Source organism: Malaclemys terrapin, chromosome 13, assembly GCF_027887155.1.
Source record: "Malaclemys terrapin pileata isolate rMalTer1 chromosome 13, rMalTer1.hap1, whole genome shotgun sequence".
Lineage (NCBI taxonomy): Eukaryota > Metazoa > Chordata > Testudines > Emydidae > Malaclemys > Malaclemys terrapin.
The window spans coordinates 7,847,570-8,116,598 of record NC_071517.1 but is presented as its reverse complement, the minus strand read 5'-3'; the positions used below and the strand labels follow the sequence as shown (position 1 = coordinate 8,116,598).

The following is a 269,029-nucleotide window of genomic DNA, read 5'->3' as shown; positions in this document are numbered from 1 at the left end:
TAAGTTATGTCAATGGTCATAAACTGCTGTAATTACATCACTTGTACATGTTCACACCACGTGCCTTGTATTGGCAGAGCGCGTCCACAGTTGGTGCATTAGAACCAACAGAGAGAGCAGTGTACTATTTGGGCAGCTATCCCACTGTGCAAATAGCCACCTTCTTCTTCTGCCGTTAGACGTTCTGGGAATGGATCACAATGCAGCACGGGGGCAGGATCACTATCCCATGATGCAGTTTTCTCCATCCCATAATTCCAAGGCTTTCAACTATGTTTCGTGCCATTTTCCAACTGCCCCGGTAAACTTTGTACCCTCCATCTCTGCCTGAAAGCATGGATCCTGCACTGCTCACCAAGTCTTGTGATAAGCATTATGAACACAATGTGGCTGATCCGGCAGTATTTCATGAGCTGCAAATCTGAACAGGAAGCCGTGGTGCCTGCCCTGTTGTGTGTGCCATGGATAGAAACCATTCAAGATTTATGTTGACATTCATGGAGCAGCTGCACACGGTAGACCATCACTACTGGGCTCGGGAAACAAGCACTGAGTGGTGGGATCTGATTGTGATGCAGGTATGGGATGATGAGCAGTGGCTGCAGAACTTTCACATGCTCAAAGCCACCTTCCTGGAACTGTGTGTGGAGCTTGCTCAGACCCTGCAGCACAAGGACACCAAAATGAGAGCTGCCCTAGTGTTAGAAAAGCGAGCGGTGATCACTGTGTGGAAGCTGGCAACTGCAGACTGCAACCACTCAGTTGCAAATTAGTTTCAAAGTCCACCATGGGAGTTGCAGTGATACAAGTGTGCAGGGCCCTTAATTGCCTCCTGCTACAAAAGACTGTGACTCTCAGCAACGTGTGGGAAATACTGGATGGATTTGCGGCAATGGAATTCCCTAACTGCAGCAGGGTGATAGATGGCATGCATATCCCAATTTTGGCCCCAGACCATCAACAGAAAGGGCTATTTCTCTATGGTATTGCAGACGCTGGTGGATCACTGGGGTAACTTCACTGACATCAGGGTGGTCAGGGAAGGTGCATGATGCAAGCATCTTCAGGAAAATTGACCTGTATAGAAAACTGCATGCAGGGACTTTCATTTCAGATCTGAAATGCCCATCCTAGGAGACCCAGCCTACCCCTTAGTCCTGTGGCTCATGCAGCCATACACTGGAAATCTTGACAGCAGCAAGAAGCGCTTCAACAACAAGCTCAGCAGGTGCAGAAGGACAGTAGAAAGTGTGCTTGGCAGATTAAAAGGTCACTGGTGCTGCCTTTTTGTCTGGTTAGTCATCAATGAGGAAAATATTCCCATAGTCATAGCAGCCTGCTGTGCTTCACCTAACATTTGTGAAGCCAAAGGGGAAAAGTTTCCCCAGGGGTTGAGCATTAAGGTGACTCATCTGGCAGATGATTTTGAGTAGCCAGATGCCAGGGCTATTAAAGGGGCTCAATGGGGGGGCATTTGAATCCGGGAGGCTTTGAGGCAGCATTTTGACAATGAGACCCACTAATATATCTTTCTGTAATGCATTCAGCCAGACACTGTTTACTTGCCACCTTGAATGACCCTTGTAATGATTTCTGTCTGAGCATTAATTGTAGTCTGCCAATGTGCCAATTGCCACTGTGTATAAATTTCTGCTGCAACCACCTCGTGTAGATCACAAATAAAGAACCAGTGTCTTTTTAAGACTAAATTTCTCTTAAACAGCAATACACAGATTAACATTTCTTACAAGGAACATGACACTGAGTAGCACTCTCTGAAATGAGGATGTCACCAGCTGTGTGTAAGTCCAGCTGCTGTTATGGAAAATGTCCTTGGGATAGTATCAGGGGGTAGCCGTGTTAGTCTGTATCTACAAAAACAACAAGGAGTCTGGTGGCACCTTAAAGACTAACGGATTTATTTGGGCATAAGCTTTCGTGAGTAAAAACCTCACTTCTTCGGATGCATAGAGTGAAAGCTACAGATGCAGGCATTATATACAGACACATGGAAAACAGGGAGTTACTTCACAAGTGGCGAACCAGTGTTGACAAGGCCAATTCAATCAGGGTGGATGTAGTCCACTCCCAATAATAGATGAGGAGGTGTCAATTCCAGGAGAGGAAAAGCTGCTTCTGTAGTGAGCCAGCCACTCCCAATCCCTATTCAAGCCCAGATTAATGGTGTTGAATTTGCAAATGAATTTTAGTTCTGCTGTTTCTCTTTGAAGTCTGTTTCTGAAGTTTTTTTGTTCAATGACAGTGACTTTTAAATCTGTGATAGAATGACCAGGGAGATTGAAGTGTTCACTTACTGGCTTGTGTATGTTACCATTCCTGATGTCCGATTTGTGTCCATTTATTCTTTTGCGGAGGGACTGTCCGGTTTGGCCAATGTACATGGCAGAGGGGCATTGCTGGCACATGATGGCATATATGACATTAGTGGATGTGCAGGTGAATGAGCCCCTGATGGTGTGGCTGATGTGGTTGGGTCCTCTGATGCTGTTGCCAGAGTAGATATGGGGACAGAGTAGGCAACGAGGTTTGCTACAGGGATAGGTTCCTGGGTTGGTGTTTCTGTGGTGTGGTGTGTAGTTGCTGGTGAGTATTTGCTTCAGGTTGGGGGGTTGTCTGTAAGCGAGGACTGGCCTGCCTCCCAAGGTCTGTGAGAGTGAGGGATCATTTTCCAGGATAGGTTGTAGGTCGTGGATAATGCGCTGGAGAGGTTTTAGCTGGGGGCTGTATGTGATGGCCAGTGGTGTTCTGTTATTGTCCTTGTTGGGCCTGTCCTGTAGTAGGTGATTTCTGGGTACCCGTCTTGCTCTGTCAATCTGTTTCCTCACTTCCCCAGGTGGGTATTGTAGTTTTACGAATGCTTGATAAAGATCTTGTAGGTGTTTGTCTCTGTCTGAGGGGTTGGAGCAAATTCGGTTGTATCTTAGGGCTTGGCTGTAGACAATGGATCGTATGATGTGTCTTGGATGGAAGCTGGAGGCATGTAGGTACGTATAGCGGTCAGTAGGTTTCCGGTATAGGGTGGTGTTTATGTGACCATCACTTATTTGTACTGTAGTGTCCAGGAAGTGGATCTCTTGTGTGGACTGGTCCAGGCTGAGGTTGATGGTGGGGTGGAAATTGTTGAAGTCCAGGTGGAATTCTTCAAGGGCCTCCTTTCCGTGGGTCCATATGATGAAGATGTCATCAATGTAGCGCAAGTAGAGGAGGGGCACTAGGGGACGAGAGCTGAGGAAGCGTTGTTCTAAGTCAGCCATAAAAATGTTGGCATACTGTGGGGCCATGCGGGTACCCATAGCAGTGCCACTGACTTGAAGGTATAAGTTGTCCCCAAATCTGAAGTGGTTGTGGGTGAGGACAAAGTCACAAAGCTCAGCCACCAGGCTTGCTGTGGCCTCATCAGGGATACTGTTCCTGACAGCTTGTAGTCCATCCTCATGTGGAATATTGGTATAAAGTGCTTCTACATCCATGGTGGCCAGGATGGTGTTTTCAGGAAGAACGTCAATGCACTGTAGTTTCCTCAGGAAGTCGGTGGTGTCTCGAAGATAGCTGGGAGTGCTGGTAGCATAGGGTCTCAGGAGAGTGTCCAAATAGCCAGATAATCCTGCTGTCAGAGTACCAATGCCTGAGATGATGGGGCGTCCAGGGTTTCCGGGTTTATGGATCTTGGGTAGCAGATAGAATACCCCTGGTCGGGGTTCTGGGGGTGTGTCCATGTAGATTTGTTCCCGTACTGTAGCTGGGAGTTTCTTGAGCAGATGGTGTAGTTTCTTTTGGTATTCCTCAGTAGGATCAGAGGATAGTGGCCTGTAGAATGTGGTCTTGGAGAGTTGCCTGGCAGCCTCCTGTTCATAATCTGACCTGTTCATTATGACTACAGCACCTCCTTTGTCAGCCCCTTTGATGATAATGTCAGAGTTGTTTCTGAGGCTGTGGATGGCATTGCGTTCTGTACGGCTGAGGTTATGGGACAAGTGATGTTGTTTGTCCACAATTTCAGCCTGTGCACGTCTGCGGAAACACTCTATGTAGAGGTCCAGTCTGTCGTTTTGACCATCAGGAGGAGTCCACGCAGAGTTCCTCTTTTTGTAGTGTTGGTAGGAAGGTTCCTGTGGGTCAGTGCACTGTTCAGTGGTGTGTTGAAAATATTCCTTGAGTCGGAGACGACGAAAGTAGGCTTCCAAATCACCGCAGAACTGTATCATGTTCGTGGGGATGGTGGGACAGAAAGAGAGTCCCCGAGATAGGACAGACTCTTCTGCTGGGCTAAGTGTGTGGTTGGAAAGATTGACAATGTTGTTAGATGAGTTGAGGGTACCATTGTTATAGCCCCCAGTGGCAGGTATTAGTTTAGATAGCTTACAGTCCTTTTTCCTCTGTAGAGAAGTGAAATGTGCATTGTAAATGGCTTGTCTCATTTTTGTAAAGTCCAGCCACGTTGAAGTTTGTGTAGAAGGCTGGTATTGTATGAGAGTCTCCAGTTCTGAGAGCTCATTCTTGATCTTCTCCTGTCTGCTGTACAGGATGCTGATCAGGTGGTTCCTCAGTTTCTTTGAGAGTGTGTGGCACAGTCTCTCACCATACTCAGTGTAGTATGTTGATTGCAATGGATTTTTTACCTTCAGTCCTTTTGGTATGATGTCCATCTGTTTGCATTTGGAGAGGAAGATGATGTCTGTCTGTATCTGTGCAAGTTTTTTGTTGAGGTTGATGGATTTCCACTCCATACGGCTAAATTTAGTGCCTTGCATGTTGTCAAGTATCAGGGGGTAGCCGTGTTAGTCTGTATCTACAAAAACAACAAGGAGTCTGGTGGCACCTTAAAGACTAACAGATTTATTTGGGCATAAGCTTTCGTGAGTAAAAACCTCACTTCTTCGGATGCATAGAGTGAAACCCTGGACGCCCCATCATCTCAGGCATTGGTACTCTGACAGCAGGATTATCTGGCTATTTGGACACTCTCCTCAGACCCTATGCTACCAACACTCCCAGCTATCTTCGAGACACCACCGACTTCCTGAGGAAACTACAGTGCATTGACGTTCTTCCTGAAAACACCATCCTGGCCACCATGGATGTAGAAGCACTTTATACCAATATTCCACATGAGGATGGACTACAAGCTGTCAGGAACAGTATCCCTGATGAGGCCACAGCAAGCCTGGTGGCTGAGCTTTGTGACTTTGTCCTCACCCACAACCACTTCAGATTTGGGGACAACTTATACCTTCAAGTCAGTGGCACTGCTATGGGTACCCGCATGGCCCCACAGTATGCCAACATTTTTATGGCTGACTTAGAACAACGCTTCCTCAGCTCTCGTCCCCTAGTGCCCCTCCTCTACTTGCGCTACATTGATGTCATCTTCATCATATGGACCCACGGAAAGGAGGCCCTTGAAGAATTCCACCTGGACTTCAACAATTTCCACCCCACCATCAACCTCAGCCTGGACCAGTCCACACAAGAGATCCACTTCCTGGACACTACAGTACAAATAAGTGATGGTCACATAAACACCACCCTATACCGGAAACCTACTGACCGCTATACGTACCTACATGCCTCCAGCTTCCATCCAAGACACATCATACGATCCATTGTCTACAGCCAAGCCCTAAGATACAACCGAATTTGCTCCAACCCCTCAGACAGAGACAAACACCTACAAGATCTTTATCAAGCATTCGTAAAACTACAATACCCACCTGGGGAAGTGAGGAAACAGATTGACAGAGCAAGACGGGTACCCAGAAATCACCTACTACAGGACAGGCCCAACAAGGACAATAACAGAACACCACTGGCCATCACATACAGCCCCCAGCTAAAACCTCTCCAGCGCATTATCCACGACCCACAACCTATCCTGGAAAATGATCCCTCACTCTCACAGACCTTGGGAGGCAGGCCAGTCCTCGCTTACAGACAACCCCCCAACCTGAAGCAAATACTCACCAGCAACTACACACCACACCACAGAAACACCAACCCAGGAACCTATCCCTGTAGCAAACCTCGTTGCCTACTCTGTCCCCATATCTACTCTGGCAACAGCATCAGAGGACCCAACCACATCAGCCACACCATCAGGGGCTCATTCACCTGCACATCCACTAATGTCATATATGCCATCATGTGCCAGCAATGCCCCTCTGCCATGTACATTGGCCAAACCGGACAGTCCCTCCGCAAAAGAATAAATGGACACAAATCGGACATCAGGAATGGTAACATACACAAGCCAGTAAGTGAACACTTCAATCTCCCTGGTCATTCTATCACAGATTTAAAAGTCACTGTCATTGAACAAAAAAACTTCAGAAACAGACTTCAAAGAGAAACAGCAGAACTAAAATTCATTTGCAAATTCAACACCATTAATCTGGGCTTGAATAGGGATTGGGAGTGGCTGGCTCACTACAGAAGCAGCTTTTCCTCTCCTGGAATTGACACCTCCTCATCTATTATTGGGAGTGGACTACATCCACCCTGATTGAATTGGCCTTGTCAACACTGGTTCGCCACTTGTGAAGTAACTCCCTGTTTTCCATGTGTCTGTATATAATGCCTGCATCTGTAGCTTTCACTCTATGCATCCGAAGAAGTGAGGTTTTTACTCACGAAAGCTTATGCCCAAATAAATCCGTTAGTCTTTAAGGTGCCACCAGACTCCTTGTTGTCCTTGGGATAGAATGCAAAAGGTACTGAGACAGGCTGGGAACATGAGTGGGGAGTTTGGGGAGGGCATGGAATGCAGTTCTGTATGGTCTGCAGGGAGAGTCAAGCATGCATGTGTTCTGTCTGCAGCAGAATCAGGGACCTGAGCATCTCTGTTTGGTCCTCCATGAGTTTTATCATCCGCTCCTCACTCTCTATTATCCGCCTCTGCCCATGTCTCCTCCCCTGGCTATCCATTTCAACCATTACTGTCTCTCTCCAGGCTCGCTATTGGCTTGAACAGACGATTGCAGCACTTCTCAAAACATGTCCATCTAACTCCTCATTCACCTCCTTATCTGACAGAGGCACTCACTCCGCCGATGTGTAGGAGCTGTCCCTCAAGGGCACATCTGCAGAAGCCAAAAAAAAACCCCAATACACAGAGTCAGTATTGTGTGCGTACTCACAGTCTTGAATCATAAAAGTTATACACCTTTTTCTCACTTTCCCTTGGCAAGCACACAGCATGGCCAGAGCACTAAACATAGTGAGTTCGCCCTGGGGGGTGAAGGAGTGCAAGATGGGACAAAAGGGTCTGGATGGCTTTAGAAGGGAATCAGTACAAGCACCTAGGGACACTTTTCTGAATACTGACATCGTTTTCCATGAACGATCAAGGGGTGATCAAGCTGAAATCACACTCCTGAGGGTAAATGAAGATGCAAGGGTGCATCTCCTGCATGCATGCGGCTTCAAATTGGGTCCATATCCTGCTTGCCTGTGTGCTGCCTTGGTTCCTGCAGAAGTAATTGCCTATTAGCATGGAAAAGTTTCCTACAACAGGGGAAGAAACAAAGCAGCTCTGCCAAGGAATCTTCATCAGAGAATTGCAGAGTACCTGCAGGAAAGTTTCCGAGAGATCTCTACAGAGGATTTCCAGGCAATCTAGGTGTGCAATTTGCATTAACAAACTTTTCTGCAGGGCCCCCACTGCGCAGATGCACAGGGGAATGAGAAGCTTTGCAAACAGTGCCTTTTGTTGTTAATTTCAATCTCTTCTCCCACATGCACAGTAACAAAATAAAGGATACCTCTATCTCATGTACCTGTGCAGTATCAAAGCAAAATGAGTAGTTACTGGAGCACCCCTCTTCTGCTTCAGGCATGCCAGAGCAGGACTCGCTAGACCCCTCTGAAGTCAAAAAAAGGTACTGGCTCACCATGCCACTGGGCAAGCCTTTCACCTGTCCCCCTCAACTCAACCTCCTCATCCACTTTGTCCTCGGGGTTGACTTTGCTGTCCGCTGCCTCCGTCACCCCAAAGAATCCATGGGGCTCTTGGCGGTGGAGGTGGGGTCAGAGCCAAGGATGGCATGGAGCTCCTTTTAGAAACGGCATTTTTTCGGCGCCGTCCCAGCGTGATGGTTGGCCTCCCTGGCCTTCTGGTGCACCAGTCTCAGCTCCTTGATCTTAGCATGGCATTGCTGCGTGTCTCTTTCATGCCCTTTCTCATCCATGCCATGAGCAATCTGCTTATAGGTGTTCAAGTTACTATGGCTGGATCAGAGCTGCAACTGCACAGCCTCCTTTCCCTACCGACCCAGTAACTCCGGTATACTCCAGGCAGGAGCGCGTTTGCTGTGGAAAGCCAGCATGGGGTCAGCTGGGAAGATGCAATGTGAGCTGTCCAGGAGGAGCAAAAAGGAAGTGGAATTTCAAAAATTTCTGGGGCTTTAGAGGAGATGGGGCGCATACCCGTGTATGTGGCTGCAGGGCACTAGAGTAGGAACGGTTTACCAGAGCGGTCATGATGGGCATTGCCCTTGTGCGCCACCCAGCAAGCACAATGTCTACACTGACATTGAGTTGCTCTAACTTCATCACAAAAAGCTCTATGCCACTCTTCGAGGTGGGTTTATGATGTCAGCATAGCAGGAAAGTTAAATCGGCAGGAGCAGCGTTGTTGTGTGTACACCTCCACTGTTTTGTGGACAAAACTTGACTTTTGTCAACAAAACTGTGCAGTGTAGACAAGGCCTTTGTCACGTTTTAAGCTGCCTCATCATTTATATTCAGTTCTACTTTTTAAAATGTACTGTAGCACAGCGCTTTAGAACCTTGCTAGACTCCACAGTCCAGCTACAGCACCAAGCAAACCCAGTTTATGCTCCTGTGTTCTTTTACCTTTTGGGTGAATCTCCTCTATATGCAATTATTGCACAGCCTGACAACCCTGCTCATCCCCAAAGTTGTCAGTTAAATCACAGTCCTGTACTTAATTTGCACTCTTCTATGCTCAACATTTAATCTCTTTTAAAAGGTGCCTATTTTTACATGAACCTGCTGCTCCATCTGAGAACTATGTTAGGCCCTCAAACCTGCTTGTTGGGTTGGAGAAGGATGGGAATGGTGTTTTATAAAATACAATTATTATTAAAAGCAAAGCAGAAAAAAGCCTTCCAGAAGAATGAATTTTACAAATTTCATAACATTAACTCTCATACTTACAAACAAATATCTAAGTGCTTGATGTTCTTATAAACCTGCAGAATAGTGGATTTTTAAATGTAGGTATCATGGTGAATAATTCATCTACAAAGTTCACAAACTGGTCTTTTGACAGTGACCAAATTCATTCCTAATGTAAGCCCCATGATTGTACAGCATTTGGCCCCCAAGTTTTAAGATCTGAACCAAACTTTAATTATGGAGCCCAAAACCACAGAGCGCATCTGGTTCTGTTTAATTATAAATCCCAAACTAAACATTTAGCATGAACCTGAGCCAGTTTATAGTTTTGATGCTAAACCAGGTGAAACATAACTGGCTTGTTTTAATTTGCTTTGAAGTCATACCTGAAACTCAAAGGAATAAATAAAAAACCCATGTGACTTGGAATCAGAAGAGGTTGGCATTAATGAATCCCCTATACACCAAAACTGTTGAAACTCACACAGCTCAGGTTTTAAACTTTTGTCTCAACTGTTACCTAGATCCAGAAAAGGAGAAATACACATAGCACATAGGTGCTAGCTTTCATGCTATGAATAGCATATTTAATGTCTTACTTGCACTTTATTAATATGCAACTACAAGTAACTATAAGAGTATATGAAACAAAATAAATAGTACTTTATTTCTGGCTGCTATAAGAAGCAGTACTGTATAATAAATAGCACTTGTCCTGATACCTATTTTCATGCAACAAGTATAGTGCACTAAAATTTATATAGGACTCCTCTCTGAGCATTGGGAAGTGAGTTCACTGACATTTTCTCTGTTATGATTAGCAATATATACATGTACAGAACTTGTGAACTACTTTGAGTTCCTTCAGGATGAAAGGTGGTACAGCAAAGTAAAACATTTTTGTTGAAATGGACATTCATTCTCTTCTTTGGTTTGTGAAAGTAAATAACAGTACAGTACAGGGGATAGAAACATCTTTCTTTGAAAGAAAACTCTTCCATACAGCCAGTTGGCTCATACCTAGGACTGGATATTAAGGCATGAATGCCATAGGCCTATGCTAGGACCCCAGCTATGGTATGGCCACATGATTACTAGACTCTACAGTAGCTTGATCTACACTTAAACGTAGGGGCTGTCGATTAATTGCAGTTAGCTCACGTAATTAACTAAAAAAAATTAATCGTGATTAAAAAAATCATGATTAATCACAGTTTTAGTAGCACTGTTAAACAATAGAATATCAAATTAAATTTATTAAATATTTTGGACATTCTTCTACAATTTCAAATATATTGATTTCAATTACAACACATAATACAAAGTGTTCAGTGCTCACTCTATATTATTTTTATTACAAATATTTGCACTGCAAAAATTAAGGAATAGTATTTTTCAATTCACCTCATACAAGTACTGTAGTGCAATCTCTTTATCATGAAAGTGTAGATTTTTTTTGTTCCATAACTGCACTCAAAAACAAAACAATGTAAAACTTTAGAGCCTACAAGTCCACTCAGTCCTACTTCTTGTTCAGCCAATCACTAAGAGAAACAAGTTTGTTTACATTATGGGAGATAATGCTGCCCACTTCTTATTTACGTCACCTTAAAGTGAGAACAGATGTTTGCATGGGACTTTTGTAGCCAGCGTTGCAAGGTATTTATGTGCCAGATATGCTAAACATTCATATGCCCCTACATGCTTTGGCCACCATTCCAGAGGACATGCTTCCATGCTGATGACACTCGTTAAAAAAATAAAGCGTCAATTACATTTGCGTCCAAATTCCTTGGGGGAGAATTGTATGTCTCCTGCTCTGTGTTTTACCGCATTCTGCCATATATTTCATGTTATAGCAGTATCAGATGATGACCCAACACTTTGTTCTGTTTCAATGCAGATTTGACAAAACACAAAGAAGGTACCAATGTGAGATTTCTAAAGATAGCTACAACACTCGACCCAAGATTTAATAATCTGAACTGCCTTCCAAAATCTGATTAGGACAGGGTGTGGAACATGCTTTCAGAAGTCTTAAATGAGAAACACTGATGCAGAAACTACAGAAGCTGAACCACCAAAAAAGAAAATCAACCTTCTGCTGGTAGCATCTGACTGATGATGAAAATGAACATGCGTCGGGCCGCACTGCTTTGGATGGTTTTCAAGCAGAACCCATCATCAGCATGGACGCATGTACTCTGGAATGGTGGTTGAAGCATGAAGGGACATATGAATCTTCAGCGCATCTGGCATGTAAATATCTTGCAACGCTGGCTATAAAAGTGCCATGTGAATGCCTGTTCTCACTTTCAGGTGACATTGTAAACAAGAAGTGGGCAGCATTATCTCCTGCAAATGTCAACAAACTTGTTTGAGCAATTGGCTGAACACGAAGTAGGAGTGAATGGATTTGTAGGCTCTAAAGTTTTACATTGTTTTATTTTTGTACATAATTTTACATTTGTAAGTTCAACTTTCATGATAAAGAGACCGCACTACAGTACTTGTATTATGTTAATTGAAAAATACTATTTATTTTATTTTTACAGTGCAAACATTTATAATAAATATAAAGTGAGCATTGTACACTTTGTTTTCTGTGTTCTAATTGAAATCAATATATTTGAAAATGTGGAAATCATCCAAAATATTTATATAAATAGTATTCTATTATTAACAGCACAATTACTTTTTTTTAATCGTGTGATTAATCACGATTAATGTTTTTAATCACTTGACATGCCTACTTAAAAGTTGTATCAGCATAGGTATGTCTGTCAGGGCTATGGGAGGAAAAAACCACACACACACACTTTCCTGTTCGCTATAACAACAAAATTCCCAGTGTAGACAGTTATGTTAATGTAAAGCCCTCTTTTGTTGACACAGCAGCATCTAAACTGGGAGTTACATTGTCTTAGCTACATCAATTTCCTCAGCTGAATGCCATAAGGAATTGGCCTGCTAAACTAGGGTTACCATACGTCCGGATTTTCCCGGACATGTCCGGCTTTTGGGGGTTCAAATCCCCGTCCGGGGGGAAATCCCCAAAAGCCAGGCATGTCCGGGAAAATCGGGAGGGAGGGATGGAGGGCTCGGCCGGGGCCTCTTTGGCCGGGGCCAGTGCGGAGCCGGGCCGGGGTCGCGGGGCCGGGGGCATGGTGCCGGGCGGGGAGCCGGGGGCGCGGTGCCGGGCCGGGGTAGCGGGGGGTGCGCCGGGCCGCGGGGCCGGGCGGGGAGCCGGTCCGGGGTAGCGGGGGGGTGCGCCGGGCCGCGGAGCCGAGCGGGGAGCCGGGGGTGCGCGGGGTAGCGGGGGGGGTGCGCTGGGCCGCGGGCCGGTCCGGGGTGGCGGGGGGGTGCGCTGGGCCGCGGGCCGGTCCGGGGTAGCGGGGGGGGTGCGCTGGGCCGCGGGGTCGCGGAGCCGGGAGCCGGTCCGGGGTTGCGGGGCCGGGCCGCCGGGGGGTGCGCTGGGCCGCGGGGCCGGGAGCCGGTCCGCAATAGCGGGGGGGGGGGGTGCGCTGGGCCGCCGGGGGCCGGCAGTGCTGGGCGGGCCGGGGGTGGTCGGCCGGGGCCGGCACCCCAGGGCCCGAGCTGACCTAGGCTGGAGCCGCCGGGGGGCCAGCCTGGGCCGCGCCTCCTCCCCCCCCCACACTCCCCCTTACCTGCTTCAGGCTTCCCGCGAATTAAATGTTCGCGGGAAGCAGGGGAGGGGGCGGAGTTGGGGCGGGGGCGGGGCTGGGGGCGGGGCCCCGTGGAGTGTCCTCCATTTGGAGGCACAAAATATGGTAACCCTAGCTAAACCCAGGGTTGTGAGTTCAATCCTTGAGGGGGCCACTTAGGGATCTGGGATAAAAATCTGTCTGGGGATTGGTCCTGCTTTGAGCAGGGGTTTGGACTAAGGGGGTGAGGGATAGCTCAGTGGTTTGAGCATTGGCCTGCTAAACCCAGGGTTGTGAGTTCAATCCTTGAGGGAGCCATTTAGGGATATGGGGCAAAAATCTGTTGGATGATTTAATTGGGGATTGGTCCTGCTTTAAGCAGGGGGTTGGACTAGATGATCTCCTGAGGTCCCTTCCAACCCTGATATTCTAGGATATCTATGCTGTTATTACTTTCAAGTACTAGACCAAGGCCATGTCTACACTACAAACTTTGGTCAACAGAGGCTATGTCAGCAGACAGCCACCAATTCACGTATCACACATGCATATGCAGCTGCTTGTGTCAATGTTATACATACTAACCCAGGACTGCTTGTGTTGATGCAAAGTGTTGTGGACCACCGGTAGGTATCCCTGTGTGACATGCATGGCTGTCTAGCATGATGCCTTTTAGGAAATGTTCAGTTGTTCTAGAAACAAAACTTCTCATCCAAGGATCTCTGAGAGCCAGGGCTCAAGTTTGCAGCATGCAATTTTCACCATCCCTAATTCCATAATTTTCACGCTTTATTTTTAAAATCCTACAAATCCACATGGCACTTTCTGGGGTTTGCCCTCTCTGACAAAAGCATGGAGTCTGCAGAGCTCTGCACTATTCTCATGAATGTTGCAAATACTAGATGTGTGATCCTGATGCATTCACAAACCTGCAGGAAGTACTGCAACAACAGTGGATATGATGATTTCTCCAAGCAGTTTGCTGAGGGACAATTCAAGGGCGGCATTCATGGAGCAGCTGCAGATGGTGAAGCCTGCTTCTGGGCCCAATAAATGAGCACGGACTGGTAGCATCACATCGTAATGCAGGTTTGGGATGACAAGCAGAAGCTGCAGAACTTTTGGATGCAAAAGGTCACATTCCTGGGCCTGTGCACCAAGCTCACCCCAGACCTCCAGCATAGGGACACCAGAATTAGAGTTGCATTGACAGTGGAGAAGCAAGTAGCAATTGCATTGTTGAAGCTTGCAAAGTTGGATTGGTACCGGTCAGTAGGAAGTCATTTTGGAGTCAGAAAATCCATAGTGGGGGGCTATTGTCAAGCGTGCATGGCCGTTAATCATTTTCTACTACACAGGACTGAGATTCTCAGCATTGGGTGGGACATAGTGGATGGATTTGCAGCAGTGGAGTTCCTGAACTGTGGGGTGAGGGTGGAGGCAATAGATGGCACTCACCCCCCACTTTGCCACAGAGTGCATCAATAGAAACAACTACTTTTCTACAGTTATGCAAACATTGATGGCTCACTAGAGATACTTCACTGATATCAGTGGGGGCTAGTTTGGGAAGGTGCATGATGCTTTAATCTTTAAGAATGCAGGACTGTTCAGGAAGCTGCAAACAGGAATATTCTTTCCTGACTGGTGGATTACCATAGGCAATATTGAAATACCAGTACTGATTTTGGGGACCCCCACCTACACAATGCTCCCCCGGGTCATTAAGCCATATAGTGGCCCCCTTGACAGCACAAATAAAGATTAAACTACCAGCTCAGCAAGTGTAGAATGACAATTGAATGCACTTTTGATAAATTGAATGGATGCTGGCAGTATTTACTCATGAGATTGGATCGGAGTAAGAAAAATATCCCACAGGTTATAGCTGCATGTAGTGTCTTGCATAGTATCTGTGAGGCAAAGGGGGAAAAGCTGTCACAGGGTGGAGTGAAGGAGTGGTTTACTGACTTCAACCAACCAGACGCAAGCCATTACAAGAGCTCAACCCGGAGCCATGCAGTTAAGATGATCTTTCAAAGCCTCTCTCACCAGTCAGCCAATAGTGTTCTGTACTGGATTGTTCTTTGGGCCTGGAGCTTCAGATGCTGCTATGAATTGTGTGGTATTTGTGTACATTTACTGAAATGACTGTTTTTCTGCACTGTTTTTGCCCACTCCACATCATACACTGCAAAATGCACAGCATAACTCAAAGCACAAAGCATCACCTGACTCATAGGCTCGGAAAAACAATGTGCAAAGAAGAGGAGGCAATACAATACAAATTTTAAACAAAATGATTGGACTGGGACTTTGCAATTGGAAAGGCAGCAAACATTTCTGCCCCTTTCAGTGCACAACTGTAGCCCATTGCACCTACATGCACACACAAACTGGTTCTCTCAACTTAGTTTACATGAAGCTGTGATATTCATTGGTGTCCCATGGTGTGAAGTGGTAGGGGGGTAAGGAAGGATGCAGCCTGTCGTGCCATGTGGTGGGGTTGGGGAAGAAGGGAGCTGCTACTATAGAGTGCTAAAAGAGTAGAGAGTCTGGGATTTTTGGATCTGTAGGTCAACCAGGATCTGCAGTATTGGTGGTTGCTAACTCAAAAGACCCATTAGATCCAGGTGCATTCTTCTCCTGGGTCTATCTCCTGTGTGCGCTGTCCTCTATGCCATCTGCAACATCAGCGCTCCAGGCCCTGTTTTTACAGTCAATGAAGCACTAGCTTGCAGGATCTCAGTGAACATGTCCGCCCATGTCCTCTTCTTTTTCCTTCTCACCAGTCAGGCACCGACGCGTGAAAAGGGCAGCCCTCAAGGCCACAACGGCAGCAATTGCTGATAAAAGCAGACAGGTGTAGCATTGGATTGGCAGTCACAACAGAAAGGGAAAGAAATTTCAAAACTCCCTTCTTAAAAGCTTTTATAGGATATGCCTACTGACACGTTAGCTGTGGAGCATCTCTGCACAGCACTGCTCCCCAACTTCAGCCAGGGCCGGCTCCAATAACCAGCCCAGCAAGCAGGTGCTTGGGGCGGCACAGCAGGCTGTTCGGTGGCAATTCGGAGGTGGGTCCCTCTCGGAGGGAACACCTGCCACCGAATTACCACCGAAGAAGAAAGCGGTACAGTGGAGCTGCCGCCGATCGCAATTGCAATCACGGCTTCCCCCCACCCTTGGGGCGGCAAAAACCCTGGAGCTGGTCGTGACCTCAGCTATGGTGAGTATGGCCCAGCAAGCGGAAGGAATTTCAGTTGCATGAAGCAATCAAATTTTGGTCTCTATTCCATGGGTATAAGCATAGGGCAAAGGTACTGAAAATTGCCGCTATTTTCCACAGGCGGTGGTGGCTTTAGTTGATTTCTCACAGCTGAGGGTAACAGAAAGCACAGAAAACAGCTGCTACTGGGATCCCAAAGCCACCTGGGTCAGTATGGCTTTAGCCTGTTTATTGCAATGATGCCAGCTAAACTCATCATGGCGTCTGGTCTCCATGACCCCTGGGCAGTGAAGTTCACAATTGTGACCAGAGCAGTTAGTCACTGGTGCAGGCAATGGGGCATTGTGGGACAGACAGTGGAAGACTGTTAGTGTAGACATTACAGAACCTGAGTCGACTCTCACGCTGCACTGACCACCGTAGGTTGACCATGGCTCAAAGTTGTTTGGGGATGTGGTTTTACTGTGTTGCTGTAATGGGTTGCTTATGTTGGTGGGAGACAAATTCGAGTGGAGATATGCACAAATAGGTCAACGTAAGATGATTTATATTGATTTAACGTTATAGTATAGACCTTGCCAAAGACTGAATTTCTTGTTCCACTTGTGTTGCTGGCTCTACCACTCTAACCCTAGGACAATCTGGGGACAGCCAGGTGCCATACCGAACTCCATAGGAATGCTTGGTAGAATTAGGTATAGCAGTCCATAAGAACGGCCATACTAGGTCAGACCAAAGGTCCATCTAGCCCAGTATCCTGTCTATCGACAGTGGCCAATGCTTCAGAGGGAATGAACAGAACAGGTAATCAAGTGATCCGTCACCTGTCACACATTCCCAGCTTCTGGCAAACAGAGGCTAGAGAGACGACCTCTGCTCATCTTGGCTAATAGCCATTGATAGACCTGCTTAAATCATGTACGCTTTTTAGTTCATGGTGCTTTTCAAATTATTTTATGACTGGTGTATGGGCTGGGCCTTTGAGCTTACATATACTTTTATATGACCATGTTAAAAATGTACTGCAATATCCAAGTTTTACTACATACAGCAGTAAGCTATGCCTAAGAAACTAAGCAACCACTTCCATCTGACCTTTGCTGACAGATTGTATTCAATAATACAAATGTTAGCAACTTAGCTCATATTCTAGATAGCTATTTAGACAGACTTCTGCTTTCATTAATACACTGCTTGGGGGAGGATTTATTACTCAAAACCACTCTGGGGATATCATCTAACAAAGGAAAGTTGCTAGGTGTCTTCAGAAAAAAAACCCAACCTCTCTGAAAAAGATATTGTACTAATTATGCAGAGTACAGATGTAGTCACGAGCCAAGACATGCTCTTAAAATAAATGGGATTTGGTTTAAACTAAGACGATATATTTTAATGTGTTACTTTAATGAAGGCCAGTCAAAAATGAGCAGAATATGAACAGGAACAAAAGTGTAAATATACAAGATTTACATGAAAAGAAGAACAGGAGTACTTGTGGCACCTTAGAGACTAACAAATTTATTAGAGCATAAGCTTTCGTGGACTACAGCCCACTTCTTCGGATGCATATAGAATGGAACATATAATGAGGAGATATATATACACACATACAGAGAGCATAAACATGTGTATATATATCTCCTCATTATATGTTCCATTCTATATGCATCCGAAGAAGTGGGCTGTAGTCCACGAAAGCTTATGCTCTAATAAATTTGTTAGTCTCTAAGGTGCCACAAGTACTCCTGTTCTTCTTTTTGCGGATACAGACTAACACGGCTGTTACTCTGAAACTTGTCAAGATTTACATGAGTTACTCTCAGGGAACAATACAACTATCTCAACAGGATAACCAGCCAGTTAGATTCTAGACTGAAATATTTGTCCCTCCCACCAGACTTTTCTATTCAGGGACTAAACTTAAAAACCAAAAACCACACCAATAGTTCAGCTAAGTTCTATTATCAACTGTCACTACAGGTTTGATCGCACAGAAGGGAATCTTAAGATTGAATTGTGGGCACCAGAACTGAAGAGAGAGAATGTTGATGAATTAATTGGAGAGGGGTCAGAGACGAGCCACAAGAATTGGAAAGGAGAACTGGAGCAGGAACTGAGAGTTCTTTAAGATGTGTCCCTCTAGGGGTGCCCCACTTCGGGCACGCATCCTACATACAGTGGAGTCGCATCATAGGCGCATTTAACTTATACGATTTTAACTATACGCGCTCGGCCAAACAAAAACAAACGAAAAAAATAATAATTTAAATACTGTACCTGTAGTGCAGGCGATTCCGCCCAACATTCCACTCAATGAGCGTTTGACTATATGCGATTTTTGCCTTATGCACTGACTTCAGAACCTAACCCCTGCGTAAGACGCAACTCCCCTGTATCCTCATGCCTCATACCGAAGTTCTATAGGGCTGTGCAGGTGAACTGCCTTCAGTTCCTTCTCTATTGTGAAGTCCACAGAGGAAACTCCAAAGCAGAGGGGAGGAGGGGAGGTAGTGGAGCATCCACAGGGTCATACCTCTCCTCCTCCAAGTAGCATCCCTGGGGGTGCTCTGCTTCAGATGACTTGCTAGAAGTAACCCCTTAAAGCAATGGGATTTTCGGAACAGAGTCCCTCAGAGAAGAACTGCATTGCCTACTGTAGTGTCTGATCTTGCGGTGTGAACCAAAGCACATGCACAGAAGACCAGATTGCAGCCTTACAGATTTCAGCAACTGGAACGTCCTTGAGTACAGCTACAGACAGATTGCAATCTACTAGAATGTGCAGTCAATCATGGGGGAAGTGGAACCGTAACAGGCAATAGTGCACCCAGAGATGCATTTGGAAAGTTTGAGTGGAGACAGAGGCTCCCCTAGCCCTAACCTGCATGAGAAACAGTCTAGGCACCTTCCAGAATGGCCTACTTCTGTCCAAGTAACAGGCTAATGCCCTCTGAACATGTAGTGTATGGAAGTCAGATTACAGTGTAGACTGATGCAGTTTGGGGGTGTGGGGGGAAGGAAGGTGAATAGTTTAGTTAAGGTTTCTTGAGTTTCACATTAGGTAAAAATGTTGAATGAAATTGTAACGATACCTTCTCCCTGAAGAACACTGTACATTGGAGGGCCTGCCATCACAACTCCCATCTCCCCAACTCTTTGAGTAGAAGTGATGACCACCAAGAAGGCCCTCTTCATAGAGGGATTGAGCCACTAGTCATGTGGTCACTGTTTCAGAACAAGGTTGAGAGTCCCAAAGCAGTGCAGGGGCTCTAATCTGCAGAAAAAGATTAATAAAACCTTTCAGAAATCTTGTGGTCAGATGAGTGAATATTGAGAAGCCTTCTAATGGCGTGTGGAAAGCTGTTATCGCCACTAAATGAACCCATGAAAAGACCTTGCATTTTCAATTCCAGCAGGTAATCCAAGATTGTGGAAAGAGATGACTGGACAGGTGAAGATGGCACTGGTTATACCAGAGATAATCTCTTCTCCATTTCCAAAAGGGAAGTATCTTGTAGATTTCTTTCTGCTATTTAAAAGTACATTTGGTACTCCTGAGAACAGGCTGCCTCTAATCCTGAGAACCATTGATTGAGGAACCAGGCTTGTAGCTGCAGAACATTCGTATTGGGGTGAAGCATCTGACCTGCATCCTGAGACAAAACAGTTGAGGTTTGGTTGAGAGCCACCATGGAGGGAGAGAGGCGAGTTTGACAAGGTAAGGAAACCAAACTTGTGTTAGCCAAGTTGGTGCAATCAAAATGACCTTGGCTTGGTCCTGCTTGATCTTGATGAGGACCTTTAAAAGCAATGGAGTTGGAGGATATGCATAAGAAAATATCTTTTTTTCCATGTAATGTGGAAAGCGTCTCCTAGAGATTGAGTCCTGAAACAGAGTTTTCTGCACGTCATGGTGGCTGCCATAACAAAAGATCAATCTCCGCAAATCCTCCAGCTAGGAATATTTTGCTGAAGATGGAAGAGTCCAAATCCCATTTGTAATTTAGGGAGAAATGTCTGCTGTCGTCGTCTGCCATGGTATTTTGTGTATCCGGGCGGTAGGAAGCTGAGAGGACTATCTGGTTTTCCATGCATCATTTCCAAGTTTATTTCTTTAGTGCAGAGCAAGCAGGAATGTGCTCTGCCCTGACAATTGATACAATATAAACACATACAAGCTTTGTCTGTCATGATTTTGATGGACTTGTTTTTGACTAAGGGAAGAAAGTGTAGGCAAGCATTTCTGACCACCCTTAACTCCAACAGATTGCTGTGCAAGCATTCTTCCTGTTGTGACCATTTTCCTTGGACTGTGTGAGGACCCAATTGTGCTCCCCATCCCAAGAGGGAAGAGTCTGATGTTAGCATGACCATAGGGGGATTGTGGCTGAATGGGACTTCTGCACAAACCTTAGATTTTTCCACAAGGTGAGAGACTGTAGGAACAAGCTGGGTACAGATACTTGTTTGTTCATCTTGTGTTTGTTGGGCACATGACTGTAAGTGTATCTTTGTCACATTCTTATAAAATCTATTAATCATGCCATAATCATTTATAACTTTATAATTTGCTTGTGTCTTGATGGTAGCTGGACAATTCTGCATTATAAGTAGGCTTGGAAGTATTAGATTTTTATCAGTGAGTGTCATTAAATGAATTTTCTGATACACACACAAACCAAATGAAAACATTTCCATTTGATTATCAAATTTACAGATCGGCAAAGCAAGAAAAATGCTACTTGAGAATTTAGAGTCCTCCTTATTGTAGATAAGACATGTTGTAATGAAAGCTGCATGAAGCATGTATTTACAACTCTGCCTAAACAGTTGGCTCCAGGTGTTAACAAAACTGGAGCTATAAGATAATTATGCAGCATTTATAAAACTAACTTTTTGAATCTCAATGTCTGTCATTAAATTGTGACTCCTCCCCCCTATGATTTTCCACAACTATGAAAAAAAAATCTAAAGCTGCTTTAAAATATTATCTGATGAAATTATATTAAAATCCCCCCAAAATTCTGCCAAATCTAATTATACGAAAGCATGATTCTAGGGTGGCAGCCTGAGTCATAGAATTGGGTATTTTTAAGTGACTGCTACAAACAGCAACAACAAAACGCTCCCCCCCCCCCCCCCCCCCAAAAAAAAAACAGCCACCCAACCCCTCCCCCAAGCAGAGTTAAAATTCTGATGCTACATAGAGTGTAAGATGAGATATTGACATTCTGAAATTTATGTAAATAGTAATGGTAGTCTCCAGGATAATTTTAATAATTTGAGTCCTCAAGACCATCCCCCAGAAAGATGGTCCATTCTCCCATCACGGGCACCAGGAGTTCAAATGGATATAAACAACTCATCTTTTACAGGGAGAGCCCCTAAAATGGGATTCTGGCTCTGGGAATAGGCTAGTTCAGACTTGTTTCAGGAAAACATGACATTAGGTTTGGTCTTCACATTCAAAAGGCTTTCAAACATGTAGGGCAATCAAGGTTTTTAACTCAGAATGTAAGTTTGTCATGTAGAGGTGAGGGGTGGATTTAAAAAAATAAATAAATCAGAAGGGCTGCAGCTACCCATGAGGCAAAATGTTTATCTGTATTAGAAAATGGTGCAGATGAGGTGTTCTTACTTACCTTCTCATAATACACGAGTAAAAAAGCATCCAATGAAGCTAACAAGCATTGCATTTTAAAGATGGTAAGAAGAAATACTGCATACCATACGGCCTCACTGCCTTCAGTGAATAAAACTAGGCTTGGTTGCTTCAAAAGTGTCTTTAGGAAAATATGAAAACAATTTAAAAATGGGAGGCTAATGAAGCACATTGTAATTAGCTATGAGCTGAATAGATCTGCAATTCATAAACTAAGTGGGGAAGACAAGAGCTTTGTGAAATACCAAATCTGAGATTTCAGCTATCATAAAAAGACCAGAGGAACAACAAGCCATAAAACGAGTGCCTCCAAAGGGGACGTTGTCATTTAATACTTTTCAGATCTGCTATAGCTAGAGAAGGTCCCTTCCCCAAGCTTTGTCAGTTTATCTACTAAAACCTCAAATTAGACCAGGAGCAGGCAAACTTTTTGGGCTGAGGGACACATCAAGTTTTGTAAATTGTATGGAGGGCCGGTTAGGGGAGGGGGTCTTGGGCCAGCTCCCACCTCCTATTTGTCCCCCATCCCCCTCCGGGACCCCTGCCCCATCCACACCCCCCTGCTCCCTGTCCCGACTGCCCCTGGACCTCCGCCACCCCATCCAACCCTCTCATTCCTGACAGCCCCCCCAGGACCTCTGCCCCCATCCAACCACATCTTCTTTGTCCCCTGACTGCCCCCGGAACCCCTGACTGACTGCCCCCTGCTGGCCCAACCAACCCCCCCTGTTCCTCCCCCAGGACCCCTGCCCACATTCAACCCCCCCTGTTCCTCCCCCAGGACCCCTGCCCACATTCAACCCCCCCTGTTCCTCCCCCTACCACCCCACCCCCTATCCACACCCCCGCACTCCCCTGCCCTCTAACCCCCCCCCCCCCTGCTCCCTGTCCCCTTACTGCGCTGCCTAGAGCGCTGGTGGCTGTCAGCGATACAGCTGTGCTGCCCGGCTGGAGCCGGGCCACACCGCCGACACCACACAGCACCGAGTCAGGATGGGCTCTGCAGTTGCGCTGCCCCAGGAGCTCACAGCTCCACCGCCCAGAGCATTTTGCGGGGGGCGGAGCGAGCGAGCTGAGGCTGCGGGGAAGGGGTAGCCTCCCGGGCCAGGAACTTGGGGGCCAGGCAGGACGGTTCCACGGGCTGGACGTGGCCCACGGGCTGAGGTTTGCCCACCTCTGAATTGGACACTAAAAAGGTAATAAAATGAAAAAGCCACAAGCAAAAGAATCTTTGTTCAGCAGGGCAATAATAGAGGAGAGAACAGAGTTTCTCTTCAGGATTTACACTCTGATAAGGAAGGGCTAGTTGACAAACTCCTTATTTTCCATCTTTTGGAAAAGTAAATTTGCCCAATGTTAAGGACCAACTGAAAAGAAATTAGTTATTCTTACTCCCTAAATAAAGTAGTAAATCTTATTGCCAATATAATATTTAAGAGGGAACCAGGCAGATTGTGTTAAAATGACCTTCTATACAAACCTAAATGTTTAAAACAAAGATTCCACACTATAATTTGGCTCATAATGCTGAACAATTCTTGCACAGTATAATACTGTCATCTCATTTAAGAAAGTGTCTGTCAATACCCTATTTATGAAGCTATTTTACCAATATACAATCAAGTCTGCGTAAAATCAAGTCACATTTTAGAGTTTAGTTACTCGGAGTATATTTTCCTAGTATGATTATTCTGATGTCATGTGAGGTCTTCAATATGTCATCCAGTGAAAATGGGAGAGATTTATACATTAAGCCTCAAACTTGTATCCCTCAATGTAGCTACAGAGTAAACCATGTTACCCTGCACAGAAAGCTCACAACCCATTATGAAGAGAAAATAAATTTTTGTCAGAGAAGGAATTAAATAAAAAATAAGTTTATGAAGAATACATATCAAATTCAAACCAGTTCCAACATTTCAATAGAATATAAGCCAAAGTCTTTTTGGGGTTTTATTCTTTGTAGCTCTTGCAAACTTCCTTCTATCTTGTTGAGTTCAGAGTAAAATCGTACCTAAAAAGGAAAATTAAGATGTTTATAATACAATGCTTATGGAATGTTTTTCACATATGAAAAGCAATTGCACATTTATATGGTGCACATGTAAATACAGGATCACTGCAATACTGTCATTTCTGGGGCAGTAGTGGATGGAAGACAGTAGAAATTTGATGCAAAGGACAAAGCATATGAGTAGAGGAGAACAAACATATATAATTGAGTCGATTGTATTTTTATATTCCACATGTCACTCTGATACTAAATCCATATGCAAATTAGGTCAGTATTATAGAAAGTGTAACTTACTTGTGCTCTCACAAACTTATGCAAGCTAAAAAGCAATCCTTTTGCTTCTGGTAGCATCACCACAACTGTAAAATGAGCATCTAGTAACAGGCACATCCAGTCCATAATCTGAGGAAACAAGACAAATCAGTATTACTGTGTTTTATAGTTTAATGATATCTAACATCTGCTTAACTGATTACAAGTTCAACCTTTGAACTAGACATTTGTATTGAAAGTTAATTTCTAGTGATATAAAATGAACCCCTCCCCTTTTTTTGAGAATGTCTTTTTCCGAGCCACTTTATAAAGATATTAATCTGTTAGCACTTAATGAATAAATGCAATACAATACAGAACTTATCAACTACAAAATTATGCCATTACCAAATTTAGCACTAAATATTACCCTATCTTCTCACCTGGTTTATGGTTGGAGAACACATGCCAGGAAAATCCATACTAACGTTTTCACTGCACTTTATATACAGGTATTGCAAATACCGGAGAAACAGCTAGAAGGAAAATAGAGTCAGACTGCTATAACAGACATTTAACAGATTCTTAGTTATTTCCCCCTGAACATGCCCCTATTTGTAAATTTTAATATACTAGTTTTCAGCTACCTACAAACTTGTACAGTAAGTCTGAATTATTAGTCTCAAGACTTTTTGATACCATCTGTGGATTAGAGTGAATTCTGGAAACCACAGAAAACTAGCAGATTGAGCATACGTAAAGTGTAAGAAGAAATTCAGCATTAATCATTGTATGACAGATCTAAGTCATTGCTACTTGAGTCAGACACCAGACATATCACCAATCCATGAGGACCTAGTTTTCCATTAGTTTGTTAAAGAACACATTCAAACAGTGACCACTCTTGCCTTTACTGATCTTAACTGCAATGCATTAAACTTCACTGACTACACCAGGATTAGGCCAACAGTGTCCTGCGCACAACTGAAGTCTTGGAAGTCCCATCCTGCCCCCAAACAAATATAATTAGTGAGAGCTGGTTCAGTAACAGACACATTTTGTTCAGTGAGAACAGATTAAGAATTACTGTATCAGCACATGAATAAGCATACAAGATGAGGGAAAGGAAAAAGATTTTATTATTTTTTGTTAATTGTAGTGTATTGATCTCATTTTTAGAGAGACTGTCAATTTAGTTTCAGAACATGCCAGACCATTTTTAATTCTTATTTGATATCTTAAACCAATACATGAAAAATAAGTTCTATGCAACTTAAAAAAAAAAAAATGATTTCTGATTTATAGTTAAGAGCTAAACTGATAATTAGTTCTAAGTAGTATAATATGCTTACAATGACTTGCTGAGCTGAAAGGTCTTTCAGATGAGGCAAGAGAAATGTTTCACTGTATGCTGAATGGAGAATGGCATTTCTGTGCAGGATTATTCAGGAAATACAGTTTCAAGAATTGTCATTTCTACAAAGATTCAGTGGATCTTAATTTTGTTAAAGTAGTTTTCTAGACTTCTAGGGAGAAATGCTGTTTTGGGTTCTGAATATTCTTCTCCCCGGTCCTTGCACTTCTACTATGAGATAAAAGTTAGGCTCAGTGACTGAGTGTAGCATGTTTTGTTTTTTTAATGATTCAATTTTCTTAGAAGTACTGTAGTTACATAGTTAATAGTTACTTTGCCAGCCAAACACTTAATACCAACTACTCTTTCTGTGAAGCTAACATTTTAGATCAAACTTTTACTATTGCAACATGAAATTGTATACTTAGTTTTGATTTACATTTACTTTTTCTAAGTATCACTTATTTTACAGCATGAATACAAAGACTGCCTTATCACGTTTTGTGTGATGACCTATTTATCACAACTGACAAGCTTTTTATGATTAAAAAGAGGCTAAGACAGACTTTGGAACAAGGCTAATGGTAAGCACCACTTATTTTACAGCCTGTATTTTAATCAAACTAGAGATAATTAATGATGTAACAAAATTAAAAGGGTATATATGCATCAAAGGATACAGCAGTGCTGCCTTTTGTGGTCCAATAGGGCATAATTCTTCAGTGTCCACCACATGGGGTTTCGGTGTTAACTGAATATCACAGCTATCCTCCTCCATCAGTTCAGAACTGAAGCCATTCTGTACAGTTTCAGTTTGTTTTTCGACTTGATCATTGAGTGCAATATCGATGTAACTGATTACTGAATCTAAATTCACATTTGTTCCTTGAAGGCTGTCGTCATTGATGCTATAAGAAGGAAGGGTAGTTCCATGGACAGACTATTAAATGCTTTATGTTTGTATATTCTCTGCACAGGCAACAACACTATCAATCTTTTTATACCAAAATAGTCTATTAGCACTTTGAAGCATACAATACAGATGAAAGAACAAGAGAAAATCCAGTTAAAGTATTTCAGAGTTAATATTTATAAAATGTGTACTGATTCTAGCACCACAAGTTTAATTACTGTGCCACCAGTCATTCTATTATGGACTTGTTTAAAGAAGGTGTATAATCCAACTAAGCTTGTTTTGATCATATGGCATTCATAGATCATAGAATATCAGGGTTGGAAGGGACCTCAGGAGGTCATCTAGTCCAACCCCCTGCTCAAAGCAGAACCAATCCCCAGACAGATTTTTGCCCCATATCCCTAAATGGCCCTCTCAAGGATTGAACTCACAACCCTGGGTTTAGCAGGCCAATGCTCAAACGGCTGAGCTATCCCTCCCACCTCCCTCTTATATAGAGCTATGTGTTTTGTTCCTTAAAATGTTTATAATTTCTAACATTTAGCATGCAAGCAGTTGACAGGCAATTAGCTGCTAATATGAACAACACGGCTTGCCATTTTGAAATTTTTAAAGAATGAGTCAGTCTCCATGGATAGTAACTTTTGGCAATCCAAACAGTTTACAAAATTGTTTTAGTCAATAGGCATCTTGCACAGATAGAAGGTAGAATTTTAGTGTTAAGGGCCTGTCAACACACAAAATTGTGCCACTTTAACTAAAGGTGTTATGTTTAACTAAACATAACTATTTAGTTAATTGTGTGTGGACATTAAAATTAATTTATCAGTGTTCTATATTGGTTTAGCTTGCCATTTAAGTTTACAGGAGCAAGCTAAACCAACATAAGACAGGCCCTGGTAAAAATGTATCACAGGCCACTCAAAACCAAGAGCAGCAAAGTGTTCCCTTTAACCTCTTGTCTGTGTCTGGGGACTGCACAACATACATAACTTATGCCACACTTAAGAAACAAGTGCATTCACAATTTTCTGTTACACTTTTAATTAGCTCGTCTGGAGAAGATATTAAGACAAAGACTTATTGCATTTAAATGAATCTGCAGTTGGATGGCTCCAAGTATTTTGGGGATTGTCAGGGCTGCTATTCAGTCTTTTTGCCTGGCTTTATGCTTTGGTTTGTCTTAGCAATATACCATCCGAGAGAACATTAAAAAAGGAAAGACAATAGTTCAGCATTTTTGTAAGGGTGATAAACCATGGTGAGTTACATAAAAAGCATGGTGTATAGGCAAAACTGACTAAGCTTTCCATCTTAAGCAGCCATCAAAGCAAGGAGGGGTGTCCAGTTTTAGTGGAAACAAGGCTAATGCCAATAACGTGTTCTAGGAGAGGAGACAAACACACAAGCATGGCATCAATTTAGGACTTTGAAGTAATTTGCTGACTAACGAGGTGGTGAGTAAAAATTCAAGAATACATGCATACAATTTCAGGTTTCTGAAAGTTCTTAAACAATATTTTAACTCTTGATCTATAAAAAAAAGCTAAGAACACTAAAATGATTCTTAGAAATGTATTCAAACCGAGTCTTCAGGTAAAAACTAGACTAACAGAAGGGAAATATATTACCAGCTTCCCACTTACCTTAAGAAAGCCTTCAAGCAAGCACAGGTAACTGCTTCAGGAACGTCAGGAAATTGTTGTAGACAGAGTTGCAACAAATGCACATCTGTCTTCTCCAAGGCAACTGCCATTAAGTCTGGGCACAAACTGAAGCAGAATAAAGAAGTTAGTCCCCACATTTAGACCACATGTGAACTACTGAAGCATTAATCTTGTATTAGATTAAGGTGCAGAAGGACTGTCCAGTGGTTAGGGCACTAGTTTAGGACTTGGGAGACCCAGGTTCAACTCCCTGCTCTGCCACAGACATTGGGCAAGTCACTTAGCCTCTCTGTGCCTCAGTTCCATCATCTGTAAAAATGGGGTAAAAGTACTGCCCTACTTCATAGTGATGAAAATGACAGATGTTTTAAAAAATTATGAAGCGCTTTGAGATCTACGGTGAAAAGTGCTATATAAGATTATAATTTTATATATAAAATTGATATTAGCAACAGAAATCCTACAGGTCTTCCTGTGAGAACGGAAAGTCATAAAATAATCACTTTCTGGTAAAGGTCTCCACATTTAGACCATAAGTAACACTTTTAATACTTCACATAAGCGACTTAGTCACTTTCAAAAACTGGACTTAAACACTTAATATTCACCTGTAAGAGAGTCCTTGTGTCTGGATCAACTGTACCAGGCAATTTCGAGGGTAAAATGTTGGCTCTGTTTTACACCTGTTCACGAGACCTGTTATAATGTATCCAATGGTAGTTTGGAAATCTGACATCTGTGCATTTGACAAGAACTGCCTCAATTCCTCTTCAATATCATTCTGAGAAGAATCCTAAAAGTAACATTATCCAGTTCAAAAGTGTTAGAAGTACAAGATTATGACTAGCATATTGTTACTGATTTGACTTAAGTGGAGAAGAAAAAACAAAACAAAACACTTCAGACTGCAGATAACATGCAGTGTAGATGTAGCCATGTCGGCCCCAAGATATTAGAGAGACAAGGTGGGTTATATAATATCTTTTATTGGACCAACTTCTTTTGGTGAGAGACTAACTTACGAGCGACACAGGGCTCTTCTTCCTGCAAACTAATAAGACTACTACCACATCAGAAGGGAAAAAGCTGAGATTAAGATGACCCCTTTTGACAGCCTTGTCATAACGACCAAAAGACCTGATCTAGAACTGAAAATTATACCCTTAATCAGATGGGAGTGGTCTCATTCAACCCTTACTCAGTAACTGTTTTCTCATTAGTTACTATAATATTTGCAAAGATCTTTACTCAATTTCCAAACAAACAACTTGAGTTACAGCACTAGGATTGCCTGAACAACAATCTTTTTAAAATTAATGTGTTGCATATGCTAAAGCAGCCATGAACTTTCAAACAAGAGGGGAAGCACTTTTGATCACACCCCGTTTGCAACAATTTCCAAGAGTTAATCAGAGCATGCAGCCAAAAGCAATGTTTCTGCCTAGTCAGCTCAGGTTTACTTTTGTAAGTTTAAATACAATTAAATTAGTTCAGCAATTCTCAAAACTGCACCAGGATGTTGCTTAACTTGTTTCTAAATTGATATGCTATAGTGAAAAATCATTATTATTGATACAGGCATTAAGTTTAATTATGCTATTTTGGAAGTGATAATAGGACGGACTTCACCTACAAACTACTTTTTAAAATTAAGTAGCTTGTTTTACATTGTATCTAGAAACTAAGGTGAAGATTTGGGAAGAAGGTTTTATGTTGGAATATTAATTGTCAGGGTGCCTCGTGCCTCCATATCAGAACGAATTTAAATATTCCAGACAGAAAAAGTTCCAAAAAGTTACAAGTCTAGAGTTCAGTCAGAATATTTTTTCTAAGTCTCACCATTTACTTCAGAATGTCTATTGCCTTTAAAATTTAAGACCTCCATCTTTGTGCAAGGCTACATTTATAATATTTAAATTATCCAGATGCTGTACAGTACATTCCTAAAGCTTTGTAGAAAGAGCTAGCTTGAATACCATTAGTATTATGCATGAGCAGTTCTTGCAGAATAGTTATATACACTAATGGTTTAATCCCCAATATGGCTAGTTCAAGTATACGTGTATCAAGCTACGAGGACAGGAAAGGAAAGGGGGAATGACAGAACTCGATTGGTTGACTTATTTTGAGATATTCTAATAGGTTAGTAAAACATGAGCTAAGGATATTTTAGTTACTTACCTTTATATCTGATAAAAGCTGTTCAACTGTAAGGGTGTCTCGCTGTACTTTTGCAACATTGTTCCTTCTCGACCTTAACTGTAATTTAAGGAAAAAAAAGTAAATCCAAGCTACCCTCAAAGCCTGAGCAGACAAAAATTTTCATCAAAATAACTAGGAACAGCATAAATGTGCTATTTGTGTGTTGTAGCAATAGTATGTAGGGTTTAAGGCAGTGTTCCCCAAACTGTGGGGCGCACCCCCATAGGGGTGTGTGGAGGAACGCTCAAGGGGGGGTGCACAGCAGGGCCCAGGCTAGTCCCCACCCGAGATGGGGAGCGCCACGCCACGCCACACCCCAGCCCTGCTCCACTTCGCCCCCTGGCCACCACTCCCCCCTCATTCCCTCTCCACCCCATCCCAGTTCAGCCCCCAGCACCGCTTCAGCAGAGCTCCTCGGCTGAGCCCACTTTAAAGTAAGTGGGGGGGGGGGGGGGGAAGAGAGGGAAGAGAAGGAGGCAGAGACAGATTCCATTACTGGAGGGAGGGGGGTGGTGGGACAGAAGACAACAAGAAAAGTTTGGATACCATTGGCTTATGGTCACCAGCCGAACAATGTTGAGAGGTTTGATCACAGTTTTAGAAACCAACACTGTTAGCTGCCAGAGCCAATCCTGAAGTTTTGAAAATACACGCACTCATAATTAAGGCTAAGTTTTTGTCACAGATATTTTTAGTAGAAGTCACGAACAGGTCATGGGAAATAAACAAAAATTCACGGCAGCCTGTGACCTGTCCCTGACTTTCACTAAAAATATCCCTGACAAAAAGGGTAGGTGCATTCAGCACCCACTGCTGCTGGGGCTCCCAGCTACTCCACTGCTCCAGTGTGTGGGCGCCACGGGGGTCCACCACCTGCACCTGCGCAGTGCTGTGGGGATCCACTGTCTGAGGCCAGGCAGCTGCAGGGTCTCCCCACCAGGTTGAGGGCTGGGAGTCACAAGGGCAGGGCTGGCTGAGAGCTCCAGCCCCAGGGCAGAAAAGGTCATGGAGGTCAATGGAAGTCATGGATTCAGTGACAATCATAGCCTTACTTATAATGCAAAGACAACTCTGAAACTTACAGTTCTCTTGGATTCAGTTTTAGCAGTTACAGATTGCTGTGCACGTGGAGATATCAGATCTTCTTCTGGAAGCATATTCCAATTCACATATGAAGACACAGTTCTGATGCCTGTGCAAACACAAAGTTAGATTAAATCTATATAAAAGTTACAAGTTACATTCACTCAAAGAACAGAAGCAAATTAATCCTATTATTTCTCCCGCTAATAGCAGCAGGGAATCATCTGATAACTCTACAGCAATTTAAAATATTGAGTCATTCCCTGTCAATACAAAATTTGCTTCCAATTCCATGCAACTTGTGAATAAAATTAAAATGAGTTTAAGATCAGCATTAAGTAAAAATGTTTTCCTAGAAAATAAGGTCCACGCAATTGCTGTATCAGTCAAGATACAAATGCACCAATTGCTCTGAAATTTATCTTGGACTTTACTCTAATGTTTAGGATGAATTAGATATGTACTTTCAACAGTATTTTACAGATGCAACAGTATGACTGGTGTTAAGTTGACTCCACAATACTCTATTTTCAGAAAAGGCTGTGCTAAAAACTATCTCTGAGCAAAAGACTATCATATGAAGTCTGAAAATAATGGAATTTGTATTGGGGGGGAAAAAAAAAATCAGCACTGTACGTAAAGATGCTTTAAAAAAAGCTTCCACTAAATGGCGTAAGTACAGTTTTATTAATAGAAGTAATAAAGGTTTAACTAACACAACATATAACAGTTTAGCAGCATGCTGGACAGTCATGTTATTCCTCTACAAAAATCCATACAAATAAATGCGGTAAGTGAATGCTTAATGTTAAATATATTGTAAGGAAATTCACAGTTCATAAGCACCATCTCCCTCCCCATCACCAAGGCACGTTAGGATGCTCTGTCTCACGTGCATATTTCAACAAGTTTTTTCAAAGGAACAGAATGCAAAGTTAAGCTACTGTTCAAGCTGTTTAGAGTTCAGCTATTTTACTGTAAGACTGATCCCGTTCTTTTTCAATTAAGTTTTTCAACAGAATTTTAATGGTATGATGTATGCTGAAATTGCAAGTATTCACTAAATAATATTTATAATCAAACTCTTACCTGAGGTTTGAGTATCCTTGAGTTTTCCAACAGCAGCTGCCAAAGATGAAGTTTCACACTTGTATACGATTACAGTTAGCACCTTCCCATGTGTTAAAAAAAATTTCTCTCCATAACACCACAACTACAAAATATTAAGTACATTGTTAATTAACAGATGAAGTACAGAAGCTAATTTGGACTTCTGCACAAAAACCCATTCAAATCAATATTTTTTAAAACATCTCAGTAAGATGTTTCTTTCCATCTACCCTTACCCTTGTCTAAAACTCCAACTGTCTTAGCATTATTGAGCAGGCAAGGTGAATGAGACAAAAGCTTTATTTTTGGGCAGACTAAGTGCCTCCTAGTGGACTTTCAAAACTGTTCAATCAATTTATGATTTTAAAAAACCTGCCTTTTAGATAGCCCTGTAGCAGTTTTACTGCATGAGCTCATCTTGCCTGAAGAGAGGTGGTCAAGAGTTGAACATTTTAAGCTGCTCAAAACTTCTACTGTTTCTCTTACCATGGCTTAAACAAAACATTCCTTCCCCCGCCTCCTCAGTTGTACGTACTCATTTCTACAGTGAAATAGAAATGCTAAGTTTGTTAGATTGAAGCCTACAGTACCATAGATATCACACACTAAATTACAGCTTACCTGTCCTGAGGTTCCCTGTGGTAGTTCTTTTGAAGTTTGCAATGTTTGAAATTTTGTATTCCATATAGATAAGCACTCTACAGAAAAAGGAAAAAAAACCCAAACCAGATACGTTGAGTGTTAAAAGTGACAGAGACATGACATTTCTCTGTAGTCTTCAGTTAGAGAGAGAGGCTTCCCAAAATAAAATGAAATTGCATTTCAGAATGTATATAATGCACCCAGCACTAAGGAACAGCAAAAGTGATTTTGGCAAGTCAAATGAGGTTGTTTTCTTGCAGTTACTCTTGTGTTGGAAACTTTGCAAGCAGTTGTAATTCTACTGAAACTTGATGGAAACCAGATAAGCCAGTCTGATTGGAAAGCAAGCTCCATGGGCTGCCCCGCTATATGTCTGGTGAGCTTCTAGGATGTCCTGCTTTCCTGTCTGATCAAACCAGCCACGCCAGCACCCGACGATCGCGGGGAGTATATTTGATTTCAGAACTACAGACGTGTTCCCGGCTGTCTTGCATTTCAGCACATCCAAAACCAAAAACATTTTGGATATTCAGTCTCGTAAAAGCTTCACATTTTATTCCTGGGGGAATTCGGTGCCAAAAAATTAAAAGTTCTGCGCACAATATTTTAAAATTCTGCACATTTTGTCAAAATAATGCAATATAATCACTCCGCTTTCAATTATTTCGGTAATTTATTTAAACTACAATACAATGGATGGAGAATGGGAGTGGGAAGCATTGGAGAAAATCCCCAAACCTCGTTACCTAATAGTAATGTGGCTAGGTTTGACCCTTTATTTCTAGTTATTAGTCAACAAATATATGCAGGCATATGCTCAGCGTTACATCATAGGCAACTGAAGAGCAAGTGAGGGCTGGGGAAATCAAACTTATAATTTATATTGGCTATTGACAATCTCCAGAAAGATCAGTAGCGAACAGTTCCTAGAGCACATTTTGATAGGAAATTTTTTCAGGCCAAAAAGTTAAACCAATTCTAATCACTAAAGCACCATAAGCATTTATAAGGCCATACTGTCCTTTACACCACTCCGGCAATGTAAAAGGAGCCTTAAAACTTTTACACCTGTTTTATACTCCTGGGGGAATTAACAAAGACAATGGGAACAATTCACTAAGCAGGCAGGCTGCTACATTCTGCTCTACCAAAGGGGACAGAGCCTGCCCCACGCCTATCTCCTGAAAAACACCCCGAAGACCTGCCCCTCCATGCTGAGCGTGCCGCAATAGCGAGCAATAAGGAGAGTGTCTGTCTGTCTCTCTCACACGTACGACTGCCCAGCCTGCCCCCGTGGCCCTGGCAGTGATCTCTACCAGCTGGTTTGTGTGCCTGAAGCAACCTGCCTGTGTTGCTGGAGAGAGGCGCGTGACAGCTCTTGCGCTTCCCTTTGCTTCCCCATCAGAAATCAGTTTTCTGCAGGGAAGCAAAGAAATCTGTGGGGGACATAAATTCTGTGCATGTGCACACAATACCTCCAGGAATAAAATTTGACTTTTCATCCTGATTCAGGACAGAAAAATGTTTTGGAAACCTGAAGTTTGCCCCAGGACTGAATTCTATTTCCCGGCCAGCTTTATTTGCAGTAGAAGTAGAAAATTCTCCTTTTGTACGCTGAAATTACCAACAAGTTCTAAAATATCTGAGCGTTATCTACCACTATATTTTCATGCCATGTGCAAAAACAGTATAGAAATATTGGAGTTTAGAGTGAAATTCAATAGCAAAAGTAGTTTCTAGTCTTGGGTTTGACACTACTATTTACAATTACAATCCATTAGAGACGTCCCTTCAGTATGTGTAGTTTACAGACCACTCAGTTGTATAATTAACTGTACTACAATAGTTTCCAACAGTAAACTAGCATTCTGTCTGAAATTCAGTTTCCTTCCCATCCCCACTAAATAATTGGGTCTCTGAAAAAAGTTGTAAATTTCTTGATTAGAAATTCCAACCCAAGATCATTCTTTCCTGTGAAGAGGCCACAAAAATAATCCACCAACTGGTCTATGTGGCCAACTTAATTTTGTCTTAGAAGTTAAACAAAACAAGTCACTTCAAAGTTACCTTTAGCAATATTGGGTGGAGAATCCAAACATCCTAGTACCGCAACATGATCTTTATCAAGGATGGCTAATGAAGCTCCTTTTAGAACAGTGTCAGACACTACAATTTTGAGCAGTAGTGACTTGGACAGAATTTGCTCTTCCTCTGGGACACTTTGTTGTGGTGGCATCAGAATCTTATACACACATCCATTAGAATCTATCAGAAGAGAAAAGTGACACTACATTTTAAGTTAACGATTGTGTCAAACCATGCTTCCGCATTTTTCTAAAACTTCATAGGTACATTTAAGACCATTATAAAATCTACACACAAAAAACTAACCTAAATGGACTGACTTTAATCACAATGCAGTAAGTTCAGAAGAGAGTTAAAATGCATAACTTTCTTAAAGACCGCTCACTGTGCAACACATAGCATGATCAGGTGTAAGACTTTACAGCCAGCAGAACTAGAAAATGCTAAAAAAAAGTTAAATTACTACTTCTACAAAACATTTAATCCAAAAAAGTTCTTATATTAGACAACAGTAATTCACAAACAACTTGTTAGTTTACAAGTTTCAACCAGTTACATCCATCATAAAATAAGACTTACACAAACACAGGAGTGTGAGAATCTTGTTTTTTGTATATGCTGTAAAACTCAGTGGATGTGATGATTCTTCTTGTTCAAGTTTGTACTTGTGCAGGATATTTGGGTTAACCTTCTGCACATACACAAAATAATTCCCATTCTAAAAAAAAAAAAAAAAAAAAATTAGTTTACAGCTATTTCATTTACAAAACAGGGACATGCTACAGATATGGTTACAGACTAGTAGTAGTGAACTGCCACACATGCCATTTAGAGTTATGAACCTAAATTCTTAATTGGACATGTTGCAAAAATAACTCAAATTAAACAGTTTGTAAAATTAATGCAAACTGAAGTGACATTATAAACTAAGTATCAGAGGGGTAGCCGTGTTAGTCTGGATCTGTAAAAGCAGCAAAGAGTCCCGTGGCACCTTACAGACTAACAGACTTATTGGAGCATGAGCTTGTGGGGGTGAATACCCACTTTGACATGCATCCGACGAAGTGGGTATTCACCCACGAAAGCTCATGCTCCAATAAGTCTGTTAGTCTGTAAGGTGCCACGGGACTCTTTGCTGATTATAAATCAATGCAATACAAATGGATTTACAGAGAAGTTAAAAACAAGTTAATGAAAAAGCCAAAATATCAGAGAATCAATTTCAGCCACTAATCAACAGTGTATCTGAAGGAGTCAGAAGAGGCTATTAAACATGAACAAATACATGTTTTCTTGTTAATAAACCAAACATGATGCTCAAGAAGCCATTTCATTGGCTAAACATAAGATTTCTGAGGAGGTTGCAGGGGGAGTCCTCTCCATCCCAAGCACCAAGAATTAGTTACGAGGGTTATCTTTTACTTAATGTTTCCCAGCTTTTATTTTAAGATTTCAAAATAAAGCATGACTGGTGCTCCTAGGGACTCAGGAATACAGAATACTACCACTGTTCTGATTTTAATCTTAATTGTGCTCTAGATTCATACCAAAACTAGTTTACTTCCCTGGAAGCAAAATAAATGCTAAGAGTTCAATGAGATTGTCACTTTATAGAGTTATGTACAGTATTTCAGATAAATACACAGGAATTCCTCCCTCCCCACCAAAATGAGAGTTTTGTAGTGGGTCATCTTTGTAAATAATTTGTGTTTTATACAGTAGAACCTCAGAGTTACAAACTGACCAGTCAACCAAACTCTCATTTAGAACTGGAAGTACATAATCAGGCAGCAGCAAAGACAAACCCCACCCCCCTCAAATACAGTACTGTGTTAAACTACTAAAAAAATAAAGGGAAAGCAGCATTTTTCTTGTGCATAGTAAAGTCAATAATCAGCTGTAAACTTTTAAAAGAACCATAATGCTCCGTTTAGAGTTACGAACATTTCAGAATTATGATGAACCTCCATTCCTGAGGTGTTTGTAACTCTGAGGTTCTACTGTATGTAAAAATATAGCTTTAAAGTTGTAGGCCTCTGTAAGACTTATTTTTTAAGTTGTCACTACGTTTACCATCATAATTAAATGTCCTGAATTTTGCCCCATCCTTGGGGTAATGAGAACAAGTTCAGTATTACTGAAAAGCTATATGACATTTTGTACATTTTTTTAACTAAGTCATGCTCATCACTACAGGACAACTCAATTGTAATATGAATTAAATTAAATAGTTAACAGAAATATTACCATAATGTACATATTGAAAGTTTATATTTATGAAATTAAGCAAGAGATGCAATGAAAGACTAATTTTTGATTTAAACCCTGTTAGAATTTCATTTTTTTTTTTTGCTGTAACAAGTTTTTAAAAAGCCACTCACTTTCTCAGTAGTAAAAATTAAAACAGGTTGTTGAGTTTCCATGAAAGCTTCACTCCACCTAAAAGTTGAAAGTTGTAGGATTATTTCTTGCTATAAGTAAAAACAATTGAACATTTTTAAGTGGGCAATGAACTAAAAATACGTAAGCAATAGATACATTTAAAATAACACCTCAAAACTCTAGGTACATCTTCTGGATGCACTGCCAATAGAACTGATGACTATCATTGTGATCTTCAACATCAATTCAGTCATCTAAATGCATTAATTATGTATTTAGACATATATTCTCATTTTAATACGATACAGCCTTATAGCCATAAAACAGTAGTGCAGAAGACATTTTAAAATACGATAGCAGCTTTCACCTCTGCAACACACATTTCTGGGCACACAAGATAGACAGTAGCAGACTTAGAACTTGATTCACATACGACCATCAATTCCTTGGATTATGAAGCTAGTTCCCTAAAATTGTATCACTCACCTAATGACTTCATCTGAGATAACATTTTCAATTTCTTGTTGTGGTGCCGCAAGCAGAGCATCTAAGGTTCGCACAGCACCTCCTTTGAAAAGCACAAGTGGCTCTGTGTGGGGCAGTGAATGTATCCGATATACCTCAGCTGTTAGCTGCAAGAAAAGTGTGTCCTCTTGAAAAGTTTATTTTACATTCACAATTCATTGCCCCCAGACTGTTCTACATTTGATTTATTTTTATTTCTACAGATTTCTTATAAAAAACTGACGAGCAATAGAAGGCTGCCAGTGAAGAATTCCTCATAATGGAGTCCCAACAAGTTCCACTTTTCTGAAACATTGTGACATCATTTCACTGCCGAAAGAGGTAATTGCTAGAAAAACATCTGTTCCAAATTAATTAATATCACCTTTCTGGGTCACATTAGGTAGATTACAATTCGGAACAGTCAAGTGACACTAGGAATTTAAATATAACTGCTAAAGCACAACATATCCACCAACCAGACCTCACTACAAAGCAATAAAAAATGTAAATAAAGATTTTCTGACTGAAACTCCCATTCAGTAGAATAATTTATCTTTTACTCACAGCAATAGGCTAGAAGAAGCCTTATGTATTGAAATTTAATTACCACAGTGGCCCATTCAGAAAATCCCACATCCTATAAATTCTATTATGTTTCAAAGAATTATCACTGGTCCTATTAACCATTTAAACTCTAATGTTTGTCAGAAAGATCTTTAAACCTAAGCACACAGGTGAATTACTAGTAATGTTCCATACTACTCAAATTGGAAAAAAACAATTCAACATTTCACTGCAAAGCTAACATCCTCCCCTCCAAAAATTCTTAATTCTAATTTTAAAGTGTGTATATATTACTAATTATAAAACTTACTGTTGCTTTAAATACTTTATCCAAATTAACATCTTCATCCTTCCATATTCTTAAAACCTTTAAAAAAAATAAATGGTTTTATAAATATGATGAAACAGTCCATTTGCTATATATCACAGACTAGCATATGACATATTGGTTAGTGAAGCAAACATATCAGGAAATTTTGAATTAATTCTGAATTCACAAAGCGTGACCTTAGTGAGAGCAGTCTCAAGGAAGTGGTTTGTGTGGGAGGGACAGCCAGAGGACCCAGGCAAGAGTTGAAGGATTTAAGACTGCAGGAATTCAGCACAACCGTAAGAAGTTTGCATTTGAAAGGGAGGATGGATAGATTTTTGAGAACAGAAGATACAGTAGCATGATTGAAGGAAAACAAAAAGAAACCAGATGAGGGTAGACTGAAAGGGAGGAAAAAGGAAAATTCAGATGAAAGGAGTTGGAAGGGGATATGATCAAGGCCACCCTCTACCAGGTCAGGGCTCAGGCCGGAAAGATATAGTAGGGTTCACTAGTTATTAAATATAATTCATTGGCATGAGAAAGTGTATGAAGTGTAAAGAAACAGAATCCGTGGTTATTTTTCAGAAGTAGATATAGGCAAACTTTTTTTCAGTTACCTATTTAAAAGATGAGAACAAAGAGATAAGGATGGTAGCAGAACAGGAGATGTGAAGGTGTGAACTACCTCAATCATCTCAATAGGGTGTTAATGCAAGTTTCACAATGTAAAATGTAAATATATATTACTTTAGAGTTTATTTTAACCAAAATATTCTTATGCCTATCATATGAAAAGCCTTTTTAATAGGAAAGAAGTTACAAGTTTTCAAAAAGCTAAGTAACTGAATATGTGGTTCTCAACATAAGATATCTCCTCCTTCCCCCTCCCCCCATGTGTGTCTAATCCCAGTGCTGCATGCCATCCTCTCCACTGAATGCGCAAAGATGCAATGACTGAGGTGCTCCAAATTCTGATGGTGTGCAACTTGGGGCATTCCAGGATTTGAAAAGCCCTAAGAGAATGAGTAGCTGCATCAATTCTGGAAAATTCCACACTTTTCCAGTACTTCAAATAGCTAAATCACAATGAACAACTACTTGTAATTCACTCAGAAGACTTTATATTATTAAACACTGAAAAATTGATCTCTCACCTTATCGTCATGGACAGCAATGTATTCGCCAGTTTCAAAGTTACACACAGCTGGGCATGTGATAGTTTGATCTTGTTTGACTGACCAGCAACCCAGTGGCTTTTGGTCTGAAACCTGGACAAGTGAGAAGAATAAGTAATTTAGATTTCCATGGATGATGCAAGCATAATTCCAAAAAGGGTAAGGAGTCAAAAACAAAACACAAACTAATCAAGTTTTATTTGAATATGGAGTTTATATTAAGAACACAGGAACTACCATTCTGGATCAGACCTGAAGTCCATGTAGCCCTGGCTCAGACAGTTACCAGTACCACATGCTTCTGAGGAAGATGCAAAAACCTCATCATAGGTAGATGTGTGGTAGTCTCTTTCTTTCTTCCATATTAGGTTTCATTCTGGTCTCTACACTTTGAGCTGAACATGTAGTTTCCAGCTTGCATAAACGTACACATGCTAGCTTTGATTGAGCTAGCATGGTAAAAATATAACTGTAGCTGCATTGGTACAGGCAGCAAGATGGGCTATCCACCCTGAGTACAATCCTGTCTGGGAGCATAGGTACTTACTTGGGAAGCTAGCCCGTTCTGTTGCCCGAGTCTACAGTTCTATAGTTAGCATGCTAGTTTCAAAGCTACCGTATGTACATATACCTGAGCTGGAAATTACACCTTCAGCTTGAAGCGTAAATATACACTATTAGTTAAAAATTGGTTTAAGCCCTGAGGCTTAATATCCCTTCCAAAATTTGGCACCATTAGGAGATCAAGAATATCCAGAGTTCATGTAAGTGTCCAGTCCCTTTTTGAATCTTGTTAAATTCTTGGCCTCAACAATTTCCAATGGGAATGAGTTCCCCAAGTCACTCCTAGAGTCTTTTTAAAATACAGGTATAACATTTTCTACTGTTCAACCCTCTGGAACAGTGGCTTTTTAAAATAAGATATGGCATATTTTTGTTAGAAGCTCAGCCACTTCATACTTAAGCCATCTGGGTGTTGACTTATTGCTTTTTAAATTTATCAGTTTTCTCCAGCATTCTCTCTTCAGGCAGGTTGATCTGATAGTACTTAATGCACGTTACCAGCAAAGCACAGCTACAGGTTCGGTATCTCCCCAATATCCTCTGGAGCAAAGACCGAGAAGCTAACTGACTTTACATTAATAACATCCTTCCCCTTTTTAAGGCTCACTGATTCTGCAGACCAACCAATTCTTTCACAGACTTCCTGTTTCTGATGTATTTAAAGAATCTCATTTGGTTTTACATTTTTAGCTATTTCCCTTTCACTACCTGGTGTGTTATTTATGTTCCTATTTATTGGCTTCCCTAGGGTCAGATTTCCAAATTTGGAGGGATTTTCATTTGTTTCAAATTACTTCTCTAACCATGACAGTTAGCCACCCTTGTTTTCTTTTTGTTCAGCAGTCCACATATCTTCCAATGCCCTTTTTTAAAAGAAATAAAAAATAAAGCAGCATTTATTTCACCTCTAAGAATTTAACTGTGTTATTTTTAAGTTTAGGGCCTTTTTGCCTAACCTAATTTCTCCCTTTTAAAAAGTTTAGTGTTATTATGTTACTTTTTGGTATCTTACCTGCCCCAAGCACATTGACCCTAACTATACTGTGTTCACTATTACTCTTTTGTTTCTGCTACACTAGCTAATTCAAGAAGTGACAGCATTACCCAAGACTAAGAAGAATTGCCTCTTCTTGAATATTCTAGAACTAGTTGTTCCAAGAAACAATCACTTAAATGTTGGAGAAATTGTCTCTTTAAACCAGTGGTTCTCAAAGTTTTGTACTGGTGACCCCTTTCGCATAGCAAGCCTCTAAGTGCGACCCCCCCTTATAAATTAAAAACACCTTTTTATATATTTACCACCATTATAAATGCTGGATGCTAAGCGGGGCATGGGGTGGAGGCTGACAGCTCGCAACCCCCCATATAATAACCTTGCGACCCCCTGAGGGGTCCTGACCCCCCAGTTTGAGAACCACTGCTTTAAATTCTGTCCCATTATGCCATTTGACCAGTTTATGTGGCTAACTGTATCCACCATTTTCATTACTGTTAAATTTTGCTTCCTTTTTGTTCTCTCTGAATTGTACACTCAATGTCTTTTCCTTGATCTGGAGACCAGTACTATAGCTCTACCAATACATTTACATTTGTACACCTTGGGATTTGCACCCATATGTTAATCATAGCAGCATTACAGCCTCACCTAAAGATCCCGACTGAGATCAAGGCGGTACACACAGCAAAAAGCAGCCCCTACAGTACACCAAAGAATTTACAGCAAGCAGACAATGGAGACAATTGATGGAGAATGGAATTATTGTATTACTGAACTTTTCTTAATTATGTAGAGTTGCCGTTTCTTTCATAGAGTGAAGATCTGGTCTGTGCATCCATGCCCTTTCCGAAAACCAGATCGCTCTTTTCTGAGAACGCTATCAACTATCCTGGACTATGAATTTATACAAAACTTTGCTTGGCACAGATAAAAGTTTGATACCATGCCAGTTATTACAATCACTGAGAGTTCCTTTCTTTAGTATTTTCACTGTAACCCCATTGATCCACATATCTGGAACTTTTTCCCTTTCCCAGACTGAAGTAAGTAAGTAGAGGGGCCAGGATAGATGCTGCTAATTTAGGATTTACCTTGAACAATTCTGCATTCAAGTTATCCTTGCAGGAGCTTTCCCATTTTTTCAGTACTTGATGGCTTGAATGATCTCTTCCTTAGTTGGGGTGTCTGTGTTGATATCAAGATCTTCTTCTGCCTCCTGGAAGTTCGCTTCCTCTTTAGGTGGCTCCCTTTAATTATTTTAAATGCTCTGTCCTGCACATTTCTTGTTCTTTTTCAGTTGTTAGTAGGTGGCCTTGTTTGTTCCTGATGAGAGTGTTTGTTGGTGTCTGCCGTATACCACTAATAAGCTGCGTCATTTTGTAGACGGTTCCTTGTTCACCACAAGCAGCTGCATCCTCTGCTTGTGTTGCCAGATTATCAATATAATGCTGTTTGTCTGCTCTCACAAGGGGTTTGACCTCCCGGTGTGCCTGGCTATACCGCTCGTGGTATTTGTCCTTTAGCTTCTGGGATTGTGTGTCAAACTTTTTTCTTCAGGGCTTGTCTGCAACGGCAACTCTACATACATTTCCACAGTCTTCGAGAAGGCTTTTGATAGCATTCACAGGACCAGCCTATGGCAAATTCTGCAGGCATATGGAATTCCTTTCCGTGTAATCAACGTCATCAAAAGCTTCTATTTCAACTTTACATGCAGTGTTGATCATAGTGAGCTCAGTTTTGAAGTCAAAGCAGAAGTACGTTAGGCGTGTGTCATGTCTGCAATCCTCTTCAACCTTGCCACCGAACGGGTAACGTGGTGTACAACAGAAGTCATACCAACAGGCATTAAATGGACACTCTTCTCATCCCTTGAAGACTTGGACTTCACAGATGACGTCGCTCTCCTATCACATACCCAACCCCATATACAAGAAAAAACAACTTGACTCAACGCATTCAGCCAGCAAATTGAACTGAAAATCAGCCGCACTAAGACAGATATCATGACCTTTAATATTGCCTCACCATCACCAGTACGGATAGGGGATTATGTTCTCGCCAATGTAGAAACATTCACATACTTGGGCAGCACCATCAGCCAGGACGGTAGAACAAGCCAGGACATCCGGTACAAAATCAATAAAGACAGGAACATCTTCAGGAACTTAAATACAGTCTAGAAATCATCAAAATACAACACCAAAACCAAACTCAAGATTTATCAGAGCTGCATACTTTCAACACTACTTTATAGTTCAGATTGAGAAAGTATGACATGTCCAAACTGTCTTCATTCCATACAACCTGCCTCAGAAAAATCCTCCATGTCTTTTGGCCCAGAACAATCTCAAACCAAGATCAATTGACACAGTGTAGTCAAGAGGATCTGAGCACCATCATTGCCAGGTGTTCTTCGAGATGGATCAGCCATGTGCTTTGGATGGAAACTGATTCCCATCACCAGAGTAGCAATAAGATGGACACCTGAAGGCAAGTGAAAATGAGGCCACCCAAAAACAACATGGCGAAGAGCTGTGGAAACCGAGCTGAAAAACCTGGGGCACAGCTGGGGAACCATTGAAAGACTTGCCAGAAACAGACCGGAGTGGAGGAGCTTTGTTGCTGCTCTAAATGACAGTGGCGTAATAGGAACATGATGATTAACTTTTCTATTTTGCTCTGTCAACATGAAATGATTGCATGCAGCGTTGTAGCTGTGTTGGTCCCAAGACCTGAAGAGCTCTCTGTAAGCTTGAAAGCTTGCCACTGACAGAAGTTAGTCCAATAAAATATATTATCTCACACCACCGTGTGCCTCTAACATAAAATAAAGGATAAAATATCATAAAAAAAACTTCAACTTCAGCAACTTTTTTTTAAAATGGAAGATTTTTTAAGAGTAAAGTCATTTAACGGTGGGGTTTCATTTCCAATGTTACTCCCCAGACCAGCAGGCAACGGAGACTGTAGGATCAAAAGCTGTCATGTAACACAGTTGTAGCACTACCTTCTAAAATAGAAAGTTACAAACTATCACGTTTCATGACAGACTGTTTCCCTATGGGTTAGCAAAGAAACTATCCACACTGCTAACTACAGCTCTGCACGAGAGACTAGATATACTGCAGAGCAGCATGGCTGAAGGAAATACATGTTTCTTCCCCACCCCCACGACCCTCAGAAACATCAGGTACCGGCCACTATCAGAGGCTGGGTAATCAGACTAGATAAACCCACGCCCTGATGCCGAACAGCGAGTCCCACGAGCGCAAGGCCAGGCTTGGGGTGCGCGCAGACCTGACGCGCAGCGCTCCGCAGGTGCCTGAAGACAAGAGAGGGTAGAGAAGCTATTGCTAACACACGGCGGGGCCCCTGCAGCAGCTGAAGCGGCAGGGACGCATGGGCAAGGGATACATCCCCGCAGGCCGCATGACCCTTCCCCACCCGGCGCTTGGGGGCCGGCAGCAGGGGTTGGGGCTGCCCTGGAGCCGGCAGGCGGCAGCCGCGGCGAACTCTGCGATGCGGCCCCTGCCCCGCATATATAAGACGGGGCTGGAAGGTGGGAGCCCGAGGGCTCCGCAGAGGGTCGCTGCCGACGAGCCTGCGGCGCAGGGGAAAGAGGCAGTCGGGTCTCACGCGGTCCCGTCCCACGGAGGAGCGAGGCTTCCCCGCGAGAGCGGCCACGTCCGCAGCCGGGCGGGGCAATCACCTTGTAGAGGGTGGCCGTCCTGCCGCGGTCGGTAAGCAGCACCCGGTCGGGATCCGGGCCAGGTTCCAGCCCCAGGACGCCCTGGCCAGCCCCTGCTCCCGCGCTGGCAATCAGGCCGCACAGCGTGAACTCCTCACACAGCGCCGCCATCTTACAGAGCTGCCGCCTCTCGCGAGAGCTGGGGAAGGACGCAAGGCCACGCTCCGCGAGAGAGCCGCGACAAACGGCCAATGAGGGGAAGCAAGCGCACGCGCGCGAGAACCAACCGCTAGGAGGGGATGCGCATGCGGAGTAGGAGGGGGGGAGAGGAATGCTCGGGAGGACGCATGCGCATTTATCTTTATTCTGGTTGGGGAGCGGCAGCCCCTCCTATGGGCGAGGAAGGAGTTTGGTGCTAGGAGGCAGCTCTGCAGGTCTGTGTGGTCCCTCCCTGGGGGTGCTGGGCGCAGACTCCCCTCTCCTTCCGCCACTGATGTACTGTGAGACCTCGGGCAAGTCAGAGCCCTGCTCTGGAGGGGGAGGTTCCCCCTCTCTGACTGGGGGGAGATGCAGGTTCAAATCCTGGCCCCAGAGCTGAGCATCCCCTCACCCCCATTCCAGGGGGAGAGTGAGTTGCTGGGGCCTCAGCGTCTCAGGTTGGCAGCTCTCCTGGTTGTAGCACAAGTTTCCCAACATTTGATGTTTGACTTCAAGCCCCAGCTCCCAGAGAGAAGAATCTCAGCTGCCATTTACAAACGGAGTGTCTAGTTGCAGAGAGTATCAGAGGGGAAGTGAGGTTCTGACCCACGAAAGCTTATGCTCCCAATACTTCTGTTAGTCTCAAAGGTGCCACAGGACCCTCTGTTGCTAGTTGCAGAGAAAAGCTTGAAAAATCCAGCCCAAGAGCAGCCTCAAAGCTCAGAAAAAGGACCCCCTATCTATTTATTTTGTAAACCATCATGATTACTGAGCCTGGCTCGTCAGTTTGCAGTGTTTGGAGTTGGCAATACTGATCTGGGCCCTCACAACTGAGGCACTTGGAGTTAAAGGGCTCATCTGAAAATTTGTTTAAAGTCATAGTTGGGACTAAAACCCAAACTCTCAGTATCACTATACAGCTTGCATTGCCTTTCACTAGGGATTGTTCCTTCCTGAATTAACAAATTTTTCCTCTTATTCTTCTCATTCACGCAACTGTTTCAGGCAGATCACTATGCTTTTACAGTTTCAGCCTACCCAGGATGGTATCTGAAGAATGGTCTTTTTTATATATCCTTTTCCTTAGTTTTTTTCCTTTCTGTGTCTTTGTCACTGAAAAATATCCCCCATGTAAAGTATTTCATATCTCTGGGGAGCAACAAATGCATTTGATATACCGACTATCATATTAAATCAAGTGTAATAATTAGATGAACATACTGTCCTCAGAAATAATCAAACGAGAATTAAGAAAGGGCTGAAGAAAGCTCTTGGTCATCAAGCAATATTTTTCTAGTTTGGTAGCACAAATGTGTTGGAACAAGGCACACTTCTGAAGAGAATAAAGTTTGAATGTTTGCCAGTCAAAGCAAAGCTCAACATGTTTTTTCTTGATTTTGATACAAGTAAATAGGATAGTGAAAAGACCTTTTCCTTTCCCCATGGAGGATGACCAATCTCTATATGGGAAAAGAAGAGAGCATTTAATTGTTGGTATTTCTGGTGAGGATGCCAAGAAGGGTGCTTGTTTTGATGGTAGTGTTTACAATATGCAAATTTGCTCGTAGGGAAATGGATTGAGAGCACAAAGCTCATATCACTTATTGAATGATGAGTTTCAGTCAATAGTGATAGAGGCTGGATGCAAACCAAGGTGCTGGAAGAGAAAGTCTCTATAGTCTAGTACAACTGCCTTGAGCTGTTCAGTCCCAGAAAATATTCTCTTTATTATCGTTAGTATATGGAAATAATACCAGGACACTAAGCTAGAAGCAGAAAAAAAAAATGATTTCTTGAGAGAACAGGGGGTCTGGAGGTTTTCTTATATTCCTACTGGAATATTCCCACTTTGAGGGAAAGTGCAGCTCTGCTCTGAAAAATGTGTTTGTAAAAATAGCTTACATTTATTGTGTCCCACTGATGCTGTATCAGATTTTTTCAGGTAACCATCAGCTCTGCAAACATTTTGGGATCTGAAAGCCAAGCAGAGTTTTTTTTAGCTCGTGCATCAACACAAGCAGTAAAGACTGCAGGCTACATGCTACACTCAGCTACACCTGAGCAACCCCATTTTGCTCAAATTATGCCCTGACACCTGTGCAATCCAATTGTTCTATTGTGGGAACATATAAGTGTACCTGAGGCATCATTTGATTCAAGAACTCATAATACAAGAACAAGGGGCCACCAAATGAAATTAATAGGTAGGAGGTTTAAAACAAACACAAGAAAGTATTTTTCCACGCAATGCACTGTCAACCTCTGGAACTCCTTGCCAGAGGGCGTTGTGAAGGCCAATACTATAACGGGGTTCAAAAGAGCTAGATTCATGGAGGATAGGTCCATCAATGGCTATTAGCCAGGATGGGCAGGAATGGTGTCCCTAGCCTCTGTTTGCCAGAAACTGGGATTGGGTGATGGCATGGATCACTTGATGATAACCTGTCTGTTCATTCCCTTTGGGGCTCCTGCCATTGGCCACTGTCAGAGGACAGGATACTGGGCTTGATGGACCTGTGTTCTGACCCAGTATGGCCATTATTATGTTCTTACATTCTTGAATACAATGCATTTACACAGGTGGCCCAGTTACCAGAAATTAGATGACAACTATGTTGTGGATGTGCAAGTAGACATGATTCAGTTCACTCTCCTAGAGCCGGGTTGGTTCTACACAGGAATAAAAATCCGTAAAAGTTTATTATTGTCCCTGAAGTGCATTTCAAAAGATTTGGAGGGTCTAAGGGCTAGATTCAAAAAGGAAATCCAGGCTGAGCATTACAGCACCTACCGTTTACGTGCCATGTTGTCAAATGGAATTCACAGAATTAGCTAGGCATCCAGGCTCTCTATACAATGCTCGGTGAGAGTCAGGTGCCAGAAAAGGGATTCACAAAAGACAGAACACTGAGCTGCCTAAAATAGCCAGTAGGAGATGCCAAAGAGAGGGTTGTGGCCTAAGCCTCACACCTCATAGGGAGTTAGGCACCTAAATCCAGGTTGGAAAGAGATAGGTGCCTCCCTCCATTGGGGATTCACAGCTGTGAACCTTCTCCTGGAGTTAAGGGCCTAACCCAGACTGGCCCTTTCTCAAGAAAAACAGAGGAGGATGTGCTGTCACTGTGCCCCTTTTACTCAATAGCCCAATGGGTAGAGCACTAGGGTGCATGAGATCTAGGTTCAAATCCCCACTCTGCCTGATGTGGAGCAGGTGCGTGAACCTAGATCTTCCACCTCAAAGGTGAATTATAAGCGGAGCTGTTGGGTGGTGTCAGGACAAAGGCAACTGTGCACATGTAGGCACCTATGGGACTGCGCCATTTGAAATATAGGCACTGAGGGAATTCAGACACCTACAGGATTGGGGACATCTGAGCAGAGGTTTTGTGAACATCAGTGGGGCCTAAATGTTGGATGTAGATCCCCTTTGTGAATCAAACCCTAATAATCTCACCCAAATTCAGATTTTAACAAAGCCTCTTGGTTTGTCTCCTAATCTTATGCTGTAAATCACAAGACAATCCTTTGTCTTTTAAAGGAATTTTTATGTGCAGTATTGGAACGGTGCTGAGGAACCATAATAGATTTCAGAACTAATACCTGAAACCATGTATCAATCACAACACTACTTACTGAACGGCAGTGGCAATAATAATTCTTGCCTATTTACTTCATAGAGATTGAAATAAGGCTTAACCACTTAATGTTTGCAAAGTGCGTTGAAAATGTGGACCACTATGCAAGTTCTCAATATTATAGTTTTAAAAAGAGTCTTTAAGAATTTCCTGTTTGGAAATTTAAAGGCAGGTGCAATTAACAACATTTAAGACTCTATTCATAGTCTTGTTTCCATTACAACTTACGTGTATTATCTATCAGACCATTTCTACAGCCATTCATGTGGTCTTATGGATAGCTGATCATGCTAAAGAGGTTTAATTTATATGCAGATTAGCACTAGTACATCAGATAAAAGAAAAGGCTCTTGAAATTTTGCATCCATTCAATAACAGGTTGCTACTAGTAAGAATGCTTGACTTAAATCTGCTTCCCTACCAGATAATTCTTGTTATATAGGATTTTCATAAAGAAAGAGGCAGTAAATTTGTTTCCTTTTTCAAAAGTGCAGCCCAGTCCCATTGACTTTAATGGGAGCAGGAACAGGACCAAGACTGGCAATCAATTCATAAGGTATTTGAATGAAAAACAGAGATTCTGCATTTCCTAATTCTCAATGTAAAAGCTTGGCAATCTAGTGGTTTTAATACTGTACATATATAGTCAGAACTGGAGATGAAAAATATTCACATGATATTTATTGGATCTGGAAAAGCCCTTTGACCAAGTTCCAAGAGAAATCTGGAGTGTATGAGGGAGAAAATGATTCCAGAACTTTGTGTGTAGCTTGTTCAAACCATGTATGTATGCGCAACATCAACAGTCAGAACTTTTAGTGGTACAGCAGATGAATGATGGGTAAAGGGGGAGTGCATTGGATCAACACTGAGCCCCTTTTTATTTATCCTTGTCCTGGATACCCACAAAAGGAAGCACTTTGGTGCACGTTGTTTGCAGATGATATTCTATGTAGGTAGGAGAAAGATAGTCTAGTAGAGGATCTTGGTAAGGGGAGAGATGTGTTGGAGAGACATGGGCTCAGGATAAGCAGAGGAAAAACAGAGTATATGGTGTATAATTTCAATAATGCGAACACTGAAGAATTATCCTTGAAACTAGATGGGCAATTAGTATTATGACAATTTCGAGTAGCTGTCTATACAACTTACTAATTCTGGTTGATATTATGAAATTAATACTATAAAAATTGCTGTATCAGGAAATGTCTAGGTCAGCATATTCACCATTGCTGATAAGCTTTTATGCACGTTCATCCCAGACCATGAACAACAGACGATCCCTAAGGACTATCATCACCTGACTAGGTCTTACCTGGGGAGAACAAAAGGATAATTGCAGCATCCTAGGGGAAACCAGTTCCAATAAACACCATGTAAATGTTTTCTGTCTCCCGTTGAGATTATATATGCACAATATTAAAACCACTAGGTTGCCAAGCTTTAAATTGAGAATTAGGAAATGCTGAAGGTCTGCATTGTAACTTAAATGGTCAACAATTTACAGATGAAAAGGTGAACCTGAGAGTGATGTGTGCTTAATTACCTCAGCCATAATAATAGTGATACTGTGTGGCACCAAAGCACTGGTGAGCATCTTTATTGGGTATCATGAGCACTGAGTGTCCAGCTACAATTTTATTTCCTTGTGTTATCCTATGTATTTCAGGCTTATGTGCAAATGATATGGGGAAATTGCTTTGGTCAGTGAACAAATACCACAGAAATTATATAAATCTGAACCTCATCACATGATATTGACCAGAAGAAAATAGCCACACTTATAAAGAAGATTGCTTGGTAGTTTATTTACAACAGAATGTAAGGAAAAGTAAGTTATTAACAATAATAAATAACTCAAAAAACAGCAACTAAGCGATATGGATGACAGATATGAGAATAAAATTCTTCTGCTTAGCCTTGCATTGTTTAACATATGGCACATTTCAAAGCTTGGTCCTTCTCTGATGGCAATGGTACATTCTCTAATGTTAAATGTCATAACTCTAAACCTAAAGCTAGACACTAAGGATTACAGGACATTCAGAGTCACATGGAACTTTCACAGAAATGAAATAAAAACAATTAATTGGTATTAGTGACATCCAAAAACTAGAGGAGATTGTAATTCAATGATCATGCTGTCCATTTAAAGCAAAAACATGGTTAGACTCAATTAGCCTCAAGCATTTTGAATTTAGACAACTAAATTAAGTCTGAATAATGGCAGCTGAAAAGTTCCTATTGACAAATTCATGTATTCTCTCCTATTGCACTTATAACTCATAAAAAGCGTGTCTGTTCGGCCTATTTTAAATAAGAGAATGTTAAGTTATAGTGCAGCAAATCCCAATGCGTTATTAAAGATTGTTGCTGTTTAATTACCAAATTAAAATCACTGGACAAATAGTCCAGTTTCAAAATATCTATTTAAGCGCCTTATGTTCTTTAATGTTTTTGTATACTACTACTAAAGAATGTGAATTGTGCCCTCAATGGAGCAAAATCATCTCCCAAAATCTTGGTATGATCAAAAAGCAACAGAATAAGATCAAACTATGCCTTTTTGTTGGATTATTTTGTAACCCTTACCTATGTGACCAATCATTACTGTAGTGAATAATTCCATTGAAGTCTATTACTAAAGACTATTCACACAAATAAGAGTGGCAGGACCGGGCCCTTGCAAATTATTATTCAGATAAATCTCTCTTTTTAATTTAGTAGGTGTTTTACCTGTGTCAGGACTGCAGGATTGAGCCCTCAATTGCCAGCATCATTCTGCAAGGTGTGATTATTCTGGAGGAAATACATATAAAAGTAGGAGCAGAGTGGGGAGAAGCATTTAAAAAAAATCATAAGCCAATTGCCTTATCAGTTTCATTGTGCTCTTCTTGATGATGATTTGTTTGTAGAGCCTCACTATGATTGTATTATTTAATTCTCCAGTCATGGCAGCAGGGAATAAGGAGGCTACCGAATTATTAAGTAACTTCAGTTTTGCTGCGTTGCATCATACTTTAAAGATGTGCGTAGTACAGTTTTTTTTCCCCACAAAAGAAATCAACATGTGCAAAATACCCTACTTCCTTCCCCTCCCCACAAACATGTCTGAAAATTCTACAGAAGGTATTTTTACATAATCCATTCACAAGTCAGCAATGAAAATAAACAAAACGTTTTCTCAAAACAAGTTGCCAGAAAAATATTCTAGATTGCTTTTTTTTATTTTTGTGTATGTGCATAAGGAACATGGTAGAAAATAGCTACCCTGCCATGACAAAAAGAAAATGAAATGACATTGAAAGATTATTTTTGAGAGCATATTTAATGGTAGAAACACTGGGGTAAAACAGATCAGAACACAGGATAGGCTGCTTGTGTAACCCGTGAAAAGCATGATGTAGCCTATAGTTCTTTCTCATCCAAAGCAGTGACATTCTATAGATCTTTTTATTTGTCTCCATTAGCACCCACATTGAAGGCAGGTATGGATTGTACTGATCCCCATTTTGGCTAGCAGTGAATTAGAAAAATTAGTTGTCTATTCAGTAAACATTATACTTCTGTAATACAGTACTCGTGAGTGGAGCTCAGAGTTCTAGAATTGCATGCAGAGGCATAGCATTAAGGATTCATTATTTCTCCACTGCATGCTCAGTCAATGCTTTTCTCTTTCCTCAATATACACCATGCAGCTAATTAACTTGAATCCTCTTAAGATATGTTAATAATGTTCATACATGCCTGATCCCCAAACCTACATACGATAATGATCTTATCCACACAGGATAGGAAGTTTGAGACTTAAATAAAATAAACAAATGAGTAAAGCTGTGTATGCTTTGTCCTAATGATCTGTGTTAAACATTCAGAAGCAAATAAAAGAATATCAACATTTATTTGTATACATGCAGAAATTATGAATACTTAATTAGTACACCCATCTGTTAATTAAAGTAATAAGCCAATGTGGGGTACTTTAGCATTTGATACCTGTGGCATTACACTGGCTAAAAAAAAAATCACAAATATCAATCACCAGTTAATTTACTAAGCACATGGAATTGCTGGCCTTGAGAGGAAAGGAAAGCAGAACATGGACAATATATGAGATAATGGATGAAGTCATACCATAGGCTAACCTACAAAGAGCTACTGGATTTTATTAGCCATGGGCTTTTAACTTTCAAATACACACACATTTTCAATGTCATCTGACAGTGGAATTCTTCCCCTCCCTCTCCCATTACTAAAACTAGCCCATCAAAATCAGACATTCACCTTAGCATCTACTACTGGACATGGAGCTGTTCGGAAGGTCAAAAGGTTTAAGTCAGTTAAACTTTTCCACAAGCAAAAATCATGCTACCATGCTGGGAAGACGGTACAAACATATCCCGACCCGGGGAATTCTATCGACAAACTGATTCTTCATCATTCAGTGATACTTTAACTCCGTGAGGTCCGTCTCTCTGCTTCACTATGCTTGTTATAACTGATAGTACAAGATACCATCTCAATATGAATATGTGATTCAGATAATATCCACCTTTCACTGGGCATTTCACAATGACTTATTTAAAGTCTACTACAACAACAATGGTGGTAGATGCTGACAGTTAAATAGCATCACAGAGGACTAAACCCATTATATGAACGTCAACAAGGAGCCCTGTGACTGGACATCAATAGGAAAGGTTTCTCCATAAGGCTGAATTTTAGAAAGGAAGTGGCTCCTTATTTCCCTATTTTTTTTACTCCTGGCTTGGGGAGAAAATCCCTTTTTTGATTTTTATTCCTGAGACTGAAGGGTGATTTCACTAACAGGCCAGGGATGTTGCTCCCCTTTCCCACATGTTACATTACATGTTACTTAGTTGCCAGATGATCTCTTTATTTTGTGTAAGTCGTGTCTTTCATTACTCTCTCCTTTTAGAGATCAATGGCAAAGTCTGAGATCTGCTTCCTGCTACTGGAGACCGCACTTAGCATGAAAGGACAGGGATAGAGTAAGGGTAAGTCCTCTTTCTCCCTCAGGAAGGCCAGAGGATCCCCATATTTCCCCCCTCAATACCTATGAGCTCTCCTATCACAATCATAATCCTTCTGTCCAGTGAGGACAGGATAGAACTCATCAAATCTGCTCCTTAACTGGCTAAAGTGGCCACTGCTGAATGACTTCTTTTTGTTTGAGGGGTGAATATGCTGCTTCTAAATATTATTATCCCGTTAGCCCATGAAGCAAGAAACCTAGACTGGGATCTGAAATTGAATCTGAATATGTAACACTAGGGTTACCATATTTCAACACTGAGAGAAAAGGACACTCCATGGGGGTCCCGCCTCTGCCCCAACTCTGCCCATTCCCCAAAGTCTCCACCCCCTCCCCTGAGCACCCTGCATTCCCCCTCCTCCCTCCCGCCTCCCGGGCTCCGGCTGCTGCTGCGCTGGGGAAGTTGCTTTGGCCCTAGCGCACGGTGGAGAGCGGCGGGAGCCGGGAAAGTTGGAGCCCGGGGAGGAGGCGACTGCATGCTCGGATGCTGCCCGCCGCCTCTGTGCCTCGGCAGATCGTCGGAGTTGTAAGTTTTGCTTCAGCCACTCGCACTCGGGGTCCCCTTACCATGCCTCCCTATTTTCCTGGACATGTTTGGCTTTTTGGAAATTCCTCCCGGACGGGGATTTGAGGACCAAAAAGCCGGACATGTCCGAGAAAATCCAGACGTATGGTAACCCTATGTAACACATCAGGGCAGAGCAAAGGTCGTGACTGAAGATCTTTAAAGAACTTCTCAATGGTGGATATATAAAGAATGTTTCTTTTCAGAATCTTTACTCCCAGGTGCTGTTCCAAAGCATCATGGCCTAGTTATTCTCTATCCATGCTCAACCAACAACTATTCTGCGTCTGGTAAAACACCATAGCATAATATACATTCAGCGCTGATTAGTACAGTGAAATCTGTACAGGAGGCTATCCTTATTAGGCACCCACATGTCTTAAGAGATTGTCCTAAAGTATCCCCAAATGTACTAAATACCATTCTTCCCCACCTTTAGTAGAAGACCTCCCTCCTTAAACTCCAGATTTTTTTACAAACCCTCAAGTGGTTATTTAGGGCCTGAGCCAAAGCCCATTTAAGGCAATGGGAGTCTTCCCACTGGCTTCAGTAGGATTTGGATCAGACCCTGAAAGCTGGTTTCATTGTGATTAGACAGGAGCTCATAGGACTTAAATGAATGACAGGAATGCAATGATGACAGCTTCATTGGGAGCAGACCCTTGCATTATCTGGACTCTTTAAACTATTTAGCTGCTTGTGTTTCCATCTTTTTTATATCTGGAGCAGGGGTTACAAACACCAGCACATACTTGAGAGATCACAAGAGGACTGGGGAGAACTAGTAAAATACAATATAAACAAGAAATGGGTGGAATCTTTTATAAATTCTGTGCAAGGTATAAATAGTTCAATGGCCTTAAAGTCAGTATTATTAATTACAAATGGAGCCTTGGTGCATTGGTTATTTAGTTTTAAAAAGTTTAAAGTTTGTGTTAGCTAGGCCCCAAATCCTGAGTCATATTAAGCAACATCTGAATTTGAATAATTGCTGTTGGTGTTCAAGTATCAATGAGTAGCAGTTCAAAGGTTTATGATTAGACATGATAAGCCTGAGAGTAGAAAAATTTTAGAAATTCTGATATAATAGGAGAAAATTGGATTTTTAACTCTTTAACTTAACCCTGCACCTAAATTGACACTAGTTCCCTTCAGAAATCCTTGTCAGCTTTATTAAATACCTACAGCATTTCCAATCACAATTGCAGGCTATTCTCAGACTATTTAATTTCACATTAATAGCATGTGCCCTATGGCTTTGAGCTTTACTTTCGGAATCAGAATATATGAACTATGTTCTCTCACATGCACTTATTTAAGGATTTTAAGGAACAAGTCTGAGTTAAAGAAATCATCTTTCTAGATTGGTAACATTGTTTAAAAAATCCAAACAAACAACCACACCGAGCTTTGTAAATGTTAAGTTACTCTTGTTCTGGCAGACATGGCTTGTCAGAAGGAAACATGCTAGGTTAAATTTAAAGTGCTTTTTTCTCTGGGTCTGGAAGTGTGAGGGTTTCTGGAGCAGATTTTTTCCGAGGTCGGTCTTTGGGAACTGACAGGAATTCAGGAGCATCTGAGGACAGAGGAGTGGATGGAGCACTAGAAGGAGCACTACGGGTTGACGAAGGCAGGGAAATGTTAGAGATAGATATTGCAGGTGGGAAAATCCCAATTTTCTCATTAGTGGCTTCCTGAGTTGCACGTTCAAATTCTCGGACTTCATCCATTGTCATGTCTTTAATGAGAAGAAAAGAAAGACAAATGGAAAGTTAGAACCATTTCAAAGATGATTTCAGTAGCACCATTGCAGCGATTGCCATCAAAATCAAAACCAAAGGGTGTGTTCTCATCCCAGTGTGAGGATTCATGTATTGAAATTCCACTAGAGTTAATAGGAGCTCTGGCCAAAGTTTTCATAAGAGGTCACTGATTGTAGGTGCTTGGTTTGACACACCATTAGGCCTGATATTTAGAAGTGCTGAGCATCCATAGCATATTGACCCCCTCTGCAGAAGAGAATGCTTCATGTCTTACAACAGGAGCTAAGTGTCTCAAATTGGTTATCCAAAAATGAAAGCACACAGAATGAAGAGCCACTTCTGGAAATGTGGGCTTGTGTGGAAGGTCTTCCCCACACAAAAGGCCTCATTCTCCACTGCTTTGAATTCTGTGAAGTTGTTTACACCTGTGGAATTATGAGATCAGAATTGGTAGCATTACACACCTACTTTGCACAAGTGTAAATCATTGCACAAGGTGCAACGTAATGGAGAATCAGGCCCAAAGAATGCTTCCCTGTTACTAGAGAAAGCCTTCTCATGCGGAGGTGCAAATGTATCTGTCACATAGACACTACTGCACAAATCCACAAGAGGGCAGAGTAAGCCCAGAATAACATGTTCCAAACATAGCAATACACATTTTTTTAAATAAAATCCTAAACCAGGTGTAACTCTTCTAGTTTTTCTGTACAAACTCAGAACTCAGGGCAGGTTCAGAAAAAGTTCAGCAAATCTTTTTTCATACCTAGCATTGCATTTGGAGTGTCATGCAGGGGTTTATTGCTACAACTCAAAGCAAAATTCAGCTGTTTCAGATGAGTTTCACTTTGAGTTTGTAGGTTAATTTGAAGGAATCTCAGCAAGAAACTTAGCGGATGTAAACCCACCAGAACCAGCACAGAAAACAGGCTCACACAAAGCTCCTGTAAACCAAAATGACTGAGTTGCACAGCTCCCGTCCCCAGCACTGTAACATATGTCAGTAAGAAATATGTTTCAAGTACTGTAAAACTTCCTTATAAACATTCTTTGGAGGTTATATTATAAGTGATGATAGATCCATAGGATGCATATTTAAAGAAAGCTCAGGAGAGGGGTTTGTTTGCATTGCTATGATGTATGTCTATATTACTACTACTGGCCTCCTATGCTCCTTCACACACAGTATGTCCACACAGCAGCTGCGAGGTGTAGTTCCTAGCTCATGTAGAAGTACATGCGCTAGCTTTGCTCGAGCTCTTGCACTAAAAACAGCAGTGTGGCTGTGGCAGCATGGGTGGTGGCTTGGGCTAGTTGCATGATACAATCCCACCTGACCCCACAGGGTTTGTATTCAGGCAACTGGCCAAAGCTGCTGCCCATGCCATTGTGGTCACAATCTTTTTAGCGTTCTAGCTCAAGCAGAGCTGGCACATGTACATCTACCCAAGCTGGGAACTACACCTCCCAGCTGCTATGCAGACATACACTAAACAGCACATTAACGACATGCCATGTGATATTCAAAACCCACACAGTAGGAGGAGAGAGAAAAACTGTCCTCATAGCCATGTGAGGATGGAGCTATGGGGCTAAATACACTCTTTGTTATACCCATAGTTATATAACCCAGGGATGCTGTAATAAAGTTTATTGTATTCCTACAGTGGAGGGGATATAAGCTTACCCTACTTCATTTTCTCCTTATGGTTGGATGCCATCTGGTTAAAATGAAAAAAACCCACATACTAGCTATACACTGTGACCCCCTTATTTTAATGTGACACAGTCGTGTGTATGTAGCCTTGACTGTAGAATGTTTCATGATGCTGTTGTGTGAAATAGGCTTTATGCTGTATTGTAGAATCCTATAAAATAATCAAAACCCCCATTCAGTGCCAATTTGCCTGCTCCCCTCTGAACCAACTTTACTGTTCCAGGGGCTTTTTCTGTCTACAGGCAGCTCCTGTTACTGGGAGTGGAGGATATTTTAGCCATATTCACCCTTGAGGTAAATGGGTGAGGTAAGCTAATGAGCTCAAGGGAGCCCACCCATTTACACCAGAGATGAATTTGGCCCTGTTTTGCTGATTTACATTTTGCTTAACTTATGTTATGGTGCAAGTAGTGTTTCTGCACTTAGGGCCTGGTCCAAAGCCCACTGAAGTTAAGAGGCGTCCTTTCATTGACTTCAGTGGGCTTTGGATCAGGCCTTTAACAATGAAAAATAAAATAAAACATGGCTTCAGTATGGGGAGAGATGTGGAGAGGAAGATTCCCCAATAACATGCCATCAGAGTGGAAGGCAGACCAATGAAAGTCCTACTATGAGCTCCTCCCAATATTGGCAATTTCAGAGGCAGAAAGGGAACACTCACCCTGCCTATACTTAATATTTGGTTTTTAGTCTATGCTTGCCTCAAATCCATCCCCATGCTAGGGTGACCAGATAGCAAGTGTGAAAAATTGGGACGGGAGTGGGGGTAATAGGGCACCTACATAAGACAAAGCCCCGAATATTGGTACTGTCCCCATAAAATCGGGACATCTGGTTACCCTACCCCATGCTGATATGCACTTAAGTAAAACTAATCCTTACCCAGAGCTGCAAAGGACTCAGAAATATGTGAGTTCATTCTGTCATTATTAATAAAAAGAAAAAGGCCAAATCCTGCCCTGACCATAATGGTAGTTTTGCCTAAGTAAGGGCTGAATAAGCACCACAGGCTTTTTACCAAAAGCCCATAAGGCCAAATCCTGGGGTCTTTAGTCCGAGGCTGATTTTAATCTCACTTACTGGTCTAGGCATCAGGAATAACTCTGAAAAGTCAGTGGGAATTCACCAATGTAAATCTAGAGTTGCGCCTGCGCAAATTTGGTGTAAGAATCAGGCCCTCACTGTTTACTGAGAGAAAGTCCTTCTGAAGTCATTGGAAGCTTTGATGAATAAGGACTGAGTAAGGACTTCAGGATATAGCCCTTAACGACCAGCCCCAACATTGTTATTTGGGAAAAGCTGTTATTCACTCCCATGGGATTTTGACCTGACTAGAGATGCCAGAAATACCAACATTTTAAAACAGAAATGTCACTGTATCTCCTTTCAGGCTCCTAGTTTGTAGCTTATCAAGGGCAACACTGCAAATGATCTTGAAGACAAGTGAAAAACCCAGTTAGCCTTTTTCTTAGTGGTACAATTTCAGCAGCGCCACAGAACTTTTCCACTCCCCATGTTCCTGGCTGTTTGACTAAAAATGACATTTGAACACTGACATGGCTTTGAAACAATCAGAATAATTGGATGCCAAACCTGACATTGCTTGATCTTTCTCCTACTAATATTCCTCTTTGTGCACCCAACAGAACTTTGAGGATTTTGTTCTCCTGGAAGAAGGGGAGTTATGAACCTGACCCTATCCTCTCATAGCTCAGTGGGCGTTTGGGATGCAAAAAATGCAGGATTACACTCTACAGGGAGTGATTCCGATTCCACTGAATGTCAAACCTCTCGTTAACTTCAGTGGCAGCAGGATCATGCTTAAAGAAGGCCATTCTTCTTTGATGTGTGAGTGCACATTAGGCGAGGGTGGGCAATATGTTTTAAAAAACTACATACACTTGATTTGGCATGGCTCTCTATTTCATCCACAGTAGATGAATGTTGATTGCAAACTTTAATGTTGGTTTTTTCATGCATATTTTTCTCGAATTCTCGAACATCATCCATAGTCATATCTGCAAAAAGTTCAAAATGTTGGCATTTTCCATTAATTCACTGCAAACTTTAATAAAAAGGAAGGTGCGAGGGATAGATGGTCTTTCAGCAGAAGCCAAAGAAGGTTTAAAAAAAAAAAGCAGGGAGCCAACTACCTTTATGAAAGGTGACTCATAAAGGTAGTTAAACCAGCCAAGGAAGGTGTAGGAAGGTTACGTCAAAGGGAGTCATAGAACAGGGAGGAGTGGAAAACGTTTAGGAGTATCTATGTGAAGTGAGCTAGGCAAAAAGTGTTGGAGTGCAGGCTTTTCTACAGGAAAGATCTTCTAAAATGACTTTAGAGGATCCTCCGCACTAACTGACAGATATTAAGAAATATAAGGATTTACTTACCTTTCTAGGAACTTTCTAAGAGAATTCTATAGCATTATCTTTAAGATTGCATGATATGTTTCAAACTAAAAAGCAATCTTCACTGCTGAAGCATACAGCTGCAGTTTCAGAAGCTAACGCATCCGAAGAAGTGGGTTGTAGCCCACGAAAGCTTATGCTCTAATAAATTTGTTAGTCTCTAAGGTGCCACAAGTACTCCTGTTCTTTTTGAGGATACAGACTAACACGGCTGCTACCCTGAAACCTGTCATGCTGAATGGTTTACCAGTCAATACCAGTAATAATTTTGTAGCCTCAGACCCTTGGAAAGATTATATAAGTCTGACGATTCAGGCCAATCCTGAACGTCAGGAAAAGATATAATTGTGTGGGTATGTCCGACATTGTTAGCATACAGTTATGAAATAAAATGGTATGGGATGGAATTGCAATACATGGAAAGTCTGTTGAACGTTTTCTGCCCAACTTGTATGATTTAAATTTTACTTTATTAGAGCACTATACTTTCATATTTCCATATGTACCATTTCCAATAAAGAGATGATCACTGAAGTTTAGACAGGAGTTACAGAGAATGTAGCAATTTATCACCTGGTCAGTAATTAACTTGAGTAGAAATTGGGTTTGGGCTCTTGCTGCTCAAATTTTTCTCAAGTGTTTTGTGTGTCATTTGGATTTATGACTTGCCATTTGTTATATGGTACGAGACTCTTGCTTCATTTAACAAGAGCATGCTTTTAAGGAGATGCAGCACTTATGCTGTTATATCAGCAACGGAGTACAGTACTTGATAATGTTTTCACCCTTAGTGGATCCTTTCTCAGTGAGAATGAAGGACTGCTTAGCACTGATCAAAATGAAACATATGGAATAACTTTAAATGACCCATTCATTTAACCTACTCTTTTTCCTATTACCAGAAATGAAAAAGAAATGAATAAACAATGTAAATAGCATGCTAAAAAGCATTTTTGCCAAGCAAAGGATATGCTCTTTATTAGTAAAGTTTTGAGTTAACAATACAGTGAAGAAATTAGTTTTAATTCATGATAAAGCTAAATACAATTCAATAAAATCAGTGATAACACACATTAATACTAGAGTCAGTAAAATCTGCTATTTTCCTTTTTAGTAGTTGAGTCTTATAAACAGTGGGCCAAATCCTCAGCTGGTATAAATTGGTGTAGCCCCATCAAACTCATTTGTCTCTTTTGAACTAACTTATACCATTTTAGGATCTAGCCCAAAGGTTTTAGCTTTAAAATAACACATTCATTGAAGGGACACTGTCAGTTTAAAATTTATATTTTTGAAAAACTTTTCCTTCCTTATGTTACTAGTAATAGTGAAAGAACTTTAAAAATTTAAATGTACCTTTTACCATATTGTATGATTGTTTACTTGTCCATTTTACTCAGTTTGGTCAGTGAACCAGTCACTGTCCAGTCAATTTCACTTGCAGATTCTCATGCTTTAGTACAATTCTGCAATATTTGGATTGCAAATAGTGCAAGGGAATATTTAAATTCTCCTCCAGGCTTGTTTAATTTTTTTAAAATAAAACTTTCCTACTAATATCCTAGATTTTGGGCCTAACCTGCCTGACAGAGTCCCTTTAAAAACATACTACATGGTATCATAAAAACTCTGGTACCGAAAGTGAAAACCTAAATGATAACCATGCACATTAATAATTTGCTTATTTGTGCAAACAGTCTTTTTTTGAAAGGGTGGTTTTGAGGGTAGGGTACGGAAATATGTGGTTAAATTTTTTCCCCTTGGTTTTTCTTTTTTAACTTTTGAGTATGTGCTTAAGTGCTTTGCTGAACAGGAAGGGATTACTCACATACTTAATGCACACACTTACATGTTTACCTGAACTAGGGCACCAAGGCTGGTGTTTTCCAAATCCTATTGATAGAAACTCTCAGTGACAGTCTCACCCACAACTGTGGGTGCAGCTGAACCAACATAAATACAAATTTTCCACTTCTAACGGCTATCCTTCAGGCATGATTTCTGATACAGATCCTGTACTATGCCTGATTCTGGAGTCCTAATTTAGGCTTAAAGCTCCTTTTGAAGTAAAAAACCCACATCCTCAGAGGGTGTATACTGATGTTGCGCCATTAAAATTAATGGACTTATGCTGATTCACTCCAACTGAGGACCTGGCCCTGGAAAGTTCTGGCTGTGTAAAAACTGCAAGATTGTTTTCTGTCATGCACCAGTCCTTGAGCTTGTGCTAGAATGGTATGCTGTAGTTTAAACAAAGCTAACCAGATTCTAATTTTTCTTCCTTTTTTTTTTAAAAAGAGGATAAATTTCAGAGAGCACAGAATCAGATGGGCTGGCCTTAGTAGGGACCTACTAATCACTATGTGGGCTTGATCCTGAAAGCTGCTGTGCATGCCAGCCCTGATCCTGAAAAGCCCTTAAGCATATGAATAATCCCACTGAAGTCAATGGGATTACTCATATGCGTAAAGCTAAACATTTATTTAAGTGTCTTGCTGTATCAGGGCTAGAGAGGTCATTCAAAAAATTACTGGACTGATCCCATATATGAGGGTGGCAGGGGGAGGGGATGGAGATATGAGGATCTGCAAAGGTAAAAGTCCTCGAACAAGAGTTTAAAACTAGATGCTTCCTTTCATCATATGGTGTAGCTCCATCTTCCACATCTCAGCAGTATCTGAGATTAGACAGGAGATGGAATCTGAATGCCGTGAGCTGAAAAATACACCATCCCAGGCATTAGATTACTATAGTTTTGCCAATGGGAATTGGGTTTACCTAGTATCTAATAATCCACGTGTGATTCAGGAACAATGAAGAGAGGTAAAAATGAATCCACAAATTGCAGATTTAATTTGACAGTTAAGAGTGTCATTATATTCCAGAGAGAGGTGTGTTCTGTGCAAAGAATGAGGAGTCTGGATCTGGCTAGCTATCAATGCATTGTTAATGGCCCATCACATCAGTATCCCTATAGCACCTGGAAATGATGGGTGCTAATTCTGGCTCAGACACTAACTCTTCCTGTGGTCAGCTCACTTAACCTCTCCCGCTTCGTTGTCTGATCTGTAAAATGCAGATACATTTCATAGTCTGTTAGGAGGATTAATCTTTGCTTTGAAGATTATAAACCCTAAGCAGTGTTATCCAAGTTCTTCTGAATCTTGTAGCTCTCTTCTGTTGTATTTGCTGATTCCCTCCTTTATTTTGGAGTGATTTCTTCTTTTGTGTCACTAATATACAAGTGAGCCCAACTTATCTTAATTATGATCTTTGTGGCAATCTGCTTGTCTCCTTCCTCTCCCTCCTGAATTGTCTTCTCTTGCCCCCAAGATATTATGACTCAAATATCTCCCTGCTTATTCCATACATTTGACTTCATATATTACTCTTGTGTGTGGTATTTTATCAAGCGCTTTCTTGATGTCCAAGTAAATCACAGCCTCCCACTGATATTTCTTTGTGTCACTCTTGAGTGAATACCATCCAATTTGTTAGGCCTGACCTTTGTGTGAATTCAGGCTGCTCTATCTTTATTCAAACTCTGTCGCTCAAAGTTTTCTTCTGTTCCTTCTTTGATTAGTGCATCAAGTCATGCAGAAAGATCAATTAGTGCTTATGAAAGGCAAATTGAACTAAGTCTGGGGCGGGCAAATTTTTTGGCCTGAGGGCCACATCGGGGTTCCAAAACTGTATGGAGGACTGGGTAGGGAAGGCTGTGCCACACCAAACACCTAGCCCCTGCCCCATCTCCGCCCTCACCCAGTTCCCGCCCCCTGACTGTCCCCCTCAGAACCTCCAATCCATCCAACTCCCCCTGCTCCTTGTCCCCTGACCGCCCCCTCCTGGGACCCCCCCACCCCTAACCGCCCCCCAGGACCCTCCCGCCTATCCAATCCCCCTGCTCCCTGTCCCCTGACTGCCCCCTCCTGGGACCCCCCCACCCCTAACCGCCCCCCAGGACCCTCCTGCCTATCCAATCCCCCTGCTCCCTGTCCCCTGACTGCCCCCTCCTGGGACCTCCCCACCCCTAACCGCCCCCCAGGACCCTCCCGCCTATCCAATCCCCCTGCTCCCTGTCCCTTGACTGCCCCGCCCCCTATCCACACCCCCACCCTCTGAAAGGCCCTCCTGGACTCCCTGCCCCTTATCCAACCCCCTCGCTCCCCGCCCCCTTACCATGCTGCTCAGAGCAGCAGGACTGGCAGCTGCGCTGCTCGGCCGGAGCCAGCCCCACTGCCGCACTGCCCCGCCATCCAGAGCGCTGGTGGCACGGCGAGCTGAGGCTGCGGGGGAGGGGGGACCCCAGGGGAGGGACTGGGGGCTAGCCTCCCCAGCCAGGAGCTCAAGGGCTGGGCAGGACAGGGAGTTTGCCCACCTCTGTTCTAAGTTGTTCTTCCCCACTTCGGAAACAAGTGGCATAAGTATGTTCTTGGCAGGGCAAAAAGAACTAGTATATATAAAAGGTCTTTGTTCTGATGAATGCATACAAGTACTTCACATTGACTTGAGGGAAGATAGTGCAAGATAAAGAGTAAGCACCACAGCACCACATTATAGGTAAGAAATGAGAAAAAGCAGATGTGTACGTTATTGTCAGATCTACAGTACAAGCAGCAAATTGGTACATTGTTTTTTTTTCCAGCACAGCTGCACTGGTTTATTCATTTTGAGTCTGTCCTCTCTTCTGAACAATGTACAAGAATGTGAATTTATTGACTGAAAAACAATTCACTTGAAAATTTAGACTCAGTACTATAGAATATCATAGTTATAAATATGGATTTAGCCAGCACTTTTCATTGACATGCATGGTTCTTTATTTCCAGGCACGCTTTGCCAGAAAACTATAAAAAGAGATCTGAAAAAAAATCTCAAGGTGCAGGCATGAAAATTCAGAGGAAGGCAAGACTCGAGATTTTTAGCTAGCTCTGAATTCTCATTTGGAACAAAAGTAATAAGAAGCAAATTCTGTGTCCCATTGTGAATTCATACTAGAACATTTGATTTTGTTCATTTTATTCAGCTTTGTAAATGTAATGAGCTAAATTCATCCCTGGTGTGACACCACTGACTCCAGCAAATTTACATCAAGGATTAATTTGGTCCAACTTTTTAAAATGATGGCTTAACCAGTGCTTTACTCCTCTACTTTTCAGCATGACAGGACTCTCTTGTGTAATTTACATTTAACTGGAATTTGTTAGCTTGGATTTCTTGTTGTGCAGTGGGACTCTGTGGGCACATGTGCTGTGGAGGGTGGGAGTAGAGGAACGGGACACACAGGCCTCCCTGGCCAAAGATGATTAGGGAAGATCTAAAAATGAAGGACCTCAACACCTACAGCAGCCAGTAACCCAGGCAAACTATGCCCTTGGAAGCATTGCAGGGATAAGATCTTCATTAGCATGTGCTCTTCTGGACCCATCCTTCAATGCATAGCCTCATGATCTGTCAAGTAAATCTTATTTCTCAAGCAGGCATGTTCTATGGCTTCAGGGAGAGAAATCTTACTCCTTTTCATGAATAGGTTCTATTGATTCCCTTGTACAGTACTTCAGATTGATAGTCTACCAAAGCCCATTTCACACTGTTGTCATTTTTTGAAGATCAAGACACTGATCATATTTTGCAATCTTCTGCATCAATAGGGGTATCTTTTTGATGTAAAAAATTATATTCTTCTCCTTGGCAACTGAACAGTCAGACTATGCCCCTTTTGCCCTGTAAGAGCATATAATGGAGCTAAATACACATAATGTGGAAGCAAGGACTATCCAAAGCATAGGTGGACTCTTCTGAAGTTGTTCTCCTGGCATAAGTTAAATCCCCCAGAAATGATGCATTACACACTGGCTAAAGCTGTTTCTCTGAAGCTGATTCCCATATAAATGAATCCATTCACATTCTCTTATGTAATGGGAGCAGAGGAATTCCTCAGTCTCTATTTGCAATTTGTGCTGAAGATCATCACTAGCCAAAACACTGGCATATCCAAGTTGCATGACCACATAGTTGTATGTTCTTCTTGAGCATACCTGTCTGATTGCACAAAAAATGTCCATAGAAATGCCCTCTACATAGTGTATGAACAAAAATGAAAAACAAGGAGCTGAAAATAATGACTTAATTTTTGTTTAATTGTCTACATTGAGCCAAACATATCAAAATACAACACAAGTGTTTCAGCAGTGTCTTCCCCACTCTGCTTATGTAAATCAAGTATTTGTGAGTAGGACCTATTGCATAAACAGCGCTACACATTTTAAGCAACAGTCCAAGCTACCGAAGGAACAACAAAATATGCATTAAGTTGCTTGTTACTATCTGTCTATCCAGGAAACAAGATAAAACAGGAGATAGAATAAAAGCAACACATGGAATCACTATAAATCATAGCCTAAGGAAACAAAAGAGTATGAATTTCATTAGAAAAGAAACCTGAAAGTCAGAGATTAGCTAAACTAATATTGGGAAGTGGTTATTTTCATTTGTAGCTAGGGGACACTGTCTGAACACAGATACTGTGTCTTTTACAAAACTTATGGATACTGATCATGGAATACGGATTTGTGGAAGTGTGGGACATACACCGTATGAGGATGTAAAGCTTGTTCTCATTTGATTAAAGATGCAGAATCCTCTTACTAGTTTATGAGTGTCCCTAAATTAAAAAACACAGAGGAAAAATAGAAAGATCCATTTCCAGTCTGCCAGCATTTTTATGGCCTCTATACCACAGCACATATTTCCTCGTGCTTTATCAAATCTGTACAATAAAATAAGTTGTGATTTTAAAAGGAAATTCTTCTCTAATTTCTAATAATCAGTAGCCCAGATTATTGCCAGATCTTTATCTGATGTAAATTGGTATACTTTCACTGAAGTCAAAATAGCTATTCCACTTTACACCAACTGAAGATTTTTGATTGGACTTCTAGGTAACAGAATATTTCTGAGCACTGAAGAGAGATAAACATCATATCTGCACTATTGAGATTATACTGGCATAGCTATGCCTGCATAGCCCCATTGTGTAGACGCAGCCTACGCTGACAGAAGGTTAGGAACACCACCTCCCCAAATGAAGGTAGGGCTTGTCTATACTTGAAACGCTAAAGTGCCACAGCTGACTTGCTGCAGCTGCACAGCTGTAGTGCTTCAGTGTAGACACTACCTATGCTGACAGAAGGGGTTCTCCCATCGGCGTAGATAATCCACCACCCCATCAACAAAATACTGTCTACACTGGCGGTTAGGTTGGCTTAACTGTGCTGCTCAGAGGTGTGGATTTTTCACACTCCTGAGCAACGAAGTTAAGCCAGCTTAATTTTCTAGTGTAGACCAGAGGCAGATCTACACTACAAATTTACAGTGGCACAGCTGCACCAGTGCAGCTGTAGCATGTCTGATGAAGATGCTCTAAGTCGATGGGAGAGAGCTCTCCCATTGGCTTAATAACTTCCACTTCTATGAGAGGTCATAGGTATGTCAGCCGGAGAAGCTCTCCTGCTGACATAGTGCTGTCTACACGGGGGGTTAAGGTCACTCTAATTTTTTCAACACCCCTGAGCGACATACTTATATTGAAGTAAGTACGTTGTGTAGACCAAGCCCAAGTCTTAGCTATGTCGATGGAGGCCCTTTTCCATCGACATAGCTGTGTCTAGAACGGGGGAAATCTATGCTGATCGGGGTGTGGTTTTTTCACATGCCTGACTGACGTAGCTGTGCTGATATAACTTTTCAGTGTAGACCAGGCCTTAGAATCTCTCAAGATTATTCATGAAAAGTTTAAGGCAGTATTCCCTTGAACCTCAAGGTGGTTTTATCTATCTCTGTCTCTTTTAAATACATTGATAAATTGCAATTCTATATTACAAGAATGTTTTAGAAACTGATTTACAACTATCTGGGATAATACATACCCTTTATTGAAATAGTATGTATATGGCAAAATACCTGTGTGTTTATTGTGCAACAACATGTCATCAACTAGATGTTGAAATTACCCTGTAAAATTCAAAGTGCCCATTTCTACAGCTGAAGCATGGATTCCGTGGGAGTTGTATATGCAGCCACTGTTGAATCAGAGCCTGTGGGTTTTCAATTGGAGCTATTACATTTATATTTGTTTTTCAAACAGGAACTTTTAGTTCTGGTTTTTATTACATTTTATATTAATAGTTTAAAACCCATCCTGAAAAGTTGAAATTGTGTTGGAAATAACATGGGCCAAAACCTTGGAGATGGTTGCACATTAGTGCTATGAAAGCAGCATTAATATGGCCTTGTATTCAAACCTATGCACTGTCTTTCATGTAGATTTTTTCATAGAATATCAGGGTTGGAAGGGACCTCAGGAGGTCATCTAGTCCAACTCCCTGCTCAAGGCAGGACCAATCCCCAGACAGATTTTTACCCCAGTTCCTCAAATGACTCCCTCAAGGATTGAGCTCACAACCCTGGGTTTAGCAGGCCAATGCTCAAACCACTGAGCTATCCCTCCCCGCAATTATTATTATCTTGACAGGGGCAGCACTAAACTGCCGAAAATGTGGTGTGTCTGGAACTGTGGCATATGCTCTAAAATACATGGACCATACACCCTGCTCCCACCTCCTGAATGCACCTTCCCCACCAGTGGCTATTGTGGCATAAGCTTACGTGTAGAGTGAGGGGTGAAATAAGACCCTATATATTTTGCGCCTCATCCAACGTCCATTAAAGCCAATAGGAGTCTTTCAATTTATTTCAATGGGTTTTCCATCAGGCTCTTTCCAAGGCTATTTTGTAAGTTAATTTTGTGAAGATGACTTACCATACCACTCATCAACCCATGCAAAAGCCTGTCGGTGACCAATCATTAATATATCTCTGACCACCTGTGAAATAAGAAAAAAAAGGTTTAAAGTATCTTGTGTAGTAAAACATTATAGAAAAATAAACTATAGTAACATCATGGTCTCTCTATAGGGTAGAAGGACATAAACACCCTGAACTTTGAGACTCTACATCTATGGTGACATACACAAGAAGGGGACATTTGGGAACTGTACAACGAATATATTAATATTTGGGCAAATAGACTGGAACTCCTTTCCCTTCTATCTTAAAATGGAACCTGTTAATTCTTTTCACATATGAGAGGTCAATAACCTTCCAAAATCCTACCAATGTCTGGACATTAAAATACCTGGAGAAGACCATTTGATAATTGTATCATTAATGAATTAGTATTTGGACAAGTGGAATGGATAACTTTCCCACCACTTGTAAAAGCTGTAAGATAACCTGGATGTTGTTATTCTGTGAAGGTTACTCATTTCTAATTACAGATTTTTTAAAAATCTTTGAAAAAAATATAATATACAAAACTTTGGTAGGAGAATATATAGAAAATCCTATCCAAATTATGAAAAATTCAGGCATTTTTCAATAAAAAAAGAGATTGAATTTGCAGAATAGGAGAAGTGTTTGCAACTGTGACTTTATCATCTTGGAACTCTGTACATGCCCTGAGATATCTGGTTTGAGAAGAAGGACTCACACATCCAGTGAAAATGAACAATAATATACACTTGAGAATGAAGCATGCTAAACGTCAGGAAATCAAATGAATGGTGCAAAAGGCATCAGAACTATTGCAGTAAGTCCAACGCAGTTGTGTAGAAACTGCCATTCAGGGATATCTTAATATTACGCTAATGGTCCAATTCTGATCTCACGTACACTGGTTTCTTACTGGTGTAGCATTGTGACTTCAGAGGAGACACTCTTGATTTACATCAGTGAGACTGAGGTTAGAATGAGACTCTAAATCTAAGGAGTGGGCTGAGACTGCCACGGTTTTTGTTCTTAGTATTATGAAATTGGCAGATTAGCATAATGAGAATTTAATGAGCTTTTACTGCATCCAGATAGCTAACCATTAAAGCCAATAGAGCTGTCAAACTGAAGTACCTGTTTGGCCTCATGTTCTGCTCTCTCAGTACATTGGGAGTAGCTACACTGATGTCAATGGTGTAAAATCAGAATGAGTGAGGTCAGAGTCAGACCCACAGTGTTTCTTTAATTGTGGTAACATTAAATGAACTGCTGATAAAGTGCAATACAGACTTTAAAAGCTTCAAGTAATGAAATGACAGAAAAAAATAGTTCAGTCTAGAAACATTGTATTGTATTCATCTAACAGTTCAGAATTGTTATGATAAAGCTGTTGTCATTGGCACAAATATTATTTTACCAGCAATGGCGGTCTCTTGGGAAAGGATGTTGTTAGTTCTGCCCACATAAGGATCACAGCATTGGAGATGTTATTGCTAGCTGTACTCAGAGATGGGCGAAAAACTAAGCCTTGGATCTGAATAACTCGAGCCTTTGGGGAAGTTTGTATCCAGAGATTAATTTTACAGCTGGGCCTCTTCTCTTTAATTGACAGACGAAACCCCCAGATCCAATCGCCCTTGAATGTTAAGGAGGTTTGGAACCAGATATAAACCTGAACTCCCTGGCTCAGACCCATCTCTAGTCCTATTCATGTGCAGGTCAGGATAATGCTCTAGTTCCACTTGTGCTCTAGCCCTTCTCCTGTGCAGGATAACAGCATTCACTGACCTTATGTACAAATTGTTCTACTCTAGTTTGAAGTCCCCAGACTTCAAATTTCACAGTCACCAGTTTGTAGGAGCACATGATCGGCTGGTGTGTCTCCCTCCAGCCTTCTTTTAAGAAGCCTCTCCCCGTCTTCTCTGACTTGAAATGTTTAGGATCCTGCAAAGCAAGGAGAACCACGATTGAAAAACCTTGGCTGAAAAGTCTCCATTTGTTAGCTTGTTAATGCATCTGTTTTAAGGCACAGTGGAATCATGCTAATAAACACTAAGTAAAAACAACACAATTTGCTAAATGAATGGCAGGATATAAGAAGATACATGAGGCCAAATACTAGTCTGTTACCCAACTGCCAGTGCACTGATGGGAGCAGTAGAAACTTGGCGATGCTGTGAAGCTCATTTGGCACAAAAGACATTGTGCCATGGCAGGGCATGATGCTACAGGTCATTCTAGTACAATGCATTATGAGGCACTGTTTATTGCTCAAGGAGCAACAGGTCTATTTCCAATGAGACCTGCTAGCGTATTCTATATTGGCAGCATACATACACAACTGACTGTGGTCCAGCCACACCTCTATTCCTGAAAACCATCTCTCTTTTGGTATATCACACCCACAGAACATGGCAGATCTGCCAGCACACTCTTGTGGGTTATCGAAGGGTGTCAGCTGGACAACCCCTTTGCATGCATCACTACTGCTGAGAAGATCTGTGGCTGACTGAACTCTTCCTCTTCCATACCCACTGCAGAAGTTAGCTCAGTGTAATGCACTAAAGTGAAAATGCAGGGAGTTGCTCAACCTGGAGTAGCAAGGGAGCCAGATGGGATGACTCCTGTTGAATCTCATCCTTAGCTATAAACCAGTTAACTATTGGAAGTTTAAAGTAAATGTAATGGCAGGGGGAAAATATCTAACGTGTTTTTTTTAAAAATTACAAAAACTCTCATACAGATCATGTATAAAGAAACTAGAGAAGGGAAAGCAGAGATTCCCTTGTGCTGTATGTCTGCACTTTAGAGCTGGCATGCTAAAAATAAAATGTGTAGTTGTGACAGTGCAAGTGGCAGGAGGGGCTGGCTGCCCCAAGTATGTACCTGTCTGAGACACTGGGCACATACTCATGTTGGCTAGTGCCTTCTGCCATTCACATAGCATGGGTAGATCTCCTCGATTTGGGAAGTACACCCCCCAGTTTGAAGACACTGTATACGTAAATCCTGCCTGTATTTTATTTTGGGACCGTCTCTGCACATCATTTGGATGGAAAATAAACAAAAAAAGGTCAAGGGTAAAAAACAAAAAACAAACAAACAAACAAAAAAAAACCAACACCACCACAGCCAAGCTTCATTATCAATGTGTTGGAAGCAGAGTTACTCACCTGTGTGCTCCTTTATGAATTTATCAAAGGCCTTATCATCTACTGCCTTAGACCTTGTGTATTCATTTATAACTGTGTAAAGTGAATGCAAAGAAGCCATAAAATGCTACAATCTTGATTTGGTAGCATTTTACATGCACTTTGCGCAGGTGTCAATGACAACACAAGTCATGAGGGCAGTGAAGAATCAGGGTCCTAATGTTCAAACCAACTGGGAGCATTGGAATATTATAAAGAACTCTGTCTGAGGTTGAGGAAGCAAGTTAGATACATTTTAAGCCTATGAGAACTACATTATGGTTATAATCAGCAGATGGTAAAGTGTACATCATCTGTTCGAAGGGCTTGACAATGCTATTGTAAATTCTAAACTAACTTGTATATTACTGGTTGAGCATGAAACTTTACCAAGTTGGAACTTCCAGTAACAGCTCAGTCATGGTACCTTTGGACAAAACCCTGAAGGGACTGTAATTTCAACATCAGCTATTTGATTTTCCAGAAAGTCAAAGCCAAGAAGTATGATACTAAATATATTGTTTGATGGGGCAGTGAAGCCAAGACAATTGCTACTGAAAGCAAAGACATTACATCCAGTCTTGATTCTTAAAATGAAATCACTTTCCAGGTTCTCAAAACTCATTGCACATGTGATAAACTGTATTTTAAAAATAGGGATGTTTTGGAGATACGGTCATGAGAAGACAGCCAACTTGTCTTCAGGGTTTATTTTAAACACAAAAGGATGCCCTTGGTTTAGGCAGGACAGAAAAGAAACACTTAGTGATTAGTTGCTGTTTATTTGCATTAGTTTGTTAATTTCTATGTATCTGGCCTTATGTCTATACCTGCTAATTGCACCTTGTCAATCTTGGACAGGATTTACAGTTCAGTGTTCATTTTCAAATGAACAAGAACAGGGAAGTAATGATGAATTTACAATGCAACTCCTTGAATCTACACTCAAAATCAAGTTCAGCTGTACCCTACTCCCTGAGACCTTAATCCAGGAAAGCTTGTGCTTAAGTCCAGACTATTCAGAAAAACACTTAAATATGCACTTCACTTTAAGCACAAGCTTCAGTGATGTCCTGAAAAGAGGCTGAATAAAGATGAGCTAGGGAAGAGGCAAAATGGTGAGACTACTCCCTTTTTATTTCTTACCACTCACTGTGAGCTTCTCTCTCACTTGGTGGTATTCTTTTTCTAATGTTTATAGTTAGCCCCAATGACGAGTCCAGTCGAGTCTGAACTAGCATTGCTCACTGGCGCACCGCCACAAGACCTCCAGCTCCCCTCCACACCGGAGGCGTTCGAGGCAGCAGCGGACCTTTTGGCACATATAGCACCACCCTCACCTCCTAAGTGAGAGATCACCAGCACTGGTTCCGGGCCCGGTACATTCCGTGGGCAAACTGGCGATGATGTCAGCCATAAGACCACCAACCCCATTGCATCAGCCTGCGGCACAGGTGACCCGTGTGGGTGAACCGCTCCGGTCCCCCAGTTGATACTGCTATCGCTCCTCTGTGGTCATCACAGTCTGAGACCTCAGAGTTGGAAGTGGCGTCGTCTTGCTCTAATAGGAGCAGAAGATCCTGCTGCCAGTGCAACTGACAACCCTACCTGGCACCGTGGCTGGGCCAATGGCAGGCTCCTCAGTGGCCACTCTGGACACCCTGGGCCTATCACCAGAGCTAGGGCTCCAGAGCGGCATCGGTGGCCTAAGCTTCTTTCGAGGCGGGCATCCAGGTGGGGACACACCTGCTGACATCAATGGTCTCAGCTCCAATGGCACCATTGACGACCACGGCACCGATCATATCATTGGCAACTGGGGTGATGTTTGCAGCACCGCCCTCGGCACCGATACCAGCACCACTCGTGATGCCAACCGCGGCATTGTTGGAGGCACCAGTCCTGATGCCAACTGTGTCACTGACCATGGCACCGGCCACGGCACCAACTGGGACTCTGGCCACGGCACCGACCGCAGTGCAGCTGCTCCTTGCCCCATGGGACCCCAGGGGGCCGAGGGCAGGGAACAGGCCCCAGTACCGACCAACATCTCATCTTCCTCATCGCCGGATGATGCGGTGATGGGTTCCTCAACCACTCCGGCCTTAGAGGACACTAGGGTCCTTCAGCATCTGCTGAGATGGGTGGCCCAGAACCTTAATATCAAAACTGAGGATGTGGTGGAGGCGGCCAATCTGATGGTCGACATCCTCTCCTCCCACCCCCCGGGCCATCCCGTATTGCGCTGCCGCTGATTAAAACTTTCAGCAATGCCACTAAGACTCTATGGCAAACCCCGTCCTGGTTGCCTCTGACTGCTAAAAGGCACAGGCAGAGGTTCTGTGTGCCCTCTTGAGGATACGAGCATTTATGCACAGTGTCAGCACACATTGTTAAAGACTTTGGATAAAATATTCAAAAGTGCCTATGTGTCTTAGGAGCCTAAATCCCATTTTCAAAAGTGGCATAGGCTCTTATGAGCCTAAATCCTGTGAACTTTCAATAAGACTTAGATTTCTAAGTGCCTAAGTTATTTTTGAAAATGGGATTTAGGAGCCTAAATTGCTTATGTACTTTTGAATTTTTTGCCCTTTATTCCCTTAAGGAATTTTCATGTGGTTTCAGATGATCTCTAGTTCTATATTAGTGGAGAAGAGTAATGTTATAATAAGTTGATAACTGCTAATATCTGCTAGTGCTGAGAGTCACATTGTCCCATACATGCAATCTATAGTTTTAAGCCCCAATGATCATTTCGGTTTAGGAGGAAGATGCAGCAAATGAAGATTTCTCAGTTACTATTTCATGTTTTTAACTATATACTTTGTACTACATCAAATATTATTTTCCAGCTGCAGGATGCCTAGTTCCATGATCAATTTTCTTTTATAAAACATTTTTTCAATTTAGGTATTCTGTGGTTCTTATTAGCAGCATGGATGTTTCTTTGATATCAGTGAGTAACTTCCTGCTCTTACTCAACTAAAAGTGGACCATTGCTGATCGCTCTTAAATGAAATGTTCAGGTAGGGTCTGTCTGACCTGGATAACATCTTATTTCCTGTAATACTTCTGGTTCAGAATTTCTCAGGCTGATAAACTAGAAGTTTATCTGCCACATTGGGTTATTGAGTCCAGAAGTTACCTTAAATAATTCTATTTTTATATACTTAAGGCAGGGACTATCTTTTCATTTTGTGTATATACAGTGCCTAGTATAATGGAGCAGTGGTTCTGATTGGGATTTTTAGGCATTACCACATTAAAAATAAATGAAAAATAATATAGGTTTTTACTATTTCTACCTATAGAACTATATAAATAATAATTTATTTTCCCCACCCCAACAAACCTCTAGATAAAAAGTTCCAAATCCACCCCAAGTAACTCCATCAAAGTCAACAGAATGACCCCAGTTACCAAAGGAAACTAAACAATAAGAACGGCCGTACTGGGTCAGACCAAAGGTCCATCTAGCCCAGTATCCTGTCTACCGACAGTGGCCAATGCCAGGTTCACTCCCTCTGGGGCTCCTAACAGGTAATGATCAAGTGATCTCTCTCCTGCCATCCATCTCCACCTTCTGACAAACAGAGTCCAGGGACACCATTCCTTACCCATCGTGGCTAATAAGCCATTAATGGACTTAACCTCCATGAATTTATCCATTTCTCTTTTAAATACTGTTATAGTCCTAGCCTTCACAACCTCCTCAGGTAAGGAGTTCCACAAGTTGACTGTGCGCTGTGTGAAGAAGAACTTCCTTTTATTTGTTTTAAACCTGCTGCCCATTCATTTCATTTGCTGGCCCCTAGTTCTTATATTATGGGAACAAGTAAATAACTTTTCCTTATTCACTTTCTCCACATCACTCATGATTTTATATACTTCTATCATATCCCCCCTTAGTCTCCTCTTTTCCAAGCTGAAAAGTCCTAGCCTCTTTAATCTCTCCTCAAATGGGACCCTTTCCAAACCCCTAATCATTTTAGTTGCCCTTCTCTGAACCTTTTCTAGTGCCAGTATATCTTTTTTGAGATGAGGAGACCACATCTGTACGCAGTATTCAAGATGTGGGCGTACCATCGATTTATGTAAAGGCAATAATATATTCTCCGTCTTATTCTCTATCCCCTTTTTAATGATTCCTAACATCCTGTTTGCTTTTTTGACTGCCTCTGTACACTGCGTGGACATCTTCAGAGAACTATCCACGATGACTCCAAGATCTTTTTCCTGATTTGTTGTAGCTAAATTAGCCCCCACCATATTGTATGTATATTTGGGGTTATTTTTTCCAACGTGCATTACTTTACATTTATCCCCATAAAATTTCATTTGCCATTTTGTTGCCCAATCACTTAGTTTTGTGAGATCTTTTTGAAGTTCTTCATAGTCTGCTTTGGACTTAACTATCTTGAGCAGTTAAGTATCATCTGCAAACTTTGCCACCTCACTTTTTACCCCTTTCTCCAGATCATTTATGAATAAGTTGAATAGGATTGGTCCTAGGACTGACCCTTGGGGAACACCACTAGTTACCCCTCTCCATTCTGAGAATTTACCATTAATTCCTACCCTTTGTTCCCTGTCTTTTAACCAGTTCTCAGTCCATTAAAGGACCTTCCCTTTTATCCCATGACAACTTAATTTACGTAAGAGCCTTTGGTGAGGGACCTTGTCAAAGGCTTCTGAAATCTAAGTACACTATGTCCACTGTATCCCCCTTGTCCACATGTTTGTTGACCCCTTCAAAGAACTCTAATAGATTAGTAAGACACGATTTCCCTTTACAAAAACCACGTTGACTTTTGCCCAACAATTTATGTTCTTCTATGTGTCTGACAATTTTATTCTTTACTATTGTTTCGACTAATTTGCCCGGTACCAACGTTAGACTTACTGGTCTGTAATTGCCGGGATCACCTCTAGAGCCCTTTTTAAATATTGGCGTTACATTAGCTATCTTCCAGTCGTTGGGTACAGAAGCTGATTTAAAGGACAGGTTACAAACCCTAGTTAATAGTTCCGCAATTTCACATTTGAGTTCTTTCAGAACTTTTGGGTGAATGCCATCTGGTCCCGGTGACTTGTTAATGTTAAGTTTATCAATTCCAAAACCTCCTCTAGTGACACTTCAGTCTGTGACAGTTCCTCAGATTTGTCACCTACAAAAGCCGGCTTAGGTTTGGGAATCTCCCTAATGACCATCTAAAGAGCTTGACTATCTAAATGCAGATGGGATTTGTGTTTTGCTCAAACCACAACAGTTATCAGGAGGTCACAAAAGGCATTTTGTTCTTTTGGAAAGTTAACTCAGCACACAACTAGATTAGTGATGAAGACTCTTCTTAGCTGTTGGTCCACAACAGGCCACAGATATCTACTGCATTGCTCCTGGCTGAGAATTCTTTTAACAGTGACCACAATGGATACTCACAGACGGTCTCTTGGTTCTCTTTAATCACGCCCATCTGTTTGAAGGACTAGTCATAAATTGGCGGGAGTGCTTAAAGCACAGATGCCAGGTGGTGATAGACCTGGACAGGCAACCTGCATAGCTCAGGAAGTGCCAAATCTTTAATCGGAAATCCTTCCTTTAAGAAAACATTAACATACAGATATCGCATGATGCACCTTCATGAATGAGGGCTGGAAAGGCAAAGACTGTAGGGAGTATATTTCCATTACGGTACATTGAAAATAAAGGGTCAGATCCTAAACACATTATTCAGCAATTACTCAGTCCTTGCTCAGGCAAGCTGGTATTCAATTCAGTGGGAGTTTTGCCTGTTTGAGGACTGAGTAAAAAACTGAGTAATGTGGCCAAAGGAGCACAGCTCTAGTAAGAAGGGGAAGAATTGTGAGTCTAATTTTTTGTCCATACCCCTGAAAATTTATCCCAGGGTTTGTCTCACACCTGGGAAGGGTGCAAGTGCTTTACGGAGGAGAGTATCTATCTGTCTTCGGTTGTAGTTCTGTTGCTCTCATCGCTGTAGTATCTAAGGGCCTGATCCAAAGTCCTTTGAAGTCATTAGAAATCTTTCTGTTGAATTCAGTGGGCTTTGAATCAGGCCACAAGTAATGAGTACTGTTCCAGAGGTTTTGAATCAAATTTTCAAAAAATTTTCAGCTTCCATTCTGGGGGTGTAGTTTGTTCCTGCAATTGGGTTGCTCGTGTAAATCTGAGGACCAGCTCCTCCAGCTACCTGATGGAGAGCAGAAATCAGGTAGCAGAAGAGCCAAGTATTCTGATTTGCATTCACAATCCATTTTGCAATCACAAATTGCATCTGCAAAAAGGTGGCCAGGTCTGGCCTTTTGAAAAATATACCTCTTTGTATAAAAGGAGGCCACAGAGGGAGGGCCCAGGTTACCTGCCTGGCCTCCTCAAATTTGAATGGCATTGCAACTGCATGTGCCAGATTGCAATGCCACTTATTCTGATGGCGGATGATAGGTCCAAACGCGAGTGACATTGTTGTCCTGAGTGCCAGGTTGCAATGTAATTCACTCAAATTTGGCCCAAACACCCCTCTGTCATGCCAGGTGGGAAGGGGCTCTGCCGTTACGCTACCCCACTCTGGTCAAGAGGGGGCCCTGGCTCCTTGGTCTAATAATATTAATAGCAACCTTACTAGTGTTCATTACCCAGGCTATCCAGAGAGCAAAGTATATTCTACCAGGTTGCTTACACTGTCAGTTTGGCTTACAAAAGATAATAGTTGACCAGGAAAATGTCTTGCTATTGGAATGTGCAGTTTTTAATCAATATTAAATTAAGCAGATACAAATCAACAGAATTCTTTTCAGTTCTTCAGGCAATCATTCCTGCCGGTACGACATTTTCATAATGCACCATCCTAAAATATAGACAACGGGTAATAGTTTCAAAAGTGCTTAAGTGACCCTAGGAGCCTAAATCCCATTTTCAAAAGCACCAAAATTGATTTTCAAAAGTCCCATTGATTTTCAGAAGGACTGAGGCTCCTAAGTGACCAAGGCACTTTAGAAACTGGGAGTTAGGTGCTTTTGAAAACTATACCCCTGGTGACTAAATGCAGGGAATGTTGTGATGAACTACAGATCTTTTGCACCTGGGCTTCAGGTGCTTTTACACTAAGTGTTCTCAATATTCGCGTTTCTCACATGCGGCCACTAAGGACTTTTCTTGCAGCCTCCTGGGCTCTGATTGGAGGGTGGGGCAAAGTAACAGCCCCTCCCCCTCCCTGTTTCTCCTGGATGCACTGCCTTGGTCTTGGTTGCTGGGGCCGCCAGCAGGAGTTGGGTACTGCGCCCATCTGGAGATACCTGGTTCACACCGCTGTAGGAGTAGGCAGCCAATGAGTTCCCCACCTTCCCAGGTGCAGTGGGGATCAGGCTTTGGGCTTCAGCCCTGGGGTGGTGAGGTGGCAGGCTCTGTCTGTGGGGCTTTGGGCTCCAGCCCTGGGCTCTGTCTGTGTGGTGGCAGGCTCCAGCCACACGGCTTCGGGCTCCATCCCCGGGCCCTGTCCCCCGGCATGGGGCTTCAGGCTGTGGCCACGGGGCTTCAGGCTCCGGCCCCCTGCTGCCTCCCCTGACCCCGCATCCCACCCATTGCCCCTGGTCCCACTGCCTCCCCCAAGCCACCATCCAGGGCTTAATTTGTCCCCAGGCTTGCCTGGGCTGAGCAAGTCTCTTGTGAAACGTGATACCTGTATGTTTATTAATATCACGTTTCACAACAGACTTGCTAGTAGCAATAAATAAATGGATGTGTATATTTGCATATTTATTTGCTTTTCCTAAAGCTAGTTAAGTATTTTAGGAAAAAGTGTGAGAGCAGCCACCAGCAGGAGCTGGTGACCACACTCCGAGGCCACCAAAATATTTGTTCTGAGAACCCCTAACTTACCTTTCTGTTTTCCAAAAGAAGTGCTCATCTCACTCCGAAAAATCAGGAATTCATCTGACTATTTCTTAGGGCACTACAGAGAATCTCTTTTCCAAATGTAATTAGAAATGGATTTAAAATACTCCTTGAAAGGGGGACAATCATTACACTCTTGGATCCATGCATTTTGTATCCTAGTGTAAATCAAGCACAGACGCAGCAATATTTTTGCTTTGTTAGCGCTTGATACCTAAAGTGCTGTTTTTAGAGCACTTTGTACTTGGCAATACAATGTACTGCAAACACAGAGCAATTTGTGCCTTTCCCTAGCAAAATGACTTTATCAGTTGAGCATGCCTCATAAATTATATCTGACAAGCACTGAGAGAGGTGGGGAAGGATTTTCTAAACCATCCATATACTTTGGTTGATGAATGTTCTAGAAAGGACCACACTGAGGCACTGAATTCTGAATGCTATGTTTGACCTAAGGTTAAATGATTAGATGACTTCAGTGTTTAAGGGAACAAGGGTCATACAAAGGCTTTGCTGTGCTGAAATGTACACTGTGCAATTTTTGGACTAAAGAATACTTTGCTATTCGTAAAAAGTAAATCCCAGATTTCCGTGGGAGTTCACCTCAAAAGATGTATTGTTACAAAGCTTTCACTCATCATTAACTCGCAAAGTTGTCATGGCCAGATCAACCCAATAAAACACACACGGCTACATTCTGATCTTAAGACATTAAATGGTAGGGTTAGGAATATGAAGGGCAGACAATATTTTAAGGCCACCATTCCAATCCCATTGAAGATAGTTGAGTAGCACTGGTGTAATAGAGCAGGCCTTAAAATGTTGTCTGTTCTCTTACGTTCTTAACCTTTAGTTCCCATGGCAAGAGTAAAGTGACTTATCAGCAACAGCTCAGGGGAGGGATTACAGGTTAATTCAGTTAAATCTAAACAAGACACTTCTCTGAAACGAAATTCTTGCACTGGCTGTCAGGAAGACATCAGATCAAGTTTAGGTTTTGCTATTTACCTACAAGTCTTTATGTTCAAGATTATCCCTGGCCCTTGCCAATGCACCATCCTGACCTGCAGCAGCCAGTGCTGGGCCTATATGGCTTTGTCAGCTCTGTACTAGAAACACTCCTCCTAGTCTACTCTTGGGGCTCTCTTGAACATTAATTGCTCTCCCAGCGCTCCTGGTAATCCACCTCCACGAGTGGATTGGCTCCGAGCGCTGGGAGCATGGCTCCCAGCATTCAGAGCCTGTTTACACTAGCGCTTTAAAGCGCTCAGACTTGTTGAGCTCAGGGGGGTGATTTTTCACACCCATAGCCAGCAAGTTAGAGCACTATAAAATGTAAGTGAAGACAAGCCCTTAGTCTCCAGAAGTGAAAGGGCAGTGGGCTAACACTGCACGTTTTTATCCTCCTACAGGTGGCTTTTTGGATGCCTCAAGACAAAGATTCTTTCTGGTGCGCGGATTCTTTTTCTTAAACTCCTACCAGGGAACATTCTATCAACAGATATTTGACATGAAGTAAATTTTTTTTAGATCTAAACTAAAGATCAATTTGTTTGATCTAGCATTTCAGAACTAATTCTTTGTGATTGTATTTTGAACGATGTGACCTGGCATTTCATCAACAGCTGTGAGGGGTAGGCTTTGGATTTCAGACTGTATGTACAGTGCTCCAGAAGGCTATGTCAATGCAAACTCCTACTAGTGTATTTTAATTGTAAATTTTGTATTTCATTTTTTAAGTATTTCATTTTTTATTTGAAGTTTATAAAAATAATTTCCCTGAGGCTGCTAGATAAATACTGCTTTACCCCAAATGTCAAGACAATTCTGCTATAAAGCAAAGACATGTTTTGTTTTGTTTTTTAAAGTGTATTAAATAACACATGGTTCTGTGGCACAGAAGTTGTAGCCTACAGACCATCTCTAGTATATATGATCTTATCTACACAGTGGAAATTGACAGGAATAACTAGCTATTCTGGCACAGTTTAGCTACTCCAGAATAACACCTGTGTAGACACGATTCCGGAATAAAAGTGACTTTATTCCAGAATTATTACTCTATTCTGGAATAATTACTCCACTCACAAAGTAAAGTCACTTTTATTCAGGAATAGATTATCCACAGGGGTCTATTCCAGAATAACTATTGCAATATACTTATTCCAGCAGACAAAGCACAGTGATTGATACGCAAAGTGAAAAGGGATTCAAGGGCATTAGACCAACATCTGCTCCAAGATACTTCATAGTAAATCTGGAGTGATTCCATTGGAGTTAACGCAATTGCTGAGGAGATAGATGTAACTGGGAACAGAACAAAGACATTTGGCCCCCTGTTGCTCTAGCACTGAGCACAGGCTTTGATATGCTTCATGAAACTTCTCTGTATTAGAAACTCTTAACTGAACAGTTTTCATTATAGAGAGAAAATTTTGTTTTCTTTCTTCTACTCTGACACTTTAAAAAGCTGAGATGACAAAAATGATTGATAAAAATGGGAATGGGCCTAAACTCAGATCCAGCAGTCACAACAGAAAACAACATTGCTGTGGCATACATGGAGGACACATGGTAATCTAGCCAGGCATTCTACAAGCTACTCAACTGGTGTTAGTAACTACAGGGAGATTTTCACTTGGTTCTGCTTAACCCAAGCTGAATTATTATACTGACAATTTAACACTTTACTATGGGAGCAGAAGCAGCTGTATTATTTCAAATGTCATCGTTCTCTGTGCCTGAGGTATAATGCGGGTTTAGTTATTCTAAAAGCACCCCAACAGTGGCAAGTTGGACCCATTAAAACACAGCTGTCTTACACTAAACAAATTGAGAACTGTGGCAGCTGCATGAAATCTTTTCTATCTGGAGGTAATTTAAAAAGCTTACTCCCTGTCCCCCAACTTCAGCCACTTTGCTATAAACAGGAAATGAAACATCGTTAATCTGAGAACTTAAATATGGTGGTAAGGAACACTTTGCAGAATAGTTCATAGCTACGATAAATGTTTTATGTGAATGGCTCACTGGAGGCGCTCATTCTTGAGCAGTAGCTCAGCTTCCCACAGCTCCCATCGGCTGCGAGTGGCCGTACCTGTGGCTGCTCAGGTAAACAAAGCCTCTCAAAGCCACGGGCTTACCTTGAACAAGCTGCAAACCAAGTTTGGGAACCCCTGCTCTAAATCGAGCCCCTGAAATGTGAGTCAAGTCACTCAGGAAGGTGGCAGCAAAAGGTTTGATGATGAGAAATGCACAGAGTGTCATCACCAATAATTGTAGATAGGAAGAACTCCAGGGAAGACACTGAGGTGCAAGTAAAGAGACCTGAGTGTAACAGCTAGACGGACCCCCAGTCCAAACTGAATTAGTTCCTGAACAAATGTATGGGCCAAATTCAGACAGAGTTGCACTTACTTGCACCCAGTCTGAATTTGGCCCTTTGATTCTCATTAAGAGTTATATATGGAATGATATCAACCCATTTTCTTATGCTGGCTCTATGAGATCACCCAAGTTCTCATTGCAAAGTTTAGTGGTTTTCCTAGCATGTTTGCATACACAGAACTGTGACCATGTCCAGCCCTTGCGATTATGCAGGCTCATGTAGGTTTAGATAGACCTTTTTCAGATGCCTTGGACATTTACAATGCTCAGTAAATGAGTGCAGAAAAGGCAGGAAGTGAAGATTGTGGGGGTTGGTTGATCCAATGGTTATCTAATATACAGAATCCATTAATACCTTGGCCATTTTATTTATTTATAAAATTATTTTTGCACCTATTCTCAAAATACACGGGTGCTTCACAGCAATAAAAATAAATCTTCTTTTTGAAAGGGCCCGATCCTCAGCTGGTGCCAATCACTGTACCTCTTTGAAGTCAATTTACACCTGCTGAGGATCTGCCTAGGTTTGTGCTTGCCATCATTAATAAAATCCTTTGGTGATTCGGTAGTGCTTTTTTGCAAACATTGAAGGATGAGACCGTCACTCTTAAATGGATTAGGATCATTTAGATGGCTCTGGCCAAGAGATCACTCAAGATTATCCTGAACAATCATTGGTAGACATGCTCCTGGCTGAAATGATAACAGCTCTTCAGCACATGTGGCCCCTGGGTAACTATATCTTTGACTCTTCAATTTGTAGCTTGTTTGTTGCCTTGGAAGAGGAGGGGAGCAGATATATGTTACATGAATTACACTTCCCCTCTCCCCCTTCAATCCCGTTTTCACAAAACACACCTCCCCTGTTTAGTTACAGCAGACGTCAAAGTGCGCTGCATGATTCCAATTGGAGATTATGTGCATGAAAGACCTGTCTCTATTGACTCTATTGTTTATGTGAAAATCACTGCTATGTGATGTGTAATGGAAGGGAAAATACAACTTCTTTAACTTGACTGATACAGCCATACAAGTACATTAGAATAAAATACCTCTTTTAGACTGCGGGCTCTGTGGAGCAAGAAATGTCTGTTTTGTTTGTACAGCCCCTAGCACAACAGGACTCCTCATTTCTCACTGGGGCCTCTAGGTACTACTGCAATATTGATATTAATATTAATAAGAATATAATCTTTATGTGTAACACAAATAGGTCCATCTTTTCTGAACTTTGCTAAAGTTAGTGCAGCTGTGTTCATTTACACCAGGAAAAGATTTGGTCCATAATCCATGGGTTGGTTCATAAACAGAAGCTCAAAGAAAGGTCACAATCAAATTGCATGAAAAGCCACTTTCTGCAGAGGCCCCTGAAATATTTATGATATTGATACAGTCAGTTTACAAAGATGGGGGGAGGGGGAGAAAGGAAAACTGAATGCCCCAGAGCTAAAAATAAATAGTCTGAGTCACAAATATTAGCCTAATAAGAAAAAGTATGTTGTTAGTGCAATTTTCTCTGATCACACTAGCACAGGAATAATGATCCACCTATTGTGATAAAGTTCCTCCTCTATCTTGGTGGGTCCTGCGCTTATTGGCAGATTTTCTTGCCTCAGAGATTCACCATGTGAGTTGGGGAACAGCCCAGAAACCTTCCCCTCTGAAAGAACCCACAGTCCAGGTCAATTGGGAGGTTTGGGGGGAACCCGGGCACGCCCTCTACTCCAGGTTCCAGCCCAGGACCCTGTGGACTGCAGCGGTCTATAGTGCCTCCTTGTAACAGCTGCATGACAGCTACAACTCCCTGGGCTACTTCCCCATGGCCTCCTCCAAACACCTTCCTTATTCTCACCACAGGACCTTCCTCCTGGTGTCTGATAACACTTGTGCTCCTCAGTCCTCCAGCAGCACACCCTCTCACTCTCAGCTCCTTGCGCCTCTTGCTCCCAGCTCCTCACACCACAAACTGAAGTGAGCTCCTTTTAAAACCCAGGTGTCCTGATTAGCAGGGCCGGCTCTAACTTTTTTGCTGCCCCAAGCAGCAAAAAAAAGTGCCGCCCCCCTGAGCCCCGCGCCGCCGGAGCCCGCCCCCCCCAGCCGATCGCCACCGGAACACACACACCCCCCAGTGCCGCGCCCCCCCGCCGAGCGCCGCGCCGCCGGAACCCCGTCCCGAGCGCTGCGCCGCCGAGCGCCGCCGGAGCGCCCCCCGCGGAATGCCGCACCGCGCTCCCCCCGCCGCCCCTTACCAGGTGCCGCCCCAAGCATGTGCTTGGTGCCTGGAGCTGGCCCTGCTGATTAGCCTGCCTTAATTGATTCTAGCAGCTTCTTCTTAATTGGCTCCAGGTGTCCTAATTAGCCTCCTGCCTTAACTGGTTCTAGCAGGTTCCTGATTACTCTAGTGCAGCCCCTGCTCTGGTCACTCAGGGAACAGAAAACTACTCATCCAGTGACCAGTATATTTGCCTCTACCAGACTCCTGTACCCCACTGGTCTGGGTCTGTCACACTATACAAATAGTTTAATAAACACTGACATATTACAAGAAGATTCAATGCTGTATCAAGTGAAAGGAGAATCTGGTCTGTGGGTTGTAAATTGTGTAGAAAAATCCCTTTGAACCACCCTGAAAATTTTACATCAATCTGTTTTTAGTAGAAACACTGTTAATTGTACTATGAAAAATACATAGGACCAGATTCTCATTTACACTATGGTCCCTTTATGCTAATGGAGCCTTAAAATGGGCAGAAATTATATATACACCTTCTTTAAGGCCCCTTCACACTGCCAGAGTAGACTAAAGAGCCTTAGTGTAACTGAGAATTTGGTCCATATTCTTCATACGGGAATGTGAAAACAAAGCTTGGAAACCTTTGAGTGTACTGGATCAGTTATTACAAATTCATTACCAACTACCAAATGTATTTTTTTTTTAAATGAGTCCAGGACACCTTCCCCCCAAATATTTACTTTTCCCTTAAATTGGAATGATGGGCATCTTAGCTCTCAGTGTTTTATTAATTGTTGAAGAAACTTCTATGGTCTCTGCATAAATTATGTTCAAGCACTGAGAGAAACATAACAGTTGTTGGGCTATTTTTGTTGTTTAACAACCATGCAAAAAAATCTCAATATGCTTGGAATCAGAGTCATAGATTTGTCCTTGAAATATAACACATGGTCTTTGAAACTCTTCACTGAGTTAACATGAAGTTGTTTTTCTGCGTTGTAAAATAAATCTTATCAAAATGAAATTTAATAGTTGGGTATTAAGGAACCATAAGAAAAGCTTAAAAGCTATTTGTTATCTTTATGTTTATAGTATCCTGAAATGCATATTGAGATGAAAAAATATAACTTGATTTCCATAAAACACAGCCAAATACTGACCAGTTTAACTGCATGTCTGTTCTCTGCAGCTGTTATTCCTAAATGGTACTGGAAGACCATGGGATAGAGTTAAGATAATGTGAGGCTGGTGAGTCATTTCACAAGGTGACATATAGCATGGATTTCAGTACACAACAGATGGCTTTTACTCTACAATATACTTATTTTTACTCTGTTAGAAATACAGTTTTTCACCTCCTTTATTATGATGAGTAATGTATTATAAAAATTTCAATAGGAAGTATAAATAGGAGATCGTAACATATGGCTTTCACAGTATGAAATACAGATTTCCTATCTTATACAAATATTTCCCCAGTCAGTTCTTCATTTTCTATCCTAAAAATGGTTGTGCAGTCTTGATGTGCACTGTTAAACAGCCAGTGTGCTCCGCCCCTGCTATGAGGATATTATTGGGTCCAGCCTCCCTTTCTGCAGAAGCAAATTGTGCCTCCAGAATGAACAGTAGGCATGAATCGGAGTAGTTCTCCCTCTAGCTACATGTTTTGAGCCTGCAGTTGGGTAGTGTGAGGCTAACGTGTTCACACTTGCCACTGAAGGGTGGGTGCTAATTCTGCAGCTGTAAATTGCATCCACCTAAAGGAGGGAGCCGTTCAGGCACACTTTAGATTATTGAAACACATGGCTGAAATTTTCAAAGAAGCTTAAGAGAGTTAGGTGCTCAGTCTTCATTGAACTTCAATGAGTTTTGGGTGCCTACATCCTCATGGCTTCTTTGAAAATCTCACCCTATATATTACATAGAAAAAACTTTGTTGAAAGAACAGCATTTAGGTTATAACGTTGAGCATTTGAATGTTAGGAAATGCCAGATTTATGGTTGCTCATGCAAGCTTAATTCAGCCCCTTTGTGCTTTGAACTTGTGCCCCAAACAAAGCAGGGATCCTATGGAAAAAATAGTATGTTATCATATAATTAAAGACTCTACTATAATGCATATGCCGTGCACAAGAGGGCAGAATTAAAGTTGTCCAGGCAACTGTAAACCTGGCATTTTCCAACTTTCAAAGCTTGACTTTGCAACATTAACAATATTCTTTTAGCATAGTTATTTTATATGTAATTATATTATGTGCATTGTAACAACTTCTCAGCTAGGGTGACCAGATGTCCCGATTTTATAGGGACAGTCCCGATTTTTGGGTCTTTTTCTTATGTAGGCTCCTGTTACCCCCCACCCCCGTCCCGATTTTTCACATTTGCTGTCTGGTCACCCTATTCTCAGCATGCATCTTAAGCAAAAGTCATGAGCTTGACAAAGGAATCACTTGGCAAAATTCTATGAGCTGTGTTATGCAGGAGGTCAGACTAGATGATCATAATGGCCACTTCTGACTATAACATCTATGAATCAGCAGCAGCCTGAACCCTGAACCTTCAGTACCACAGCACACACTGCTGCCACCTGACTACAGGACTAACTACACTAGCTAGCAGCAGCAGCAGCTGTGGGTGGACCAGTGGGCCGAAGTACTGCATCTAGGGGATGGCCAAGGGGATGATGAGCTTGGCCTATGAATCTCTCTCTTTCTCTCTCTCCCTCCCCCACAGTGGGAATTGGGGAACTTCCTGCCCCATGAGGTGCCCCCTGGTGGGACCAGGTGATGGGTCTAGGGGAGATTTATGGGGTGGATGGAGGGGAAGCTGCTCCTGGTAGGTGGGGGGTAGGGGTTCCTGCCCAATGTAGTGCCTCTAGAGGGGGACCTGGTCCACTGGGGTCATATGCTGGACACAGGAGTGGAGAGGAGCCCAGCTCAGCTTTTTTCCCTCACCCCTAACACTGCTCCCAGGTGTTCACAATAAAGCAGGTGCTGCAGCAGCTTGGCCCTAGAAGGTTGGTGTTAGTTATTATTTAGGCAGGCTGCCAACGCTTTCTGAGGAAGGCAAGCAAGAGAAAGAAAATGGTGATTCTGAACAGTTTATAACAACACAAGTCAAATAGAATTTCACAGAACAAAGACGAGGCACTTCTCCACCCTGAGAACATTTCCCCTGTTAAATATCAAAGGCCTCTTGTAAACAGTGGAGATTTAAGAACCTCTCAAAGAAAAGAATGCAAGTATCTTTTATAATGGAAATTGTTAGGCAACCTAAATATAGGGGTCACTTCCAGATCCCTCTGTAATCTATAGCTCTAGCCCACAGTTTTAGACTGATGACCAGTACAATTTTATTTGAAAATACAAAACTAGTTTGAGTCCTAAGAACCCTTTCCTATCCCTGTTCTTCCATATACATGAAAGAGCCCCATCAAGGACCCTTTATAATTTATATGAACATCTTAAGATCTTAAAAGAGATCCACACATTTTGCATATGGATGTCATGTCAAACAAAGATCAACCTGAAGTGTATCTGTTCCCTGTAAGCAGACTTCAGAGCAATCTATGTATTGTTTAAAAGCCTTCTCTGATGCTTTTGAAGAAAAAGAACGTATTTTTGAAAGTACAAAGAGAAATTTGGACAACATTTTAGCACTGCAGTGGAGGAGTCTCTGAAGTGCCTAGTGAGCAGCATCTGGGTTCTGCAACAGGGGGTCAAATATGTGGAAAAAAACCCTACCAGTGACAAATGAACTCTAGGCTACATTCCTTCTTCACTGTTTTATACTCTTACCTCCGATTCTTTGTAATAGCGCTCAGGGATTTCGTCACAGGCAATATCGATAAAGCAGACTTCCCGCTCAAGATCTTTGGCTTCGTTGTCAAAAATCTGCAAGATTTAAAGAAACTTTAACTTTACAACAGGACAGTTCCAGCTGCAATACCGGTTACTAGGCATTGTAAGGGGCTGAGCCAATGGCTTGTAGAACAGCAGAGCGCACAGAGCAGAGGAATCTGACCTCATGCTTGGAACGCTTGCAGCAGCACTCCATGTTCCCATAATGCCAAGCCAGCCGCAGAATCCAGAGGCCCTGTACACGTGCCAGAGCACGCAATGAGGCCCAGGGGAGAAAGTGGGTGTGACCAAGGAGGCAAACAACACGCAATACATTCCTAAGCAGGATCCAACTCCTGCTTAAGAGAAGTGCGCAGCAACCATTGTTTTGGGCTATTTAATCACTCCTGCTTCAAGCCAGGAGGCATTGGACTGTACTTAACAGTACACCCTGCTCAGTGCCCCTTGCTGCTTCTCTGCTCCATCCACTCCTTTCCATGTCACTGTGCACACCTTTGTAGGCTCCAGCCCCTAGTGACTACTGGGTAAAGCAGATATTTAGTCAAAGGATTATTATTTACGTTGCCTTCTCTAATTGTTGGGCCAGATATCACCATCAAGGGAAAAGCTGAGTTTCCAGACTCAAATTTCTTTTGTTCTTTCTAGAAGATTTATTAGAAGAGTTATTCTACTTTCAAGACAATGATGAAATGTATCTGTGCATGTGTATGAAATGAGACAAAGCTTCGACTCTGCTGTTATACTGAGACTCAGGATTCTGGTTGAATCCTACAGATTAAAAAGGTTGAGGAAACCGTAAAATCACAGGATAAAGTTCTGCTCTCAGGTGTGTGCATGAAGCTCCTATGGATTTAAATCCTTTAGGACCAGGTTTTGAAAGGCCAGGCTCCATTTCTGCACCTACATACTGAGGGTGCACTTTTGGAACCACAATTATTTGCATGTACAATTTAGGCAATTTCTATGCCTAACTCCCTGACTGTGCCCACAATTCAATTACATGGGCATCTCAATGACATATGCTGTGTCTGCAATTACATGGGCATCTCAATGACGTATGCTATGTCTGCAACAAAAATGGTGGCCAGGTTAAGGCGGTCCTAAAGTCAGGAGAGCCATGCATGCACAGTCAAGGACAAGAACTGGTCAAGAGTGTGTTTTACCTGAGTAGTACCATGCTCTACGGCTAACGTTTTCAGGAAATATATATATCCCTTGCTTGAAAAATAAATTTAATGAACATACAAAAAAGTTAATTCCATTTCATTTCAGCCCAGTGGGACAATTAATTTGATATAAGGATACAAAATGCCAGCGCTACTCAGTAGCCAGACTGCCAGTTTGGTTTTTCTGCAAGAAACATAACTATTCAATATACAGCATTCATAATGAAAGAGAGACTGGAAATGGGCAAATATATGGGAGGAGGTTGGGCTAGGCCAGTTTGTAAATTCTTAACAGGGTGCTATTAGTAACATGGGTAAGACACTTTCTTAAAAATATGTTTTTAATCTGACATTGTCCATTCAGCTGTGTACTTGAGATGTTGCAGGCTCAATCTTCTAGCAGAACCTATAAATTACACCCGTTTTAATTGTTTTCTCCCTTTAACAAAGTTTGAAAGAGGTCAGGTGGACAGACGCCTGGAGGCTGTTCAATTAAATCACTAGCCTTTGCTAGTTTGTCAGCCAAGTGAATGGTTAGAAATGCACATAAAAATGTATCATCCTCAAAGGGTTAATTTAGGAGGAAGAGATTATTTCACATCCCTCTCCATCTCCATTACTCCTCCTCCTCACCCCAATTTGGCACTAGTACACAGACCATTTCCTTAACTCCAAAAGTCGACTGCATGATGTCCCGGCTCCCCATTACTAGCCCAAGTCGTCATCTAATCATTGGTCCATGTTCTTTTCTTAGACTGTCCTCACAAGATTTGCAGATGGAGATTTAATCCCCTAGTTTTATCAGCAGTGGAAAATAAGAAGTCATTAGAGCACAAGATTGATTTCTTTTTTAGGTCTAATTCTCTTATTGCCTCTTCTAGCCAAATACTCCGGGATATTCTTAAAGCCCACAGGGGGGATGGTTTGATTGCTTTTGCAATCAAAATTAAGAATCTGGAGAAATTAAAAAGTTTTAAAAAAAGAGATTAAAGCCCACAAAAAGAAACGTAAGGCTCCCAATCTGTGCAGCTATATTTGCAAGTGTGCTGAGAGTGAATGACAAGAATGCTTTGTGTCCTTCATAATAAAGGAGAAATTGTGGAAAGGCTGAATGTTAAATATTATTAAATCTGAAGGGTCATTTTGAGAGAGAGCGAGAGCGCACACTTTACTGCAATATACAAACATCTGTGCGCTTCCATTTTCCAAGAGGGATGAAAACTGCTCAAGAGAAGTTTCCCAGTCAGATTAAATCACCCCCAAAATAACAGAAGAACAGATAATTGGGCTATTTTGTATCAAGATAAAGTCGTTTGTTTAGAACAAATAAAAATGCCCCCCCCCCCCCCCCCAAAAAAAAAAAAAAGCCCTGGGACAACGTTAAAAGAAGCTTCTGATGCCCAAAGAAAGATCACCCAGGGCACTGAGACAAAAACAAATGCTTTTCAATTTACCCCCATTTCTTTTCTTTCTACTATGTCATGCGAGCTCCACTACCTTTTCTCTCCCAGGTTCCTGGCTCAAATCTAGCCCAGGTCATAGTGACTGTCAGTTTCTGCCATCTGACTGTGAACACTTAGGGTATGTGTTCACTGCAGAGTTAACCTGAATAATTGACACTTGGGTCTGAGCACGTGGATTCTCCCAATTTGGGTGTGAGCAGCTAAACTACAAAGCCATACTCAAGTGTGCCCACTTGATTGCATCCACACTGGTTCTGCACTCACTCAGGTGAGGAAGTAGGACTTCTGGGGTCACGTCCCATGGTTCTTTGTGCTGCTTTAAACGGAGCCGATCTATGATTCTTTCTTAGTGAATTGTGAGGGTAATTGTCTGGCCTTCTGGGCACACACGAGGCATTGTAGGAAGGTATTGGAGGACTATCATCATTTGAGTGGTTTAGCTTGCATCCTACTGCAAAGTGGCTGGTTTACCAGCATGAGTGTAAGCAGTGCTCAGCCCACCCCAAGAGGGGTCAGCTAAACTGGGCGTAAAGCACCACCCTGCACAGGCCAGGAGGATTTGTGTGTGAATGGGAGCTAGATTAAGGACAACAGTCAAGTAGAAGCCCAGGTGAACTCTGTAATGAAGACAAGCCCTTAGAGATTAAAGCAATCAAGTGGCCAGTGAGGAAAGCTGAACTCAGTATTTTCAAAAAGAAGCAAGGTTCTAAAATGGATATGTTTCCTTTGGCGACTATTCAGTCCCATCCATTGTCTGGGTTTGGGCAAGGGAGGAGCTCCAAGTCTTGTTCATTTTCAATACATTAGGTTCACACCGTTTGCAACTAATTGTGCAAGTAAATTAAAAGGATAATATCTCCAAAATAGATTTGCTTCCAGAAAAGCAGGATGCTCCTAAATCAATTACAGGTAAGGTAATATGGTAGAAAATATAGTTGTTCTCATGTTCTGAGTACCATATTTCTGGGCCTGTCTACAACACAAAGTTGCACCAATAAGATTGCTCTCTATAAATACATCAGAGGGATAAACACAACGGAGGGAGAGAAGCTATTTAAGTTAAGGGCCATCAATAAGTTTAGGCGTGAAGTTAGATGAAGGTTTTTAACCATGGGAGGAGTGAAGTTCTGGGACAGCCTTCCAAGGGGAGTAGTAGGGGCAAAAAACCTAACTTGTTTTAAGACTGAGCTTGATACATTTATGGAGGGGATGGTATAATGAGGTGGTCTACAAAGGCATATGACCCATCTGCAACTGCTATTAGCAAATATCTCCAGAGGCCAGAGATGGGACACTAGATGAGGAGGTCTTCCGAGTTACTACAGAGAATTCTTTCCTAGGTATTTGGCTGTGGGTCTTGCCTACATGTTCAGAGTCTAACTGATCACCATATTTGAGGTGGGGATGGAATTTCCCCCCAGGTCTGATTGGCAGAGACGCTGGTTTTTTTCGCCTTCCTTTGCAACATGGAGCATGGGTCTTTAAATCAAGATTTGAGGACTTCAGTAACTCAGCCAGTGGTTATGGGTCTACTACAGCAGTGGGTGGATGAAGTTTTGTGGCCTGCAACGTGCAGGAGGTCAGACTGATGATCATGATCCCTTCTGGCTTTAAAGTCTGTGAGTCTGTGAAATGACTAGATTGGTCTCAATTCACCCCTAATGTTTTTTCAGTGAAAATTTATGTGTGGGCACTCTTATTTCAAAATAAAAGTGTCCTATTTCAATGAAGTTTATTCTGAAATAAGAGTGTCCACACAGACTTGCATCAAAATAACAAAGCATGCAAATTAAAACTGATCCAGTTATTTTCATGCAAGTCTCTGTGTAGATCAGTCCGTAACCAACAGATAGAGGGCCTATACTCCTGCTTTTTTTGAGTCAATGGGAGTTTGACCACTTATTTCAATGGAAGTGGGATCAGGCCTTAACTATATATTACAAAATTATAACATAAATAAGAAAATGAACCAGAGCAGAACAGATTGTTTAATTTGGAGTGTAACTGTTGATCTGCATGCCTCAAATCAGAGTCAATGTCCAATCCAATTATTAGTCCATCTTTGACCTAGTAAGAAATTTGCTGAAGTAGCCTCCCAGAAAATGTGTCATGCTGCTGCATAAACTCTCAGATGTGCCTGGAAATCTATAGATACTGAATTGTTGCCTACATTAAAAGCTTGTCTCAAAGGTAGAAATTCTCTCCTCCTAAATTAAGCAATGAGGTTCAGATTGTGAACAAATCTACAAATTAATTTTTCTTTCCCTCCCCAATACTAAAATTATTTTATTGTTATGGACAAAGTGACAATTAACATACCTCTGATTTACAGTTTAACCAGTTTGTTTCTATTCTGCATCATTCAGTTTCTTTTCCTATAAATATCTTTATTTGTGTCAAGTTCTAGAGTTAAAAGCAGTACTTGTTTGTTTGAAAAAGTAATCCTGTCTGAGTCCTGGATTGCCAATACTTGAATGCCACAAGATGGCATCTGCACGGGGTAGAACAGACTATGACAGAAATGGCTTGAGAAAATCCTTTCTCACTTTAGACACACAATTAACGTGTCAAAGAGACTTATCCCTGCATTCTGCATTATTATAAGTTCAATGACATGCCACTTGAAAACAAGAGAAAAATAGATAAAGAATCCCAAATCCTGAGTTACTACAGTTCCTCTGTCATTTTAATGTGAGGTAGTGGTCTCTCAAGTGTTGTGTGCTGTCTATTTTTCTTACAAATTTGCGTGTATCTTTGTACAGGGGCCATGCTAATCGTCTCTGTATTGTTCCAATTTTAGTATATGTGCTGCTGAAGTGCAGCACATTGAAGTGCTACAGTTCTTTCCCCACGTATAAAATGGGGCTAACAACACTTACCTCCCTTTGTAAAATGCTTTGAGATCTCTGGATGAAAGGGGCTGTACAGTATTTATGCTGAACTTTATTTAGCAGCCTTGACTGATGAAAGTTTATTTCTAGCATGCATGTCGATCTAAATCGGTACTACACGTTGTAGGAATTTGTATCTAAATAGATACTACACTTTGTGGGGCTTATAGATTCTTTTGGAAAACTGAGTTAAACTTGATATTACTAAATAGAGCATATTTTGCAGAGCAGGACAACACTCATGCAGCCCTTGAGACTTCGCTTTAGAAATCACAATTTGATAGCACAGCATAACGAGCCATATACCAGCTTTCATGCAGAAAAAATTCTGGCATTTAGCTAAAGAGTGATATACTGAAGAAAGACCTCAGTGCTCAGATAAGATATTCGATTCTGGGCTTGGTTCTCAGGAACACGTACACCCCTTTATAGTGGGATATCTGTATGCCCATTTTAAGGCCCCTTCACACTGCCAGTGTAGCGTAAAAGAGCCCTAGTGTAAGTGAGAATCAGGCCTTCCATGAACAGCACTGAGTCTGTGTAATTGAATCAGGAACTGAATGTTCCTGTGTCTACTACTACTTCATAAGCAAAGCTTATCCTAGCTCCAACTCCATACGCAGTAATAAAAAATACAACCTATGCACAAGGGGGACAAGATTGCATTTCCTAACCACTAGGCATTTAATTCTCCCTAATAACATTGTATTAATGGAAAAATAAAAAAAAGATTATGGGCACAATCCTCATCTCCAAGCTGGCCCCTTTATGTTGGGTGAAAGGGCCAGAGCCGTGTACAGGGGCTCAATAAGCCATGATCTGGCCAAGGGAGGATTCCCCCAGCACAGGAATGGCAGAATCCAGACAGGTCCTCTTCTGGGGAGCCCCCTCGCAAGCCCTGACACAGGGGACATGCCAAGGGCAGGGCTTTTGACGATTTGGGGGTTTGGGTGTGGAGCTGCAGCATGCAGCATTGTGGAGATTCTGAACAGCGCTATGGCCCACAGGCAGCTGGAGACAAGCTGCTATAACTGAGGCCCCCAGAACAGCTCAGGATCAGGAGGGTACAAAGGTGGCTTAAAACCATTTTAGCCCTCTCTCCCGCTGAGCTGTGTTTTCTGTGCTGTGCCTCTTAGGAACTCAGGAGACAACCTCTCCCTTTGCGACTGTGATTTTAGTTAATTCTTCAGGTCCTCAAGCTTTTATTTAGGCTTTCCTTAAAATTGCTGTTTAACTATAAATAAAGTAATTGAATCTTATTATCAGGCCACGTGCTAGGAAATAAACTAGAGATAATGGTAATCGCCTGAGCTATGACAGAATGGTGATAATTGGCAAACTGAGGGATTAAATATATTTCCCTACATTTCATTTCAAGCAGATCCTCTACCACCAAGGAAGCAATCATGTTGTTGGCCTCAGTGCCTGATGACAATTCCCTCCATCAGCAAATAATCTCGGAGGTATATCAGACTCTCATCTTAATAACATGCATATTTTAGTGCAAGCTAAACCCCAATTGATGAGTTTTCTTTTACAAGACCTTAATACCCCCTACAAATCTAAGCTGGAGAACAGAATTTTACTAAGCTTAAGCAGGAATAGGCATCCCTGTTATGGTACTTTTGGAAAACTCCGCTTTGCCCTGAAAGTTAAATAAACTCAGAAAGCTCCTGGCTATGGTTTAAGCCCTGCTTGCCTGATTCATTTGAGTAATCCCACTCAAATCAATGATATAGCATAGAGTGAGCAGGATTTATCCCTTAAAGACTCAGTCCTGAGGCAATTTCCTGCAAGTCCTCCCCATGCAACTTGCACAGACACTCAGGAGTTTGCTAGAGCCCAAGTGTTTGGCGATGTGATATGCCAGTCATCATTACCAATAGGATGGCTCAGTTCCAGTGAGTTGTGTGTGATACTCCGTAGGGGTGGGAGCTGAGGATGGGGAGAAATCATACAGAGTCCCTGAAACCGCAGATTGAATTAAACAGCATCCATTTCATTTACAGCAAGTGATAATGCAAACTGATCAAACATAGGGGGAAAAGGGCAAATACACTCCCTGGCTGGGAAGCTATTGAAGGATTAGGGGCAGGAGCCAGATCATTTTAAAGGCAAGGAAATTACTTTAGTTTCCCCCTAAAAATAAACCGATGGTGAATTCTTTTCCAAACTGTAAGGCAGTGTTTCTCTTAGAAAGGGAAGAACCCAGGATCTACTATGTTGTATGGGTGACACTCACTCCTTTGCAGGGAGGCCTGTACAAGGCCAACACAGCACTTAAGTCCCATTTAAGCCCTCAGATAAGACTTGAGTGGGATTTAAGTGGTGCACTGGCCTTGTTTTAGACCTCTGCACAAAGTGAATTTCACCTTATATAACTAAAGCCTAAGGAGCACTATAGAACAACTTTTAGCTATTGTAGATTGCATTTTCATAGATTCAGAGGCACTCAATGTGCAACACTTAGGGCTGATTTTCAGATGTGCTAAGCAGCTGTAATGTCCGATGGAGTCAATGGGAGCTGTGGGAGTGCACAGCACTTCTGTAAATAAGGCCCATGGTATCTCAGCTTGGGCACTCAAAAAATGAGGCACCCAAAATTAGTGGCCACAGTTGAAAAATCAGTCCTTGAAGTTTATGAAAAACTTGGAGCCCTTTGAAGGGAAAATGTTATAAGCATGATAGCATGCACATCGGTCTCCACCAGACAGCTACATTTGCATGTGTCTTTCCATTCCTGTTTTCATTCATTTATAACTTCCCCCGTTCAGGCTGAAATATTCCAGGCCTCATATCTGCCTGAACTGTTTTTTTTTTTAAGTTTGAGCAAAAGCAGTTCAACAGTTTTTTAATATGAGGAGCATAAAAAATAAACATATGCCCCATTAGGAAAAGAAATCTTGCAGAACACAAGTTCTAGTACCAAAATGGCTCGGGGAAAAAAACCAGAAATTGGGCCTAGAGGATGAGTGTGAGTGAGCACTCCAGTGAAAACTGGTTTTTGACCAATTAATAACCCATTGAAAATGACTCCCTTTGCATTCACAGTACATTTTACGCAGAGTTTTCTTGCTCATAAAGTGTACCCTAAGGAAGGATGCATTGTATCTGTCTGCATGGCTCGCTTAGTTATGCTTATTATTAATTATTTGTATTATAACAGAGCTTAAAGTTTCCATTGTGCTGGGTGTCATACATACACATAGTAAGAGACAGCCCCATGTCTGGAAGATCTTCTCCTCTAAACAGAGATGGCAAAGGGTGGGAAGGGAAAGAGAGGCCCAGGGAAACGAAGTGACTTGTCCGGGGTCACACAGCAGGCTGGTGAAAGAGCCAGGAATAGAACTCCTGATTATTAGTCTAGTGCTCTACCCATTGGACCATACTGTGCAGTAAAAATGCTGTGAGGGTGCATGGTGAATGTATGCAGGTGTCCTGGCCTCATTATCTATGCACCTAGAAATGTAAGAGCTGAACAGCTCATATGCTTTGCAACATAGAAGCTCCTGCCTCTGGATCTCATAAGATGTGGGATGGGCTGTTTTGGTGCTAACTAGGTTCTCTTTCTAAGATATGTATTTTATTCTCGGCCATGAAATTTCTTCTCAGCCAGCAGCACCACCTCCCTTTGGTGTACTTCAAGGGATGAGACAGTTAACTACAAAGCTAATTCAGCTGAAAATGTAGGTGGCCTGTATATGTCAGCTAATTTCCACCAACTATGTGTTATGCTTTATCTGGAGTACGTTGTGTAAGATGGTTTACTGGTTATAAATAACTTATGAGGACTCTAAGGCACACACAAAGAAATACAAATTACTACAAGATGTGATGACAGGATTTCTAAGGCAGCAGGAAAAAGTATGATATGCTGTTTTACATGAGGAATAATAGATGATCATTGGCTGTGATGGATAAAACAAGTGGGCAGTGTTAAGGTTACTGGCTTTTGAGTGCTTCCTTGTTCAACCTTAACATTCTCTTAATGTAACTGTTTTCAAAGGAATAATTATTGTTGTTGTTATAAAGTTGCTCTGTGAAGTGTCAAACGTGGGGTTATAAGTGTGGTGCAGCAAATGTTTCCTCAGGCCCAGAGAATGAGTGTATCAGGGCCTCTCTCTAACTGTATTACCAGCCATGTCTCCTTACAGCCAATTACTGGCTCTGCTTCCTACCCAAGCCACAAAAAAATGGGCACAGGCCCAAACCACTTAAGAATTGCAGAAGATTGTATCTAGTGTCTACTATTGAAAAAGAAGGGAACAAGTTGTACCATCCTCAGGCAGCAGTTGGTTTTGCTCTCCCTGCAAGTATTGTTTTTTTAAATATATTCTAAAACAATGTGTGCTAAATACCCTCACCAGGCTCACTTGCTCTAGCTGTGTGCTAAAGTACCAACAAGCAAGCTAGCGTCCATCTATTTATTTTCAAGATGTTCTCCACAATTACCACTCCCCGCACCTCTTCTGAATCCTTATGAATATTATTGAATTAGCTGCACTTACCAAAACGTAATGAGGTCCGATCCCCGGCTTTGACCTGGGATTTGACTCCTGACTCAGTCTCCGATCCCCTGCTTTGGTTTCTGACTCCCAACTCTGATCACTAGACCTGACTGTCCTCGTCCTGATGCTCACATCCATAAGACCAGGACCCCATAAGGGAGACGGGATTCCAGCCCCGTATAGTAGGTTCAGTATTTTAAAGCTACAAAGGGGTCACTATTTGGATAACTGTGCTGAGGACAACGGAGCTGCTGGCACTGATGTTGGGACCTAATCTCCGTAGGTTTATAAAGAAGTAAGCCGACTGCCTGGGCAGATTTTCCCTCAAACCAGGGTTCCTCTGCAGCTGCAGATTTGTCAGTCTGTTGCAACCAGCCCTGCCATAGAACTTTCCTCCCTGAAATACAACATTTGGGGGGGGGGGGAGGATTTTAGCTGTAATTGGCACTCTTTCTTCACTTCACAAGGCGGTGATTCCTTAGCAACTGCTAAATGGAAACGTTCTTTCTTTATTCAAATATTCTGGTTACAGAATCCTTTTCATGGCTCAACATTTGTTATTGTTTTTCCTGTTCCTTGGAATAGGAACAGCAAGTGCTTTGATAACGGGACTGAATAGGTAGTGTGTTTTGCTGAAGCTTTTCCAGTGCCTTTGTATCTTTTGCTGAAATTTTGCCATTTTGTTTTCTTTCTTTTTTCTTTTAACATTTTTAGGTGAATTTAGTACTTGAGGAAGGAGCCAGACTGGGAGTTCTGAAGGCTCAAGTCTCCTATTCATCCAGAAAACAAGCACAGCTGCCTGCCAACTCTGTAGGAGAAGGACCACTTCTAAGGGATATTTAGTTTCTATGGCCAGCTTAGTCCTAACCCCTTTCCTGAGACCACCAACACATCAATGAGCACTGGTTGGTGAGGTGAATTTTGTGATGTGGGTTCCTGTCCATTAGAAAGTGAACTGAGACCACAAACTCCTTTCACATAGATTTACAAGCAGCCAGACTAATGGCTGTTGACCACTCCTGAGCTGAGCTAAAATTGAACGAATGCCCTAGATGTAAAAAACTCCCTTCCTAATAGCAAATATATCGAGCTATTTCCTAGCTCGCTATTTTGTAACTTCTTACACCAAGAAGAACTTCACTGACTCATCGCTACTATCCTTATGCCTCCTACAGCAAGAGCACCCTTGGACAACTACATATTCCTCTTTCTAAAACAATGAAAACCCACCCACACCAACACACCTATCCTGATTCTTTGCACTTGGGCTTGGTCCTACTCATATATTTGCTATGCAAACAGAGCTCCCATTGATCTGAATGAGAGATTGGACCCATAAAGCATAAACCTAAAATAAGGCCACCTAGATTTTTAGAATACCAGCTAAATTAATGCTTGTTAACACTCAACAAATGCTTTTATACGGTTGTATGAGGAGAATGAAGATTGCTAGGCTGGTTTTGACCCTGGGAATCTCTCATACCCCGATGAAGTGCATTGCCAACCCATATGCGAGCCTTGAATGAGTCTGAATATGTAACTGGAGGTATGCTGATTCATGTTTGTAGTGCATCCTTTATCACAGCCTACCACTCCAGCAGTACACACAAAATATTAATATCTGATTGTATCAATAGTCAAAGCAATTCTATTCCTCTCTATATAGACCACCAGGTTTTTGTTTCTTCAGGTGCCCATTAGGTGATTAAATAGTTGGTTTAATTAAAAAACCTCACCATTTTAAAATAGTATTCTAATTTTTAGCCTGTGAATTTTCTTTCTAAAACCTTGACAGTCATGGTCACCACTCCCACATCCTGGTTATTTTCATTAGAACTAAGTTTCACCAAGATGTCCAGAATACGTCTATCGATCTATAGAAGTCCCTGAACATCCCCAGGCAATTCAGAAGTAAGCCTGTAAGGAAAATGGTGGGGTGGGGGGGAGGGGAGGAGAGTGTTTAACTGGAGAATTAAAAATTTTATGAAACAAAACCCAAGTCAGTGGGGTTTATTTTGGTACGTTGAGGAAAGATGTTTGTTTATGTATAAATAGTGGTGTAACTTTGCAAAAAGGATTGTAAATATGAGCATTTCATTTTTTCTGTTAAAAATCTGGCACAAAGCCTACACTCTCTAAATTGTGATTTCAATCTCCTTGGATTGGCATAAAGCCAGAACTGTTGGCTAATTTCCAATTTAATACCACAGCATCCAATCGCAGCCTGTGTCAGCATTTCCATTATAAACCTCTGTTTTCTGAGGTTTGTAATTTGGCTTTAAAAAGGTTGGTTAACCCAAGCCCAAATGTTAAAATAATAAAAAAAAATCTGTTAATGAGCTTGAATAGGACTTTTGCCTGAGTAAGGATTGCGGGATTTGGTTTATGTTGCAATACCTGTTCACCCAGGATAATTATCTACCTGGACACATTGCACCATAGCCATCCATGTCTTTAAGTAGGGGCTGCCCCATTTAAGACCATGACATTGCACCCATTTATACCAGCTGTAAATCTGGCCCATTGAATATGAATGAGCGACATCATTGTCTGCCATGGTGTGAACTTCAAAAAGGTAGTTGTGTATTTATAACCTTCCTCTCCCCCTTTTTATCTCTCTGTCAAGCCCCCACTATTTAGTTCCCCTCATATGAAGTGTAGTTTGTTTAGATTTGTCCTGCTATCCAGTGCTTGGGTGAAGAAGGATCATTTTTACAAACATTATTAAAGTGCACCACACTCCCTCACTACTATTGAGCAGTGATTAGTTTTTGAATGCCATCACATCTGTATGCAGGACCAGGTACTGGACTTGCCGTGCATGGCCTCTCTACTATTTGTTGCAGTTTTAGAAGTTAGTGGTAAGATGATTTTGTCTGGTAAATAGCTCTGTCACAATGGGCTCAATTCTGTTTTCCATGAAGCCTGTTCGTGCGCATGGGACTGACTGTTTGTAAAGGTGTTCAGCATGGGGTGCTGGAACTATTTGTATAGTGGGGGTGCTGAGAGCCATTGAACCAAATCGTAAACCCTGGATATGATGGAAGTAGGGGTGCTACCGCACCCCCTGGCTTGAAGTAGTTTCCAACACCTATGGTTCAGCAAGGTTTGGGTCCTCCATACCGGGTGACTTTAAGCCTAATCTCCCTGCATGTTTGCCTGTGTTTGTCAGAAGAGCCATTAGGTGGGGCTCTCCTCACAATGAAGAGGTTTCATTTCAAACCTGTAGGACACAAGTAAACAGTGCAATTAATACTGTCAAACATTATCAATATAGTACAGATAAAGTTGTCCCTAAAAAGAACCTATTCTGTGATTCAGGCACATTTTGCAATGATGTATAATAAGAGGTGCTCATAATTAGCATATTTCTATTTTATAAATATTTATCAAGGCTAAATTAAGAGTACAGCTGAACGCTCTCTATTAAAGTCAGCATGTTTTGTGGCACAACTTCCCTTCAAACAGAAATGAACAGACGTTCACTCTAGTCAGAGTTCCATTTCAGGATTTAGTGGAACTGCGCTATATCAGGGTTTGCGATAACTAGGTTCCATTTTACTAAGTAAGAGAGCAACCAAAAAACTAAAAATAAAAGAGCAGAACCAGAAACAGCTTTGCTTGTCACCCTCGTATTTTAGGTAATACCTACAACTTAATTTTACTCCAGCTGCACGTTTCTTTATATGGCAACAGACACTGCAAAGTTGCACATTAAAGAGGAAGGAGCATATTTTTAGAAGCATGATGTAACACTGTACATTCAATCACTTCCCAGGGTTGCAGAATCAGAACTATAAGTTAGAAAAGATTTCCTAAATTTAAATGATGACACGCCACTGTTTTGACGCTAAATATCGAGCAATATCTGCCTATTAACCACCTATTTTTAGCATGATCTGACTATTAATTTGTCCAACAATACTGCTGTTAATTTATCAAACAATACTGCTGTTATTCCTCTGCATCAAGGTTATGTACACAATAGCGTTATCTCTGTGCTTTAATTTGACAAATGCTCAATTCTGAAACAAGGTGGGTGAGGTAATATCTTTTATAGGACCAAAATTTTGTTGGTGACACTGCATTCTGTTGGAGAGCGAGGAGCACATTGGAGGTATATTCTTCTCTCGGTCCACAGACATTTATGCTTGTAGCTCCTACTGCAACAGCGTTATTCAGAGTTATACACACAAAACGTGGCCCATTGTGAAGATACCACATCCTGTTATTTTTAAAGATGAGTATGCCTCTAAATCTTTGCTACTGTCTTGCATTGCCCTTAAGAGGATGTATGTACAGTATTCTTGCTAATAAACGCTCCACACCTCTGTAACAAAAGAAAGAGTATCCTGTTCTATTATACCACATATTAAAAACTTTCATGGTATTCTTCGATGTAACAAACCAGTCATCTTCTTAAGTGCATAGGTTTTATACTACAAACAGCACAGGGTGGCAAGAGATTTATAAATAATTATTTTCTATTGCAACAACTGTTCAATTATTTTTAAGTACTGTACCTTTTGCTTCCCACTATCACCAACCAGGCAGTAAAATTCACTGACCAAGTATCAGGAGAAATGTATTCTTGAATAAAAAGAGAAGTCTGTCAAAGATAATGAGAATTCTGCAACCAATATGAAAAGCCCAAGGAAAGTGAAATGTGTATCTGCGACTGAACCGTTTATTTTAATAGCATCTGCCCACCTTGTACCTACAACTACAGTTTGCCCTAGCCTAGAGTAACTTTCACCTGGCCCAGAAAGCGTGTGACATGCAGATCTAGCTTAAAAACAGCTCTTCGCTAGCTATGCATGGCACACTCTGTTCCTTCCCTTTATATATTTTTATTACCATTTAATACTGGTGTATATTTATAACGAGGTTAATATCAGCTTTGAACCCACCCACAAAGGGACTTGTGTAGCTGTCTGACATAGCTTTGGTAGATAGCAAAGATGTGCAGACAGAACAATGAGAAGTATACATCTGAAAGGGACAATAATTCTGTTTTCTTTGCGTGTTTGTGGGTGCGCATGTGAGAATGCTAAGACATCTGATTCCCACTTGAAACATCCACTTGCTATAATTTGACTTGTATTCTAGAGAGAACGTATTAACTTCAGATTATAACAGCCTAACTATTACATGTAGCTGTGTACAGACCTGTCACTGAAGGTCTGTGTAAAAAAAGGTGAAACATTTTGTTCTTGGAAACTTGTAATGTTGTTCTAGACCAAGATTTAATTCATTTATATACACTCCTTGGTCAGCCTGTAAGAAACAGATGCAATATAAATTGACTTTTAATAAATGGATTATGGGGTTGGAGATGATTTAATGGTTTAATATTATTTCAGCAGAATTGATACAGGTCTCAAAGAATTCACTATGCAACAGATGACATGCCATTGCTTCTAAAACACAAAGCTCATTTACAAATAAGGGAGCAGACAGAGGTGGCTCTCCCATAGCTTCTGTGGTGCACAACAATGAGAGATGTGTGAAACAGGTAACATTTTTTGTATGAAAGGTTTTGCCATTTCACTTTGGGTGGCTTTGTGCAGATTTAATTTCTCAGTGACATTTTACAAAAAGGTTATTTTTGTACTGAAAAATTCAGAAAATCCGAACTTCCCTGGCTCATTTTTGAGTGACGATTTTTTATTCTCTTCCTTGGCTGTCACGATGTCACTGCTCCTTTACCATGAGGGCCCATCCGGCTGTCCTTAAAGAGAGTCTATCACTACATGAATTCTAAAAACATAAGCAAACCTTATGGACATCTGCGTCAGAGCTAAGTGCCTGAGGAAATGTGTGTCATTCCCTGAATGTTCACTTACCACCTCACTTTTAATGGACAGAGCGGGAGCAAGGGGCATGCTTAAACGAATGCTATAGCCCCACACAAAGAATTCAACTCATGTCAACTCTTCTAAGAAGCAAAAGCCCTTAGGGGGAGTGTCCCAAGTTCTGACATATCAGTTATTCAAATCTGGAGAATCCACTCCACTTACTGGATTTACAGGATTCAGGGGTGGACAGCAACCACCGTCATTCCCCTCAGGCTAAAATTGCTTGAGGTCAATCAATATCTTCAAACACATGTCCCATTCGGAGAGATCATGTGCTAACCCAAGGCACAAAATGGAGTGGATATGATCATCTGTTAGAAAGAACTAATTGTTACCATCAGAGTCAATGGGAACCCTATCTCCAAGGGAAGAATTTGGCTCAAAGGTGTTTTTTATGTGCACAGAAAATATTTCTTGTACTATATCAGATGAAGGGCTGGGGGAAGACAAGGAATCCATTTCAATTTTGGTTTGATGAAATCCTCTACCAAAGCAGAAAGACATCTAGACCTTCAGACACTAAGGTTTTGCATTTTATCTATCTACTGTTTAGGCCTGTCACAGGCAGGGTTCCCTCACCCAGCACTTACTGCATACAGTCTTCATGGACATCTGTGACAAGTTTAACACCAAATGCTTCATTTACAGTGTGATACACAAGTCCTTGTTCCCCCACAACATAAGGCTTTTGCCTTCTCCCTAGCCACAGGGCAAGGAGAGATTTCACCTCCCTGAGATCCTGGACATCTCTGGCCCTTCCTTCCGCTCTCTCTTTTAACTGTCCTCAGCTGAATCCCCTTGTTGACTGGTACTTAATTATCTCATCACTTTTGCTCATGTGGGGACCCTCATCAAGTACACAGAGAAGTGAGTCAGCCTGAGGCTACTCAAACTCTGTCACAGCCCCCCTCACCACAGTATCTTTGTTGTGCCTCATAATCTTTCATAGATTTATCCTCAGAACACCCCTGTGAGGCAGAGAAGTATCATCCCCCTTTTACAGATGGACAACTGAGGCACAGAGAGATTAAGTGACTACCCAAGATCATATGGAAAGACTGTGGCAGAGCAAGGATTTGAACCCAGGTCTCCAAAGTTCTAGGCTAGTGCTCAAACCACTGGGCCCTCCTTCTCTATAATAAGAGGCAAGCTGTGCAATTCCCTATTTATATTTATTTTGGTATGGCGGAATGGAGGGTGGAGAAAACAGCATGTTTACCTTAAGAGTCTCTGAGATGGAGTCCCCTCACTGTCTTGGGCTGCCTCCTAAGGCAGTGATTGACATATCAGAACAATATAGCTGGCCTTAATGACTGTAAATTAAGTGACAAACATCAGAGGAGGACTGAAGAAAATTATCATTTTACAGCCCAAAGCTCATAAATCTAGTCACAATACTTAATATTTATACCTACTTTACAGTTCACGGACCTGGTATATTATCATCTTTTCAATATCTAACTCTGGCTCTATCTCTTTTGAAGCGTAAATGAGAGGACCGTCAAGAAGACGTTTCAAGACATCTTTCTTACAGGGATTGCTATTTATTAAGGTAAATCACAGCTATTGTAGACAGCTGCTTTACTAATCTGAATTTGAAAACAGAACCATAAAAACCAAAGCCCGTAGAACTCCTGCCTACAAATAAAATAAATGCTTTCTTTTTTTCCCTGTAATCCTCCATTATAGGCTATTTAAAGACTAGACAATTGGGTTTGAATAAACATAATTCTTTTCATTTTTAGGGTGTCTGCTTTTTAAAATTCAAGCTCACTCTCAGTTCATAAATTAAATGTAGTGTTCATTCTTATGTGCAGCACTTTAGAAATAGCCTAGCAAATACTTTATCATTTGGCTGTCCTATAAATATCATTATACTGTAAGGACCAATGATCGTTGCAAGTCTGGATGACTTTTATAATAACAAATCTACAGTACATGTGGTCCTCCTTGGATGGATCCTATTACCAGCTGGAGAACTGCGGCGGATACTATTTGTGACCTACAGCTAAGCTGTGTCTGGCCACAATCCCCGAAAAGGACAAAATAAGCAAAGTGTCAGTATCTGTGGTGGGAACAGAGCAGAATTTGGAGAGTACTGATTGGGAAAATCCAGGCTATTCTCTACCTCACCTTTTCTGGAGTGAAATTTATCTAATATGAGATAATAAATGCTGAGTGGGTATAGGACTAAAGGAAGAAACGAATATCTGCCTGAACCAAGAAGTGAAGTCAACAATTAATGAACACATGCCTTTTCATGGAGGCCAGGACAATCCAATCATACAGGAGCGAGCAGCAAGTCATACCACTCCTGTCTGTGAATTTATACCATTTAAGGCATTAGAAAACTTTCAAAATTCCCTTCCATCATATCTATGTTATTAATCAGTGCAGAGCTGGCATTCAAAACAGAGCACATAGCAATCTCTTATTTTGCTGATTTTATCTTATGGACAAAATAAAAATGAAATATGCACATTATGCATTATTTTTCATGCAATAGTGAGAAAAGATGGAACTGAAAGAGACAGGCCCGTACTTGTATCATCTGTCAATATTCATGAATGGAGCCCTTAGTGTAGGCATTGTTATTATTAATATTAGGAGTCCCAATCATGAAGTAGGACCCCATTGCACTAGATGCGGTACAGACATAGTTCCTCTCTTCCCAACAGGGTCTTTTCTGTTTTGGTTCCTGCCTCAGAGTAGCTAAAAGCAGCAGATGTTGCAGTTGACTTAAAGACACATGAGGGAGGCAATATTTGTGATGAGTTGAGAGATGCCAGTTTGGGGCCATTCATAGTTTATGAGACATTCTCATTTTAAAAAAAAATATTACCTTCTAATTTAAAATAAAAACTCCACTTTCTAAAAAGACCCTTAAGTAGCAATGCTGAGTGGCTTGCCTCATTAGCCCAGTTTCAAATACCATTAACGATCCCGTAAAACTACAGTATAACAGTGACAATATTTGATGTACTAACATGTTCATCCAACATTGACTCTGTTTTTTCCAAAGGGAAAGTTACCATGTGAACAGCTAGTTACTTCAGCTGTGTTGTAGCACTAGAAATCACAAGTGGCTGGATTTATGGTACCGCACCACTATCCTGTATGCAAGCCTCATTAATGTGTTATCTACATAAAGAGCTTCAATCGCCACTGCTTTGCACTCTGTGTCATTGTTTACCACTTGTGCAAAGCAAATGCAAAACTACAGAATGGTACCATTTTACTCCCATTTTTTTCACAAATGTAAACGATCACTAGGGCTGCAGATTTATCACAGCATTTTTTATCCAAGATAATGGAGCATAACGGTAAGTCACAGGCTTCGCGATTTCTGATTAAAAAATACCATGACAAATCAGGAGGCGGCCCACAGCACTGGCGCCTGCAACTCCTGCCTTGCAGGGCTGGGCCCTGTTCCCCACTCTGGAGCATGGGGTTACAGTGCTGCTCAGGTTTGGCCTGGCTGCCACTCTGTCACGACAACGGAGGAGCAGTTGGGCCAAACCTAAGCAGTGCTGTGACACCCATGCACTAGGTCACACGCTCAAATTTGCCCCACCCCACATTCTGTCATGACCCCATGTGCTAGGCTCCAATGTCTGGAGCAGAGAGGCAGCCCCAGCCCCTCCCAGAACTGGAGCCGCAGGAGCTGCCACTGCCGGGTGAGTTTATTAAAATCACGGGCACAAAGACAAGTCCCAGACAAATGGGAAAACCACAGTATCCATGACATTTTCCCCACTGTGACAAACCTGCTGCCCTAATGATGACACAAGGTGTAAGGCAGAAGAGAATCAAGTCCTGGGTACAATTTAATTATAGTTCTCGTTAATGTTGTTGTCTTTCATTAGTTTCTGCTTTCAAGACTATTAGCTTTATTTTAAGAAGAAAAGTCAGAAAGACATTTATATCTAGATGGGTTACTGGAATTAGACAGAATGCTACCAGATAATGCATCATGTTAAGTGAAGTAAGCATATTAATTTACTAGCTCACGAAACGATAACAGGAGCCTGAAAGCACTTACGTTGCTTTCATCCACTAATCAATATAATTATCTTTAGCTTTCTTCAATTTAATTATTGCTTTTTACAATCAATATCTATTTCATTAAATCACATGCAACTGAAGAAGGGGTCAGAGTTCAGAGAATAATTTAAAGAAAAAGATCTGCACAATCTCCAGGAAAGCCTAGAAACAGCCTAGCTGAAGACACTCATGCATTATTAGGACAATAAATTTATTCCTCATTCTACTCTACTATTAGGGATGATTCAACATATTCTGTATTGAAACTGCAAAATGTATGAAAGCATCTCCTACAGTTAATTATTTCCACATCAATGGTAGGCAGTTAAAGTGAAGGGAAATATAGAATATCTTTGAATGCAACCTGATGCTGCTAATTCACCAGAGCACTAGAGGTGAAAATGCTATGGGTACAGTTCAGTTAAAAGCTGTATTTGCCTTTTGCCAAAGAGGGCAGGGGGAAGAGGCGGAGGAGAAAATACAATAATATAATGATTTTAACTTCTTGTATATTTAAATGGAGTCAAATGAAAAGTTGAGCACAAAAAGGAAAAATTAGCAAAATTTTTCTTTCTGCTGTTACTCGACTGAGCAAAAATTTTCATATATAGCCTGAGTCTGGCTGCAAATTTTGCCATAAAAGAATACTTTGACCCCAGTGAAAACTGAGTTTTAAACCTACTCACTTAGTTCTGAGTGCACTAATGAGCCTGGGACCAGGTCCAAAGCCCATTAAGTCACTGGGGGTCTTTCTACAGACTCCAATGGGCTTTGAACCAGGCCCTTTATTCTTTTCAACAGCAGAAGGTTCATGTTTATTTACCTTCCATCATTTCAGCACAACACCCAGTTACATCCTCATCAGTGGTCAGCATCAAGGTTCATGGGTTATATTCCCAAGATTTGCCCTTGATTTATTGTGTAACACTTGGCAAGTGACTTAACCTTTGTTCCTCAGAATGTCCAGCTGTAAAATTTACTATAATACCTACCTCAACAGGGAATGTTGTCAGAATTAACCTTTATAAAGACTTTGATTTCAACGGTGGTACATCAGTTCACACCAACTGAGGATCCCACCCATGTCCAGTTTGCCTTAAGTTCCCTGATTTGACACTTATTCAGGGCTTGACTCAGTAATATTTTTGCTCCAGAGAGTTGACATCCCGAAAATATTTTGAGCACCCACTGCTTGGTTAATGAATTGAATGGAAAACTGACTTTCCAACTCTCCTCATTCCATGCTACCAGTGCAGAGCACATGTCTTCTTACTGCCAACTGCCATTGCAGTCTGACTGTGCTAGGACACTATGTGTCCCTCCCATCTGTCACAAATGCTTGATCATAAGCTATGGGCTTTCTCTGAGTTAAAGTGTTACTAAGGCCAGAAAGGGGGAGAAAAAAATTAATAATTGTATGAAACTGGACATACTGGAAGACTAAGACAATTGGCAATGGAATATACAGCCTCTTTCCTTCTAAGTCACTGGTTTGAATCTAGCTCAGGTTAACTAGTGACTGAAAGTTATCATCATCCAATGGCTGCTTCGTGGCCTCAGTCCAGTTCTCAATGGAAAAGTGTCTGCATCACAAAAGTCATGATTAAAACCAAGATTATAGTTATCTAATGAGCAATTATTATGCACCCATCAACTCAGCAATTTAGCAGAGAGGCCAAGGAACTTGTTGCCTGACCTATTCTCTCACCACTATAGGAGGTTCCACCGGGTCAAGGTTGGGACAATGTGTGGGTAAATAAAGGATGTCAGTCTCCAGAGATGCCACCTAGCACCCATGCAATTGTTATAGGATGACCTGTGTTGTAGACCCTTTGCAGTCCCTCTCAAATGCACCCCTCATGTGACAGGATTTACTTCCTTCAACAAGGGTGGAACCCCACAGTTCAATCACTTAAACTGAATAACTGGGCTGCAGCCACCCTGTTTTCCAACACTGTTAACACAACCAGCCCACGTGGATTTGGCACTTGCAAGAAACTTTCCTCCAGAAACTTCCCAGCCTGTGTCCAGCAGCTGATTAAAGTGACTCAAAACAGCTTTTTCCAAATAAACATATTGTTTATTCACCCAAAGATTCACAGCAATCAGAGAACTGGGTTAAAATAACAAAAATCTACATGCATCTGGTCTTATCTAGGAAGCCTAGGAAGGCTCACTTAACCCAGAAACCCCCACCTCAGGGCTGGGATAGATAGAGTGACCTCTTTCATTCTCTGCCTCTAGCAGGGTCTCTATGTCAGTGTCTCTCTCCTTCAGTTGCTACTGGCCACTTACCCGCTCCTTCTTTAGAGAGACAGTTTTTAACTGTTCATGGCTCTTTTGATTTCTAGGCTCTGGTCTTGAGGAAACAGCTGTGTAACTTTTGACTGGTGCCTAGGAAGAGCATCTTTCCAATTAGTGGCCCAGCCATTGTTCTCTTGAAGTTGTTTACCCGGAGCTCTTATCTCTGACCCTTGGTTTGTTTCCTGTTTGTTCTTCCTACCAACCCCTTTTAATTCAGTTCCATATAGTCATAGATAATATCAAGCAGGTAAACTGACATACATATAATATATGTTTCAGAGAAGCAACCGTGTTAGTCTGTATCCGCAAAAAGAACAGGAGTACTTGTGGCACCTTAGAGCAGGTGTCTCAAACACGCCCCTTTGGGCCGGGGGGGAGGAGGAAGGAGGCTGAGGGCTTCTGCATTGCCTCCTTCCAGGCACCGCCCCCGTAGCTCCCATTGGCCAGGAACAGGGAACCGCGATCAATGGGAGCTTCGTGGGAGGTACCTAGAGTTGTGGCAAGAGCAGCACACGAACGGAACCCTGAGCCCCTCCCCCTCCCCCAGGAGTTTCAGGGACACGGTTCCATCTGCTTCCTGAAACAGAGCGGCCCGGGGCCGGGGGCCAGTGCAGGCTACAGCCCCGATGCACGCCGCTGCCACCCTGGAGCCGCTCTAGGTAAGCGGCGCCAGGCTGGAACTCGCACCCTGTCCTGAGCCCCCTGCCACATCCCACACCCCTCCTGCACCCCAACTCCCTGCCCTGAGCCCCCTGCCGCATCCCGCACCCCTCCTGCACTCCCTGCCCTGAGCCAACTGCTGCACCCCGACCCCCTGCCGCACCCCTCACCCTCTTGCACCCCACACACCAACTCCCTGCCCTGAGCCCCCGCCACACCCTGCAGCCTTTTTGCACCCCCTGGGGGCAGCGTTAGGGTGGTGACTTCGGGGAAGGGGTTGGAATGGAGCAGGGAAGGGATGGGAAGAGGTGGGGAGGGGCGGGGCCTAATGGAAGGGGTGGAGTGGGGGCGGGGCCAGAGCAGCGAGGGGGGGTGTCAGTGATGCGGCCCTCGGGTCAATGCACTAGTCCTCATGTGGCCCTCATGGTCATTTGAGTTTAAGACCCCTGCCTTAGAGACTAACAAATTTATTTGAGAATAAGCTTTCGTGGCCTACAGCCCACTTCATCGGATGCATGGAATGGAACATATAGTAAAGAGATATGTATACACATACAGAGAACGTGAAAAGGTGGGTGTTGCCCTACCAACTCTAAGATGTTAATTAATTAAGAGAAAAAACTTTTGTAGTGATAATCAAGTTAGCCCATTTCAGACAGTTTGACAAGAAGTTGTGAGGATACTTAACATGGGGAAATAGATTCAATGTATCAGAGGGGTAGCCGTGTTAGTCTGGATCTGTAAAAAGCAACAAAGAGTCCTGTGGCACCTTAGAGACTAACAGATGTATTGGAGCATAAGCTTTCGTGGGTGAATACCCACTTTGTCAGACGCATGTAATGGAAATGCGTCTGACGAAGTGGGCATTCACCCACGAAAGCTTATGCTCCAATACATCTGTTAGTCCGTAAGGTGCCACAGGACTCTTTGTTGCTTAATGTGTGTAATGGCTCAGCCATTCCCAGTCTCTATTCAAGCCTAAATATACATATACATATAAATATACATATACATATAATATAGATATCTCCCTCATTCTCCCCAATCCTTCATAAGCACCAAATTCACACCCATGAATTATGTTGAGATTAGAGGAGGAGCCTGGAGGTAAGATCAGAGGCACAAATTCTTTATACCATAATGGTTTACATAATTCTTTTGCAAGTTGCACAGCCTTCACAGAATCACAGAAAAATATAGGGCTGGACCGGGCGCTCAAGAGGTCAGTTGAGTCCATCCCTTCACGCTTATGAGTTGGCTATCCAGGTGCAAAGATTAAGGATTGCTCCACATTCTTTTCCAGTTTGTAAGCCATGCAACCCCAGGAATATTTCATGATTAACAATGTCCTTGCATGGGTTTAAACATTTATTTTTCAAAAGAGATCATACTTACATTGTCATTGCTTCCTTTGTTGTCCTCATATTTTGTTTCTATGTGAATGGAGAATTTAGGCAAAAATGAGCACTGCAAAGAAAGCAAAATGTGTCCGATCAATTAAAAATGTCAATTGCTTCATCAGCTCACATGTTAAATAAATCCTGTTTTCTAGCAGCTTTCCTATTTTTTCCTGATTATTGCAAGAAATGGAATCAAAATCACTGAAAATCCACAATTGCAAGTTTTTTTTAAATGCTCTTGAAAGGATGTATTGATTCTATCCCAAAGTTGAGCACTAAAACAAAGTTATAACTAAACTAATATTAATATTGTGGGACAACTAGTTATAGCAGTGAGTGTATATTTGATACACAACTGTGGCTATATTCTGAATGTTCCTCCACTACTCTCTGTCTTAAGTATCGCTATATTTTTCAGAACTTTTGAGCTGTTGTCCTGTAGACCTTTTCCTTGGATGACTAACATTTCCAGAGCAACGCCTATCTGCCCTATGCACTAAGTCTATGGAAATTCCACTGCCTGCAGTTCCCGATCAAAATGTTGAGGATGCTTGAACATGCAGTTATTCTCTAATTCCAGTATGATGCAGGTTTTAAAGTAATCTCATTTTGATTTTCCCCGGAAATTTTCTTAATTTTGGCATCCAACCAAACACACCGTCACATCAATCCGCCCACATAGTGCAAGAAAAATTACAATCATACAAATGTTTTTCCTATCGACCAGGAAGGGAATCTGATGCCCCTATGCTCTCAGATGGGCAAATTCTCATTTAGACTCATACAACTCCACTGACTTGAGGGAGTTGGCACATACTCTTCATGTCAAATTTTGCTCTAACATTGGTGCATATCCACTAGTGTTACTTTACACAAAGACTAGCTTTCTTTCTCTGTGGATTGTTTCATTCAGTTGGTTTCTAAGAGTGCAATTTGCAGTGCTAGACAACACAATTTCCCTTTAGAGACTATTTCAAGCATCTTCTCTTTAGCATTTCACACTCTTGCTCCCAAATCAATTTTTTTCACTATACTTAAGCAGCCAGGCCAGGTCTACAATGCGGGGGATCAATCTAAGTTATGCAACTTCAGCTACGTGAATAACGTAGCTGAAGTCGACGTACTTAGATCTACTTACCGTGGTGTCTTCACTACGGTGAGTCGACTGCTGCCGCTCCCCCGTTGACTCTGCCTGCGCCTCTCGCCGAGCTGGAGTACATGAGTCGACGGGAGAGCACTCGGGGATTGATTTATCGCGTCTAGACTAGATGCGATAAATCGATCCCCGCTGGATCGATCGCTGCCCGCCGATCCGGCCGGTAGTGAAGACATACCCCAGAGTCGATGGCCAGCAATCCTTGAATGATATTAGTTCAGCCACTTTACTATAAAGGCATCAAGTCTTTTCTTGCATTAACTGTCAGTGACACTGACGTGCCAGTTCTTTGCAAGACATTTAATTGATGCCCGATGGCAAAGAGTCTTTGAACTGCTTGTGACTATTTCAAACGTTATGTATTGAGGTTACACAATGAAGAAAATTTGATGCTTCAGTGCTCACATTGCTACTGGTCCAAATTTGGACTTGATCAGAGTTGATTTTGTTCCTCCAACAGGAAGGGAGGTAGCTTAGAGAGTCAGCTGCTGCGGACCAACGCTGAAAGGGGAAGCAGGTTCTTCCTGAGACTAGAGAATTTACTGTTTTCTATTCCCTGGACTATATGAAAAGAAGCCATTGATTGAGCCTCTAATTTTGGCCACAGAACACCTACTATTCATTAGCAGCAGCTGAGCAATAAGCATGGACCACTCAAACCATTGTGCAAAAAAGAGTGAGATGTTTATGCCAGAACAGGGCCCTTCAATGGATTTCGAGAACAATTTTTACCAAACAATTAACACAATGCTTACCAGCTATGAAAATATCGAGGCCATCCACTACGCACCTTATTTATGATATTAATAGTAGACCAGTGATAAATGTGGTGCAAGAAAAAACTCAGTGGTGTGTGCAGTGGAGGATGGAACAGCTTCAGAAATGGCCCAGTAGGTTCTAATTACCCATATCTTTGGGGCCATATGTTACTTGGTATGCACACATCTCAGAAGGCTAGGTGAGTGTATTCGTTATTCATCAGCAATCAGATAGAGCTGGAGCTAATGCAACGCAGACTAACCGATCAGAAACCCAGATAGTCTTCCAACTTAGGTTTGACCAGTAGAGTCTCAGCTGACCTCAACATACAGTACGTTTTATTCCTGTCCCAGGTCTTCCAATCTGCCAAAAACATCCCTATTTTATTTCCCCAAGTTCTCAAGGCAGCTGCAGAGCTTCAGTCAGAACTCCCGAAAGCCGGTCAAGCAAAAGGGTTGTTTTTTCCACCTTCTGCATTACAGATCTACTCAACGTGTTATGACTGGGCTGCCCACTTCTGCTGGGCTACACAAACCCTGCCACAGCACAGCACAGTGCATGCTCTCATGTGGGGGAAGGCATCAGATTGCCAGTGGTGGGTTAGGATTGTGGGAGAGAAATTACAGTGAAAAGTTTGCTAGTGCCTACTGGGAAGGCTATTACACATAAAAGCAGGAAGATGAAAAGACAGAGCAGATGGACAACACAAGACCCTCAGGATGCTTTGCTGATTAGTTGCTAGCTGGTCTGAGCATAAAAGAGATTTCAATATTTTTTTCAGTCCACTACAAACAGTGTTCTTTCCACCTTTATACATGGATGTGAAAGCTGGAAATCCATCAGAGGTACAGACAGATGTCTAAAATGCCTTCGAAAGCAAACATGTATCACAAATGCCGAGATTCATCAGAGAGTTCAATAGCTTATCTCCAAGGTTATCCAGAAAAGAAGATGGAAATATCTGGGACATGTTAAGAATAAAGTCAGAGCATTTGTTGTGGCAGGTGTGCTATTGGGTAGCTAGAGGAACGTGTAAAAGGGGCTGACTGAAAGAACCCCTCTGTTAAATAGTACTCAGCTGGGGGTGGGGGGAATATGGGACTTAACAACAGAGAGAACATGCAAAGAGTGGCCCAGGATGGGGAAGGACAGCAGATTCCTGTTTGTACCCTAAGCAACATTTGATGGTTCCAGAAGGATTCAGATTATAAACAGTGAAGAACCACAGCATCGAGAGTACGCTTGCTGTTTTACACTAGCTGTTTTGTGTGCATGGGCAGGTGGATGGTGGATAAAGCAAACTGCTATAGAAAGTAGGCTATATACTACAGATTTTTTTAAATAAAAAAGAAATAGAGACTCATCACATACATATTGCCATGCAGAATTTTTGGAACAGCTAGAAAATAAGGTGGCCAAAACATGGCATGTAGAGTTCTACTGCTGCCCACGGCAGCTGTGATTTTTAATAGGATGGCGTGTAGCCTGCAGAGACTACAGGTCTGAGCACGTAATGCTCCAACTAGATTCAAGCTGGAATTCTGCATGCTGAGACTTCTGCCGGGAAGCACCATGTAAGAGATGAGGGCAGTTGCAACTTGTTGCATTTTAGAGATGGCTCCTGGCAAGCGTGGTTTTGTGTGGGTGGAGTCTGGTTATGCCTGCCTTTACTGGGGGTCAGTGTTTAGTTTTGAATTATTGGGTTCGCCAAAAATTTCACCAAATTGTTTAAAAAAGTGGTTGCTTCATGAGTTGCTAAATGTTTGGAGCATTTGGTAGGAAAACACAGTTGATTGGTGTTCTGCCTGCATGTCTTCAGGCTACTGCTCTGTGTTTGTTAACGTGTTTTAGACACCAGCTCTTCTGGTCTGAGGGTGCAGATTTAATTCTCTCTTTTACACAACTTTTAAGAAAACAAAACCAAGTAAAAATCAAATCTAGCAAACAGTAGAAGTTGTGGATGAAATATATGAGCAGCCAGTTGATGGAGAGTCATCAAAGCATGTACTATCTGAGCAGACAAGATCCAGGTCTGGCCAACTTGGGAAGCCACAAAGCTGATTTCTTAAATTACACAGTACAAGTCTGGTGCTTTGTCCAAAACCTCAACAGTTATGTAAATTACATTTACCACTCTGGCTCTAATGGCTGCGGACAGTGCAGCTGCTCCCATATCCCCAATTACCCTGCTTGCCGCAGGAAGTGGTGCTGCCATCTTAACCTTTGCTAGGTTGTCACTGAAAACCCTCTTGTTGGCAGAAGTAGTTTTGTCACATCCACTTTTCTGTTTCTGGTTGCTATGCAGACAAACACCCTCCCTGCTGCCACCCACCCACTGATTCCTCTTCCCTTGAACCAGCGAAAGTATCCGTGTGCTATGATCTGACTGTCAAGTCCCTGGAGGTGTTGGATGGAACGTATTTTCCACAATATAAATACCTTTTTTCTTCATTTATTGAAACTGTTGCCGTTGGGTACATCTACACTGCAATCATCCTACAATTGCAGCTTGTGTAGATGTAGGTACAGATTAAAGCTAGCTTGGGTATATTGACTGGAGCTGCAATCTACACCCCAGGACTTCAGTGTAGATATGCCCCTGAAATCACTGCAACCTCACAGTTAATAGAGGATAGCAATCAAAATCATTCTCTCTGCCTTAGTGGGCTAAAGCGAAGCTGCAGGTTCAGTACAATTATGACTTCTGAATAAACATGGATAACAGAGAGGATTTTTAAATTTATAGACATCTGGAGCATGACCCTATTTTATATAACAGAGTATTGGATAAATCAGGCGACACTATAGCAAGCTTCTTAGTAAATGGCAACCCCCAAATTTAAGTCCTGCTTAAGTGATGCTTTAGCCTTCTGCCCAAGGGTAAAATTCACCTCAAGTATTTTAAAAGTCACCTGTGATAGGGGCCTAGGGAATGCTCTCCAAACGCCCCAATGAGCTAGGACATCCCTTTGATAAATAATCCGTTAACGAAACACCAAGTCTTAAAAGAAAAGAAAATCCCCATAGAATCCCAGCATTTTCCTGAAAAATTAGCTTCAGCAACTGCATGTGTGGTCTGAGAGCTACAAGAATTATGTCTTTGTCACCTGGCTGAGCCCTCGTCTAACCGCTTGTTTCCCCCAAAGAAACATTAAGGGAAGATTAAAGACTGAGAATTTGAGTGCCATTTGCCTCATATGGTATAATGGGAAAGAAACTAGGAAACCATATGTCCTGCCCAGCCACCAGGTTCCAATCTAAATGCATGTGTAGTACAGTTGCTGGGGCTGTAACAAATCTTGCTGAAACTAAAAATGGCAATGGGAACTGAAAAAAGCCCCCCAAAATACTAAAATCCACCTACAGTTACTGGATTGCAAATATAACTCTTAAAATCATTTAATTTATTGGCACCTGCTGTTGTAGTAGCATCGGCTTTCAGCAACACTTAGGCAAGGTCCAAATTTTTGTACAAGTCACAGAATGTATTTTGTGATTCATCAGATGCTCTCTGAGTAACTGGCACAGAGCTCTGGCAGAACCAGGGAACTGTTTATGCAGCACTCAAAAGGCTTTCTTATTCATCACGCACAAATAATTTTTTTCCCCTTAAAGAACAAGAATTAGGCAAGAACTAAAATCAGACACAACAGGGAAAGCTAGGCAATGATTTTTTTAGTGTGTTACTCTTCAAGGCACTACTCCTTCCTGCCCTACCTCCCTCGGGGATGTATTCCAGCACAAACCTGGCAGCTGATTGATACACAGGGCATGCACTGGAACGTATGGGGCAATTCCATTTCCAATTTTCCATTTCAACATCTCTAAGGTTTGCAAAGTGCCTCTCAGAGAAAAAACAAGTAGCAATTCCAGGCTATCATATTTTTACTTAATTTTTTCATTACATCTTAAATTCTGCAGAACGTGCCTACATTTGCAGGATTCCCCTGGTCTTTTATGACCCTTAGTCCTAAATTTCCTTTCTATACAACTCTCTTGATAGCTGACTTCTATATCATGGCTATCAAATCCATGGAAATTGCATTATAAACTCACTTTGAATATCTCAAGCATCCTGCAAACCCGTGATACCTACAATCAGATGTGTAGGGAGAATGCAATGCACAAAAAGTTGAAATACATTAAGATTTTGCTTTCTGAGGCCGTGGGGAGATTTCACAGCAGAAGAGAGCAAATAGTGAAACAAATGCATCTATCTGTAAGAGTAATTACCAGATTTAAGCATGAGTATTCCCAGATGAAAGAAGAGGGAAGTGAAAGCAGTATATGGAAAATACATACCACAGTTGGATTTTCAATTCACTACAGACACTCTCTTGAAAATGAAAGGGCTATTTTTAGCATGATGATTGATTAGTGTTGCCATAGCAATAAGAAACACTTACAGGAACAGGATAAAATGTAAGCAAGCCAAAACCAGTGCCAAAGCCTTAAAGGGACAGAGTCAAACACATATGGCATTTTACCGTCAATCTATGGATAGGGCTGTAAAAATAATCCTTTCATAGCGATTACTGTACATCTGAGGTGGATGAAGGGATTACAATGGTTTGCAATAAAACTGTTGGGCAGCAGGCCAGAGAAAAGGGTTCCTTTGCCCTTTGTAACCTATTCAGGAAGCTGCTCTACCAACGAAGGGGAACAGTATTTTAGCCAGTTTCATTACCCGTTGGGGGACCTTCTGCAGAAAATCCAATGAGCTGCTGGAGGCTTCATCAGTGCACTGTACCTCTCTATACTCCTCATGAACATTAATCCTGACGCCTTGGAAACTATTTTTGGATTGTCAGAGTTAATCCTGCTCTTCGCTAGAGTGGTTGAGGCATATTCCCTTAAATCTTAGCACAAAAGCTAAGGGTCAGTAGTCATTTCATGTCAATGCTCAGTCTGGCCATCTCTCACTTTTCAGGCTTTGTGCTGTCTTATATGGTCACATAGATGTTTTCTTATCAATGAAGTCAGATCCTGCAAGGAGCAAAGTGCCTTTGACTCCCATTGAAGAGTCATATCCTAGGACTTGGCCTTATGGACAAGGTGTTTGGCCAAGCGAAGCGATGTCTTATGCTCAACTTGATGACTTTTCTCTTTCTGTAATGCAATAACTTTCGAACCCCACAGCTGATCAATTCCAAAATTTCAGGGAATGTTCTAGGCATCAATGGACAGAACTCTTGATTTTGGTGAAAAGAAGAACAGGAGTACTTGTGGCACCTTAGAGACTAACAAATTTATTAGAGCATAAGCTTTCGTGGACTACAGCCCACTTGATTTTGGTGAACATCAGAAAACCAGAAGGGGGAAATGGGGACACACAGAGCCCCTGGCATCAGGTTAACAGACCCAGCAGCTTCAACCATCTCTGTAGCTGTCTATGGATTCACAGATTCTAAAGCCAGATTGTGATCATCTAGTCTGACCTCCTGTATAAACACGGGCCATAGAACTTCCCCAAAATAATTCCTAGGACAGATCTTTTAGAAAAACATCCAATCTTGATTTAAAAACTGTAAGTGATGGAAAATGCACCACAAACCCTTGGTGAATTGTTCCAATAATTAACTACTCTCACAATTAAAAATTTACATTGATAGATCAAAGAACCAGTTGATGGCAGCCATGAACACCTTCCACCTTCATCTCTGCTCTGTTAAGATGCTGATACCCTGAACAACTTATCTCCCAGACAGAAATAAATAAGAATGTGTGTGTGTGTGTGTGTGTGTGGCGGGGGGGAGGGTGCGCGGATGGGGAGTTTAAGGAGTGTTTCCTGCCAGTAGCACTAAGGACACTGGAGGGGGGAAGGGCAGGGCGGAATCAAGGCCACAGACCCAATCCCCCTCTCTTGTACCAGCCAGTGGAGCTGGCCAGCCACCAAGGGAAGTGTGTGCTACATGCCCTGAACAGGTGTAACAGCAGGCATGCTCCCCCTTGAGGCTTTGGAACACCATGAGGCACAAAGCTGCACTACTTCCAAAGCAAGTGACTAAAAGCCACACAACAGCCCTTAGGGTGCAGCTAGGCTTACTGGAGCAAACCTGAACCAAACCCAAAAGGTCCATCTGAACGTGTCTTACTTTATGGACCCATTGCTTCTCTCAGCTGACTATGCCACTATGGGAACCAGGGGGGTCTGAGAGAGCTGCACAGGGCCTCCATTCAGCCTATGGGGGTTCTTGCAGAATTTGAACATTTTTCCCTCAGAGATAAAACCTGTCCTCTGAAGGAATGATCAGATGGAAACCCTATGCATCCAGGTCACATTTTCAAGCTTTTCTTCACTGCCATGAGGGCTAGAAACCTTTTTTTAAAAATAGAAATGTAACCCACCATGCTTTATACTGCAGCATTTGCTCTGAAGTCCAAAGAAAGGCAGAGAAGCAATGGGGAGGAGATATGAATACTTTGTATCTCTGCAAATGTGTAGAAGACTGCGCAGAGCAACTCAGCTAGAAGGGACCAGAACATCCAAAAGTAGGGCATGGCAGTTACTGGATGCTGTTTATGAAGGTTTTCATTGTAGGCTAGCCACTTGGCAGGCCACAGCCATTCATCCTCTGAAAGCTCAGCCAATCAGAGCACAGTAGGTAAGGAAGGTAATAAATATAGGAGTTGTAGACAGTCCTGTGGACTCAGTGGCTGATGCATGCAGATGTGTCTACTGTGAGAGTTGCATCCCAATACCTGTACCATTTTGGATATAGGTAAGTTCTATTCCAGCTTTCCTTATTAGAGAAGCTCTCCATTAGGATAATGTTTGGTCCACTGCTGTGTGTATCATGGATCTAGAGGGAGAGCCAGGAGGTTACAGGACTTACATTTAGCCATCAGTTAATGGCTTGAAATTAGGAGTCTATCTCAGCTGAAGAGAGAACTGGGCAGAGCTCAGTCAGAGAGGGTTTGTACACTCGGACCTGATTTAACTGGGCTCACGAGGAAAAGCTAGTGCCTTCTAGAAATCCAGGGAATGGACATTTTATATGCTGATCCCAATACGTGTACCACTTCAGATACAGGCTACAGATTTCTGTTTCACAAGCAATTGAGGTCCAGTCAACTGTGGAGGCCCCAGACTGTTTGCTGACTCAGTTCTGAAGTATTTCGAAAGGAACTGCCTTTGTTTATGAGCTCTGATGAGTCAATACACATTGTTGAGACTGAGAAATTGGAGAATGTGTTTATATGTATGTACCAAGGCATAGAAGTGTAAATGTTATGTTAAAAATATACGTAACAGCAGCAAAGGGGGAAATCTGTATGAAGAAAACCAACAGAGCTTGTGTTTACGGTATTCATAAGTATTCCAAATACTACTTGCAATGTACAGGATGATTTGTAATATTTTGTGGGTGCATTAAATGGTTATTTACTGAGAAACTGTATGGTACGGTCTCATACTGGGAACCATTAACACCTATTTACCAGGGTTTTGCATGCAATAGCCCTGAGGTTTAACTCTGCATAATGCTTTCAGAAAAGTCCTGAAAAGACAGAAATCTGGCCTGTGCTTCAGCAGAGAGTTAAGCTGAGGTGCAAGAAGAAGGGGAGCATAATAGAGCTGTACATAATATCCCCTCAGCATCTTCCTACTCCATTACAAAAGCTCAGAGTCTGGTGTAGTCACATGACACCAAAGGCTGAAGCCCTGACACAAGCCCATGCCCTAAACTAGCCTTGATTATAGAAGTAAAACATGGGAAAGGCCTATTGGGTTAACTGTCCATCTCTGGCCAATGAAGGATTGTTCCCTATAGCACATATTTTAGTGCTTTTATGAGGAAGTTTCTTGCCTCTGTATGGGAAGAGCCCCCCAAAAAAGGATGATTTAGCCACAGGTTTGTAAATCTGTGCTGCAGTGTAACTGATTTTTAAGAACAATGATGAAGAAAAACTGCACAAGGCTGTGCTCATATTGCAGACTCTGCATTACATCACAAACCACCCAGGCTTTGCTCTTTTTGCCACTTCATTATAGTCCCTTGATCTTTGTGTGAAGAGCTGGACTAGCCTGGGGTAATCACCTTTCACCTGCCTAAAAACGCCTGTAGCTTCATCTGGAAAATTTACTCTCCACTTCATTGTCTAAAACCCTGCTTCTTGTTTTCAGTGCAGAATGGCTGCACCCCACGGAGGGATTCCCATAGAGGGAAGGCTTGATTCTGATCTCACTGACATAGGGATTTACACGGGGGTGACTTCATTGAAGCAAGTCTTGATTTACACAAGAGCAGAACTGGGCCCATTCGTTTGTAAGGTGCTCTGGGGTCTTTCAGGATAAAAAAGCACTGTCTAAATATAGGCTGTTCTTACTCATTTTCACAAGTTTAAGATAACGGTTCAGATCCTAATGGGAGATGATGTCTTCCAAAGTGAGTGAAAAAGTCAGTGTGCAGGAATGTGGAGGTATATTTGGTCAGACATGGGCCTAATTTTGCTCTCACTTATACCAGTGTCATTCTGGAGTAACTCCTCTGACTTCAACAGTTTCACTGTATTGACACCAATGTAAAGGAGACAAGAATTTGGCCCAGATATGTAGATCTTTCTGACTCTTCAATTTGCAGGATTCACCACTTCACGCCAATACATGTTAGAAGTTGCGTTAACTTTAATTAAGTTTAAAATGAATGGAAAGCTCATCCAGCTTCCTGGCAACCCTCACGTTCTCTGAAATCACTTTTAATATGAGAGAGACGGAGATCTTTGGAAATGTTGTACTAATAATTTATGAACAGTGAAACTCATCTCAAGTGATCATCTCAAGGGAAAAGAAATAAAAAATAAGCCCAGTGGGTAGGAGAGGTTTCCGAACCAGGGCCTGTTCCTGCCCGACTTGAGGTTAAAATCTATTTTTCAAATAAAGATAGTTACAGCATCCCAGATAAAAATAGTTTTTTTTCAATAAAGACAGTCAGTCCCCTTCTCCAGCCCACCCTGATATGTTCAGAACCAGCCTGAAGCTCAGGCCCTTGAGGCACAGGGTGAAATCCTGGCGGCACAGAAGTCAGTGGGAATTTTGCCATCAATTTGAGTGGAGCCAGCATTTCACCCTGGTACAGAAAGAAGTCCCCTGCATAAGTTGCTGTTTCCCCCTTATCATTTCTATGTTGCTGGGGTGCTGTAGCTGTGGCCTTCTACCAACAAGCAAATGTCATGCAGAGGATTCCCACTCTTTATTGTCATAATACGGTACTTTCTGTATGCCTGTGCATCCAAAATCCTGAAACTGCTACTAATGCTAGAGACACGATCAGGTTTCAAACACCACCACCACAGACATTATAGACACTGCATTAGAGACGGAGAAACTCTGCCTATCAACGAACTCAGTCACTTTGCCCCAAACTCCCTGGGTTAGAGCTATGTTTAATTCAGAGAGGAAAGTTCCCACACACAGTAAAATTGAAGGGCTAAAATCCCCATGCATCACACTGCATTATTTTTACTCCAGAATGTCTAGGTGGGTGGAAAATAGATTTAATTAAAAAGATTAAAAAAGCTACTGGATGTTGGAAGCTAATGAGTGTGGGACACAAATTCTCCTTGCATATGCAAACACAATTTCCATTGCATATTCCTACATTTTTGGTTGTTAAAAGGCAGATGTAATAGTAGACAAAAAATATGTACCAGTTTTTCCTAGTCTCTTACATGCTCCTTTTTATTTCTTCGCCTTTGGCTGGAACTCACTGCTTTATATTCAGTGCACTCAGCATTCTACACTCTGCACCAGGGGGTGCTGTATTATTGACAGTGTTTTATATTTTTGCTGGCTGTGGCTTTAAATGGGCTGTAATATGTAAGAAATCAACTATTTTATTGGTGTACTAAATTCTAAAAAGAGCAGAGAAGTTATTGCATTCTGGGCCTGATCCTCCACCACTGACGTCAATGAGACCATTGTAGGCTTGGACCCTAAAAGAACTAGGGTCAGAAGGGGATTTTTAGTCTGTAAACAGCCAATAATGATCTGATTTTAAAACCATTTTAAACCTCTCATTTTCACTGGTGTACAGTTTGTGCTCAGCAAAAGCTAGTCTCTGTAAATTAAATGTATCTTGCCCTGTTAGCAGAATACTAATCAATTACAGATTTTTTAAGCATAAGGACAACACACTATTTGGGCCCTGATCCTGCACTGTGGTCCATGCAGGTGGATTGCTTAGTTTATATAGAGCACTATTTATTTCAATAGGCTTTGTGTGGCCATAGCAGTCTGCCCATGCAGATCACACTGCAGGATTGGGGCATTCCTTGTTATCTTCCTGAATATCTGTTAAGCACCTAGCACAATTTTGATACCAAATACAAAACATAACGGTGTAGCTTTTTAAAAAAAAAATTGTCAAGATTTTATCTTAACAATATATAAAACTTAGCCCAACTCATCCAAAAATGAAGCAAGAGGAAGTTTAACTTTGGAAAAAAAATCTTGCTGTGCAAACACTGGGTGGCAGTTGCTGAGCCTGGTAGATCAAGAAACCACTTATGTCTGTTCCTTAAAGCAGCTGGCTCTCTTCATTCTGGGCCTCATGGAAGTCAACAGGCGTCGCTGGCTCAGTGACGGCAATGTTTTGCAAATCCAAACTCAGGTGGAAGTTGTACACATGACATGGTTTCCTTCTGCGTCGTACAGCATCTAGATATAGTCTCATGTGGAATTTTCAGAGTCTTTTTTCATAAATAGCCCCCATATTACCTCAGGCTACTGTGCACAGCACAGGAGTGTGAACACACAGTAGTGCCATTCATTACCAACTGCTTACGGCACAAGCTGGTGTCAATCAGGATGACAAGTATGTGATTTTATAAGAAGTTATGATCATGATGACTGGAAAATGGATGACTTGGTAATGTCATAAATGCTGTGACTTTCCTGCTATTTCTCAACCCTAGAAAAGCTATGTGCGGAACTTTTGGTGAAATCTGCATTGGGATCGATGCCAGGTTCTTCTTCCTTCCTGCAGTTGGGAGGACGATCCATATAACCTCCAGTCATCAAACAGCTCTCCCTGTTAGATCGCCCAAACTTGGAAGAGAGGGAAACTTCATGGTCAGCCCTGATGCACGTCTAAAAGTCCGAGAAGTCAAACAGAGAAAGGCAATGATATGAAGAGTAGGGCACAGCTGGGAGGATGAGACAAAGGAGAGAAAGAGAAAGAGAGGAGGAGTAGAGTACAGAAGACAAGATAAGGGGCGGGAGAGTGGCAAAGATGGGAACAGTGCTGTAGGGAGGAGAGAGTAGCAGAGACATGAAGAAAAGGAGCAAGGAAACTACAAAGAGAAGCTCAGCACAAACAGCCAAGTTCAGTAGGAAAACAGCTGTTTACATCACAGCTGCAGACTCTAGGGGATGAAAGAGTGAAGGAATAAGCTGCCTCTAACCACTCTGAACCTGACATTGATGACGCTGTTCAATCATTGATTCAGGCTCTTCTTGTTCTCTGACATGCTGGAACAGTAGCTTGCTGAGAAAAAAAGAGGGCCAGAAGTGAGAAGAGGCAGCGTTGATAATGAAAGCAGCAGTGTTTCCTAAATTGGGGAATATTTGATGTTGATTGATTCGTAATAACCAAGTAGGAGAATAAAGGAATTCTCATAGGCATCCTGATATAACCTATAAGGGGAAGATTCAATAGGATTAAGCTCTTAAAGATGGAAAACAGCTTTAGAATTCAGGAGAATGTTGAGTTCCCCAAAGATTTTGGAATTGTTACTAGCTAACCTGGGTCTTGTACCTGTAACTCACGTGCAACTACAATTGCCATTCACTTCACAGTGAGTTTTAGTTGGGCAAGCTCAGCTCTTAGATCATTAGGGGACTAACTAGCCAAGCACAGCTGAATTTTCACATAATAAATTCAGAGGCAGCCTGGCAGTTGCCAGTTGGGATAAGTATTTAAGAATTCTGAAATAAAGTGTTTGCTCATTAACTTGTATTAGGCCCCAGTGCTGCAATTGATAGCTGCTGCTGCTTGCATGACTAATAGAGCCTATTAGCATGTTCATTAAAAGCATATCAATAGGATGCATCCAAAACTCAAGCAGTGGCATTTAGATAAGGGAAAAAACAAGAGATACCCCTCCCCCCAAATTCTTTGAAATTTTATCTGAAACAAAATTCTGCTCCCTTGCTTAACTCTACTGTCTGTTTTATCAAAGTAATCACTGTACTTCTTGATAACTTATTTTATAGATTAATTAGCAGCTGATTAAGTGATGCTCATAACTGGTCTGTTCTCAAAACTAGTCAAAAGTAGTAGGTCAATAATGGGACATTTAACAACTATCACTCTGGTGCCCTGATACTTGTCAACTGAAGTATTATATTCTCCATGAATCACTTGCTATAGGAAAACAACAAGGAGTCTGGTGGCTACCCCCTGATACTTGCTATAGGAAAAATAGTGTCAATGTGATAGATCATCAGTACAGTATTATTATTATGTTTTCTCTTCAATAACTGTTTTTCATAAACACTTCTGCACTTAGATTCTATTCTCATTGAAGTCAGTGGCAGGTGGAGGACAATTCTTTTCTGATCTCTGCAGGTTGATCAACTTATGCCACTTAAGCATGCTATTTAATGACCCATATTATCTTAGCTTCCATACTTATAACTATGGTCAACAAATTTATCAGTGGTCCAATTTGATCATGATGTGGTCAAAAAGTTTTCCAGATGGTTTTACAATTGCAGACCCAGTACTTAAATATTGCTTGTACTGTGAAAATTGACTGAAGAAGTATTTGAAATTAGCCTTAGGCCTTGGCTACACTTACCAGCTAGTTCGACGGCTGGAAATCGAAGTTCTGGGTTCGACTTATCGCGTCTAGTCTGGACGCGATAAGTCGAACCCGGAAGTGCTTGCCGTCGACTGCGGTACTCCAGCTCGGCGAGAGGAGTACCGCGGAGTCGACGGGGGAGCCTGCCTGCCGAGTGTGGACCAAGGTAAGTTCGAACTAAGGTACTTCGACTTCAGCTACGTTATTCACGTAGCTGAAGTTGCGTACCTTAGTTCGAATTAGGGGGGTAGTGTAGACCAAGCCTTAGTGTATGATTGGATTGCACATGTGAACCAGCAAAACGTTTGCTTGAATTCTGCTTACATTAGCTTTTTGTTATTTTCCCCCCTTCCCTCTGTGTGGGTATCTGCAAACGTTTTGAGACTGATTTTCAGTGTATTGTGAACACGAGACCGATCTGTTTGGACCAGGACTGAGTCAGACAGTATTGATGAATTGATGACCAGGTTGATTATTTGTTTATTTTGAAGCTTCTGTCTTGTTCTCCACAATCTCAGCTTTCACTTTGAACAGGTCACATGAGTATTTGTTCTGTGCTCCTTATTGGCTAACAGGTACAGCAGCCCTGTTCTAGAAGCCATTTTCACTTGGTTTCTCAGAGAGAGAGAGAGAGAGAGAGGTTGCTTTTCCATTAATTCTTTTTGATCCAGCTGGACAAATCCAGAAAAGAAAAATCTCCTCTGGATCTCTGCATTTTTTACTCTGGCAGAAAAAGACTTATTAAGCTTACACAATTACTCCTGTAGCTTGGGACAGTTTTTAGTATTTAATATTTTTGCCTTACAAAATTCTCAAACTTGAGTGTTGTGGGTGCTCAGTCACTTTTCATCTAGGTGTCTAAAAATATCTTTAGTGCCTAACTCTTGACACCTAATTATGAAAATTTGGGCAAATACCTTTAAGTGGACCACCTAAATTGGACACAATAATGTAGGCGATGGGTAACTATTGTTCAACATAACCTCATAATACTTTCTGTGTTTTCCATTCCTGTTTTAATGCACCTAAGCTTCTACAAGGGGCTTTCTTCACTTTTCTTGGAAGACATTTTGTAGTAGTTCCATTAAGAAGTTTTGTTGATATGTGCCTGAAATGTTCTTTGCTTAATTTTGTCCCAATATTCCAAGCTGTGTCTCCTGGCATCACCCACAACAGTTACTCCCTCCTCCCCACAGACAGTTGTATCCACTCTTAGTTATTATTTAACCAAATTTGACATTTACAATCCCTTTTAATCTTTCTTCATAAGTCAATCTCTCCAGCCCCTTGATCACTTTTTATTGCTCTTCTTTGAAGTCTCCAGCTGGTGAGTATCTCTTGTGTGGAAGTTTACAGAACTGAAATCCACGTCCTACCTGTGGTTCTTACCAGAGTTGTGCAAAGAGGGACAGACCATAACGTTTCTGATTCAGATTTGCTGTCTGACTAATAATAACACCTAGCTTTTATATTCTGTGTTACTTTTTTGGGGTGCCTTATAGCATTGCATTTCAAATTAATATATAATTTGCAGTCTGCTATCACTCCCTAGGCGCTTTCAACATTCCCAACTGTTTCCCACCCACTAGTATCTTTGCTTTGGGTTATCATTCCCCAGAGGTAGTCACTTGTGTGTACACAGGTCTTGGTGATTTATTGCAGCTGTTTTCTCCAGTTGGCTCCATAACATCTTCGTTAGTCAATTGCATGGAAAAGGAATTCTTTTTCTCTACAACAAAGACTGATCCAAAAGCTCACATTTAGCACATCCCCATTAGCTGTTCTCTTGGTAGTTTTCTCCACTATTAAAATTATCTACTTTTAACAGGTGAACAGTTAATGAAAAGTTTTCAGAGTGTAAAACAAAGCGTAGGTAATGAATGCCAATGCCACATTTCATGATGTATGTCAACTTCCTTACACAATTTAGGGAAAAGTTCCGCTTCCAAATCCGCAGTGCCAGGAGATGATCCTCAGCTGATGTAAATTGTCATATGCCCATTGAAGTTACTGGACCTGTGACAATATACAGCAATGAACTATCTGTCTTCAGATCACTATTGTTGATTCTGCCCTCATTCCAAGTGTGGACTACGACTTATGCCCATAGGAATATTGTGCATGATACAAATGCAGAACATACATAAAAAATCTGCCAGGCAACCTGGTGAGTAGAGTTTTGCACTTAAGTTTTAACTAACACTTTCCTCTGTCTACCCTACCTACCTCCTGCATGTTCTCAGCTCTCCTCCCAGCTGTCCCTGGATTTCTTCTTTTCCACTTTCATCACATTAATCTCTTGCTCATTTGAAAAATGTTGCGTAAGTATTTTAAATGCTGGACTGTCAATATAGAAGGAATGGTGTAAAAGGGCATGCTTGCCCCGTAGTGCCTGCTGATGGCTAGTATGGTGGCTCTGCTGAGGCCTGCCTCAGTTTCCCCTTAACTCAGACTTCCTTAAAGAGTCCACACAGGCCAGATATTCAAAATATTCTCCCTTCTGGGGTCCAATATATTAAGTCCTGTACACAATCTTTCAAAATAGACTCAGACCTACACTCTTCACCCCAGTTTCAGCTGGACCCTGCCACTCTTCCCTGAGGGTCCATCCTCTCTTTTAAAGTTCCTTTCTTTTGCCCCAGCCCAAGCTGGGCAAAACTCCTGCTCCCTGAGGATCTGTCTTCCCACCCACCTTCCCACAGGCCTCCTCACTGACTCAGGGCCCTGCAGGAACCATCCTACTCCCTGCACTGTCTGCAGGCATCGTCTTACAACCTGCAGCTGTTTCCCACTTTATAAGGCCCAGGTGCTTTCCCTTAAGCCCTGTTGGGCACCAGTTAGTAAGTCCAGGTGCACTGGACCCCACTCCCTCTTAAAGTGACTGTGACAGATGGGTTATCCTTGATCTTTGCTCTGAGGGTCAATCTAACTCAGGGCAGGATCTTCTCAGTTACAGGACCCTATGTCTGGAATTTCCTCCTTGAGGACATCTGCCCATATTTCTCTCTCCAAGACTCAACTAAAGGTTTTTCTATGCAGGCTAGTACCTCAGTAACCATTTTGGTCTCTCTTTATGTGCCTATTCTTTTGCCCAGCTCTGTTTGAGGGAATGGTTGGTGTTTCTGGGCATTGGGCCCAGTTTTTGTTTAATTTTGACTACAGATGGTACAGTTTCCCAGATCCTATACCCAGAGACAAGCACTTTATAAGTGTTAAAAAATAAAATAAAATCTGTCTCTTGTCTCCAAGTAAGAACCAGGACTTTCAAAACTCTGCCTTTTTATAGAAACTTCTTTTCTGTGATAGCTCCAGTCATTACCAAGTTATCAAAATAAGTTAAATAGTTTATAAGAGCTCCATAAACCACTTTAAATTAGCCTCAATGTTCTTGAACAATTACATAAAATAAAGTTCCAGTATCAAACCTGCTCAGCATTGGTGTGGCAGTAAAGGAGCCAGCTTTGGATTTTACCTCTGGATTTTACAAAGTGATCTTATTTTCAGAATTAAAGAAATAAAGAGTATGGAAAACTTACTGTGTATTCTGGTCCCAGTTTGTCCATTGGTAAGAGAAGGCAAGAGAGAAAAAAAAGTAGAATAAAATAATGATGCAAATTATTTTCACTAAATGCAAAGGTATATTAATAATCAAAATCATTGGACTGAATAAAGTACTGACTTAGACTTCACTGTGCAATCCCACTGGAGTCTATGGGACAGCATGGAATACAAGTCAGCATCATATTTAATATTCAGTATCTAAAGATCTAATGCAGAAATTTAAAAGGGGAGAAGGTAGCATAAGATAATGTTTGTTTTTACCCATCTATAGTTTCTGCATATTACCCATATTTCTTGGTAATACTAACTGATGAGAAATAAAAATACACGGTGGTTAAACAGGAATTGTTCAAATATTTTAACATCTGCCTCTAGGTATGTGGCATGCAGCCTTTAAGGACAGGCAAGACTATCCATAATAAACTTCCAATGTTTTCAGTTTGCTTTGAGTACTTACCTGTGATTGTATATGGGTAATAATTCCAAGCCTTCTCTGTAATGTAAAATATTTTGGGAACAACTGCTCTGGCCCAGCTAGGTAGTTTGCTGCAAAGAAAGGAAATCCTAAATTAGAATATTTATTGACTTGCGAGAACTGTAAGACACTTTCTAATCATGCTCACAATTTGACAAGTACTAAGCAGGACCTACTAACACTAAGGGCTCGTTTATGCTACCCGCCAGATTGGCAGGCAGCGATTGATCCAGTGGGGGTTGATAGATGCGATAAATCGACCGCTGAACGCTCTCCTGTCGACTCTGGTACTCCACCAGAACAAGGAGCACAAGCCGAGTCGATAGGAGAGTGTCAGCTGTCGACTTACTGCAGTGAAGACACAACGGTAAGTAGCTCTAAGTATGTCGACTTCAGCTACGCTATTCACGTAGCTGAAGTTGGGTATCTTAGATCAACCCCACACGGTAGCGTAGCCAAGCCCTAAGTCCTCACATAGTAATGTCTGTAAGTTATGTGTCCCTTTAAATCTGCATTGAAATCTCACTTTAGCCAACTCCTGACCATTGGCCATTGCACTGCCACACATTTATTCATTCTTTTGGAGAGAATAACTTCCTTTTACACTTCTCTAGCTAAGGAGAAGATTCAAAGTATGGGTTTGTGAATTCACAGCCTTGGTCATGTGAGGAATCAGCACAGGTAATGAGATGCAGTGAGTACTTTACACTATAGTATTCTTAGCGTAAGGAGACAGCCTTTATCAAGAGTAGTGAGCAAGTATAGTAAACTGGCCTAGTCATTCTGATTTTGTTACTTCTGCCTAAGGAGTTTCTTCCTCCATATTCTCTACTGATGCATAAACTCTTGTATTCCATTAACCCCAAATCCTATGAGACAGGATTTTCTGTGTGCTAATAATACTATGTAGCAATTATAAAGAGTTTTATATTCAAATTAACTATCCCTCACTAACACCTTTGTGAAGTTGGGCGTATGTACCGCTACCTCGATATAACACGACCCGATATAACACAAATTTGGATATAACGCAGTAAAGCAGTGCTCGGGGGGGGGGGGGGGGGGGGCAGGACTGCGCACTCCGCTGGATCAAAGCAAGTTCAATATAATGCGGTTTCACCTATAATGTGGTAAGATTTTTTGGCTCCCAAGGACAGCGTTATATCGAGGTAGAGGTGTATTATGTCCATTTTGCAAATGGGGAAACTGATCCAGAATGATAAAGAGCCAGAGTTAGAATGGAGGACCTTTGAGTTCTAGCCCAGGGTCCAGTCTGCCAGGCAATTTACCAATACACTGGCTACAATGCTAGTAGACTAAGAAAACCCTTAGATAAGGGGGGGGGGGTCATTTTTTTGTGGTTAAGAAAAAATCCCTGCAACCATGCAAAAATAGCTGACACAGTGACAACCCAGTTGGAGTGATGATCTATGGGGTTGTACCAGGCAAAAGCCAGTGCAGCATTCAGTCACTATTATCTGTATTATTGCAACGCTTAAGAGCTCACTAGGTGCTATACAAACACAAAACAAAAAGACAGTCACTGCCCCAAAAAGCTTACAACTAAGTAATTGCTTTTGAATACTCACCTGGTAAGATAACCACCATGATTAGGCACTATCCCTGGCAGGCTAGAGTCAATTTTTGTACTAGCGTCTCCAATTTGTGGAGCTCAGAGAACCACGAGTTATTGTGGAGTTGACAAACCTTGGTTTTAAAGGGAAGGAGAGTTTATATACATTTTCTGCTCAAGTATTCCCTTGTGTCATCAGCTTTAGCCACCAAACTGGTGGTGACAATGATGGGGCATTGGCCACCAGGAGAGAGGCAGAAGTTTGGAGATGATAAATAGAAATACTCTTCAGGGCTCCATTTAAAATAGCTTTGATCAGACCAGGGGCATGACAAAGATCATGTGGTCTTAGATGGAGTCTGAACTGAACCACAGCAAGTAGCTTCTGAACTCAATTATCCAAATGTAAGGGGGAAATCAATTAAGTTCAACTGTTTGTGAGTTGGATAATTGAGGGAATTTTCAATACCACCGCTGCATGTCAGAGATAACAGAGGGTTTTGCATAATTAAGGATTGTTTAATCAAGATTTTGCTCGATATAAATCTTTGCATTTGTGTGGAAGCCAAAATGCAGAAGTTACCACACCTAAAACCACAAGTTTTCATGTAAACCAGAAGTTAAGTGCATTGACTTTTTCGCCTTCACAATGACATTGTCCGAAGGCTTGTTTTTGCTTACCCATGCTTTTCTTGTACAAAGCCCTAAGCAGTGGTTCTTGGAGAACAAATTACATAACAAAATTCATTCCGCACATGGGTGGGAAAAATTAGAGGGAACCCTGGATGCTATCGGTCTTTCCCAGAAACAGGAAGAAATCTGTTTGTTTGAACTTGATTGCCAGATCTCTGGAAAGCATCTGGAACCCCAGCAGGAATATCAGGGAGGAAGAAACTCCAGGGAGAGGCCCTTTGGTTGGGTTTCATAACTTTCTCACAAAATCTGCACTGTATTTGTTCAGACTTTGCCACTAGGCCACCAGACTGAGGTGAGTCTGGGCTCTCCAGAGAATGAAAGTAAAGGAAGGTCTGTATTTTTTTTTTTAAAGGAGCTCCACAGCTACAGTCTTGAGTGAACCCTTAGTCTGAGGCAGAGTCAGGGTATTTATGTATCAGAATAAGTTGTTTAAAAGTGTCCAGTCATGGCTTGAAACCTACATTCCTTGTTCAAGCAAAGCACCCATTGCCCCCAGCAGGAGAAAGGACTACAAGAACAGGATCTTTAACTGGTTTTCTGTCTCATTTTGACCCTGACAGAAGTATCTTATAAACAAATCCTCAACCAAGTGCCACTTCATCTCCATTTCATTTCAGAAGTGGTGGTGCGAGTCGAGTGACATCTCCCTGAAATCCACTTGGAAGAAAACATGGGCCTTGTTGTTCACTCAGGGAACTGGGTTATGGGATTCTAAATGTAAGTGTACTTTCCATTTGTTCTGATATCTGGAATATGTCAGTATGGTAAAAGCTACTTCCTCTGCCAAAGGCTTGGCCTTCTCCACAGTTTGCTTTATACAATGGAAAACTAAGTGTGACACACTATCACTGCTATTATGAATGCCTCATTTTATTGCTGACGCAACTCCCACTGAAGTCAATGGCAAAATGTCCATTGATTTCAATGGAAAGTTGAATTGGGTGCTTTGGATTTGGCTGCCTAGAGTGCAGCTATAAATTATCCTGCTTAGATTTTAATTTTAGTTCTTCAGCAGAAAACCGGGGCTCTTTTTTCCTGAAACTTCTACAACCAGTTAATTTGTTCTTTGAAAAATTAGCTGCTACATCAAATGCTAAATTTGATACTTGACAGTTACAGAATCATAGAATCATAGGATTGGAAGGGACCTTGAGAGGTCATCTAGTCCAGTCCCCTGCACTCATGGCAGGACTAAGTATTATCTAGACCATTCCTGACAGGTGTTTGTCTAACCTGCTCTTAAAAATATCCAATGATGGAGATTCCACAACCTCCTTAGGCAATTGATTCCAGTACTTAACCACCCTGACAGTTAGGAAGTTTTTCCTAATGTCCAACCTAAACCTCCCGTGCTGCAATTTGAGCCCATTGCTTCTTGTCCTGTCCTCAGAGGTTAAGGAGAACAATTTTTTCCTCTCCTCCTTGTAACAACCTTTTATGTACTTATCAGGGAACTAATTTAGCAGAAGGTCTCCCTTTACTTTCCATAAAAATTCTGCTCAAATAAGTTGGACTCACTTTAGGTAACAGAGATAAAGGAACACTATATGTTTCTATAGCATTCTTTTGTATCTTCAATTCAATTAGTCTAAGCACTATATTTTGACCTCTTCAAGGCCAGAGGTACCTCTGCGGTGCCCTGCTAACAATTTCTCCCTCACAGGGCTTCTTAAACAAACCCCACCCTGGCTTTTCTTGTCCATTCACCACCCTTTCTCAGGGCTCTGAGTTTATTCACATAAATAAAACTCAAGTTCCCATACACAGGCCATTGGTTTTAACCTCTTGTCAGGTCACTGCCAGGCTTTTCCTGCCTGTAGTCTCAGTAGGAAAACCCCATGCCCCAGATCTTTCTGCTGGAACCTGCTCCCTGTCAGCAGTCTCCAATTCACCCTGCTCCCAGATCTTCCTGATTGGGGCCTTTCCTGCTTTGGCAGGCCTGTACCCAGGGCCTACCTGGCTAGAGCCTCAGGCTTCCAGTTCTGGCTTCCAAACCCCTCGATATCGGGGTCTTCCATGGAGAAGGCCTTCCTGCAGTTTTCTGCATTTCCCTCTTCCCTGCTGCCCTTTATAGGGAATTGCCTGATCCAACCCAGGCGTGCCTCTTTAGAAATCAGGGTTTGCTAGCTCCAAGCCCTCCAGCCCATCAGGGACAAGCCGCCCTGTTACAGTGCTGTTTATAGTTGTAGTTCTATTTAAATTCAATACGTTTGACTTAAAACACTTATGTAACGGCCCTAGCTGAGCTCCCCTTCGTGGACGCTCACCAGGCTGCTATTCTGGACCCAAACCTTTGGCTCTTATGAGTTTTAAAGCTTATTGAGTCTGACCAGTGTTCAGCCACTCCCCTATGTCTGGCTTTTCAGGTACACTACTGGGATACAGACTGCAACGCTGGTACCCACTCCTGAGTCATGGGGCCCCATAGCCCCACTGACCTGCACCCCAAGACCACTGTGGACTTTCCCAGTCTCTGAAGTAGCTCTTGCATATCCCCTCCAGAGCTACACCCTTGTGAGGACTCTAGATTACTGCTCCACCTTTCACGGACACAGACTTTGCCAAGGCACTTTACATCACATACAAGTTAATCACAGACTAAGCATAGGAGATATACAGATCTATGGAAAACCAACCAACAAACACACCACCGCAGTTCTTGACCCCTCCTAAGAGCCCTTTGGTTCTTGGTCAGTGTCTTCCAGGGAAGCGGAGATTCTTCTGCATCCCCTCCTGCCCCCTCCTGTTGTCAGCCAATAGAGAGCCAGCTCAGAGCTGAATTTGTTCTTCTAGTCCCCCCTGTCAGGTGACCCACCGTTGCTTCAAGTCCCCTGTCTGGTGATTGGTTGCTTGAAGTCCAGACTGGGTAAGACTGGTTCCTGTGGACTGCAACACGGTCGTTGTTTTAGGGTGCTACCATTTGAATGGAAGACCATCCATGTAGATGACCCCTGTTTGCTCTCCATTGTTAGCCCTCTGCTAACCAGGATTTTTCTTGATACCACCTGGATGTTTCAGCTCCAAATTGAGGCTGAATTGCCAAAGTGAAGACTCAGCAGCACACATTAACAATCAAAATGGAGTTCACAAACCAGAATGGAGTTTGCAGATTGACAGACATGTACTAATCCATCAGAACGCAACATTAGCAGAACTCAGTGAAGGCTTCTGTTGCCCTAAAATGTATTATTGCCTCTCCTGTTGCTGATAATTTACAACACAGCAATCAAATGAGTTATCCAGGAATGACGGATATGTGAAACATTCTCAGAGAAACCAGGTGAAACTAGACTACTTTCCAGCGTTGCAACAAATTTGAGTTTTAGACTAGCTCCACTGCAAAATTCACTATAGTTCTCGAATATTTAGAGAAAACCTGCATCTAGATTAGAACACCCAGATCTATTTTAAGCTGAAACCACCCAAAAATCACAGTTGTGCTTGGTAACTTGTGCTCAGAAGTACTATGAAAACAGGTGAAAGTCATCAGTGTTTACTGAGTTCGGAACCCAAAAACTTAAAAGCAAAACTTGCAAGGTACATTGAAACCCCAGAAATGTTGCGAAGTGCTGAGTCTGTGTTGATTTAGTTGTCAGAGAATACAGGAAAGCTCCAGCTGGAAAACAATGGGTCAAATTTAGCAGATTTACACCTTTTGCAAGCCCATTGATTTGATGACAACACTGCAACTAGAATGGTAACCTTAACCAGACGTGCTGGGTGGTTAGGTAGGAGCAGCTCAAACATTTAGAATGCCAAGAGAGGGTGAAATACTTGCCCCCTTAAATTTAATGGGCATTTTTCTGTTGTCTTCAATGGGGCCATGATTTCACCCTAAAAGTGAGGTCCAGGAGATATATTAAGAGCTGGAAGGGAGGGACTGGGCTTGTCAGTAGAAGGAGAGGGAGCAGTGAGTGGGTTCAGCAGTTAGGAAAGGGTTTAAGACTGGTTGAATCTGCTAACATTTTTCTATGTGGCAGCCATCTTGGACACTGATCCATATATTTTTGAAGTTTTTTGGCCTACGTAAACTTTATATTCAGTGTTCTGACAATGTCACAAATTACTGAATGCTGAATTACTGAACAGACAACTACCGGGCAAAAGAAAAAAGATCCTTTTATTGCTAATGTACGTAAATTGTTTTTCAGCCAAAGCTTCTAATCTAGATTAATGTCAGGTACTTGATAAAAAGCCAGGCCAAGTCAATGTGACTTTGGAATTGTTTACGCTTGAAGATATAGGGTAAAATCCTGACCCCATTAAAGTCAATGGGAGGTTTGCCGTTGTTCCAGCCCAGGGAGCCAGGATTTGACTCATAAAATCTATGAGATGATATTTCTGAGCAATATATGAATTTTCTCCAGTCCTATATCTGTGACTCACAGTACTGATGACTTGCTCACAGAGCACTGTCTTTTATGAATGTAATTCATATACTGGTATTTATGGCAAGGCTTTCCCCCCCCCCCCCATTATAATGGAAACTGCAAACTAAAGTACTTATGGACAGCAGAAGTAGAACAGTCACAGCAAAAGATCTGCACTGGCCATCAGGCAGCATTCTAGTAAGACACTGACACTCTCTCAAGGGCACTTTCCCATAGTCAAGAAAGATATTGGAATCATTTCGTTGCAATGGATCAGATACGGTACTTTTCTGACAGAAAAAGATATGTCAAAGAGAATGATCTTTCACCTCCCCACAAAAATATGGATCTCACGGGGGAAAAGTGAAGGAGACAGAATGGACAGCTACCCTGAAATCTCTAAAATCTGCATGAAGGTGCAGTGATCTGTCCTCCCCATTTCTCCTTCCCAGATGGAAGTAAACATCTCACATTCTTTCTCTGAATGGAATGGAGATAAAACTAACCACAAAGGCATGTGGATTTATTTGATATGAATCCTCAGGACAGTTTTTGAAAATGTGTTATGTTTGTGCACAGCATTTTGAACACGTGTGCATGCCAAGCACATTTGTACCAGCACTGATCTCCTATTCCGTGACAGATATTAAGCTTCTAAGTGGTGAATAAGGCCCTCAGCAGACTTTTTGCACAAGAACAATTATTTGTAGGCGTGGACTATTGCTGGTCATTCTATTGTTAGGCTGGGGAAAGGTCAGATCTGTCAGGATTCCAGAACAACATGGAATGGTGTAATTGCCACAATATTGCTATATCTGCTTCTAAGGATCACAGTGCAGAGAAGCTCAATAAAGAAAATGGGCCTAAGGGAACACAGAAGAATTAGAAAAGCAGCAACATTCAATTAGATCAGTAGTAATAAAAAACTGCAGCAGATTAAGGAATATATTTCATACAACAGAAATATATAGGTTTTAAAATTAATACTGGCCTTTAAGTCAGTGTGGAAGCACTGACCCCTAACACCTTAATTTCAGTTGTAGAAAAGACATATTCTGCTTTAGGAAATGATGGGGCTGTCGGGAAACAAAAGCAATTTTTCTCATCATGTCTTTAAGCCTGTCACTTTGCTGCAGAAGGTCACTGATGTACAATTCTAGTGGTCATTCATAATGTCAACTCACTTTGCTGAGACAAATCTTTTGTTACCAAAATGGGTCACTGGCCTTATGCAGTTCGTATGAAGTAGTGCTCAATCTTGCTGCATCAGCACCCCAAGGGCTCACTGCTACCCTAAGCAATTCTCTGCTAAGTGTGGGGCCAGAGTGACTTTCTGCATGCTACTGATGTTAAACAAAGGAGACATGATTAACCTCTGTGCCATTTCAGGCAGGATTAATTTTAATGCACCTATTTGATTTTAGCTGAAGTTGCTGATTTGGGGTGTTAGAAAAAAAATCTATCTTTGATCTAGATTTTGAAAAGAAAATAACTTTGTTTTAAAGAAGAACTTCAGTGCGTTACATTTTTTTGCACTTCTATAACACTTGCCGTCAGAGACTCTCACAGCACATTACAAACATTAATGAATTGATCTTCAAACACCTCTGTGCAGGAAAGAAGAACCATCATTTCAGTTTTACTGTTGGGGATGAAATGGAAGCACACAGCGATTAAGGGCATCCACAACCTTAATTAAAGTCAATGGGAGTTATTGGTGCTCCGTGCCTTGGGAAATCAGACTCTCCTGGACTTTCACAAGTTCACACAGCAAGCATGGGATAGAGTGAGGAACAGAACCCAGATGTAGTGACTCCCAGTCCATCTGGCACACTACGTTTCTTTTAATAGATTCCCTTTTTGTTTTACCTATTTTGAAAAATGGGGAAGTGTGAAATAAAAAGGAGAAATGTGCTGATTTTCAACACAACCCTGCCTTCAGGCCATAATTCTTTGTCATGGAAAATGTGCTCTTCGAAATGTACTCTTCCACTGTGTCCCTTTCCTTGAAGTTTCCAGTAACTGTAGTCAATAGAACACATTACATTTGAAACACAAAGGCTATTTCCTGAGAGAGGTGTTATGCCCTGCAAATCTTCAACACTGTGCATGACTGGAGGTTACAGCAGCATGCTGCTCAGGGAAACAGCTGCATGGTACTTGCCTGTTGAGATAGACCCGCTTTTCTGTTAGCTGACCATTGCCATGATTTGGATCTTCATAGGGTTCATTCTGCACCACTTCCACGCCCTCCCCTCGGTCACTCTGCTCATGGCTATGCTTACTGATCATGTACAGCTGTCCAATTCTGTACTGCAAAACAAAAACAGGAGCAAATGTATTAGCCGTATACAATGCATGAGTATCCACAAGCCAAATGTCAAAGGGTTATACAGGAAAAACTGCAATTTAAAGGTAGTGAGGGGAGGGGGAATCACTGCATTGAGAACTGCTAGAATGATCATAATAAACAGTATTACTAATAAATAAACTACTAAATAATAGTGCTACATCCATAGTGTCTTCTATCCAGGGAAGATAGTACTTTACTCAAAGTACTTTACCAAGATCAGTCACGTGGTACATGATCATTGTCACATAGGTAAATTACATCATGGGAACCTTAAAAACGTAAATGGGTTTTAACCATAGGCGGGGGTGATATAGATCAGAATAAAGGCCTCAGTGTTCTGGAAAGATGGAAGTTTCTGGAGGGGCAAGGAGTCATGAAGAAGTTGGTGAAGGAGACTTCATCTTTGAAAGCCCTTGGCATACCTCTTTAAGATTTGTAGCTATAGAGCCAGGTCCTCAGCTGGTGTAATTCAAGGTAGCTCCACTGAAGTTAAATGAGTTATGCCAATTTACAGCAGCAGGCCCCTAAATTACCACCTGCGTCCAAGCCATCAGGGCACCTCACTGTCATAAGGGGACCAATTTTCTTCTTCTAAGCCAGATATCAAAAGGCAAGCAATATCCCGAAGAGACTCCCAAGTGTTTTGCTTATAAGTGGAGAGATATGCAAGGCACTCCTTTTAAACAGGACTAGACAGCTGTGATTGTAGAGGTGCCAGAAATGGCAGCCTGGTAAAAAATTATATGGACACACATATAAACCTGGCAGGAAATGATGACCTAGCCATGATCAGTTGTGACCATAAGACATCCAACGGCCTCATGATGGTCAGTGTGAAGCAAGCTGGTGGTTTCTGCCCAGTTTCTAGTGGATAAATGTCCACATCACAAGACCGCCACCACAGCTTACACCCTTATTAAACTCCTCAGAGAAGCCAAGAACTAAATGGGTCCTGATGACTGGCCTCCACTCTTTCTGCTAGAGGTCCTTGAAGGTCAGTCATCAGGCACTCTGGACAGTCAGTTTGGGGAAGCCTGCACCAGGGCCGGCACAACCTATTAGGCGACGGCGCTACAATTTGGGGGAAGACGACCGCGGCGATATTTCGGCGGCGGGACCTTCCGCCGCCTCTGTGGAGGGCGACATTTCGGGGTGGGACCTTCCGCCGCCTAGGGCGGCAGAAAAGCTGGCGGTGCTCCTGGCCTGCACTGACACCCTGCCTCTGGTCTATGAATGAATCAAGTTTGTCAATCCAGCACTTTCTACCAGCTCCAGAAATTCACTAAAGAAGGTTAAGAACTCATTGATTTTCTTGAATGAAAAGGTATTTTTTACTATCAACCTCCAAACTGGTATTTTCTAAGCAAGTTTCATGATTCTGCTCTGAGTTTTAAAAAAAGTCTTGTACAACTGACAGATTCATTCTTATTTCACTGAGTTTTATAATTTGCTTTTATTTAGTTTTCCCCATATTTTTCTATCTTTGTATTTGTATATTTTGGAGCATAAGAGAATAGTTAAGAACCAACAGCTCCCCCTTGACTTTATTGTTTAATGGATTTTTTTTAACTTGGTTACCAGTTTCTCTAGGGTAGCTGTGATGGGAGGACTAATTCCCAGTAAGAAACATATCAGACGTCTGACAAAGATTTCCGATGTAGTATGAAAGACAGATTTTTAAATGATCTTTGTGCCACGTTGTTGATACACTAACTGAGGTGCTTTCATTACTAACAATTAAGTGCTACAGTATGTGTCTGATATACTCAAGTGCTAAATAGCAGGGCTGGTGTTTAGTACTTGTGTACAAACTATTCTATTATTATTTCAAACAGTGCCTACCACGGTCTCCCGAGATATCAGTTTCGGAGACACTATGCACAATAGAAATTATATTACTGTGCAGTACTGGAGATATTAACTCTGTTCCCCTGGACTACTTTGTGTCATGGAGAACTGCAAATTAAAGGTCTGATCCTGCTCCTATGGGAATCAGTGGAAGTTCTGCCTTTTATTTCAACAGGAGCAGAACTGGGTCCTGAGAACAATTTCAAACAGCAGCCAAGAGAGAGGAGGAAGGAAGATGCTAACATTGCATTTCTGGGGGGAGCCTTGATGGAGGCTTTCCAAGTACAAGCTGTACTAAATTTAAAATGTATGGATTCAGAAATGTCTGGCAGAGTCAGGTGTATGTGCAATAATTCCCTAGGTGAAGATAGGATTTAGTGCCTCCTTTACCCTGTATCCATCATTCTCTGCTGCCTCTCTTGCACCTGTCAACCCAGGTCAGCAACTTTCCTATCTTCCTGTTTTTGTAAAGGATGGAACTTGCACCCACCTATAGAATTTCATCCTTCCCAAACTCAATCCCAGTTTCTGTTTTGTGGTCCCAGTGTTGCTTGATGCCACAGTGCTTTAAAACAGTGTTTCCCTAACTATGGGTCCCAACCCACCAATGGGTCGCAGGAAGCTTCTAGATGGGTCATCACGTCTGGCGCTGGACTAACCTATCACTGGACCCTGATGGAGGGGTGGCTGGGCCAAACCTGAGCGATGAAGCAACCCTGGGTACCAGGTTGCAATGCCTGGGGCGGGGAGCTATACCCAGCCCCATGGGACGGGGAGCTGGACCCAGCCCCATGGGACAGGAGCCACTGCTGTGGAGTGAGTACAGGATGGGCTTGTTCTTCAACCCCCTCCTCATCTCCCCTCTGCACTGGGCTGGGATTAGGGTGGAGGCCAGGGCAGAGGGTGAATATATGCAATGGGGAGATCTCAAAAAAAGACAAAATGCAGTTGGTAGGTCACCTTATTAAAAACAAATTAGGAACCACTGCTTTAAAGGAGCTCCTGTCGCAATCACAGCAAAGGATTCTGGAGTGTATGACTGAGCAGAAACAGGGAGACCCTTTAGGAAGGATGAGATGGGGTTTGTCACCAGGAGAGAACAGTTTATTATAATAAAAATACCAAGCTTTTATATCATATTTTATCAGTTTAGAACTGTCCCATTGCAGAATAACCTTGTTATTCCCAGACAGTGTCCCCTTACAAGTAGCACACTAAGCGTCTGCCTACTTAGCCTACGTTTAAGGCCTTCTTGAAGAGAAGTCATAAAGGCACTTAGCAGTGATGCAGAGGAAGTAAGAAGACTAGCTTCTTGCCTGTGTGGCCTCTTATAGGCTGCTCAAGTCCACAGGCAGCCAATCCCAGTTCCCATTATCTCACTGAGGTGCCCTTGTAAAGGGGGACCAACCCACTAGCCCCAAGGTGGTCCCAAGGTTTAGCCTCTGTCCTACCAAGCTCCCAGCCCTGCAAACGTGCCCCAACTGGAATAGTAGAGGTGTCTTTCTTTGGCATCATGTGAAAAGCATTTTGCATTTGAAAATTTTCAGGTGGGTTTAGTGCTGATGAAAGGAGCCAGATTTACAGGCTTGGCAGTTGATGTATTTGGTTTATCCCCAGAACAATCCTGGGCAGAGGAAGCAGCAATGCAAGTTTCTTCACCCTACCCTGTCACTGTATCTTAAACCTGACCTGCGAGGACTACTTCTAGGAGTCAGAGGCTATTCATGGGTGAATCAGACATTGGCTTCTCTCCTGAGACTGGCCAGAAAGTTGCTAATTTTGATGGTGTGGCCACTTACATTGGAAGCTGGGTGGCCACCCACCAAACTCATTTCACACTCAACACCACCCAACCATCAGATAGCAGGAGAGCCAGATTTAGGGGCAGGCAACCCAGGCGACCACCTGGGGTGCTATTTTTGTTGTTAGTGACAAAAAGGAAAATAAAATGTTAGAAGTAACATGTTTCAGGTATTCCATATGTGGATTATTTTTTCACTAGCCTCCTAGAATGTTCTGGACCTTTGTAGAATCTCATGGAACATTCCAGACTTTCTGAGAACTATATTTTCCTCAACCCTCCTAGAATGTTGTCAGTCATAGCCTCATAGGTATATAAGGGGTGGGGCATCGCTAGGCAGTCACTGAGATATAAGAATGAACTGAACTGAAAACCCAGCTGCGATATTGTGAATCTTGTTTTATTGTGTAATTGTGAAAGTGTACTTGTGTTTTAAGACTTGAAGAGTGTAAGTAGTGACTAATAAAGGACATATTTAATGAGATGCCAGAGATATCTACTGAATCCCTATTTATGCAACAATATAAAAGGAACACTGTTAGATATTAAGCATGACAAAAGAAGTAATGTTTGATGACTTTCTAAGACTGCAGAACATAGTATTAGGGACAGCAAAAGTCTATCTGTTTTCCTCTATTGAAAATAAAAGATGCCCCAACAGAAGCCTTCAGGAGCTCAGTATAGAAAGCAAAAAGCTCAATTGCAATCTAATTTGCAGTGAGGGGCAAATCTAATGGGAAAATATCTGAAACAGAACAACACAGACCTTTTGAACTAAAGGACTAGGGTTTACATTCTAAGGTTGTCACCTACGATAACACTATTTACTACTGGTCCACCCAATGTTGGTGCACAGCTCAATTTCTTGATGTTAGTACATTTCAGGTATTCTTAAAATTAAAAAGTTTCCATAAGCTTAGAGGAAACAACTTTTTTATTTGCTTGAATAAATACAGATTTACAAATCCTAGCATGCAAATTTATCATCTTATATGACAGGGATAAATCATTCATGCAAATTGTGTGTCAGAGTCATGAAATGGACTACAAATGCAATAAAAATAAGGTATTCAAAAGTTTAACAAATGAAGAGGGGAGGGGGCTCCAAAGATGCTGCTCGCCTGGTATGCCATTTGGTCTAGTGCCGGCCATGGATAGTAGTAAGTTCTGGTCATACCTCACCGGAGCCGGTGATCCATAGGTGAAAGTTTCTGTAAACCATTATTGACTCTCCAAGCTATCCTATCCGACCCTGAGAAACAGTCTTCATTTATACAGTACTCTGTACTATTTACTTTACGTATTTTGATGCTTCTGAAAGTAAAGAAAGGCTTTTCCTTGGTACAGGGCTTTACAATATCCAGTATGTTCAGTTTCAAACACGCCATACCAATTGGATTTTTATAGCACCTTTCCTCCTTGACTCTTTCATCTTCCAAACTACCAAAAAATTCAACAAAGCTTAGCAGAATTTGAGCTGAACAAGATTGATATCAGAGGGCCAGATCCTGATCTCAGGTGTAACTTCTGAATTCAGTGGAATCACTCTGAATTTACTGGTGTCAATGAGATCAGTATCTGGCATCCGAAGAAGTGAGGTTTTTACTCACGAAAGCTTATGCCCAAATAAATCTGTTAGTCTTTAAGGTGCCACCAGACTCTTTGTTGTTTTTGTAGATACAGACTAACACGGCTACCCCCTGATACCTGCCAATCTTGTTACTATTCACTCTTAGGAGCTACCCTGCCCTCTAAATACAGCATGTTAGTGTCTCAATAACACGTACAGATGCAGTTCTGGCATGGGATGAAGCTTTCTAATCAAACCATATTGCACCAGACATCGGGAGGTATAGTGCATAGCTGGAATTGCTTTAATGGAAAGGCATTAAGTAAACCAGCTGGAAAATTTTCAAACATTATCTCTTCAAGTGAAAGAGAAACACAGTGTCCAGTGACCGTAATTTATTAACAATGAACTGTCTAATCAGCATTATGATCACTAATATACTGCATTTTTCCATGAACCATAACAGCCAGTGTAGGTTGGCTCAGACATTTGTGGGATGCTGTACAAAGTGAGGCGTGGCATGCCTAAGGCTCAGGCAGACTTCTGAGTATAGCTCTAGCACCAGTGTTGATGGAGACACCTGTTTAACTTAAGGCTTTTAGCCCCAGTCTCAGGCTTCAGGGGGATCTCTAAAGCCCTGAGCGCTGTCAGCATGGTGCATGGGTGCCACAGGTACCATGGCTTTCAGGCGCTGTGGCTGTGGCTGACCCTGAACAAAGCACAGGAGAGAGGGGAGCTCTGTTTGCGCAGACTGCAGAAAAAGCAGTTCTGAGTCCCAGGGCTGTCTGGATTTTGGTTAAGAAGGAGACTGATCAGCTGAATTATCTACAAAAAATATTAATGGTTTTGACTTTTATAGAAAGTTGCAGAGAAAGCAACTTTGATGGGGGGAGAGGACAACTGAGAAGCAGGTTTCAGGCTTTTCCATATCTCAAAGTCTCACTGCAGGGTGGAGAACAGGGAAAGGAATTGGGGAGAGTAGAGCTCTGAGTTCTTTGTCCTACTGGATAGGAGTTGTAATAACTGTGCCTACAAATCTACTCTAATGGTGAGCACAACTGTAAAAAATGAGTGTAAGTTCATAAGGTGTCACAATAAACTGTAACAACAAATGTTGATGGGGAAAGATGCAAAAGCAAAACAGAAAGACTGAATTAGTCCAAACAAAACGGCCTTCTGACATAAGTCAAGGGCTGTTAAAATCATGCCTGGTAAACAAAAAAAGTGTGAAACTGGAAATCACTGAACCAAAATTGGTGCGTTGGGTATTAGGCCTAACTGGTTGACCAAAAAAAATGAGGGGATGCGCTATTCCACCCATAAAAATGAGGGGATGCGCTATTCCACCCATCACTCCATTTTGGGGTCATTAAGGAAAGAAACACTGGGAAAAAATTGGCTTCTGGACGAAGCTTCACCATCATGGCTTTGACCCCCACCAACTCCTGTGATCCTGGACCTTTGTTATCCTGATCCTGAGCAATGTCCTGAAGAGACTGGACCAGAGAGAGGCACCTGGATGGCATTGCCACCTCTACCTGCTCTGGCTGAATCCTAACCATTGCCTGGAATGTGAGATTGTGTACAAACCTCCCCCTGTGTGTTCTTTTCCTTCCCCACCTTATGTCTTCTCTCTCTTACCTCTCTCTTTTTCCTTCTATCTAATAAGAGTTTAGCTAGCCGGCCAAGACTGCATATTTTGCAATACTGATGTAAGCCTGTTGCCAGAAAGAAGAAACTAAAAGCAATGCCATAAAAAGCCTGATGCTGGTACAAGTTTGCCCGGTCTTGGAGTGGCTGATGAGATCATGTGCTGTGCCAGTATTTTTCCAGCAGCAAGGTTGCAAGTGAGAGTCAATACCAGAGACAGACGCTGCGTTTTCTATCGTTTTTGTTCTTACATGTCCAGCCCATCTCGACTAACTTCTCTTTTCCCCAAAAGGACAGTAGTTACCATCTTTAATACCACCTAGGAGACTGTGAAACAAGAGTTTTTTCCTTTGAAGACCCCCTACAACTAAAGGGAAAATATTTATACTGCTTCCTGTATTTTTCACTCCATGCATCTGATGAAGTGGGTTTTAGCCCACAAAAGCTTATGCCCAAATAAATAAAGTTGCCACAAGGACTCCTCGTTGTTTTTGCTGGAACAAGGAAAGTTGTTAAAATAAAAGCCTTTCTGAATACTTCACATTTCAAATTCTTTAACTGTTATTCTTTCTTTCTCTAGATCTGTAATAAAAAGTTAAAAGGATTTTTAATGGTGTTTACCATGGTGCTAAGCAGGCTGAGGTCTCTGTATACCAAACGCCAAACCTCATTTTAAAACTGTTTCATATTGGGCAGTGGTTGGGTTATATAAACACATTTGACTCTTTGGGGCCATTTATTCCATCTAAATTAATACAACAGAGAGCAGCTGATTTTATCTGCAGAAAGGGAAACAAGGGTGCTTTGTCTCTAGGAAACCGGAGACTGTGTTGGTAGCTGGTAAGAGAAGGCTTGATCACGTACATGGCACTGCAAGGCTAGGTCTCCAAGAGCCTCTTTCATTGTGGGTTAAAGGACCAACCAACAGACAGGAGAGTTCATAGGTATATGTTTGAAAGGGATGGAGACAGAGTGAGAGCTCCAAAGGTACAGGACACTGGGGACTGTTTAAGAGTGGCTTCACCGCCAATTAGAATTTACAAATGAGATAAGAGGAGCATGTCTTTGTTTCAAAAGAACAGGATAGGCAGTGGGAGAGACCCATTGAATCAGTGAGTCCATCTCCCATCCTATTGGCTCTCTACTGTAGCCAATAGGTTTGACTAATAGTATGTAATTTTAAAACCGAAGAATTAGTAAGACACTAGGAATCACTGGAGCAGCAATCTAAATTCTGGGAAAGATTCTAATCTTCCATTAGCTCTAACAACTTTTGCACCCAGACAGGCCTCACTCAGAAAGGAAGATTTCCAAGTCAAAGCTTATTGAAGGCATTTGATACCAGCAAAGTAAAAAGTAAAAGATGAGAAAGTGACATTAATTTTAAAGTATAAAAACTAACAAAAAACCCCAAACCCAACCAACCAAAATACCCCAAACCTAATTTAGATTTATTTGACTTGATTCTTCTCTCCATTACATTAGTGTAAATCCAGTGTAGCTCCCCCACGAAAATGTAACGACACCAGTGTAAATAAAAGGTGCAAGAGGAGAATCAGATTCACTGTATTCCTTTTAGATAGACTGTATTTGTAAAGCTGTAAGTTACTGAATGGTCAAGAAGCAGTTAAGCCAGTGCCTCTGAATATTGGTTCACAAGAGTGAAATAAGATGGCATCATACTCTCATAATCTGTATAGGATTGCAGGACCCCTCTCGAATCAACCTGATGTCAGGCGATTAACCCCTCCATAAATACACAGGGTAATTACTGCTGAGTCATAATAGTAGACGCATCTTTCTTGATTCTAACCGTTAATTAAGAGGGGTTGGGACATTTGAGCTCTTATCGTGAAGCCCAAGGGTCTGTCCATAATTACATAACACATTTTTAGGTGATTTTCAAGACCCAACACCCTTTATAACACTAAAACAAAATGCACAACATTAAGGACTCCCCCCAGCCCGCCCAGTGCATTACATAATTTATGGACAGCCCTGAACAGCCAACAAGCTTAGCTTTTATGTAGTCCTTTTCAACCATAGATCTCAAATTGCCAAAGAAGCCAAACCTCAGGAGGGAGGTTAGTTTGGACTAGAAACAAAGCTTGTTTATTCTGTTCAGAGCAGAGTGGGAATGCCACCTGCTTGCAGAGAGGTAACAAAGGTCCTACATAATTTGAAAAAAATCAATGTAGTTTTGTCTATGTTCCTATTTTCAACATTAGAGCAATTGCCAACCAGTTTTGTAAAACCTGTTACAATTGAGTGTGTTTAGGTAATCCTCATTATAAGCAATTATATTTAAAAGCTATGTATACTGAACTTTAGTTTTTGTCAGAACAACAATCCAACATAATCGTTTGTGAGTAGGCATCTAAACCTAAAAGGTCTACAGACAGTTGCAATTCAGAAAAGCATGGCATGATTTTTAGTGGAGGAGAAATTACACAGCAAAAAAAGAAAGATCTTCAGTTTTAATATAGCCATTAGCTTAAAACATGTTTTTGCAAATGTTATTATCAAATTCTATCAATTTTCTTTGTGCATTTTATGTTCTAGGACTTGTGGTGCTGATATTGTTTGAAGCCACACAAAAGCTCACGCACTATTAGTGTTGGTATTTAGGTGTAAAATTTGTTTTGCAGTAGGCTTGCTTTAGCACTGTACATAATAATTGATTTTAAGCTACTTCTATGCAGAAGGTCCTCCTCCAACAGCCCTTATTCATGCAAAACTGCCATTTTGATCAGACTCGGAGTCCTATGTACATGGGAGATTTTTACCTAGACTATAATATTTAAAACTAGAAAAATGTACTGATAACGTCTTTAATTCAGATGAAGTAGGGAGCACTGACGTTGTTGCCCTGCTGGATGTTTTCATTTCTAATTCTACTGTCTGGTTTCTTTAAAGTGTGGCATGTATTCATTCATTGAATCATAGAATTGTAGGATTGGAAGGGATCTCGAGAGGTCATCTAGTCCACTCCCCTGTACTCCTGGCAAGACTATTATCTAGATAATCTCTTACAGGTGTTTGTCTAACCTACTATTAAAAATCTCCAATGATGGAGATTCCACAAGCTCCCTGAGCAATTTATTCCAGTGCTTAATGCTAACAGTGGGAGTAAGTGAAGTTTAGAGGAAAGGACAGGTACCTTTGGTCTGGAATACAGTTTTGTTCTTGGCTCTGTGGAACAACCCTAGATAAATCACTCTCTTTAGTCTTCAGTTTCCACCTCTGTAAAATGGGCCTAATAATACATATCTCACAGGCGTATTGAGGCTTGGTCAATGTTTAGATAGCAGTTTGAGATCTTCTCATGAAAGGTGCAAGATCAGCCTAAAAGTGTTATAAAATTTTATACAAATTAATCAATACAAGAGTCTGGCCAAAATGTAAATCACCAGTCCTCACATAACTAACATGGAGAATTGCTCTTTCTGTGACAAATTCTGCTCTCAGTTTTTGGTGCCATGGCCACTGATTTCCCCCTCCCTTGTACCTTAGAGCAGAATTTGGCCCTATCTGCATCTCTTGTATTATAAATAAAATCAAATTAAGGAAAAGAAACGGGTTGTGCTCTGCATTTACAATGCTTTATATGACATTTAACAATATATGCAGCTGTTCTCTCCCCTGCTGGGTAAGGGTTACATTTGTTAGTCTTGTATTTCCCTCTCACACAAAGAGAAAACACAATGAGCAGTCACAGCCCTAAAAAAATCCAAGAATGCTACTGCAGGTCTTCCATTGTTCATCTCTTATTTGAAATTATTTACTGCCTAACCAAATTGCAGAGACAAAGCCTTTTAGAGCATCTACTCTGGCTCTTGTTTCATCTGACACCTTTACAATAGGCTAAGTCATGGCCAAAACAAATATATCAAAAGAGATAGTATCTGCTGTTTGCATTACATTTCTTTGCAGCCATATCACCTAAGGGACAAAATGAAGCTCACGGACTGAGAGTGCTGTCCCCAGTGGAGACCTTCCCCAGGTCTCTCTGGGAGGCAGTGTTGCATTTAGTATTCATTCTTTATTATTTGTAAGTGCCAAAAATCATAGGGGCTAGAACTAGGAGTATTACTGCATCCCCTGGCTTGAAGTGGATTCCATTATATACAGGAAAAAGAAGAACAGGAGTACTTGTGGCACCTTAGAGACTTACAGCCCAGGGCTGTAGTCCACGAAAGCTTATGCTCTAATAAATTTGTTAGTCTCTAAGGTGCCACAAGTACTCCTGTTCTTCTTTTTGCGGATACAGACTAACACGGCTGTTACTCTGAAACTTGTCATTATATACAGGGTTTATAGTTTGGTTCAATGGCTCTCAGCACCCCCATGATACAAGCTGTCCTGCACCCCTGCCGACAATGTGCCCAGCACTGAACAAGGCACAGTCATGGCCCTGCTCTGAGGAACTAAGAGACTAAGCCCTGCAGGAAGTCCCTCCTTAAAGGGCATGAGTGACAGCCCTCCATGATTCTCTGTTTGGCTGGCACTCCCCATATAAACCAAGAAGCCATTTTTAGGAATTGTCTGAGCAACGCAAATCCGAGATGTGCTTCTGCCTTAGATCCTGCTTGCTGCAACTCACATTGATCCCAAACTCTTGGCTCTCAACCTAGGCTCGGCTCCCAACTCTGATCCTGGTTTACTATCATAGAATCATAGGCCTAACTAATCTCCAATAATGGAGATTCCACAACTTCCCTAGGCAATTTATTCCAGTGCTTAACCGCCTTGATAGTTAGAAGTTTTTCCTAATGTTCACCCTAAACCTCCCTTGCTGCAATTTAAGCCCATTGCTTCTTGTCCTATCCTAAGAGATTAAGAAAATTTTTTTTCTCCCTCCTCCTTGTAACAACCTTTTACGTACTTGAAAACTGGTATGTCCCCCCTCAGTCTTCTCTTTTCCAGACTAAATAAACCCACTTTTTTCAGTTTCCCCTCATAGGTCATGTTTTCTAGACCTTTTAATCATTTTTGTCACTCTTCTCTGGACTTTCTCCAATTTGTCCACATCCTTCCTGAAATGTGGCATTCACAACTGGACACAATACTCCAGCTGAGGCCTAATCAGCACAGAGTAAAGCGGAAGAATTACTTCTTGTGTCTTGCTTACAGCATTCCTGCTAATACATCCCATAATGATGTTAGCTTTTTTTGCAACAGCGTTATACTGTTGACTCACATTTAGCTTGTGGTCCACTATGATCCCCAGGTCCCTTTCTGCAGTACTCCTTCCTAGGCAGTCATTTCCCATTTTGTATGTTTGCATCTGATTGTTCCTTCCTAAATGGAGTACTTTGCATTTGTCCTTATTGAATTTCATCCTATGTCTGACTTAAGACCATTACTGACCTTGGTGAAAGAACCTGGCCCAGACTGACCCGACCCTGATTCTCACCTCAGAATCTCAATTTGGTAACGGACTCTGACTTTGTGGTTTTGACTTGGCCTGGCTCTAATACTGAGCAGATCACCCCGTGCCCACCAACCACCCAGGACCCACTCCTGACAGCTACTGAGTGCAGAGTTTATGAAGGAGTTAGTTCCACTGGCTCATGTCCTCAGCCTGTCTTGCATGCACAATCTGTTAACTGCATTTCTAACTACCTATGTTCATGCACAACTTGAGCAAACAAATGCAGGTGCATGCATATTTATGGGTCTGCACAGCTCTTCAAGTTCCTTCCTTTAGCTGTAATAGGTTTTATAATATTGTCTGCTTCCATTACCAAGAATTTTGGTTGGGACCAGGTGGTGTAACATGCTAGTCTTTTGGCCTAAATCACAGCTGAAGATGACCAGGGGAAAATACTATGGTGAAGGGTGCTAGTAAAAAATAATAATTAAAAAAAAAAACATAGATAGATAGCTGAGTTTGGTTGTTGTCCTATTTCTGTTCATTTTAAAATTTGTAAAATCCTATTTTTAACCAGTCATAAATCTCATTCTAATCTAGGATGACAGTGTCCTTTTCAACTTCATTACCCAGATAGAAGCATCAAAAGAGTTATTACCTACCATGTATAAACAGAAATACTGAACCAAAATTGAGGCCCACTTTCATTTAAGAATTGATTTTAATATTCATGTTGTAACAGTTCTGGAAGATGAAGTACATTCTTGTGAGAGCAGAAACAAACGTGCTAATACGTCAGAAAACGCTCCTGAGGGGAGAGGGTCAAGATGGGAGAAGAGAGATTTACTGAAACTGAGTAATTCAGAGTGAATAACTTATTCAAATAACGTAGCCCCCTTTCCAGTTTGAAAATTGGCTGCCTACACCATAATCCCACTTTCTTCTGGTGATTGTCTATTGCTGGAAGAAGTCCTTTTCAGGATGGTAATTAATCTGCTTTATACTGTCCCTGATGGAAGGGTGTTAAACTAGCAGATAGTCCATTGTCTGCTTTTCCTCTGAATTTAAAGAGATAGTCTCACGGTTCTTAGACTTCTCTCAAGATAAATTCTGCTCTATAGCAAATATAAATTAAAGACAGATTAAAACCCATCTGTCACAATAACCCCTTTAAGTTCCTGTTAATATAAGATGATTGCTGTGAAAGTATGTTGGGGAGTTTGCAAGTAGTGCTAGATTAAATTGTTTAATATACTGTATAAATATTTAACACAAAAGCACATCTTCAGGTACAAGCTGATGGACCATATTTTCTCATTTATATCTGTGCAAACCCATTGAACTCAACTGAAATGTGTGCAATATCATTGCTCAGATGTAATTAAGAGACTAATTTGGTCCATTCATTCACAAATAATGTACTTAACTTCTTGAAGGTACAAAGCAGAGCTGGACAGATATTGAACAGCTCAATTTGTCTTGGGCATTCACTTGAGTACCTCCCAAATGGTATCCTGATTTTTGGGAAGGTACCTATGTACCTCCTAGGTGAACAAAGTGCGCATCCTAAGCAACTCTATAGGCTGGTTGTTGTTACCCTACCTGCCTTTGTCACCTGCTTGTTCTTCTTATCTCAATTTATGTTCTGATTCATGAAACACGTATACTGAGTGTACCATTACTCACCTGAGTACTTCCATCAAAACCAGCAAGACTATTCACATATAGAGGCATTTGAAAGATCAGGACTTAAGCCTTATTTGCACTAATAAAGTTTTGCTGTACTCCACTATAACCATATCAGCAAACCTTCCTAATATAGACAGAGCTTACACTAGCAAAAGAGTTATTTTGTCAGTACACCTAGCTTATACCAGTTCTCCAGCAAAGGCACTGTTTTGCCGGTGTCACCTGCCTATACTAGGGCTTTGGCCTGTATAGAAATGTTAGGACAGGGGTGGCCAACCTGTGGCTCCGGAGCCACATGCAGCTCTTCAGAAGTTAATATGCGGCTCCTTGTATAGGCACCAACTCCGGGGCTGGAGCTACAGGTGCCAACTTTCCAATGTGCCGGGGGGTGCTCACTGCTTAACCCCTGGCTCTGCCACAGGCCCCTGCCCCTACTCTACCCCTTCCAACCCCCTCCCCTGAGCCTGCCGTGCCCTCGCTCCTCCCCAAAGCCTCCTGCATGCCACAAAAGAAGTTGATCGGGAGGTGTGGGGAGGGAGGGGGGAGGCGCTGATTGGCGGGGCTGCCAGTGGGTGGGAGGCGCTGGGAGCAGGGCGGCAGGGAGCTGATGCGGGGCTGCTGACGTATTACTGTGGCTCTTTGGCAATGTACATTGGTAAATTCTGGCTCCTTCTCAGGCTCAGGTTGGCCACCCCTGTGTTAGGCGAAAAAACCACCCAGTAGCCAACATTACTATACTGGCAAAAGTTTCAAATGTAGTCTAAGGTTAGGTCTGTAAATCTTTTTATCAGGGACTCCACCTTTGTTTTAAGCACTTTATACACTCTTGGGGATAACCACAGGCATTCACACAAAGCTGGTTGGACATATCTAGTCATCCCCACATTGGTCCATTCCATTCCTAGAGCAATGGAATTAGGCTTAGCACAATGAAGAACAAATACTCAATGGCTTCGCACACAAAAAAATCCACTGATTTAGTGAACAGTAGAGCTGCTAAAGCAAAGTTACAAACACTAACTCAGCCCAAGTAAATGGAGAGGTTTAATGACAGTCTGAGCTTTAGAAAACTCTGATGTCCTTTTGGTTACTACATAAGGTAAACACCAATCCTATCACAAGTCTAAAAAAGTCAAACGAGTGAATCATTCGGAGAAATACATCAGAGTTCCTTCCAAACAACACGGCCGACCAGGCAGTTGTTAGTCCTACTGAATGGAACCATATGCACTGCTCAGGATTGGCAGGCAGGGAGGAGCTCCATAGAAGAGCACTGTGGAGGCAGCAGGCCCAGCGTCAAGGGAAGGCACATAAAGTTTCTGAGTGACTGCATCTGGTTCATGCATATCGGTTTCAGAGGGCGCTTTGTTCAGCACCAACTTTGCAAGAGGGAAGGTGATTACTAGGGGGCTTTGAAAAAAGTGAGTAGAAGAGCTATGGGACAGCCTAATAAAACCCAATCTGAAAACTGCTGCAGTGCTATTCAGTGTACCAAGTATATAAGTCACAATGCACCTCCAGTACTGTCCTTACATCCTCACTCAAGTGCTCTCATTCCAATGGAACATAGTCACTTAAAACACCACTTCATTCCTCTGCAGGAGAGAAATCATGTAACATACTAGAGAAACTGGTCAAAGTTCATCTGTGTGAAAATATGACATTTGTAACATTTCTAGGTCAGCAAAAACAAGGAGTCCTTGTGGCACCTTAGAGACTAACAAATTTATTTGGGCATAAGCTTTCGTGGGCTAGAACTCATTTCATCAGATGCATGGAGTGAAAAATACAGGAGCAGGTATAAATACATGAAAAGATATGAATTGCCTTACCAAGTGTGAGGTTAGTCTAACGAGTGAGACTTCTGCATAAGTGTTGGTTGTGCAACTTAAAGCTGCCTGGGGGGTTGTTTAATTTATGCAATGTTTTACCCCTCCCCCACTGCCCATAACTGCAGAGAATAATAGCTGTAACCTCCTCTTCTATTAGACCCATCATTCTTCCTTTTTTACATCCTACATCCCCTTGGAGACACCACCCTCTCACTACTTGGAAAGATTCCTAAGACACACACCAAACGTTAAGACAATGACCAGCTCAATGTCACTTCAAACACAAAACAAACGGCACATATATTGACCCCTTTCCACTCCCTGTATCTGACATCCCCTAGACGCATAACATGCCCCCTTCCAGATGTGATCACTAAAAGTATCTTCCTTGCTAATCTGGCTACGTCACAGGCCTCTTCAAATCCCAGTCTCCATTGGATCCTCTATCTCCACTTCATCACATTTACATTTCTTGTCCTCATCTTCAAGACTCTACACAATTCTCTTCCTCTCTTCCATATCTGACTTTTATGTCCATACTTGCCTCCTCAGCTTCACTAATGAAGGTAAATTCATAAGCTGTCACAGTGATTGCACTTGACAGTGTATTGTAGGAACTGAAATATAGGCTGTTCTCTGTATCCATCTGCTCCAAAACACCAAGAGATGGATGTACATTAACACGGACGATGCGCAAGTGGGCTGGACTCAGGCAGTAGTTTGTTACGATATGATGAATCAGGCATGTTACCCAGTAATAAAACCACGTGTTGTGCGGACACTGATCATCACTTTTTCATTGATTCTCATACTGTAGAAATCCCTTGGCAGTACATCAAATCACAGAGAACGTCAATCAGACCCAGGCACATGTCTTGTGAATTCTCAATCCGCGCATACTCACTGAACAAAATGGTAGCTCTTTAGAACTTCCTCCATAAATCATAGAATATCAGGATTGGAAGGGACCTCAGGAGGTCATCTAGTCCAACCTCCTGCTCAAAGCAGGACAAATCCCCAGACAGATATTTACCCCAGTTCCCTAAATGGCCCCCTTGAGGACTGAACTCACAACCCTTAGTTTAGCAGGCCAATGCTCAAACCCCTGAGCTATCCCTCCCCCCTCCAATGCAAAAAAGAAGTTGCCCAATCAGTGCTGAGAAGGGGTCTGTCTGATATATCCAGTTGCATACTATCTGCTTTGAAACTCAGAATCACACAGGGCAAATTCTGCCCTAGTAGTCTCAATGGAATGCACCTCAGATAGCACAACTAGTCCTTCCCCTGCCACAAGAAGTGAGCAGAGTTTGGGGGATTGTGAAGAGTGCAGAGGCTCTGCAGCTTGTGGGGGGGTGAGGAGTTTTTACCCCCTGTATATTTACCTATCTCCCAACCTGGCTTCTGTGGCTGAATGCTGAGGCTAGGACTCGCCCCACCCGAGTATACAAAACAGCAGAAAAGTAATTTATTTTTTGAATTATGTGGCTCAAAACAGTCTAGTTACTGGAGACAATAATCCAGCAGGAGTTCTGCAGTACAGAATTGAGGTGTTCTGCCCTAGCAGCATTCCCTGGAAGCATTCTGGCTCACTGTCTCTCTGTTCTGGCCATACTACTATTGTGGTGGATTTTGAAAGAGTACAGTCTGTTCTGTGCCACCCTTGGACAGGGCTGAGGAAGGATGGTTCCTTCCCCATTTCACCCTCCTTTGGGATGTCCAGTGTTGACAGTGGATCTAGGCACCCTCTATCTCCTTGAAACTGGGAATGCAAAGACCAAGACTGTTGCTGCCCTTTGCCTCGATATGCACGGAGGGCAATCTAGTCCCAAATCATATTTACAAAAATGAATTTAATGAAGGTAAATGGTCTGGGCTGACTCATGCTCTCCCTTTCAATACAACAGTGCTATCTCATTGCATTCAATGGAATTGCATTGGGATAACTGAGGGCAGAGCTGGGCTCAGTGTTTCAATGAGCATAGCTAAATATAATGAATACTGTACATTCAGAGGAATTATTACAATTCCCCCTTCCCCTCTCACACACTTAATCATTCCTTATAGTGCGCTGCAGGTGCATTCATTATATCCACAACATCACCCATGGACGAGTTCTTAATTATGCAGTGTTTTTATTTTATATGTGCCTATTAGTTACACAAAGTCCTCTCTCTGGGTGAATATCCAGAATTCCTGGTATGTGCTTTCTTCCCCTCTCTCGAGATTAGAACATAATGAAGTTGGGTCTTCCAAAAGGTTTGGAGTTGGATATTGAATCACCATAGCTATTAAAAATAGCCTTCTATTTGGACTGCAATTTAGTTTACAATAATATTCATGTAATATGCCATTTGGATTGTTGTAGAAAGATAATTGGCTAAGTAGTTTTTCATTTACTAAACCTCTTTGCTGTTTACTTTTTTTTATTAAAGTCACAATCTTTTTAAACAGCCTGCTGATTTAGATACAGTTTGAGAGGAAAACAGTATACATTGGATGGATAGATAGATGGATAGAAGTGGCTTGTATGGAGCACCATAGTTAAGTTTTTGGCTTCATTTTCATGATAATCCTCTGTTTTCACAGTCTAATTACCATCTGATAAATTATACTTTGGCTCTCAGCCCATGGTTTTTTTTTTAATCTTTCTTTTCTTTTTTTCTTGAAAGTTTGAGAAAACATCCTTCCACTATTTTTGAATGATTGGACAGTGGGGAAATAAAAAAAGAAAGAAACCCAAACTTCTTCAGCATTAAGATATTTTTCGTCACCAATAACTCAAACAACATGTGAATGGTTAATAGTTCTTTATATGTAAATAGTTCTTACGTGAAGAAGGCCCAGTCCTATTTATCATACTCAAACGATCTGGAAGGGGTAAACAGTGAGGTGGCAAAATTTTCAGATGATACAAAACTATTCAAGATAGTTAAGTGCCAGGCAGACTGTGAAGAGCTACAAAAGGATCTCAGAAAATTGGGTGACTGGACAACAAAATGGCAGATGAAATTTAATGTTGATAAATGCAAAGTAATACACATTGGAAAACATAATCTAGTTATACATATTCAATGATGGGGTCTAAATTAGCTGTTACCACTCAAGAAATTAACCACTCAATGTGCAGCGGCAGTCAAAAAAGCGAACAGAATGTTGGGAATCATCAAGAAAGGGATAGATAATAAGACAGAAAATATCATATTGCCTCTATATAAATCCATGGTATGCCCACACCTTGAATACTGTGTGTAGATGTGGTCACCCCATCTCAAAAAAGCTATATTGGAATTGGAAATGGTTCAGAAAAGGGCAACAAAAATTATTAGGAGTATAGAACGACTTCCTTATGAGGAGAGATTAATAAGACTGGGACTTTTCAGCTTGGAAAAGAGGCGATTAAGGGGGGATATGATAGAGGTCTATAAAATCATGAGTGGTATAGAGAAAGTAAATAAGGAAGTGTTATTTACTCCTTCTCATAATACAAGAACAAGGAGCCACCAAATGAAATCAATAGGTAGCAGGTTTAAAACAAACACAATAAACTATTTTTTCATACAACGCACTGTCAACCTCTGGAACTCCTTGCCAGAGGGTGTTGTGAAGGTCAATACTATAACAGGGTTCAAAAAGGAGCTAAATAAATTAATGGAAGATAGGTCCATCAATAGCTATTAGCCAGGATGGGCAGGAATGGTGTCCCTAGCCTCTGTTTGCTGGGGTTGGGTGACAGGGCATTGATCACTTGATGATAACCTGTCCGTTCATTCCCTTTGGTGCACCTGCCATTGGCCACTGTCAGAGGACAGGATACTGGGCTTGATGGACCTTTGGTCTGATCCAGTATGGCCGTTCTTATGTTCTTATTTTGCTAAGTAAGGGGGTGGGAATTAAAAATATCATAAGCAAATGAACATTTCTGAGCATTCAGCATTTGCTGAGAAAGAGTTGACTAATTTGAGGTGGGGACAGAGGAGAGGGATGACCATACAGGATGAAGTAATCTAGATGCATGTTATAGGGCTTGGTCCAGCAAAGCACTTACACACATGCTTAATTTTAATGTATGCTTTGAGTATGTGAATAGTGTGTAAATTCAGTGGGACTACTCATAAATTAAAAATTAAAATTAAACGTGTTTAAATGCTCTGATGGATCAGAGTCTTATACAGTAGAACTATGCACTTTGATAATGTGTTCTAGAAATCCTGGTGATCTTAGCAACTACATATTAAACCAAAGCCTTTAGGAGATGTTCACAAAGTTCTTTTTCCAAATTGCCACCAGAATAGACAATGGTATTCCATATGGTAGCTTCTCTACTGACTTTCTTCCCCAAAATTCAATCTCTCTCTTTAATTTTCCCCAACTTGCAATTTAATACAACTGTAACTCTCAATTTTTTGTCCTATGAAAACTTGCAGTCTTGTACCCATAGAGAAGTCATTAAAAAATACAGAAACACTCATTTTAAGATTACAGTTTAAAGATTACAAGTCATGGCTATTCATTACTTTCTAATTAAATATAATACACACACAATGTATTACTATATAATAATTTTACTTCTTGATTCCGAAGAGGAGCTGTATCAAATGCTTTTTCAAAGTCCACTGCATCCATTAGTTTGACTTTGGAATCAACAACATCAAAGAATTCTAAGAAGATAGGGATTGTGCCATCGTACTGCCTGATATGTAATATATGATCTGCACTTTCTCTGAAAAACTACTTTCTCTGCAGTAGTTAGTCTATATTTTCCCAATCTCCTCTATTTGTGCTCTTAAAGTAATTCCTGATGTTTTTGACAACACATTAATCTATAGTAACTGGTCTGTAAATTGGGCATTTAAGTCCTTTGTTAAATAGCAAAATCACATGCTTTTCAAAAGCAGCAGAGAAGCAACACAGTAATTATTTGAATGCTCTGTCATTATTATTTCTCTCTGGACAATCTTTCACTAGGAACTGCACTGCTACCAGTAACTCATTTCACATATCATCAGATAAAGACTTTCTATGCCTATAGGCTTGGTTTGAATCCATACCAGTCAAGAAGAGGTGAAAATCTACACATCTCGTTGCTATTTCATGAGCCATAAAGTCCTTCTGAAATATCATAATTGTTTGTAACAGAAAATACTTCTGTCTGTACTCTTACTTTACAAAGAAGACTATGTATTGTGCTTTCAGTAGCACCAGTTTGTCCTTATATAGCTTTTTAGCTTTATCCTTTTGTAATACCAGAATGTCTCATTCTAGGGCAAGATGCCAAAGGATTCAAGTTCCAAAATTCTAACACTTTGATCAAGACACAAATGATAAAGGGTGCCACTTAAAGGTGATTTTCCCTGTGACATTGCTTTGTGAAAGGAACACTTTGTTATTCTATTTCTCTTTATTGGCAAATACATTCCAAACCAAAGAATCACATTTTAAAAGCCTATTCTATTTACAACTTTAAGAGTCTGAAATCCTCCTTTGCAGATTTTTAAAGTTTCCGTCAATACTGTACAGAAATATCATTATGTAAAGCAAAATGTTATGGCAATGAGTAGAAATTATTGTTGCTAGGATACAATGATGTGCTATTATTATTGTTGTTCGGTCAGTCCGTGAAATTGTGTCAGGCTGTGGCATAATTTTCCATATAGAAAGAGTTTGGGGGCCAAATTCAGACATAAGGGAAGTCAGTGGAACTTTCTCAGCTTGCCCCAGGTCTGCATCTTGCTCTGAAAAATCCCCGTTTGTTTAGGGTGACCAGACAGCAAGTATGAAAAATCGTGACGGGGTGGTGGGTAACGGGAGCCTAAGAAAAAGACCCAAAAATCAGGACTGTCCCTATAAAATCAGCACATCTGGTCACCCTATGCTTGTTATTTTGGTGATATTTGAAAACCTTCAGTTTGCAGACTGGTCTATGTTTTAGCGAAAACACAATTCTAAAAAGACACTACTCAACTATACAATTAAAAAGATACCGTAGGGCTTGATTCTGCACCATTCAAGTAACGGAAGTTTTTTCTAGTATACTGAATAGGAACAGGATCAAGCCTTTAGAGAAGCAATGTGTCTTATATTTATTCTAGTTGAAACTGTTTCCTGCATTCTTGGGTGCTGGCTCTAATTTCAAATTATTAGTATTTTTCTCTCATTCCCCAGCAGTATTTCTGACAGGAAGATAGTCACAGTTCATTGCATAAAGTAAATTACTGTCACAGAACTGGGATAAGTGGCAGCAAAAAGAGCCTGCAAAGTGTAATGGCAATGCCATGCAATATTAACTGGGAACCTCTTATGGCAATCTTTGAGAAGTTGCACTCATTTGGAGGCTGCTTCCATACTAGCAAACTTTGTAGCAATAATTTTTGGTGGTAGCAATGGCAGATGAACAATGTCGGCATAGCTCAGGCATGGTTGTTAGGAAAGATAAAAAGCCAGATAACATCTCCCATGATGCATCATAGCCAGGGACACCCAAGATGCATGCAGTTGCTAAGCAAAAGGGAAGATCATGGTGCATCATGGGAGATATAATCCAGCCAGGAAGCTTGGTCTATAGAGGACAATGGGAATGTGAGACACCCAAACTACAACACTCATAAGGCACCACAGAGGCATTTCCAAATAAAAAAAATGGATTTTGAACTAAATGTTTTTTGGCCAAAATGTTTTGACTTTTGATTTTTACCAAGAAGCTGTCACTGAAATTTTCAGCAGGAAAAAAACCAGCCATTTTTCATCCAGCTCTATTTGTTAAACCTCACAATACTTCTGTGTGGTAATTAACTTGTGGTTATGGTCAGAAAAGTGATCGTGTAAAGCTAGCATCTTTTTACTCAACGGATCTGCTCCTTGGGTGTAGCCAGAATCACATTTGCTGAGTACAATAAGTTATTACTTCTTACTCCTGACAGCTCTCCAGAACCAGTACAGCTATGGGAGAATGTGTTGGATTCTATTCCAGCTCACACATGAGTAATAACTGTTAACTAAAATAGACCTAATTAAGGCCCCTTTACTGCTAAATGAGAGTGTCAACACAGGGTTAAATGCAGTTTAACTAATCCACTTTGAATTCATGTTTTCAGTTAATTTGGTTTCATTTTCCTGAGTGTCCCCATGTAGACAAGCCCCAAGTTCCACAGGCAGAACATTTATCACTAATGATCTGGGAGCCAGATGGAACACAGTTTGACTTTTTCCAATCTGATTTGCCCAGCTAGCTTTTAGGAATATCATTGTTTTGCTTGCAAACTTAGCAAATTTGTTATGGAAGTCATCCTGGGGCAATAGACATGGAGTTTACAGACGTGCTTTTCACAGCATAGGCTTATATGTTAAGGGGTAGTATACTGGGGAAAGGGAGGAGGGCATAGTTTTAAGGGACTTGAACCAAGGTCCACAATGGCAGACCCACCAACAGAATCCAGGATTGTTGATTGCCAGTACCCTGCTCTAACCGTAAAGATATAAAAATAAAAAATCAACTGTAAGAACTTAATTAAAATTATACATATTTATTTGCCTGACTGCTATCCTGTCTATCAGTTGAGGAGAAGATTCCTTAAAAGACCTTATTTCTTTCTGATTTGAATTTTTCAAATGTATTCCTATAAAACATTCACAAAACAATTTGCAAGTTCTGTGTATCCATTTTGTTTGGAAAAATGCTCAAAATAGCACTGTGGAACACAATGTGATAATATATTACTTTTTTAAAACTCAGCAAACAAAAGCCAAAAATATAGTTGCAATACACTAATAGACTAAACCATAATAATCTGAGTAACAAACAGTTTGCCTTGAGATTTTATAGGATCAGGTGAGAATTCTGCAAAGGTTTGAAGGTGGACTTTTTTTTTTTTAAGGGCTTTTTTAAGGGCTCTACTAAACGGCTGCAATGAACAAAGAATTCAGTTGAAAATCCTTCAGGAGTAGGCGTTTTACAAGCTGGTAGCAGTTTAATAGCTTTGATAAACCTCCTTAATTTCCACACTCTAGAGCTTTTTATTTAATTAACACTAGAGTAATGCCAAAAGTCCATGTGCCCAAGTCAAGCAAAACTGATGCAGTGAGCTGGCAATAGGTTTTTAAATCAGGAGCAGAGTTTTTATGTGGTGCTCTCGCAGTTCACGTGGACACAACATCAATAAAACAGCCAGCAACAATGTCAAATTGTGCCATATTTCTAAGCCTGTAAAACATTCTCAACTCCTTTCTCTGCTAGCAGCTGGCAACTGTAAGACAATAATACCACGTGAAGAGCCATATGCTGTCATTGGTCCATGCATATGTCAGAGGCATGAAATGGCCTGAATTAAAATAACTTTGCATTTATTTGCCCTGATGTGATGGGCGAAATGCTGCTATCTGCTGTATAGATGCACTAAGGGGGAAAAAGGGCTTAGGACAGGAGTCGTGATGCACAACGTCTCCCTCCCTGGTACACCAGCCCAACAGCGGCAGGATTCCTACCTGCCACTCAAGATGGCTAGATGCACTAGCAGGCCTATGTGCATGCAAGAGCATCGTGCCTTGGGACCCTCTGATCCAACTTGCACCCTCTGGTACAATCTGTTGATTAGGGAGCCTGCTCACACCCTACCGCTCCATGCATATAGAATAGATGCAGTAGTGCGAAGCATGTGCTAGAGGAAGGGTGACCACTTTTTCAAAAGGCAAAAGCCGGTCACATGCAGGAGCCCTGAACCTGTGGCCCTGCCCCCTGCTCCTCCTTTTCCCATGAGGCCCTACCCCCTGGCCAGGCCAGAAGCCAGAGCCAGGCCGTGGTCAGAGCTGCCCACGGGCAGGTATGGGGCGGCGCCACAGGGAATCCAGAACAAATGCTGTCTCGGAGTCATTCAGCCCAGAACCAGGACTTGAACTCTGCATTTCAGGACTGTCCTGCCCAATTCAGGACGGGTGGTCATCCTAGCTAGAGGGTGCATGTTGCTGCTTTGTTTAAAGGGGTAGCAAAGTGTGACTCCAAAGTTCTTCCTGCCTACTTTGAATCATTATGCCCTGAACTGGTTGCAGAGGTCTGTGAAATTATTCATAACCAGTCTTCCCATTGTCCTCATAGCATAGCTCTAAGGTTTTACCCTTAATCAACCTGCCCCAAAGCCCAGTAAAATCAAGTAAACGTGGCCTGATTTTCAAAGCAAAGATAGCTCTGACTGAAGCTATCTTTAGGCACCCAAGTTTGAAAATGTCAGCCTGTACACATTACTAGGCCTATAATTCAAAAAAGAGAAGGAAATATTAGCAAAGTGCATCACAGAGCAACAGGAACTGTATAGTAATTCATAATATATAATGAAACCAATATAACAGCAGAATACAAATCCCAATCTGATAAAACCACCAGCTAAAATTAGAAGTGCCAAAGAAATAAAAATAAGTATAATATTAGGACTTCATTCTCAAGCTCATGCAATGGGGTTGTTTGGGCTTTAAGAACAGAGATCTGCCTATGACTGTACACTTTCAACTTGTAAAGATCCACTACGTGGGGCAGGCTTTGAAACATTTTCTACTACATCAAAAGAAGAGCTTTCATACTATTATTTCAAAGACCAATCCTCGCTGATTCCAGGGCTTGGGGTTTTTTAAGGAGGTTGAAATGCAGCTTTTAGGCTGGACTCACTGATGTGTCTTAACTCCTAGGGGTTAGATGTTGTCTCAGTGAGGAATTTTCTTTTCCCTAAATGGGCAGATGGTATTTGCATAGTGACATAAATCTAGTCACCCAGGTAACAGGGCTTCTGTTAGCAACAGCATAATGAAGGTCAGTGTGATTCTTGTCTAAAATTAGAAGTCAGACCAGAATTTTTTTAAAGTATTCTTTGTATAGGTGCACACTTACAATAAAGGTCTTCTGTCTTCAGCAGGTACTCTGGGTGAGCAGACTTGCACAAATGGGCCCTAAGTGATAACTTCTATTTTGTGCTATAAAGTCTTTACAAAATATATTTGGGCACTTTAGCACCACAGCAGAGAACAGAACTAAACTGGTCTTAACATAAGACCTTCCCAAAGTATTTTACCATAATGCTCAGCAGAGGAAGGATGGTTATGTGGTTAGACACCGGACTGGGATTCTTGGGATATGAGGTGAATTTCCAGTTCTGCCACAGATTTTGTGTGATCTTGGGCAAGTCACCCTGGTTATGTCTACACTGCAATGTAAGCCTAAGGTTAGTAGAACTTGAGTTAGCAGACCCTGGGTTTGTTAACCTAGGGGCGTGAATGTCTACACTCATTTGTAACCCCAGATTAGGAATTGTTGAAGTTGAACCCCAGGTCTCAGGCTAGAGTTCCAGCATCTACACTGCATTATGCAGGCCTGAGTTCAACTACCCATATCCCAGATTTCCTGGCGGCCTCCCAAGATGTGGCTGCTTTAGCCCTTTCTTTGTGGTGCAGTGTAGAAAACCTGACTGTACAGAGGACAAAGAAAGCTGACCTTTGGGATTGTGAAAATTTTTTAGCAGACTTCCAGAGCATAAATCCAGTGGGGCTGCATCTACATTGCAAAGCAATGGGGCTTGAACCCTGGGTCCTGGCTTGACTCAGGCTCAGATCTTCCAACCCCTGTGTGGAAACTGAACTGTAGATTGGCACACGCAAGTGTTTGCACCAAATGTGCTTGAGAGTCGTTTGACTGATCACAGCTAACCAATACGACCTGAATAGCAAATGTTCAGGACTTTCAGGAGTCAGTCCAAAGTTCAAAACATTTTCATAAAAATAACTGAATACTAAATAAATCTGAGGAAACCATGATCTGCTCATTGATATCCCACCAGTGGAAACAAAGCTAAATTCATCAGCTAAATCAAATCAGATATTGGCTGTGAAATATTTGCCCATATCAAATAAACAATTAGAAGCTAGCAGTGCCAATACTCTGTAGGCAAAGGAAGCAACCATTATGCACTTAACTCAACAAGTCTTAGAGCCCATTTTATTGAAAATAGGGATAGCAAATAATTTCTGTGCCCAGTAGAAAGTCTTGGGCCCCCAGCTCACATTTATGTCTCCCTTCTATTTCCTTTCCTCTTAGCTCCATCCCTTTTACCCCTCGTGGGTTTTACCCTGGATGTACAATCAATTGCATGTGCAAAAGGCCATTTGGGACTGAAAATCTGGCCTTGCATATCTGCAAAAAAGTAGGAAAGGGTAAATAAGAGCATCAAGTAATTAAATTCTAGATAGCTGCTTAATGCACTGTGAACTACCTCTGAAGCTGAAAATCTTAAAAAAAGATTGTCTTGATTGAGGGAAAACAGCCAGATGGTTTTGGTGTCTGGCTTGTAGACAGAACAAAAGTAATTAAACAAAACATGGAAATGGATAACTTTACAATACAAATGTGCTCATTTGTCATTTCTAGTAATGTTATGTTAGTAATAAGTTAATAATTATGTAACTGCCCAGGGATTTTATGGGCCAAATCCCCTCTGAGATCAATAAGGCTGCACCAGTGTAACCAAGCATACAAATGGCATGCTCCTTTTGGACACAGAATTGGTTATATGCTGTAGGCCAGAAGCTCAGCTGACGTAAATTGGCATAGCTCCCCTTGAATCGAGTTATCACAATTTACACAAGTTGGAGATCTGTCCCTACAGCTTTTAAAACTGCCATCTTGGGATGTGTGTGTGGAAGCTTGCAGCAAAGTAAAAACAAAAACCCTCTGAAATAGTAACAAAAAGATGGTGAGTAATTTTGTACTATTTTATTCTCTCCAAAATGAGGTTATTTTTTTAAATAAGGAGATGATCCATGTCCATTTATGGTACAAAATCTCTGTAATTTCACACAGTTATCATGCACTTCCTTGGCTTTCCTGCCCACGTGATATGTGGCCATAGCAGATGCAGATCCTGTCAGGAACGTGAATCCTGTACGAAAGTAACAAGGTAGGCAATGGATTCGCATCACACTCCTATGGAGGGCCTTTCCTGCATGACCAGGTCCAACACTGGTTCTTCAACGGGCATGTGTCTCCTTAGGCAGCCAAGCAACATTCCATCTCTACACTTTTAGCTCAGAAGACACCAGGAAGGATCACAAGTCACTTCTACTCCTCAGTCAGAAGGTCCCACCAATGACGCAGTAACACTAGGATTGCCAACTTTCTAGTCGCACAAAACTGAACACCCTAGCCCAGCGGCGTATTATCGTCTAGGCCGAGGTGGCAAATTTGCTCTTGCCCCCTCCCCAACTCCGCCCCTTCCCCAAATCCCCGGCCCGCCTCCTCCCCAGGCGCGCCCCACTTCCCTCCTTCCACCTCCCTCCCAGGCTTGCCGCGCTGGGAGGGAGGGAGAAGCGAGTTGCAGCGCGCTCAGAGGAGGCGGAGCAGAGGTGAGCTAGGGCCCGTAGGCACGGGGAGTAACGGAGGGGCCAGGAACCGCTCCCCGGCCTGCCCCAGCTCACCTCTGCTCCACTGCTGCCGCCATCCCCCGAGCGCGCCGCAACGCCCCTTCTCCCCCCTCCCTCCCAGGTTTGCCGCACGAAAGCGCTGGGAGGGTGGGGGGAGAAGCGAGTAGCGGCACGTTCGGGGGATAGTGGAGGTGAGCTGGGGCTGGCGGGCACGGGGAGTAACTCTTGGGGGGGGGCAGGGAACCACTCCCTGCCCCAGCTCACCCCTGCTCCCATCCCCCGAGCGCGCGACAACTCCCCTTCTCCCCCCTCCCTCCCCGGCTTGCCGCGGAGGAGTGGAGGTGAGCTGGCGGGGGGGGGGGGGGGGGAGGGACGGACAGACAGACGAACGGCAATTTTTTGACGGCCTAGGGGTGGCAAATTTGTTAATCCGCCCTGCCCTAGCCCTGTGTCTTCCCTGAGGCCCCGCCCCTGCCCTGAGGTCCCGCCCCCTCGCTCACTACATTCCCCCTCCCTCGGTGGCTTGCTCTCCTCCACCCTCATTCACTTTCACTGGGCTGGAGCAGGGGTGCGGGAGGGGGGGAGGACTCTAACAGGGGGTTCGGGCTCTGGGGTGGGGCCGGGGATGAGGGGGTTGGGATACAAGAGGGGGCTCCAGGCTGAGGGGTGGGGCTGAGGGATTTAGAGTGTGGGAGGGGGCTTTGGGTTGAGGTAGGAGGTTGGGGTCCAGGAGAGGGCGAGGGCTCTGGGGTGGGGCCGGGGATGAGGGGTTCAGGGTGTGGGAGGGGGCTTTGGACTGGGGTGGGGGGTTGGGCTGCAGGGGGGTGAGGGTTCTGGGCTGGGGGTGTGGGTTCTGGGGTGGGGCCTGGGATGCCTTTGGAGTGCAGCAGGGTGCTCCAGGTTTGGTGGGGGGGCTATGGGCTGGGGCAGGGGTTGGGGCTCAGGGTTGGGGCATGGGCTTACCTCGGGCAGCTCCCGATCAGTGGCAAGGCTAAGGCAGGCTGCCTGCCTGTCCTGGCACCACGCTGCACGCGCCCTGGAAACAGCCAGCAGTTCTGGGTTCTAGGCGGGGGGGGGGCAGGAGGCTCCATGCACCGCTCCGGCCCGCAGGCACTGCCCCCCCACATCTCCTGGCCAATGGGAGTGAGGAGCCGGTGCTTGGGGCAGGGGAGTGCAGCGTGGTGCCAGCCAGGACAGGTAGGTACTAGCCTGCCTTAGCGCCGCACCACTCCTGACTGGACTTTTAACGGCCTGGTCGGCGGTGCTGACCGGAGCTGCCAGGGTCCCTTTTTGAAAACCAGACACCTGGTCACCCTAAGTAACACCAATACCTCCCTTTCTTCTAGAAGTTCAAACACAGTTTCTGCAAAGATCCCAACCCCTGTCAGCTGGGAAAGGGGCACCTGGTTGGAAACTTTTGTACAGAAAATGTACTTTAAAAAACCCCAACAACATGCATGTTTTCCTGGGGGATTAATGATCCAAGGTACAGAGTTAGGCCACTATCCCTAAGAGTATGTCTACACTGCCATGTAAGACAAGAGTCCAAATTCAGGCTCAAGCCTATTCCCCCTTCTTTCTACACACAAATCACGCTAATCCAGAGCTCGGACCCAGGGCCCAAGCCTCAGTGAAGCCAGGACCCAGGGTTCAAGCTCTATTTCTTTACAGCGTAGATGCAGCCCCACTGGACTCATGCTCAGGGAGTCCATCAAAAGTATTTCACAATCCCACAGGCCGACTTTCTGTGTCCTTTGGAAAGTCATTTGGTGGACAATCAGGTTTTCCCAAACCGCACCCCGAACTAGGAGCTAGAGCAACCACATTTGGGGAGATCACTAGGAAATCTGGGGGTACGGGTGGCTGGATTCAGACCCTCATAATGCATTATAGGTGCGGGATCTCTAGGTTGAGACCAAGGGTTCAACAATTCCTAATCTGGAGTTACAAATGAGTGGAGACATTCAAACCCTAGGTTAACAAACCCTTCTAACTGAAGTTCTACTAATCCTGGTCTTCCATTGCAGTGTACACATATCCTCAATGACTTGTGCCAAGTCATTTATCATTTGTGCACAAGCCAGCATCTCTTAATAAAAAGGATATACAAACACACTCCTTGTAGTTAAAGCAAAGGGCTGAGAATCAGGAGCTCTGGGTTTGATGCCTTGCTAAATGGTAGAGTCAATGAAGTCAAGTCACATGTGTGCCTCAGTTTCTCCACCTGAAAAATTGGAATAACTGTAAGGGGGGGTGTTATGAAGATTGGTTCATTAACATATGCAAAGCTCTTTGAGATCCTTGGTTGGAAGGCATTAGATGAATACCAAGTATAGTTATTAGATTATGTGAATGGCTGTTGGAGAAGCTGTACAATAATATTTAAATTGCAGTATAAATGTGGTTAAAACAACAAGTTAATCTTTGTTCAGCAATATCTGATTTAGTCATTAACTATTATAAATAACAGGATTCCATTTGCCATATATAACATAATACAATACTTTTTATATCTCACAAATTCATTTAAGAATTCTAGTACATTGCAGTCAGAGACAAGCTACATTAGAATCCAAACAACCCTAATAAAACCCAGCATCCTTGCCAGACCAGGAAAACCACCTGACTTCTTGATTGTTGCCCTGTTTTTTTTGACCTAATGTTGGTCTCATCTACAATCATTACACACTTCACGCTGATAACAAAATTAGCGCTCTGAAGAGTTCTAAAGCAAATCAATGGAGGACAATAAAAATGGCATGTCAGACTCCAGCATAGGTGTGTTGTCAGAAAATGCTTCCAAGGTCTTCCCTTTGTTAATGAGTGTAAATTCTCTCCAGAGACCAGAATCTTGTTCTCTTCTTTTGTCTCCAGCTCCTTGTGGATTACTGATTAGGGCTGCCACAAAGCCAGGTTTTTTCCTCGTACGGTTGGTTGCCTATTCCATGAGTAAACCAACATTTGTAACAAATACTTAAAAAAAAAAAAAAAATTCCATCAGCTCTGACAGACTCCACTGGGAGGTCTGCAACAGCAGCATTGCACAGGATTTCAGACAAGGCTAACGTTCAGACAAGACTAATGTTCAATGATCAGCCTCATAGCATCAAGTGCAGAAAATCACTTTCATGCCAGCACCTCCTATCTCTACAGTAACTCAAAGGAGATGCTGCAGAAAAACTCAATTATTACAATGGCTGTTATGGAGTCGACAGGTCTGAGCCTGGCAGGGGACTTCTGCAATAACCCACAAGACAGTCAGGGGAGGAAGGAAAGTGAGGTGAGGCGGCTGGTATCAGAAACACTGAAATGGCATGGAAAGGAACTGTAAAAGTTCCCTTCTTCCCTGCGTGCTCAATAAGAAGTGGGAATTGAGGGCTGAATTTTACAAAGAGGGCAAAAAACTGCCTCTGCCCAAACGTGCATGCACCAGTGGAACCCACTGTGTGAGTGCAAATGAGCCACATGTCTAACTGCCCAATTGCAAATGCAAACACAGTTTTTGAAGCCACAGTGGGTACAGATGCAGTTTTTTCTGGAGAAGAAAAGCAAAACTGGTGGATGAAACATCTGACCAGAAGAGCTAGAGAGAGAGGAAGAGGCAGATAAAGGAAATCCATCCCACCAGAAACAGCACTTCTCAGTTACAGTTAAGTGGCAGGAGCTATGGGAGCCTTTCATTAACTGAGTTTAAGTGGGCAAACGGGGGGGGGGGGGGGAGAGATTTTTAAAGCTAAAGTGGGGAAGAAGAGAAGGATAACAGACAGAAAGGATCAAGTTCATTCCAGCACAGGATAGACTCCCTCCAGATCTTCTGCTGGATTTAATAACATTCAAAAATCCAGGAAATTCAACTCATTGATTTGGGATGGCGCCTGTGACAGCTGGGATAGGGGTGGGAGTCTAAACAGTTATATTGCAAGCACCACTTCCAGCCCCTGCCAATCCATCATATCTCATTGCAGTGGTGAAATAGCAGACATATCCTTGTGCTATTGACATGCTGTTTGCTGAAGTGGATAAGCTTAGTAGTAGTATTGTAGGTACTGGATACAGCAGTATGACTGGATGGGCAGGCCTCTTCAAAAGCCATGATTCTTGTGCACGGATGCAAGAGAGAGAGAGCAGTGAGACTACAATATGGCCACTAAAGCAAAATCTTTGTTACTTGGTACTCAGCCAACACTGCTCATGCAGTTTCTCCTACATTTCCCAGTTTGCATTAGGAAGTGGATAGGCTCCCTGATAACTGTCATTGGTTTTGAAGGAGACACCTTCACATTGTCACTCAGGAAGCAGGATGTCTCTTTGGGACAAACTGAGCCTTGGTTTATTTTGCCACATTGGTTTACTGCAGATTCTGGCAAGTTAATGCAGTGGAGCCAAAAACAGAGTTGTTTTTTTGCCTGTAAAATTGACTCCATTCATTTGAGGCTCTCTGTCACGACTGGGGCTTGGGAGGTCAGACCTAGCGGTCAGTGCCAGAGTCTGGGGGTCTAGGTCAGGGATCAGAATTGTGGCCGGAGCCTAAGAGCAGTGGCCTGGGTTTGAGACTGGGGTCAGGATACTGATGCCAGGGGGTGGGAACGGAGCCTGAGTTCAAAGGGGAAAGCCAGGATTCATAGCCAGAGTCAGAGTTCAAGCGCCAAAGCCTGAGGTCAAAGCTTGTGTCAGAGCCCAAGTACCAAAACCAGGGCTCAAGAGCCAAAGTTGGATTCGCAATACCGAAGCCAGGGTCAAAGCTGGACTCAGAATCCAAGTACCAAAGCCAGGAGTCGGAACTGGAGTTGGAGTTCAAGGGCGGAAGCCAAGTGCAAACCAAACTGCAGACCTGTCACTACATGAATGGACACTTCCTGAACCTTCTCCTGGGCTTAAATAAGGGTGTCTGGACCAATGGGGGGGCCCCACAAAGGAAGGTGTCAGTCTGGCTTTCTGAGGTGATACTTCCTGTGGTGTTTATCTCCACAGGGTCTATGAGGTACTGCATACAGCCCTACCATGGTTTTCTGGTAGCAACATGGAGATGTCAGCTATGCCCCAAACCTGCGTTTTAGTCCCATCCCAGCAGCACGTCACACTTCTGGTTTTTGTCTATTTAAGCATAGCCAATTATTTAAAATTAAAGAAATTTCTTCAGAAGCGGTTATAGAAGACCCGCTCAAGTGAGCTAAGTGCAAGATGGCTAAAGCAAAGGGTGCATGCAGGCATTTGCAGGTACCAGGATGTCAGATCACAAGGGCACTACGTAAAGGCTGCAATTGCAGAGTCTCATTCCATAGTTCTTACTCAGGCAAAATTGTCACTGAAGTCAATGGGAGTTTTATCTGAGTAGAGACAGCAAGATCAAGACCTTAAAGTGATAGCATTGTATTCCAAAACTAAATCTCTCAATTCTCTGCTTAACAGAATAGCAGGTGGTATCAATCTCTTCAACTACTACAGACCACACCCCACACACACTTCAAATAGTTTTTGTCACAAGTTTTTATTGAGAGACTGGGGTGTTTGTAGTAATGAGGATGACAAGACTCTACACAATCACATTTGTTTACTTACAGCAGAAAATGTGTTACATCATTTCTATACTAGAATACCTGCATCATTGAACTCATATGCAAATGTCGGTTAGAATACAAAGCTTGATAATGAGAGTTGCTGAGCAACTGTCACTGCCAGTGAAGCTAATGGGAGTTAGAGGTATTCAGCACCTCTTCAAATCTGGCCCAAAAGGTGTTCAAAGATATGACATGCAGTGGTTCAGTATAAAATAATCTATCTGAAATAGTGCACACTACCATTCCCACCAGGGTCACATTTTGCACAGTGGCTTTTATTTAACTGATGTAATGTAATAGAAGTTTAATACAAACAAGCACCTTCCAGTGCCAAAAACTAAATCTCTTTCAGTGAAAACAAAGATTTATAAATTATTTCACTTTCTATAGCCAAGCAGTCTGGTCATTTGCTTTCAATTGCCTGGTGCACATTACTTCACTCAAGAAAAATGAATTCTAAACCATTAAGGAGTGAATTCTCTGTTAGACATTATTACATGTTCACTCTTTAAAAGCAGGAGATAGCAATATGGCCATGACATTTCCATCATTTAATAAACTGAATAATGACAGGAATTTACACTTGTTACCTACAAGACATAAAATGTTTTATAGACTGGGATTTCTTCCTGAGTCTTAAATTAGACAGGAACAGAAATGGGGTAAAATTAGAGATACAAAACTGAACCCGTTCAAATTTCAGGCAACTTGAATTGGAATGTTAAGTTACAGATTCAAAACTTGCCCAGATGGCTTGAGTTCTCTGTAGAGAAGGGTCCAAACCCACACACTGGCTTCCAATACCCTCAGAACTGTATCTTTTCCTCTTATCCTGAATCTGAACCAACAGCCACATTTCTCAACTGGCCTATCTTTGTATGTGATGAATCCCATTTGAGGGATAGGGAGGAGGAGGAAAAGAGGATTCAATATCCAGATCCAGAACTGAATTTTGAGATTCAGGTCCATCCAGCAACCTGGGCTTGTTTCCCAGAAGCAGCCAAAATGTCACAAGATAGCTACTCTTGAGATATTGAACCTAGGTGCTGTTAGTTTCACCAACACAGGCAACTTTGTGAGACAAGCGCTATTTGGAGCTGAATCTTGCTGGGATAGCTTGTGAAATTTTGGTGCCACTGAGTCTGAACTGTAGCCCAGATTTATTTTTGAGTTCAAACTCCAGCTGAAAAACCAGCTTGGATCAGTTCCAAATACTGCCTCCTAGCCCATCAATAATATTCTCACCTTTCAAAGTTTTGTTCTTTCTTCACGGTCAGAGTCAGCTGGTATGGTACAGCGTCCTGATTTATGAGGTTCAGGTTTATTTTCTCTAGTCATCAAACACTATAAATAATGATCACATTTTGCCCTGACTCCGTACACTGTGGAAGCCTACTGATTTCTATGGAATTACCCAGGGTGTAAATAAGGAAAGGATTTGCTCTAGTGACTTTAGTCTTGCTATGGGTTCAATCCTGAAGTCCTTACTCTAACAACACTCCTATTTAAATTAAATAATGGAATGGAGCCCCAAGTCTTTAGGGTAATTTTCAGATTCAAGCACTAGACTGTCTAACACAAAAATAAAATATCATGGATATGCTCTTTCAACTAAGTCCTTGGTTCCTACGCCAGGGAACTCTGGAGCAAGGCTGTGCATTTCAAATGCCTTTATTTAAGTCAGATGTGTTGACCAATGAATAAGATTGCACTTTGTATGCCTGCTATATAATGAAATGTGAGCCACCAGTTTGCAGTTAGTTATATTAATCAACATAATTTCTATTTGAGGAAAAAAGAACAATGCCTTGGGGAACAAGTGCATTTTACTGGTGGCAGAACCAGAGTTATTGAGGCAGCTGATTGAACTTCTACAATTTATTTTTCAATTGTGAATTTTAAATGAATACCTAGTTTTCAAAAATGAATCAAAGCTTAAAATGCCTACTACACCTTAGGTACCATAAAATTGGACTTATTTAAACTAAAAAAAGAAAAGAAAATATTAGCTGTTTTATAAAGCACAGTTCAAATGTATAAAGAAGACACCTTTGCAACAATGAAATAGCTTGGAATGCTAGAAACCCTCATGTTTCAGGGCATAAGCCAACTACTGATTGAGAGGGTTGGGAAGGAACTTTCCCTTTCCAATGTTGTCCAATTCTAGATTCTTGCACCTTCCTATGAAGCATCTGGTTTTGAAAGCTGGCAGAGACAGGATACTAGATGGACCATTGGCTCCATCTGGTAGTGCAATTCTTATAATCCAAATAAAGATTAAACTCAGGGTGAATCCTTACGTATATATTTGCTTTTATATAACCAGAGCAAAGAACTTGGGACTTATCCCATGCTATTATAACCCACTGGTAAGCGAGTGTTTTAGGCCTTGCCCCCATTTGCTGATCCACAGAGGATATGAGTCATCATGGCCTCCAACTAGTTGGCTTCTTTAGCTCAAGCTTTAGCAGCTCCAACGGTCCTTGGTTCAATCCCCAATGTGTTGGTGAAGAGAGAAGCCATCACACCATTATTTCATTCTATGCAATTAACTGCTCCAAGCAATTAGATCCCTCCCTGCAAGTAAGATCCTGATCCTGGAAAGTGCTGAGCACCCGCTAGGCCTATTAGAATTAATGGTTGTTGAAGGCACTTGAAACAAGTCAATAGCTTCCAGTCCTAGTCTCAGGAAATGACAACTGGTGGATGTAGAAGCAAAAATCAAATGCAGCATCAAAACTAGAGCAAATGAGTCACTCAAGTATTTCATTTGCAGACTGAACTAGAACCAAAGGGTGAAATCCTGGCCCCAGGGAACTCCCAGGGAGTTTTGCCATTGATGTCAGCAAGGTCAAAATTTCACCCAAGGTCACAAAAAAAAAACTTGACCTACTCCCCCCCCCTTAATTACACCCATGCAACTACACTGACATCAATGCAGGGGCACCCAATGGAACTGATGGTAGGCAGTTACCCCAGAGGCTTTAGATTTATGGCATGACACACGATTGAAACAAACTTTTGGTTACAAATAGCAAACAGTTCTGACTCTTATTTTAAAAGCGCAATCTTCTAAAGCTTTCTATGAACATAGAATCATAGGACTGGAAGGAACCTCAAGAGGTCTTCTAGTCCAGTCCCTTGCACTCAAGGCAGGACTAAGTCTGTTTGTAATTCCCCAGGTTGTCCTTATTCCCCTTTTTATAGATGGGCACTATATTTGCCCTTTCCCAATCCTAGGGAATTTCATGTCATCCACAACTTTTCGAAGATAATTGCGAATGGCTCAGATATCTCCTCAGTCAGCTCCTTGCGTATTCTAGGATGTTTTGCCTCAGATGTTTTCAAGTAATCTTTAATTTGTTCTTTCCCTATTTTAGCCTCTGATCCTACCACCTCCTTTTCACTGGAATTCAATAGGTTAGATGTCCAATTGCAACTAAACTTTTTGGTGAAAACTGAAACAAAAAAGTCATTTAGCATTTCTGCCATTTCCACATTTTCTGTTATTGTCTCCCCTCACCCCGCAATGAATAATGAGCCTACCTGGTCTTCCTATTGCTTCTAATGTATTTGTAGAATTTTTTTTGTACCCTTTATGTCTCTAGCTAGTTTAATCTTGTTTTCTGCCTTGACCTTTCTAATTCTGTCCCTACATACTTGTGTTATTTGTTTATATCCATCCTTTGTAATTTGACCTAGTTTCCACTTTTTGTGGGATTCTTTTTTGAGTTTCAGATCATTGAAGATCTCCTGGCTAATACATTTCTGGATATTCATTCAGGCAGAATCATGATGGTACAAAAGCTATTTCTAAATCTTAGTTAAACTCTTACAAATAAAGCAGACAAGTCGACACCATACTCAGCTCTCTAGGTCCCAGAGTCTGCTCTTGGTTATACTGCTGTAGGTCTGGGGTAATTCCACAAAAATCCTGTCATATCCCCCCTGTACCTACCTTAATAATGACTCAATGTTATATTTTATTGCCGGTAAAGGAAAGGTATAGGTATTTAGCACTTATATAGTGACTTCCATGTTCACGACACTTTACAAACACCTAACTATTCTTCAAAACAGCACTATGATGCAGGAAAGGATTGTCATCCCCAGGTAAGTTACATGCCCAAACACGCAGATGGAGTTGGTCCCGGAGCTGAGAATAGTACTCAGCAGTTGGTGGTTCCCAATTGACATTTCTCTCAACACAAATTGTATTAAGATATTTTGTGGCTGGAAGCAGTTACTTAAGTAGACGTCCAGGCATATATGTTTATTCAGCAGGATGTGTGGAGATTTCCTGTTATTTGTATTACAATAGCACCTAGAAGCCCCGGCCAAGATCAGGGCCTAATTATGCCAGGTGCTATACATATACATAATGAAAGACAGTCCCTTCCCTAAAGACAATCTACAATCTAAATATGAGTCAGATAAAAGGAACAGTTATGTCTAATTTAGGGAAAGGGAACTAAGGCACTGAGAGATTAAGTGACTTGCTCAGGGTCAAACAAGATGTCTGTGATAGAGCTGAGAACTGAACCCAGAGCCTTGAAGTCCCGGTTCAGTGCTTTAACCACAAGGCCAACCTGATGTCTTCTGAAATGAAAAAGCCAAATGCACTATACTCATCTGAAGGTTAATACAGAGCCTCACATGCCAGCAAGGGTAACTAACATTGGCTCATAGAGCATCTAGGCTGTGCACTCTAATCCAGGCAGTTTGTGTAGATGGTGATTCATAGCAATTAAGAATAACTTAGGAAAATATGTGTCATGACATATGACCTCCAGCTTCTGACAGAGCTGTTTGTTTTCCTTGTTATTAACGTTCCTTGATTGGACTCAACTAGTAGAGAGGAATGTGCAATATACTAGTATTTAGAGCATTGTGTAAAGGCAGATTTGCACTGGCTACTACTTGACCCACCTTTTGTGCCAGAACCATTTCAACTATCGATTTCCATGGAAAACTTCTGAACCAAAAAACCCAACAGGCACCAAATCAAACCTGTCAGTAGCTTTAATAGGTATTTTACTCTCATCATCTCAAGGTTTTATTAAAAGACACTGTTTACGAGTGGGAATACGAGTCAGCTCTATATTATCTTCCATTTGCAAAAACAGCCAGCAAATAAAACAACATTCAAATTCTGAAATTTGACACACAAATCAGATTCAAACAGTCAAAAATCATTGCACAACTGGATTATTTTCCACCCCTGGAATACATGGCCGTCTCCTTGTTTGGATAGCTGTTTGCAGGAACAGAATACAATGCCTCTCACCATAACTGGGAGCTCTGAAGTCTGTTTTACACTGTGGAAGCTACCAGCCTGGAAGAAACAGTTATACTCCTGAAATAGATGTTTGGTTGCTAAAGCTACATAGTGGATTGAGGTGACATGAGAAGAGTGCTGCTGGAAAAACGTAAAGTGAGGCTAGAGTACAGAGACTACTGAAGACTATGTGCAGAGAAGTCCTTATTAGCTGTTGGACTATTTTGGAATGGCTATTCTCATGGCACAGGTAGGAAGAGGGGACTCCAGAAAAAAGAACACATTACCAAAATACTGTACTCTGAAAGAAAAGGTGTTTTTTCTACCTACACAAAAAACAGCACAAGAAATTGACTTATTAAAAGAAAGATCTAGAAACACTAAATTTTCTACAAGTCTGACTTTATCTAATTACAGATTACTAGTGAGACATGCCATAGTTAAATCCCCGAAGTTAATTATATGTAAAATCTTTTCTAGCCCTCCCTACTACAATCCCCATTTATGCTGCTTTTTAAATGAGTTCTAAGCATATTTATGTCTCATGCATGGTTATCTTTGGATTGAATCCTATTAGAGAAGCAGTCTTAAGAAAAAAACAAGCTAAAACATCAAGTCCACTTATCAAAGATATCATCACATCCTAATCTCTGAACAAAATCCATGCATGTTTGCAAAAGCAATTGCAGAGAGGATCCAATGGTTGAAAATTTAAAGAGTTTTGTGCAAAAAAGAAACATCATTATACAGTTATCTAAAGTAGAATAAAGTCCCACCTTGCAGGATAACATTTGTTTGTCCAATGTGCCCATCAATAATTGCAAGGTGCATTGACAATATTAAAGCGTTATACAAAAAAGGACAAAAATCAACTCTAAAATAAAAACTTACAAAAGATCCTCAGCCCACTAGCTTTGGAAAGGCCTTGCAACATATCCTCTAGGTCAAACAAGTGTAGGGTTTGCAGTACCAGCTGGAGGGCACTCCCATGAGAACAATTCGTCTCCAGCCACCAAAGTTCAAACCTGGGAACTTTGTGCCAGAGCATCCCAACAGATCTCAGCTGCCAGGATGGTTTCTCAAGTTGATCACATAACATTTAAAGTAAGCAAGTTAGAGAGCACTTCTGAAAATTCAGGTCTCAGTGATTTACTTATGGTCACAAGACAAAATCAGTGGCAGGGTCAGAAACAGAACCTATTTTAGTGGTTCTCAAACCTTTGTATTGGTGACCCCTTTCACACAGCAAGCCTATGAATGTGACCCCTTTATAAATTAGAAACACCTTTTTTATATTTAATACTATTATAAATGCTGGAGGCAAAGCAGGGCTTGGGGGTGGAGGCTGACAACTCACAACACCTCATGTAATAACCCCGCGACCCACTCAGGGGTCACGACCCCCAGTTTGAGAACCTCTGATCTAGATGGATTCCTGAGTCCCAATCTCCAGGGAAAAGGGGCGGTGAGAAGGGGCAAGGAGATGCAGTTGCAAAAGTTAGGAGCGATAGTGTGGGAGATGACAGAACAAGGAGTAATGGTCTCAAGTTGCAGTGGGGGAGGTTTAGGTTGGATATTAGGAAAAACTTTTTCACTAGGAGGGTGGTGAAGCACTGGAATGGGTTACCTAGGGTGGTGGTGGAATCTCCTTCCTTAGAGGTTGTTAAAGTCAGGCTTGATGAAGCCATGGCTGGGATGATTTAGTTGGGGATTGGTCCTGCTTTGAGCAGGGGGTTGGACTAGATGACTTCCTGAGGTCCCTTCCAACCCTGATAGTCTATGATTCTATGAAATTGAGAATGGGGATGTAGCCAGAGTCCAGACTGAAGGAGAAGGAGGCACAGGAGAACCCAGAGATGACAAAAGGATTTGTGGATGTGAGGCATGATGTGGAAACCAGGACAGAGGTCACTCTCAGTTACAGTGAGGGGGGAGAAGGAGAGCTGCAGGGAGTGGAAGATTTGTGTGAGTGAGAGCAGAGGATTTCAGAGGATCTAGTTTGTCTTCTGAAGCACAAATGATTTACAAGGATGTAGCTCCTGTTAGTGCTGATGAGAGTTAGCTGTATAAATCCCTCCCATATAGACTGGACTGTATAGAATACAATGCTTTAATCTTGGCAAATGATAGAGCAATCAGGCAGAGGCAGACCATTATTTGTGCACACTGGAAAGCGGAGGCTGATCAGAGCTCTCCCATTTTCAACCACCCAGCCCCTGGTGTAAAGTTAAGCTTTAAGTGAGGGGGAAGGTGGTGTAAGCTTTAACTTACATGACTGGTAATGCTTGACTGGTAGGAGATCTAGAATTAATAGTTGAGACGGCAATGTCTCTTTCTGAACTCACATAAAACAAACTGCTTAACATAACATTTTGTGAGGGGAAAAAGCATCTGGATAAACAATTTTTACATGAAGTTTTAGTTCAAAGAATATTAAAATTTCAGAGTTATAAACACCTGAACCCTGAGATTTAAAGTGGAAATCCTGACATAAATGCAGGGATTCTGGCTACTGCTACAACAGCTGCAGAAATATCACCTGCCCCGATCATGAACAAAGAACCTGACAAGTTTAACTTCTGAGTTGACCTTCAAAATGTTTCTTTTCAATGAATTCCTGCATGCCTCTGTAATTTGTGCTGCATTACACATCTGGTGACTTTTAGTTACATCATCAGCATTCTTTAGTATTGCCCAGATTCATGGGAACATGGGGTTTTTTAGCATAATGAACAAACAGTTGCAGCAGGAGTAGCTGGCTTTCACATGCTGTGAAGTTGCTTGCTTTGCCTTTCTTGAAGAAAATAAGCATTACTACATTTCATAAATCTGCTAAGGTTCCTGTGTATTCAGTCAGTGGCAACCAGAAACCAGGTTATCGAGGAGGAATGGGACCCTTAGTGTTTTCAACTTCAGCTATATGATCTATTCTAAATATTGTAGTGGCATCTTATAGGTTAAAGATCTTGGGACTGCTTATAACTAAGTCCTGCTTACTCTGAAGTCAATGGGAACAGTGTTGGGCCTTTGGTTAATGGGTTCAGAACCCAGGTAATTTTAATTTGCATTGAAATGAAAATTGGCTTGCAAATTCTTAGCTTACATGCAAACATGTTCTATCAGCTGTAACTTGCACCCTATTTTGATGCTAGCTATTGATATATCTATGCCTGCTGACAAGTGCTTGCAGGGTACCTTGCGTGTGCAGGATCTCATGAAATTTCAAGAAATGCTGCTGTTCACGAGCAGTATCCCGCAGTACAAATTCTCTCACTAAGTAAGCTGCCTATATTTTAATAGTTTACACTGTTCTGTTTGCTGGTATTTCCACATGGGGGGGACAAGGATAATTTTTCAAGAGACTATCAAAAGATTTCTACATTCACAAAATTCTAGAGACTAGAGATGAGATAGCCCTATTAAGCTATTGTGACCAATTAAAACCAAGCTGTCAGTAATTCATATTGGAAATATAGAAGAATTAATATTAAAGAGAGAAGTCTAAGAATGCATGGGGCTGTCTCTACTTTTGCCTCCGAGTTCAGACAGGGACAGCAAACCTCTGAAAGAAGGTCGAACAGCATTCCAGTAGGATTCTTCCAACAGCAGACAATCACAACCCCCCCCCCCACTTGTGTGCCCCTTGTTTCAGAGAAATAAAGATTACAGGAGACCCCAGATGGAGGACAAGACTATAGCTTGATCTCAGACAGCGATGACAGTATCCCAATGCATTTTACAGTAATCATTCCAAACAAACAGTGAATTGATGTGACAATGAAGGCAAACACGGCAGCCATCGTGTTCTCAGCAATATTTCACACGTGGCCTTGGACACTGAGGTGTCATTCCTTGTTCCACTGAAATCAATGGGAGCTTTGCGATTGAAACGACTACCCTACGAAAGTCATAGACTTAGACCTTTTGTCGGTCATTTCCTCTAAGTGATGAAATCTCCAACAGTGTAGCCTCTCCCGTGTAATACCCTGCTCATACAATATGTAGGATAACAACAAAATCCAGTGTTATGAAAGGATGATGGCATTTTATAAATACATTGTATTTACATTTATGAACTTTCAGAAGATTAGAATGCAGACAGGGACACCTGAAGTATGCTTCTATTTGAGCTACAATTTTGCATTCACCCCATTTCATTCCTTTGACTACTATTCACACCCTTTGCACTATATTTATGTGCACGTGTCTCCCCATCAAACCACAAACATGGCGTAGCTTCAGATTCAGCCCATTGCCTTTCACTGCCATAACCCTTTGCATTACAGTGAATAACAAGGTTAGGCAATTATCACACAACAGTATCAGTGATCTACTTTCAAGCTTTAATACATAAAGGTGTATTTTATTTGTTTAAAAAATAAGAAAACTCTTACCCATGAAATTAATCTTTTTGATTAATCTAGTCCAGGGGTAGGCAACCTATGCCACTCATGCCAAAGGCGGCATGCAAGCTGATTTTCAGTGGTACTCTCACTGCCCGAGTCCTGGTCACCAGTCCGGGGGGCTCTGCATTTTAATTTAATTTTAAATGAAGCTTCTTAAACATTTTAAAAACCTTGTTTACTTTATATACAACAATAGTTTAGTTATATATTATAGACTTATAGAAAGAGACCTTCGAAAAACATTAAAATGTATTACTGGCACGTAAAACCTTAAATCAGAGTGAATAAATGAAGACTCGGCACACCACTTCTGAAAGGTTGCTGACCCCTGATCTAGTCCAACAGCTGTCAAAAACCTTTTTATTAAATCTCTTTATGTTTCAATTTAATATGCTGTACAGTGAAGGAAAACCAATGGATGCAATTCTTTTTGAAGAGTTTATTCAAGTTTCTTAGTAATCCCAACCTCTAATTGAGGTTCCTGGAAAAAGCTATTTCCAGTTGAGATATCCCAGGAAAAGTCAGAGTGGAAAAAGTGTAGGCTTTCCCTCTGGTCACTGTTGCTAATCCGTTAGCAGTATGTTTTGGCCCTATATATAGGGTGACACTAGAATCCATTTTTCTTGAAGTGGAAAGTAACATTCTCCAATAGAGAACAGCTTCCACAAGCAAACATGACTGAGCGCTGGAAATTCACCTAAATCAAGTTGTCAGTAGGTGAGACTCATACCAGCAACACTGTGAGAGCATATAGTCTTAGGGCTGAAGGACACTAAAGACTTATTGAGCTGAGTCATCATGGAATCTGGCACTTGGCAGCTTTAGATGCCTTAATCTCATTTTTCACAGGTTAATAGTTTGTCTTGATTAAACCACGCACCAAAAACACTGTATGGTTCTCCCAATAAACTAAAATCAGAAAATTTTAGAAAATAAAACTAGCCATTAGTCTTATTTTAAGATGCAACAGTTAAGATGTATTTCCTTGTTGTCTAGAAGTGAGCAGTCCTGCTGAAGCCTGCACAAAATAATGTTAAGTAGCAACGGCCCCAATCCATAAACTGAAATCTGGAGGTGAAGCCTAATTTCTTCAACAAGCCGGGGGTCTTTGGACCCAGAATTTGTGTTCAGCTCATTTTATTAGAAATAGCGTCCAGCTGGGAAGTTCAGCTCTGGGTGTCTCTCTAAAATCCTCCAACATTCAGGGATGTGCAGATCTGGGTTTCTGATTTAGGCCCATCTCTAATTACAAGGCGGACAAAACACACATACAGAAATGACTTCCCTCATGCTACATGACTAATGATAGTTACCTGATTTATAAGCCAGCACTTCTTTTCATTCAGACTCCCTTTCTTAAGTTACTTCCAGTAACTATTATGAATTCTCTGCAATTTATAAAATCCATTTCACACCAAAGCAGAGTAAATGATGTTTTCAGAAAGAACACTCCATGTAAGAATTTGAGCTCAAGCACCAAGGTGGCTCGGAGGGGTTTCATCAGCTTTGTTAGAATCACACAGAGCAATAGCATACACCTTTACCCCGATATAACGCTGTCCTCGGGAGCCAAAAAATCTTACCGTGTTATAGGTGAAACTGCATTATATCGAACTTGCTTTGATCACCCAGAGCGCGCAGCCCCAACCCCCGGAGCACTGCTTTACCGCATTATATCCGAATTCGTGTTATATCGGGTCGTGTTATATCGGGGTAGAGGTATATTTATAACATTTTGTGGCAAATAAGAAAGTGCCTTATGACATATATGAGGCAATAGAGTTCTCATAAATATGAAAAGGGAGAACTTTCTTAGGGCACCAAAGAATTAACTGAAAAAAAAAAACTACCATCAGGATTTAATACTTAACTATTTTACATGCTGAAAATTCAAACTAATCCAACTTGACTTTTGAGGTTTTATTTAATAAATTCAGAAGACAGTGTAAAATGGGTAATTTTTATATTGTTTCCAAGCTGCTTTGCATTTGTTACACATTCATCACTTTGATCAATTGGTCCTTCAGCCCTCATACAGATTGCGCTGATCACAACACGTCTTCCATTCTTCTCATATCCTGGCCTTCCTTCTCCATGTGTGGCTATGTCTTTTCATGATAAAATCTTCCCATCTCTTTGGAGGTTGGCCAAATGATCGTTTCAGTTCCCGTGGGTACCATTCGGCGACACCTGCAGCCCATCGATTGTCAGTGAGCCTCGCTATATGTCTGGCCCATCACATTTTACTATGCCTGCTCTCAACAATGACGTCCTGCACTCCACTCTGCTGTCTGATCACTTCACAGGAGACTCGATCGTGGATTGAAATTCCCAGAATTCTTCTTTCTATTGCCCTCTCTGTGACAGACAGTTGCTGCTCCTCTGTCTTCATCAGCGCCCATGTTTCGCTGCCATACAAAGTTGCTGGCAGATCTGTTGAGTTGAAGAGGCTGGCGCGTGTTGCCTTGTTGATTTTTCCTTGGAGGACATCCTTGATAGAATTGAATGCGCACCCACCTGCTTTGTTTCTTCATGAGTGTTCACTTTCCTGATTGTGGCGCATGTTAATTTCTTGGCCCAAATAGACATATTGCTCAACTTCTTCTATTTGTTCTCCCTTGATTGTTATTTGGGCTTTTGGCAAGGTATCAGACCGCATACATTTTGTTTTGGAGTGGTTAATTTTCAGCCTGACTTGGCTGCTTTTTGTGTTGAATTCTCGCAGCATTTTCTGAAGTTTGATAGTATTTTCAGCCATCAATGCAATATCAGCCACAAATTTGAGATGGTTTAATTGCTCTCTGTTGATGCTGATTCCACAGTTCCAATTCATCCACCTCATTACCATTTCGAGGCAGGCTGTGAAGAGTTTCGGTGAAACCATGTCTCTTTGTTTCACATCTTTCTTAACTGGGATGCGAAGGGGGGTATCAAATAATTTTATATCTGTAATGCCATCAGAATTTGCTTCCTTCAATAGTTTGATATAGTTTGTGTCAATGCCTTGCTCTGCAAGAGCTTTCAACACTGCATTGATCTCTACGCTGTCGAACGCTTTTTCATAGTCAACGAAGGCAATACATAAAGGGACTTTGTATTCCCTTTAGCGTTCCAATAGCTGGCTTATAGTGAAAATATGGTCCACTGTGCTGAAATTCCTCTGAAAGCCTGCCTGCTCTCTCGGCTGCTGCTTGTCCAGACTCTAGGAGAGTTGGTTTGTTATTATTTTGGTGAACAGCTTGTAGACATGTGAGAGCAGGCATATTGAACGATAGTTCTTTAGATCTTCACAATCACCCTTCTTGTACAACAGAAAAAGGGTGTTGGAGTCCTTCCAGCTAGGTGGTATCTTCTGCATTTCCAAGTAATAGCTAAACCTCTGAACAAGCATTTCCCAGAGGTATTGGCCTCCAGCTCTTATCATTTCGATTGTCAGTGCATCTTTACCTGGGGCTTTTCCTTCCTTCCTTCATTTGGTGAACTGCATATTCAACTTCGATGGAAGTACATGTTCGTTGGTCTGTTGAAATATTGCTACTGGGGTATTTATTTATCTGAGACGCGAACAGTTTGGTGTAAAAATCTTTGCAGACCACTTCCATCCCTGTTCTGTAGCACCATTATTGTTGACCTGTACAGTGTTAATTCCCTTTTGCATTTTTTGAGGCTTCTGCAATCTTCAGCAGTCTTTAAGAGCCTTTCATTTCAGTACTTCTCAAAGTCCTCCTTTAGTCTTCTTCTTATCAACTTGCAGAGGAGGGAGTACTCAAGTTTGTCACCATCATTTTGCTTCATATTCCGCTTCTCTAGCTTCTCTAGTTCTGCGTTTTCTCCGAGATTTTTCCCTTTGCTCTTTTCAGTCTTTCTTTCTCAGCTAATTTCACGCATTGCCTCAATTTATCAGTGAAGTTTTTATAATCCTCATTGCAGTTATCTGTAAGACTCTGGTCTTCCATGGAAATGTTCAGTTTCAACATTGTCTCATCGAATATTTTTGGCTGCTGTCTCTGATTTGCCATCTGTAGTGCTTTCTTCTCCACCTTTTCACTGAAGTTGAGCCATGCTTTGAGCAAGCAATGGTCACTACTGGTGTTAAATGATGGTACTGCTGAGATGTCTTGTACAATGCACTGCTTATTGATCAGAATATAATCAATCTTGTTCTTGTTCTTCGCATTGGGCGCGATCCATGTCCATCTCCTCTTGGCCTTCTTCTTAAGCCAATTAACATTTCTTTTGTGTCTGCCAGAGTTGCCAGTTGCTCTCCTCGTGGATTCCGTTTGCTGATGCCATACCTTCTAAAGAACTTTTCACCTTCTTTCCCTCTTCCAACTTTGGCATTGAAATCTCCCATCATGATCATATATGTGGATTTTTGAGCAAGGATTTCCTCAAGCTCCTGATAAAATTCTTCCACATCACTTGTGCTTATGGGAGCATAGATCTGAATAGTCTTGAGGGTGCTGTTTTTGTTCAGTTGGAGGTGTAGCACTCCGATGCGTGATGATTTGAACTTGCAGGAGATGATTTTTGGAGACCATTCCTTGTTGATGATGAAGCTGATTCTTCCAACGGTTCTCGCACCTTCTCCTTTTCTCAACATGATGGTACTTTCGTCTCTCTACTTCATTTCCATCTCCGTTCTTCGTTATGTTTTGCAGCAACCAAGGATGTCGCAGGCTGTCCTTGCCTTCTCCTCCATTAGATGGTTGATTGAATCGTCTCTCGTCAGTGTCCTGCAATTATAGGTGCACTCTGGCCCCTGAGATTCTTAACAGCGTCTCCTTGACTGAACTCCCACCACCATCGTAGAACAGATCAAGGAATGCACAAGGAGTTGGGGCCCATTTATTCGTATTGTTTTAGCCATTTCTTCATCCACCCACTGGTTATGCTGTCAGTGGCACGTTTGCCTACACAACTTAGCTAACACCCAACCTCAAGAAGAAGGACAGCTGTCCTCTCCCTTGGTTGATAGTTTGATACCTTAATAGCATGGTTGAACCTACTGAAGAATACACTCTGCTATCCTCGCTGTCAGACAGGGTCACTGCTGTGCCACTTTGAGGCATCAAGGTAGGATTTTGCAGCAGTACACATCCATAGTGAAATTAAATATTTGGATGCTCTGCAACAATCAAGTTAGTGGAGTCTAAACGTTTAACCTGTGCTGCTAAGGAATCTTATCAAATGAAACAAACAAAAGGCTGTTTTGTATTAAATGCACATTTAAATGGGCTCTGTTTTTTTGCCTGTAGAACTGCAGGTGAAAATAACTGCAGGTACAATTTGGTGCTGGTAAGTATTAGAGGATACAATACAGGTCATGTAGATGCCTCAGTACCTAATTGGCAGACTAGGCTAGTCAGTGTGTTAGGGTGCTCTGAGATCATTTGATGAAAGGTGTTATCTAAAAGTGCAAAAAATAAATTACTGTAAGACGAAACAAGACAAGAACGTGTTGAAATCCTGAAGAACAAGTAAAGGGAGAAAAGAGTTGGTCATTTCAGTTCAGGAAAAAACCCTTGAGAACAAAGATTCTATTCTGTAAATCTGCATGTGAGAATCATAAGCCTAGAAGAAATAAGTGGCTCAAATAGAGGCACATCAAATGTGCAAAGATCATATCAATATCTCTTGACACTGCTGGCTTCTGAACATGCATCACGTATTTAACAAACCTGATAACTATAGAGGGGGTGGAAATTTATTTACTTTCTGTTGACATGGAAAATCAAAACTGCAGCCAAGTCAACTTTAATGCAAGGTGCCCCAAAGATGATTGCAGAAAATAATCTGTGTCTGTGTCTCTGTGTGTGTGTGTGTGTGTGTGTGTGTTTGGTGGGGAATGGATCTCAGGAAGGCAATGAATGTCAGCTATCTCTTGAGTTTGTCTAAAGGAAGGAATTTGGCCCCTTTTGTTAAAGACTTTATAGCAGCACTTCCATTAATGCTCCTCACTTCTTACCTTCCTCGTGAGATACTTTGCACCTGCACTGTGCAGCATCAGGCCCTAGGGTAATCCTGTAACTTTGGAAGACCAACCGTATAAAATGGACCTGTGTCATTTAAAACATCCTGGTGGCAGATTGCAAAAAATCTGATCTTTCATTGTTCCACGTGCCTCATTCTAATAGTTACTTCTGGAGCATTAATTCACCCCACACGGGGAGATGAAAAGAATAAGCCACCATTCAAAGAGCATTTTATCTTTACGGTGCATCAGAATGTGTATTAAAAATCTGGCAGCCTGCTCCTCAGAAAATAATCCAGTCTCTTTTTACATATCATATGTTCTTTGCAGGGTCCACTGAAAACTCTGAAGGCTGACATCAGGCTAAGGCATACTGTACATCATGGTTCACTTATGTACTATATAAGCTTAATTTCTCCAAAGAAATCTAGAGGAACAGTGGTTGACAAGACCAGTTTGTGCTTAGTCCATTTAAAAAAAACCAAAACAACACACATTTATAATGCCTTCCAAATATGCACCAGAAAGTTTTCATACCCCAAAATGGATACTTATGAACACATACATAAAAGGGGTAAATCCCCACTTTAGATGGGTGAAGAGGTTTCTAATTACAGCAGAACCAGTGTGATTATACTGATTGGGGCAAAAGGGGGAGTGATTTGGGGAGCTTGCACACCATTATCCTGTGCTACAGAGCCCCCCCAGTTATTTTTCCATGCTGGGGGTTGGCTGAGGCAGGAGAATCAACAACTTCGATAGGCCACTGTCCTAGTGGGAGGAGGGAAAGCAGGCAGTGTGTAAATTAATCCAGTGGTAAGACCAAAGCACAGATAATGGAATGGAGTAGGTACAGCTCCATGTTCTAGGGGAAGATTGTTTCCCTCCAGCCACAAAGAATTCCCTTCTTAGCACACACCCTACCTGTTCAATATTCTACTCAGGCTAACTGATTCCTCATTAGTGGCTGACAACCAGTTGCCTCATTTTAAGGGTATCCTTTGGGTATACAGTTCATGTTATACGGCAGCACCAGGGGAATAAAGCTGAAAAATAAAACAGCCAAATATATACATAATTGGTCTGATACCTTTAGAGATAACCTTGTTTTGTCCTCCACACTCATCCAGTCCTACAGTAAAGTGCTCCGGAATAATTATTTGACTATAATTTGTGTAAGGACTTTAGGCCATATTCTGCTGCCAAAAGATACATGTATAATATGGGGAGGAAGTGACTTGAATACTTTACATAGACATATATTAGAAAAAGCCAGATCTCCAGAGACAGGAAATTTATTCAGAGGACTTTCCTCTAGGCCTGAGTGATTGAGCAAGAGAAAACCAGCTTCACTCTAAAAATACGTTACAATTTGATAAAACAATAAAAATGAAATTAAAGCATATCAACGTTTCCCCTTGTGCTACCACAAGGACTCCAAACAAGTCATTTGGTTCACAGCCCATACCCAAGTGGTTACCTTAGCGATGTCAACCCACATAAAAGCTCATTGTTCAATACATATCATGCCTTTTATTAGCATGCACAAAGAGCGGGCACTAAAAACACAAACTTGTTGCATGCTGACAAACCTTGATCTTCATCTATATTGCTAAGTGCTTGTTCAACAAACCTGTTACTTTTTATAAAAATAAATAATTCAACGGAAGTTCATGCAGAGTCCTTTGACATCTGTTGTTTGTGTGGCTGTGAATTATTCATCAGTTAGCATAAACAGTTTTAATTAAGGAAATGCACTGTAGCAATCACTAAAATATTAATGAACCTTATTAAAGAGAATGCCCAAAATAAAGCTGCACTCGCAGTTCAATAGCCAAGATCTTTGTGGGGGCAATACTTAAATGATCAGATGCACTACTTTTAACATTCAGAATACAGCATACACATTACAGTTTTTATATGAAAGTTGTAATACTGTCTTTATGTTATTTTTAGTTCTTATTTAAGTCTACTCCAACCAAGTACATATATTTAAATTCATTTTTTTTACATGAGAGAAACTGCTTTATCCTAAGTGTTAGGTATCCATTTTGTTAACCACACTGAGCTGCATCTTAATGGAAATGTCCAATGTGTGTCTTCTGCCTTATTTTGTTAAGACTTAAACACAGGAAAGTAGCGGGTTAAAGAATTTTCCACATAATAAACTAACGTGATCTAGTGGATAGCATGTAAGCTCATGATCCATGGCGTTCCATTTCCAGCCTCGCCCCTGACTCTCCACATGTCCCTGGGCAAGTCATTTTAACATCTGTGTCTCAGGGCTCCTTTGCAAAATAGATTATAGGGAGAGTTGGCAGTGGATCCCTATATTAAGTGGCCTAATACTTTCTGTTTTAAAGGATTCTTTGAAAAGCTCTCAAGCCTCTGTTGTGGGGAGATTACATTATGATACAATCTTTAATTACATGATCACATGCTGTTTATTCCACAGGTCCCTGCCTCATTCACTACTCAGGGTGAATGTGAAAGCGGGCAGAATTAAGGTTATCAGATTTATGGTTGCACATGCATTTCCTATCTTTCGAGTACTTGACTTTGCAGCTTACATACTTTTTAACAGGTTTTTATTTTGCTAGTTTCGGGTGGGGGGGGAGAGGGGAGTGTAATATAACACTACCTGCCTTACAAGATTATAGTGAAGTTCTTTGAGATCCCTGGATGAAAGGTGAAAAAGACGGGCAAATTATAGTGACAATGCTTCTAAAATCATTAATAATGCTGAAGTAGGGATAGATTAATATACTAGATGTACCATTTACTGCTACAGGACTTCATTTCAGCTGCACCTCACTTACTCAGGGTCTGACTTGCACTTGTCCCCACCACTGCAGTGCTCTGAGAGCTTTCTGTTCTGTACAGGCCAGATAACTCAACTGATCTTAAAACAAAAAAAAATATCTTCTCTCTGGTTAAAAAGATATTACTGAGAAATTTGCTCCCGTGAGTGATCACAGTCATCTCTGATTAATAGTTATCTATTTGGCACTGGGAGAAGCCTGCAGTGATATCCCTGCAATTTGTGGAGCCAACTGTTGGCGTTGCTGTGGGCAACCATGCTGTGAAACAAACATGTTGGAATAGTGTGTGGGGGGGGGAAGAATCAAGTAAAAACAGATGTAAAATAAAAAAGCTGAATCCAATCATCTACTTGCCCTTTGAGACTCTCACTGGCCACCTGATGCTGTAATATTTGAGTAGGTGTTTAAGCAAGCCACACCACACGACTAGCTAGGATATCTGAATATACGAATTATAAGGCAATCAACATACCAGATATTGCAATAAGATACCCACAATACTGCTACCATAGGGCATGATGAAAGCAGTAGATAATTCATTGAACTTTAGCGTTTTTTTTTTAAATATTAAAGCCAACATAAAAGATGGGACAAAACCACCTTTGTTCTTGTAAATTTATTTTTAACTGAACTTGAAAATAAGTCATATTTGTAAAGATTTAAGACATTTAGAGTGAGCTCTGAAACAAACTGGCTACGAAAGAGGATTTACTGTTGCAAAACAAAGCTTATTTAGTAGAGGAAAAATGAAAACCTCTGCATTCAGGGTGACTGAATGATAGTCCATTAACATGGTACTTTCGTGTCATCCTCCAATGGTACTTACTGAATTAAAGCGACAGCAATTGGGAAGTCAACTTGTTTTATTTTTTTAATTCTGTTCACTGATTTCCAAAACCCACACATACCAGGAACCATCAATCCAGAATATAGACATTCTTGGATCTGACAAATAACCAGGCTTTCAAAGAAAGTTTTGTCATAACAAATTCAATTTAATCTAGTGCAGTATCAGACCTTTTCTCCTAGAACTCAGAGTGTTTCCACAGCCCAGCCTCCTTTTGAGCTGATGAGAACACAAGAACCCATGACATTGTTTACATTTCACCTTAGAGCATCTAGAACCATAACATTTTCGGCTAGGGGTTGGAGGAGAGAAGAAGTCAGAATATCGGCTTTAGATGGTACGGGACAGATTTTCCCATACCATCTATCTGCTTTGCACAGCTTGGGCCAGGTTCCATCCGTAAATTATCAGGAAAGAATTCCCCTGGGAGAGAAGAGCTCCCTGCTACCATCAACCTGGAGGAGGTGGCTCCTGCATCAGGCTCACCCCACCCCCCAATATAGGGTGCATGCTAAGATGGGAAAGGATGTGTAGGGAGTCAGATAGAAGCATGATGGCCTGGAGCTCTACCATGGTGATCCTCCACTAACATAAGTTAGAGCACCTTCTAGGTTGCTCTAACGGATGCTGGGATTGGGCTGGTTCAGGATCAGACAGCTCTAACAGACTGTGTGAAGGCCCCCTTGCTCCCCTGTTCCAAGCAAAACCCAGACAGAGAGGAAAATTGGGCTCACTGTATGGTGTCTTAACGTGGCTACATTCTTTTCTTAAAAGGGCCTATTGTTTTTCAAGAGCTAGGGCTTAACATGCAGAAAGATCGAACAAATACAATGGGTTATTGTCCTGGGCTTGCACCACAGAAGACCTGCTTTCAAATTCTGGACCTTCAATACCCTTTGGTATTCATATCCTGGGTCTGCCAGATGGCTCTGCCAACACATGTCTGTCTTGTCCTGCAATGTGCCCATAGCTATTCCACTAAAGGGTTTCCTTTCAACAGGGATGGCCAAAAACACCAGTTGTCTATGGATTTTCTCATATGGACAAGTGCCTGCTAGGGACGAGGATGCGTCCTCACCAGCCCTCAATGCCAATCATTTTCTCTGTGCACTTATGCTAAGATTTGAACCCAGATCTGTAGATGTGAAAAGCTGATTCAGTAACTCATTGCACCGTGCAGATTGCCCAAGAGTGCTGATTTTCCACTTTTTATTAAAAGTAACAAGATAAAACAGAAACATGGAACTCAGTGATTTTAAACTTTTTTTTTTAAACCTTTTGGATTTCACAGCATTTTAGTTCCTTTTTAAATTTATTCCTTTGACAAAGATTTAAGCCACAGACCTACCACCACTTCTGGCCTAACAAGCCATTACATCTGAAACTCACTTGTTATAGCAACAGTATGGCAAACCTGTAGCCTACAGGTAAGGCACAATATAAGTCAAGGTTGTAATACAATAAGCCTACGAGTCTCAAGATCTGTAAGCTATTGCTTAGCTAAACTAATCAAGGCATAAAGCCCAAAAAGCCTTAGCATAAAGAGATAACCAAGAGTAACCCTAGATTATAAGGTATCACAAGACAGAATGCTTGTAATACACAAGTATTACTAAACTTCTGAGAGGTAACCACAAGATTCTAGTTTATACCAGTTTCAGATATTTTAAAACTAGGAACACCAGCAGATGTCCAACCACAAGGATAATATGGTACCTAATGGATGTATACGCTCATGAACTTGAGGTTAAGAGGATTAGTAACCTATGGGAGAAGGAGATCCCAAAAATAGCAGGTTGAGGAAATACAAATGAGGAAAAGGGGATGAAATGCCTGCTGAATAAGCATTACGCGTAGTGGCATCAGGGTAACACATTATAAAAGTAGTATCCCAGCCTGTGTGCCTTGGGACATGCCAGGATGGTGACGATGAGGGAACACTGATTTGGGTCCTTTTGCAAGGGAAGGTGCGAGTATATGGCTGCTCAGATGCACATTCTGTATTATCCAGGGGTGAAAGTAATTTACAGGACTTACCAGTATGGCCGGAGTCCTGAGCGGGGGCATGGCCTCACCCAGAAGAGGCGTGGCCTCACCCAGAAGAGGCATGGCCTCAACCAGAAGAGGTGGGACCTCTCAAGATTTAAAGGCCCTGGGGCACCGGCTGTGGCTGGGAGCTCCAGGACCTTTAAATCACCCTGTGGCTGGGAGCCCCCGGGGCTCAGGGGCAAATTAAAGGGCCCGGGGCTCTGGCCGCTGCGGAGCCCCGAGCCCTTTAAATCCTGGCCCCAGCTCGGCGCTCTGGGCCCTTTAATCCTGGCCCCAGCCCAGCTGCCGGAGCTGCGGCGGGGATTTAAAGGGCTCAGGGCTCCCCGCAGCGGCCGGAGCACTGGGCCCTTTAAATCCCCGCTGCCGAAGCTGGTGCAGTCCAGCACGGCGTACTGGCTCGTGCCGGTAAGCTGTACCGGACCGGACCGGCTTACTTTCACCGCTGGTATTATCTCTATCTACCCTGCTAGGTTGGAGTGTTTGCAACTTTGCTAACTGTGTTAATAAAACTATTACAAACACAGCAGGTTTTCCTAGCTGTGTGTGTTGCAAACATGCACGGCAGGGTTCCCAACTGAATAGTAATTTGAATAATACTGGGCCTGATCTTGGGATAAGAACCTACCAAACCTCAGTGTGCTAATTTGGAGTTCTTGAGTAATCAATAGACAAGGCAACAACCCAGACTAAAGGCATGAATGGAGATGCTGTACTGCTACCCATGTCTGTAAAGTTGCTTTGGGACGAGAAGAACATTCATACTATATAACACTGGAAGAATTCCAATTATCCTACCACAGAGATTTTGCATGGCATGTCTAATTTAATTTAGGAGGGACTATATCTAGGGTATATATATCTAGGAATATACCATATATACTCGTTCATTAGCCCATTCGTTTATAAGCTGACCCCCCAAGATGGTTAGGTAAATATAGCAAAAAACGGTATGACCCTTTCATAAGCCGACCCTATATTTCAGGGGTTGGCAAACTTTGGGTAAGCCGCTAGCGGGCCTGGACATTTTGTTTACCTGGAGCGTTCACAGGTACAGAGCCCCTCAGCTCCCAGTGTCTGCAGTTTGCCATTCCCAGCCAATGGGAGCTGCGGGAAGTGGTGCGCCACTTCCCACAGCTCCCATTGGCTGGGAATGGCGAACCACGGCCACAGGAGCCAAGGGGCTCCATGCCTGCAGACGCTCCAGGTAAACGAAACTACAAAAATGTATTAGATATTCAATTCAATGATTCTATAGAGTTTTAAATCATCACATTTTGGTGTAGACCCGTTTATAAGCCGACCCCTGCTCTTTGATGCATCACTTTTTTACCAAAAATATTCGGCTTATGAATGAGTATAAACGGTACCTAGATATATTTGTTGCTTATGTCCCAGTGTCAAAAATGTGGCTATCATAACATTGTGATTTTGGGTATGTCTATACCACAAAACAAGATGTAATGGTAGCACAGGTAGGCATTCCCATGTTATCTTTAATTTAGCCAGCACTCAGGACTCAAATTATGGGAAAAAATAGGGAGGGCTGTGAAACTCTAGTGGCTTGCTTTAATTTCAACAGTAACGAGAAGTAAGGGGGAAATTAGAATTGAGGTAGTATGAGGACCTGCACTCCCGCCCCCAAGTCTACACTGTAATTTGAGCACTGCAGCAACATGGTTGTGTTAACAATAGTAGTGAAAATATGGTGCCACAGATTTTAGTGTGGGCTATCAAGCTGGGTCCTTGGTAACTCGTATTGGCGTATCTAGCCTGCACTGAAGCCTGTGATGCCACTTTTATACTACCCATAGTACCTAGATTAAAGCTAGGGTGGGTAAGTCTACCCATTCGACAATTACACCTTACTTTGAAGTGTAGACATCCCTCTGAGTCAGCATATCATGACATACTGTAAGATGTTCCAATGCAATACCATCCTGTTATGTGAAAAGATCACATTATGATGCAGACTTTATATACATGTAAAAAAATATGATTGCATTGCATGACATCATCAGCACACTGCAACCTGTCAAAACTACCCAGTGGTCTCAAGTCATTTGATGACTTGCAGAACTGCCCCAAGAAAGTTGGGAAAATTCCTAAAATGGTCATATAAAATGGTAACCCTCATGTGTCCCTTTGGGAGAATCTTTCTCACTATGGAAAAGATCATGAGGATAATTGCTTGGAATGTTTAAAACGAGACAAAAATCACTAGGAAAATGTAGTGTGAGTGTAATAGGCCTCACTTGGGGTTGGTTGGGAAGAGTGGTGAATCCATGTTGACTGTTCCTGATCACCTTCCTCTCCTCCAAGTGGTTCAAAAAAGATTCTTTGTTGCACTTCGGTGTGTACTGGGCACAGTGTGGGGAGGAGGCCACAAAGGAGCCAGTTGTGGTTTCTTGATATTGGGGCCAGTTCGACACTGGTCCAAATGTACTTTAGAGCACTATTACGGAGATCCTGCCAGTCTGGGGCTCCTTTGTGCTTCTGAAGCAGTGGATAGAATCTGGCCAACTGAACTGAGAATGATAGATGCCTCGCTCTTTAGAGAGGGGGAAGGGAAAAGGTGTTCTTGGTCATGCCTATTGTGAACTGTGACTGTGCCAAGTAGAAGTGACTAGGGAAAGTCATTTCATTCTCTTGAGCTCTACCACATAATAAATAATACACAGTATTCATCTAAACTCCTGCAGACATCACCCATGTCTAATTACAAATCGCCCATCCCTCTTTAAAGATTATTTTCTTGTTTCGCTTTACCACTGTTCAGATTAGGTCCCTTTGTTTTCTAGCCTGCAAAATTCTTAGGCTTCCAGTTGCGTATTAGCCCCTCAGGAATGGGAAACCAATGAATTAATCAAAGGAATCATGTTCTACTTTTCCTTTTCAGAAAGTCACTGAAATATAGATGAAGCCCATCTTAAACGGGAGGACATTCAGAGGACACGATCAGTTTAAATACCTGTATGAATAACTATTATGATAGAAGCTCAAAGAAGTGGAACAATCTTACATTCCCTTTAAATGAAAAGTTAGATTTAGAAGAGAAAAGGATATATATACACACACACACACACACACACACACACAGAGAGAGCACTGAGTGGAGATGGGAGTTCTGGGCCTGGAGAGTGTTTACATAGGACTTTAATGGGTTTGAAATATAAAAATTAAAGCCATTTGAGTTTGTGGACAAAGACTGGTGAAAAACTAATAACATCTCACTAGAAAGACACCAGGGGATATCTCTGTTTTGTTTTTTAAATTATCAGCTAAGATATGTGAACATTATCACCCTGGATTACTTTGCTCATATGTTGTATGTCATATCTACTCCCTTCACATGTCCTGTCTACCTAGGGCCCAGTCCTGCAATTTGCTGTATATGGACAGACTGCTGCCCCTATGCAGAGTCCCACTGACTGACTTCAATGAAGCTCTGCGCGGTTGTACCTGTCTGCCTATGGGCAATGGATTGCAGCCTTAGTTGCAAATAATAACTGAGTCTTCCTATGTGTTTGAAAGCACCTAACATATTGTGAGTCCTACTGCAATCTAAATACATCTAAACCCATATATAGAGAGACTGACAAGATCTACATGGATAACTGGAGAGGCATACTAGTAAAACAGTGCTAAGTATCCCAGTAATTTAAGGACCATAACCATCCATCATTTTAAAAGTAAAGAAAGAGCAGAGGTGAAAGTAAGCCGGTATGCCCCGGTACGGCGTTTGCCAGTTTGCCGTACCGGGGCGGCCCGGCTTCCCCAGGAGGCAATTTAAAGGGCCTGGGGCTCCCAGCAGGGGCTGGAGCCCCAGGCCCTTTAAATTGCCACCAGAGCCCCACTGCTGGAGCCCTGGGGTAGGGCTGCGGGGCTCTGGGGCTATTTAAAAAGTCCGGGTCTCCCACTGCTTCTACTGCCCCGGACCTTTAAATAGCCGCCAGAGCCCCACCGCCACTACTCCAGGGCTCTAGCGGCTATTTAAAGGGCCGGGGCGGTAGAAGCAGGGGAGCCCCGGGCCCTTTAAATAGCCCCCCCAGAGCCCATGGGAAGCGGGGGGCTCCAGGGGCTATTTAAAGGGCCCGGGGTCCAGCTGCCTCTGCCACCCCGGTCCTTTAAATAGCCGCGGGAGCCCGGCCACTTCCCCAGGGCTCCCGTGGCTATTTACAGGGCTGGGGCAGTAGAAGCAGGGGAGCCCCGGGCCCTTTAAATAGCCCCCGGAGCCCCGGTCTGCTGCTGCTACCCTGGTGGAGGGGGAGGCACTTACGTTACAGGGCAGGCTGGCTCTGACTCCCTCAGCCACGCTCCTTTCACCCTAGGCCACGCCCCTTCCAGGGTCCAGAGCTGGCCCCAGGGTACCGGTAAGTCACTGGACTTACTTTCACCCCTGAGAAAGAGACATGGTCAGGGTGGTCTGAGCATGGAATTGGACATGGGATCTTCTGAGCTTTAATTCTTCTGACCCCTCCCCTCTGCAGCCTAGGACAAATAATCTCTTGTCTCAAATTTCCTTACCTCTAAAGTAGGGATAATAACACTTACCCCACCTCATTGCTATGTGAATGGATTCATTAGCTAGTGTCTTTAACTCACTTTGAAGGTATAAAGTATTTTTCCTAAGCCTTATCTTCCTTTTTATGTCTGTCTGAATTCCTGCTTATATTTGTTTTATTATTTTGTAGGAACTAAGGAAACTGCAGCCTGTGCCAGCTAGGGTCACCCGATAGCAAGTGTGAAAAATCAGGACCAGAGGTGGGGGGATAATAGGCACCTATATAAGAAAAAGCCCCGAATATTGGGGCTGTCCCTATAAAATCAGGACATCTGGTCACCCTAGTGCCAGTTCACAGCTGGAATGACAACTGATTTCCTACCGTGGATTTCCAACAGGCCTGATCCATACAGGTACTGAATGCCCTATACTTCCATTGACTTCATTGTAACTGAAGGTGCCCAACACCTTGGTGAATCAGGCCCAGCATCTCATGAGCTGCTGCCAATTCAATTGAGTTAGTGACCATATTACTTTTAGCAACAACATTACTCCTCTAGCAATAAGCCCACTGAAACTACATTAGTGAATGTTTTGTGTATTTTAGTAGCTGTACTGTTTATATTGCTAGCAATTATGTTGATACTGTAGCAGGTCATTACCAGCAATGCAAAAACAAAGCTTATGTTACCATCAACTATTTATTTTAGCAATGACATAGGCAGACAATTGTGTATATAAGTAGTAACATTTTTAAGTTACTAGAATTATGTTTACAATTTACAGTAGAAATAATGCTGACATTTAGAATCAATCATTTGGACTTATGGATAAAGAACGATAATAGTGTTTGATATTAGTGAGCACTAGTATCACTATTTTTTTTAAGCTCTATGATAAAAGTGTGTGATGTAAGTAGTTCCTATACCATGTGGGTTCAGAGCTATCAAAGCAAAATCATGTCATTCCCCATTACTTATACAATAAAGAAACTAAGTATTTCTTCTTGTTGTCTATGGGTTTGGTATCATTATAAGCAAGTATACTATACTTAATCTTTGTTCACACAACATAGTATATTGGCTTCGAAGTGAAAACTCTAGGACGAATTGAATATTACACACACAGCACCATATTTCAGACCTCAATACATTAAAATCTGCCAAGCATGACCACTCATGGAAATTAGCAAAAGTAGTCTCTTGTAAGAGGTGGTCTCTCTTCAAAGGTTTGCACAACATAGAGCGGTGATGTATCATGGTTTCTGCACGTAGTCACTTGTGACAAGTGGTCTCTCTTTAGAGGTGGTCTCTAAGGCAGGTTATACTGTATTTTCGAGTGATGGGGGACTGAATAGCTTCACTAGTAAGAGACGCGGCCTTTCCATTTTAGAATGCTAGTTCAAAGCCAGCCTAGGTTGATAGCAGCTGAAATTATCATCTGATGGCTATTTGGTAGCCTTTGTGAAATGGTCTTAGTCCAGTTTCTAGTGGACAAATGCCCACATTGCAACTGGCATATTGTCAGGAATCTCTGGTTTCAGAGTAGCAGCCATGTTAGTCTGTATCCGCAAAAAGAAGAACAGGAGTACTTGTGGCACCTTAGAGACTAACAAATTTGTTAGTCTCTAAGGTGCCACAAGTACTCCTGTTCTTCTTTTTTCAGGAATCTCTGTAGACAAGTCAAAAATCTAATGGTATTGACTCTGAAGTAGGTACTTTCTCTGCCTGTGCTGTACCTGTTCTTTGTATAAATACAAGGACTTCAGCCTGCAGGGCTGTCAATCCTGCACCTGTCAAATGCATTTCACAATGTAAGAAAGGTGGATCGATATTTTGACCCTTTGATAGTATTCTCTGAAAATAACAACTTGGGTGGGCAGCTTCAAAACTTCATTTTTTACATTAAAGGAGCACAAAATAGCTTCTGAAACCTTCTTGCTTTGAGGCGGACAGCTTTTATACCAAACCTCATCCAGGAGTGAAATTTCCAGCAGTAAAATAGGGGTTTGTAATGGAAATGCTGACAGGCCCATAATTACAGAGACACTAGTGATAATACAACAATAGATGGGGACACTACTTAAATATGATATGAGGCATCAGAAGATGCTTGTGTCTGTTCTCATTAAGAGCAACAGTTAAAATTCATTTTATCTCACTGACTCAAACTCCTAATTTGGTGTTCAGAAGGACATATGCACTAAGGCGTACACATTCTAAGAATCCTAGTGACTGTCTTTTTAATACTGATTTGGCAGCATTAAAGTCTGGTCTAAATAAAAAAAAGTAGCAATGTAAATAGCTACAATAAGTGATAAGAACACAAACATTTCATTTTACAGGAAAAACTGGAGAAACAGAAGATAGAAAAGTGCATGTTAAACTATATATGGAATAGACTCTGTACAATTATAAATGTTGGGTTTATATAACACAGTTGTAATATTTTGCATGCGTTACAGCAACACTATATTTAAGTGAGGATTAAGCTTTTGAATGCTTCTGAAGGCAAAGTTTTCCACTCAGATATACACAATGGCTCATCTTAAACAGTTGATTCTACCTATGTACATAGATTTTCAATATCTGTGAGAATTCTGGGCATGTAGAGAAGGGAAAATCCACTGTCCAAATCTGAGAAGAGAATTGGGTCCACCACTTGGCAAACTAATCAGTAAATTATGAGTCAGCAGATTATATGGAGATTTAATTCTTCTCTCAGTTACACTAATTTAACCCCACTGAGATTCATAGGTTTGCATGGTTGTAAGAATATAGTGGTCATACTTCAGTAACTATTATTTCATAGTTTGTTAACATGATCATATTGTTGCTTTTATTGTAGTATATAAATTTCTGAACTTGCATCATAACATTACACTGCATAATATCCTCTATTAATTTCAAAGAACACATGTAGAAACATTGGAAGGAGGTTAACTTTGAATTATTTGTAATTATGAATTCTATTTCATGGCTAATAAACAGCCTCATTTATTTTTATTTTCTTCTCTGAAGTATGTTGCTCCAAAATAAATAGGCATGGAAAGTCTACCTTTCCTGCAACCGACTACAGAAACATTATTTTTTGGCTAAACAGTCCTAAAATTAGATCTTTTTCAAACAAAAAACACTTCTGCTTGGAAAATGGGTTTCACAATGTAGAAAGCAAGGTATATAACTCCAACAATGTAAAAAAGGCAGGCTTCATGTTCCACAGAGATTTACTTAGCTGGAAATGATTCTCTCAGAGAGAAGGTAGAGAAATAAAATATTTCACTCTGAACAGAAAGTACTTTCCCATGGAAAGTCAGAATAGTACTATTTTGAGCAATGCCCTATTTAAATACACTCACACAAATGTGCTTTCATGATTTTGTAACTCTATCCCACCAAAGGCTGCAATAATGTGTTACAGCAATTTAGAATATAATTATATTTAGGGGTTCTGATTTTAGGTTTTATCCAAATACCGATAAAACAACCCCAATTAAAAAAAATAACAAAACTGGTGTTTATCCAATAAACACCAGAAATGGTTACTTGTAGCTAGGACTTGTCTACATGGAGCAGTAATGCAGATTACAGGGCTGTGATTTCTAAAGCGCAATAACATGTTGCACATTAATCGGTCCATGTAGACCCTGCTCGTGTGGACTAAAGGTTCTCTAGTGTGCTTTAACATAGTGCTGTTTGAAACAGCACTATGTTAAAGCACACTATGGGTGCTTTTTTGAAACAGTACTACATTAAAACGCACCAGGGGAACATTACAAAGAGATTACTCATTACAGTATATAATGTAATGAGTAATGTATATAATACAGCACAACCCTCCAATTTTTGGACATCTACATAAAACTCAAAAATTGCTAAAAATAAACCCTGAAAAACAGAAGCTTAATTATATTTTATAATGCCTCCTCACTTGGAGTAGCGAAGGCACCCAACACAAATGTCTAGAGTAGACCTCCACCTGCCTTACTGGAGCTGAAATATCCTACCACATATTCTTGCAACCCTTATGCAGATGTGCAGTATGAGGCAGCTGGAATTTCTGGATTTGTGGCCGTGGAATGTTTTAATTTTCTTAGGAAGAGTCAGTTGTTAGAGTTTTGGACTCCCAGAAGATGCTGAAATGCCTTACTAAGTTCCAGACCAGAGGCTCACTCTCAGGGAAAATTGCTTTATTCTTTCTCTTTAGTACTGCCACCGTTCAGTTTGGATTTTGGGGTCCCAGTAATGCAATCAGAGCCTAATCACAACCAGAAAGTCTACTTGTTAATACCACATGACTGTCTGTGGTGGTAAAGTTTCCTGCTGAAGAAGATGCAGTGATAAAATGACAAGTAATGGTAAGAATAAAGTAGTATTAAGGCTTAGTGGCCAAGACTCATTTCTGGTGTAAGTCTACTGTCTTTAACATAGTTACACTAAGGAAGAATTTGGCCACATATTGCTAGATGAAAGATCTCTGATGACTGAATACCATTTTGTCTTTACTACTTCTATTTTATCACATCATTTTCTTCACTTTGTGACTTAAATCATAGAAAATTCTGTGCAGAGCAATGGTTTGAATGTTACAAAGTGATGTGGACCTTAGAAGAACACAGTGAATGCTAAGGCCACATGCTAAGATGCACTGTGATGCTTTATGGAAGGAAAAAGACAAAGAATAGGCCTGGTACTTGTTTGAGTCAGAAAAATCATACCTGACATTTTTTGCCACGGCATTAGACAAGTAGCAGTGAGAGAGTTCCTCTGTGTTCTGGGAACTCTCCTAACCTATAATATAAAGCTGTACCTGACTGATGTAACCTCACGCCCTAGTTTGTTAACAGTCACGAACACAGCTGAGGCTGACATTCTGTTTAAAGCTGATCAACTGCAACGTTGCCACCAGCCTTTGAGCGTGCACTTTTATTCCCTTCCAAGTATGCTCTGTTAAAAGCATCTGGCATCACTGGAATACCTACTATATATGTCCCTGAGCCTAGATGCAACTTTAGCATGGGTAGGTGGTAAATTTGGTTTAACAAAGCTATTAGCGTGGAAGGTTTTGTTGATTAAGGGTGATGATCTATGAAACCATATGGCACTTCTGTAGCTGGCACTCGCAGAAACAATAAATTCCTTTTTGTGATAGATACTGCCTTAGAAGATCTCTTTTCTGGTTACTGTCTTCTTATTACAAAATTAACTAGCTGGTTATAGTGTTTTTTTTAACATTATTGATATAAATGGGTTCATTGATTACACTTTAGACTGACTGCATGCACCATTCTGAATAGATGGAAACATGACTGAGGTAGCTCTTCAAAGTTAACATTCTCAAAACTCTAGAGATTCCTTGATTTTTCCCCTTACAGCAAAACTACTGGATTTTCATCCATTGCACTAGAAGTCAAAGGGGATGCCCAGAGTGTAAGTCAGCACAGAATGTGTATTGAATTTCATATACTGCTTTTTGTTGAATGAATTATCCCTTAAGGCTCCAATTCTGCAATCCTGGCAGAAGCAAAACTCCCACTGACTTTACCGAGAACAGGATCAGGCCTGAGAAAGACACTAATCTTGCTTATCAGCATGCTATAGGAATGCAGTCAATTAATTAAATCAGAATCAAATGCCTGGCGATGGACTCTGTACATACTGTATTTTGCATTTACTGATTTATAATCAGTGGGAGTAGGCAAGGCTGAAGGAATACATTAAATTTAAATATGGACATGGAGAGTCCCCCTTTATTTTCAAGGCTGTCAATTCTGTGTGCAACGGGCATGAAGAAACACTGTGACGATGAAATGGCAGCAGAATGTTTACTACTGACAATGACAAAGTCTAGATAAAAGAATTATGCCTCATGATATAATATCCTATGCTTAAATGCTACACATCCTAGGAGGGCTAGTATTTGAAATACAGCAAATGTTGCTAATACATTTAGGAGATAAAGGGGAAGTAAATGTGCAAAGCATCAAATGAAAGCTGAAGAATGTGATATGTTGCTAACCACTGCTTGGCAAAACAACTGATAATCTAACATGGAAATGCTGTTCCACACCCCTCATTGTTTGCCAAAAATGGAGGGAAACTGCAATCATCACCAAGGGCAGCAAGGGTTGCACATTCTCCCTCTCTGATTCTCCTTAAGAACTGGTCACCAACCAGCCAATAGTTTCAGTGGACAAGCATAAATACCCAGCTGTCTAAAATCCTTGTAGAAGAGTTGTGTCCATGGGAGTGGCAGGTAGCCATGTTGCATTGGTAAACATTTTGAGTCGTTGGAGTTGTGCCTAATTACACCACCAATGAATTTATCTCAATATCTTGGCATTAGAGGCAGATTCTACAATTTTACCAGACAGGACAGCACTTGCATTAACAAAGTAGTTTTCATGTACTGTCATTAACTCGATACCCTGAACAGAAAACAAATGAGAATAAAGAACAGTTTCTAGGGTGACTCATGTTACCCAAATAAAAGAGGTGAAAAATTCCCAAACAGCACAGTGCATGAACTCTACTGCTTAGTGTGCTGTGTATTTGTATGTCTGCAAAACATCTTAGTTTTAGGGAACAATCTATCAAACAGGATGGAATGTCTGTTTCGCAACATAATTATGTAATTAACAGAGCTATTTTAAAAACCACCACATTTTTAACATTCCTTTTATCTATTCCTAACATTCTAGGATTCAACTGTCTTAAATCCAGCTCTGTTTATAAAAATCAATAGATTTTTGTAAAGTTAACAACTATATAAAACTAATAAATAATACTACAAAAGAACATGGAATGACTTAAACCCAACAAGCGTGGAAAGCTACATTCCTGTAATTACCCTCCTACAACTGTGATTTAAAACAAGGAGTGGGAGGCATGTAGTAGAGAGAAAGAGACAAAGAGAGAGAAGGAGAGAAAACTATGGTTTTGAATCATGTAGAACTGTATACAGGGTCTTTGTGATTAGGTCAAACTAATTTTCATTTGTGACTTGATTTTGAACCCAGCTAGTGTTCCAACTCACCGCAGCTCCTTGACCTGAGTGAAAAGGGCCTTTTTTTTTTTTTTTTTAAGTGACTAGTGGTTTTGGTGCCAAATTTGAGACATCTTTAAGAGATTGGATTTTACAGAAGAGTTGAACTCACGCCCTCTGAAAATCAGGTCTCTTTAATGTGTATTGAATTGGGCAACCAAAATTTGAGATCCCCAAATTACTTTGAAAATTTAGGCGCAGGTATAAAGGTGATGTATGTAAGTGACATCCTGTGAAGGCAAATTCTACCTTAAAAATCTACTAAAATTATAATGTTAACAAAACACAACCATTACAAAAACAGGAAATGGCAGATGCATCTATTTGAAACAATTCATTGTGTTATGGAGAGACAAAGTCCTTTTTGTAAATTGCTGTTTTTGTTATTTAAATCGGTAAGGCCGGTACCAAAGAATCTTTATTATTTAAAATTATAATTCAAATTAGAAAATACCCCCAAGAAATTTTCATTCATATATATGCAAATAAACTACTTGAATTCTTATACTGCAGATTTAACTGAATTGCTGCATCTTAAATCAAGTGACTGGGAAGTTATCAAATGATCTCTACTCCATGTATAATAGTTCTGATTATTCCATTCTCATCTTTCCAGCAAATGCTTTGGGGTACAACTAGAATCTTCCTAAGGAGGGGGCTCAGGTTACCTGCCAATTTCCTCACTTCTCTTTGCAGAGCAGGCCTGGAAGTGGAAGAGGTGGAGGAAGCAGTGAAAAGAGATGGTGGCCTGGCGTTCTAGGAAGCGGGGAGCTGGTTCCAGGGAGTCCTGGGGGCCGGAGCCCCTGGAAGAGCTGCCACCCCTGCTCTGGTATGTGCTGGACACTGACAGCTTCAATTGCTGCTTCTTCCCCATCTCCAAGGATCGGCCCTGACTCCAGGTGAGAGAGATTTTTGTGCTTCAGTTTCCCCCATCTGTAAAATGGGTGTAATGTTACTGACCTCCTTTGCACTTAGAGATCTACAAATGAAGCGCACTAGGTATTGATGTTATTATTATTATTAAATGGAAGTTTATCAGAGAAGGTGACACAAGTGCCAATTTATTAAACATTGGTGAAAGGTGGAATTGGACAGTCTCACTTAAGTGTTCAAGTTTGGAAAATGGGTTCACAGACCTAGAGGAGGACAAGTATCTGTTATTACAAATAAACATGTGTTCTCTATAATATAGGATATGTGTCTGACCTTGTATCTACAAGGAAAGCCATTTAAGTCAGCCATAAATTTTTACATTCATACGCTGTATCCAAACGCTAATATTTCACAAGATGCTACCTACCTATATTACATATCCCCTTCCCCATGAGCTATTATTGACTGTTAAAACTGTTAGTTTTAAGCACTTAAGAGTGGTGGAATCTGTACTAAGGGCAAAGACCAGTATAATCAGTATACAGTCTAAGCCTTGGAGGAGAGCAGATATAGTAATGTATGTATATATAAGTGTGTGTGCTATTTTTAAAAAGTGTATTAAAGATAATGACTGTTTTGCCTGCATGAAGTGGTGTTTGCTGGGCAGACATATGCACCAGCTAGCACAGAGATGAAATTTCCTCCCCTGATAGCACTGCATATGCTGACCTTCCATCACAGCTGAGGGATGCTACCAGTTTTACATTGTACAGGGTGAGATGAAGAGAGACATTCCCCTCTTTAACTGCACTCTCCACATAGAACTAAAGTTTTATTCACCCACCTGAAATGGTCCCCTGAAAATATCTTCATCGTCAGATAAACACAAAGAAACTGACAGGAGCTTTTTCTAAGGGAGAATAAAAGGAAAACTCTGCAGTCCAAATTCTCCCTTCAGACACCCCACTGCAATTGCACAGATTTCAGTGGGGTTGCACGAGTGTGATAAAGAGCAGAATTTGGTTCTGAAATTTTAGTGTCCACCATGTTCTTCTACAGATAGAGATGATTCACCAACCTCACCAAATTACTCCCAATTTAACCATAGCAGTCCCATATTATGTGGCAACACCTGTATTTATTCTTTTGATTTATAACAAAAATAAACACATACGAGTTGGCAGTCATGACCTGAGACAGTCTGACAAGATATAATAGCCTCTCAAAAATTAGAATTATGATGGAGAAACAATGCTTAATTACAGTAACAATATATAGCACCCTAGGAGCTGACTTGGAAATAGGAAAATAAATAGTTTAGTGCATAAGCTTTTGGTTCCAGGCTAGTCAGCTGTTCGCAGCTTAGTGATAATGCAAATTGCACTAGCTTTCCACATTGACAAATCTACATTAGGGTTAAAGAATTAATTTTTAAAGCCACTCTGGATCCCCCTGACTACCTGCAAAGGAGGCCTTATTAAATAGGTTAGAATGATGAGTCAAACAAAAATCTTAGCCCTTTCAGGACAACAGCTCCATCAAGTAAGCTCCTCCAGTTTATTCATCAGTCTGAATAGGGCAGAACCTTCTGAACAACTTAATTAGGCAGACAAGCCGAGTCACTGCTTTTCAGCAAGAGCCCACTTGTGGAGGAATCAATACATCTTTCCCAATTTATCATAAATGCTGAACATTAAACAAACACAATGAGAACTTTCTCACTTCATCATTATTGAACACCCTTGCATTCTACCAGCATAAAAATTATATAAAAGGGAGTGTTTGCTATTTGATGCCTCGGAGAGAAGTGTTTCTAACTGCATATCAGTATGAAGCTGTGAGAATTGGTAAAGTCACCACAGAAGCTTTCCATCAGTCTACAGTGACAAATTTAGCATTTCAATGCTGGGATAATGTAGACATTTTCCATGTTCTCTTATCCAGTATGTTCTCAGCAAAGTAACACAGAGTGCATTAATGGTCTATGGAGAGCACAATGGACCAAATTTTCAGCTAAAGGTGCTACCGTTGCATGTTCACCTTTGCATTCGACATGACACATGTGTGTTTGGTGTATGCAAATAGCAAGCTGCACATCCAAATCAGGCAACCGGGCAACCAATAGTTCATTACTCAAATGCAAAGTGGGTGAACATCTGCTTTAGCTTTGAAACTCTTGTATGAAAGATGCCATAGAAGCGCAACTGGAAAATAAGGGCACATCAAATAAGAAGCTATAGCTGAAATTATGACCCAGTAGCTCCAGAACCATTTATGGGAATAATTTTACTGGCCTTCCACCACATAGGCTGGGAAAATTCTATCCTCATTTATACCTGTGAAATACTAGTGACTTCAATGGAGTTGCTTAGATGTAACCCCACAGAGAGAACCGTGCAAACAGTCACCCGTTCTAAAGGCCAGTACTATCTCAGTCCCCATGAGAATACATCCATACTAATCACAAGGCATTATTACATGGTCATCTATTATAAAGGCCAGAAAAATAACTGCCTCCAAGTTACTGATATTATCATGTCCCACAGTATGCATTTGAGACTAGTTCTGAGGCAAGAATGGAGAGTGAAATATATGGGAGAGTGCTATGGCATGGAAATAAGATTTGGGGAAATCAATACATGGAACAGAAACAATTAATAACATAGTCCTGGTAACCATATTTTTTCCTTATGATAAATCCCACTTCCCTGGACCAAATGATTCAGCACATTTTTATGACACAGGTTACATAACCAAACAGTTTGAAAGCACTGGCAGAACTATTCACTTTCCAACAGTCTTATTTTTTACTGCATAGTTCTTTATATTTCCAGTTAAAAAGACAATGAAAACCTCTTTACCATTGTCAAACAGAATACATGAATTTCATCAGTCACTTCACAAGGGACTGAATATCATTTCAACGTATCTTGCTCTGAGAAATCTCCCATGACCTATTCAGAACCTTCAGAAAACCTATTTTTGCCCCAATTTACACTACTACAGTATAGTGTAGTACAGGACAGATACTACCCTATTTCTATACTGTCCTCTCCAATCCCGCACCTCCAGGGGAGCCAGTGTTCTTCTAGTGGAGGAAAAACTAGACATGCTGTACTCAAATTCACCAATGCAGCTCTTAAGCGAACAATATTTTACAGGTCTATGGCACCTTTCTACCAAAGGATTCCCAAGTGTTTAAAAACAGAGCATTAGTGAAACCCAGGCACCTCTGCAGGGAGACGTGTGCACAACATGATACATAACATATAAGACCCACAATTGTACACTAGTCAGCTAGAATGCTGCAATTCCTACTCCAGCTGGCTAAAAACAGCTTGCAGACTTGTTTCCCTTTTTCTGAATTACTCTTATTCTTGTCTCGAGGGGCTAAGACACTGAATTTTCTTTCCTCTCCTATCATTAAATATGCATGACTACTTCAAAACTAGTGCTCAGCTCCTTACTTAGCCTTACTTGGCAGTTTGTTAGCAGCCCCAGGGAACAGTGTGAGCTTTGCTGTAACAGTAAAGTTGATCAAATATCATGTGTATAATGACCAGCAGGATGGGAAGCCTTAGAAAGATAAAGGATCCCACCTCACTTGCAAGCCCAACCTCTGACACTGTTACCCCTGCAGAAGGGCTCTGGAACTATGTACTATGTATACCATTATACAGCAACCCAATGAAAGGAGGGCAGTAGCTACAGCCTTGTGAGAAGGTTTAAAAACCTCCTAGCGACTTGCTTGGCCCTCAGTCTTGCCTACATTATAAAATTACACTGCTTTAACTCGAAGTGTTAGTACCAATAATACATAGTAATATTTCAAATGGAGTTAGTTAAACCAATGCTGTGGGGACACTAATTTCATTGTAGCTTAAATTTAATCAGAAATAAGCCTGGTCCCTTGTTTAAACCAAAATAAAAGGGCCCACACAGCCTTTTGCACCAGTTTAACAAAACAAGCTTAAAAAACAAATTTCAGACAAGGCCTGAATATAAGTATGTCCATGTCAAGATAGCAGTATGTTGGTTTTTCGCGGAGGGCGGGGGCAGAATGGGGAGGAGGAGCAATGAGAAATAATCTGGAAGTGAATTTAGGAGCAAGGCTACAAACAGGGCCAGCGCAACCCATTAGGTGACCTAGGCAGTCGCCGAGGGCACTACAATTTGGGGGGCAGCGACCGCGGCGGTATTTTGGCGGCAGGACCTTCCCCTGCCTCTGTGGGGGGCGGCATTTCGGGGCGGGACCTTCCGCCGCCTGGGGCGGCAGAAAAGCTGGCGGCGCTCCTGGCTACAAACACACACAAAGCTATCCTTGTGGCAAAGATCTGTCAATATTCTACATCCTAGAGTTGCATGAAAAAAAAACAATCAAAAGACTGACTTAGCCTCTGATTAAGGCAAAACTCCAGCAGAAGGAATATACTGAAGCCTGAGACATGGACATAAGCTAAAAACATCTGAAACGAGAATAGTATATAGAACTTGTGCAAGAGTCACTGCGTCATTTTTATTGTATGCACAACCGTCAATTAATTATGTTTTGTTTCATTTTATTTAAATGTATTTTACAAATGCCTTTCAAGCCGGCCTCTAACTGGACTTCTCACCTGTGGAGCTAGCTTTTCTGAGTGCCCCTACACAGCTAGTTTAGATTCTAGAATATGTTTCTTCACTGCCGGCAAGGAGAGGAAGAGAACACTGATCGTTTGAATGATTTAATATCTCACATACTAGCAAATCTGTGCCTGAAAAATCTACAATTAAATTTGCTGTCTTGTGGTCTGAACATCGCTGATAATGGAACAAAGAAAAAAATAGGAAAAGGGGTTTAATGCAAAAATAAACAAACAAATCACATCACCCTAAGCGTGATGTTGGGGTTGGGACAAAAGAAATTCATTCTCTTTCATCATTCTCCGCACTAATGCAAAAGCTATGGACTTCCAAAACAGCTACACCAATAACCAGAGACAGAAGACACCTGGACCAAACTCCCATTCCTCCTTTGCAGACACAGAGGTTGCTTGACATGGCTGAACCACTGCGGCAATGCTATGCTAGGAGAGGCAGGATGCCATGAACATATGCAGGGATTCCATAAACCCTGTACACTATATTGTCCTTACTCTCATTAGAGCTACCAACATGATCATGCTCATCATGTCTCTTTGGAGACAAGATGGGGCTGGAGGATCTATCACTACACAGATCATCCAGTCCTTCCTACACAGCCCACATATAGTGTCCCTGGTATCCTGGCTGTGTGTGTGCGCATGTGCGCGCGAGTGAGAGTGTGGGATTTCCCCCCTTTGCCCTTGCACAGCTCCCATTGTCTAAATGACTATCAGGAAGCCAGATCTGGACCTGTTTTCAAACTGCAGCCTGCAAGGTTCTCCTGCCATATGCAACATACTTGAGGATGTCACTAACACCACATACATGGCCAGGCTCTGCAGTCATTGTGCAGGCAAGACTTGTATTGAGAAACAAAAAACCTTGACTCCTAGATTTTTTGAAGCACCATGCCAGATTTTAACATATGATTCCTATAGTCACATGGTTAAACCCCATTCTGTTTTTCATGGTACTAGCGAACTACTCCTAAATTAAATTAAAGTAATTTCTCAAATATCAGAACTCACAGCACAAGAGGGGCTGAGTAGAGGCACACATCAACAATTAAATTTCTTGAAGTAATGAATTTAAGAAATTGGTTTCCAAACGAAATGTGATGTGAGCAGTAGAATGTTTTAAAACCACAAATTTTATAATTATAGGCTGTACCAAATATTTTCCCTACTAGTTTTGATCAAGCCAACTCTATGTAGCTCAAAACAAACATGTGAGAAATATCTCCAGGGCACCCTTACTTTCTACAAATTTCACTGCTGTGCCAAATGAAATGGAATCGAGGGCTGGCTCCAGAAATCTACTAAAATGTTACATCACCACCCGCTTAACATAGCAGCCATCACTAGAACAGACTTGTGTACTCATTTCAGTAAAGAAATGTTTTATAGATATTACAGCAAAGGTCAGCTATTTCTTCCCTCTCGCCTACACCCTTCCCTTCATTTGTTTGTAGAAACACTGTTAAGGGCTGACTCCACAGCCATTGTGTACACAACAAACTCTCACTGACTTTAATGGGAGCTAAGGGCAACTGCGGCCTGTAGGAATACACCCTGGATGCCTGATCCTTGAAGTCAGCAGGAGCCCAGGGCAGCACATGACCAAGTTGGCCCTTAGAGGAAGAACTTCAAAAAAATAGAAGGAGAAGCTGTTTGGGTTGGGGGAAGAGAATGATTGGAAGGGAGGAGAAAACATTAAAAAAGAGGAAGAAAAGATAGGAGGGAAAGGTTGTTATGAGGGATTATAAATGAATGAGATCTGTCAGGATGCAGAAGATCATAGAATTTTGGGGTTGGAAGGGACTTCAGGACGTCATCTAGTCCAACCCTCTGCTCAAAGCAGGACCAATCCAACTAATCATCCCAGCCAGCGCTTTGTCAAGCCTGACCTTAAGATAAGGGTCTACAAAAATATTTTGCCCTCTGTAGTGAAATCTGTGTGTGTCTGTGCGCACACATGCACATATATTAGGTGGAGGAGACAAGAGTAAGACCAGCAGAGGCTCAGGTTTGAACACAAACCCTCTCCAGGTAGGTCTTTACTACTTGTGTGACAGATATTGCAATTTCCTTTATTATCCTTGACAAAACTTTCATGAATTAAGCTTAATTATCACAGACCTGGCCTACACTAGAAAATTAGGTCAGTTTAACTATGTCGGCCAGAGGTGTGCAAAATCCATGGTGTAGTTAAGCGGACCTTAGTCCCCATGCAGACAGTGCGTGGGGAGGTGATTTACTTATGCTGATGGGAGAATCCCTCCTGTTGGTATAAGAAGTGTTTACACTGAAGTGCTACAGCAGTGCAGCTGTGCCACTGTAGAGTTTTAAGTGTAGACAAGCCCTTACGTGTTCACTGTATTAAAGTTTCAAATGTTTATGTTTATTGTGGGATTGTATGTAACAATTCTAGGAGAAGACATGATCAATGTAAACCTGGGGAAGTGGGACTATTTTAAACGATGTTCCAGACAAGCATGAACTTTTAAAGTTAAGTGGGTTTTCCAGGAAATCTCTAGGGGAAAGTGTATGCAAATGTAGCCCCTCCGCTTATGCAACAACTCAGCCTTTCAAAGCTTCACCGTGAGGAAGGGACCTTTGGCTGATGATTACCTGTTATATGAGGATAAGATCAAAGGCCCAAACTGTATAAAGGAGAGACTCACAAATTCATGAGCGTTCTTGTTCTGAAAAAAAAAAGTGTTATGAACTTGTAACCACAGAAGAACCCCTGTGTGGGGTTTGAAGGACTGACTCCTACTAGAGCCCTTGCGGGAGTTGGGGTGATCTCTGGTAAGCTTATTAGATGAGTGTAGGTTCTTTTTTTGTTTTAATATGTTTTCTCTGTAATGTTTTCACCTTAAGAATAAACTTGCTTGCTTAGGAAAGCTGGACGGTACCTTATAACTGTAAGTAATTATGCTGTTTATAGCCTCTGAGGGGAAAGCAAAGCAGGCCTCCTTAGGTAGTCTGATTTGCTGGGGAAGTCACAGTGGAGGCAGGGAACTGGGCAGTCTGGACCACCCCTGCCCAAAAGAGTTAACAGCGAAGGATACAGGAGCGTAAAAGTGGGTGCACTTGCTGGGCCACAGAAGGAAAATACAGGTGCAGTTGCCCTGAACTGTGAAATCTTGGGTTCCAGTTTAACCAAAACTGACACAGACCTGGTAAAAAATTCTGGATGCACATATCTTGCACACAGTTTTACAAGCAGTAAACTCAGAAATAAAATAATAAATAAATAATTTACTTTAAAAAAGTACAAACCATACAGACACACCTATGTTTCACCAGTTTCCCAAGCTCTTGGTAAACACAACTCTCATATCTTTCCCTTTTGAACTAAACAGGCTCAGCTACAATTAACTAACTCTCAGTTTTGAATGCCTCTCTAAGTTATCTTTGAGCAGTACAGTGAAGTACCCTCTGCAGCCCTGTTGTCCAGTTTGGTGGGTTAGTGATACCATGGGGGGTAGAATGAAGCCAGGCTTTGGGGTCCTGTTCCACCTGTCATATCCTCTCTCCTATGCCTCTTCTCCAAGTTTTTGGACAAACTGCAATGAATTTACCTTACATCTAAATTTCAAACAGTGTTAGACAAATGTCAGTCTGGATTTGACTTGGTTGAAGGGTTATTTCTTGGATTCTTCCCTACTGGTGCAATGAGTTGAAATTTGCACTTCCTTGCATTTCCAGGGCAGCTGCCGCCAAGGGAAGGAGAACAGGCAGCGATATTACCATTGCCATCCCCTGGACTAAATCAGCACAAATCACTGATGTTCTTTATTCCAGCAGTGAATGAACTAAATCCAACTCCAACAATTTCACAATAATTCTGAGCTCAAGCACTTTCTCTCCTTCTGTAACTGAAAGATTACACAGCACTTCTTAAAACTAAAAGATAAAACAGCAATACAAGGATACATGAATATTGCCTAGTGAAAAGGATGGGTCAGAGGTATCAGACTGTAATTCACTTGTATCGAACTGGTCTTATGACTTCATAAAAACGTAACCACCTGTTATGCTGTTATTTGGGGGAGAGTGTATCTATTTTCAGTGATAGCCTTTGCACTGATATCCATCCCCAAGTATGACATGTAACACCATGGTAACATAAACAGTGTAGCTGCTTGAGAAAGTTAAATTATAAATAGCAATGTATAGCCCATGAGGTCTTGGAAATAAACTAACTTGAAAAATTAATACAGCGGGTCTTATCTTGCTCCAATTAAAGTCAATGACAAAAAAGTTCCACTGACTTTAATAAGTATCAATATCAAGTACAATATTAAAGATAAATGATAAGGTGTCTTTGAGAACGAGTCAGGTTACATATATCCACACCACACAATTCACTGTGCCTAACTACAAGAGAGATTATTTTAAATATACCTGGTTCTTAAAGTGATTTGTATTCACAAATTATCAACAAAAAATCTGATTAGGTGTTTGTTACCCAGAATGATACCAGGTAACATTCTTAACACTACAATTATCATTGTTTTAAAATTTCTGGCAAACATGTTGTTTTGTTTCACTTGGTGCTGTGGCATGCTAATAGTGTTTCAAATAAAGTGGCATATTCAAACTCAGATTAATATTATGCTTCCAAATAATTTTGATATAAAAATGTAAACAAAATAGGTATAACCACACACAGTGCTGAGTCCTGTATATACTGATCTTCACTGAATGAGTGTCAATCAGGCAATTGAGTAAATGTTGGCTAAAAAAAAGTGCTTTATACTGGACTGGCATTGTCAGATAATTATTTTGTTATTTATTGTGAAAAATAATGATTCAAAGCCAACAACACAAGGTCATCAGTTGTGCAATATCATTTAGCCTATGCTGAAACAAAACCAAGAACTAATATGATGGAAATGAAACAAAAGACATTCAGCTTTACTACATTATTGCATCTAAGTACAGAAAACAATCTGTACTTTCATAGTGCTTAAATGTTCTCAAATTATGGTACTGAGGAGCAATCAATCTTAAAACAAACAGAGGAAAACATCTAGAGACTTTTGATTGTTCTGCAGATAAAATGTACGAACCTCTTGCTAGATTAAGGCCCCAATCCTGCATACATTTATGCACTTGAATAATCCCATTTACCTCAAATGGGCCACTCGTGGTTAAAGTTAGGTAAAATGCTATAAGATTCCCACAAAAGGCTCAACTACAACAACAAAATAGGAAATATGGTAATTGTTAGGGTTTCAGATCAGAAAGAAAGAAAATCTTAGCAAGAATAAGGAAAAGGGGGGGAGGGGAAGACAACATCTGAAGGAAAAAGAATTTAAATTTTCCTGATTGAAGTCATTGAGGCTGCTGCAATGCAAATAAAATAAAATAAAATAAATAAATAAATAAATAAATAAAAGTTCAGCCACAATCCCACAGGAGACATCTGGAGGAAGTGAGAAAGATTTTCTAATAAAATCATTGAAACTGCAGTTTTATAATTTGGTACCCTGCAAAATTCAGAACATGCTCTAAACGTAAAGACTACATTTTTGTACATTTCTGGGGATTCAGAATTGGTCAGTCACCCGTTAACTGAAACCAGGGAGAAAAATGAACCAAGACGACAACTTAAAGGAATAAAATCTAGCGTTGGATTAAGAGTTGTGTGTATAAAATCTTATTCTAGTAGAAATTAGGTGTACGTTGCCTCTAAAAATGTGATCCAAAGCCCACTAAGATAAATGGGTCTTTTAAGTGACTTCCATCGGATTTGAATCAGGCCTTAAATGTTTGCTGTATTTCTTCACAGTTTTGGTGATATGTCTGACTGAATTTTGCTTTTTTCTACCATCCCCAAACAAACTGGGACTGAGCATTTAAGATATTTGGGGATAAGTAAAATGACAGTATTTGACACAGTATTTGTGACATTTGTTATATGTAACATGAGGGAAGAGTTTGTAACTTTCTGGAGGACACTTTAGCTCCAAGTTAAATTTGTGTATTTTCTTAGCTGCATCTAGACTGAAATATTGAAGAGCATTTTAGAAATAAAAGTCAGGTTTAACATACTTCAGATCAGATGATAGTCCTAATCACAATAATAATTAGCATCTGCATTGTACCTTTCACCTTAACAGCCCATTGCAAACTTTGATAAGTAAATGTTACCTACTTCACAGGGACACTGTAAGTATTATTCTTCCCATTCTATAGTTGGGAAAAGTGAGGCACAGAGACATTGAGAGATTTGCCCAAGGTCAGATTGAGAGACAGTGTCAGAGCTGGGATCAGAAGCAAAGAGCTGCTGGCTCATAGTTCTGAGCCTAGACCACATTATTCTCTCACGTGATATGTCTGGGCTTCAGCAATCATACAGAATATGATACCTTGGCAAATAACCTCCCGGTACAACAGCTGCTAACTAGTTAATTCCTAATTTAAATCTAGTTACGTGCCAGTTCACATACAGTATAGTTTATTTTATCTTGATAGTAACAATAGTTCCACTGACATCCTGGAAAACACTGGGTCAGATATTCAGTGCTGTAAAACAGCACAGCTCCACTGGATTCAGTGAAGATGCATTGATTTAAACCAGTTGAGGATGTGGCCCAGTGTCCCCAATTCGATAATACATTGTACAGCAAACAATACAATAGTCAGCCTTCACCATCTGCTGGGCTAGCTCTAAGTAGGCACTGGTAATTTCAGCTAAAGACAGTTGATCATCATGGTTTACATTTGTAGTCAAATGAAAGGGGCTGTATTCTGTTCTCTGTAAGTGAAGCTACTCAGGATTTTTACACTGATGTAAATTAGATGAGAATATGTCTCAACGGTGCGTACATCAGTGAGAAACAGTTTCACAGCTTTAGGGCAATAACGAATATAGAATTCTTAAGTCTACATTGAAGGGGCCATTGGATCACAGCAAAGCTGCAATGGATGACACATTCTGCTCTATAGGACTTTTTACATTGCTATAAGAAGGATGCTCAATGTCAAGATCAAGGTGGTAAATGTTACTAACTGTACTGTTGGTCAACGTGAATGCTGCTAAGTTGTGGGGGAACCAGGAAAGTAGAAGCCCAAAGGGCTAGAGAAATTGCAAATAATAGCGTACTGCTTTTTTATGTTTTTTCCTTATAGTTAATAAATGAGTTTTTCTTTTCCATACATAGGGATGTAAAGCCAAGGTTCATGCCTCATCCAAAATTATGGAGTATAACTAAAGAGCCAGTTTGCATATGCAGATCAACTATTCCCATGCCAACAGTATATTAGTGTCTAGCATGACAGCTAAATCTTTGTTTTAAGTGTTCAGATATTCAGGATGGAATAGCTACAATGTCTGCATGTATTCCAGCAACCACAACTGACTCAGCTATAGAAAGACAGCTTGGGGAACATGTTTGTCAGTCCACCAGTCACACAGAGGATGCTGGATGAATCAGTCAATGACAAAACCATTGGTTATAGGGCTATATGATCATCTAGACAGAATATTTTGTCAAGGAGAAAACAATTCCTAACTGATGTTATCTATATTAAAACCTGCCAGACCAACTTGAATACATTCCCTCACACAGGCTGAGGGAAACATAACTATCTCATCCCTTTGGAGGCCAGCACCCTAGTCACTTAGATCAGCCCAGGCACGGGGTATAGTTAGACTAGGAGGGATTTAGGAAATATGATTGGGTTTGGAAGGACAGAAGGGATCACTTACAGCTCTACAGAACCTGATGAGCTAACGTGGTATTTAGTTTACCAGCTGGAGAACCCAGGGAAGAAAACAAGGCTGACTCAGGGAGCAGGAAAGGGCTTCACAGATCTGCTGCTATATTGTGATGTACTTGGCGCATAAACAATAATAAAGACACTTGGTGAAGGTACTTTGGTGGACTCTCTGTGCTGGTTAATTCACCCAGAGGCTTACCAGCCAGGGTTTCCAGGAGCAAACCTGTTCATATGGCTATTGCAGAAATTTTTTCCTTCCAAAAACTTAAAGATCTTACTCCACTTTAAGACCTATAATTGCCTAATATTTTAGTTTTAAATTAAGAAGATTATCATCTAGAGTCTGACAAAATGCATCCAAAAGTGCGGTATTTCCAGCATTCCAGCTCAAAAACAGATTAGGAAATTAGACTGTAGCAAGGGAGAATGTACTTATCAAAGCCAACATTTTCAAACTTCAGAGCTTAAAGTTATGCATCTACATCCATCCATAGTTAGAAACCTAAATAAGAGAAGCCTGATTTTCAGAGGTGTTGGTCACTGGCCATTCCCATTAACTTAGATAGGAGCTGCATGTGCTCAGCACCTCTGAAAATTGGGCTAAGGGGCTAAAACCCTTAAGTTAAGGCACTCAAAATTAGAGGCTACTTTTGAAAATATAGGCCTTACCCTCTCCGTGCCTTAGTTTCCCCATCTGTAATACAGGTCTAATAAATACTAACCTACCTCGCAGAGCTCTTGAGAAAACCAAAATGTATAGAGTGGTCTAGAGCTCTTTGGATAAAAGGTACAATAAGTGCAAAGTATTAATTGGCAGCTCTTCCTGTGTAAGGACTGCAGGATTGGGCTCTAAATTATGTCAGACCAAATCTTCCAATCAAAAGTGTTAACCTTTTTGCTTTTTAAAGCTAAAGGACTTCAACACTGAAAGAAATACCCATTGTTCTCCATCCATCCCAAGTGTATTTTTATTATAATTTACATGTGTGTGTGTTATAGGGAGAGCTGCTCAGCTAACATCTAATCTTTTCCACTGACAAGTTCTTATTAACTCAATACATTTTTCAATTAATCATCATAGAATTTTCCAGTAACACCTTTGTTTTCTTTTACAGTATTGGGTTGAAGTGTGAAATGGGGCTGAAGTGTAAAAGAAGAATTATTTTTGATCTTCTATTTGCAGAAGAGTTCAGCTCTGATATGACATCTGTTCCGCACTGTTCTACTTCTCCCCAGTTCTATAGGTGGCTTGAGTGAGGCTACAGAGCGCTCAAGTGTAAAGCAGGCCAGTCGTTCTCTTCCCCCTTTAAAACACGTCCCTCCTGGCTTCTAATCATTTCTTCTAAACTACTAGACTATAAATAAAAATAAAACAAAAACATCTATAGCTATTATGAGAAGTCAATTTATTTCAGGCTTTTTCCAGGACCTATATAGTAGTAGCTTCACATGCTTTAGATGTTATATGGTTACAACTGTTCTCCCTAACTTGTAATCTTCAAGGTCAATCTGAGGTCATGTTCTAATGAAGGCCTTGTGATGTAAGCAGATATAACTGACCATGAGATATCAGATCAGATCTGCTTGTCCAAGTGATTCTTTTACAATTCTTTCTTTTGGAGAGTAAAAAGATGTATACAGGGAAGGCCAGGAGAGTTTGTAGATCAGTAATTAGCCATTAATTCATTTCTGCCAAGCACATCAGTGCTTCAGCAGATTAATATGCAGAAAGAAGATAACGATTGTGAGCCAGGTTCTGTTGAGCAATGATGATGAACAAATCTCTTCCCATTTCAATTCAAAAACTGCTGCAAGATCCTTTGAGGAAATCACAATAAGATAATGGAAACATGATAGTCTCTCCATAGCTAAGGCTTCAGTCAGGCTTCATTATAAGCTTTGATTTCTACCCCCTATAACTTGGTATGAAAACTGCCAGTCTTACTGTGTAGGATAAGAATAATTTTTCTGCAAAGTCTGAAGAATGTGGTCAGACTGTTTTTGAGTTACAGGTCATTAAAAATGAACCTAATTTGAAAATCTGACATGTATCTAATGTTTATTTGCTCTCCTCTGGCTTACAAACAACTTGTTACAATCCATTCAAATGTTCTATTTAATTACATCTCTTTGAAAACACATGCATAGGTTATATTTGAAAAAAAGACTAAACAATTATTGATTATTTTATTCATTAGTAATGATTACAGTATTGCCCCCTGGTGGGTGATTATAGTTTAGAGAAAAAGAAAGTGTCCTTCTATACAGTACTTAACAACCATAACAGAGATTTTCCCTTAGAAAGATCATGTAATAGAAAGAAGCCAGTGGTTTTGGAGCTAAAGTTCCCAACCCAGCAAATAATTATGCATGTACATAAGTACTGTCAGCTACTTCTCTGTGCATACAAACACATCCCCAAATAGTTTCTGACAGCCTTAAATGTCTCTGTCTGACATGCTAAAAAAACCTGCTCTTTGTACACAGAGCAATCAGCAGACTACAAAATCTCTTCAGCAGGCCCGCTGACAGTAGTTCCGGGCCCCAATGCAGAACAGTCAACGGGCCCCCACGCACGCGCAAGCCATGGTCACGGTCCGCCTGACATTTGGGCGGTGCTGCACCTGCGCTGCTGGTGCCCAGCGTGCTGCTGGCTGCACTGCTGGGAGCCCTCTTTCAGCACAGCCAGGGCTTCCATATGCCTGCCCAGTAGGGTTGCCAACTGTCTAATCACCCAAAGACCCTTGCCCTGCCTCTGTCCCGCCCCTTCCCTGAGACCACGCCCCTGCCCCGCCCCTTCTCCAAGGGCCCGCCCCTGCTCACTCCATTCCCCCTCCCTCTGCCCCACGCTCACTCACTTTCACCAGGTTGGGGCAGGGGTTTGGGGTGCGGGAGGGGGTGCGAGGTGCAGGCTCTGGGAAGGAGTTTGGATGTGGGAGGGGGTACAGGGTGCGGGCTCTGGGAGGGAATTTAGGTGCAGGAGGGGGTGCGGGCTCTGGGAGGGAGTTTGGGTGCAGGATATGGGCTCTAAGCTGGGGCAGGGGGTTGGGGTGCAGGAGGGGGTAGGGGACCAGCACTTACCTCGGCCAGCTCCCGAAAGCAACTGGCACACCCCTCTAGCAGCAGCTCCTAGGCGGGGAGCCAGGGGGTCTCCGCACGTTGCTGCCCACAGGCACCTCCCTCAGAGCTCCCATTGGCCACAGTTCCCAGCCAATAGGAGCTGCAGAGTTGGCACTCGGGGCGGGGGCAGTGCGCGGAGACTCCCTTCCCTGGGGCCGCAGGGACATGCTGGCTGCTTTCGGGAGCGGTGTGGAGCAAGGGCGAGCAGGAAGCCTGCCTTAGCCCTGCTGCGCTGCCGACAGTGGCGGCCCCCGGGCCCTTTTAAATCGCCCGGGCCTCTGAGCAATTGCCCCCCCTGTCGGCGGGCCTGCTCTTCAGGGTTAGATGTCCACAAGCTCCTTAGACTGCAAATATAGGTTGTCACCAAACAAAACTGATTGTTCAAATATTTCTATGTAAACAGTACATATTGGGGGGAAAAAAACTAATATTTGGATGTCTGGAAACATGACAGACACTTTTCATGATTACTTCTATTTGGAAGCTCTAAAATCCTGACTCACTAAAACTTAAAACTATTTTATTCACTGGGAATTTCTTCAGAATAAGAAGTTTAAGATCTGGTGATAGCCTGTTCTCTGGAAAATACTGAGGATGACTCACTTTGTTTTACATTTGGCTTCAAAACGTTGGTGAGATATGACTTCACATTTTTCTAATAACATTTTATACAATTAATAACTCAATCTTCCAAACTGGAAGGAAATGGTTGCTGGCTCCCATTTCCTTGCAGAGCAATCTCTCCCCAGACATTGCTCAGAAAATTATCAGAGATCCAAGGCTTCACCTGTTGGCCTTGCTCCTCACATTATGCACGTTCACACCCCCACCCCCGCCATACTGTCCAGTTTGCTCAACATTTTCGGATAATGTAGCTGGAAGGTATTAAAGTCACATGATATTTTCTACACAGAAAAAAGACAGGAATTATGATCTGGTATGGAGCACAAACCTTTCTGAATCTTTTTACTATCTGCAGGCAAAACACACTTCAGCTGTTTAGGAACAGTTTTCTGAGTGACTTTATGTAGGATCCTGTAGTATTTTCTCATATGATGTAATATAAATGTTCCTATTAGTTAAAATGAACAAATTAAAATGTAATGGGAAAGAAAATTGAGAGCTGGAATGGTTTGTTAATTGTAGCCTGGTTTTAAGATTGGAAATATGTTCAAAACAATTACTTCACGAGACTTTAGTTTCCTAATGTACTATTGAAAAGAAACTACTTTTGTAATTTGCAAGGTTTAAGACTGTCAACAGAGGGACTGGTTTTTAATTCCTCAAGCAAGCACTACAAGATGAGGAACCAGGATGACAGAATTGGCATGTGGTGGGCAATTGCATTATGAGGGCTCGTCAGACATCATTTATATTTTGGTTAAATTTGCAAAGTCTTGCCTGTAGTTGTGTTTATCCTGGGAAAGCAGTCCAAGGGACGTTTCCCAGACTATTACTTAGGTAATTAGACAGTTTCCAATGAAATATTTGAAAACAATCCTAGACTCATGGTAACTGACATGCAGTTCTCTCTGTGGGTATGTCTGCAATTAAACACCCTGATTGGCCCTTGTCAGCTGACTCATGCTTGGGCTGTGGGGCTGCAAAACTGCAATGTAGACATTTGGGCTCAGGCAGGAGCCCAAGCTCTGGGACACCACAAGGGGGAGGGTCCCAGAGCCCAGGCTTCAGCCCAAGCCCAAACATCTAAACTGCAATTTTACTGCCCCAGTCTGTGTCAGCTGACATAGGTCAGCCACAGGTGTTTAATTGCAGTGTGGACATATCCTGTAATGACTTGACTGTGACATTTAGCGACAGCCTTAAAGGTGGAGGAGGAGGGCATGGAGCCATAGTATTCTGGCAAGAGCTCAGGGAAGGATTGAGCTTTGTGGTATACAGAGCAAATGTGCAAAGATGTACTTTTCTCCCCTGGACTTTACCTTGTATCCTTGCACAAAAGCCAGGAATAATCTGGCCCTTAGGGCAAAATATATACTTGGTAATATTTCAGTTAATGGCAATATTAACCAATATTAAATTGTATCCTTGGGAATGTTTTAATTGCTAAGAAATATTAAGGAACTAATGCCACAGATGTATAGAAAAAACTCCCACTGACATTACTGTGTGTTTTTTCTTGCGTAAGAATGAATCTCAAACTGCTTTGAACCAGGGTATCAATCTTCAATGGCATCAATAAGCAACTGACTGTCTAAGTAGACTAACTGGAGTAGTTATGGGGAAGCTACTATGTATGGCAGAGCCCTTCCAGAATACGTTCTTCATAAGGACCTAGATATGGGACAGTATAATTCTTGGTCGGTGGCTCAGACTCCAAAATAAAATTTAAGGGGCTAACTCTTACATTCTATACTTTGGTGAATCTACTGTTCGTTTCAATGGAAGATTTGTCTTTTAAAGGACAACAGGAGTTGGCCCCAGCACACCTGATACCAGAAGGTCTAAACCTGAAATTAGCACTGCCCTGTTATTTTGAGATGTATCAATTTTTGAGTCTAAATGACATTTTCCCTTGAAATAATATCCAGGACCTAATAATCAAAGGAGCATTGAAATAGCTGCTGCATTTGTCTGTGCAGATTTACTTCTGTACAAATCAGGTAGACATTTAACTACTTGATTTAAACACACAATTCCATTTTCACACACAAATTATATTTATTTGTACATACAAAATTATGCACACAAATGTAGAAGCTGTTTTTGAAAATCTGACCCTAAGGGATTTGGATTAAATTGCTTACATAATATGGATAAAACCCAGCCCTTAATTTACCTATTGTGCCTGGGTATTTCCATACATATGGTTATGGAATAATTCACTTTTCGGAGATCACCACAATACAATATGTAGGCCTGGCTTGACATGAGTAATTGTCATAGGTGAGGCTTTATTTTTTGGGAGACAGGATTAGAAAGTAAATGGATCAGCAGCCTGGAAACAAAATGTCTGTACTAGCTACAGTAAGGGGGAACCATTTACAATGGACAAGATAAGCTGGTAATGTAAAGACGACGTAAAGAGTAAATTGTGCATGGACAGTGCATGGACAAAGCATGCTGTATAGGGATTGGTTCCTACAAGCAACCAAGCCAATTTCAAAACATGTAATGCAATGGTATAGTAAATGCAATGCAAGGTGTAAATCTATATAAAGGAAGAGGTTTGCTGTGTACCTTTGAAAGTGCGGTTTGCCTTATACCCACCTCCTATGCTTGAGCTTGATCTACTCAGTGTAGCTTTGCTGTATGACAAATAAAGGAAACTGAGTGACGAGACTGGAGTCGAACTGAGTTCTTGGGAACTGAGTGGAAAAGGTCTCAGGGGAACCCCAACACAACACTGAAGAGTGAGGAAGGAGTCTTCTTTTTCATTCATGTTATGAGAGAGTTTTATGCATGGATAATTAGTAGGTCAGTACTAAAAGAAACCCTCAAAACAAAACAACAGCCACGGAAAAGTCTCTTTGGAGACAGAACATTTCATGATTTCATGTATAAAGTGCATAGGCTCATAGCCAGAACTTTCAAATGGGGAAAGGAACAGTGCAATAGGATTATTAGTAAGGAAAAGGGCACAAAACAAAACAAAGCCCTACCAAAACAAGACACTCTACTGCACACACTTCACTTCCTAGAGAGAAGATATGAGAATGAACACATGAAAGGTGTCAGTCACACTGCTTAATACGCTACAGGATGGTGCTCAGATACTACGGTAATGAGAGAGGTATAAGAACCTCTACAGAATAGAAAAGAGAAAACCAAGCTCTTGTGTAAGAAAGAAAGGCTGAATTTTTCAACTAGTTACTAGTTATCCTAACCCTACAAGGTGCTGCACACCCTCAATTCCCACTGAATCCCACAGGATTTGAGGGCAATAAACACCTTGCAGGAGGTAGTTAGACCTCTCTGAATCTAGTTCCAAAATGTTTCTTAGCTCTCATGAGTGCACCTATCCACAATGCATCACTTTGGAAGTAGACATTCTGTCAGTAATGTGGCGCCCAGTACGTCCCTCGGCCAGCGCCGCTTCCAGCAGCTCCCATTTGCCTGGAGCAGCGAACTGCGGCCACTGGGAGCTGCGATCGGCCGAACCGGTGGATGAGGCAGGTAAACAAACCTGCCCGGCCCAGCCAGCCAGGGGCTTTCCCTGTTTCCCTGCGGAACAAGTTTGGGAACCACTGCTCTAGTTCATTGTGTAATTAACAAGTGAAATACCCATCATGCCCATCTCCCTTCTCTGTCACTGACATCTCTCAGCTGTGGTTATCAGATGAAATAATGGATGACTTAACACCAGAGAATAATCTGCAGCAAGAGTGAGCATCCTAAATAATTCGGTGCATATCATAGAGGACAAAAGATTTTCAACCTAATCTTGCTCACCTGAGTCTCCCTGTACAGAATGTGACCCGTCCTTATTTTTTTATATTATTTATTTGTATTACCATAGTGCCAAGGAGCCTTAGTTATGGACCAGGAGCCCTTTGTGCTATGTGCTGTACAAACTTTATCAGGGGTTTTGATTTTCTCTCCACGCTACAATGCTATGTAACATTAATTTTTAAAAGGAAAAGGAACTTGTTTCCTTTTTGAACACATACCTAACTGCTATTAATTCACTGTGATAGTTTGAGGGCAGCTTGAGTTCAAAGAAGTTTGGCTTTGACAAACTGCTTCTTCCAATAAAATAATAGATTGGACAAGTTAAGAGCTATAGTACAACATGACAGCTTATTCTATCAATTTCTTCTTTGAAACAATTGTTGCAGCTGACACAAATATGTGAGAACAGGAGAATTATTACCTTGGAACATATACATATGGCTTTCTGATGTTCCTGGTCCCACAGAAGTCAGTTTGGCCATTGACTTCTACGGGCGCAGGACTGGACCCCTATGACAAAACCAAATCTGAAATTCATCAGTTTAAAAATATTACTTTAATTTGCCAGTTCTGTAGATCTGTAGGTGTATCCCCAAGTGACTGTATACAGATGTGTGTGCTTACTGACATAACAGGGACTCTACCGTAGTATACATGGGGGGGGAAGGTTATCCATAATGGGTAGCAAAATATTAATCTGAAAGTAATCATTTAAACAAATAACATAATGGACACTTTGATCTGTAAAGTAAATGTATTTTGTGACCATCTTTTATATTTTAACATGGAATGCTTACAATACCTTTTGGGAACACTTTGTATGTAATAATATTTAATAATCAAATATTGCATTCCGATACCGAAGAGGTATTATCTTTAAGGGCTAAATCCTACATTCCTAGACTACCCCAAGCTCTCTTTGACTGCAGTGGGAGTTTGTAGAGTGCAAGAAATGCAGGACTAGCTACAAATGTGCTATTGTCTGTACATTTTACTGCATAAATACCAAAAGCACAAACATTACACATCATTGAAGTCTAGCAGATTTCCAGAAATGTAAAGACAATGCAGTGCTACATTTAAACTATGTGATACAAATTCACTGCAATAAAATCACTATAGTATTAGTATTCCCATTGCCTTTATATACATTTCTGCACCAAGCAGAGAGGGGGATGGGGGAATGAAAGCCTGCAGGAAAAGAAATGTATTCAAAGCGCCCTCCTGTGGCCCAGAAAGGTCTTAGAAACCAAATAGTCTGCCACACTGATGAAAGCAAAAGTAGAAAAAAGAAACTTTTCTGAGTGTGGTTGTTTGCAAAAAAAATATGTTATGCACATTCAGATTTTGACTGACCTGAAGAGGCACCGTCAAATGTCTGGGGCTGTTAGACAAGGGATTGATATTTGTCAGACTTTCAAAACAGTATCTCCTCTCTTCTTTTAGTGTTCACCTCAGCAACATAAAGAACTAATAAAGCAGCATCTAATACTTTTATTTGTGTGTGGCATTGTGCAACGGAAAGCTCCATCACCAATATACTCACATATGTATGCATTAGCAGGCCTCTAGCTGTCTAGCTATTTCTTACACTTACAAACACACACTCACTATATATCTATATATGTATGTATAAAAAATCTATTACATACACATATTTTGATATGTATACCTTGCCATAAATGTGCATGATATTTTACAGGCAAATAAAAAACACAATGTCCATGACCCAGAGAGTTTAGTCTGATTGATAGAAAGCAATGTGACTTTAAAATACCTTTTTCAATACTAAAAGCGTATTGATTAATAATTTTATCAGAGACCTACACACTACAATCGTGAAGTTTAAGGCCATTTTTATTAACAATGATGTAAGGGAGATTTTTAAGTCTAAAGAAGGAAGGTTTTCATGTATTTAGAAGTTGGGTTTATTGGACAAATGCTTTATCAGATTCTAGATCTCAACACACATCAACCCTTTCAAAAAGTTTGATTTCTAAATTTTTACAGCTAATACCTCGATGACAGTGAATTCACTACACTTACATAAGATTTCCTTATTTTGCAATGGAAATATGCTTCGCTACACCAATTACAACAGGAAAGAGTTCATTGTACAAAGAAAAATGACCAGTAAAATAAACACAGAATAACTAATGTTTTTCTAACCTCCTTTTGAGCCATCATTCGGGAGGGAGAGGGGGAGGACAAATAAGTTAATGCACTATAAGCATTATTAGTGAATGCACCTACCTCTTCAACTGTCAAAGGCATACAGATCCGGTACTCCTTCAAGAGCATATTTCTGCTGCAAACCAGCAAAGCTGGAGAAGAGTGGCTATTTCTGCACTCTGATCACGGCAAAAACAAAACCACAAAAAATGAATCAAGCCCCTGGTCGAGTGTGTACTTGACAATGTGTTCAAAAGACCCCAACGCTATCATCCAGGAGGGATGACCCAGCAAGAAGAAAAACCAATACAACTGCTCCTTTCTTCCAGTTCTTCCTCCTTCAAACTGAGATCATGTGAATTTCACACATACATACACACAAAGACGTCTCAAACATCAAATGCGATCTTTAAAGTCAAAGACATCCGCTGGAAATGTATTAAAACAACAGTTCCTTTTCAGCTATATCAAGACATGCCTGGAGAAACCAAAAAAAACCACAACCAGCCTAAAATATTAATGTCACCAGCAGCAGCACATTGGAGCAGTGGCAGCAGCAAGGATGAGATGCTTACTTCCAAGACAAAGGCTTTATAACGTTTCCTTTACAGGCTGATAAACAAGGCTCCCTCTTCCTCTCTGTATTACAGCTGCTATTATGCACGCACCAGTTCTGCACTGTGGGGGAGAGACTGGGTCTGCTGCCTGATATTTCCCAACACACACACCTTTGATCCTTCCTGGGGCTTGGGTTTCCCCCAGCACAGCTGTGTGTGTGAGTTGTAGCTAGCAGAACTGAGTCGTCTCTGCAGCAGCAGCTTCAGCTCGGGTCTGAGTGTGTGTCTGACATCAGCAGCCACAGCAGGAAGGATGGCCCCATCCGGCCAATGGGGATATGGCACAGCAAAGAATGTGGAGGATTTAAACAAAACAGCATGTCTCTCCTAGAGTGCCAGCAGCCAGCCAGGAAAGTGAAGGAAGCTTGCAAGTGGACAGCAGAGAGAAATGAAATCCAAAGGCACAACTGGCTTTATTTTATTGCAGAATCAATTTGGGTCATAGAGGAATGCGTAACTAGGAGTAGTGGGATGAAACTGAACCTTGGGAAATTGGGAGGAACTTCCCATCAGCAAAAGCTATTTAGGCTGTGGAATTGTCTCCCCAGGGGAGTAAAGGAAATCCCTATGCTTGTCAGATTTAAAAATAAGACTGTACAAAACACTGGAAAATGTTCTGTAAGTAGAGTCCCGCACTGGCAGAGAAACAGTAAGGCTTATCTAAAAGATCTGTTCAATCTCTAATTCCTATGCTTTACATTGTATTGTTACGGAAATATGGAATAATTCCATTTTACCTTTTCTTAGCATTTTTTAACTTCAAAACACTTTTCAGACATAGGATCCTGACTTCACTGAGACTGCCCAGCCTTGCCTTTGCTGAGTGATGGTTTGCAAGATCAGGCCCTATTATTATCAAAGAAACTACAAGATGGCCTTCAGGAATTGGTGCAATGAGCACAAAGGAGATATAATAAACACAGGATGTAGTAGCCTCACCCACTTCCCTTTTGGTTAATCCTTCATTATGTTTGCAGGCTTTTCAACTTGGCTACAACTGTTTTTCACGTCAGTCATCTAACTTAAAACAATCACATAGAAACATCAGTGAAAACATGTGCCTCAGTACTCCGTTAGCCATAATAGCAGATCCAATTTTAATAGGCACATTTTTCCATTGCTTGGGAAACAGCAATTAGCTAGTTAAGCCTTTAATTTGCCTGGTTTTTTTAAATGTGTTTTTCAGTGACGTTTAAGGGTGTAAAGCGAATGTTAATATATTAATTAATATGTTAATATTAACAGTAATGTTAGTGTGCACAAGTATCGGGGGTAGCCATGTTAGTCTGTAACCACAAAAACAAGGAGTCCAGTGGCACCTTAAAGACTAACAGATTTATTTAAGGTGCCACCGGACTCCACCACTTCTTCAGAAGTGGTCTTTTACCCACAAAAGCTTATGGCCAAATAAATCTGTTGGTCTTTAAGGTGCCACCGGACTCCTTGTTGTTAGCATGCATAAGAATCTCTTGAATTCTAATGCTGGCTGTGAAGCTGAATTACTGTGTGGCCTTAAATTCTGTACCTCAGTTTCCCCACCCATAAAATAGGAATAATAATACTTACTTATCTGTGAGAATAATCTGAAAATATAAAGTGCCATATAAGTGGTAAATAGTAGTGTAATATTTCTGCAATTCTGCATTTTAATGTAAACAATTTACAATATTTTAAAAAGTGTCGCAACATCAGGTTTATAGGGATGGATATAAATTTAGCTCTAAAATGAAATAGGTATGCTGTAATGAGAGAGAGTGAAAAATCTCAGTTCCTTTTGGCATTGAACCTATAGGTAAACTTAGCCCAAGGGGAACATAGTGCCATCTACTGGAGCAAACAAAACACTTCTTTATTCGCTTGCATTGATGATAGAGTTATACATCCACTTTGCCCTCCCTTTGCACAGTTGTAAATAACTACATACTGCAATGGAGAATCAAGGCTCTAGGAACTTTACATAGAGTTGTGTCTCAGTACTTTGGATTTTCAGCTTAAACATATGAACAATGAATTGCATTTCCTCCATATCAAATGAGTCTGCTATGTCAAACCTGGTAACAGCCATCTGCAAATATCAAGTTGTAGTCATGATTTATATCCTTGGTATTGTACACCAAGGGAAGATTGTTCCAAAGACATATCATCCAATTTCAAGTTTCAGTAAGTAAGTAAGAGCTCAGTCCTGCAAACTCTGAACCCTATTGCCCAGTGAATGAGGGGTCAGAGTGATGTGTTTAAAGGATCCAGTCATACAAAAATAAATGCATTATAAAGTTGCAGAATGCCAGAAAGAAAAACATAACGTGACACAAAACAACCAAAGGAAGACTGCCTGCAGAGCAGTGAGCAGGGGGACAGTACCTGGGACATTACCTCTAATTTGGAAGAGACTCACTATGTAATCTTAAAACTAGGGTTACACATCCTACCCCTTTTGAAGTTAATTGGAGTTCTGCTATTTGCGTCAGTTGGAGCAGAATTAAGTTCCTAAACGTTTTGTGTCTCAGACCCAGCTGGAAAATTAGATTAAGATTGGTTTCCCATTGAAAACCACATGCTGTTTCTCAGCTGAACTTTCCTGCATAAAGCCCTGATCTTGCACCACTACCATCAATGGGAGTTTTATCATTGATTTCAATGACCTTAGGATCAAGCCCTAAATTAATTTACTACCTTCCACCACAAACCAACCAAACATTATTGTCCCGTTTAATACACCATAGTGAAACTCATTTCACAATTTAGTAGGCCAAATTCAAAAACTATGTGAAGCAGTCCCCAAGACGGGCCCACGTAGCATTGATGTACACCTATATTCTGGAGAGCAGAAGCCTCATGCCAGCAAAAGATCTTTTTGCCAGGACTATTTTCAGATCATGTGATGTTTACACATAAACACACAGACCCCACACCTACTGACCACTAGCCCCACCCCAGAACACATCTCTACTGCTACTGTTTCTGAGGGTCTGTGAAGTGGCCTTCCAAAAGTGTTGTAGGGGGCAGAATAGCAGAGAAAACTTCCCACCTGAAGCTGGGCAGCGATTTCTGGGAAGCAGTGTCTGCCTGAATCTGGTCCCTTATTTTTTGCAGGCTGCCAAAATATATCACTCAGACTTACCTCTAAGTTCACCAATCACATCCCGAAATACAGCATGCTGTGTGTGATAAGTGAAGAACTTCTTATCCTCATAATTTTCCATTTTTGCTCTAGGAAAAAATATATTGGTTAAATCTGCTGAACGCCAAACACAGCCGGGACTTATGGAACTAACAATAAAAGTCAAACCATATTTTCAGATATTTTATTGTTTAATAACTACTGAATTAAGGGACTGGCCTGCTGGATCCATGTAGGCAATCAAATTTGGAGACAAAAGCTGCATCTTCTGGTCTCAGGATTGCAGGTTTTGTAGGATATCTTCCTCAAGTGCTAGAGCAGGGATCAGCAACCTTTGGCACACAGCCCACCAGGGTAAGCACCCTGGCGGGCTAGGCATGCACCCTGGCAGGCCGGGCCGGTTTGTTTACCTGCTGCGTCCACAAGGTCAGCCAATCATGGCTCCCACTGGCCGTGGTTCGCCGCTCCCACTGGCCGCGGTTCGCCACTCCAGGCCAATAGGGATGGCGTGAAGTGGCGGCCAGCACATCCCTCAGCCCGCGCTGCTTCCCGCAGCTCCAATTGGCCTGGAGCGGCGAAACACAGCCAGTGGGAGCTGCGATCGGCCGAACCTGCGGACGTGACAGGTAAACAAACCGGCCTGGCCCGCTACGGTGCTTACCCTAGTGGGTCGCGTGCCAAAGGTTGCCGATCCCTGTGCTAGAGGAAGATAGTGACGGTATGAATTAATTTTCTTTCCTCTCCCCTTTAGGGCCTGATCCAAAGCCCCTGAAGTCAATATGAGCTGTTCCATTGACTTAATTAGCTTTAGATGAGGCCCTTGGTTCCCTGAAAGCTCTCTCTATCTATTGAGTCTAAATCTATGTCCACACTACCACTTATGTTGACTAAACCTATGTCACTCAGGGGTGTGAATATTCCACCCCCATGATGACTGACATAAATTATGCCATCATAAGCACTTGTGTGCACAGTGCTATGTCTGCGGGAGAGCTTCTCCCACCAATATAGCTACTCATCTACCACTCATTGAGGGTAGATTAATCATGTCGACAGGAGAGCTCTCTCCCGTCGGCATAGACAGCTACACAAGAGATCTTATAGCGGTACAGCTGAATCAGTACACCTGCGCCACTATAAACTCTCTAGTGTAGACATAGCCTAAGACAATGATTAAATTAAAAAATGTATTTTCAAACATTTGCAACTTTTGGTACTCATGTTCCCTTTTAATTCTTATCCTTCCATAAAATCTGGAGTGCGGGGGGAAGGAAATGTGATAATGCACCTGTCTGATAGGAAGGCAGGGGAAAGGAATAATTAAAAGGGAAACATTATGTCACATTATCCCTAAATTCCTAAATTATCCCTAATGTTATTACTAACATCAAATTTGTTTTTTGTTTTTTTCTCCTGTGGAAAGTGCCTCCATGGAGACTGCTGGTGCTTCAAGATACTTGGAATTACCAGTTCAAATAAATTAATAAAAATAAATTGTGGAATTACTTAAAATCACTGCCAATCACTACTTTGTTTTTGATGGAGTTGAAGTTAACATAGCTGTTTATTTAAGGGCATATGAGGCTGTGTTCAGTTGGGATGTCCACAATTGAAGACAGATGTTAATAAATTGAAGAGGGTTCAGTGAAGACCCACGAGAATACTCAAAGGATTGGAAAACATGCCATTATAGTGAAAGACTTAAGAAGCTCAATCTGTTTAGTTTAACAAAGAAAAGGTTAAGGGATGGCTTAATCACAGGCTATATCCTCCTATATGGGGAGCAGAAATTTTATAATAGAGGGATTTTTAATCTAGCAGACAAAGGTATAACATTATCCAATAGATGAAAGTTTAAGCTTCACAAATTGAGACTAGAAATAAAGCACAAATTTTTACAGTGCGGGTAAGTAACCATTGGAACAATTTATCAAAGATTGTAATGGATTCTCCATTACTGGAAATTTTTAAATCAAACTTGGATTTTTTTGTTTGTTTTATAAAATAAATGCTCTAGTTCAAACAGGAATTAATTCAAGGAAGTCCTATGGCCTGTGTTATGCAGGGAGTCAGACTAGATGGTCACAATGTCCCTTTTAGCTTTATAATATATGAATCAATATTTCTATCAAGACAGCATGGGTCAGATTCTGATCTCAAGATACAATGGTGTTATTCTGAATTAACTCACATTAAATCAATGGAGTGACTCTGGATTTACATCAGTGTAAGTGAGATAAAAATCTGGCTTTATGTCACAAAGGATTGGAAAACAACACAGGTTTCTCTTTATCATCAGTTTATCACTATGTGGCATAGAGTATCTTTCAGCTAAATGTTGTCCTTGATTTATAATAAAGATTGTTATTTTGTGTAGTAATAGACTTTTTAGTTTTTATTTGTTCCTGGACTACTTAATAAAGATCCAAAATCATGAGGAACTGTCAACAGGCTCTTTCTCTGTTGTTTGCCCCCACACTTCACATTCTGTGAGTTTCTCTACTGGATCAAAGTATGACAACAAAATGTTTACAATGGAAACTTATTTTGGAGTATTGCAATGCAATATGATGGCATCCTATCACCATATGTGACAATGCTGCATCAAAATGTTCCAATATTAGTATGATGTAGTGTAGCGTGTTGCATCAAAATGCCACTACAATGTATCAGAACATTATAATGCTACAACACTTCATAAAAACTTCATCCCAGTGCTCTGAAACATCATCTCATTATCATATAATGCAACATTACTGGATTAAGTGACACCAGACTGCACAACAATGTATTGCATTAAACAGTCATTGTGTTAGATCAACATGCCACTTTACAGTAGGATTTATGTTGCATTAATACAGGCTGAGATGTAACTTGCCCTGTTAAAACATCACCACATCTCATCAAAGATATTGTGTGATGTGGTCATGTTGTATGAAAGCAGTGACACTCAGACCTCAGTGTTTCAGGAGTGAAATTAGCGATCAACATTACCCAAAAGAGTCACGGTAGTGTGAATTCATTGTTTCATTTACTATAGTACTAAATATTCATATTTAAACAGTAAGAGAGGGGAAATATTTAGTTTATATATATTATTCTCACAGCAAAATGACTGTCCAACTATTATTATATCAACTACAACTGGTTAATAACATAGTAAAAGCATCCCGATTGGTTAATAATCAAATCACACAGTGTTTTAGTATCATGTGCTGCAAAGAGCTACAGGAGGAACAACAAGAGCCACTTGTGATTCATGAGCCTCAGTCTGAGTATCACTGCATGAAAGCATTATCATGTTGAAACATGCTGCCATACAGCAATGTCAAAGCATCATTACATTAACATGCCACCTTAGTGATGAGATCATGGCAAACCGACACTGCACTCAAATACTATCATCCTGTTACATCATGACAGCACAGTGTTCAAGAATCACTGTGCCATGGTGAGATGGTACCTTCAGCTTGGGACCTAATGTTACACCAGAGGGATCCCACATGATAAAAGGGTAACATTACATTCAGGTGCTATTCAGCATGATACTATTTTGTGGGTTCAGTGTGTGTCTCTTTGGAACATTATTGTAACCAGTGATTAAAGTGCATTGAAACAGGAAGGGGAGCTCATACCAGCCGCCCAGCCAAGGCAGCCGGGGGAAGAGAGGGCTGTAGGGCAACACCACTTACCTAACTCAAAAAACGTGGGGGCGGGGGAAGGGGAGATTAGAAAGGAGAGTGAAGCCTAAACACAGCAGCACCTCTCCCCTCCCTTCAGCTAAAGCTTATTGACCGTTGCCCCTCCAGAGTCCCCCCCCAGCCAGGGCCCTGTTTTTGCCCTTCCCCCACCCCTACTCCCTACCCCCACCCAGGGCCCTGCTCCTCCCCACATCTGCTCCCTCCCTAACATCCAAAGCCCTGCTCCTGCCCCTCCCCTTTGCCTGCTCCTGCTCCCCCTCCCCCACACCAGCCAAAGCCCGGCTGCAGCCCCTCCCCCTTGCCTGTTCCTTCCTCCACTGCCAGGGCCCTACTAATGCCTCCCCCACAGGCCAGGACTCTGCTACTTCCCCTCCCCCAGGTTTGCCCCTCCCCCTCCTCATCCTTACCTCCTCCTCCCCGCCAGGCAGGGCCCTGCAGCTGCTGGGGGGTGTCTCCGCCAGTGCCTGCGGGGTCCTTCCGCCAGCAGGCTGCCCGCGCTGCTGCCTGAGCGGGTGCCCCTGCTGGTTTCCGGTGTGTGTCTGAGGCCGGGCCGGGGACGCGGCGCGGAGCCGAGCCGGGGGCGGGATGGCGGACGACGGCGCGGAGCGGTCCGACGGCCGCATCGTGAAGATGGAGGTGGATTACAGCGCCACGGTGGACCAGCGCCTGCCCGAGTGCGAGCGGCTGGCCCAGGTAAAGGGGAGCCGGCGGCCGCGGTTGGGCTGAGTCATGGCGCGGCCCGGGCTAGGCCGCCCGCGGGGGAGACGGCCCGGGCCGGGGGGCGCTCGCCTGCCCCAGAGCGGTGCAAGGGGGCCGCGGGAGGTACGGCGCGGGACGCAGTGGGGGAGAGCCCCCTCTCTGGCGCGGGGGGATGGGCAGGGCCGGTGTGTGCTGCGAGGGGGTCAGTCCCGACTCCCGGGGGGGGGGTATACACGCCATGGGTCCGCCCCCCTGCGGAAACGGGAGGGAGGAGGGGCCCACGCGTTGGGGGACACAGCGTGGGCCGGGAGCGCTCCTGGCCTGAGAGAGCTGTGTCATGACCGATCTCCTGCAATTGACAGGGCCGTGCCCCTCCCCGCTTCATACAGCCACCGGCTCCCATGTCCTCTAGCTTGCGCCCCTTCGCCCGGCCTAGCGCCCTAGGCTGTAGGGGGCTCCATTGCCGGTGGGCGAGGCAGAGACCTGGTTTCCAGGGGTGGGATGAAAGGAGGAACCAAGGCCACCAGCCTGGTGACTGGTGCACAAGGGATCTGGAGAGAGAGAGAATACCCACAGACGACGCTGTATGACGGAATCCCGGCGGGAGGATGGGGACCATGTAAGAATATAAGAACGACCAGACTGGGTCAGACTAATGATCCATCTAGCCCAGTATCCTGTCTGCCGACAGTGGCCAGTGCCAAGCGGTTCAGAGGGAATGAACGGAACAGGTCATCATGGAGTGATCCATTCCCTGTCATCTGCTCCCAGCTTGTGGCAAACACGTGTGTTCCTCTGACACCTGATATTTTAAGGCCTTTGTGTGCAGGGAAGGGGGCTGTCTCTGCATAGATAAGCATGGATCAAGTTTGCCCCTACGTAGAGTAGAATCCCAGGAGAGCAGCTATGGAGTGTGTGTAGTGACAAAACTGCACCCCCTCTTAATCCCTCTACTTCATCATAGCCAGACACAGACTGCCCAATGCAGCATACATTGGGATCCTGGAGGCATCATCTTTCTCCCTCACCCCCCCCCCCCCCCACACACACACTTTGGAGCAGCCAGATGTAGGCCTTTATGCTGCAGCTTGCCCTTTCCCAATAGGTGTAGCCTGCAAAATTTCATAGGGAGGAGGTGGACTGATGCCATGTATGACACATGTACAGTTGTGATGTACAAAAATTAGGAAACCAAGGATATTACCCTACATTATGTCAGTGTGCAGTTTAATTCTGTGATTGTAGGTGAACATATACTAGACAAGCCATGGTACACAGTTTGAAGGGACTTGGTCAGGATAAAAATAACTTTTGGAAGCAAATTCCCTTATCTGTGTTACTAATACCTTAATGCCTTCTAAAAATTCTTCCAGTTTTTATGCTTAAGTAGCCCCGTGCTTCAATGTTTGTTACAAACATTTCTATTAATATTAAGTGTTGCTATAATACTTGTTTGGAAATTTAATCTCAGTTTTTGGATCTAAAGTTCCTTACAATGGCCTTTAAATCCTAAAGGACAAATATAGGACATATAGTCCACAGTATCCAATGAGTGTAGGCATTGTACTCCCATGATTATAATGTATATGAAGCGCACAGGCATGTGTCACCTACCTCCTGGCTTGCTCTGTTTAATATCAGGAGAGAGATGGGTAGCAGCAACGTTTTTTGTTACCGTATTAACTATGTTTATATTTACTTAGACTTTGTCTTGAATAGGTTAAGTAGTCCTAAGCCTGACCCAAACTCAACTTTTTTTCCTAGTGTAAATGCAGGTAGTTTAATTAAAGTGGTCGTGTTCTAGCCTAGACTAGAATTTGGCTGACTAAATCAAATTACAGGTGTTATCTTTCATCTTCATTCGGAAGAAAGTTGTGTTTAGGAATCTAAGTGGCTTATCTAGCATGCGTTCAAGCTTGACCATATTTCCTTGTCAGGACACAGCCTTACCGTGTGTCATGTGAGAATGGAGGCTTATGGGTATACTGGGAGAGGAGGAATATACTTATATTCTTTTCAAATTGATAGTTACATTCCTGCCTTCACCATACTGTTACTTCCCTTTCTAGCTGAGGGAATGTGTTCTGTTTTCTCTCTCTTTTTTATTTTGTGTTATAGTCAGCTATACATTTAAACCGGCAGCTTTTCGAAATCTCCCTCATTCAAATCGTCATAGCTTGACAGCCCTGAGATTATTCATAACTCCAAGTTCCTAATGTGAAAATGTGTACTGTTGCAACTAAGTATCATTTCTGTGTGGAGTTATCTGTATGGTTCTATGAATTTCAAGGAAAGCTGAGATGTACTATAAGAGGGGTAGGCAAACCTACAGCACGCGTGCCGAAGGGGGCACGCGAACTGATTTTCAGTGGCACTCGCACTGCCCGGGTCCTGGCCACCAGTCCAGGAAGCTCTGCATTTTAATTTAATTTTTAAATGAAGCTTCTTAAACATTTTAAAAACCTTATTTACTTTACATACAACAATACTTTAGTTATATATTATAGACTGTACTGGCACGCAAAACCTTAAATTAGAGTGAATAAATGAAGACTCAGCACACCATTTCTGAAAGGTTGCCGACCCCTCTACTACAACAACCAAATTATGTTTAAAATGAGGGAAATTTAAATATGCCCTGCCTTTTTGATTAAATATACTTTTGGGATGTGTTTGGGCTTCCATGAGGCAGTATCTGAAGGTGCGATATTTTTTTTTAATTTACATAAATAATTAAAGCATAGATACATTTTACATGAGAAAGAGGGAATGGGTTTGTGACTCAAGTGAACTGGTTGTATTCCTGCCTCTACCATTGACCAACCGTGTTATCTTGGGTGAGTTATTTAACAGATACTTTCAGAAGTGGCTTTTGATTTTGTGCATCTCAGTTTTTGGATGCTGAGTTTCAGACACACAAAGTCCTGATTTTTAGGAATGCTGAGCTGTGACGGGTCCAAATGATGTTAATGAGATCAATGTGTGGTCATGATCTCTGAACATCAGACCCAAGATGTCCCAAGTTAGGCACTCAAAACCAAAGGTCACCCTGTAATTTTGTTCCTTAATTTCTGTATGTTTCCCCATCCATTTAAAAAAAAAAAATGAGGGTAATGATACTTATCCACCTTTGTAAGGCACTTTGAGATATGCAGATGAAAAGTGATATGTAAATGCCAAGTATTATATTAATGTTTATTCCTATCTTCCTTGTCAAAGAAATAAACTACGTTGAAATTAGTCTTTCACCCCGACTTTGCTATATGCTTTTTCTTCTATAACAGATGTGGCTATTTTCTTGGGTTAAACTGTACTGTATTTTTTTTTTCAATGTTGGTCCTAATAGTGTTTGTCCATGCTATTAGGAAGGAAGACTTCAAGAGGTCATTGAAACCCTACTCTCTTTGGAAAAACAGACACGAACAGTAAGTAGACTATGCTGTGTAGCACATTTATTTCTGGGGTGTTCTCTTGTGTGTTCCCCCTTTTCCTGACAGATAGTGGTACTAGTGGGAAATTAGTGTCTGGCTCTGCCATGTTCTTTTGAAGGTGGTGGGTCTGGAGTTGTAATGGATTGCTCTTGTCTCTGTATTGTCAAGGCTCTGCAGTGGTAGTGGCTCAGTAGTTTAAGTTGTATATGTAATCACTAATGCACTTTTTGTTTGTTGCAGGCCTCTGACATGGTTTCCACGTCCCGTATCTTGGTTGCTGTAGTAAAAATGTGTTATGAAGCTAAAGATTGGGATGCTCTTAATGAAAATATTATTATTCTGTCAAAGAGAAGAAGTCAGTTAAAACAGGTAACTACATTTTTTAAACAAAGAAATGCAGCTGTTTAGGAAGGAAAGATACCATGTTACCTTTCTAATTCTCCTTCTGTGTAGTGCCTGTGCTGTTTGTGTTTTAATGTCCTTCTGAATATACTAATGTCAGCTTCTGTTGTTGCTTCTGATAGGCTTATTCAAGGAGGCTTGTGTGCTGTCATCCACATTAACCTATTGAAAAATGCACTAGGAATGTAAAATACTAAATCGTTTTTAACCATTAAACGGTTAACTGATCAGTATTAGTCTTACTGTTAATATATTGCAGTTACTTTTTAAAATAGATTGGCAGCAGCCCTGGATCCCTGCTGGGTGGGGACAGGCGGCGGGTGGGGACTGGCGTCAGCCCCGAACCCCTGCCAGGTGGGGCCCCTATCATGTTAAAGATTAAACGGTTAACCAATATAATTTTAATAGTTAAAACGGATACTTTTTAAAATGGTATTTACATCCCTAATATGCACACACTCATGTTGCTTTTTTTGTTTTTTCTCTTCTGTTCATTTGTTTTGTTAGGTTGTCTGCAAATTCTTGGGACAGTGCCTATGTGTAAAATTTTCAAAAGTGATTTAGGCTTCTAAGTTTCACTGCAAGTCAATGGGGCTTAGACTCTTAAGTGCCTGAGTTGCTTTTGAAAATGTTACCTTTTGTCTTCATATCTGTCTAAAGCTCCTAGTACCCTGCTGCTGTATCAACAGTAATCTGTTCACTAATTCCTCTGAGTGAACACATCTTTAATTTGCTGTGAATGTGGGATTCCGTTAAATTTCGGTCACTTTGTTCTGGAGCTTAACATCAACTCAAAAAACTTCGCTGACTTTGTCCCTTTATTTCTGGTTCTTTTGAATCTTATTTCTGATATTTTTTTTTTTCCTAGCCTCTTAGTTGTAATCATAGATTCCTATTCTCCTCCCTTTATGCCTCTTCAGTAGCTTTCACTTTAAACACAATATTTAAACATCCTATGCAGCTTTTTGTATCAGTTCCAATCTCCTCCATTTCTTGCACATTTCCAGCATCTGTTAAACTTTATTGGTCGCTACCTCACGCTACACCTAGGTTTCAGGTCTCTGATGAGTAGCGACACCAATTCCTTTTTCTTCTTCTGTCTATTTAGGTATCTTTAACACTGTTGTCACCATGGTACTGTATCTGGTTTCGTTTTAATACATTGGTCATACTATATTCTCCCCAAGCCTCATGAAATGCCAAAAATCTGTGCGTGATAAAGAGACTTCTTGTTTGCCCATTCCATTTTGGTCTTCTTTATATCTGTTCACTCTTACTCAATTTCATGGTTACAGTTCTGCACCTCCCTGTTACCTGTTGGCGATATCTAGAATAAACAAGACTAGGCCCAATACAGGTCTTAGATTAATTTCTTTTTTTAGACTTCCTTGTTTATCATTAGTGGGGATGGATCTCTGCCAATGTGCACCCTGGAATAGGACCCCACTCTCATGTACCAGCATTAGCGAGTACTCTGTCATATGCTCCAACTGATATATTGTGGAAATGATACACCAGTGTTGGGATGGGGTGGTGATGAAGCAGAGCAAGGGACCGCCTGAAATGTAAAATTCCGTTAAGCAGTCCAAAGTCAGGGAAAACCCCTGGTGTATTGCCTACCTATTCTCTGCTGCATTGTCTGAGAGAGATACTTAGCCCTGATCACTGAGGTCTGCTTCCTTTGCAGTTTTTAATACAAGAAACTGTGTCATTAAGCTGTTCTTAACTAGTATGCTAGTCTTGTACGTCAAGAGTTTCTGAAGTTCTGATGCTTGGGATTGCCTACAATTTCAGTTTATTCAAGTCTCCTGAAAGACAATAATCCGCACTGGTCAAGCATGATCTAGCTCATATGAAACACGATTACTCTTGGCTTTCACTTATATGTATATCTAATGGTTGACTTTGTTTCCCCACTAAATCCTGGGTGTCTCAACCATTCTTCTTTACTTAACAAGGCTTAATTAACTAATCAGTTAACAGTGATGTAAGGTACATGAGGATTGCAAAGTCTGATATTTCAGATGAAGTTGTAACCTCCACCTCTTTAAATGCACCTAGCTATTCAATAATGTTATATCATAGGGGGGTTTCTACTTGACCCTAGCTGGTGATCAGCTCTTGCCTTCAGACTTATGAAGATTGATATGTCTTAATTTTATTTTAGTGATTGTAAATGTAGATGATATTTTGATTTATGCTTGATAGCAGAGCAAACTGAGCTGTGTGGAAGGAGATATATTTTTAGTTTGCAGAAACTTTAGTTGTATGTCGTCCCCCCCCCCCCGCCCCTTTGTGTTGAGAAGAAAGAAAAAAAAGGACTAAGATACTTAGCACATAGTGGAATACAAATATAATAGTATGGCAGAGCAGTAATTGGCTCACAATGGTAAAACTGACTTTTTCCAGAAGAAAATGAATAATGAAATTGATATTGTAGTTTTCGGTTTACATGTAAAGTTTGATGTTAAACAGAATTGTTGTGGTTTATCATGGTCATACAAGGCTACGCTTTATGTGAGAACACATACATTTGAAACTGGAATGATGACATCAATCAGAAATAACTTTTATATTTTTCTAGAAATTTACAGATACCACAAAAGAAGGGACAGTATACCCCACTATTTATTTAGACCAGGGTAAAATGCATACTGAACACTTCCTTTTATATTATGGAAATCCGGTAGCAAGCAGATAAGCTCTTTCCAGCCTGCAAAGTAGTCAGTAAGAAAATGTCAATTCTGCTCTTCAAGTAAGTTGAGAACAAGTTTGAGAGAAGTGATACAGACACATCCCGTTTGACTTGAGCCAGCCTCTGATCTCAGTAATATCTTCCTGTGGAAGGGCATCTGCTCACTTCGGTTACACCTGGGGATAAAAAACTTGTGGCTGACCTGAGTCAGCTGACCCAAACTCCCGGAGTTTGGGCTGAAAAATTGCTGTGTCGATGTTTGGGCTCAGGCTGGAGCCCAAGCTCTGTGGGGGTGGGCCCAAATATCTACACAGCAATTTTTAGCCCTGTAGCCGGAGCCCCACAAGCCCAAGTCAGTTGCCCCAGGCCAGCCGTGGCCGTGCCATGGGTCTTTTATTCTTCTGTTTTATCCTATTAAGTTCATGCCTAGTAGGAGTGAAAACAGCCCCTCCAACACCCCCCCACTCTTATTTTGGAAGAGTCCATTTACTTTGATATTAATAGTTCTTATATCTTAACATTTGATTACAAATGCCCCAAATTTATATTTTTGGCACACTCCTAGAAATCTAAAAATAGAGTAATATTTTGTTTTCCATTGTTATACCAGGCAGTTGCTAAAATGGTCCAGCAGTGCTGTACCTATGTTGAGGAGATTACAGACCTACCAATCAAACTGCGATTAATAGACACACTGCGTATGGTAACAGAAGGAAAGGTAAGACTTTTTGTTTTCAGCCTGGAACCTTTTGATGTCTAGTGGCGTAATAAAAAGGATATTTGATTTCCTTAAAGCATGTCTTATTTCCTTTTTCTGGTTAGAGAGAGACCCAAAATAAATTTTGAAATTAATATGATAAGGAAATCTGTATATTTCTATTCGAAATACCTTGGAAAATTACTTCCCTATATTGCTCATTTAAGTAGCTTGTTGGAATACTAACTTTTTTTTTGTAAGTCTCTGTATTAATGACACCTTCAAGTATTAAATTGAATTTTTAGAATCCTCAGCTTTATTTTTCACTATTTGTGATGTTTGTTTATTTTTTACATTTCTCCTTTTGGGAAATGAAAATAGACTAGTCAGTTTTACTTCCTTATTCTAGTGGATTAGCATGCTGTTAAATGCTTATGTTCCAAACACGGAACGTGATTTTTTTGTTTAAAAATCTTGATATAGGAATTTTTAAAAAGCAAGGAACAAAAACATATATATAAAAAATTCATGGAAACATTTCTATTAGCCTTAGCTTTTGTAAAATTTGTTTTTAAAAAATGCAAATGCTGAGTTCAACTGGACCCAACAATGTCTTAAGATTTATTTTCAGTACTTATTGTTGTCTTAAAGTTGTGTACATATCATCATCATCATCATCAAGGCAAATTTGGAAGGGACATAGCATCCTTGCACATCGAATACCCCCTGGATAGATCTCTGGCTTGATTCTTCAGACAATTTAGTTGGATGCCCAGTCTGTTTCCAATCAATGGCAGTCTTATTGCTCCACTGAAGCTTTTGGTGACAATGAGATTGCCGACAGTGTAACAGCATTCCTTTTTTTGTGATTAACATATCAATTTTCATAATCAAACAACAAAAAATACAAAAAGGTAAATGACTTACACTTTGTATATGTTACCAAATACTGCACAATTCACAGGATTTCCAATAAAATTACGCAATTACGCAACTAGTCAACGCTGCAAGCCCGAACAATACAAAATCAGACAGTTTTACACAGCTGTAACATGTTAGGGTGGGGGGAATTATACAAACAACAAAATACACAAATAGGCATAAAAGTGAAGGAGGGGACCAGAGGGAAGTGGACAAGGATGGAAAGAGGAGAGATGTCAAGTGAAATGGAAGGCTGGCGTTATTTGATCTATCTCAGAATTTTTTGTCCAAATGTATATAAAAAAATCCATATATATATATAATATATATATTTTTAATTCATATTGCTCTCTACAGCGATAAGCGATTCTTTCTTTCGCTGCTAACTCATACAGGTCCGAAGATCACTGCTTTATTCCATGTATAAGCCTACTCCTCCATTTACGTAACATCATGCACTCAGTAGAACCTCGAGAACCCAAATCTTTGCAGTGGAGTTAAACACAGCATAGTCGGTATTAGGATATAGATATGCAGGCCTGCCTGTAAAGGCCTATACTTTAAGAACTTAGGTCTATTTTTATCTATTACTATATAAATTAGGGGCAAACAGGAAGTAAGTTGGGATTTGAAAATAAGGAAAAAGGAACTTGGATTTAAGGTTGCTGGAAGTTCACCCCAATAAACATCGAATTGTTTGCACCTTTGGACTTCGGGTATTGTTGCCCTCTGTTCACGTGAGAAGGACCAGGGAAATGGGAGGGTGAAGGAATAAGCCCTCTAACAGTAGGTACATAACCTAAGATATAACTTTGAGCTGAGATTTGTTTGCTGAAGCCAAGCACTATTTTTCATTAATATCCATCTCTTTCCACAGCTGTCTGACTGTTGGACAGTCCCATAGTATATGCATCAGGGTTCCTTTTTCTTTATTACAGCACCAACAAACATCAGAGGACAAGGACCCCATCGTGTCAACCTCTGTGGTGTCCAGTACATTATGAATAGACTATTTTGCTGAGAATCACAGAAGCATTTTTAACATTCCGTAAAATTCTCTGCCATTGGGCTTTTTTTAAGGGCTGTGATAATTTCCCTTTCCATGCTTTCACAAAAAGCTCCAGACCAGTGAAGGTTCTCTTCATTAGTAAAAGCATATGTAGTAGATATAGGCCTAAGGAGTTTATGAAACATTTCCAAGGTTCCCAGTTGCTCTGGGACTTCTGGCAGTCCTAGAGCATACGACCAAATTGATACGTTAACGGATGTTTTAGTTGTAAGTACTGCCACTCTGCTGAGGGTGGCAGGTCATGTTGTTGCATTAGTGTTAGAAAAGAAACAAAGCTCTCATCCTTGACTAATTGGGAAATGCATATAATACTCTTGCTCAGCCAGTACTTCCAAATCATAGGTTCTCCCCCTTCCCCCCCATTTGCAAGGCTGGGGTACCTCAGATAGGTGCTTTTGCATTACAGGGAGGATGAAATTGGTACCTCTTTGCTAGGATCACCCAGACCCTTTGTGCAACCACCTTGATAAACACGCTTTGTAATGTGTTGGTTTCCCATCCTAGTGTGTCTGTACCAAGAAAGCCACCAATACTGAACCCTGACTGGAGTTGGTTGCTGGTTCGACTATGACTATCCTCATTAAGTGGCAAGACAAGATCAGTAATACGGAGCGGCTGATGATGATGAGAATTGAAAACATCAGTCCGCTATTCTTCAGCATTTCCATTGCTGACGTTTCGCTGCTGTACAGTAAAGTTGGTATGATCATGGTTCTGTGCATCTGCAACTTTGTAGAAAGCTTGATGTCACAACATCTCCCCAGAGGCCACTGAGATGGCTGCTGTTCAAGTGTCCAAATCTTTTGAACATCCCCCATCACTGTCTGATGCCTTCCCAAGTATTTGACAGTTGCCACCTGCATGATATCCCACCTGGTTAATACTGAGGTGGTTGTAATCTAGAGTTGGAAGCTACATGATGGTACTGACTAGGGGACTTAGTTTAGTCCAGATTGGTAACCAAACCAGTGTTTGCTGCTTCTTGCACAGGCAGATTGGCCATCAGCTGCACAAAATGAGCCAACGAGGGAATGTCATTGGCATATATGAGGTCTTGAAGCAAAATGGTGGTCAGCCATACACTACCAACAGCTGCTTTCTTCAAGCTTATCCATCAACCAGTCTATGCTGATATTGAATAATAATGGTGACAGGACACAGCCTTGCTGAACTCTTATGGAAATAGGAACCTACACTGTGTATCTACCATTAACTTGAACTGAGCTTTTTGTTCCATTATAGAGCTCTTCTGTCAATGACGCTATCTTCCCAGGGACATCAAGTTGCCTTATAAAATCCCCCAAGCATTGCTCAATATGCTGAATAAAAGGCCTGAAAGAAATCTGTAAAAAGTGCTGCACATGACTTATTAAATTCAGACATCTTCTCAAAAGGCTGTCTCAAGGTAAAGATCTGGTCGTTAGTGGAATGACCAGATCTAAAACAGCACAGCCTTTGCTGTGGAGTTCATCACTGATCCAAGACATTAACATGGAAACAAAGACTTTTCCTGGGACTGCCAACAGTGTAATACCTCAGTAGTTACTCTCTTAGGCCTTGCTGCCCTTTTTGATGAAAGGCAAAATAAAACCCTTCTTCAGGTCATCGAGGATGATGTTAGTGTGCCAGATGGTCTGGAAGAGCCTATGCAGTTTGCAATGACAAAACACACCTGTTTTCAGCAGCTGAGGTGTGATGTTACAAATTGTATATTTATAAAGTTATGTTATACATGTGTTACTCTTAGTCTTATTAGGTATGAAAGAAAATTAACAAAATATGAAGTGTTACATAGAATACTGAGCTGATGGCTGAGTTGTCCAAGGAAAATGTACTTTCTCTTGAGCAAAATCTGTGTTTATTTACTCTTACACCTTTTACTAGTTCAAATCAAGCCTAGGTAGCTAGTAACCAACAGTTGTTAACTGATGGCTGGTCATTAGTGCTTGTAAAAGGAGATGGTCTCCGTCCAGTTTGTGGTAGACAAGTTCCCATCACAAAATGAACCATCATTGTTTGCTTCACTGAGAATCTTGGTAGAGAGGTGAATGAACTATCTTATTCCTAGGTGCTGTCCTTCCAGATGAGGGTGAGACTCAGTAACAGAGGGAGCTTTGCAGTGTTGCTGCCCCTGCTGTATCTCTTATCTGAATATTTCCAGGGCTACAGCACTGGTCGTGAACAATAGATTGACTAACGAAATATTAAAAAAAAGTGTTTCCTATTTTTTTTAAATACAGACTGTACACTATTCTTAAAATTAATTTGAGTTTCCAAATATTAAACTCTTATTGTAGCACAGAGAAAACTTCTATGGAAACATTTCCTAAAGCAGTTGTAACATAAATTAATGCTTTACTCAGAAAATCATCACATTATGTTCACTTCATTTAAAGAACAGTAGAAAGATTTCAGTGAGACTACTTATGGATGCAAAGTTATGAAGATGTGTATATCACAGCCTTAGATGCAACACACTTTTACTTAGTAAAATAAGTTTCAGTGTTGGATTTTATTTTAATTCCAGATCTACGTGGAAATTGAGCGTGCTCGTCTTACAAATACACTTGCAACAATAAAAGAACAAAATGGTGACGTGAAAGAAGCTGCTTCAATTTTGCAAGAACTACAGGTAATGCATCATATGGTTCATAAGTGTTTCACGTACAAAAATCAACGTTTTCTCAACGACTGACAGTAAGATTGTTTGTTTGTAGCGAGATTTGAGGCTTAATCAAGCATAGCTATCCAGGAACCAATTAACTGTCTTCAGTGGAAGTGTAATTAGATTTAAAATGCTCTAGCATCTGCTAATTTGGCCTATGCTGAAAATTACTTGGAATATTTCCCTTTTGGGAAAAGGGGTTCCCATGTATTAGCTGATACAGAAGGTTTAGTCCTAGTTAATCTTTTGACTTCTGGAACGGAGAGTTCAAACTCTCTCAGGCCATCATTCAAAATGAAGTGTTCTTGGATCCACTTGTTCTTTGTTGGGTTTTTTTACATGAATTTGGCACAGGGAACTGGCTGTTGATGGGTCTGGAAGGAATTCCCTCCCATGTTTTCGTCTGCTAAAAGTAGTGTGTGGGTCCTTTGTGTAGAAGGAATCCTTAAGGCTGGGCTGAGTTAAGGATTTGAGGGTATAGCCAAAGAGAACCCTAAACTTTTTTCACATCTCTATTTCTTGAGAGCCTGAGAATTCCCATCCATTTGCCAGATAACCACCATTTTTTCTGCTGAAAGGGCTGGATACACTTCCTTCAGAGCTAATGAATGTTATTTTGTCATCTAGTGTGTGGGTGCTTTGTTCAAAGGTAGAGACTTCTGAGTAAAATTAGCTGCTTGGTTACAATGCCTTTCTTAAGAAAGGTTTCAGTGGTAGCCGTGTTAGTCTGTATCAGCAAAAACAATGAAGAGTCCTTGTGGCCCCTTAGAGACTAATACATTTATTTGGGCATAAGCTTTCGTGGGCTAAAACCCACTTCATCAGATGCATGGAGTGGAAATGCATCTGATGAAGGGGTTTTAGCCCATGAAAGCTTATGTCCAAATACATTTGTTAGTCTCTAAGGTGCCACAAAGATTCGTCGTTGTTTTTTCTTAAGAAACTTTTCCAAAAAACAAGGGGCAAGTAAGTGTGTGTGTGTGTGTATGTATATAAAAAAAATAAGGCATGTCAGTTGGGATTTGTGTATGCATGTTGTGTAAATTGGGCTATGCATGCACAAACAAGTACGTAAGGCAAGTTTTGGGAGGATTTTATCTTATGTGCATTCTCGTTGTGTGATTTTAATGCACACAGTCAGAGAATATTAATTTGTTCTCTGTTATAACACATATATGATGCTCAGTAAGTCCATGTAGTAGAATTATACACATAGCAGCTTTGGTTTAAAGCTAAATATTTTATAATAAGCACATGAAAGAAGTATGAAGAAAATCTTTGCTAGAAGGGCATGCTTCTCTCCTTAACATTATTTAATAAAGATCCATGGAGTTAAACTCTTCAATTTCCTTTTAGGTGGAAACCTACGGTTCAATGGAAAAGAAAGAGCGTGTGGAATTCATCTTGGAGCAGATGAGACTCTGTTTGGCTGTAAAAGACTATGTTCGGACCCAAATTATCAGCAAAAAAATTAACACCAAATTTTTCCAGGAAGAAAACACAGAGGTAAAGTTGATGGAGGGATTTTTTTTTTTCCTGTCAGTTTGTGGCATGCATTCTCTTCATGCACAGGAGTTTTTGTATAGTCAGTCTTTGGAATTCAATTGGATGTAATTTGTGAGATTAGTGGATCTGTTTTTAATTTTGACATTTGTTTAACATCGTTTCAGAAATTAAAGCTGAAATACTACAACTTAATGATTCAGCTGGATCAACATGAAGGTTCCTACCTCTCAATCTGTAAGCACTACAGAGCCATTTATGATACTCCTTGTATCCAGGCTGAAAGTGAAAAATGGCAGCAGGTAAAAACATTGCAAATGGAACTGCAGCAGTTCATTGTTGAAAAATATCCATTTTACTGTATATTTACTGTATTTGTTAAATGAACATGGATCCTTTAGCCCATCTATCTGGATATGAACATTAACAAACTGTCTACATAAGGAGGAATATAATAAAAGCAATTATGAGTGTCCTTATGTAATCAATATTTGCATCAGTGACATAGTGGATGTTGTCTTAAATTCTGAGGATGACTGAACTTCTCCATTTCATGAGTGAAAGCCTAGAAACAACTTGTGAAATTAAATTCTGAACAGTATTTTTCTTAATTTACAGAGCTAGCTCTGAAACCGTGTACACAATGCAAATGCTACAAACTCAAGATTGTTTGTTTTTCTCTTAAATGCTATTATTACAAATAACTTGACCTGAATCATCTTGCCGTGTGATCAAAATGTAAAAGTTTTGTTTCTACAAATTTAATGATTAAATTTATTTTTATTTTGTTTTATTACCTTAGTTTCTTAATGAATTTGAGTCTTACAGAATGTATATTGTTATATGTACAGTAGGTTAGCTGCACATATATTTTATTCATACTCTGAGAACTGCTTTTACTTTGACGTCAGTATTGTTTTTTCTGGCTATTTTTCTGTAATCAAACAAATAAACCATGTTTTCCTTTGAACAGGAACTGAAGAATGTTGTTCTGTATGTTATCCTTTCACCTTATGACAATGAACAGTCTGATTTGGTACACAGAATAAGCAGTGACAAAAAGCTAGAAGAAATCCCTAAGTATAAGTAAGTATCTTTTGAATAGTCCACTGACAAAAAAACAAAACAAAAAACCAGCCCTTGAAAGAGTGTTTTGAAGGCAGAGGGGAGTCAGCTACTGTTAGGCTGAGAACCACTGCAGTAGACTATTTACCATTGTAGGCCGGATATGTGGCCCACAATGTGTTATGTGGGCTGGATCCAATACTACCTGTATGGTCCTGAGGATGTCACATGGGCCGCAGCTCTGTGCTGATTAGGCCACAGGTTGAGAACCACTGGTCTACTGTCAATATTTCCTGTACAATTAATGTCGTGTGGAAAAAAAAAAAATCTATAAAGATGTTTCTGAGTGTGTGCAAGTCAAAATTATAAATAGTAACTTAACACAAATGTGCGTCTGTGATGGAGAGTTCTGTATTATGGACATAGTCTGAACAGCTACTATTCCGTAATACTTCGCTAAATAATACTGAGAGTCTAATTTTCAAAATATGGTCCATACACAATCATTACATGCATGTGATGGAATTTACATATGCAAACCCTTTTTGCGTAAGCACCCTGAGTACAAATCAAGCACAAATTACTTTTATATCCTTAAATGTTGTTGTTTGCACCCATGAATGTACATACAAGTTTTGCATGCAGAATTGCAGATGGACAAAAGAGGCTGGGTTGATGACATCTCTTTTTAAATTTAGCTCTGAGTATCTGTCTCTCCCAAAACATACCATGCAGCTTGTATAGGTGTCTACAGCTGTGCAAAATGGATGTGAAATGGTTTGGTAGAATTTGGCACAACTTTGCACAGGAGGCTAAGATAACATACGGTACAAAGAAGTGGAAATTGAAGCCATAGAGTGTGTGTGTGTGTGTGAGAATCAGTCAGTCAGTAGGAAGTGTTAATATAAAAACTTCCTGTTTGTTGATTATAAATTTTAAAATGCTGAGTAGAATTAAAAGTTATGATTAGTAGTGATAAAATTATGCTGTTTGCTATGGTATTTGTCTGTTGGCAGGATTTTTAATACAAAATACAAGTTTTATTGGAATAGAATTGTGAACGGATTTCATTAAACCATTTACAGAGATCTTTTAAAACTATTTACCACTATGGAGTTGATGCGCTGGACCGTCCTAGTTGAGGAATATGGAAAGGAATTAAGAGAAGGAAGTCTTGACAGTCCTGCCACAGATGTCTTTGGTTATACAGAGGAAGGTGAAAAGAGATGGAAAGACTTAAAGAACAGAGTTGTGGAGCACGTAAGTACAGCTGGCTTTTTAACCATTCTTACGATATAAATTAAGCATGGAATTGCTAAAAATGCTTTTTGCTTGCTTTATTTATAAAGAGAGGGACAGGAGAGGAGATACGAGAGAAGCTGATAAGTTGTCTTTTCTTCTCTCCATAATGTTCTAATTCTCCTTTTGCATTCCTGATATCTTTATTTTGTAGCTATGTCTCTTTGTGAGCAGGTGATGCTGTGTCAAAAGAAGTAGATCCAGCACTCTGAGAGTAATGCACATTCCACTACTTCGGCTCGGAAATCATAAACTAATTTTTGCTTTCACGTTAACAAATTGGAATATAGCAGTTTGTTTGAGCAAACAATGGAATTCTAAACAAAACAGCACAAGTGCAAACAAATAATATTTAAATAGGGTTTACGTAAATTGTAAGACTCGGCCCTCTGAAATTAGGGCAAAAACTTGAAGAGTGCTGTTTAATATTAAATCTGTAGTTAGTGACTGACTTCATTCGTTATTAGTTTGAGAGGCAGTAGCTTGTCTTTGTATATGCAGGACAATTGTATGTGTCCAAGAAAAGACCCCTTATTCATTTGCATACCTTTCTCTGGATAAGCCATTATAGCAACACAAGTCCTAATCTGTTTTTAACATTGACCTTTATATTTTTGCAGCCTGTGTCAGTTCCTTTTTACAAATAACCCTCTACTCTGAACACTTTTATTCCAGAATATTAGAATAATGGCAAAATATTATACCAGAATTACAATGAAGAGGATGGCACAGCTCCTGGATCTATCTGTTGACGTAAGTGTTGCTCAGGATATCCTCAGCATTCTTCTTAGACGTGTCCATATGGTAGAGAACTCAATATTCAACAAAATAGCACTTTGACTTAATTTGCATTTATTTGCATTGGGTGGGTTTTTTTTTTTTTAAGATTAAAAATATATTACAAGTCTGTCACAAATAGTGTTTGGAACAGCCATGCATCCAGTGCAGAAAGAAGAGGTAGAAATACACCACTTTGAATAAAGAGCCTGGAGAAAATTTTTTTCTCTTGCTCATAGTTATGCCTATCACTGTAGTATCTGAGCGCCTCACAACCTTTTAATGTATCTATCCTCGCAACAGCCCTGTAATATTGCCTTTAGTCTCTGATGCCCATCCTGGTATAACCAATGCTTTCCAGCTGTTACCATCAGAAACTAAATGGAAAAAAAACAATATTAACTTTTAGAGAGATACAGGTAACATTAATTGAATTCTGGTTCAATGATTATAATTGAGAAACAATTTAAAATACCTCAGGAGTAATAATACAGATGTTAAATAGAATATTTTTTGTTTTGCCTCTGATAATGAGTACATAGGCTAGACTTTGAACACTTGCCTATTCAAGATTTAGAATAGAATTTTGTATCGCAAAACAGCACTCAAGTTGTTACAAGGCAAAGAATAAACACACAAGGCAAATCAAATCTGAAGGAGTGTTAACATCAGGTTCTATACCGTACCTAGATACTATATTCCACTGTTCAGGCCCTCAGCAATACTTGATTAAAACTGGCTAATGATATAGGGTTTCTTCCTTACCTTTGAACTCCCTGGTTTATGTATTTGTCACTCTTTTTGAACATAGGTCTTTAATTTTTAAGTTTTCCCAGTGGATCCACTCATAGCAGCATCTAGCATGGGGAGGGCAAATTCACAGCTTGTTTAGTTCAGAGTATTTGCTTTAAGGTGTTTAATTGCACCTCCTGCTCTGCACAATACCACCTCACAGAAGCATCATTTACCTGACCAGTGTTTGTATAGTGTAATTGGTGTGGAATTTAGCAGTAGAAAGCATGTTCTGGAAGCTGTTTTAGCCAAGTGCTCCCAATGTATGTTAAGAAGCTTTCAGGTATAATGTATTTGACTTGTGCAGCTTGAAAGTTTTTAGATGTATCTTGAACTGCAAACAGATGTTAGCTGTTTAGTATGGCTAACATCAGAAACTTGTTGACCCTAGGTAGTTTATTAGCTACAACATATTTCCAATGCCAGAGGCGTTAATATTAAATATTATGGCCACTAGAAGTACTGTAATTCTAACAGACTATATTACTGTTAGTATTGGTAACACCTCAGTCACACTGCTGTTGTGTTAACTGGAAATTTGGAAAGAACATAGAGTATTTTGTTAATTACAAATGCTGTTCTCCTGATTCAGTGCTGTTTGTCTCCTTTGCAGGAATCGGAGGAGTTCCTGTCCAACCTAGTAGTAAATAAGACCATCTTTGCAAAAGTAGACAGGTTGGCAGGAATTATCAATTTCCAGAGGCCCAAGGACCCAAATAACCTACTCAATGACTGGTCTCACAAGCTCAACTCACTGATGGCCCTAGTTAACAAAACCACACATCTTATTGCCAAAGAGGAGATGATACATAACCTGCAATAAGATGCTTCAGTATACTTAATGCCTTTTGAAGAAGGCATTAAAACTTGGTAATAGACTATTATCCCAGTGTATATTTGGTTTATTTTCTCCCTACCCAAACCCTCCCTGTCTAAAACTTAGAACATGAATAATAACTCTTGGAAGTCTTGTTGATAATTAAGTTCCCTTCTTTATTCATTAATTGTTAAACGTTTTTTGCTACAGTTGGTGAAAACATAATAAAATTTATTGCCTGTGTTATCAAAATTAGTCTTGTGTTTTGTCCCAGTAGTTTTTCAATAAATTTGTAGATGTTTGTCTTGATCCACCTAAGAAATAAGTCTGCACTTATTTCTTTACATAGTTACTTATGTTTTTGAAGATGTGTGGGGTATGATGTGACATTTTTGGCAAGTGTTTTACTTTGGTGCATTTTATTTGTAACGTAGAATGATAAATATTTAATATGTCAAAGATCTAACTTGTATAAAGGCCAAGAAATTCAGGTTTAAGACTAATGCTTCATTTTTTCTTTGTGCTTCAGTATTGCAGTGGTTTTAGACCCAGCACTTCATCTTATAAAGGCAGCTTGGATTTCTCAGACGTAGCTCTGAATTTCCTTGCTTTTATGGGTATTGGCCAGCTCCTTAATTTAACTGGGTTGTGGATTTTAATTTGTAATGGCACCAGTAGCACATAATTAACTTGGATGATGCTTCAAATCCACCCTCTTGTTCTGTTCATTTTGCCTTAATTATATTCCAGACAAGAGAGACTTCTTGCTTGTTTGAACTGGTCATAAGAGAGACAAGGATGGGTGGAGTGGCTTTCCAGATGCCAAGAGAAGCCTCTGCAGAATCTAAAAAAGCAAAGATGATATTTAAGTGTCAGTTTCTAGAAGTCTGTGCAACAACTCCAAGATTGGGCACACGGTATTTGGAGAGCCAAACACGATACGTAATAGGTTGTTGTTTTTTTGTTTTAAATCAATTTTTATCCCTTGGGAGGTATGTATTACTTTATAAAATGAAGATGGGCAAATGGGCAAAATTTGAACTGGAAACTTACCTTGAAAAGTCCAGTACCAAGAATGTTTGTTTGATATTTCACAGTTAATGGCAATGAAGAGGCTAAAAGGGACACTTTCAGGTTAAAAAACGCTTTTAAAATAATGTGCTACAGTATCTTAGATGCTAAAACTGACTACTTAAAATTTGAATGCCCTTTTCATCATTTATGCTGTTATTTTTGTATTTAATTCAGCTGGGACAATGAAAGTCAATGGGATTTAAGCACATGCCTAAAGTTAAGCATATATTTGAGTGCTGTCCTGAGTTGAGTTGAGGCCCAATTCAGTACTAAAATTTAGTGTGTGAAAGTGCCTTCAAATGCTGTAGTGAAAGAAGCTATGTAAGTGCTGTACGCCAAATTTTTAAATCAGTGGGAGTTGAAGGCTTTTGAAAATCATTCAGTAAAATTTTGTGAAGCACCTAAGTATGTAAGCTGCCACATACGAAGTTTAATTGCTAGATAGATGGAATAAAGAGTGCATGGGATGAAGGATACCACAATATCAAGATATGAAGTGTACAGGCAGTAACACTTTTTTTATTGCTCTTTTAAAGACTGCATTAATACCATCTTATTTTATTAAGTGGAAAAAGTGTCTTTATCTTTTTCTGTGATGTGTACACACATCTAAAGATATAACTTCTAGTGCCTGTGTTGGAATTTCAGGTCTCTCGCTCATAAAAAAAAAAAAAAAAAAAAAAAATCTGACTTTTACATAAGTTGTCTAACTATTCTCATTACCCTAAAGGTTAATGTGAACTGCAGATCTGTGTGGATAATAACTGAGCTTAACTATGCCAAAATAGAACCTCATTTTTCTCACATACAGCATTGCAGGATACGTGAAGCTTCATAAAAACTCAGCTACCCAATTAAATGATTTTGGTAGCTGTAGTTTCCAATGTTCAGTGCTTAACATAGATGCTGCAAGATAGGGTAGTTAAAAGGAAGACTGAAGAGAAGAGCAACTGAGAAGTATTAACTATGAGATATTTCAAAATGATAATTTAGAGGAATGGAAACAATTCCTACAAGTTTTGGTGTCTGTGAATAGAATACTGTTTTTATAATTTCCTGATAATATTTTGCTTCTGCAAAAAAACAATGAATTGGGTAAATGGGCAACCATGATTCTAAAATAGACAATGGAGTCAACAAGAAGAAAAAAAGGCATCTGGCCGTTTTCCCCACCAAAAACAGCATGGATGTTTGGCTAAGGTGCCCTCCATTTGCCTTCACAGCTTAGAAGAAAGTTTAAGAAATATGTCCAGTTTCAGACATATTTTGTTTAAAATAAATATTAGCCTTTGTGAAAGGCACCAGACTGCCAGTGGAAGTCCTCTGTTTAAACCACAGACCAAGTCGTGCAGCATGAACAGTGCTGCAATGCAAGCACATATGCACACCCTCATTCAACTAATATGCCGGAAGCCTGACTATAGGGAACAAAAGATTAAATTTAATGTAATTTAGACTCCATGACCCTTCAAGCCTTGCTCTGTCCTTACACTTCCAACAAGGCTGCTAACTGAAAGGTCAATATTTGTCCAACATGACTTCAACTGAGGCCTGCAACTCTTTCTTTCATAGGCTACAAAACAGTCTTGGTCTATTAACAGCCTTTGTTAGCTTATGATCAGTGCTAGAGTTAGATAAGTGACCTGAAGGTAAAAGGCGCAGATCTCAATTACCAGTCCCCACAGCCATCAAATCATCTCCCATGCATACTTACAGGTTTCAGAGTAGCAGCTGTGTTAGTCTGTATCCGCAAAAAGAACAGGAGTACTTGTGGCACCTTAGAGACTAACAAATTTATTAGAACATAAGCTTTCGTGGACTACAGCCCACTTCTTCGGATGCATATAAGACGTGGGCTGTAGTCCACGAAAGCTTATGCTCTAATAAATTTGTTAGTCTCTAAGGTGCCACAAGTACTCCTGTTCATGCATACTTAAGAGATCAAATGGGTGAAACAGCTGTAATATGGTACCGCCTTCTAAATTAACTTATGGCTCAGGTGTTTGTGTAGATTATGCTTTGACAACAGCTTGTCTCATATTTGCAAAGTAAAAGAACTCTCCAAAAATGCTAACATTCATAATAGCTACCTATTTTGCACAGAAAGGTGGATCTCTTCTTGATTCGGTGTAGACTAGCGAACGTTGGTACCGTTCCTCACCCTTTTGAATGCTCATATTCCTGCTCATTCTGTAACTTCCTACTCAACCATAGATAAAACTAGATCTTTACCTTGATACCAAAACCAATTAATTTCCAGGGTCATTGTTGTGGTGTGCAGGGACTGTTGGCGAGACTTGGTCAGTAAAGATTTCCAGTTAATAGCAAACATGAAAATGTTTGTATGCCAAATGTATACTTCAGCAAGTCAGCCTGTGTGAAATTTGTCCTTGAAATGTTGCTGTGTGTCCATTCGGTCACTGCACTAGCAGTTGTGTGTGGGCACCATTATATGATTTGAGAACAGAGTATGTTTTACAAGGAATGTACTCACTTTTTTTTTTAATGCATGGAACAAGTGTCCTATACAAGGTTTAAAAATAATCCTATAGTAACCTACGTTCTGACAAGACCAATTGCATAGAGAAGAGGTAGAAAAAGTATACTTGACATAGAATGTTAGTGATCCTCAAATTGCCCAGTCTTTTTTCTAGAATTGAAATGATTTGCTGCATCTGTACCCGGATTTAAAATTTCTTATTACCAGTTAGAAATCCCATTTTCAAAAAATTCTGAAATAAAGGCACTTGTACATGGATTTTTTTTCACCTCAAGATTCAATAAAGATTGGCTATGGCCTCTCCTTGCAGAGAAGCAAGGGCTTGACATGATCTGTAGCCTTTGCTCCCTCTTTTATCTATCCCATACACCTCTCCTGGCAGAGAGATTAATGAGAGGGTGAGACGAGCATGGGTGTGCAATTACCAGTTCTCACAGAAGCCCGACACTGAGGTAATTTCCTGGTTCATCCCAACCCATCCCCAGCAGCACTAGCAGCCAGGGCCGGCTCTAGGCACCAGCAAAACAAGCTCGTGCTTGGGGCGGCACATTTTTAGGGGCGGCATTCTGGCACGGGCCATGCCGCCCTTAAAAATGTGCCACGGCCGCCCTAACTCACCTGCACTGCTGCCGCTCGCGCACCGCTGCTCGCCCTCCCTCCCAGGCTCTCAAACCCGGGAGGGAGGGGGAGATCCCGAGTGGCCGCGGCGAACGTGCTGCTTCTCCCTCTCCCTCCCTCCCTCCCTCCCTCCCTCCTAGGCTTGAGAGCCTGGGGGCAGGAGGCAGGGCTGGGGGTTTGGGGAAGGGGCAGAGTTGAGGCGGGGCCGGGGGTGAGGTAAGAAAAAAACGGGGGAGGGGCGGCCAAAATTGATTTTGCTTGGGGTGGCTAAAATCCTAGAGCTGGCCCTGCTAGCAGCATGGCTGGCCCCCTACCCTAGCCAGAGGGACAAGTTTCAGAGTAACAGCCGTGTTAGTCTGTATCCGCAAAAAGAAGAACAGGAGTACTTGTGGCACCTTAGAGACTAACAAATTTATTAGAGCATAAGCTTTCGTGGACTACAGCCCACTTCTTCGGATGCATATAGAATGGAACATATAATGAGGAGATATATATACACACATACAGAGAGCATAAACAGGTGGGAGTTGTCTTACCAACTCCGAGAGGCCAATTAAAAGTTTTTTTTCTCTTTTTAATTAAAGCATTGGCTTATGCTCTAATAAATTTGTTAGTCTCTAAGGTGCCACAAGTACTCCTGTTCTTCTTTTAGCCAGAGGGAGTGAGTTCTAGCAGCCTGAAAGGGGAACGCGCTGAGGTGAGTACAAGGATTTGGACTAGAAAGCACAGGTTGCCAGATCTTGCAATTAGATCAAAGGGGAGGAGGATTTTAAGGGATCTCTGAACCCCTTTGAGTTTAAGGGGCCTAGCAGTGACTAGAAAGAGAATATGAGGGGAGGAGCTGAATCTGAAAGGCTTATAAAGGCACCTGTGCTGTTTTGTCTTTATTTAAATCCATCCCTCTCAGTCTTGAGTTTCACTCCCCTCGAGTACGCAACTTGCGCTGAAAAAGAAGTTGGTGATGAACAGTGGAGTGTGCAAGCTTAAGGGTAGGAGCTGCAGAAGAGCCAGCACAGGGGCATTCCTTGCAAAAGTTGCACCATCCCCTCTCATTCCATCCCCTGAGCTTGGCAAGTCAGTGGAGAAATCCTCTCACTCAGAGGACAGCATAGAGAACCGTGGCACAGGCACATCAAAAAGGTGTCTTGTCACCCCTTGTTTGGTGCGAGATGTTCTCCCCTTCCTAAAGTGGTCTTAGATTCATAGATTCCACGGCCAGAAGGAGCCACAGTGATCATCTAGTCTGACCGCCCTCCCCCCTCATAACACTTCCTCTTCCTCAGTATGGCTCAGACTATGCCCCTTGGCCTCATCCCAAAATGCAAATCCATTTAATTAATTGCTTTGAATCATTTCAGTTCTGTTCCTTTCCTCAAATACACATTTCCCACACCAATGGCTGCCTACCGTCTTTCAACTACTGCACTTTCATATGTTAATTATCTTGAATAGAGGGGTTATAAGTCACTCAAGCTCAGGGCTTGCTATGCTTAAAAGGCTGCAGCATCGTTTCTGTCAGTGTCTGTCTACACCAGGACTTAAGTCAGTATAAATGCATCACTCGGTGTAGTTATACTGACACAAGTTTCTCATGTGGAGCAAGCCTGAGTCTGCTTTTAAAGGCATAGGGTTTATATAAAACTTAGTTCATTCTTAATGTTAATTCTACTCTATATCCAAAGAACAGATTAGTCAGCCAGTCAAGGGTCCTGAAAAAGCCAGAAAAAGCATAAAGTCAGCTCTCAAAAGGCAAGTTATTTGTTATAAGACCCAGTGATCATATGAATTAAATATTAGTGGGGAGAAAAGGTGTTACAGTTTTACCGTGGATGATTATGCATCAGAATCAAGCTCACTAACTGAAGAAGTAATGGACAAGGGATTACCCCCTCTTTCGTATATAAAGTTGAGTGGTTCCTGCTCTGTAGAGGTCATTGATGATGGTAATCATCTGAAAACTGGGGAAAGATTAATTTTAATACGCAAAGCTTTGTTTTCCTTACCTATAGGTATGTATAGATTTGAAAACAAAAACGACAAGTAAGTCCATACCAGTTGTCTTTGAGAAATAGAAGTGAGAAAGCTTAGTTTACAGCAAGCTTGTTGAAGAGCAGCAGCAAAACTGTAAGTTGCACTGAAAGACAGTGAGTGATGCTCCTTATGCTGTCTGTTACTAAAATGATGGATTGAATAGCTCATGGGTTCTGACCGATGATAGAGCTATGGCGTAGGCTCTACCCGGAATACCATCCATTTCTCTTTGCAGAGGAGAGAACTATGTAGTGCAGGTAGGAAATGCACAACAAGAGGCTCTTATGTCATCCACCTTTAAAGCAAAAGGCCCAAATTCAATAGGTTTCTTGTAATATTCCACTTATCCAACTCAAATAATATATGCTTTGTTAGCTTAAGTGTTAATGCAACAAGTATATTAGATCTCTGATAATGAGGAAAATGTGTGCATTACTTCATTCTCCATTACCTAAATCTGTATCTACAAGTGGTGGACTGGCACCAGAATTAAGAATCAATGAATCATAGAATGAAAAAGGAGCATACATTTTCTGGTAACCACTTTGTGGGAAATCTGTGAAAAGCAGTGTTTACAGAACTCATTTGCTATTTGTCCAGCATGTGAAATTAAGAGTACTCTCCTCAAACTTGCTCACCCTATTTAAATAAAAAACACACTTTCTCTACAATATTTTATTGTCCCACATGCTCTTCAGACACTAAATTTCTCCAACCTTTTCCTGACATTTGATAGTGATCAGGTTTTTCTATACAATATGTAGTATTCAGTAAGATTGCTGTTTGTCTTAATTTCAGTGGGAAAGGACACTACTAGAAATACAGAAGAAATATTTTGCTGGCTAATAATGAAAGTGAATCATAGCCATAACAAACTGAATTTTACATACAAAATTAAACCTTGGAGCACAGATCTCTCACTGATGGTAATACCCAACATTTAGATCTTTTAATAACTGTTTGGTAGCATGTTAAAGAGACAATGTCACGTAGCTTAGGCCCAAATTCGAGTTTATGAAAAAGCATTTATAAAACCTAGAGCAACACTTACAAGTTTTAAAAAAAGCTTGACATGAAAAAATTGGTTGAATTCAAACCTTCCCAATACAATGGCTATAGCTTAAACATGATGCCAGCCACAGCTGTTTTTACTGCAGTGTAGAGGTATCCTAAAACTACTTAGCCAAGATTATTAGGTGATTTAGTATTGTTAAATTTGTGCTCATAGCTGACAAATCATTCTTCACTTCCTGCCCTCTTTTATGTCATTGCTGTTCCCGCAATTCACCCCACAAGTAATGGTAATTCTTGTAGTGGATTCCGCATTATCTATATAGGCCTTGGTTCTGCAAGCCAAGGACTACTTCACCTCAGTGGGTCTCTGGGCTCAGGCTTACGGTGCAGTGGATTTGCTGTGTTCACCTGGAAAGCTTGAAGCTGATGTTAATTTTGCATCCTCTTGAATATAAAAAGAGCTGCTGCTTTCTTGGTTCTTATCTGGAAAGGTGAGGAAAACAGAACGAGGTCTGGGTTGCCTGAATGAATGTTTACTGTGCACCTGCTTGTGGACCAGGAATGTTTGAGTTTGTGAACCTGCCTTTTTAACTGCATACCATTTGTCTTCAGCTGATGTTTTTAACTTGCACTCAAAACAGTGGTGGGTGGAGGAAGTTAAATAAGAACTGAAAGTCTGAGAGAATCATTCAAGTCTCTGTGTTCAAGACACAAGCACAGTGGGATGGTTATCCAGAAGTTTTTAAAGCACAGCTCCCGAACAAATGACATGATTCACTGCACCTCTAAGGAGTAAAGAGAAGTGGATTGCTAGGTGGAATGCTGAAATCAAATATGTGTTTTTTCTGGGGGCTGTAAGCAGGGAACGGGACTCATGCATGGAATTGATCCTGCAACTGGGGCAATGGGGTTCCACAGGGCTGCTGTGTTATCAGATCCGATTGCCCAATCTGGGCCTATGTTTGTAAAACAACCTGTTCTAGAAATGAGTTTTTATCACTTATTATTGAAGATACTCAAGAAAAATCTTTCTTAGAAATGACTCAGTGCTGGAAGATCCAAGCTACTTTCGGGATGGAGCAAGTTTTATTGTCAATATATGGGACTGAAGTGTGCAAATACCTACATCATAGGCCATGAAACTCAACAAAGATAAGGGGGGAATCCCAAACGGGCACAGTCAGGGCAATCAGGCAGTACAGTAATCTACGCAGAGTAGAAACCAGGCAGTTCTTTAGCTGTGGAGAAGAACCATGAGAAAGTTCTTTGCTGGCAGGTAACTACTCTATCACTGACAGAATGACTGTAATTGTAGGCATGCTTATTTGAAAACAGTTCTGAACTGGAGAAAATCAGAAGATGGTAATGCCACCAGATGGCAGCTCTCCCTAGCAATCTCAAGTTATGCTTGCTTCATTGCTAAATTACTTTAGACGGAGGGTCTGCAAACTTTGACGGTTGAAAGAGGGTAGGATGTGTCCTATCTGATTGCCTCACTAACAGTTTATGGTCAACATGAAGACATGCTGGCTTGTGCGTGGGTGCACATGCCTGCCGGTAAAGAGATCTGAGATCTATAATCTTAACAATGTCCTCATGGTGCTATCTGAGCGTTATGCTGTTGTGGGGAAGAGCGCAGGCCTACAGGCTAGAGTGCATATCTCCAGATAAGGTAAGGACCTCATTAAAATGAAAAGGAATGTGTTTGTTTGAGAAAGCGGCCTGGTCTGGATCTCTGAATTGAATTCTCCAATCCTGTCATTCTGAGGACTGTCCTGTCAGGGAAAGAAATCCTCTCATGGACCTACCCCCTCCCGTTACCTCAACCTCCCCCCTGCACCTTCCCCACAACACTGCTTGGCTCTCAACATATTTCATTCTGGGGACCAGCAAGAAAGACTTCACTGGGCCCCCATTGGAAAATCACCAGCACCACAGACTGCACACCTTCAAAGTATCTAGGTCCAGGGAATTTGACCCATGGCTTGTTCTTTAAAAAAAAAAAAAAAAAAAAAAAAAAAGAGGTAGACGCTCTTGCTCCTTATGGAACATCACAGGAACTATTTGGGGAATGTCAAATAGTTATTACTCTTAAGAGTAGCAGTCAGCCCATAAATGACTGTCTGGAAACAGTTTGCTTTATTGCTTGTACTAAGGGCTAAGTACTACTGCTTGGTTTTAACCTTGGCTCTGCCACTGACTGGTTGTATGGCCTTGGGTAAGTCAGTCAGGCCCGGATATATATTGAGGCTCTTACCTTCTATTGAAATCGGATCTTTTGTGGATCTGAGCCTTTCTCCTGGTTCCTTCCTATCCCAGTTTGGCCAGGGGGGGCTTGTGTTTTAATAAACCATCCCACCCTGAGGTCCTGGGATAAAAGCGTGAGTTTGATTTCCTCCGTGGGCTTACTGTGCAAGCAGCAGAAGGGCAGGAATGGCATAGTCCTGTCAGGCTGCTGGGAGTGTTGCATCTCAGGATTCCTGTCTGGAACTGGCCAGTTAGTGCACCAAATACATGGTGAGTTGGTGAGAAAAGGGAGAGGGGATTGGGTTTTTTGTTTTCAGAGTGGTGGTGGGGGGTGGGGGAGAAGGGGAGACTAAATTAATTTTTGGAGGGGGCACAGGTGAATTTTTTTGGGCGGAGGAACTCAGGCTGACACTGAGAGGTGGATAGGGAGCGTTGAAGGGTTTACTGCTGGGATACGGACAGAGTAGTGGGAGAGATTCTAAAGGATATAGGAAAGCCCAGACCTCTCCAACTTGCAGGAGAGACCATCAGCTTGGAGGTTCCACTGATGGAGAGAAGGAGAGAGAGATGCCTGATTTCCCCCACCCCATTCCTCTGCGGGGAAAGAATTCACCAAATGCCATCTGAGGGTGCTGGGCCTGCTGCTCCTCCCGCAGGCAGCTACTCAGTGCTGGATGGAATATATCAGACCTGCTCAAGAGCCAGTTTCTGTGCCTGACCGCAGTGGAGTTGCTCCTATAAGTTCACTGGTAGAGGCTTGTCTTTCAGGAGCAGGAAGTCATGGGGTCTGTTTCGCTGATGCCTCATGCACGTAGGCAGCTGTGGTCTCCGTATGAAGCGATGAATCATTAAACCTCTTCCTTGCATATTCTATCCAGAGCTGAACTAAACATAGTTTATCTACCAGAGACTGTCTTGGGAACAACTCCCTCCAAGCACGTGATTGAATAGACCAGCCCTCTGTTCCCCACTCAGCCATGTAACATCTCTGCAGCAAGTACAGCAGTGGCTTATAGGGAACAAGTAACATTAAGAAAATACTAATACAGTTTTAGTGCTTCTTTTAATGTAGTTTAGCAGCTGGGACCACGGAGAAGGATTGTATATAATGTATGTGGAAGTTCTGGACAGGACTCAAGCTGGGGCTGGTCAAATAGTACCCATTGGACTGACAAGCCCATGATGACCAGATGTCCTGATTTGTGGATCTTTTTCTTATATAGGCTCCTATTACCCCCCCACCCTCTGTCCCAATTTTTCATATTTGCTGTCTGGTCACCCTAAAGCCCCTCTGGATCTTTCTCACGGAAGAGGCTGGAGTTAACTAGGCTGGAAAGGGTACAGAGAAGGGCCACTAGGATGATCAGAGGAATGGAAAACCTGTCGTATGAAAGGAGACTAGAGGAGCTCGGGTTGTTTAGTCTGACAAAACGAAGGTTGAGGGGGGATATGATTGCTCTCTTTAAATATATCAGAGGGATAAATACAAGGGAGGGAGAGGAATTATTCCAGCTTAGTACTAATGTGGACACAAGAATGAATGGATATAAACTGGCCGTGGGGAAGTTTAGGCTTGAAATTAGACGAAGGTTTCTGACCGTCAAAGGGGTGAAATATTGGAACGGCCTTCCGAGGGAAACGGTGGGGGCGAAGGACTTGTCTGGTTTTAAGATTAAGTTAG

General features: G+C 41.4%; 3 protein-coding genes, 1 long non-coding RNA gene and 1 other non-coding gene across 5 annotated transcripts; 2 read left to right on the top strand and 3 right to left on the bottom strand.

The window, feature by feature from the left end:
* Positions 1-23,573: 23,573 nt before the first annotated feature.
* Positions 23,574-45,440, bottom strand: NOL11 (nucleolar protein 11). The gene is made up of 18 exons (XM_054048349.1): positions 45,252-45,440; positions 39,958-40,071; positions 38,801-38,857; positions 37,906-38,051; positions 37,419-37,476; positions 35,617-35,755; positions 35,020-35,217; positions 32,932-33,008; positions 32,290-32,413; positions 31,200-31,309; positions 30,097-30,174; positions 28,524-28,708; positions 27,895-28,020; positions 26,013-26,240; positions 25,331-25,409; positions 24,422-24,514; positions 24,021-24,128; positions 23,574-23,726 (listed from the first exon to the last, which is right to left on the bottom strand). Exons 1-18 carry the CDS (start codon positions 45,399-45,401, stop codon positions 23,613-23,615), a joined length of 2,184 nt encoding a protein of 727 aa, XP_053904324.1. The 5' UTR covers positions 45,402-45,440; the 3' UTR covers positions 23,574-23,612.
* Positions 45,441-54,002: 8,562 nt separating this feature from the next.
* On the top strand, positions 54,003-104,400 carry LOC128848198 (uncharacterized). Its single transcript, XR_008446986.1, has 2 exons — positions 54,003-54,081; positions 100,725-104,400. It is a non-coding gene; the product is annotated as an uncharacterized LOC128848198 (long non-coding RNA).
* PITPNC1 (phosphatidylinositol transfer protein cytoplasmic 1) lies at positions 56,334-232,430 on the bottom strand. Its single transcript, XM_054048012.1, has 10 exons — positions 231,675-232,430; positions 141,835-141,983; positions 133,014-133,102; positions 132,532-132,539; positions 114,272-114,343; positions 89,920-90,015; positions 71,191-71,346; positions 69,395-69,458; positions 60,064-60,182; positions 56,334-56,422 (listed from the first exon to the last, which is right to left on the bottom strand). The coding sequence occupies exons 1-10, from the start codon at positions 231,720-231,722 to the stop codon at positions 56,417-56,419; spliced, it is 807 nt and encodes a 268-aa protein (XP_053903987.1). The 5' UTR covers positions 231,723-232,430; the 3' UTR covers positions 56,334-56,416.
* Positions 95,328-95,436, bottom strand: LOC128848486 (U6 spliceosomal RNA). The gene has a single exon (XR_008447046.1). It is a non-coding gene; the product is annotated as a U6 spliceosomal RNA (small nuclear RNA).
* Positions 232,431-239,543: 7,113 nt separating the features above from the next.
* PSMD12 (proteasome 26S subunit, non-ATPase 12) lies at positions 239,544-258,361 on the top strand. The gene is made up of 11 exons (XM_054048011.1): positions 239,544-239,725; positions 243,097-243,156; positions 243,403-243,531; positions 246,870-246,977; positions 251,474-251,578; positions 252,968-253,117; positions 253,282-253,416; positions 254,088-254,200; positions 255,265-255,439; positions 256,154-256,231; positions 257,661-258,361. The coding sequence occupies exons 1-11, from the start codon at positions 239,618-239,620 to the stop codon at positions 257,868-257,870; spliced, it is 1,371 nt and encodes a 456-aa protein (XP_053903986.1). The 5' UTR covers positions 239,544-239,617; the 3' UTR covers positions 257,871-258,361.
* The last annotated feature ends 10,668 nt before the right edge of the window (positions 258,362-269,029 follow it).

Bases quoted from the DNA above. Each gene is read 5' to 3' on its own strand.
- NOL11 (XM_054048349.1), bottom strand. From the start codon at position 45,401: ATGGCGGCGCTGTGTGAGGAGTTCACGCTGTGCGGCCTGATTGCCAGC. The intron at 38,858-39,957 runs GTGAGAGATCAA...TTTTTTTTAAAG, and splicing joins TTGCTGTCCATGACGATAAG to GTTTTAAGAATATGGAAGGA. The intron at 24,515-25,330 runs GTAAGCATATTA...TTTTCCTTCTAG, and splicing joins TTTCAGCTCAGCAAGTCATT to CTGTTTCTCCGGTATTTGCA.
- PSMD12 (XM_054048011.1), top strand. From the start codon at position 239,618: ATGGCGGACGACGGCGCGGAGCGGTCCGACGGCCGCATCGTGAAGATG. The intron at 246,978-251,473 runs GTAAGACTTTTT...TTTTAATTCCAG, and splicing joins GTATGGTAACAGAAGGAAAG to ATCTACGTGGAAATTGAGCG. The intron at 254,201-255,264 runs GTAAGTATCTTT...AACCATTTACAG, and splicing joins GAAGAAATCCCTAAGTATAA to AGATCTTTTAAAACTATTTA.
- PITPNC1 (XM_054048012.1), bottom strand. From the start codon at position 231,722: ATGCTCTTGAAGGAGTACCGGATCTGTATGCCTTTGACAGTTGAAGAG. The intron at 133,103-141,834 runs GCAAGTACCATG...CTTTCTTTGCAG, and splicing joins AAGCGGGTCTATCTCAACAG to CAAACTACCTAGCTGGGCCA. The intron at 71,347-89,919 runs GTAAGAGTATAA...CTTGCTTTGCAG, and splicing joins GCTATTACAAAGAATCGGAG to GATCCTAAACATTTCAAGTC.